The sequence below is a fragment of the Hemibagrus wyckioides genome, linkage group LG01 (genome assembly GCF_019097595.1).
Source record: "Hemibagrus wyckioides isolate EC202008001 linkage group LG01, SWU_Hwy_1.0, whole genome shotgun sequence".
NCBI lineage: Eukaryota > Metazoa > Chordata > Actinopteri > Siluriformes > Bagridae > Hemibagrus > Hemibagrus wyckioides.
The window spans coordinates 10,583,772-10,872,129 of NC_080710.1; the positions used below are offsets into that span (position 1 = coordinate 10,583,772).

At 37.5% G+C, this 288,358-nt stretch overlaps 15 protein-coding genes across 21 annotated transcripts in view; 9 read left to right on the top strand and 6 right to left on the bottom strand.

Annotated features, from left to right (window-relative positions):
* The first annotated feature begins 3,343 nt into the window (after positions 1-3,343).
* grik5 (glutamate receptor, ionotropic, kainate 5) lies at positions 3,344-74,109 on the top strand. The gene is made up of 21 exons (XM_058396142.1): positions 3,344-3,918; positions 5,824-7,099; positions 57,033-57,197; positions 57,798-57,962; positions 58,144-58,241; positions 58,418-58,583; positions 60,572-60,750; positions 61,631-61,684; positions 61,999-62,160; positions 62,385-62,537; positions 63,949-64,053; positions 64,137-64,244; positions 64,382-64,585; positions 64,718-64,831; positions 66,192-66,301; positions 66,870-67,043; positions 67,269-67,434; positions 68,566-68,791; positions 70,314-70,442; positions 70,675-70,796; positions 71,279-74,109. Exons 3-21 carry the CDS (start codon positions 57,080-57,082, stop codon positions 71,882-71,884), a joined length of 3,159 nt encoding a protein of 1,052 aa, XP_058252125.1. The 5' UTR covers positions 3,344-3,918; positions 5,824-7,099; positions 57,033-57,079; the 3' UTR covers positions 71,885-74,109.
* A 628-nt stretch (positions 74,110-74,737) lies between these two features.
* Positions 74,738-93,377, top strand: LOC131351649 (carcinoembryonic antigen-related cell adhesion molecule 5-like). The gene is given in 12 exon segments (XM_058387138.1): positions 74,738-74,750; positions 77,607-77,924; positions 78,902-79,180; positions 79,299-79,565; positions 80,887-81,010; positions 81,274-81,311; positions 85,405-85,515; positions 87,255-87,572; positions 91,653-91,793; positions 91,796-91,927; positions 92,059-92,325; positions 93,319-93,377. Coding segments are annotated over 12 exon segments (2,067 nt in total).
* Positions 93,378-106,033: 12,656 nt separating this feature from the next.
* On the top strand, positions 106,034-116,185 carry LOC131357198 (carcinoembryonic antigen-related cell adhesion molecule 8-like). The gene is made up of 11 exons (XM_058396144.1): positions 106,034-106,104; positions 107,574-107,879; positions 109,203-109,481; positions 109,606-109,872; positions 112,409-112,532; positions 112,797-112,834; positions 113,583-113,605; positions 113,868-113,951; positions 114,270-114,344; positions 114,480-114,543; positions 115,897-116,185. Exons 1-10 carry the CDS (start codon positions 106,056-106,058, stop codon positions 114,501-114,503), a joined length of 1,269 nt encoding a protein of 422 aa, XP_058252127.1. The 5' UTR covers positions 106,034-106,055; the 3' UTR covers positions 114,504-114,543; positions 115,897-116,185.
* Positions 116,186-121,551: 5,366 nt separating this feature from the next.
* LOC131351658 (uncharacterized) lies at positions 121,552-150,715 on the top strand. The gene is made up of 19 exons (XM_058387150.1): positions 121,552-121,807; positions 123,358-123,663; positions 125,005-125,283; positions 125,705-125,828; positions 127,339-127,376; positions 127,576-127,598; positions 127,913-127,996; positions 133,771-133,811; positions 136,351-136,411; positions 136,519-136,681; positions 136,846-137,151; positions 138,211-138,489; positions 138,616-138,882; positions 139,468-139,749; positions 142,440-142,569; positions 144,154-144,191; positions 145,386-145,408; positions 148,276-148,383; positions 149,132-150,715. Exons 1-19 carry the CDS (start codon positions 121,717-121,719, stop codon positions 149,186-149,188), a joined length of 2,700 nt encoding a protein of 899 aa, XP_058243133.1. The 5' UTR covers positions 121,552-121,716; the 3' UTR covers positions 149,189-150,715.
* Positions 150,716-153,283: 2,568 nt separating this feature from the next.
* Positions 153,284-156,597, top strand: LOC131357214 (hemicentin-1-like). The gene is made up of 6 exons (XM_058396145.1): positions 153,284-153,416; positions 153,960-153,983; positions 154,264-154,512; positions 154,647-154,925; positions 155,122-155,388; positions 155,756-156,597. Exons 1-6 carry the CDS (start codon positions 153,374-153,376, stop codon positions 155,857-155,859), a joined length of 966 nt encoding a protein of 321 aa, XP_058252128.1. The 5' UTR covers positions 153,284-153,373; the 3' UTR covers positions 155,860-156,597.
* Positions 156,598-162,276: 5,679 nt separating this feature from the next.
* LOC131357182 (carcinoembryonic antigen-related cell adhesion molecule 5-like) lies at positions 162,277-169,413 on the top strand. Its single transcript, XM_058396143.1, has 7 exons — positions 162,277-162,434; positions 164,745-165,044; positions 166,175-166,450; positions 166,554-166,805; positions 166,975-167,250; positions 167,955-168,185; positions 168,348-169,413. The coding sequence occupies exons 1-7, from the start codon at positions 162,380-162,382 to the stop codon at positions 168,437-168,439; spliced, it is 1,482 nt and encodes a 493-aa protein (XP_058252126.1). The 5' UTR covers positions 162,277-162,379; the 3' UTR covers positions 168,440-169,413.
* Positions 169,414-173,076: 3,663 nt separating this feature from the next.
* pafah1b3 (platelet-activating factor acetylhydrolase, isoform Ib, gamma subunit) lies at positions 173,077-180,983 on the bottom strand. Its single transcript, XM_058396148.1, has 7 exons — positions 180,966-180,983; positions 180,492-180,633; positions 179,376-179,466; positions 179,161-179,250; positions 175,358-175,474; positions 175,015-175,137; positions 173,077-174,480 (listed from the first exon to the last, which is right to left on the bottom strand). Exons 3-7 carry the CDS (start codon positions 179,454-179,456, stop codon positions 174,223-174,225), a joined length of 669 nt encoding a protein of 222 aa, XP_058252131.1. The 5' UTR covers positions 179,457-179,466; positions 180,492-180,633; positions 180,966-180,983; the 3' UTR covers positions 173,077-174,222.
* A 5,422-nt stretch (positions 180,984-186,405) lies between these two features.
* tlr21 (toll-like receptor 21) lies at positions 186,406-193,077 on the bottom strand. 4 transcript variants are annotated; one of them, XM_058395998.1, is made up of 4 exons: positions 192,917-193,077; positions 192,181-192,235; positions 190,582-190,655; positions 186,406-189,785 (listed from the first exon to the last, which is right to left on the bottom strand). In XM_058395998.1, the coding sequence occupies exon 4, from the start codon at positions 189,682-189,684 to the stop codon at positions 186,703-186,705; it is 2,982 nt and encodes a 993-aa protein (XP_058251981.1). In that variant the 5' UTR covers positions 189,685-189,785; positions 190,582-190,655; positions 192,181-192,235; positions 192,917-193,077; the 3' UTR covers positions 186,406-186,702. The 4 variants fall into 4 exon arrangements, with proteins under 4 accessions (XP_058251981.1, XP_058259450.1, XP_058267163.1 ...); XM_058403467.1 differs by having other exon boundaries at positions 192,181-192,238; XM_058411180.1 differs by lacking the exon at positions 192,181-192,235 and having other exon boundaries at positions 192,917-193,004.
* Positions 193,078-193,122: 45 nt separating this feature from the next.
* Positions 193,123-195,499, bottom strand: cnfn (cornifelin). Its single transcript, XM_058376573.1, has 4 exons — positions 195,342-195,499; positions 194,978-195,103; positions 193,965-194,101; positions 193,123-193,458 (listed from the first exon to the last, which is right to left on the bottom strand). Coding segments are annotated over exons 1-4 (354 nt in total). The 5' UTR covers positions 195,343-195,499; the 3' UTR covers positions 193,123-193,368.
* A 3,788-nt stretch (positions 195,500-199,287) lies between these two features.
* cxcr3.2 (chemokine (C-X-C motif) receptor 3, tandem duplicate 2) lies at positions 199,288-203,170 on the top strand. The gene is made up of 2 exons (XM_058389804.1): positions 199,288-199,410; positions 201,200-203,170. Exons 1-2 carry the CDS (start codon positions 199,381-199,383, stop codon positions 202,286-202,288), a joined length of 1,119 nt encoding a protein of 372 aa, XP_058245787.1. The 5' UTR covers positions 199,288-199,380; the 3' UTR covers positions 202,289-203,170.
* Positions 203,171-206,469: 3,299 nt separating this feature from the next.
* On the top strand, positions 206,470-213,784 carry cxcr3.3 (chemokine (C-X-C motif) receptor 3, tandem duplicate 3). The gene is made up of 3 exons (XM_058389814.1): positions 206,470-206,816; positions 208,306-208,638; positions 210,866-213,784. Exons 1-3 carry the CDS (start codon positions 206,805-206,807, stop codon positions 211,616-211,618), a joined length of 1,098 nt encoding a protein of 365 aa, XP_058245797.1. The 5' UTR covers positions 206,470-206,804; the 3' UTR covers positions 211,619-213,784.
* A 768-nt stretch (positions 213,785-214,552) lies between these two features.
* On the bottom strand, positions 214,553-222,736 carry cxcr3.1 (chemokine (C-X-C motif) receptor 3, tandem duplicate 1). The gene is made up of 3 exons (XM_058389828.1): positions 222,651-222,736; positions 221,233-221,595; positions 214,553-216,703 (listed from the first exon to the last, which is right to left on the bottom strand). The coding sequence occupies exons 2-3, from the start codon at positions 221,590-221,592 to the stop codon at positions 215,990-215,992; spliced, it is 1,074 nt and encodes a 357-aa protein (XP_058245811.1). The 5' UTR covers positions 221,593-221,595; positions 222,651-222,736; the 3' UTR covers positions 214,553-215,989.
* LOC131353073 (uncharacterized) lies at positions 221,525-237,339 on the top strand. Of its 2 annotated transcripts, XM_058389792.1 has the most exons (9): positions 221,525-221,630; positions 222,103-222,170; positions 223,565-223,636; positions 227,363-227,450; positions 234,843-234,954; positions 235,056-235,192; positions 235,542-236,331; positions 236,490-236,833; positions 237,004-237,339. In XM_058389792.1, exons 4-8 carry the CDS (start codon positions 227,388-227,390, stop codon positions 236,615-236,617), a joined length of 1,230 nt encoding a protein of 409 aa, XP_058245775.1. In that variant the 5' UTR covers positions 221,525-221,630; positions 222,103-222,170; positions 223,565-223,636; positions 227,363-227,387; the 3' UTR covers positions 236,618-236,833; positions 237,004-237,339. The 2 variants fall into 2 exon arrangements, with proteins under 2 accessions (XP_058245775.1, XP_058245766.1); XM_058389783.1 differs by lacking the exons at positions 221,525-221,630; positions 222,103-222,170 and having other exon boundaries at positions 222,900-223,636.
* Positions 237,340-261,709: 24,370 nt separating this feature from the next.
* cd4-1 (CD4-1 molecule) lies at positions 261,710-283,448 on the bottom strand. 3 transcript variants are annotated; one of them, XM_058396929.1, is made up of 11 exons: positions 283,297-283,448; positions 272,561-272,688; positions 269,744-269,833; positions 268,858-269,007; positions 268,602-268,748; positions 266,990-267,253; positions 265,735-266,109; positions 265,276-265,527; positions 263,648-263,754; positions 263,503-263,549; positions 261,712-262,214 (listed from the first exon to the last, which is right to left on the bottom strand). In XM_058396929.1, the coding sequence occupies exons 3-11, from the start codon at positions 269,796-269,798 to the stop codon at positions 262,184-262,186; spliced, it is 1,428 nt and encodes a 475-aa protein (XP_058252912.1). In that variant the 5' UTR covers positions 269,799-269,833; positions 272,561-272,688; positions 283,297-283,448; the 3' UTR covers positions 261,712-262,183. The 3 variants fall into 3 exon arrangements, with proteins under 3 accessions (XP_058253735.1, XP_058252912.1, XP_058252129.1); XM_058396146.1 differs by having other exon boundaries at positions 261,714-262,214; positions 268,858-269,010; XM_058397752.1 differs by lacking the exon at positions 263,648-263,754 and having other exon boundaries at positions 261,710-262,214; positions 268,858-269,010.
* A 534-nt stretch (positions 283,449-283,982) lies between these two features.
* The window catches only part of cd4-2.2 (CD4-2 molecule, tandem duplicate 2), a 5,527-nt gene continuing 1,151 nt past the window's right edge, over positions 283,983-288,358 (bottom strand). The window contains exons 2-10 of the mRNA XM_058400048.1: positions 287,635-287,684; positions 287,399-287,548; positions 287,110-287,235; positions 286,282-286,515; positions 285,889-286,136; positions 285,610-285,721; positions 285,153-285,310; positions 285,019-285,071; positions 283,983-284,772 (exon numbers count right to left, since the gene is read on the bottom strand). Of these exons, the coding sequence (XP_058256031.1) occupies positions 284,685-284,772; positions 285,019-285,071; positions 285,153-285,310; positions 285,610-285,721; positions 285,889-286,136; positions 286,282-286,515; positions 287,110-287,235; positions 287,399-287,548; positions 287,635-287,671 (1,206 nt within the window). The 5' untranslated portion in view covers positions 287,672-287,684 and the 3' untranslated portion in view covers positions 283,983-284,684. The remainder of the gene's footprint in view (positions 284,773-285,018; positions 285,072-285,152; positions 285,311-285,609; positions 285,722-285,888; positions 286,137-286,281; positions 286,516-287,109; positions 287,236-287,398; positions 287,549-287,634; positions 287,685-288,358) is intronic.

Sequence of the window (288,358 nt, forward strand, 5' to 3'; positions counted from 1 at the left end):
ATGGTATAATCTGCGTCCACATGTGGATGTGTGTAATGGTATAACCTGCGTCCACATGTGGATATGTGTAATGGTATAATCTGCGTCCACATGTGGATGTATGTTGGTATAATCCATCTCAACATGTGGATGTGTGTAATGGTATAATCTATGTCCACATGTGGATATGTGTAATGGTATAATCTGCGTCCACATGTGGATATGTGTAATGGTATAATCTGTGTCCACATGTGGATATGTGTAATGGTATAATCTGCGTCCACATGTGGATATGTGTAATGGTATAATCTGCGTCCACATGTGGATATGTGTAATGGTATAATCTGCGTCCACATGTGGATATGTGTAATGGTATAATCTGCATCCACATGTGGGTGTGTGTAATGGTATAATCTATGTCCACATGTGGATGTGTGTAATGGTATAATCTGCGTCCACATGTGGATATGTGTAATGGTATAATCTATGTCCACATGTGGATGTGTGTAATGGTATAATCTGCATCCACATGTGGATATGTGTAATGGTATAATCTATGTCCACATGTGGATATGTGTAATGGTATAATCTATGTCCACATGTGGATGTGTGTAATGGTATAATCTGCGTCCACATGTGGATATGTGTAATGGTATAATCTGCATCCACATGTGGATGTGTGTAATGGTATAATCTGCATCCACATGTGGATATGTGTAATGGTATAATCTGCGTCCACATGTGGAGGTGTGTAATGGTATAATCTGCGTCCACATGTGGATATGTGTAATGGTATAATCTGCATCCACATGTGGATATGTGTAATGGTATAATCTGCGTCCACATGTGGATGTGTGTAATGGTATAATCTGCGTCCACATGTGGATGTGTGTAATGGTATAACCTGCGTCCACATGTGGATATGTGTAATGGTATAATCTGCGTCCACATGTGGATGTATGTTGGTATAATCCATCTCAACATGTGGATGTGTGTAATGGTATAATCTATGTCCACATGTGGATATGTGTAATGGTATAATCTATGTCCACATGTGGATATGTGTAATGGTATAATCTATGTCCACATGTGGATATGTGTAATGGTATAATCTATGTCCACATGTGGATATGTGTAATGGTATAATCTGCATCCACATGTGGATATGTGTAATGGTATAATCTATGTCCACATGTGGATATGTGTAATGGTATAATCTGCATCCACATGTGGATATGTGTAATAGTATAATCTATGTCCACATGTGGATGTGTGTAATGGTATAATCTGCGTCCACATGTGGATATGTGTAATGGTATAATCTATGTCCACATGTGGATGTGTGTAATGGTATAATCTGCATCCACATGTGGATATGTGTAATGGTATAATCTATGTCCACATGTGGATATGTGTAATGGTATAATCTATGTCCACATGTGGATGTGTGTAATGGTATAATCTGCGTCCACATGTGGATATGTGTAATGGTATAATCTGCATCCACATGTGGATGTGTGTAATGGTATAATCTGCATCCACATGTGGATATGTGTAATGGTATAATCTGCGTCCACATGTGGAGGTGTGTAATGGTATAATCTGCGTCCACATGTGGATATGTGTAATGGTATAATCTGCATCCACATGTGGATATGTGTAATGGTATAATCTGCGTCCACATGTGGATGTGTGTAATGGTATAATCTGCGTCCACATGTGGATGTGTGTAATGGTATAATCTGCGTCCACATGTGGATATGTGTAATGGTATAATCTGCGTCCACATGTGGATGTATGTTGGTATAATCTATGTCCACATGTGGATATGTGTAATGGTATAATCTGCATCCACATGTGGATATGTGTAATGGTATAATCTATGTCCACATGTGGATATGTGTAATGGTATAATCTATGTCCACATGTGGATATGTGTAATGGTATAATCTATGTCCACATGTGGATATGTGTAATGGTATAATCTGCATCCACATGTGGATATGTGTAATGGTATAATCTGCATCCACATGTGGATTTGTGTAATGGTATAATCTATGTCCACATGTGGATATGTGTAATGGTATAATCTGCATCCACATGTGGATATGTGTAATGGTATAATCTGCATCCACATGTGGATGTGTGTAATGGTATAATCTGCATCCACATGTGGATGTGTGTAATGGTATAATCTGCATCCACATGTGGATTTGTGTAATGGTATAATCTGCATCCACATGTGGATGTGTGTAATGGTATAATCTGCATCCACATGTGGATTTGTGTAATGGTATAATCTATGTCCACATGTGGATATGTGTAATGGTATAATCTGCGTCCACATGTGGATTTGTGTAATGGTATAATCTATGTCCACATGTGGATATGTGTAATGGTATAATCTATGTCCACATGTGGATATGTGTAATGGTATAATCTGCATCCACATGTGGTTGTATGTTGGTATAATCCATCTCCACATGCGGATGTATGTTGGTATAATCCGTGTCCACATGTGGATGTATGTTGGTATAATCCGACTCCAAATGTGGATGTGTTGGTATAATCCGTCTCCACATGTGGATGTGTGTTGGTATAATCCGTCTCCACATGTGGATGTATGTAATGGTATAACCAATGTCCATATGTAGATGTGAGCTGGTGTAATGCTATAATCCGTCTCCAGATGTGGATGTGTATAATGGTATAATCTATATCCATATGTGGACATATGTTTGTATAATCCATGTCCACATGTGGATGTGTGTTGATATAATCCGTGTCCACATGGGGATGTGTGTAATGGTATAATCTGTCTCTACATGTGGACGTATGTTTGTATAATCGTTGTCCACACATGGGGATGTGTGTAATGGTATAATCTGTCTCTACATGTGGACGTATGTTTGTATAATCGTTGTCCACACATGGGGATGTGTGTAATGGTATAATCTGTCTCTACATGTGGACGTATGTTTGTATAATCGTTGTCCACACATGTGGATGTGTGTAATGGTATAATCCTTGTCCACATCTGGATGTGTGTAATGGTATAATCCATCTCCACATGTGGACGTATGTTTGCATAATCCGTGTCCACATGTGGATGTGTGTAATGGTATAATCCATGTCCACATGTGGATGTGTGTAATGGTATAATCCATGTCCACATGTGGATGTGTGTAATGGTATAATCCATCTTCACATGTGGACGCATGTTGGTATAATCTGTCTCCACATGTGGCATCATGGTGTAATTGACCACATGTGGAATGCAGCTTGGGATATTTCCATTTGTGTCCCTATATAACTGTATAGAGGTCTATTGTGCTTTGTTTATGTACACAACACTACGCATCTTGAAAAATGCACGTGTGATGTTGTTTTTGGACTGGAGCCTTCATTTGTTTTCTTCCTGCTTCCCTTGTTTCATTCCTTATTTCCTCGATGGAGAGTGGGAGGGATGGAAGTGGCTGTCTATCTTTAATAAATGGGCAAGAAAAAAAGGAGCAGGATTGAAGGAGGAGGGACAGGAGTGATAGCTCTTTGGATTTAGATTGGAGCACAAGCAGAGGAGGTATGGGGGATACAATGAGCTGAGTGAGAGAGAGAGAGCGAGAGAGAGAGAGAGAGAGAGAGAGAGAGAGAGAGAGGGAGGGGTCGGAGTCAGGGAGTGAATGCAGCTTGCGGTGCCTGCTGTGGAATTACAGCAGAGAACATTGTAAGGGACCTGAAAGAAAGCACTTTAAAAGAAAACAGAGGTTTGAATTGGAAGTACAAATGCGGACACGCTGAAGCGTCCATGCCTCCTGAAGAGCGGTGGAAAATCAAGGAGAAAAGATTCGGCAAGATTCAAGGGGCTCTGTCATTTTTCACACCGTAGACTTCAGAGCAGACCGGCAAGTGCCACCCTATTACTGGGACTGTCGCCTCACAGTAAGTGTGGGTTTATGCCATATTGCATCAGGTCCATGTCATTCATGCTCATTATTGTGCCATTCATGAATAACCCAGACAAGGGGATGCTGGATGACTTTTGCTGTCATGCCTCTGATTTAGCAGGGGAAGAGTGTGCCATACCATAGACTGTGTTAGTGTGTGTGTGCGCGTGTGCGTGCATGGTGCCAATGTGTGATTGGTATTCCATGTACGGTGTGCGGTGCTCCAAACCGGCTCTGTTCAGAATGGCTCCACAGAGCAGGGATTGTGTTAACCTGCAGAGAACCGCTCTGCTAGAGCTATGAGTTTTCCCCAGCCTCTTTCTCTCCTCATTTTTGCATTTTCATTAGGTCTTATTGAAACCCTCTGGGCATTTGTTCCCACACATTTCATTTAAACCTAGTCTCTCTCTCTCTCTCTCTCTTTCTCTCTCTCTCTCTCTCTCTCTTCCCCTTTCCTCTTTTTTTGTACCCTTGTTCCTCTTCTCATTCCCTCCATCCTCCCCCTTGCCGTCCCTGCCTCCCTCCATCCCCCACTCTGACTCAGAGAGTGCTGTCCTCTGCTGATGGATTTGAGAGAAACCTGGCCGTCTAACATTCGTTTTTGGCTGTGAGCCTCGTCTCCACTCGTTCTCTTGTTCCCTCATCCCTCCTTCAATTCTTGTTTGCATAAGAAGGATGCAAGAGTCCTTCCTATTGCTTAGATTTAGTCAGTGTGTGTGTAGTGTAGTGTGCTGCTGCTGCATCTGGCTTAGAGATCACTCACGTTTTGCCTATGACATTTGTTGCGCATAGACACACACACACACACACACATACACACACACACACACACAAGTGCGCGCGTGTGTATAACGAGGAGGACATGGCATCATTTGCTACCTCGGAGACCGATTTAACTCCTGCTATGGTGCCTTTTCACACCCTTTTCTCATGCACACTTAGATACCAGATTTCACTTGTGCACCCTCACACGCATAGTGCTAACGAGCTAAGCCCCCTCATGCCGTGTATGGCTTTGTATTGATTAAGCGCAGTACTCCAGAGGGCTGTTAAAGGCTATAGTTCAAGCTGTCCAGCATTTCCAGATGCCCATATCTCTCCATTTTCCTCCCTCTCTATCTCAACCAGATAATCGCTGAAGCCCTACTCACCCTGTTTAACACACTGACAGCCTGTGTAGCTTGTGAGGCTTTATCTTCTGTCTGTGTGTGTTTGGAAAGGAATATAGTGAGGGGGGCACATGGAAAATCCTGATCAATGAAAGAACGAAGAAGGTGGATGCAAAGATGCAGTGAACCCAGGGTGGATTTAACGTGTGATGTGTAAGATAAATAAGGCTGACTGAACGTTGCCCTTTCGCCCATCACTCGTCTCCCGCTAGCAAACTCACTCCTTCACTTTCATCTTTCATTTCATCCTGCTGTACGTTGGTTCCATCTCGACCTTGCTAAAATAGTACCGAGGGCCATTCTTTCTATTACTGATTGCTTTCATCACTTGCCTTGTTCCATTTCTCTTCTGTCCACTTGGTTCATTTGAACTTAGTCCATTACATTTGACATCATAGCACTGACGGGCCTCACAAAAGATCTTCAGAGTAACCTAATAATTTAATTCAATAGGAATGGTAGGTAGACACACAAAGACATGTTTGAGACATGCTCTTTGAAAGCGGCTTTTTAAAAGAACATGAAGATGATGGTGGTAAGATGGCAGTCTGCCCTTGGTGCACATACAACTTAATAATGCACTAAAGTTTGCATTAACATGATGCTGAAGCTATAACGGCTGGGATTCTCCTACAATTATCAGTTCCAGATAACAAACGTGTAATATTTAAGAAATATATTCGTTATATCAAAATGTGACAGTAAATCTGTATTTTTGTGATTTTCCTCAGGCCCGAAAATCACTTTTTGGAACAACCGTACAGAACTTCTCTAAATCTGTGACTCCAATCGAACCTGATTTCAGTCTAGCCAAAGGGATATTAGCTTATGAAAATGTGAGTCGAAAGACAGGAGTCACTGTCTGCTACGTCTTCTACACACCTGAGGAGTCAGACGGTGGAACTGTGGGAGTCAAGGAGGTTCACGTCCTTGGACATCTCCTCCACAAGAACACAAGAAGAGTGAGAAGAGAGGCTCTCCTGGAATTTCTGGGATTGGGCCCTGCTCGTTTTCTCCTGGATACTTGGACCTATTAGTTGTTGATCACAGAACTGTTTTAACTGGGAGCAAAATACATTGTTTCCTTTCTCTCATCTAGCTGTAGCAGAATTGAAGATTCTTCAGCTTTTGAGAAGAAACAGTAGCTTGGCCTAGGGTTAGTTTCATAGAGTTCCTAGAGTTTTCTTTCATCCACACATGGCCTAACAGTGTGTGTTTTGGGGGGGGGGTCAGTGTGATGACCTGTAGTTGAAGGTGTGTGTTTGTGAATGTACAGCTATGGGCAAGGTCAGGAACAAGAGGCTAACAGGAAGAGGCAGCTAATCATTAATGCATACTTCTGAGCCAGGTGGTAGGTAAGTGTGTGCTTGAGTGAAGGTGCAGATGTCAGTAAGAGTGTGTCTGAATGTGGGTATGTGTAAGAAAACGTGTGTTTTATCACGTATAGCATATCTTTACAATTAGACATGATTGCAGGCAGGTTTTTGGGCAGGCAGAGATAACATCTGCAGGAGAGAGAGATATATAAAGTCTGAGACAGAGAGAAAGTCAGAAAGAACAGGCTTTTTTTTTGTTCCAATCTGATTGTAGTCTCAATTCCCTAGGTCTGATCACTCCAGACTAGGCCATAAATAAAAAGGCACTGAGTTGTAAAGGAGAGGGAAAATTAAATCCTCCATCTGGTTCACTCTTCTGTGTACGTTTTTGATGTTAGTAGCACCAGCTAGGATTTCACTAAGCTCTGCAGCTTGGATAAGGTCCTCAACAAAAGACTTCCCTCCATGATATTAGAGCATTACAACCGTAGACTTCTGAGGTGCTGCTTAAGCACCCTCCTTTAAAGTCGAGCTATTTGGAACGGTCCACTTGTAGCAGTAACAAAAGGTTTGGACAATTGTGATTTTCCACTCTCTCTGACCGGAACCAACATTTCCCAAGAGGAGCGAGTTCGCCACCTAACACAGCAACTTCATGGCGCCTTCTTCCTGACGACGCATGCTTCACTCTGTGAGTAAATCACTTCTACACCCTACCTGTGTATGTGTGTGTGTGTGTGTAGAATAGTACTAGTAGTAGTACCTATCTAACGTGTGTGTGTTTTCTTAGCCATGTTGTCTCCGGATGAGTGAGCTAACAACACTTGCTGTATTTGATCCTGTCTGTGTGTGCATGATCCTGTGAGCAAATGATAACTTGTCAGCTAGAGTTAGCTCTGGTGTGTTGGAGCTGATTCCTGAAATTATGGTCTGTTTGTGTTCTCATGTGGACTGATGTATGTGAGCGTTTTGTTCGCTGCCTCACATGGTGCTCCCTTGAATATTCTTCTAGGTAACTATTATATAGAAATGCTAAAAAAAACCCTTCATATTCTATTTGCTACACATTCATTTGAAATATATTCCTGCATCCTGCTGAAACCCTCGTATGCTAATCTCGCCTCGCTAACAATATACCTAGACTTGACTAGATATGTAAACACAACTGACACAAAATGAACATGCTAGGTTTTTAAAATCGGGCTTCTCCACAGCACTCTAAACGTGCACATTAAAGCTATTTGGGACAATTCAGCTTCTTCTATTACCTGACAATTAGTGTGGACATGCCCTTAACCGGTCCAGCGAGCTGTGAAGAACATCGCCTTCATACCCACTCCTTCGCTGGTTACGCAGAGCCTGAGAATCTGTCTCAAATTCCTTCTAATATCTCATGTACTTTAATGTCTTAAGAGTTATAGGATCCCGTATCCGTGTCTTCAATCTACAATCTTCGAGTCAGTCTACAATATTCGACACTAAACTTATTCTAGACTAAATCTAAGTTAAACTAATCCCGCCACTGATCTTGAACTGGAGAATGGAATTATAGGTTGAACTGTAGATTGTAGATTGGTTTGGATAAGGATTTTAGAGATCTGAGAGAGATTTTTTTGTTCTCTCTTAAATGTGACATTTGAGTAAGCTGCGTGCACATTAAACATACCTTCGAGTTACACCGTTGAAGAAAGACGAGGAATAATGCGAATGTGATTTAAGTTCAGACTGCTCCAGTGTGGTGACTGGGTACATACATACATTTATGTGTGTGTGCTGTTGCTGACGTAACCGTTTCTGACGCTCATAAGGCTCTCGACGGCGCCCTGTACGAGGTCTGAGTGTATTTGCGAGTTATTGCTGCATTTACACACCTCTGTGATGTTCGCCTGCTCTGTTGCCATGGCACCGGGCCATTGCTGTTTACTGGTAGGCTGAGAGCAAACACTGGAAGTAGCGGATGTGTCAGAGACCATAAACATTTCACCTAACGTATAGTACATACAGACAAAAATATTTATAAACAGCAACAAAGCAAGAAGCACACACATGTTTATCTCATAAGAATCAAATCAACTGAATCTGTCATGCTTACTAATTCTGATATGACTCTTCCTGTCTATAATTAGACATTTAGACGTGTATTAGAGCAGGGCTTTGATGGTGCAATAACAGTAAGCACTGCATACAGAATCTAGTCCGTATTCAAGACAGATGGAGACAGAAACGAAATATGGCTCCACACCTGAGATAATACCCTGCATCATTCCATTTGTGAAAGACATAATAAGAGGTCTCTGTAATCAGACTGCGATGAAGCTGCTGTCTCAGAGTGGGCACCGTCGTGTAGACGAGTTCGCCAGTGAAGATGAAAAAGCAGCTTTCCTCTAAAGCCACACCAGAGACTTTGGCGACAGCGGAGAGCTCACTGGATCATCTCCGAACACGGCTTACTGAAAGATGCTCACTGAACCAGTGCTGATAGTTCTCTTATTCACAAGCTTAACCTCTTTCATTTATTTTTTATTCCTTCCCAATGTTTTTCTCCCAATTTGGTCACTGGCAGTTCTCACCCACTAGCAAGTTGTCCTCTATCCTCTATGACAGCTATCATCTGGGGGAAGGTGAGGACTGGCACACGCTTCCTCCTAGACATGTGCAGCTCTGCCTCCAAATCTTTCCCACTGTTCTCATGCACTTCATTAGATGAGGAACACACTGCACACTGCATTCGTTAAGTGCTTTAGATGTTCATGCCTCTATTCATATTAAACTTTAAACCTGAAGTGTAAATGTAGACTTCCTTCCTTCCTCTCTCCCTCCCTTCAGTTCAGATTTAAACCCGATGTGCGCATAGTCTACATGGGAAACTACTTCCTTCCTTCCTTCTTTCTTATTATACATGTTAACATTTAAACCAGAAACATGGATGATCTACATTTTCCTTCCTTCCTTCCTTCCTTCCTTCCTTCCTTCCTTTTGTCCTTCCTTCCTTCCTTCCTTATTCATATTTATATTTAAACCCGATGCGCGCATAGTGTACATGGGAAACTACTTCCTTCCTTCCTTCTTTCTTATTATACATGTTAACATTTAAAACAGAAACATGGATGATCTACATCTTCCTTCCTTCCTTTTATCCTTCCTACCTTCCGTCCTTCCTTCCTTATTCATATTTATATTTAAACCCAATGTGCGCATAGTCTACATGGGAAACTACTTCCTTCCTTCCTTCTTTCTTATTATACATGTTAACATTTAAACCAGAAACATGGATGATCTACATTTTCCTTCCTTCCTTCCTTCCTTCCTTCCTTCCTTCCTTCCTTCCTTCCTTTTATCCTTCCTTCCTTCCTTCCTTCCTTCCTTATTCATATTTATATTTAAACTCGAGGTGTGCATAGTATACATGGGAAACTACTTCCTTCCTTCCTTCTTTCTTATTATACATGTTAACATTTAAAACAGAAACATGGATGATCTACATCTTCCTTCCTTCCTTCCTTCCTTCCTTTTATCCTTCCTAATTTCCGTCCTTCCTTCCTTCCTTCCTTATTCATATTTATATTTAAACCCAATGTGCACATAGTATACATGGGAAACTACTTCCTTCCTTCCTTGTTAAGATTTAAACCAGAAGGGTGCATGGTCTACATGTTTGTTTAAACCAGAAACCAGAAACATGGATGATCTACATCTTCCTTCCTTCCTTCCTTCCTTCCTTCCTTCCTTCCTTTTATCCTTCCTAATTTCCGTCCTTCCTTCCTTCCTTCCTTATTCATATTTATATTTAAACCCAATGTGCACATAGTATACATGGGAAACTACTTCCTTCCTTCCTTCTTTCTTATTATACATGTTAACATTTAAACCAGAAACATGGATGATCTACATCTTCCTTCCTTCCTTTTATCCTTCCTACCTTCCGTCCTTCCTTCCTTCCTTCCTTCCTTATTCATATTTATATTTAAACCCAATGTGCACATAGTCTACATGGGAAACTATTTCCTTCCTTCTTTCTTATTATACATGTTAACATTTAAACCAGAAACATGGATGATCTACATCTTCCTTCCTTCCTTCCTTTTATCCTTCCTTCCTTCCTTCCTTCCTTCCTTCCTTCCTTATTCATATTTATATTTAAACCCGATGTGCGCATAGTCTACATGGGAAACTATTTCCTTCCTTCCTTCTTTCTTATTATACATGTTAACATTTAAACCAGAAACATGGATGATCTACATCTTCCTTCCTTCCTTCCTTCCTTCCTTCCTTCCTTCCTTCCTTCCTCCCTTCCTTCTTTCCTTCCTTCCTATCTTCCTTATTCATATTTATATTTAAACTCAAGGTGTGCATAGTCTACATGGGAAACTACTTCCTTCCTTCCTTGTTAAGACTTAAACCAGAAGGGTGCATGGTCTACATGTTTGTTTAAACCAGAAACCAGAAACATGGATGATCTACATCTTCCTTCCTTCCTTCCGTCCTTCCTTCCTTATTCATATTTATATTTAAACCCAATGTGCACATAGTCTACATGGGAAACTACTTCTTTCCTTCCTTCCTTCCTTCCTTCCTTCTTTCTTATTATACATGTTAACATTTAAACCAGAAACATGGATGATCTACATCTTCCTTCCTTCCTTCCTTCCTTCCTTCCTTCCTTCCTTCCTTCCTTCCTTCCTTCCTTCCTTCTTTCCTTATTCATATTTAAACACATATATTTATATTTAAACTCAAGGTGTGCATAGTATACATGGGAAACTACTTCCTTCCTTCCTTGTTAAGACTTAAACCAGAAGGGTGCATGGTCTACATGTTTGTTTAAACCAGAAACCAGAAACATGGATGATCTACATCTTCCTTCCTTCCTTCCTTCCTTTTATCCTTCCTACCTTCCATCCTTCCTTCCTTCCTTCCTTATTCATATTTATATTTAAACCCAATGTGCACATAGTCTACATGGGAAACTACTTCCTTCCTTCCTTCCTTCTTTCTTATTATACATGTTAACATTTAAAACAGAAACATGGATGATCTACATCTTCCTTCCTTCCTTCCTTCCCTCCTTCCTTCCTTCCTTCCTTCCTTTTATCCTTCCTTCCTTCCTTCCTTCCTTATTCATATTTATATTTAAACTCGAGGTGTGCATAGTATACATGGGAAACTACTTCCTTCCTTCCTTCTTTTTTATTATACATGTTAACATTTAAACCAGAAACATGGATGATCTACATCTTCCTTCCTTCCTTCCTTCCTTCCTTCCCTCCCTCCCTCCTTCCCTCCTTCCTTCCTTCCTTCCTTCCTTCCTTTCTTATTCATATTTATATTTAAACTCGAGGTGTGCATAGTATACATGGGAAACTACTTCCTTCCTTCCTTCCTAAGCTAAGACTTAAACCAGAAGGGTGCATGGTCTACATGTTTGTTTGTTTGTTTGTTTGTTTCTCTCTCTCTCTCTACCTTACCTCCTTTTTTATATTGATGTTTAAACCCGATGTTCACAAAGTTGTGGGAAAGTTCTTCCTTCCCACTTTCTTATTATACATGTTAAGATTTAAACCAGAAGTGTGCATGGTCTACATGTTTCTTTCTTTCTTCTTTCTTTCTCTCTCTCTCTCTCTCTCTCTCTCTCTCTCTCACTCTCTTATTTGAACCATAAAACTATGCCCGTGGACAAAAAGGAAAGGAAAGGAAAGGAAAGGAAAGGAAAAATATTGGAAAATACTGAAAAACAAAACAAAACAAGGAATGCAGGAAAAAATGTTTTCAGAAATTATTCTGAAACATAACTTCATTCAACTGCTTAACTAGATGCCTGTGTAACTTTCTGGTAAGCTTTCTAACTTCTGTCTAATGAGACAGAGTAAGCAACTAACCAGTGTTGTTTATCATTGACAACTGTAACCAATTAATAATATTTTATCAGTTTTCATTTAGTTTTTGGGGTTTGTTACATTCCAGAAAGGTCAGAAATGTTTGGAGAACTGGCACTCTGTCAGAATCTACTACAAAGCTGAGACGCGGTGTTGCTTCTAATTAAAATACATTTCATTATAATGCCCAAACAATATTCTGGGAATATTTCATTTTACTAAAGATAAAGAAGAATCTGTTTAGAACAACGAGAACCATACAATGATCATACAAGTTAATATTTTTTAAATGAATGTAATTAATTAAATGATAATGTTTGGAAACTGAGGCAGAGATATGCTGCACTGTACACAGTGTGTGGTCTGCAGGAGCTATATAGACTGGCAGCTCTACAAAAACCTCACAAAGCCTGTGCACCACTTCTCTCCTGTTTTTTTATGCAAGACTGAGAAAAAGAAGAATGTTTCCACCTTGTTCACTACTTGATTACTTTGGGCTAGTTGCAGGTATTATTGTGTAGTTTTGGAAATGTAATTGGAAACCTGGCAACTCTTCCCACAAGCTTTGTTTTTAAGCTCCGCATGAAAAAGTACAAAAAAATGTTTCTTCCTGCTGGATCAGAGTCTCAATGCGCATAGAGAGAGAAAAAAAACACGAGTACTCGTATCTGAATTTGTACTTGTTTAGAACACCTCTGTTTAATCTAAATAATGTAATCATAGTCAAATACATCCCTACAATGCGTAGGAGAAAAGCACTAACTGCGTTCTTTCACGTACGTGCTCTGATTGGCTAGTAGCTTTCTGATTGACAGAGGAGAAGAATAGGCAATCCTGCGCAAGCTTAACTTCCCCTCCAGGTAATTACTGCCTTTCCATCATCATGCCATAATGAAGCTTCTCTGATTAAGTTATGTGTGTTAATGGTGCAGTTTATGCAATATAAACTTTTGTGCAGGGCAATGAAATCACTGGTGCTTTTGAGTACAGAAGATAAGATTTTATAGTGCAGCACTTGTGCCAGTCTCAAAGCCTATCTGTCCTGAGGTCTGTAAAGATGCCTGGACGAGGTACAACTGCACCATGCTGCGTAAAGGATAGAAATAGGATTGCTTTAGATTAGATGTCCTATGGAACATTGTGCAGTGTCAGATTCTCATTTAAGCTCTGCAATAAAATCCAGTTAATGTGTATTTGTAAAGCTCCTCTCTTTCTTTAATGGGGAATGATGATAACCTTATATTGCATAAATGTGCAGGACTATCCATGACATCCATTTGCAGTTCAGCTCAAACAGTAGCTTAAAAGCCCTTCCCATTTTTCTTTTTTATTGTGCCTGAATAATGGAGCAGTGACGGTGTTGCACTGATACACATATAACTGTGGATTGGGGTCAAAGGGAAAAAAAATGCAATATTTGCACCTGAACAGTTGTGATGTGATTGTTTAACTGCGGCCCATCTGAGATACAGCATGTACAGCGTGACTTCCTTTCTAATACTTCTCAAGTTCAATTTTAATACTGCGCTGGCTGCCTTCCTGACTGTATCCCATGCTTAATGGAAAAAGAAGAGAGGCAAATAAGTCATAGGATACTGCTGTCTGATGAGCGAAATTGTGAAAACTTGACTTTGTCGCTGTGTAATTTTTATTCCAAATGTCACAGTGTCATTTCTTGCCATGTAAGAAGAGCAGATCTCAGTGACTCATGATCACATACCCTAATTTTGTGTGTTTTGTGTGTGTGTATAGGAGAGAGACAGAGACAGAGACAGTGAGAGAGAGAGAGAGACAGAGAGTGAAAGAGCACATGAGTAAAAGAGAGAGAGAAAAAAACTCCTCACATCACCCATGTTCCCTTTTTTCACATACTCAGTCCATAAAATGTTTTTTTGCAGTTCTTTGACCATTTGACATGAAATTTCTGTTGCTGTTCGGAGCAATTCATTCTCACAATGAAATTCCCGACCAGGGTTGTTTTATCCAATCTGTTCTCTCGAATGTCAGTCACAGTGAAAAGCCTGACTCTTGGCTACAGTGTGGTGTTAAAATCAGTGTTCAAACAATGAGCTCTGTCAGTGTGATGTGCTTCAGCCTAGTCACACACATACAGGGCTATTGACTTGTTTTGTTAGCGCATCAGTAGCCCTTGTTGAGTCAGGAGCATAATGAGTGACCATCTCTGTGAGCGGTTTGATCCGGTTCAGACAGGGCTGTGAGCGCTGCGAGTGAGCCGTAAGGATTGCAGCTTGCATTATGGTCCATTTCACTCGCTTATTCATAATCAATTAGATATTTAGTCTACCAGAATCACGACTCCGCATGCCTCTTGAATGAAAGAGGACAAGTTTATAGAAGCCCAGTGTTTCTGATACAATAGCCATGCATGCAAAGACAGCAGCTATTATTTCAGACCCAAATGAATTTTCCGACTGTCAGCAGCTGCCTTTTGCTTGCTGAAGAAAAGCATATAAAAAAATATTTGTGATTTTTGTGATGTCCCTGTCAGTGCTTGACAACTTGTTTCAGATGCTTTATTTTGAGGGAGCGTGTTAGTTACTGCCCTTTTCATTTTGCTCCCTTTCACACTTTTATGCTTTTGAAACGGGGCCAATTGTGTGCTGTTGCAAATAAGATCAATCTCCCATTACAGGCGAGTGACCGGCTCTGTCTCAGGCAGCTGCTACCTGTAGCCTCCCATTTCAGTGCTGGTGTGGGAGAGATCCATCTCCATTAGAGCCGCATACGGCAAAATGAATACAGGGCCTCATTCACGGCAGAGCAATGGATTGCACAGGCCTTCTTTTCCTACAGCATCAGTTCCGAGCCAGCTCACAGAGAGCAGTGGATTGCTGTCTGAACTCGAATGCTAAGAAGTACAGCTCACACCTCAGGTGCCCAGGAGGGTTACAAGTTTTTTGAAAAAGTCAATTAAAGTCAGGAAAGTCTGGCCATGCGGTCGATCTTAGGTGGGATCTGAGGAGAAAATGTAGGAGGAGGAGGAGTGTTGAGGAGCTCATGGGAGACAAGCGGCTAAGAGGCCAGATTAAGAAAGTCTGGGTTCTCAGTCGGGTAAAGAATAAGAGGTCTGTTTTGGTTCATCCGGGTCTGCTGGCTGTCTTGGGGCACTCGCCCTCATCGATTAGCCGTCTCACGAAAAGCCTTAGGTGCGCTCCCTGCTGAGAGGAAGGGAAACATCTCCACACACCCTGATGGGAAACCAGGCACATATGCAACAAGGGTGTTATAATGAGAAAGGCAATTACTGATCAGTTTGGCTTCTGTCATTGTGTTTTTGTTATTCCAGTTCTCATTCTCTATTAGCCAGGAATTTTAGTCTTTGGCTGTGACACAAGTAAATAATGACAACATAACAGTCTCAGCGTGAGCTTTTGAATTTGGACGGGGCAATGATCATTTACAAGCTCTGTCCGAGCAGCTCTCAGCGTCCGTGAATTGGACAGTCCTTTGAAGTGAACCACACTTTAGCCTGATGCAAAAAACAAGTGATGTTTGCTTTTAATGCAGAAATCTGAGTAGAAGGTGCTGTCAGAGGTAGTAACCTTTGGAAGTAGTGAGGAAAAAATTTGAATTGCACTTTTGGACTTTTTCAGAAATCGTGAGCAGGATTTACAGAGTAGAATACAAATGTGCCTCACTTATACGGATTTGGTTGTTGAATTGTACAAGATCAGTATATTTTATATGTAACTTTAAGATTAGAAGTGGACGTGCTGGTTTTTGGCCTTTAAAAAAACATGGTGTGGAATATAAAGTTTAGTTTGGGTCCAAACCCACCACTGCACACATTAAAAATAATTACATACACATTAAAAAAAAAGCAAATATTTCTTTTCATTTTAGGAAGTATTTTGGTTTCCAACACCATACAACAACAGAAATTGGCTTATTGAACATATTTTGTGTCAGTGCTCAGTAGTTAAGACATTGGGCTACTGATCAGAAGGTTGTGATCCCAGGACTACCAATCTGCCACTTAAGGCCCTTAACCCTTTAACTGCTCAGTTGTATGAATGAGATAAATGTAAATGTACTTTACTCTGGATAATGTAAGTGCAAATAGGGCTTCTGCAACTTTCCTTTGTCATGTGGAATTTTATTAGTTTCAAAATGCTTCCTTTCTTTTCATTTAAATATGAGAACGTTACACTTTAATTAAATGGCATATTGCTACCTCACAGCTCCAGGGTCTCCAGTTTGGTTCTGAAGAGTCTATTTGGAGTTTCTGTGCTTGAGCTCATGCTGTTGTAGGTTTCCGGTTTTCAGGTTCTCTGGCTCCTCCCATTTCTATCTATCTATCTATCTATCTATCTATCTATCTATCTATCTATCTATCTATCTATCTATCTATCTATCTATCTATCTGTCTGTCTGTCTGTCTGTCTGTCTGTCTGTCTGTCTGTCTATCTATCTATCTATCTATCTATCTATCTGTCTATCTGTCTGTCTGTCTGTCTGTCTGTCAGCACATAAAACCAGTATTACGAAAGCTGCATATAATAAAAGTGGGTGTAAACATTTCTCCCTTACAAAAAATTGTAAAAGGATTAGTAATGTAATTTTCATGCAAATGAAATGCCATTTCTTTCCTGTGCAATTCATTTGCCACAGTGAGTAATGAGGGATCCTTTATTGTACAATCTTGACCCACTTTTTGGAAGTATCCAACATATTGCCTGTTTATTTGCTACACCAACCATACAACCCTGGTCGCATGGCTACTAATCACTTCACACATGAAGGGTAATAAATGTTCTCGCACACCGTTGGTAATTAATGCAGAGGCTCAGTGCATTTTTATCTCACTCTGTCCAACAGTGGCGGCTGGTGGAAGGGTGCATTACTTTTTAACATTCAGTACAGTACATATGTCTTAATGTGGCAGTAGCTAATTTGCCTGAAAGGGTGTCTAGCAAAACTAGCCAGATTATTGTAGAATAATACATAGGTGTCTTGAAATTAGGTTCAGTGTATCGAAAGGTGGTAGTCTGGTACATCCAAGTACATAATTCATCCATCTGAAGCCTCTGCTATCAAAAGCTTAATCAAGATAAGGGGTTTTCTTTAAATGCATAAAAAATCAGATCAATTATCTGTTGCCATATGGAAACAGCATATAGTAGAGGGTCACAATGACATGACAAATGAAATCCTCTATAATTTGCCTCTCTTAACATATGTTTGTCTCCCAATGCAAACAATTACTATGTGACACTTTCCGGCTCCCATTTCCAGTATAATCATCCTGTACATGAGGTATCCTTGTAGCCCATCTAATACTATTTGCCTTCGCTCTGTAATACTGTAATGCTTTTAAAATCCCACCATGTAATATCACCCAGAAGAGCATATAGTTCCTATCATGGTTTCTTCCTCGTGTTGTCTGGGGGAGTGTTTTCTTGCCTTCCTCATCAGGCTCTTTAGGAATCAGTATATAAACCTGGATTTCTCTAATGGTGCTTCGTGACAATGTCTATTGTTAAAAGCACTAAACAAAAAATGGAATTGATTCTACATTGTTCTTACGAAAAAACATCAATGTCCAAAACATTCGGAGCCACTGTTGCTTTTCATTCTTCATCCTGTTGCCTAGTAATAAGTCTTCCACCATGCCTGCTCATAGCATTTCAAAGCGCATTTACAGGTGTGTGAAAAAAATCACACATATTACAGATTATTTCATTTGAAAAAAGGAAACAACCTCTGCAGCAAAGTATTTCAATACAATAGTCTTTTTTTTGTTGTAAATGTTAATGCACAGTTACTTTATATTTCCAATTTGAAAACTGTGGCATGTGCAAAAGTTTGGACGCCATCCAGATGTAAAGTTTCTGAACATTATTAACTCACCAGACTTGTCATTAGGAGTTAATGCTGTCGACTGATGAAGGAAAAATGGCTGCAGTGACCAAAGGTATAAAATAAACCCCCAAAATATGCACCTGACCGTCACACCCATATGCTCTCCTTGAAACTGTTGAAGCACACGATTGTATAGAATGTCTTTGTCTGCTGTAGCGTTACAGTTTCGCTTCGCTGGAGCTAAGCGCAGAAACGTGTTCCAGACAATCTTCTTGTGTACAAAGCGAGCTCCATGAAGACATGGTGTGCCAAAGCTGGTGTAAAAGAACTCAAGTGGTCTGTACCTTTTGAATTACAGCCAGCTTTACTGTCACGGCTGCTGCTATACATTCAGCATTCGAAAAATTCAACAACGCTGGTAGATAATGTAATAAAATGTATCTGACATCTGAGGAGCATAAAAACTAAACTGTAGGATGCTAGCAGCAAGGCATGACAGAATCAGCATGTAGCAAATAGAATAGCATAAACCGGACACATATATGAATAGTCTGTATGCAAAAATTTAACAGATATATAAGCTGCAGTTGTCCTGAAGGTATGCAGGATTTTTTTTCCTTTTAACAAAGTATGAACTGAATCAAATAATACAGTTTAAAAAGTGCCGTGTAAAATGCCAGTCCTCCTGCTGCCATGGGTACTGCCATGTGTGGCTGCTCCCACATGGTTAGCTGGAACATGTTGGTTTTATTACAGCATACACCGGACACACAGAGCTTGTGTTAATGTCACCTCCCAACAGACTCAGAAGCCTTCGCCACACAAGATGCCTTTTCAGTCTCTTCATAACCAAATGTCAAGAGTCGAAGCACATTTTATAGCTGTAATGGAGTCTACATTCTCTTTACGAGGTCAGGACAGAGTGTCTTTTAACAATAAAGACCTTTATGAAAAGGCCATGGGCTCATGCTGATGTTGCAGTTGTCTGACCAGCAGTGTTTTCACAGCACTGTTAATCCGTAGCCTTTTACCTACTTATTCCTAGAGCTTATGGCTGAAAATGAAACCTATCACTCCACGGCGTTAACCTGAGCTTGCATGGTGCATTTGTTATGTTTGTAAACATTTTGTGAGCGTTGTGTCCTTTCGACGCTCTGGCAGTTAAGCGGCCTTGGCTTCTGTCAGAAGCGTTCAAGTCCTTCTTAATGTCAGGCCTTGACAACTCTCCCCTCAGGTTAACGAGTGTGTGCTGCCATACGCTGCCATGCTGGAGTGTGATTGCTTCGTGTGTTGTGGTGGCGTCAGGTCATTAGTCACCGATTGACATTTCCCATCATGCTCAGCCGAGACAGCTGCCATGCCACGTTAATGGCGTGGCCACAGAGTTTGCTGCTCACAGTTAATTGTCGGCAAATGTTCGAGGTGGTGGTGTCTCACCTCACGAGTCCGCTCTTTAATTAGTCCTCCCCGTCAGCGGTTCCCTGCGCTGAATTATTTATCTATTTGAGGCATTAACAAGCAGGGTGGATGCATCTTACTGACTCTGAGAAGGCTGCAGCAGAATCATGAGGCCCGGCATTACTTTTCCAGCCTTCAGCGCAGCTTTTCTTCAAACCCTCTTTCAACCTCACACAGCTCCTCCTCTTTTTATCCTTGCTTGTCAGAAACAGATGACAAATACCTCTGTACCACCAAGCACCGGAGTCAGTGACTCATTATATTAAGGTTGGTGGAAGCAGTGTGGTGTTATTATGGAGTTTTTGCTGTGTTCTTTTGAGGATTTTTTTCAGGATTATGTGTGGTTGCATTTGAACTGATTCTAGGAATGGCATGGGTTGTGTCTTGGAAATGATTGCAGAGAGAAAGCAACGTGCACCGCATACACCTTTCTTGAGGAAAAAAAAACCAGGCAGAGCAGTGATTTGACACTTGACATTTCCCAGCTACCTTGAGACGGTCAATATTCCATCAGGCAGTTGTCTCAAAACTGGTTGCCTGGGTGCTGTATGATTTCAAGAAGAATCTGTATTGCTGTCTGTATTGAAGAAATATTGAATATTTGAAGAAAGTTGGATCAGAAAAATGGCACAAAAAATGGCTGAAAAAAACAAACAGAAAAGGTTTGACAACATAAAAATGATTGTTCCGTGTCACTATTCAATAAATCAGTTTTTGTTAAACACTACAGCCTGCAGAAGAAGTGTTTAATCTTTCTGATTTTGTTTTCATCTTGTTTTCTTTGTAACTCATTAGAAGACATAATTACATACAGGATTTTTCTCAGTCGTGTTACAATTTGTTCATTGATCTGCAGTAAGCACTTTATCCTGGTCAGGGCTGGATGATGGTGATGGTCAGGTGATGGTGATCAGGGTGAAGATCTAGAGCTTATTCCAGGAACGAGCCCCTGGAAGAGTCCCAGGAAGAACCCTGAATGAGATGCCAGTCTATTTCTAGGCAAAACACACACACAGACACACACTCACACAGTCACACATTCACATCTAGAGGCAATTTAACCGTAGCCAAGCTGTCTACCAGCATGTTTTTGTGAGTTGGGGGAAAACATGAGAAGCCAGAAGATCTAGAGGAGACTAGAGTCCAGGGATAATATTCATGGCAATATTTTCTCAGCTATGAGAAATAAGCTAGAAATATGTCAGATCTTGGTTGTTCATTCGTCATCTGTTGTGACTTAATAAAAGTGGACTTTGTATAGAGTAAAAAAAATCCTATATCGTGCCAGTATCTCACATCGACTTCGACGGACCAGAACAGGTCAATCGAAATGATAATGAAGCTTCTATTTCCAGATGCTAATTTCTCCTTCTGTCTTTAGGTCTTTGATCAGTTAACATAAGTGGAACTGGGCTTATTATTTGCTTGGCCAATCATTTGCAATCGATTACTTCTCCCTAGGTCAAAGAATGGATGCTGATGTTGAGGGAGAAGTGGCCCAATTTGATCATGACAGCCTTAATGTCCAAGAGAAGTGTTTTGTGGTCATGGAGTAGGCCACAATTGGACACTACTGTTTTCTCTTCTTTAGCCTGTAATTTTAAAGTCATTAAGTGTTTAATTGTAGTCCAGCTGAAACTGAAAATCCGTAAACAATACAATTGAGTGATACTTCAGGAACAGAACAAACCGAATATATATTTTTTTGTGCTTTTTTCCAGGAAATCTTTTGCCACAAGTGTGTAAACTGTCTATCACCTCAAACACAGCTGGAATCCAGATCGATGTGCGACGTTATACTCAAGCTGTTTAAGCACCAGCTGTTTAAAATGGCCTGCTAAAATGAACATGCACCTTAACCTTGTTGAAATTCAAGCCTGCGCTCTGGAGCGCTGTTATGCTGCTTCTGAAATGGAGTCACTCAGTGTACGGCTGAAATAAAGCCATTTATTTTGTTCCTCTATCATACCGTATATCTCTCATCTAAATCCAGATGACAAACGGCCCTCTTTCCCCTTGTTCCCATTTACATCTGAGATTTCTTGCTTCCTTCCCACTTCAAGTAATCTATCTTCTCTCTCTCTCTCTCTCTCTCTCTCTCTCTCTCTCTCTCTCCTTACCACTATCAGCCATCATCACACACCACAGCTGCTGTTTAGATTTCCATTTCTTTCTCCTTTTCACCTTGTTTGTACAGCACAGCCACATTCTTTCCTCACACGTTTGCCTGGCTCTCACCGTCCTGAAGGTGTGGATAGTATATGTAAATTCTAAATCAAGGCACTAATGCATATTCAATTTTATTTCCATATGTTTCTTCATCTTCCATCCAGGCCTATGTCCCTGTTTTTTTCCCCTGCTTCCTGTGATGTTTGCATATTCTTGTGAGGAGGTTTATTGGCCTCTACATTGCCACAGCTCTCAGAATAATGCATACATACTGGGACAAAACCCTCCACAGGAGATTATGGATGATTTCTTGCCTCCTGTTTTTTTTTTTTTGTTCTGCCTTTCCGCTTGCTCCAACCGTGCCCTTTGTTTTGCCCCCTGACACTTCCAGACATAACTCTCATGCTTCGCCTTGTGAATTTATCTCCCTCCCAGGATGAATTGTGTGCTGTGTGATTCTAAATGATAGAAAGAGCAAAACAGAGAATGAGAGTCAGTAGATGGAGCTGAGAGTGCACCGGGACTCACTCCATCTGGCTGTCTTCCTCTCATGATGTGTCCGTCCTTCGCCCCTGTTGAGCCGGAGAGGTGGTGTGATGAAGTGAATAGGCGCTGAAGAGAAGCAAGGGCTACAGAAAAATGGATGAAAGAGTGGGAGAGGTGGATGGTGGAGAGCCATTGGCTAATGGTGTGATGCTGACTGTGGGGGGGCTGGGAGGTTGAGAGAGATAGATGAAGAGAAGGACCGGGAATGTGTGAATTTGTGTCTCTGTGTGTGTGTGTGTTTGGGGGTGATGTGGGCACACACATGTGCATGTGTAAGTAAGCTTTAATGTTGTAGAGTTTTTTTGTCCTTTTGTTTCTCTCTCTCACATCTACCTCTGCGTATGGGTGTGTGTGTGTGTGATAAGCTCGTTCTCTTCTTCTCTAATGGTGAGCTGCATTGAACCCCTGAAGCTCTAGTGACATGGGAATTTACATTCTTTAATAAAGAGGAGAGGTGAAAAAACCATGATTAAAGTTAGAAGTGCCTGCAGAGAGAGCCGTCTGAAATCGCTCATCTAAAATCTCTTTCCTCCATCTCTCAAGCTGTGACTGATCTTTTCTTTCTCTATTAAATGAATCCACGGCTGCCTTTGTCCCTCTCTGTCTCGCTTGCTTTGTCTGTGCTGCAGTGGCAATGAGTTGCCGTGGTTATGGGAGGTTGTTACTGGTGGTAATAGGAGTGTGAGGTCACATTGTGAAGCGGGTGCCAGACAGGATCTCAGTCATCATTATTATTTTGTGCTGAGCGCACGTGCTGTTGTTGCTAATCAAAGACTGATAATGATTAAATATTTAGGTTGCAGGATAATTAATGGTGGCTGAAAACAGCCATACTACAGGCTACACAGTTTCTACACACACACACACACACACGGCTAGATCTAACATACACAACTGAACGCTTGCACAAACACAAATATGCACAAGCTCACTCATTGAAACAAATCTTTCTCCCCCCCCCTCTCTCTCTCTGTGAACCAATTTTCCTATGAGATTTTAAACACTCTATTTGTCTCACACATGCAGTTACATGGACACACACACGCATGGACATAGATTCATGTCCCCAGCTACCCAAACACATCTGTTTTGCCTCATTTAATCATAAATCTAATGACCCCATTTTCTCTCTTTCAAATATGTAAGAGAGATGTTTAAACATGAACCCTTTATGTAATAAATGAAGTGTCTCAATATTTTGAGAGCTGGAGCACTGCTACTGTACCTGGGTTTTGAAAGAGAGGTTGTGGAATGAACCTTTTCCTACAATTGAGTAGGGAAGTAATTCATCATTCGGCATATCGACACGTTTGAGGTGAATTTATTTATTTATTTATTCACATAGTACTCTTCTGAGGAGAAATTCTAGCATCGCATCCAAGTTTGCTTCTTCCATAAACTACAACAGGTTACACAGTCAAAGTGAAACCTATCCACAGTCCCAGTGTACGGCAAGGTTGCAACTGTTGTGGTGTTTACACCAAATTGATCTAGTTATAGAAAAAAGTTTGCTGATGGAAAAAGTAAGTTTTGTTGGTGGAGTTCATTCTTAGTAGCTTAATAAGTAGCTTAAAAAATAGTCTGCAGCTGTCATGAACTTGTTCTATTGTACAGCAAATAATTCTGAGATAAATGTAATTGATTTCCGTAAACAAAGGGAAAGCATAAGTGCTGATAGTGTACAATATCCACAACACAAATAAGCACGTATTACATCATTAGGACAGAGAGAATGTGGGATTAAGGACTGGATAATGTTCGTACCAGCTGACGATTAAAGAAATCGTGTATTTCAGATCAGGAACTCAGATACGCATGTACACCACGCTGAACTTGTTTCTGAGAAAAAGAAAAAACCACACATCTCTCCGTCTTTGAGCTGTTCATAGTCGCTGCATTGTCTTGTCTTGTTGGTTTAATCCTGATTAGTTTGCTAAGCTCATTACAAGGTGTTTGTTTCCCCATTCACCAAATCTGATGTATACAGTGTCTATCCTAAGCTGCATTTATAGAGTAATTATCAACAGTGATATAACTTGTTTATTAGAGGCTGGCAAGATACTCATGAGTGGTTGGTTCCAGCCATCGGTCCTGAGGCTATTCACTTTCTGACTTATTTGACTGGACTATAGACAAGATGTTAGAGTTATGCAATGAATGTACAGTACAAACATTACACTTGACAGTTTAACTAGCCTGTGTAACACTAAACAAAACGTTATTTAGAGAAAAGGTCAAATATGTATAAGACCTAACTTCTTTTTTAGATACTAACTTTTTGTAATTAACGTTTTTCATATAGGTGTGAAAGAAAGATATAAAAGCAAGCAGATTCTTTACCGCTCTTTGTAAGCACAAAGGTCTCCATGCTATTAATTACTGTGCATGAAAGCTTCTTGTACACTTGCTTGCTTTTGATGCATCTCTTTGCCTGGGCTCCAGAACTGTTTGTGCTGGTTTTAACGAAATCATAGAATTTCCCTAAAATGTCAGCCCCATGTACTTTCACCGCCAATGTAAAGCATTTACATTGACATTTACTTCTTTGACAGGCGCATTAATCCAAAGTGACCTGCAGTTAGAGCTAAAGCCCCACAATGATCGACTACCGCTCACTATGAGCCTCATACCAGGCTGTTTTCGGTCATTTATTTCAATTTGCTGCAAGTTATCAGCTCTGTCTCTTTTTAATTGCACATAAAATTAAGGCATAAAACTAGAAAATTGGCTCAGCAAATGCGTCCAAAACATACAAACTATCAGTTTAGTCACTGAATGCATATTAATTATTAAAACATTGTTAGCTATTAAATATGTACACTAACATGTGTGTGCCATTACCACTTTACAACTCCACCCAAGGGTGCTGTTTTATCCTAAGCTGGTTTTCCTGAATTAACTATATTCTCTCCATGTCCACATAGTTTCCGCAGGGTTCTCCGGTTTTGTCACACCTCCCAGTATCATGCTGGATGGTAAATTAGTGACTCTAAATTGTCCCTAGGTGTGAATGTGTGTGCATGGTGCCCTGTGATGCACTGGTGTGCCATTCTGGGTCAGTGTTTTCCTGGGATAGGCTCCTGATCCTGCGCATACTAAAGCTGAATGAATGAATATCCAAAGGGAGCATTTTCAGTTTAACTCTTTTCACCAGTTGTCTGGTTTTTTTTTGTGTCCATGTTGAGCAGTGGGTTTCTTTGTCATGTCACACTCCACAGTGGTGCTTAATGGCTCTTCTGAAAGCAGACACTCATTAAATATTTGTAGTTTTTCATAAGTATTTGTTTTTGTCCTATCCTTCTAGGGGCGATATATTCATAGAAATGTTCCAAAAATCTAGTTTTTTTTTTTCACCCAAATGTCCCTATTTTCTAAGTAAATGGTGATATCAAATCCAGTTCTGCTCTCCGAGATGCCCCAAGTGCTTGTTCATTATCATCTAAAATTTGAAGGCATTTCATTCAACCACAAGAATTCTGTGTAAGGTTATCAAAATAACAAAGATAAAACATCTCACACTAAAAGCTCACAGTGTCCTGACTAATTTAATATCAGACTTGCGGCGATGAAATAATTCGTTTGTTTATACTGATTGAAAATGTCAGATAAGCCGTTTTCCATTTCTCCAGCGGAATAGAACACCAGTGTATTATTAAGTTGTTTTTTGCTGGTACCGCTGCTTTACAGTATGAGCTTCACATGTTGTAAGAGTTCTCGTTCTGCTGCACAAAACCTCACACATATGTGCACAGGAATTAATCATAGCATTGTTGTGAAAGATCTGGATTGACAGAAGACGTTGTTAACGAGTGTCATGAGAAGAATTACCTGGGATTGGATTTGTTCGTTTTTTTCTCAGTGGAAACCCACACTGTTTTTTGTAAGAAATAACCTCTGACCTACTATCTGTCTATCATTTTGATAACAGCTGAAAATGAAACCCTACATTTTTACTTTGTAGGGTTTTTTAGATTTTAAAAAGCTGAAACTCTGTCTGCCATTTGTGGCATTTATTTCGCAACATGTTGTGCTTGTATATTCTCACTGGATTAATAGTCCAAGAAATGGGGTGCATTCTTCATACATGGATTACTGAATCAGCTGGAGTGGATAGTTGTCAGTTTGAACTGATCCTGGATTCGAGGCTGTTGTTGGACTTGTTAACAAGACAATAATCCGTAATCTCAGACCGTCTTGAGAGCGTTCTCATTTAACGAAAAGAAGATTAGACCGCTCATTTAAAAGAATTATATACATATCAAACCATGCTTTTTATTACATATATAATATATCTAAATATTTAGTTTGTTTACTAAATGGTTTGTTGAGTCCTGAGATTGATTCAATTAGTGTTCTCTTCTAAATGAATATTTGAAAAAGCAGTTTATAGCCTGTGTGTAGTGAGTCTCAGCTATGGATCTGTGTCTATGGATTTATTTTTAGCATGGAGACGTGAGATATATTGCCCTTGCCATCCACAGAATAATTATAGGACTATTGCACATATTTTAAATGTTTTTGTTGTGGCTCTATTCGAAACAGAGATTGAACTATACCTACATAAATCAATTTGAGACGAGCAAAAATAACCCAAAAACATAGGCAGAAATATATTAAATTGCAAACTCAAAATAGCAAAGAGAGCATGAATAAATAGCTAAAACTTGCACAAGCATTATGATTTCCTGACTCTGGTTTGGTTTCCTGTAACAACATTAAACTAAACTGTGAATGTCGTACTACATTCTCTTCAAGAGAAATCGGAACATTTGCATTATTCAAACATTGTCTTGCTGATCATGATTATGAGTCTCTATATACAGAAAACAGAACCAGTCTCTTACCTCAAACAACTCAATTCTGCTATACTAATCGAGTTCTTTGGTGTACTTAAAGAACTGTATTAGCCTGTTCAGGATGATCGCAGTTTGTCAATCTGTATATCATTTTACATTCGATTTGTTAAGGGCCTTAAGAAAAATGGGGTTTGGAAGGAAGCAGATTTATTTAAACCATTGAATTCTGCACTTCTTGCTTTGATATGGTGTGTTTTTTGGCAAATGTCTTCCTCTTGGCAAAACACAAATACACACACCCCCTTGTGTACCACCCATACAAACTCTCATACATTTAAATACACTGTTCTGACTCACAAATATGTCCACTAACATCTGACTCAGCCATGATTTCATAAGTGTACTCTTGGAAAAAAGGTTTCCTTAAAGAATTACAGAATCGGTAAATGTTCTTTTGCTTTCCGATTGGGTTCAAGTGAATGGAAAACACTGTGCTGTAGGGCTCCTCAGATAACCTTTAAGGGTTCCATTTAAGAGACAAACCCTAAAACCTTTTTCATGGATTTAAACTGAACCTTTCATTCATGGGCATGTTGGGCACTGCTGCACTCACCCCTGTCATTCAGATTGTCTGGTTTAATTCAATTCTAGCCCCAGAGTTCCCATTATGTTTGGCCTACTAATATGCCTCATCATGTCGTAATTGCTGTATTTATGATGTTCTAACTTGTAAAAAAACCCCCCAAAACATCAACCTCTAATTAAGCATTCAGACTGAAAATTGGAGAAACTCCAATGAATGCAAATGTCAACTAATTTAGAAAAACTGCCATTTGTTCATTGGTTTATTTGAATGAAAATGTGAATGAAACAATTAGTCTATTAATCAAAACAAAAACAAGTTGATTGGCTCCTCTGTACACAGAGCAATTATCCGAACCGGTTTCAATTCACACACACTTTTTCATCTCCCCAAGATTATAGTTTCCACCTCTTCCAAATAAATCAGCAGCAAGACGCAAAATTGCTGATTTGTTAAAAAAAGCTGTGAATAATCAGATGAAACGACCAGCATCTTGACTTTGCCAGCAAATGCAAAGCGAGCCAGTGCTCCCAAACTCTGAAAGTGGTGGTTTGGTGTTTAATCTATGTGCTGAATAATTTTTGTCAGTTCAGGGAAATTCACACATATTCAGAAAATGTACAGTACTCTGGCTGAAACTGAAATACAAAAAAAACAGAGTGATGGTTTCTTAAATAAGGCCTAATGATATATGTAGACCATGAAATTTTAATAAAATGATCTTTACATATATATATATATATATATATATATATATATATATATATATATATATATATATATATAAAAAATAAGAGACCAGTGCTGCAAAATAATCAGTTTCTTATGTTTTTTTCTTCCAGGTTCATGTATTGGTGAGATGAACAGTTTTGTTTCATTTTTCGTGAACTGCTGACAATATTTCTCTTAAATTCATAATATAACTATTGTTATTTAGAGTGTATATTTAAAGGAAATGACAACACATCAAAATAACCCAAGATCATGCAGTATTTGCAGAGCTTTAATAACTCAAATAAAACAAAATGCAAATAATTTGTAAACAAGTTGTGTTAATGCTTTGGCTAAATAACATAAAGAAATCAGTATTTGGAGGAATAACCCCGATCTGCATGCGTTTTAGCTCCATGCTCTCCACCAGTTTTTCACATTGCTGTTGGGGAACTTTATACCACTCTTTTTGCAAAAAAGCAAACAGCTCAGCTTTGCTTGATGGTTTGTGACCATCCATCTTCCTCTTGATGACATTCCAGAGGTTTTCAATAGGGTTCAAATATTGGGCAGTAGTCTCTTATTTTTTTTCCAGAGCTGTATATATATATATATATATATATATATAGTGACAGACTCTCCACTTTCTGAGATTTTACATCGGAAACTGAATGCTATCAATCAAACTGTTGGAGAAATAGCTGACGTGACAGAATCCTTAACTTGATCCATTTTATGATGTTTAGTTTATTTCACACATTTAATCATTTTTTCACCTTCTAACTAACAAGAAGCTAGCTGTGATGTGTCAGGATAACCCAGTATAATGCTTTTAAAATTATTGCACCCACACTTTTGGCTTTGACTGCAAATGTTTATTTGACTTTAATTTCGTTTAGTGAAATTACAGCACCAGGGATTGTAGGAACTTTAGTTTATGCCATCTTACTTCATTAAAAGCAGCTTTACTACAGAGTAGCTGCCTGATTTTGTAGTGTTAGGACCCCTGGTAACATGCATGTTTGTGGTAGCGTGGGTGTGTGTTTTTATTCCAAGTGCTGTTGCGCTAATGGATAGACTACCACCTCCTGAAAAAAAAAAAATAAATCTAACTAATTTAGAATGTAGCAATGCTGCTTTGCTGAAACAGAGGCATTTGTTAAGTACAGTGGTCGGTGGAAGCTAGTTTAAATAGGAGGAGAGAAGAGTCAGGCCAAATGAGATCAGAGAGAGAGACGAACAGAGAGAGGAGTAATGGAAGGTGCCACGAACAAACAGCTGAACCTTCATGTATGCACCGCCACAGTGATCCTGTCTTATACACATTGCTTTGAGCTTGCTCTGAGACATGTCAGCTATTTAAATGCTGTTTAGAGATATACCTTTCCTCTTCCTGTTACATCCCTCCACACAAACGTTCTTGCTCATTTCCACACCTCAGGCAGGATCACACCCACAGCAGCTTTGTTGTGACCCCATCAGCTCTCTCATCTCTTTTTCTCTTCCCTTTATATATTCTGCTTACCCTTTTCACCATTTACAGCATTTCATAAACTGATAAAAATCCACAGTAGACGTTTAAATGATTAGGGTAAACATATAGTGTTATACTCTCAGTGTCTCTTGGTAGCCTACATGTCACACAACATCCTTATTGGTTATTAATACGACTCTGGGGCTATGTTGGGTATTACATGGGTTTGCATATATGCTGGTTTGAGTGTTTCAGTAACTGCTGATTTCCTGGGAGTTTCATACACAGCAGTCTCTAGAATGGTGTAATAACGAGTATCCAGTGAGTGGCAGATGGAAACATCTTGTTCATGAAGGAGGTTACAGGAGAATGGCCAGACTGGTTCAAGCTGACAGAGAGACTAGAGGAACTCTAGATAATCACTCTACAATTGTGTTTAGCAGAAAAGCATCTCAGAATTCATAACACGTTGAACCTTGAGGCAGATGAGCTACAATAGCAGAAAACCATGTCTGGTTTCACTTCTGTCAGACAAGAACAGAAAACTAAGGTTGTAGTGGACACAGGACATGTGTTAGATAAAAATCCAGTGCAATTTATCTAACATGGATCATGAGGTTTGACACAAACTTGTGGAGTCCATGTCAGCTCAAGTGCATGCTGTCTTGGAAGCAAAAATGGGAGATACCAAATACTAAGAAAATCTGAAATACATTTCAAAGATTTCACTTTTCACTCAAGTTATTGCTTATCATTTGTCATAAAAAATAGAAAAGAATACAAAGAAGTGCTTTCACGAATGCTTTCAGTATTTTGGTATGTACTGTCCTGTGTGGATGAGGTTTTCTTTGGAACATCTGAGTGTATCTATTGCTGTGGATTAACAACGGGTTAATTCAGTGCACGAAAGTGTTGATTTTGTTTCCATACCAGTTATTTAATATTCAGTATATGTAACATGTGATAGTCGTCAGTACAGTTAGTCTTTTTTTCTTGAATACAAGCACAGTGTAGTAAGGATAAGCGTACACTAGGTAACCTGAATATTTTCACAAAGCCTAATAAATATAAATTTTACTCACCTGCTATGATTAGAATCTAATTTCAGAAATATTAGCCAATGGTCATGCTTTTATTCTTCTCTTGTTCTACACTAGTTTAATTGTCCTATTAGTATGCTACTTAAAACTACAGCCAGCATGGTGAGGGAAAGATGAAGCATGTTTCATTTTAAGTTGACTTTATAATCGTATCTACTGGGTGGCAAAGCAGTTAGCACAGCAGGTAGCACTGACACCACGAAGCGTCCACCAGTTTGATCAAGAGCTCTGGTCTGGAGTTTTGCTGGTTTCCTAGGTTCTGTGGTTTCCCCCTGCTTGTAGCTATTTTGACTACTCTCTACTGAATTTACTATGTTTGTATGTGTTCACATGGTGGGTTGCAATGGATTAATGTCCCATCAGGGGGTGTACTCCTGCATCACATCCTGTTTCCCTGGAATTGGCTCTGGATTTAAGAATGAACCAGTGAATGAATGAATGACCTTCTTGTGTATTAAAGCTCTTGGAAGCTTGGCACTGCTGTGCATTTATGCATACTTAATATTCTAAATCATGACTTGGAGAAATATGACCTACTGCAGACCTACTGAATATTTCAAGAGTTAATGATATGAAAGTGAGGTTTCACTGGTTTTACTGTTACACCACAATCAGATCCGCATAATGAATTTTTCTCATGTTGTCCTTAAAAAATTGTGATTTTTTTTTCTTCTTCTTCCTAATTTCATATTCTCGTTTCCCCTGTCTTGTTAAATCTTATTCTTTTGATCTGCTCCTTTTGTATTTTCTTGTACCGGGGTTCCTCAATTTAATTTGAACAAATCCTTAAGGGTAAATCAATTCAAATAAGTGTGATTAATTAGACTTGGTTACAGCAAATTGAGTTCAAACCCGTCCCAACCGTTGGGCAAGGAATACTCAAATGATTGGCAGCACACAAAATGTGCTTTGAATAGATTGGAATGTTTTCTATGATCTAAATGGGATTTTAATGAGTTTCCTAAAATAGCTGGGAGGAAAATATAGCAAAAAAAAATCAAAAAAAGAAAATCACAGGTTATAGTTCTCACAGTGCTATAGCACAACCTGGCAGGAGAAAATGCATTGAAAATTCACTCCACACTGCAGAGTGCTTCTGAGTCACTCATCCACTGTAAGTGCTGTAAGAAACCAGTGACACGTGAGACACTTGTGCACTTCACTTAACTGCCCCATCATCTCAGCAGTGCCCAGAGCTACACAGGAGCCATGATACTGCTACTGTGGAAGAAATCAGAAAAAAACTCTAAATAAAAATGAATAAAAAGATTCAAATCTAATAAAAACAGATATGTTTGTCAGTTTCCAAGCTCCAAACACTGTAAACACACCACATGGCCGAGGGTCAACTGTCGCTCAGGCTGTCTGTGCTCCTGCACCCACTGCTGAAAGCCCTGAGGCCAAGAATGATTTTGAGAATTTTCACAATTCTCATAGCAAAATGCATTTGCAGAAGTTGCCCCTCATTGCTCAGTTCATCTCTAAAGAGTTTCAGAATAAAACAAAATATGATGCTATATGTGCAAACCATGTGTAATGAATACTTCTTTGGGAAATTAAATAATTAGATGGTCCAAAAAAGCATGATTTTGGATGATGTTTTAAAGATTTGGTAGAGTACCTACAGTACACTACACTTACACTATAAGCCAAAAGTATGTGGACACCTGATCATTATTTCCATAAGTGGGTCTTATGGAAGATCCAGAATGTCTTTGTATGCTGGAAATGTAACATTTCCCAACACTGGAATTAAGCATCCCAAACCTGTTTCAGCATGACAATGCCCCTGTGCACATAGCCAGGTCCGTAAAGACAAGGTTTGCTAACGATGCACTGGAAGACCTGCACAAACTCCTGACCTCAACCTTACTGAGCACCTCTAGGATGATTTACTGCACCCCAACATCAATACTGGACTACACTTAAGCTCTTCTGCCTGAAAGGGCACAAATCCCCTCAGCCACATTCCAAAATATCGTGTAAAGTCTTCCCAGAAGAGTGCAGGCTGCTATAGTCTTAAAGGGGGGACAAACTCTGGAATTGGATGTTCAACAAGCAAATACGACTGTGATGATTCGGTGTCCACATACTTTTGGCAATACAGTGTACATGATAATGATAATTATTTTTGGGAAGCTAAAATAAAATCTTAAGATATCCTAAAAAATCAAGATATTTTTAAGAAGTTTGAACGGTTTAACTTCATTCAGACATTTTCAGTAAGAACTTTTTTTCTCGGACAGTGTCACATCACACACATTCACACACAATCAGCCCACATATGCAACTCCACACAGACAGGAACCTGAGGTCAGGATTGAACTCCGAAGCACAACATTACCAGCCATCTCCAGTAAATATTACATCATTAATGACTACATCAGTTGATGAGGTAATTACAGAATAGTGAAAGACTGATGATAGCTATCAAAACTACAACACAGGGTTGTGATAAATAGACCACAGAACAAACCAGCTGGCTGTAACTTTTATATAATTACATAAATCATTTATTAAAGGAATCTTAGTGTTTTTCTTAAGGCGACTATTTAACTGAAACATACTTAGCTGATATAGCTCAGTATGTTTTTCACTGCTTCTGGTTATGATGGATGTGTTGTAGTGTATTCTGGAGGTAAAAAAAATGACAGGGGTAAACAACAATCTTCATCAATTTCTTCCTGAATGCTCAGTAGCGCAATAAAAGCTCTTAATGCTGGAATTATTGCTTGAAGGTAATGGTCAATACACATATGCAGTTTTCTGTTTTTACTTCAGTAGATTTTTTTTTCAATGTGAAGTATGATATTTTGATAGGTAAGACGTAGTTCACTGAGCAATTTAAACAACCAAGTTTAAAATAAAAAGCACTCTTGGGAGCTAAACAAGTCTAATGTTGTTGGTGAGCTGAGCTGAGTGCACTAGCTCATATCATCTAGTGTCATAACATGACTGCCAAATAACTCTTTGTAATGACTGTAAAAATGTCACACCTCGACAATCCATCTAAGACTCTGCACCAAAGAGAAAGCATGCAATCTAAAATGCTTAGTGCTAACAGCTTCATTTCTTCATCTTCTTCTCAAAAGGCTTGATAATAAGCTAAACAGAACAAAACAAAAACAAACAGAAAAAAACAAAAACAAACATCTTTTCATCATGCTAAAAATCTCTTCCTCTCTGACACTTTTGCCAAACAGTAAGGATTACCAGCATTTTTGTTACAATCATGACTTTGAACCAGGAATAGAGATCGCATCCTAGGTAGTTCTTTTGAGTTTACTTTGTCGGCTAAACTGGTGCATTTATTTATCACAAATTCTTCTTAGCTGTATCCATTCATGCTGCTGCTCTTGCAACATAGGGCAGTAAACTCGCTTGGAGGTGAATGCTAATTGCCTTCTCCCATATGAGCTAACAGACCCCTGAAAATAGCTAGTGTCCACAATTGGCTAGTCTCAGAATGATCGACAGGGAAGACAGAAATGCCATCATTTCCACTGAGAAAGCAGGGACAATTATTGCCGCTTGGATTGCTGACCATGAACATAAGAAAGCTTTGCAATGGCCTGTTTTTTATTTGATTACATGTAATGCAACAGTCATGTAAGTGACTTGTTTGTGGATACTTGGTGTATCCACAATCTTGCAGGGTTCAAACATGTCTATTTTACAGCCATTTTATAGCACTAGAACAACATAATGTGTTATTGCTTTTTGGTTCATATCACTGCTGTTGAGAGGAAATAGCCACCACATGTATTAAATGTATTCTACACCACCTTTATTTCAAATGCTACAACCATGGCCATGAATATTTGCGTCAAGCATGAATGGAATTTGTAGTCCTTAATACACCAACTACCTATGACTTTTTCTCCTTTTTCAATGTGTGTGATGCTTCATAATTCAGTATTTAATATGAACAGAGGAATGTCTTTTATCCTAACTGGATATTAGCACTGGAGCTTCATTTTAAAGCCACTTACACAGCGAGTTCACCAGCAGATTATGAGACTGAGGCTGTAATATTGTGGTGTAAGTTTGACAGCCGAATGAACTAAAACAGGGTTCATTAGAAAGAGCTTAGAGGTTTCCAGGAGTTCCCTATGCCAAATGCTACAGATAGTAGTTATGAATATTTGCCACGGTCATGAATTTTTGCTTCTCCCACTGCTTATAGCTGCTGCTCAACTCTCTAAAGCTACTTTCACACATACAGTCATTTTATCGCGGCAAGTCGGCAGTTGCTGTACTATGAAGTCGGCAGTAGTCTACAACTGGTTGCCATAGTGATAACTTTTATCATTGGCCTGCTAGCATTCCACCTGACAACAAATCAGTTTTCTTGCTGCTAAAATGAAACATTCTGGAGAGAGAGAGCGTTTGTGTGTAAAATTCACCAGTGTATATGTGCGTCTTGTCAGGAGATGAAAGAGGAGCAGCGTGTGCTCTTTCTTCTTGTCAGGGCGCTGTCGCTCATGTTGCTAGCTCTGACTGAAAATGGTCTCTGGTTGCTTTGTCTTTATGTTTGTGTGAACGCAGCATTACCTATACTTGAAGTACAATATTGACCATGGCATGATTATTTATAATTATTTATTCATTACTGCAATGTATAATGTGGAGCATATATATTTATTTGTTAAATAAATAGATTTCTGTCTGTAGGGAAAACTGGTGAGGGAAACTTATTCCTGAACAGTTCAAATCTTTAATCATTACTTTAGTACCTTTTAGTTTATTATCATATCTTATACAAGCTATCATACACAGTACCTGGCAGTAGTATTCACTCCCATTGAACTTTCATGACGTTTATACTGTCATGTTACATGCTTATAGTGTTAGCATTATTGTGAATCCCTTGATTGGGATTTGTACCATTTTTGTACAATGTTTTTTTTGGATGCATAAATATCACCCCTCCCCAGGTCAACACCATCTCTTTGCACATCTAGATCCTGGTATATTTTACTCATTCCTCTTTGCAGAATTGCTCATGATCTGTCAGAATTGGTGGAAACCATTGGTGATCAGCAATTTTCTATTCAGATTCTCAATCTGGGTTCTTAATGCCATTCTAACACTTGCAGGATCTGGGTTTTGAACCACTCCAGATTGTAGCTTTGGCAGTATGATTAGAGATATTATTTGCTGGATAATCTTAAATCTGGTGCAGTCGGTAGCAGGTTTTCTTTTCGGATTAGTCTTTATTCAGTCCCTCCCCATCCCCACGTCATTGTGCTACCACCACCAATACATTGTGCTTGCAGGTTGATGATCACTGTTAAGTTTCTGTTAAACGAAATGTACCATTTTTTTTTTAAATCCAGAAAGCCTTTTTCATATATTTAATATTTTCATGATATTTATATTTGATGATGTCTCCAAATGGGAGTTTATAGATTTTTTTTTTTCAACAGTTCTTTTTACTGCTCTTTGAGCAAACCCATGTTATAATTGATCTGAATAGTTTTCCCACTTTGAATTGTGGATCTCTTCAGGACTTTTAGACTCACCCTTGACCTCTTGGTTGCCCCCTGGACTGTTGGTGGACAGTCTTCTTTAGGCTTAGAATATGCTGAACCTAATTTTTTTAATTGATCTGTGAGATGTTACATTTGGGATATTTTTTCATAACCGATCTCTGATACTTTTATCACAACTTTATTCTAGAATGTTCTGAAATGTCGGTCTTCATAATGCTCTTTGTTTAGGTACTATATTTTCTTTAGCAATCTCTGAGGCCCTTAAGGAGCAGGTATAATTATAATGAGATCATGTGGCTCTTTAACTGCATGCAGGTGGACTCCATTTACCTATTTATTTGATTTCTGATAACAACGAACAAATTTTTCACAGCAAATACTTATGCAATCACTTTTTCTTTTTTTTTGCAAGACTCATCCTATGTAATTTTAATGATGTCCATTTCAATTCCAGATTGAAACACTACCAAACGTGGAGAAATCCTGAATCCAAGACATATGGGATATTAAATGTTTTGTTCTTTTATATAGATAGTAAAGTGTATGCATAACATACACTCCCCTCCACACACACACACATTTTGTTTCATATCTAATACATTAATACAGTCTCCATGCCATTGCATTTCCAGCATAAATACCACCAAATATTTACCTTGTGTTATAGCTGGCAGAAATGTTGTGTCATTTGGCATGTACAGTGTTGAGAGATGCTTTACTGTGTGGTAGGATTCATGTTTTTTTACTATGTACTCAGGCAGGGCTTGTGTCTCTTTCCTGCTCTCTTATTCATCCATTACTAAAAAGTAGGACAGTGTTTCCATATCTTACACGTTTGGAGCACTTTTGCACCTCAGTGTTTGCTGACAGAATTTGACGAACCTTTGGTTATACTCCAGCAGATCTTGCAATTATCCACACGTATACTTTATGTAGTTAATAGATCTTTTAGGATTAGCAGAAATCCTGACTGCTCCATGTAGCTTAGGCCCTCCTTCCCTTGGTGAATTGAATCTTTCACTATGATGGTGAAATTAATTTATGTCTACAAATGCTTGTAGTTGCAAAACTGAAACTTGCTCATTAGTCACTTGTCATGACGATGTAGTTTTTGCTTCAGGATGACAAATTGTCTTTATTCTGAGCAGGATGTGATTGCCTTTTCTCTGGTTCAAGAAATTCTTGAACTTATTGATCATGCTTTTGTTAGCTAACTGAAAATTGGCTAAATTATGAACTGCTGTACATAACATTATTTCATCTTAGATACAATAGGTTAACTTATGTATTTTTATGGAAATGTATGTCATATTAGTACAAAAGATAAGTGCACAAGGTGATTGATTACACCGCATTAATGTTGTTTGCAGCAGGTGTTAACATCTCATTTTTCCATGTAATGCTTTATTCTGATTTTTTTTTCTTCATGCCACATAAACTTACTGGGAAATTTGTTGTTGCCTGAATCTATTATATCTGTTGTTTCTGCCTTGAAAACTTGTCTGGCCTTAGTATCCTCAGTCCAAACCCTAAGGATGAAGTTCCTGCAAAAAAATTACAGTGTTTATTTTCTCTCACCGGAGAAAAACAACAGAGAAACATCACTTGTTCTCTGCGACCCTGCCACGCTTTTCCTGCAGTTCACTACTGCTCCACTTTCTCTTGCTTCCAGGTCTGTGAATCAAAAAGTACAGATACACACACACTCACTTTTTTATGTGTATCTATATTCTGGAGCACACACAGACACCCACACACACTAGCACACTATCAAAAATCCTTAAGATCTGTACACCTGTAGGCCTTGCATGCTACTGTGAGGCACAATCAAAGTTCTCTGCTCATTTTTTGATGCAACAGAGGCCATGAGATTTTTTTTTGAATTTACACTCTGGATAATTCTGGCTTGTTTCTACACGTGGCTGGTGGTTTGTGCATCAGCCAAATCTCTGTGAAACACACATCCCTGTGTGATTACTTGGAATGCGGTGCTGCAACCTCCATGATCTCGTGTTCTCTCATTTCTAAAAACAGACTATGTGCATGAATCTGAGAGTTTGTGTGTTTGTGATGAAATGAGAGTGCATGCTGCTGATTTAGATCAGAGCTTGACCCCCTCTCAGATGAACATTTAGTCTACATCATCCAGCATACTGGCGTATGCCACCCGCGCATGTACGCACACCCGTGTGTATATAAGAGAGTTTGTGCATGAACACTTTTATGTATCTGGTAGGCTGGTTACCATGGCTTTGAGAGTTAAGCAATCAAATGCATACTATGATCTCTCTTGTCTTTTATTCCATAACCCTGCAGCTATATATAGAATCCTCCATATACTCCCACTCTGCCTCCTCCCACTAGCTTTCTCTCTTTAAATCTTCCTCCACACACAAATTCTCCACCACTTTGCTCTCACACCTTCATGTGTGTCATTCTGTCAATCATCTGATTTATAATAGCTGTTACTTAGTTACTTGCGTAGCAACTGGCAGAATTACCACAGATTCTGTGTTGATCTATCGATCTATCTATCTATCTATCTATCTATCTATCTATCTATCTATCTATCTATCTATCTATCTATCTATCTATCTATCTATCTATCTATCTGTCTGTCTGTCTGTCTGTCTGTCTGTCTGTCTGTCTATTAACCTAGTTATCAACCTACTCCTCCTACAAATCTACCTACTTATCTACCTAAAGATCCACCTACATATCTACCTACTTATCAACCTAACTACCTACTTACCTATCTATTAACCTACTTCTCCTACCTACCTACCTAACCTAATAATTAACTATCCACCTATCTACCTATATATCAACCTACTTACCTACCTATCTACCTTCTTACCTTCATACCTATCTACCTACCTACCTACATACTACCTACTTATCCACCTACCTACCTACCTTCCTCCTTGCACAATTTAATTGTGTTTTTTGGAGTTGTTATGAAGTCTGTTGTATGAGGCTTTATTTATTTATGCCAAATTTCATGCTGAACTGAGCGAATTGAGCGTTCTACTCTTAGATGTCACACGGTGAGAAAATGGCAAGGCCTAATTAATGAGATACAGAGAACTTCATTTAGAAGACATTTGTTATCTTACATTGGATTAAGGCTGAAAATGTTACTCATCAGCATCGGTTATCTTTCTTTGAGTTAGGGCTCAACAAATTAAAACCTATGCAGCATACATAATAATGTCGTAAGTCCACTGAACACACACGCACACACACACACACACACACATTATGCATGCATTCACTGAGCTATGAAACAAGGCAACGGTAATCTTCTATTAAATGTTTGCGCTTCCATAATCTCATCATATTGCATCTCTGCTTATTCCACTTAGCATATGGCCTATTACCATAATCACACCTCACTGGTACTCTGATAAACATTTTAACCATGAGAATCTGGAAGGTTGCAGCGATATCCTGCCATAATAAGGCTGCGCAAAATGGCGGTTTCAGGTTTAACTATGCTGATTTTATTGCCCTCAGTGAGACAACTATAATATCTCCCACTGGATTTCTGCTCTGTAATAAAGTCCCTTCATGCTTGCTTTCCAAATACATTTCAGCCTACAATCATCCTGATCAGAATCAGAAGATTTTTGTTTGCGAGTATGTCTGAAACAGAGATCCTGTGGATTCATGTGGAAGTCGATGGATTTCCTTAAGACATTTTGTATGAAGGTGATGGACTTAATGGTGAAAACATAACCCAGAACAAACCGATGTAAATCTGGCAAGCTTTTCTGCTCATGGGAACCATTCTGGCGTCCACCTCAAAGTGTAAACCATTTGTTCATATAGGCTTGGCTTCAGTGGCAATATCAAGAGCTTGGTTGTGGTTGTGATATTTGCTATATGTATTTGGGCATGTAGCTGTTGGCACCAGTGATCATTTTAGTGAATTTAAAGGAATCTTACAGCATATTAGCAATATATTATTATAAGATCACTTATTTTCTATAGCTCAAAAATACCAGGCAAAAACAGCTAAGATCTATTGAAGGGTAATACTCTTTCAACATTTTTTTTCTAACCAATAACTCAACCCCTAGCACTGCCATGACATTTACTTAAATGGAATATCATCCTAATGTTAAAAAAAAAGATACTATCGATCCATTACTCTAATATCCATTACTCTAATCATATACATATGATGTATTAAACACTATAAACTGAAAAATATAATAATTTGTGGAATTCTAATAATGTGATTTAATTAAAAATAAAAAAAATGTCCAGGGTTTCACAGAAGTGCGGATGATTCGGAAAATTCATCAGACTCTTTTTTACTGTTATATTTCTATGTTCGATTTTGCTCTGGAATCTTATTCCACGGTTGTTTTTGTGAATTTCAGGGTGAAATATTGTGATTACTACAAATCGTCAGGCCCTGGCACTGAAATGATTGCCGTAGTAGATATCACACGACGAAAAGCACTTAAATCCAAGGTCAGAACTGTAAATAACCGAGACACCCCTAAGAAACATAAATACAACATAAATAAAACATCCACTCCATGATTTTCCTCATTAACAGGAAAAGGTACTTGTGCCTATTTGCACTTTATATGTTCATACTGAGTAAAAAAAAAAAAAAGAGTGATGTGTTATAAAAGACATAATATTATTCAGGTGTGTGTTTAGGAAACATGAGAATAAAATATAAAAAGCGGAGACAACAAAAGCAGGTACAGTTACAGAAAGAGAATAGCCACTTGGAACATTGTTTTATATTAAATATAATCATGGTAATATCAAAGCCTGCTGATGTTTTCTTTTTCTGTATCGCCTTCATGTTTCTTCACATCTCACTAAATATCTGTTGCCACAGCAGCAAACACTGACTGAGCGAGAGACTGATTGAAAGAGCAAATGCCATGTGACACGTTTACTGGGGGAGCTCTGTGTCAGATCTGTGTGTGTTTGCAAGAAGAGAGAACGACTGAAGACGAGACAATTAATGTCACTGCCAGTCACTGAATCAAAAGAATCTGTGCATATTCACCTTAGCATTAATGTTAGGCTGAAGTACTCTTTGGCAAATCTGTATGTATGTACATGTATCCGAGTTTGCGTGTGCATTCATCCATTCAACAGAGCCTGGACTTCAGTCCATCAGAGGAACACACACGCACACACACACACACACACAAACACTCTGGCTCTGGGCCTTTTTTTTCTCCAGTAATTTTATGAAGAAGCAGTTTTCCTTATGGGGGCTTGCCAAATGTCCCAGCAAGGTCAAAACTCTCTGATATCCCTTCCTTAAGGGGACAAATGGTCCCACTAAGATATAAAAAGATGGCCAACCCCACCCCCACGCACACACACAGTGTAGTGGAGCTAATCCACCTACCAGTATTTTTTTTATTTTTTGGAAAAGCTGTAAGAAACCCACACAGACACAGAGAGAGCATGTGGAACTTCTCACAGACTTAATAGTAACCGTAGCTCAGTACCCAGTTAGTAAGTAATGATACTGTTTCTAGATATATTTATACCTAATACAATAATGTTAAGAAACAGTTACACTGGATAGCACTGCTGCCACACAGCTCCAGGGTTTGATCCTGAGCTCAAGCTACTGTCTGTGTAAAGAGGTTTTCTCCCACCTCCCATAAACAGGTTATTAGCTGAAGATGAATGAATTAAAAAAACATTTTATCTCTCAAAGGATGCAATGAAAAAGTGTTTGCTCTATTGTCTGGAGATCATGAATTCAAACCTCGCTGATGCTACAGCTATCTGTTGCCAGGAGCCAAGAGAGCAAAAACAGGCCGCGGTCTCTGGGTGGGAGGCTATCACGCTCGCTCTGCCCTGTCACTCACAGTGACACTAGCCAATCACAGTCATCTGAGAGGTCATGCATGCAGAATAGGGAAGATGCTTTCGTCTGCGTTGGTTTGAATTCATACATAAAAGAATACACTGGATGCAGTGCCGGTCCCAAGCTCGGATAAAATGGGAGGGTTGCATCAGGAAGGGCATTCGGCATAAAACCTGTGCCAAGTTGTTGTGTGGAGCATTTGGTTCGCTGTGGCGACCCCTCACGCACAAGGGAACAGCCGAATGATCAACAACGACAACATGCATAAAAGAATACATACTTTAATAGATTTATATAATATTACAACAATAATTACAATACCACTAAAACTAATAATAATAATCTGTGCACATTGTTCTGCTTATCACAAATGTAGCTACTAAACTAGTATCAAGTGTTTGCTTCATTGTTGATGTATATCTGTATTTATTAACACAAATTTACATAATGTATTTCCTTAAAAGATATTACAGTACATAATCTCATTGTTAAATGACCAACTTTGTTAAATAGCTTAGATAGTCTCTTTTCACAAAATCTCTATTCACAGTGTAGACAAAATAAAAAACATCCACAGAACAGATTTCCATTTCATTTCTGCCTCCAAAATTCCCCAAGGGGCAAAATGAATGACATCAAATTGAAGAAAAAAAAAAAAAAAAAATCCAGGGTAGCTCTACTGTACAGTTTCCTAAACCACATCAGCAAGCCTGGATGCAGTTTGAGGCAGATATTTACAGAAAAGGTTTTTTGGTGAAGCCGACATATTTGTCAGCTCAGCTGATCTAATGGAGTTGAATAATTCCCTGAGTGCAAGAACATATATAGTATTTTATTTGATTCAGTATTGGATATAGAGAAGGTGTCTGGGGAACATGTATTGGAGGAAAATGTATTGAAGTAATACTTAAAATTGACAAAAGCATTTCTAGTGGAATACAGTAGAAATATTCCCAAATTGATGTACTTCTTGTCATGGAACAGACTATGGAGGTAGGGTGAGTTTAATACAAAAACAAGGAGCAAACAATTTAACGGTTCCACAGGGAAAGTGAGTACATTATGGCAGGGGCGCACAAAAACAAGTGATCCAAAAAGAACAGAGCATGCAAAAGTAATGGAACAGGCAAAAGAACACACAGTAGAGTCCAAACTGTAATTCCAAGGCAAAAACAGGCAATGTTCAATTCAGAGCAAATCAGCTATACCCAAGAACAAACGAGGGACAAAAACAGGTAAACAGTCCAAGATCAAAAACAGGCAAACACAGCAGAAATCCAAAGGCTTAGTAACGACACGAATCAGAAGTAACAAAGGGAGAGCCTAACACATAAACGGGGAACAGGTGAGTGTAAATGAAAAGTCTGGTGATTGCAAATGAGGGAGCGCCGGTGGCTGTTGGGAGTTGTATGCCGGGGTGACGTGATATTCTGTGACACTTCTTTACACGCTGCCAGTACCTACACTATGTGACTTTTTTCAACAATTGATCACACAATAGAGATTTTATAGTTTATACATATACAGTATATTATAATCTCTGGAACGTATTTAAATTTGTTACTTTATTAATAATTTATTACATATTAAAACAACATCAGTAGAATAATTAATGGATTATTTTGATTGATTCTTTAGTATTTATTATTATTATTATTATTATTATTATTATTATTTTATTAACAGCAGTATACAAACTGGAATAACAACATAACACGTATCAATTCAATGCACCCCCCTCTCCCCCTGCGGTCTCTAAAATGGTGTAGCTAATGGATAGGAGAGAGATTCTTCAGTATTAATGTTATTACAGCATATATAAAGTCAGCTTTGCGTCTGTCTATCTGTCCATTATTCCAGGAAACATCACATGCCTGGCTGAATTAGGACTCACTATGTCAGGGAGTTCTGAAAAACGAATGGTTTAACTGAGACAAACAACAGCGTTTATGTCTGTTTTTCCCCGATGTTAACCGTGATAGCGATCAGTAAAGCTAAGGTGATCTTTTGTCAATCCACTCAGGGTTGTGCAGCAAAGGGAAGTAGATTCTCAGGGTGACTTTTCTTGCAGGACTGACATATTTGGCTCTGAATCATCTGATTTATTGAAAGGTGAAACAGTCCTTTCCCAGGGAGCAAATGACAAACAAGGGCGATGTGCATTATGGCCCTAGTGTTCAGCTCCACAGACAGTTTGACTTTCCTTGAATTAATCCTCATTAATCCCTGATATCTACATTATACACCAGTTAGCTAAGGAAGTCAAATTCCTTGTTGATGTTTCCTAGTACAGCAAAACTCTGTAGTACAGGTAGTGATCAATTCTAAAGCTAAAACACAGTGTAAATTTAGTTTTTTTTTCACAAGACCATTTAACAGTACAGCTGGGGAAACGTTGATATTCCTGACAGTTTTGTCTCATTTCTGCCTTTACATTGTTACACAAAGCTAGGGCTAGCTAGCTTATTAAAAATGATTCATCAACCATTTAAAAACATATTACATCCTCAGAGTTCATATTTCCCAGTTGCCTAGCAACAGTGTTCCAATGACCAGAATTATTTGTCTTCACCATGTTAAAACTGTTAACTCAAGTACTATTTCACTATTTCTACACATTTTCATTTAGTCAATAAACTCAGTTCTGGTAATGAAGTGACATCTTTCCTGTTTATCGTCTCCTGATGAGATCCACAACAGGATCATTGTCATATACAGTATGTTCTGTATTACATGTTCCGTTCAGCACAACTATTCACTTTATTACTCACTCTGTTGAAGCCATGAGATTGGATGGACCAGCAGAAAGTGTAGCAATGTCCCCATGAGTTTCCATGCTGGTTCTTTGGTTTCCTCTCACCCCTACATCATTCTTGTATGTCTTTTGAATGTGAATGTGTGATGAACTGGAGTCCAATACATGTATATATTACTACAATTTTATGTATGACTAAATTTGAATTCATGGTTATTTTGTTTTAAACAGTTATAGCATCGTTATGTGTTTGGCAGACTAACTATAAAGGCACTAAGGAGTCGTAAAGATTTGACAGATTAATAAAAATGCTATAGCGTTGATATATACCTGACAGACTAATGATGACATTGAGTAAAACACTATAACCATGGTGGGTGATGATTCTCTGCCAGAGTCTTAATTGCATTGTGTATGTGTGCAAAGAGCAGACAGCTTATTGTCTCATGCAGCAAAATCAGTATCATCTGAACTTAACCGCAGGATAGCAATGAACTGCAATTCACCCACCCACTGCAAGTGAGACAGAGGAAGGAAAAGAGAGAGCTACGACATCAGCTGAGAGAACATGTCAGGGCATGCATCATCAATATCACTGGGTCTCGCTGTAAAAACACACAAATAACTGAGATCTATGCTCTGTGTGTCGATAGTGTCACTGAACAAGCACAAAGCCTCATGGAAACTACACTTAAAGCACTGTCTGAATGACAAGGCATGCTATAGCTCAAGAGTGACCCAAAGAAGAAGAGATACTTAAAGAATTGTGTTTAGATATAAGAGGCAATGATAGAAGCAGATTGAAAGATCTGAAAGACAGAACTCAAGATGGGTCTATAAGAAAGAGGAAAGGAGAATCAGGAAGAAAAGGTAGAATAATTACTTATTGTAAAAGCCTAAGGACATGAGGATTGAGGGATGGTCTGTCTGAGGGGAATAGTGATTGGACTGACAAAAGGACAAAGGGAGCGAGCGAGAGAGAGAGAGAGAGAGAGTGAGAGAGAATCAACTGACTGAACTGTAGCATTTCTGCCTGTGTGCTGAAGGTGTGTGTGTTTGTGTGTGTGTGTGTGTGCGTGTGCGTGCAGGCGCATGTGTTATACTGTGCGTGTGTGCCCAGAGTTGCAACTATATAGGTGTGTGTTTGCTGCTGACACTAGGCTTTATTTGACAGCAAAGGGGTTTTGAAGTTTTATTGAGCCCTTGCTGCATCTGCCTACGAAAGCCGAGAGGGTCGCAGCACAGATGACGTGGATGTCTCATCTGGAATCGCTCCGGATCAGCTTCAGGCAAAAAAAAGAGAAAATAAAAACACCTTATTTTTGTTTCTCTCCTACACAGACAAGCCTTGTGACACAGAAATAAGTCTAAGTCCAACCATCTGAAGCTACACACAGTGTGGCGTTGAGCAACATCTTTCATTTAAGATCAATATTCAACATTCATGTAACGAAATCCAATTGAGTATTTCGCATTGCTATTATTGTAACTGTCAGATTCACTTCTTACTTACAAAGATGAAGATACAAATGAATTGCCAGCTATCTACTCCTCCCTTCCCCTGAGGCTCCCCTCCTCTCTTTCTCTCGCTCTCTCACTCACTATTTCCCTTTCTTTCTCTCTCTTGATAATTACGATGGCACAATTATACGGTTTTCTTGCAGTCATAAAAAGGCTCTGCAGACTGCCAAGAGTGCAGCAAATATTCTGTCTGTTTCTCTCTCCCCCTTGACTGCTTTGAGAAAACAGTGGGCATCGGAAGAGATATATATCTGCATTTGTTGGTCAGTGATTTAGAATGATTGCACTATACAATAGTACACATGCATTTCTTCGCATGGCATGCATGTGAAAAAATAAGTTAAATCTTGATTGTTTTTTTGAAATTCAGTGTTTAAGTGTTACCACAAAGTAGTGAGCATACAATTATCAAGAATGTCATTGTGTGCTGTAGCATTGAGATTTACCTTCACTGGAACTACCCCTGTGCAAAAAGCAAGCTTTGTAAAGACATGTTTTTCTGATTCCTCTCTATAAGAACACAAGTGGCTTGCACAGTGCCTTGACCTGAACCCAACTAGACACTTTTGCATTGAAATGAAAGTCCGACTGTGTGCCCGGCCTTCTTGCCGGGTATCAGAGCCTTTCCTCAGTGCTATAATGCTTATGTGGCAGAATGGGCACACGTCCCCACAGCCACATTACAAAATCTATTGGAAAGCCTATCCAAATATGTGTAGGCTGTTATAGGAGAAACGGTGGGATCAAGTCCATATTAATGCGCATGGGCTTAGAGTGGGATGTGTGGTGTGATGGTCAGGTGGGCATATAGTGTATGTATGAATTAATGTATGTATGTATGAGCTGAAGGATGTTTTTGTGCTGCTATTTCTGTTTATGAAAATATGTAATTTGGATAACACCAGACAGATTCACTTAAAGGTACTACTACTTTCAAATAAGAAGCCCTCTTCTTGTCCATTTTGCATGCTTGCCGTAATGAATATGCAGTTTGCGGCAGCAATTCTTAAAATAACAGATAGATTCAAATAGATTAATTTATCCCCCTCAGTGTGATTAATTTAGCCCCCTCGGTGTTTGAGGATAATTTGGGATACTGCAATTGTGTGTGTAAATGAACCCAGTTGAAGGGTAGGTATTGCATTTGCATAAGCCAGTTTCCACTATATGATAATGAAATGAAATAATAGTTATGTAAATAACTCTGGTTCTATGACCCCAGGATAACTGCCAGGGCAGTCTGAAGCACCTAGATACCTCCTTGTGTGTGCATGCATGCATTACAATAAAGTCATGTAATGATATACTTACTGAGCACTTTATTAGGAACATCTGTACACCAACTATTTTAGCCAATTATCTAATCAGCTAATCATTTGGCAGCACTACAATGCATAACGTCTTGTAGATATGGGTAATGCTCACATCAACCATCAGAGTCAGGAAGAATGTGATCACAGTGATTTTGACCGTTTTGATTGTTGGTGCCAGACAGGCTAGTTTGAGTATTTCAGAAATTGCTGATTACTGATGCTGGTTTGAGCTGACAGTAGCTCTGATAATCACTCTGTTCAATGGCGGTGAGCAGAAAAGCATCTCACAATTCACAACACTTAGAACCTTGGGGCAGAGTGAACAGCAGAAGACCACATCAGATTCCATTTCTTTCAGCCAAGAACAGAAAGCTGAGCCTGCAGTGGACACAGACGCACCAAAACCAGATGGTTGAAGACTGGAAAAATGTAGCCTGGTCTGATGAATCTGGATTTCTGCTGAGGCACACAGATGATATGGATAGAATTTGGCACCAAAAGCATGAATCCATGGACCCAACCAACCTTGTGTCAACAGTCCAGGCTGGTGGAGGTGGTGTAATGGTGTGGGGAATGTTTTCTTGGCACACTTTGGGCTGTTAATATCATCAGTTATATGCCACAGTCTATTTGAGTATCCACGATTTTACTATTTTCTAATGGCCACTTCCAGCATGATAATTCACACAGCAAAAGACATCTCAAAGTGGTCACATGTACATGACAGGATGTTCAGTGTTTTTCAGTTACCTTCCCAGTCACCGGATCAGAATCCCATAGATCATCTTTGGGATGTGTTAGAACGAGAGATTAACGTCATGAAAGTGGGCCTTAAAATCTGCAGTAATTGCAAGATGCAGTCATGTTAACATGGACCATAATCTTGTGGAATCCATGCCATGCCAAAGTAAGGGTGTTTTGAAAGCATAGGGACATCCTACACAGTATTAGTATATGTTCCCAATAAAATGCTCAGTTTATATGGCACAATATTTACAATAAGTGCAGCAGTCATACAGCCTGTAGCCTTCCTGCCCAGTCAGCACGGTTCCAAATGGCAAGGAGCCTTGATGATTATCTTGGGTTCAAATATCCACAGTTACTGTACACACATTGAATATATATGGGGTATTCTGTTCCACCCCTTCTACCTGCCAGGGGCAGGGTGAAACAGCTGGATAGGATATGATAGAAGCAGGTGTTTGGGATTTTAATAGTTTGCTCATGTACCGTGGAGTGAAACACTACTTCATAGGTTAATAGTAATATTCTACAAACAATTGTAACCAAATTTTATGGGAGCTGATGTAATGCAGATAAAATAGAAGTAATAGAGATTAAACATTCTGGTTCTAGTTGGGTTCTGCTCTATTGTGGACTAACCAGTGCTTGTTTATACACCTGCTGATTCATCCAGACAGAAATACATTACAGTATTTCAACCTAGAGGTAATAAAAGCTTGAACTACTTTTTCTGCATCATATAATGACATTATATTTCTCAGCCTGGCAGTGATTCTGGATATGGCAGTGCTACTAAAATTTTCTACATGTGCCTTTGATGAGAGACTGGGGTCAGTAATCAAACTAAGGTCATTCAGTACTTGAGAGTTATTGCATAATGAGAAAACTTATTTCTAGCTGTCTCTGACCTTGTAGAAGTAATACAGTCTTGTCAGGATAAAGTAAGATGACGTTATTCAGCATCCTGTGTCCAATGTTGTTTAAAAACCTCTAGTAGGCTGATATATGTCTGCTGGTTTGGCTGAAACATGTTGGCATGTATCCTTAGCATTGCAGTGGATGTTAATCACATGTTAATTAAAAGCACTGGCCCTAGAACAGAGCCTTGTGGAACACTAAACCTTGCTGAAGTCACCATTAATATTTACAAACTGTAAGCTTTAAAATTTTATTAGCCTGTATAGTAGAATATTGTGATCTGTCATATAACAAGCAGCTCTGAGATGAAGTAGTATAAACAGAGATGAAATTATCTCATGTATGTGATTCTTATGCAAGAGTTCAGTTATAGAGCTACTTTTGGGTGCTTTTCTAGAACCTTGTAGATTTTGTCATGAGATAAAAAAAAAAAAATCGCTAATTCACACTGTTGACATCTGTGAATCAGTGTCTGTCATATTTCTACTTTTGTTACTGTCCTAAATATGAGTCTAAGATTATTTTTTAATATCTTCTGGGGAGATAAGCTGAGCCTTTCTATATTTGTGTAGGATTTCCATGCTCCCATGCAATCTGGAACACCATCAGTTTAGTATGCTGCTATTTACTTTCTAAATTTGAAAAGGTTCAATTTAATAAATACACATTTGATCATTATACACAGGTGCAGGCTATTTGTCTGTAATCATTTTTAAATTTGGGAACATTATCAATATCTAGTGTATAGCAAAATAATGTGTTTATGCATTCAGGCACTTTTTTCCACAGGTTCTGTGGGGATAAAGGGGAAATAAATACACCTGAAGACTTGGAAAATTTCAGTAAAGCTGAGAACAACAGCTGATGTGATTGTGTGGCTTATGTGGTTGCAAAATGTATTTCCTATGAAATTAGATATTTCAAACTGGGTTAGAAAGACTGTTTTGTATATCTGTGCTAAATGTCAGTATAAAATCAACAGTATGCCCTCCGTTGTGAGTGGCCTTATTATATCTAAATGATGCCTACTGAGTCTCTCTCTGGATTTTTATTTAGAGCTTCCTACTCATTTGGTGTAATTTAAATTTGGTAGACAAAGTACATTCAGTCCCTGATTTCAGATATTTTCATTTACAATAAGCCCTTTATCTAAGGGATATTATACTAATATTTACTAGTATTAGCTTCAAATAAAAAAAGTGCATTTGGCATGGACTATTTTTGATACACAGTGTACGACATTAAACTTTTCAGAGATTTTCGGTATTTTTATTTAGCTTGGGGAACAGACAGAGTCTCAGTAGAGTGAAATCTGGAATCTAAAATCTGATGCCTCAAGGCAGCTAGCAGATGGTCGATGAAGTCTGTTTCTCTGCTGCCTGGCCCAAGCCCTGGATTATCAGCCATTAACTAGGCCTGTCAAAAGACTATGAGCTATAGTACAAGAAATGTGCAAGAAGGAACATAGTACAAGGAGGTGCAAAACAGCACCTTCTCTAGTAGGATGGATATCATTTCACTTTAAAAGGCCAGACTTGCCCTGAAAAGATGCCTGTTTGTCAGTAACCCATTTTGTTTTTCAAAGCACCACCTGAACATCCAGCAATTCAGGAAATAGGACTGCAGCAGTTTTAAAAGATATAATTAAAGTTTCAGGAGCGGAAGAAAAATAGAAAAGTCAAAACAGCAAGAATCTCCTGGCAAACTGATTTTAAATACAGAATACAGAAATACAGGGATTTTGTCAGTGGAACTAATGGCATATGGTGCATTCTGAGCACAGCAATAAATGCTCTTTAGGGTCACTGGCTTTGAAGGCTGTAAGGTTTCTAAATTCATTTACAATGTTCGGTGAAATAACCTTCAATCACAAGGTCACCTCAGACTTATCTGGCCACTAATATCTGCAAACTAAGCTTATGGTCAGAGCATTTAACCTTTGCTGATATCGTTGCCATGTTTCCAGAGATTTCAATTCTCTATATTGCTCAGGCTTATGGACCTTGAAGGAACTCCAAGTGTAGATGGGGAGTAGACATTGGTCTTCAAAGTTGCAGTTATCACCTGGTGATTCAGCCTGATGGGGGTTATCTACTTATGAGGAAGCCACCAGGGTGGCCTGACAATTAGAGAAGGCAGCAGTAGGAACCAAGGTCTTGTCAACCCTCTTGATCCACAAGCAGCACTTCCTAGCCCAGTTACTAAATTCTGTATGATATTGGGAGAATCAGCAGGCATGGAGGAAAGGTATTCTGTTAGGAATGCCCTGGGTCTCCAGCAAGCCAATACTTGCCAAGACCTCTTGCACTTCTTGCACTGTCCGTGGCATTTGGGTTCCAAGCACAAGACAATAACCCACTTATGAAATGCCTGTAGCTCCAGATTGACCTAGGACTATCACTGCGTCGGTTGCTATCATCAGTCCTAACATCCCCAGTAGACACTAATACTGCACAGATCTGCCACAGTTTGTGCTGTAGGGAGGCTAGCATTGTCACTGACTTTAGTCAATTTGGCAATTAACTGTGTGGTCTGCGTTTACCATGTGACCAAGCACCATAATATAGGTGAAAATTGTGCATATGTCCCAGATGACCTGCTCCTTGATAGGGGATAAGCCAAGATGTTTAAGTACAGCAGTATGCTGTTGCCACTGGCCATCAGAGGAGACAACACTGCTTCCATATATCTTGAAAACAGCTCTGGTGTTTGGTAGAAGCTGAAGTGTGGGACTTTGAAATGGAATATCAAATCACATAAACTAATCCTGTGCCTGTATGACTTGAACTGTCTGACTGTGTGGTTGAAATACTTTTTGCGCTTAACACATAAAAGAGAAGGGTCTTCAGGAACAAGTTTATCCCTCACAAATAAACAACTGAAAAAAAAATCCATTGTATTACTTTTAAAAAAGTTTTTGAGTTTATGTTTTTAAGTCTGGAGTCTAGCTATTTTTTAGGACCACTGTGCAAAAGGGAACAAATTTCTTGGGACAGAGTACCAATTTTTTGGGGTCCGATGTTGATAAGACCTCAAGTCATAAAAAGGCAGGGACTGTGGCAGAACTGCAGTTTCTTTCCCTGCAATATTGTCAGAATTGCTGTCTAGGGCCCACCTCAGTGAATCATTGATTTCAGCCATGTCTGCTGCCAAATCATAATTCATCTAGAAAGTTCACTGGACGTGGGAGTGTTTGAGTAGAAAGCTGCAGGGTTTGGACCAGTTGTCAGAGTCAAACATGGCATCTTTGATACGGTTAGTGCTGAGACAGTGAGCATAAAGCTAGTGCCCCTCTTTGACTTCCAGGAAATTCAAACACTGACTACATAAGCGTAAGTCTTACTGCAAGTCTTAAGTTATTTGTGTCATAAGTCAAGGCAACCCACTTGACATTTGGGAAATCCAAACAAAAGGAAGAGATAAAAATGTCTGGATATAATACTGTCCCAACACTCAAGCTTTGGAATTCAGCTAATTTAGCAGACTCAGCCATGAACAGCACATGGTATGTTGAAGGAGAACTCACCCAAGGTAGCAGCGGGTTAGCCACAAGGCTTGATATTTGGCTAAATAGCAGAGAATGTGGAATATCTGTTTTTCGAGGATTTCACACCAGGTTTAAGCTGCCAGATTCACTTCTGGGAATCTCCTTGAGATTTGAACTTGCCAAGGCTATATTGAGCAAGTAGCACACACAGAAGCCTAGTGTAAATGTTGTTTCCTCCTCCTACATTGCACCTCGCAATTGACATTTGCACACTGGACATCATTTACACAGTTCTTTTTTGTAAATCTCCCTTTACGTTCCCACTAACTGCACAAGCAAATTGTCAGATTGCACATGCCAGCTGGTCATATGAACAAAAACATTTGTTCAGCATCTCAGAGTAAATCCTTATTGTTTGACTATCAATATTATAATGCTATTTCTTTTGTTGTATAATGAGTTCTAGTGTGGTTGGGGACCAGACGTTTGGGTCAGATAAACAATAGTATATACAGAAACACTTAGGTGTTGAATTATAGAGTAAAATACCAAAGGAGTTCTTACTAAATCTGTGGACTAGGAAGCATAACGTTTTATATGTACAGATTTTCTTTTGAGAATTGTTGTAATGGCCCTAGTGATTATCACCTTATATAATGAAATTCAGGTTGAGTTACACTGCTGCAAGTACATTTTGTGATTTGTGGATTAGAGCAGCTTTCTGTACTGTGAGTCTTGTATCTACATCTTTTTCCATGTAACTTGTTGTGAATTCTTTTTTTTTTCTTCAAAATTACTAAAGAATTCATTTCTGGTATTTGTTTTGATAAGCCTGTTCAAAATCTCTGATATCAACAGTCCATGATTTGCAGTAATTCCATCAATCTTTAGAGTTAAACAAAAAGCAAAGCAAAGTTCTACGGATGGAAATGCCTTGTTGATAGGGGTCAGAGGAAAATGATTGGTTTGAGCTCCTAGAAAGGATCTAGTAACTGATATAATCACTCTTTAGGACTGTGATGCGCAGAAAAGCATCTCAGCATGCACAAAACATCAAAGGTTGAGATGGATGAGCTACAACAGCAAAAGACCATGTTCAGGTTCCACTCCTGTCAGCTGTCAGCCAAGAACAAATCTCTGACACTATCACAGGCACAGACTCAATGGACAGTTGAAGATTAGACAAAAAAATCATCTGTTTTTTTTTTCCAGTCCTCAGCTGTCCAGTTTCAGTGAGTGTGTCCATGATAGCATCAGATTGACTATTTCCAGGCTGCTTGTGTGCCTAAAAGAGTGGAAACCATGTTGAGAGTTTCAGCATGGCAAAATTCACTTACAATTCCTTCACTTACATTGAGAACTGTCTCCTTTTTTCCATGTATGTCTTGTGACACTCCTACTGCTATCTAATACTTGTAGAACTTTACTGTATGTCTCTGGTCTCATGACTAGAGATGACATAACAGTAAATATCCGTGATACTTTAGGGATAGCATGCTGTGCATAATCCTAAACAAAAATAACCAGATAAGTCACTTGAGGCTTGGTGTTGGCCTATTCTATGATAAACAAATAATCAATTTATTTTTCGTACATGTTAGAATCAGGGGTGAGTCTGGTTTGCATCACACATAATCATAGTCATATCTATAGTACCTGTATAAAGCTGAATAAAATAATGAAATGAAAAATGAAAATGGTCAGGGTGATGTTCGAGAAAATAAAACGTCTGTCTACATAATGAATGCTTAGTGCTCAAAAAATATTGTTGTTATAAAAACTCTAGTAATTTAGGGCTAATTCCATTGAGAGCTTAGCCCGACTAATAAACTATCTTGTTATTTACTTCACCAAGCATCTTTATGACCCTGTCAAGTGGCTTTACACTGTGTGTTTGTCTCTCATCTTTTTGCATTCCCAGGATGCTGGTTGTCTAATTCTCTCCATTGTTCACCATGCCACAGTTGTTTTCATGCGTAGAAAGACCTCTCCCTTGGTCCATGCAAATAACAAAAACAAAGCACTAATTAGCGCACCTGCTAACCCTTGTTTGAAAAGGGTTCTCCATAATAATTTCAGTGCTGTTTGCAATGCATATGGGCAAGATTGGTTTACTGAAGGCTGCCAGTGGACGTTTGTATTGACTATCAATTTCTGAGACCACACTAGGATATAAATGGTTTCAGAAGTTTCAGGGTTTAGAAATATACTGAATATTTAATATTAGCAATTCTGTTTTATTCCTAGATCTCTGTTTAAATATAAGCACATTTTTATTATTGAACATGTTAATTGCTTTGTCATATTTCAAATTTTCATATGCCATATTTCCCTTATGTCCATATTTTTTCTGCTGTTGAAGCACATGTTCAGATGACACTTTAATGGATTTGATCTAAAATGGATCGTAAAGTTTTACATAAAAATTACATCCATGTTAGATTAAGTGCACACTGTCATTAAAGCAAAAAAGGGGACAAACTAAATACTAAGAAATTCCAAAATTTATGTAAAAAGTTCAAAGCTTTAACAACTAATATATTCCAGTTATTAATATGTTTTGCATACATTAGGTATCTGGATGCTAGTTAAAGACTTTATACTTTGAGGCATAATAATAAGGCCATAGGGTTGGAGTTCATGGTATTTGTGGTATTTTCATCACTATTCAGAATATAGTGTAATGTACTACAATAAATGGAATACAACAACTGGAATACAGCAGTGGCTGATCTGTTTAGGAACCCCTAGGCCCACTCGTCACCACACGATTCCACTGCATCAACAAAGATGATTTCTTCACTGTAAATCCTGGTTTCTGTGAGCACTGTGCATGGAGCTCTCTCTACACAGTAAAAAATGGCGTCGTGTACATGCCACTTAAAACCCGTGAAAAGTGTCACGCAAGGAGAACAGAAACCTCTTAAAGGGGTCACTCATATTTTATATAATTATACATACACTAGAAACAGTGTGTACTGTTACTACCTGGCCAAATATAATAAATAGAAAATAATTTACAGTGAATGTCAGCATGCATTACATAAACATATGCTGCATTAGGCTACTAAATACAAGTGCTAATTATCAGTCCATTTAAATATTAGACAGATTAAAGAAGTGGGATGTGGGAAGATTCCTTGTTAAAGAGTGTAAGGGCCTGGGCAAAGATGCTGTTCAGGTGTCATTTATAACCTGGCAAAGAGCAGAGTCGTTGTAATCAGTGGTATGGTTTGCAATGAAAACATTATTAGGAGACAGTTGTCACACTTGATATCCAATCAAATCTCAGCTCCTCTTATTCCCTTTAACTGAGTGTGCATATCTCAGCACAGCACTGCAGTGGCATCTTTCCTTAATTCCTTAAATAGCCAATAATTCAATCTGTTGTTCGCGTGGATTTTATTGAGTTTTGTTTGTTATTATTTTGTACTCAAAACCAGTTTGAAATAACTTTTAAAGGTCAATTTAAGGTTTCATGTAAAATCAGGGCAATATCATTTGCTATCACCTAAGCAAGAACAGGAAAAAAAATGGACCAATCACATCCGCAATACGTTGGCATTCTACCACTTACACTTGCAAGCTACACTTACATTTGTATGTAAGTATGGCCCAGCTACTGCTTTCTGAACACAAATTAAATGCAAATTGTATGTAAATTTGCTTTAATTTGTGCTTTTGCCTTTAAGGGAAATTCAGACAGATTTTTGTTGGGACACTTGTGCGATTGTGAGCAGATGTGAGAATGAAGGCAATCTGTATAGAAGTATTCTAAGCTGTAGGCAGTATAACTATCTGTGTGTGTGTGTGTGTGTGTAATATCTTTACAATGCCCTAGGCAGCAGATGGTGTCTATGTATGCTTATATGTGTCTTTAAGCTTCTCCTTCTAATACTTGTCCTCTATGGGGTGCTATAGTCAGCCCATCTGTATGAGGAATAAAGAGTTTGTGCATGTACGTTTTTCTTCTTATAATGTTCTTACCTGTTTTGCAGGGGGTGCTCTAGGCAGCAGACGGCGTCTCCATGAGGAGCAGTAGAAGATGCCGGAACTGCCAGCAGTGCTGCTGTCGATTCACGTCCACTTCCTGCTAGTTACTGTGCTTAACATGCCGCCTTGTTCTCTAAGCCAGACCCCTGTCCTATCATCTGTGCGGATTGGTGAGTTGCACCGCCTTCATGCTTACAGTGAATTCAATCCTTTGATCCTTTAAATCAGTCTAGCAGATTATATTATGAGTGTGGATTAAATTGGGATTCAGGAGGCGGGAGACGCTGATGTCTTTTATGGGTGCCAGCTGTGTGAGAAAGTAATGAAGAATAATTGTAATCTCATTTGAAGAATACAATTTGACAACTTCTTTCTGAGCCATCAGTATGGTGTATGTTAGTTAGGTACTCATGTACCCAGCTTTGACATGTGGAGAGATTGTAAAACACATTGCAGTAAAGTGATGCTTCAGCTGGAAATTTAAGTTTGTGTCATAACAGGATGGACGACATTGTTGTCCTTCAGTTCATCTGAATCACCAGGCAGGGGTCTTTTAAATAGCCACTTTGTTCGGCCAAATCCACACTTTGCCTTTGGCCTTTGCTTGGCCGCTCTTACTGCCACCACATTAAGCACAGGATTTTCTGCCATGACCTTTTGGAGTTGGCCCTTGAGAGGCAAAGTCACTGGCACAGAGTAAATTGTGCTTCTCTCTCTCTCTCTCTCTCTCTCTCTCTCTATCTGTTTTGCTTTAACCTCTCATTGCTCAGCGGCAATTTTGGATGATCGCTCTGCCTGTGGCCGTGGAGAGCGGTTGGCTTTAGCTTTAGCCCGGGAGAACATCAACAGCGTGCTGGAGGGACCAGCTCGTGCTCGTGTGGATGTAGAAGTCTTTGAGCTCCAGAAAGACTCTCAGTATGAGACCACAGATACTAGTAAGTCCCATCCACACCCAAACATACTGAGAAAAATGGGGTTAAGAGTGAAATATATGGCTATAAGTGTTTTGGGCAGCTCTGTCTATCGGTATGAATTGGCCTTATTTAAAAAGAGGAGTGAACTGACTGGGAAAAAGGCCTGAGGAAAAAGAGACCTAAAGATTTGGTTTTCTTTTAGTGTGCCAGATTCTGCCTAAGGGTGTGGTTGCTGTGATTGGCCCCGCCTCCAGTCCTGCCTCGGGTTCTACTGTCAGTCACATCTGTGGGGAGAAAGAGGTGAGTCAGTGCATATATTTGGTATTTGATTGTTAATGCTTTCAGAACAGGATGTACAGTAATAACAGCATGATGGATAGTGGTGAATCTTTCAGTATTTCGCACTAGTACTGAACAAAATCTCTCACGCTTCCTCTCTCTCCTCTTTTCTTTCCCTGTCTCTTTTTTCTCCTCAGATCCCTCATGTGAAGATCGGTCCTGAGGAGACTCCACGGCTGCCTTACCTGCGCTTCGCGTCCGTCACATTGTATCCTAGCAACGAGGATCTGAGCTTGGCCGTGGGCGCCATCCTACGCTCTTTCAGCTACCCATCAGTCAGTCTGGTCTGTGCCAAGGCCGAGTGTGAGTCTTTGATCTTTGCTCTCTCCACCAGTGTGTATGACCTGCCCAGGAGCTTCACACATGTCAAAGTTCCTCTCCAAATGAGTCACCGTAGGGACTCTATGGCCACTCAGCTTTTCGACTGAAAAATATTTTTATGTAAAGCAAGTACAGACTCTAGTTAGGATTCTGGTTTGAATAATTAATGTGCTGCAATAAGATGTTTGTTAATTAATTCTAACTATCTGACCATCTATATATATATATATAAAATATATATATATTCATACATGCACACAGACATATACGTATACATGTAAATCTGTTAATCAGTGTGAATGTACAACCTGTGAATAAATGGGGGGACCTCTGTGAGATGTTCCCTCCTCTCTTCATCCATCCGTCCACCACATATGAATTCAGATGAGTGCTGGTCAGCCACAGCAGAGGAATGTCCATGCACAACAGAATATCATGTGTGAAGCTTGAAAACCTTTTACAATGATTAAATACTGTCCTGTATTGTGTACCAGCCTGAAAATCTGTACATTAATGCATTGTATATACAGTTAAGCAAGTGTGAGCTTTTGTTAGATCGTCAATTCACACGGCTTGGCTCTGACCTAGTTGGCTGCACTGTGGTTGCCATGGCAGCAGAGTAGGTGCAACTTGCCACTCATCAAGCTCATCATTTAAAATGGTGGCAGGAGATGGGGAGGCAGGCCAGCGGACCTTTCTGTACACTTCCGCTTCGTGGTGTGTGTATATGTTGGTTTAGTGTGTGTGTGTGTGTGTGTGTGTGAGATGCACATGTTAATTAATGAGAATATGTTCATTTATTTCTCATTATAACCCAGTCATTATTCTGCCCTCTGATTGGACACGCTGGCGATCACCTCTGATTCTGCACACTCTATGTGATCTCTGTGTCTGTCTGCATGTGTTAGTGTAAATGGGCACATGAGAGGGGAGCCATTATACATCTGATTTAACAGCGTCGAGTCTGACCACAAGATGGCCACCTCTTGGACACATACACCTGTTACGCTGTGTAGGTTATTCGGTAAAAACTGCAGACAGACTTGTTTAGGACTTCAGAGATGGAGGATGACGATGGTTTTGCATTCCGGTGAATGACCTTTGGGAGAAAGCTAGCATTTGTTAGAACAGCAAGTGAAGTAGAAGGATAAAGCAGAAGAAGGCATCAAGTAATTCAGAAAAAAAAAAAAAATTTCCTTGCTGCACTTGCAAGCACTTAACAAACCCATAATTCATACACCGAGGACATTCTTATTGTCCTTTATTATTTTTTAGGTGCAGTTTGAAAGGTGTGCTATTCTTAGACACGTCTTTGGCACATCTTTGGCTTATTATTCAGTTTTCAGTTTAAAGCATATTATTCAGTAACTATTATGCATAATTCAGCAAAAGGTATGAAGAAGAGAAAGAAATGATGATCCCAACCAAATAGTGGGGTTTGATCTCAGCGTGCTTGCCTGTTGACTGTTAGGATGTAGTTGCTTTCTGCTGTTCATCACCTTCAGTTTTCATTGTGAAGTGAGTGGAATGTTAGAGAGAGGAAAAGAGAGAGAGAAGTTGAAAGATGGCATGAATAGTACTAATATGTGAAAAACAGAGTCAGTGAATTCCGCTGAGAATATATCTGGGAAGGGTTGCTGCAGGAATCAGTGAGTGGGTGAGTGAGAGAGAGGAAGATACAGGAACGGGGGGTGGAGAAGTGCTGGGGGAGTTAGAGAGAGAGAGAGAGAGAGAGAGAGGGAGGGAAAGAGAGAGAGAGAGAGAGAGAGAGAGAGAGAGAGAGAATGAGAGCATGTAAGTGAGTGCATTGATTTCTCTCCTCCCTCAAACTAATTAAAGTTTGGCACCGGGTTCACTGGCTCTCTCTCCGTACACACACTCCCCTGAGAAGACAGCCGCTTATTTACATTTAATACACACACACGCACGCACATCCTCATGTGATATCTTTAACCCCACCTGCTGTACAGGTCTGCTGAGATTGGAGGAGCTGGTGCGACGTTTTCTCATCTCCAGGGAAACGCTGTCTGTCAGAATGTTGGATGATGACCTCGATCCCACATCCTTACTCAAAGAGATCCGTGATGATAAAATAGCTACGATCATCATCGATGCTAATGCTTCTGTGTCATACCTGATACTGAAAAAGGTACACACACACACACACATGCACACACACACTGCACACACATCATGTTTGTCTTACTAGCCTTGTGAGGACATCATCATTGAAGTAAAGAATTAATGCTGTTTCAGTACAGAAGCCTAATCTTACCCTTTAACTCAAACTACCTTATATGTCTTTAAATATGAGCTGAAGTTATTATAAAAAAAAGCCAGATTTCCTCATCAGAGCCAGACTAGTTCTATTTTTCAATAAATTTAATTATAAGCTGGTACGAAGCAGCTGATTTGATGTCATTTGAATGACATTTCCCTCTCCTTCTTATTCTTAACTTTTAAAAATAGTAAAAATAAATGATCTAATAAATATCTAATAAATACTGTATATAAATATAATATAATATAATATTTATATATTTATAAATATATAGTGTGAACCTACAGTATATTGTATATAGCCACATCCTTTATTGTGAAGATTTTTTTTGTCATAAAGCCCAACTCAACCCAACACATACACACACACACACACACACATACACACACTTAACCTACTTGACAAAATGATATGGGTTTGAGTTGCACTGCATGCATTGGGGTTCTCCCCTGGTGGCTGTAGTAGTGAAAACTAATGCATTTAAATGGAGCTTTGTGACGGCTTCCTTTTGTTCATATCATTCATTCTCTCTCCCTCTCTCACTCCCTGTCTCTCCTTCTCTCCTTTTTGATTTACTGCTACTGTAATTCCGTTCTGTTCACTTTAAATGTATCTGTATTGTGGAAGATTTTAAGTACACTGAATATGCACTACTCAACCTGCTGATGAAACGATTCTCTCCGTTTTCACTTTCCTCTTTCTGTGTATATAATTCTAAACCCTAATCTCCGTCTCCTTTCTTTGCTAGGCGTCTGAGTTGGGGATGACATCAGCATTTTACAAGTACATTCTCACCACCATGGTAAGAAAGATTTTTATTTTTTTTTTTTGCCTGCAATTTATCAACCTAATTTTGTTTTTGCAATGGGTTTCGTACCTAAACCCCTTGACTATGTTCTTATTTATTTATTTGATTTGTTAGAAAGCTCTTATCTAATACTATGCTAGGTTACAGAAATATTAGAAGACATATAAAAGAAAAAAGAAATAAAAAGAACTGTTAAGTAAAACATTTCTTCATAATTAAAAAAGGTCTAGGTCAGGTTAGGCATAAATGAATGGACATGTTTGCAATTCTGGTGGTGTGTGTGTGTGTGTGTGTGTGTGCGTGTATAGGACTTTCCTTTGCTGTGGTTGGATGATGTGGTTGATGAACAGTCCAACATTGTGGGATTCTCTATGTTCAACACCACTCATCCATTTTACCTGGAGTTTATCCGGAGCCTCAACCTGTCCTGGAGAGAAGGCTGTGACCTTAACCCATATCCGGGACCAGCAGTGAGACACACACACACACACACACACACACACATTAAACAAAACTATAGTTACATCTACATCTAACACTAATTATAACTTCAGTAACTAAAAGGAAAGGTTTTGCCTGTTTTAGATTTTTAATGTCAAATAAAAAAAGTATATCTAGAGATAACAAGATATCCCCCCCAAGATATACACACATGCATACACATTTCACTGCTCTCTCTATGTGCTTTCTCTAGCTGTCTTCAGCTTTGCTGTTTGATGCTGTGCACGTGGTGGCGAGCGCCGTGCAGGAGCTGAACAGAAGTCAAGAAATCGGAGTAAAACCCTTAAGCTGCTCCTCCCCACAGATCTGGCAACATGGGACCAGCCTCATGAACTACCTGCGCATGGTCAGTGTGTGTGCAGATTTCCATTAGGCATGCTTCCAGCTCTTGATTTTTAAGGGACTATTTCCACTTGAAAACTCAAGAGCTTTTAGTTCCTAGAGTTTTAGTTCCCAGTTATAGTTTAGTTTGTGCTGAAGAGGAGTTCATTTCAAAAACCTAATCAAATAGTGAGTGTGTATTTTATACACAAAACATGGTTATATTTGGTGGCCTGTAAGTGCAAAACACATTAACAAAGAGTGATTCAGAAAATGTCACAGCAATTTCAGAAGTACATGAACATGCATCCAAAATGGAGCCCGTAGATTCATAGATTCACCATCACTGTCACAGCTACCATAGACAAGTCCCCAATTCCCCAGACCACTAGAAAGCATCCTTACTTGAATTTGTATTGTTTCATTAGTGTCTCCCTATTTATGTTTCTGTATTTCACTGTTTCTTTTTTCATCATCTGCTGATGCCAGGTTCTGTCAGCTATAGTTGTATTCCTCGAGCGTATATTTTGCTCCTTTAGTTTATATTCCACAGTTTATTCAGTTCCTGTTGCACTGTAAAAATAAATCTCTTACTTCGCCTCTATTACGTGACAATCACATGCCGGTTGCTAATTGGACATGGGCATGGGCATGTATGACTATTAAAAGCAATGGGAATTGCACTGTTATTAAGTTCATTTTAATGTGAAGTGACTTATGTTAGGAGTCATTCTTTTGTTCTGAATTACTGACTTCCTTTAGGCAGGTTTTCAGCATTTGCATACTCATAATACTGCCATGCCATATGGGCAACATATTAACAATATGAATGCCTTAGATAAAAATAAGCACAAATAATGTTGATGTTCAATATGGACCTAAACTTTCTGTACTGTTGTGCGTTCATATTTGTTGTCATGTTTGTTTTGAACTTACGGGCCACCGTAGTTGTAGAATTTTTAAACTACTTTTGTGCAGATGTAATTTGTGTGTAACGAAGCAAAAAAAAACAATGAAGAACAATGGTAATTTGATCCATGTTCATATTGTTTTTGCTGTATGGTCAAACGAAGTAGCCACTTCATACTGTAGCTTGCATAACTCCAGTCATTTTAAATAACGGTCACTGTGGTACAGTGGAAACACAAACTAGTAACTGTTCCTCAAAATTAAATGTGTCTACAGTTTATAAATAGCTGTTTGTTTTTCTTCTTTCTCTAGGCCTGTGTTGGTTAAATCATTTCTCTGGAGGCCCAGATGGTCTACATTTTTGTTTTCTCACAGCTCCCAACATGCCTACAACCAGAAATCAATAACACACAATGCTTGCTACAGGTGGTATTTGGAGCTGGAAAGCAAAAAATGCAGGCCATCTTACAGTTACCAGTGCGCTCGGGTTTTTATCTTCCAGTCCTATACTTTCTCTGTGCTTTCAGGTGGAGTATGATGGTTTAACAGGCCGTGTTGAGTTTAACAGCAAAGGCCAGAGAACCAACTACACCCTGCATATCCTGGAGAAACATAAATTAGGCCACAAACAGGTAACATTCACTTCAGATTCAGATTTCTTCTCCATATACAGTCAATGGTTAGTAATGAGTCTTCCTCTCTGTCTGTATGTTAGATTGGTATTTGGTATTCCAATAACACCCTGGTCATGAACTCAACCAGTCTGGACATCAATGTCTCTGAAACTTTGGCTAACAAGACCCTCATCATCACCACCATACTGGTGAGGTCTTATAGCACCACAAGCATTATTTGCACTACACGATGGCCATTTTAGGAAGTATTGTGCTGTAACAAGGGTCTTGCATCTAACTCACTATCTGTGTATGTCTGTGTGTGTGTGTGTGTTTGTAAACACAGGAGAATCCGTATGTTATGAGGAAAGCAAATTATCAGGAACTGGAGGGGAACGATCAGTATGAAGGCTTTTGTGTGGACATGCTGAAGGAACTGTCAGACATTCTGAAGTTCACCTATCGAATCAAGTTGGTAGATGACGGTCTGTACGGTGCTCCAGAACCCAACGGTTCCTGGACTGGCATGGTGGGAGAGCTTATCAACAGAGTAAGTCCACGTACACACACTATTTTGTACACTCTGTATTTTCTGTATTTATCTTACGTAATTTTTTAATGCCTCTTTTCACACCACTGACCTTTCCTCTTTTCACTTCCTTTTTCTCTTTATCTGGAGCAGAAGGCAGATTTAGCTGTAGCTGCTTTCACCATCACCTCTGAGAGAGAGAAAGTCATCGATTTCTCCAAACCTTTTATGACCCTGGGCATCAGTATTCTTTACCGGGTTCATATAGTAAGTTATATAAAGATTTATGTGCCCACAATCACACACAGTCTCTGAGCCTCTTGATTTAACTTGCCTGTTTCTGTAGCAGCTTGGCCTATGATAAATATTCCCTCTACTGGTGGGAAAAAGCAAAGCCATAAATAGACATATTCCTCTGACGCAGGCATGTTGATGTAGTATTTGGAAAAAATAGTGCTATATAAAAGAAGCGTGTTCTGATTTTCAGCATAAACTTAATGTAGCATTACTTTAAAAGTAAACTTTTTATGGCTTTATAAGGAAAGTGCTTCAATTAATTAATATAGTAATTGTTCTATTAGAAAAATAATTGTAAAAAATTGTATGTATGTGCCGTTATCCTGATCTGGGTCACAGTGGATCTGTGTGCAAGTTGTCTGCTATAATGTGGGTGACATTTTTGCTGACACAAAGCTATATTATGATACCTCCATTAGAGTGTTATGACAGCTTTGTGACTCAGTGTGTTATTGTTAAAGTCACGTAATGTAATTTTGTTTTAATATACCGGTTGCCAATGTGTTTTATTAGTCATCAGTGTCTTAGAAGTTTTTTCCACTTGAGAGGTTTCATAATTGATCAGCATGTAAAACATCAAAAGCAAGCACACTCTAATTAAGCATAATAGACAGCATACAAATATATTGATTGTCACTGTCAAAACCTTCACTGTATATACAGCATACATGGCATGGCATCAGGGATGTTCAGAGCAGCTTTTGATGCTCACTTTTGTTCCGTTTTCCAATGACCCTCATTCAACAAGCTCACATGTTACAATCATTATCACCATTTACCAGGCAAAAAGCTTTGGGCAGCTAGAGTTTTTAATGATTTACTGCACTTTAATAACTGTTGCTGCCACAGAATGATACAGGATAGTAATTAAATAAGGGATCCTAAATCTTTGTGGAACTTATTAACTGGATGCGTTCAGATTCCTAATGGGACTCTAAATGAGTGTGTTATTAAAGGCAGGCACACTTGGAGGGTTGTTAAGGTTATGGATAAAAGATAAATAAGCTGCAAAACACTAAAATGTGAGGCAGGTCATCAACTTACAAGATGCTGGTTTGAATAACTATAACTGTTTACATAAGTTATGATATAGGTTTATATATATATATATATATATATATATATATATATATATATATATATATATATATATATATATATATATATATATCAGTTTTTTCATAAAAAGCATATGTAGGTATCATTTAAGCTTATGACTGCTTTACTTGTGAGCAATGCCCAGATGTATGTATCTGTATGGATATTATTTTTCTTTATTTTTTATTTGTACTATTTTTCAAAAAGTATCTTTCCCATTTCTGCTTTTTAGGGTCGAAAGCCAGGCTATTTCTCATTCCTAGATCCTTTCTCTCCAGCTGTTTGGCTTTTCATGCTGTTGGCCTACCTGGCCGTCAGCTGTGTGCTTTTCCTCGCTGCTAGGTACACAGACACACACACACACACACACACACACACACACAGACATGCCCACACTGGCTCACACTCAACTACACGCACCTACCCCAACTCATAATCAGAGATAGCTGTTTGTATTTTGTAACTCAGTGCTCTGTTTGTGTGGCATGTCTCAGAGCTGAGAATCGTATCTCTAATTCCTAATATCATATATTAGAACTATAGATATGCTGCAGAATTTAACATACAACCATAAAACACTCCTTATCAGTTCACAGTCAGTCGATCCAAAGTCACAGCTTCAGACACCCTGCCTACAGACCATCTTACAGTTATTGCATGTTTAAGTGGCCACAACTAACTGAATATATCCATCACACAAAATTAACGGTCTGTGGCTAGTCATTTGCACTGTCAGTCAAATGCTGTCATCCTGTAAAAAGGGGAAGCCAGACTGAGTGATTAAAAAAACAGCTAGACTCCAGTTCTATTTTAAGCATTGTCTTTACTGATGGATGGCTTGGGAGCAGGAAAAAGGACGGTATATTCACGTCTAGATCACACTCGGTGTGTTTCTCTGTGTGCATCCTAGGTTAAGCCCCTATGAGTGGTATAACCCTCACCCGTGCTTGCGGGAGCGCCGGGACCTGCTGGAGAACCAGTACACACTAGGGAACAGTCTGTGGTTTCCAGTAGGAGGATTCATGCAGCAGGGCTCAGAAATCATGCCTAAAGCTCTGTCTACACGCTGTGTTAGCGGAGTCTGGTTAGTGTGTGTGTGTGTGTGTGTGCAAGTGTAGATGCTTGGTCATTTAATTCATTTCTTTTCAATCAGAGTTTCAGTGTATGTCAGGTTAAATTGTTAGAAATGCTAATTATAATAATATACTTAGGTATATACTTAGGTAATAGGTATATTAAAGGAAATGATTTTTGCTTACTAATGGGATATATATTCCCTTTTTTCTCTTTCTGTCCCTTTATCTCTCAGGTGGGCATTTACTCTGATTATCATCTCCTCGTATACAGCCAATCTGGCTGCATTTCTGACAGTGCAAAGGATGGAGGTCCCTATCGAGTCACCTGATGACCTGGCAGACCAAACCAACATTCAGTATGGCACTATACATGGTGGGAGTACAATGACCTTCTTCATGGTACGAACCATATGATTCTTAAACACACTCACTCTTTGTAATACAAACAACCATGTGCACATGCTCTCCTCACTGTCTGTATAGTAGGCGTGTGTCAGACCATGTTTCTGTTTGAGTTGGCATATACTGGTGTTTGAAGGAGTGTTGTATTTTGTTTGACTGTCTGCGTCACTCTTGGCTCGGTGTGTGTTGTAACAGGTCTTGTTTGCTCCTGTAAGGCCTTGACATTCTGTTTGTGTTTGTGTTGTTGTCACTGATTGTATATAGTGATACAGAATTTCTGTATTAACTATATTTGTACTCAGATGACTGCTATGGTTTGGCCTAACTATAAACTCAGCTGGGATTTGATGCTTGGCATTTAGATAAAGAAACTTTTTATTTCTTTTCAAACAGCTCAGTTCAATCTTATTTCATACAGTGGAAGTCTGTTCAGTAACTACTTCAGCCAACATACAGACATAAACAAGCTGGAAACGAACTGATTCCAATAGCTTTTTGAAAATCTACATTCTTACCACTGGGCCTTAATTATCAAACTGCATATGAATGAATTTACCCAGAATTAATTCACAGGAGTATGAAAATCAGTATTTATGAAAATTGAGCTTGTTCACAAGCATGTTTATAGCAGACTAACTAATGCAAGCCTCAATTAATAGGCTTCAAATCATATAGATGGCATTACAAATGTATAATAAAATTCTATAATTAAACAGACGAACTTACTGAACCTTCAGTAAGCCAGTTCATATTAATAAATCAAAAGACTGCAATCCAAATCAATAACTGACTATTAAATCCAATACCATTACAAGTGATTGAATTTTATCAATGTATGAAGAAAATCAGAAGAAAACAACAGTTTTGCAAATCTGGTGACAGGCCTATGCATACATTTTCTCAAAACTAAAAGATGAATAAATCAGGCCCAGTGTGTGAAAAACTTCACTCCTCATTTCTCCTTTACTCTTCACAAGGACGAAAAAAAAAAGAAAAAGGTGTTCAAAAAGTTCTCATGTATCATGTATCAACCAGCTACGGAATTGTTTCAAAAAGTGCAGAGTTGCTAGAACTGTGACAAGGACAAATGTCTGTCTCAGTTACTTTTCATCTCTGTCTTCATTTCAGAACTCACGTTACCAGACATACCAGCGCATGTGGAACTACATGTACTCCAAGCAGCCCAGTGTGTTTGTGAAGAGCACGGAGGAAGGCATCGCCCGTGTCCTGAACTCCAAATATGCCTTTCTTCTGGAGAGCACCATGAATGAGTACCACCGCAGTCTCAACTGCAATCTCACACAGATCGGAGGCCTACTGGACACCAAGGGCTACGGCATTGGCATGCCTCTGGGTGAGAGAGAATAAAACACTGTAGGGAAATATTCAGTTTGTGCAAGATACATTAATAAGGTTGTTTGTTATCTTTTTGTGCAGAAAGTGCTGATGGTAAGACAGATACTGTAGCAATGAGTTATTGAGTTAATAATAGTTTCAGAATAATTTGGAAACATTTTCATCCCAGTGCTTATTTCATTTGTTATTCATAATACCATTAATTGCATCTATTATGAGTACTAAGCCTTGAACATTTATAATGCGATCACATATATTTAACAATAAACATTTATGTAACCAAAAGTATTGGAACGAAATTCTTTAGTTTGCACACTGAAGACATTTCAGAAGATGAACATGACACTATAGAATTTCAGCGTTCATGTCCTTATATTCATTTATTGATGTGTTAAACAACATAGAACATGACAACCATCGGCATCAGACTAACCAACTTTAGGTGAGCTAAAGTATTGGAACACATAGTCTTAAAGTTACGACCTACGAGTAAGTAAACCTACGACTCTGTGCCATCACCAACATGTTGCTTTTTCCTTTATTGATAATTTTCTACACTTGTACTGCAGCTTCTTGTGGGAAATACTACTTAGTAGGTTAAGGTCTAGTGATTGACTTGGCCAGTCTAAAATTTTTCCCCTGATGAAGTCCTTTGTTGTACTGACAGTGTCATTATTTTGCAGCATGACGAAGTTCCTCCCAATTATATTGGATGCATTTCTCTGTAAATTGCCATATGTTTCTGTAGACTGCAGATTGGAGATAGAGATTTTTTTTTTTCCTTCACACTACTCACATTGTTTATATAATCAACTACTGTTGTTTTCCTTGGCTGACCAGTTCCATGTCTTAGTCCTCTAATGGTTTCCTTCTTTTTCAGGACATTCCAAATTGTTGCATTGGGTATGTCCAGTGCTTGTACAATGTCTTAATGGATTTTTCCTCTTTTCTCAGCTTCAAAATGGCATACTTTTCTCCTATAGCCTGCTCTCAGCTTTTGGACAGGATTGTATCTATCAAACATTACATATTTCCTATAATCAGTAGCTTAATGTAGTTTCATTATTTGGCTTGAAGAAATACATTTTCTTTATTAAAGCACTTCCTTGAATTATACTAAAATAGGCTTGGCTATCACAGTGGTCAGTGTTTTTTTTTTTTAAGCCATGTGTTGTGTGCATAGCAACATCTTTTTTCTGAGTCAGAGGAACTGAGTGGAATCTCAGAGTAATCATCTCAGAGTTACAGAACAAAAACACACACACACACACTCACTCACACACACACACACACACACAGACTCCCAAAATATATTTGCACGGCCACGGGCAGATGAATTTCACCTTGCGCAGGTGACAATATTGCTGTTCTGTGCAACCATGAGAAAGCCAATCCACTATTCACATATTCATAAATAGAGCGAGACAAAGATGGAGACATGCCAAGGAAGCCAGGAATGTGTTTTATATGTCATATTTCCATCACTCTCACTCAATCACACACTCTCCTTTTTTTCTCAGGCTCTCCCTTTAGGGATGAGATCAGTCTGGCTGTTCTGCAGCTGCAGGAGAATAACAGGCTGGAGATTTTAAAGCGCAGGTGGTGGGAGGGAGGGCAGTGCCCCAAAGAGGAGGACCACAGAGCTAAAGGTATGATCATTCTCACATTCAATCTGTGTATCAAGACATATCTTTGCTTAATGCCATTAATTTTCTCTTTAATTCATTCAGATCTCGGCTCTACACATATCAGGAATGAATTATGTGCATGTTGATTTAAATAAATGCTATTCATCTGTTTTTTGGGGTCTGGTCAGCTCTTCTGTTGTCTGTGAGAGAGGAGGGGTATGTTTAATAAAGTGCGTGCCTTTCTGTTTTGCAGGTCTGGGAATGGAGAATATTGGTGGGATCTTTGTGGTATTGATTTGTGGATTAATCATTGCTGTGTTTGTGGCAGTGATGGAGTTTGTGTGGTCCACACGGCGCTCTGCTGAAACAGATGAGGTATGATTTCTTTCCTCCCACACAACAGGAGACTACCACCAGTCACCGCTGCTTTTATGGTATTGTGTGTAAGGTACTTGCCAGTGTGTGGCACAATGGACATGTTAGACAGTGTACAGTACTGAAAACCTTTAAAGATTCTCCTAGACAAAACTTAGGAATCTTTCGGCATCCTACAAGCTGACTGTAAAGTGATACAGTAAATCGATCGAAACAACTTCTGGGACAAATTATCCCTGTGTTGAATAAAATCATATATTTTTAGACTATGTATCAAGTAAAATATAAAAAAGGGAAGTACGTGATTATACTGTATATGTTCAGTAAAAGCATGTCCACTTGAGCTCTAAAGACATGTGTTTTCTCCAGAAAGATGTATTTGACTGAAGCCTACACTAGATGTTTTTGTATTGTAAGGTTAGTATGTTGATAGACCTTGTTAACCTCTGTGCATTGCTTTCCTACTGTTCTCTCTTTCACAGGTGTCTGTGTGTCAGGAGATGTTGAGCGAGTTTCGAAATGCTGTGTCATGTAAGAAGAGCTCTCGCTTGCGCCGCCGTCGACCTCTATCAAGCTCTTTAGCCCTGCGTCACCCTGCCCGCCTCAGCCTGGGGACCTCACGGCCCCTGCGCCTGGTCAGAGAGATGCGCCTCAGCAATGGCAAGCTCTACAGTGGAGCAGGGCCCTTAACAGGTGGCTCTGGAGGTACAGGAGGACCCTCTGAACTTGGTCCTGGACCTCAGCGTCTCTTAGAGGAGCCCCTGGGGGCCAAGAGCACACCGGCAGGGCCTCTGGGCCCCCCTGCAGTGACTGTGCCTCTGCCACGAGGCTGCACTCATGTACGGATTTGCCAGGAGTGCCGGCGTATACAGAGCTTACGCACAACCTCGTGCTCGCGCATCCCTCCGTCCTCGGCACCGCTGCCTCGCCTAGCTCCGCCCCCGCCACGCTCCTCCTCCAACACAGACAGCGAGGGGGGTGGTGGGCCTAGCCCACGCCGAAGAGGCCACTCCCCTCCTCCGAGAGCCTGTGCACTCCCGCCCCCTCAGAGCACTGCAAATACAGACCTACTGGGAAGCCAGGACTGAGAGAAAGAGCGGGAGAGAGACAGAGACAGAGGGAGGAGATCAGGAACGGACAGATTGGGGACATACTGTTCTGTAAGGACAGTTCAACATGTGGATCAGGATGACAAAATGTAGAAGAGGGACTTGAATGTTTTCATTGGAGTCTGGTCCTCTCACTTCCTCCTCTGTGTTTTGTCATGTTTGGAATTGCTATTTTAGATGTATGGAAATCACTATAGACGTATCACATAAAGAGAAACAAAATGATGGTCTCTTTTCCTACTGCAGTGACACTGGAAGTTGAGAATGAATGAGTAATGCAGAGATACTTCACCTCCCCTGAACTGCAGCTTCCTGGCACAAAGACTCCCTCGAGCTGAACTTTCTGGCTTCTCCTAAATGAGAGCACACACCATCAAAAGAGGATGTTTAATCTATGTTAAATGTACTACAATCTGAAAAAAAAGAAGGGACACTCCAAATAGACTGATCCATTCTCACAGTTGTTTTCTTTACTAGGTTTATTATTATCAATGTTGTTATTTTTATTTACTGTCTACCTTGTTTAATTCCCCAGGCTAACTTTTGGCCAGGTTAAAAATGAAAAGGTAAAGAACTACAGGTATTTTATAAATTATGGACCTTTATTAAGACAGATTAATTGTATGTTAAGGCCTGAATACACTCAGGAGACCTGATGAGCTATTCCTTTGTTATTTTATTCAATAGCATACTGCAGATTATGCACAAGGGTCAACACTTCAGTTTGAGAAGGATGCACGAGGTAAGCACTGATACTGTTCAGTGTAGTAGAGTCAGTAGATTTGTTGTACGGTTCCGGTAGAGGAGCTTGACAATTCATTTATTTGTTTTTTTTTGTCTGTTTTATACTTGAAGTTATAGTTAACATGGTTTCACCCCAAAAACACTACTGTACCTACACCTCAACTGGAGTAAATTGTGGTTGTTGTTTTTTTTGGAGTGTTTGTGGGGAATCATGACTGCAACTTAAGCTGATTTTGCCAAATGTGTATTACACATTAATGCAAAGTTATGAGTACTGGTCCATTTGTTTCTTAATTTGGTAACCTCTGCCTCTTCCTTTTGACCTTATGTGATCTTTTTACAACTTCATCGTTTTGCTCTCTTTTTTCCCCTGCTCTTCATTCCACTCTTAATTTACATGACTAGTTATAAGCTGACCCTGTTAACCTCTTACGAGAAGCAAGTTAACTGTTGACGAGAGCAGAAATATTGCTTAACCAAGACTTTTTCATGGCAGAAGTCCTAAGTAGAATCTAAACCTTATTTTAAACAAAATATTATTACAAACAATAATGGGATTAATTAGTGCATTATAGGACTTGATATTAGGATAAAGTGTATTACTTTACTCACACAATCCTACTAGAACGAGTGCAAAATCAGACAGTATGTAAGCTTAGTGTATTCAGGCCTTGAAAAATGACCAGCTACCATATAGGTGACTTTGAAAATATACACTTACTGAATGTAGCCCACAGTTCGTCAGTCTCTCACTACTTGTCTCAATGAAAAGGTGCAAGGTTTACTGACATGGAATGTGGCTTGTTAGTGAATATTATGATTCACTATTGTAGTGATATAATTGTATACCAGCATAGTAACCTATATGGTAGCTCTACCTGCTGAAGTGGCCTATGCATGTAGGTATAAGCAAACAAACAAGTGATTGTGAAGGACCACTGTGGTATAAGCAGGAAACATGATGGACATACTAGTCAAAGCTGGTCAATACCTCTTACTGCCAGATGGTGGCATTTCCAACAACAAAAACGTAGTTGCCTCAGCTATTATAATTTAATCTCTACAGACATGCATATATTTTTTCCCCTGTCCTCATAACATATTAAATTTGTAAGAGTTTATGGCAGGATAAGGATAGTACAGAAACCATACATTCCTAAAGAGATCCAAGGGGAATTGAACCATACTATGTTTTAAATTTCTCTGCTCTATGTTCTTTTTCAAATTTCTACTACTGTGCAATGGTTTATCAAACGATGGTCATGAATATTAATATGATTATATTGTTGTTATTATAAGTACTTCTGCTGAAGTGGAGGAGTCATTTGGGTTGTATATGAGGGGGTCAAAGTTTAAGTGTAGGGATGAGGGTCTGCTACTGAGTGACCACCTGATGTTAAAGCTATAGACAAACAGATTTATTTGGAATAAAGAATACATCAATCAGTCTTTAATGATACTGGGTTTTGTGTGTGTGCTTGAAAGGGTTTCTGAGGATTTGGGTCTGAATTTACATAAGTATATCTCCAGGTGAATATGTCCTTCTATTTAAAAAACAAGATTTGTTTTTTTCCCAAATTATTTGTGACTGTTCATGAGTCATAATCTTTATTGGTTCCAGTGGGTAGGAATATTTTAAATTCTAAATAATTTCAGAACAACAACAGTACAACAACCGTAGAGATGAATAAAGTATCTATCTATCTATCTATCTATCTATCTATCTATCTATCTATCTATCTATCTATCTATCTATCTATCTATCTATCTATCTATCTATCTATCTATCTATCTATCTATCTATCTATCTTGCAGTGGTACCTAACAAAGAGTTGGGATATATTAGGCAGTAACTGAACAATTAGTTCTCAAAGTTGATGTGTTGGAAGCAGGAAAAATAGGAAAGTGGTAATCTGAGGGACTAGTGCACATGTGTCCATGCTGTCCCTTCATCTACAATAGGTACATAAGCATCAGAACTGGGCCATGGAGAAATAGGAGAGAACAGTTTGGTCTGATGTTTCCTTTGCATCATATAGACAGCTAGTTGCATGTGCATCACATACCAGAGAAAGAGATGGCACCAGGATGCACCAGGATGGTAAGAAGGCAAGCCAGTGGAAGCATGGGTCCTGGCATTTATGTAGATGTACTTTGAAATGCACCACTTACATAAACATTGTTTCACCCCTTCATGGTTACAGTATTCCCTAATGACAGTGGCCTCTTTACAGTAGTATAATGCATCCTGCCTCACTACAAAAATAGTTCAGGAATGGTTTGAAAGGTTTGAGGAACTTTGAGAACATAAGAGTTCAAAGTGTTGACTTGGCTTCCAAATTCCTCAGATCTGATACAGCATCTGTGGGATGTGCTGGACAAACATGTCCAATCCATGAAGAGCCCACCTCACAACTTATTGGACTCTACTTGTAGCTAGATACCAAAGCACACCTTCAGAGGTCTTGTGGAGTCCATGGCTTGATGGGTCAGAGCTGTTTGGCAGCACAAGGAGAACCTACCCAATATTAAGCAGGTGGTTTTAATGTTATGGCTGATTGGTCTAAGTGGTGTGTACTCAGTGCTGCTTAACTATAGCATCCATCCATCCATCCATCCATTGTCTATACCTTTATTCCTAATTAGAATCTCAGAGACCTGCTGGAGCCTATCCCAGCACACATTGGGCGAAAGGCAGGGGTACACCCTGGACAGGTTTAACTATAGCATTTAGACTAAATTAGCTGAAGAGGCTCACTGTTTTAGAATCAGAATTCAGAATCCAAACATACCCATATTTATAAGTTATGGCTGATCAGTTTATATGAGGTATTATATATTTCAATCAAAGGGTTAATCAAGGGGTTTCTGATGCCTGTTCTCATCAATGGACCTAACAATTCCAACTGAGAACAGGATGTTGTTGCTAGGAGACAGAGGCTGTCCATTCTTCATTCACACTCTACTGACAGTATTTCCACTTTCCTTACAGGTTATCTTTAGCAAGCTTTTGTTTACAAAGTCAACGCTTAACATGTGGACTTAACAAACGCTTTTTACTTAAATTTAGATATTATACTAATCTGAATACTACTAATTGTAATACTAATGATCAAAGGAAAGGTAATAAATTTCAATACAGTGTTTTTTCCTTTCAATTACTTGAAAGGAAAGTAAGTGGTGGTCATGGTTTAAAGCTGTTAGACCGGGGGTCAACATGGAAGAAATTTTTCTTCAGAATGGTCCTTGGGTTTTCTTTTTTTGATCAATAAATTAGGTCTGGTTAGTAAACCCAGGGCTTGTTGTTTAGTTCTTTTGTGAATTTAGTACCTTATAATTCTTCTGGGATTTTAAACGTTATTAGACATTCTCTATGTAGTGTAAGAAATGAATGATGTCCTACAGCCACAGATATGCTGAAGACATTCAAAACAAGGGCCTCTACTATTTTTTGACAGCAATAACCCTTAAAACATTTAGTCATAATCTTCTTTCATGCTACAGTAGTTAATGTCCTCTAATTTCGATGACAGTGTTTTCCTCATTATAAAGGTTTTTGTTGAAGTGTCTTGGTTATTTTATAAAACATGTTAGTGAAACAGTAGTATAGCCCACAGCTAATATTCCTTTAAATTTTGAGCAACTAAGATTAACAATATTTCATAAAAAAGTGTTAATAAATTGTTCTTTATTTTTGATCTCCACTGTACATCTATCCAGTAAACAAATGCTATTAAGCAAAATAAATAAATAAAAATATGAAACATAAATAAATAAATAAATAAATAAATAAATAAAATATTTCAACATTCAAAACAGTTCTTGGTAGCAGATTTCTGCATGTTGAAATGTTTCATTTTCTTCCTTTTTCTTTGCTTAATAGCTTTGCTTTACATTCAAAATAAAGTACATATACAAAATACAATGTGAATTATTAATATTTTGATTTCAAGGCAAATTCTAAATTATTGATTTAAGGAAAAAGAGGTTTGCCCTGTTATGCATCATATACAGTAGAATAAACAAAATAAAGTCATTATTAACAGGGCAGCTTTTAATATGCAGTGGTATGACCAGGTAGAATTTTATACAATTTTAAACGGCTTTAGAATCTGCCACAGTTCTTCTGGAGACTTTGACTTTTTGCAATTTTGTTATTGCAGGCTAACCCTGACCGGCTTCATTATTATTCTTTTTTCCCCCTCAAGTGTTAATAGAATGCATTGTAATAGAGATGTAATAGAATACATTACTTACTTTATTTACCTATAAACATTTTTTTTGTAACATTTAATTTCTGTTGAAAAAAAAAAAAGACCCAATAATACAGAAGTCAGAAGGCAACATCTGTATTGTAAAAAAAAATTCGGGAGCCAAAAGCTTTTGCACAGTACTGTAATACTGTACCTTTAGTGTATTGTATTTGGTGTTTATTCACCAGTATGATGACACTGACAGTGAATCTTCTGACTACATTTATTAGCCCAATAACGTGACATTATGACTGTGTAAACTTGTCTTTGGCCAGTAGAGAGCATTGTTTGATCAGCGATTGCAGAGCATAAACAAAGACTTCTGGGTAAGTACACAAATGAGTGCAAAAATATCTAATACACTGGAACATATAATTCCATTTCACAGAAAAATGTATTTACCTAAAACTAAAAAATTACATCCTATAAAATTTACAGCAAGATTCTGTTTGAAAAGAATCAAAGTATGAAGCCTCCAGACTTGTGTCCTCCAGACAGGCATTGTGTAACATGCTAACATTTCTGCCCAACTGCCCACATAGAAAACAACTAACATGTTGTACACATGACATATTAAAAAGCGCTTTCATTTTACACTCCCATCAGCCTCTATTGTGCATACATTATATGGCTAAATATATTTTAGTTTTTATTTATTTATTTTATTTATTTTATGTGCCTCTCATATTTATTCTTTTACACAGGACTAGGCTTTGCCCAAGAGGTGGTGTTACCTGAGAGTATAAATAAAGCAGTTGGGGAGAATGTAGTGATTACCCCAATCCGTCTTCCTGATCCCCCTTACTACATAATCAGATGGAGGGTTAATACGACACTCATTCTTGGTGGAACACTAAGTGCAATTGATATACAACCATCGTACAAAGACAGAGTCGGCCTGAACACCACGACTTTAGCTCTGGAGCTCAGGAGCCTGACTGAGAGTGATACTGGACAATATTTTCTGACTGTAGATACTCTTTCACAATCTTTCACTGGTCAAACCTCACTGCAGGTGCTTGGTGAGTAGACTCCTTTCTTTTTTAACACAATTGCAGAAAGATTTCTTTAATGTTCAACAGTCTTCTTTTTGTAAATACATGGATATTTATAGCTTTACAGCTAATATTTTCCAATAATCATAATACATCACAGCTAAATCCAAAAACACATCTACCACATTGTAGAACATTATCATATTTTTCTTGCATTGTAAATCCAGCTAAACATTATTTCAGTCAGTTGTTTCCTTTGATGTATTTGAATTAGAAACAGAATATTGTCAAATCTAACTCTAATTTTTTAGTGATGTATTGAATATACAGGAACTGTAGAGCTCAGAGTAGTGTTTGGTAACAGATTTCTGTGATAATTAGCCTATGAATTATAAGCTCCTCTACTACTGGGCTTGAACAGCTGTGCCATTGTCTATTCCACATGTGCCATTTGGACTTCTGCTGCCATGTTTCAGCAAAATCTCCTCTTTTCAAAGCTCCATGACTGGTGGCTGAAGATTGGTGACTGGCGGCCAAATCCAAATTGTAGACCGAAGATTTATTGGACTAAAATAAATTGGCAGGGCACACTGTTCAAATTTTTTTCTCTGCAGTTTTTTTTTTTGCAATTTTGTTAGTGTAGCTAAAACAATGAAACAGTAATTATTGGTACAGTGATTATGCTACGAAATTGAGAAACTGTGGTGTTTAGAGCCATTTTTGTAATTTCTTGGTTTTGAGAGTGTTCTTTAACTTGAAAGGTGTCAGTGAAATAATACTTCACCTATTATTACTATTAATATTACTGTAGCTATTATTCAGCTTCAGGTTTTTTTTAACATAAACTCATAGTCAAAAAGACCTTTGTTTTTATTATTTAAAATAAGGAGATCTAAAAGCTTTGATACAGTGCTTACTGTTATATTCTGATTATAGATCATTAGTGTTGAGACCTCATGTGTTAAGTTGTGTGTCTGAGTCCTGTACTATGTTTTAACCCCCAGTTCCAGTCTCCAGTGTTACCATTGTACCAAGCCAAACAGAGCTGGTTGAGTTTAACAGCACTGTGAGTTTCGTCTGCTCTGCGTCTGGCTCCTTTCTTTCATTTATTTGGCTGAATGGCAGCTCTGAGATAACAGCAGGGGTGCGAGTTCAGCTAACAGACAACAACAGCAGTCTGACCATTACCAGTGTGATCAGAGGTGACACAGGCCCGTACGTGTGTGAAGCATCCAACAGCATCAGCAGAAAAAAGAGTCTCCCATTGAGCCTCATCATTTACTGTGAGTTATTTCATATCATGCGACTTGTTGACAGTCACGAGTTTTTTCCTGCAGTCATGCATTATACAAGAACCAAGAAGACTCTAAAGTCAACTAAATATGAACTGTTCCATTACAGATGGTCCTGAAAATGTTGCTGCTGCAGCAGATCCAGTGAAACCCTTCTACAGCTCTGGGTCTAATATCATATTGACCTGCTCAGCTGTGTCCAGTCCTGCTGCTGAGTTTCAGTGGGCTGTGAATGGAACAGAGCTTGGTGAAATGGGCCGAGAGCTCAAACTGGGCAACATTCAGATCAGTCAGAGTGGCAATTACACCTGCATAGCCCATAACAAACAGAGTCTGAGATACTCTGTGTCTCAACCCATCAGCGTCACTGTACTAGGTGGGTTATAGTTTACTTATTAAATTCATGTACAACAAAAAAGTGCAAGCTACAGATTTACAGGTCTGTTAGGATTCTTGGGAGGTCATTCACTGACAATATTTTAGTAATGTAGGCAAATATAAAATTTAAAAAATAGGAAAAAATTAAAGCTGTGACTAAAAATGAAAAATGATATAAAACAAAAATATAATACACAATTGCTAACATGAAAAATAGACATAATGACATAAAAGTACAATATGTTATATTAATGAAAATATAATAATATACATTAAAAATAGAATAATTTATCTTGTTTTTGATGTTTTATTTAGATTGAATAAAAGGCTGTTTTTTCACACTTTTAATTCCATAGGTGGAATATAAAGAAGGCAAAATGAATATGAATTATTATTTTTATTATTATTATTGTTTATATTCTTGCCACTAGATTTTGCAGAAGTGAATTTATAATTCTTAATTCAGAAATCCTGTCTTTTCAAGTCTATTTGTTGTCTTATCTTTGAGTAAACATAGAATTTATTTTTGTGATATATCAGTGTGATTTTTGGTACAACACTGTATTAAACAGATCTTAATCCAAAAGTACACACTGTTGAGTTTAGAGAAGAGGTTTATAATGGAGAGTGTTAATGAAAAGAGCAGCTTATTTTCTTTCATGTCAAAAAGTGGATATGGTTAATAATAAGTTAGTAGTAGTGTGATGTGTGCAACAGACACATTTTTCATTTATATTGATCTTGTCAAGTCCAAAGTTTAACCATGATTAAAGGAGTCATAATTGAAACGGAGACCATTAATCTCTAGTATTACTAAATGCCTGTGCCAGTCATGCTGTTTCTTGCTGTATTATCTTCCTATTCCTGTAGATAATAACAATGACAACACCTTATTTTGGATTAATAACAGTGTTTGTACTGTGTATATTTTTGCTTCTTGATAACCATATGACAGTATTAAAAATAATAAAGTACAATATATTTTGGTCATCTTTTTCATGTCATATTGTTAAGCTACTAAAAATCAGAGGTATGTAATTACAGAGAAAGTAAGGAAATTAATTAGGAAGCTTTTGTGGTAGAGAGAGTGTGAGCTATGCATATATACATATTCTGTATATGCATATAGGAGTTTATACTTATTCAGGACCTGAATAAAAAATCACAGATATCTATTTGAATAAGAACAGTTCTATGTCTCTCTTAAGAAATTCTCACTGAGATTTATAAAAGGTTATTTTTAAAAAACCTTGACTTGGTTAACTGTGACAGCTTCTTAAAAGATCATCTGCTGATTTCTATTTTTTATTTTTTAACAGATAAAGGGAATGCAGGTGGAGACTCACTGTCTGCAGGAGCTATAGCTGGGATTGTTATTGGGGTTTTATTAGGGGTCGCTGGAATTGCTGGTTTGATTTTCTACTTTGTGAAAGTAAAAGAAATGTAAGTAAATTAGACCCTCAATTTCTAATCTACTTGGTATTTCATATATGGATATTTAATAGAAGCAAGTTTTTTCTTTAACATGAGTTATAAACATGTATTTTCTGTAAAAGGCTCATAGAACAAGAAGTCAAAATTATATTATTTTTTTCAGAATTATAACAAGTGCTGTTTATATAAGAGTGAAGTCAATTTGAAATTAAATCAATGTGTCTTAAACCTGCATGACTCTATAATCTGGTCTACATTTTACTGTCATTCAGGCCAAGAACAAACTCCAGAGGAAATAACCAGAGTGGAGGTATGTGTGAAGATCTCCAGTCATTGATAAATATTTGCTTGATAAATAAATTCATATTTATTGTTCACTTACTGCTACACTGCAAGATATTTAATATAGATGCGCTTCATGTTTAATTGTTGTGCTGCTCAAAATCATGATGTTACATGACTCAAGTGTGTAGTAATAGTCAGCTGATTACTTTTTAATGATATTGTTTATCAGTAAAGTACAGTTCACTAAATGTATGTCATAAATATATTTATCTAACCATATTACAGCATATTTTTTTTCTTTTTAGGATTCCTACTATGAAAATATGGTTGGTTTCCAAAATCAGAACCCGGGGGTGAATGTGGGTGGATCTGACCCTCAGATGCATCATATACCTCACCCTGTTAAGGTAAACAGTCTATTTATTTGATTATTACACTATTACATTATTTCATGTAGATTCTCTTTACGTTTAAAGCTGCTGAGAAGACTGTACTTCCTCCTACAGCATGTAGAAGCCATAGATTAGTCTGTGTTGTGCTGCTCAAAATCGTAAAGTTATATGGACTCAAATTTGGATCAATAATCAGCTGGTAACTTTTAATGATCATCAGGAAAGTCTAGTTCATTAAATGTATGTCATAAATATATTTATTTACCCAATTTTACAGTGTTCTTTTTTTACTTTTAGGCTTCATACTATGAAAATACGGTCGGTTTCCAGAATAAGAACCCTGTGATGAATCAGACACCTCACTCTGTTAATGTATACTCTATTTATTTTTTGTACACCATTATTAATTTAATTCTAGACCAATTATGATGAAATTAGCTACTGCTGTTCTGAAATTTTGTGATATAAAGTACAGCCTGTTGAATTTATTTCTTACTAAACATCTAGGAAGGAATATATGAAAACCCCTGACATACAGTTAGGACTCACTCAGGTCTTTGTAAATAATGAGGTAAGCAGCTTTAAGTCAATTATATTTAGGACAAGAAATAGTTTCATCAAAGTAGTAGATTGGAGAAATACACATATACCACTGAAATAACTCGAGAATAACTCATGCAGTGAATGATATTTAAACAATATCGCACTGTTATAGTGAATATCAGCACGGCTGTGATTGGCTGTAGGCACGAGTTTACAGGGTGAGGTAATCTCAGATGTGCTGATATTCACTACAACAACAAGACTTTGAGTGTGATATTGATTTAATAAAAATTAAACAAGAAATTGATTTGGAGTGACTGAGATTCCAGACACAGTATTAACAAATGTTTTGTGATTTTTTTTTCTCTGTTAATTAAAATAATTTCTAAAGATGTCACACCTGGATAGAGCTTGTTATCATGCAATACAGAGAGAGACTGACAGTCTGGAGTAAGAGTAGTATCACTGTAGTAAATGTAACAGATAAATTGGATTGAGACAAAGAGTGAAATGTTCTGTTCTGTAAATAGTGGCACTCCTGGAATACCAGAACTGTTCAATATACTGAGTTTAACCACGTGGGAACACTGTAGAGAAACATGTTATTTTTTTAAACATATCTTTTCCTTAAGGAGTCTATATTTATTTTAAATAATGAAAAAGGTCATTTTAATGAATCTTTAATCAAAATACTTCCTCTTGTAATGAAAACACTTCATGCATTTCAATCCAGTTGAAACAGTCATTGCTCAGAAGAACTCATTTGGGTATAATGTAGTTCTGTTTGTAGTGTGAATGAAGCTTGCTGATCTTTAGCTGATGCGTTCTGTAAGCTGCTTTCATGCTCTTAAGAACTACTTAAAACATAGCAACCACAAATCTGAGTTAAACTGATCTATTCTCAATCTGTGCTCTTTGGGTTCTTCTTTGTTTCCTTCACTGTCCTCAGGAGACAGTATACTCATCTGTCCTCTTCTTAGCAAGTTTGCAAACATTCCAGATATTTATGTGTTTGACAGACATTTGAATTTTTATGCCCCTGATTGCTCTTAATATTTAATTATTAATGTATTGTTATAGGCATAAAACTCTATGTGTCAAAACCCATCAGTATGTTTATTGTTTAGTGGTCTTTGGACTCCTCTGCTTCCTTATCAGTGATGTTTATGGTCTGTTAAAAAAAATCCCTTTCCTCCTGCACCAGCATTTAGCTCTCTAGTCTAGACTTTGTGACATTTTAATGTTTTACATTTATTTTGAGTCTTGTAATTCTAATTCAGTGTCTTATTAACACTTATTTGGATTTGTTTATTTAATCCTAGTTCAGGAAGAAAGACATGATTGTGTGATCAACACACAGCACTTTATCTGTTATAGGGAGTAAAGAGGACAGACGTCATCAGCTCTGAGAAGAGTTAGTAAACGTGTATATTTGGCTTCTGATTGACAGATGTGAAGAAGAGAAAAAACATTATTTGGATTTCTTAAATATTTCTGTATGAATGGAAGCTGTCAAAGTCTGTACATATAACAGATCTGATAGATGAGAATGTATAAAAGATGATTAGATGATCTTTGTCATTGTGATTTAATGATTTTTGGGGAAAAAAATCATTGTATTATTTCTGTATTCATTCTTATTTATTGTACTTAAAATAATGTATATATAAGAAGATCAGATATACCTCCACAATGCAGAAGCTTGTACAGTGGTTTTGTTTTTACGACGATATGTAATTTAATAGTCTCTATTTAGAAAAATCTGTTTAACTGCATTTGTACATTCTTAAGTATTTTGCTAGTAAAAAATGTGTTTGGAACATTTATTTATTTGGTGCTAATAATTCCTTATATATATATATATATATATATAATTTTTCTGTCTGTTTATTTATTAGTCTAGTCTGGTTCAATACAAAATTATTAAAAGGCAATATAATTAGTTTAAAGGCAAGCAGATTAGAATCCATTAGAAATTAGACATGAGGAAAACTGGACCATTTGCATAAAGCAGTTCACATGGTCAATATCACATATTTGATTATTTAATGAAGGACTGGAAATGTTAAATATTCAAGATATTGAATATTAACTTTCTTTGCTTTACATATTTCAAAAGTCTAAAACCGGTTTATTACCAATTTTAAATGAAAAAACAAACAAACAGATTTTTATTTGTTTGCTCAGACTGCAAATCACTGTGTGTGGCACATTTCTAATACAGACAGCATTACATTTTTTACCGATTTGTGCAACAGTTGCTCTTCTATGAGATCAGAACAAAAAATCTCCTATGCATATCAGTGTCCCTTGGAGCCCATGACCCTTTAGCTGGTTCACTGGTTCTTCTTCCTTGGTCCACTTTTGGTAACCACTGGATACTAAGAAAACCTCACAAGACCTGCTGTTTGGGAATGCTCTGACCCAGAGGTTTAACCATCAAGTCGCTCGGATCCTTACCCTTGACCAAAACATCAGCTTTGAGAACTGACTGTTCACCTACTGCCTAATATATCCCACCCCTCACTGATATTTTTCTATCACACAGAACTCCTGACACCTTTCTCCACCCATTCCAACCTGCCTGCACTCGCTTCTTTACCTCTTTCCCACACTCTCCATTAATCTGGACTGTTGACCCCAAGTACTTAAACTCCTGTACCTCCTTAACCTCTTCACCCTGTAATCTTACTGTTCCACTTCCCTCCCTTTCATTCACACACAATAAAATAATAATAGAGAAAATAATACTAATAATACTAATACCACTACAACTACTACTAATAATAATACAGTGATTATTATTGTTATTGTTATTATTATTATTATTATTATTATTATTATTATTGTTGTTGTTGTTGTTTTATTGTATACAATGTTAAATACAATTAGAATAAACAAATTTTTATATGGTGTTTATTAGTCAGTGGCTATAAAGCTCATCACCTGACTATAAGGTAATGAAGGCGGAACCTGAGTGTGAAGATCTGGGGAAATCCGATGGAGGATTACTCTGATAGTTTTCCTGTAGAAAGATCACTCCTGCATGTGTGTTTTAATGACACTGTTTACAAACCGGCTGTCTCGTCTGCTCTCTCATTTCTCCAGACGTTAGCTTAATTAAAATTCGAGTTTAATCACCACTATTTGGTTCATTTCGGGTCGCATCTTGTGATTAATCAGCACAGCTCTCTCTTTTTGAGACGATTATTGAGTATCAGTGGTGGAGCTCCGGATCTCTCCTGATGGATTTACACGCTGTGTGCTGCACTCTGCTCCTGCTGACATGTTCAGGTGAGTCTGTTATAGTAATCTCTCTCTCTCTCTGTATGTATGTGTTTATATTCATACAGTATAGGCTTAAACATGATGTACTTTTGGCATATTTATTTATATCATAATTCTTGAAGTAGCACTATAAACAAAAATGAACAAAACCAATCTTTAAATTATATACACATTACACTTACTAATCAGCATAAATATTCAATCAAGTCAAATTTGTAGCCTTATTGGGGAACACATTGTATGAATACGAATGTGTATATAATTTGAAGATTGGTTTGTTAAGTTTTGTTTATAGTGCTACTTCAAGAAATAAATGATAATAAAAATGCCAAAAGTACATCATGTTTTAAACACGCAATTGAGGATGAAATTAGAAGCCTAAACCAATGGAAATGTGTCCCAATTTACAAAATCCATGCTTCCATAACATACAGTATTTGTATAACATCTTCAGGATTTTAGACATGAATCATATATTTTTTTCTAGAGAAGAAAGATGTAAAAGAATTTAATGAAGAATTAGAGAGGTATGGGGTTAGTGACTCCCAAAGAAAACAACACATTGAGTGTCATGACATGAAAGTTTTTGAACAATAAAATCTATTAATGAAATTGCAATAACTTCAGTTTCAACTTTTACTGAAATTTAATTCATGCTTTGCTTCTTCTGTGGCTTTTTCAGCCTCTGGATCTTCCTGATTTCTCCTGATTATCTACTTCTGCTTGGTGCTTTCTGCTAGTGTGACCTACTTTCTGCTGCTTATTATTATTTATGACTAAATAATATGTGCTCATCTCAGAACCTTTAGGAGGCTTTTACACTAGCAGTTTAATCTGAAACAGAGCAGCATTTGCATGAAAAATTGGAAATGTGAAAGCTGTCATGTGGATCAGGAAGCACAGTATGGTACTGAACCCCAGACTGCCTCTAGGAGGTGATGTGAGTTCAGTTGCACAGAAACTGTGCTGCGATTCCCATGAATGTGAATGCAGCTCGTACTCGGGTCTGCACTTGTTCAGAAAGTAAAGTAACCTGCGTGTATGTTTTAGCTGATGACATCATCATTAGTGTCCACAATAGATAGATAGATAGATAGATAGATAGATAGATAGATAGATAGATAGATAGATAGATAGATAGATAGATAGATAGATAGATAGATAGATAGATAGATAGATAGATAGATAGATAGATAGATAGATACTTTATTCATCCCAAAGGGAAATTCACATAAAAGCACCAAAATAATTTAAAAAACAAACAAAAAATATGACTTGAATTGTGTTGTGTTGAGTTTGTGATGACATAAGATGAACACAAATGCACCAGGGTTTTGATAGAATCAAGTGATTCTTGTACCAGAACAACACTGAAGGGACGCCAAGAACAATTACACTTTAGCAAATGTATCTAGTGTGAAAACCACCTTTTTCTTAGTAAAGCTGCTTTGTGACTGTTATTAGAAAATACTATACAAATACAATGAAAATAAATTATAACGTTGCTGGCTGGCCCTGAATAGATGGAATTTCTCTTCATTAGTTATGGATTTAACTATTCATTTGTGTCATTTATTTAATTTGTGAAGTCAGTATGATCTTTTGTATATCTTTTGTTTGATCACGTATTTGTGTGTGGGGTTTACACCAAATGTTTTAGATATTTGAACCATTCTAAAAGCCATTTCTGGTTGCTTTTTATACAGCACACTCTGGTGGACTAACATATTTGTTTCTTCACACAGGACTAGGCTTTGCCCAAGAGGTGATATTACCTGAGAGTATAAATAAAGCAGCTGGGGAGAATGTAGTGATTACTCCAATCCGTCTTCCTGATCCCCCTTACTACATAATCAGATGGAGGGTTAATACAATGACCATTCTTGCTGGACCATTGAATGCAATTGATATACACCCATCGTACAAAGATAGAGTCAGCCTGGACACCACGACTTTAGCTCTGGAGCTCAGGAGCCTGACTGAGAGTGATACTGGACAATATTCACTGACTGTAAACACTCTTTTAGATACTTTCACTGGTCAAACCTCACTGCAGGTGCTTGGTGAGTAAACAAAACTATTTTTTATTTTAACAACTGAAGGAAGAGCTTTGTTTTACAGTGTTTTTTCAGCTCTTATTTCTTATTAATATCCTTTTTTTAATCTCTGCTACTGCTCACTGCAACAGTGGAAAAGTCATTAGTACAATTAAACATTCACATAACGGCGCTTGACCATGCCTCTGACTCCATAGGAGGTTTCTCCTAAACGTTCATTAAAATGCAACAATGAAATATTTATTACAGCATCTGTGTTACTCATTGTACATCACTATTGTTTGCATTCAGTGTTTTCGTGAATAGAAATATCTCTTAATATTAGTGTTATGTTATTAAATATCAGTTTTGTGATTTTTGTTCATTAAGCAAAGATGCTCTGGCAGACGTTTCAGCCTGTGTGAAAATCTACACCAGGTTATGTATGTAACCCGGTTCCCTGAGAAGGGAACGAGACGCTGCAGCATGACTGACACTAAGGGAGCACTTTGTCGAGGAAGTGTGTCTAAAGCTCCATGTGCACACATGCCAATTTATTGGCTCGGGCAAGACATGTGATGGAGAAATACGTGCCATCATGTCCATTTAAGGGCATCTACATCACATCCATTCAGCTTCCATTTGTCATGAGAGGACGCTCGGGGTGTGGCCAGCGACGCAGCGCCTCGTTCCCTTCTCAGGGAACCGGGTTACATACATAACCTGGTGTAGTTCCCTTTTCGAGGGAACTCTATGCTGCATCATGATTGCCACTATGGGAACGTCAATACTCACGCTGCCACACCCCGGTTGATGTCTGTCCCATGAGGCCATGAGAGAGCAAGAGCGGACCAGGAACAGAACACCAAAGTCAAAGAAGCTTTATTGTCACTTCAACCATACATAGCTGATGCAGTACACAGTGAAGTGAAACAACGTACCTCCTGGACCAGAGGTGCTACACAGAACAAAAACAAAGTACAGGTGACGCGCACGAACATAGAACTAAACTATTCCTACAATCAGCCCTGAAGGACCTTAGACCCAGGAGTGGGGTCCAAGTCCAGGTTATAAAACCTGATAAAGGTGTGCGGAGAGGACCAGCCTCCTGCAGCACAAATCCCCTGGAGGGGAACACCCCTAGCCAGGGCACTGGATGAGGCGACACCCCTAGTGGAGCGAGCCCTGACTTCTAGAGGTGAAGCAAGGTGTGGGTTGAAAGCCCACACCTCTGAGCCAGAACTGGAACGGCCTCATGTGAATCAGACCCAAAAGAATAATGTTGGCTGCTGCCGCCGTGAGGCCGAGCACTCTCTGTGCCTCAGTGACAGAGAGGCTTTGGTCTAGCCGAATAGCATTCACTGCTAACAGTATGGAAGCCACCCGAGCAGGAGATAGACATCCCTGCACCGCAGTGGAATCCAAAATTACCCCCAAGAAGGTGGTTCTCTGAGAAGGAGAAAGTAAACACTTCTCTGGGTTCAAACTGAGGCCTAGAGCCTCATATAGGCAAGCATAGCATCCCAATGACTGGCTGCCATGGTCTACGACTGGGCCAGGGTGTAACTTACCCACAGCACTGATTGTGGTGGCAAATCGACGGAGGAATTTCCCGCATCACCCACATCGAGCTCTTCAGAGCACAATACAGAAAAAGACATATCCATTTCTGGTTCGGGAGAAATTGCAGCGCGAGCTCGCGGAGCAGAAATGTGGACATTGGAGTCAGGAGAGAGGACAAGGTAAAAGAAAGGACCCGTCTCTTGTTCTGCTTCCACTAACTCCATCTGCGAACCACGAGGTGCAGAAGTGTGGCCAGTAAACAAAGGCAAATGAGATCAGAGTTTGCAAGGAGGAAATCTCCCGCAATGCATGCAGCCGGATCACTTGAGAGCCGACCGGGCATGCTCCTCACCCTAACAAACCACGCAAAGAGCTTGTGTGTCATCCTCCATAATAAAAGGTGGACACACCTCTTAAAATTCTTAGACGCCATACCTGCGGACAGATAATCGACACACATACAGCAGAGAGCTTCCTGAAGACAACGAAAGCTGAAGGAATTTGATGTAGATGCCCTTATATAGACATGCTGGCGTGTATTCCTCCATCAATTCTATCCAAGCCAATGAATTGGCGTGTGTGCACACAGAGCTTCAGACACACTTTCTTAACAAAGTGTTCCCATAGCGTCAGTCATGATGTAGCGGCGAGTTCCTTCGAACTCCACTCCAAACCTCTCTCCACTGTGCCCTCCCACACCTCCACCCCCTGGCTGCCCACTTCCTGTGTCAAATCTCACGCTACTTTAGATACGTTCTAATATTTATAAAGTCAATTCCTGGGTTCACTTTTTTACCACTATTTAGATATAACCTCTTCTTAAAGACGGCACTCGGGACAGAGGAAGCGTTACAGACGTACGAGGTGACGAGGCCTCATACGAAAGGGCGCCCGTAGAAGTCAAGTGAAGAGGAAGTAAACAAGTGAAAAACGGTGGGCAGTGTTGGGTTAGGTGAGGAGAAAGAGGGGGCCGAAGGGTTTGAGAGTGGGACGGCCACACTGACGAACAAGATGAAAGGATAAACAGATGAGCAGATACAGGCAAAAGAGGGGGAGCAGTTTTATCACTGGAAATTGCTGGGGCTGCTGGAAAGAGTCACTCACGAGCCGCGGTGATACACGGTCCTCACACACACACACACACACATACACACACACACTTACTCTCACTCACGCACATGACTTACTCTTTCTTACACTGTATCTCTAATATGTATCACTTAGCATATCTAACATGACACCACACACTTAAAACCTCAGTGTAAACAGCAAGAATGAGGATGTGCGTTCCATTTGTAGCTTTGATTTTCCACTCTGTGCCGTGACACACCTCTTGTCACGAGAGTTTGAAGTTCAGAGAATATCACCCGTGGGCAAAATTGTTGCTCATACAGCCACTTAGCCCTCAGCCCACAAAACACTCTTCAGCATAGAGCCTGTTTGAAATAAATATCCTTGTTTATTTAGGTAATTTATTTAATACAGTACTAGCCCACAGGAGAGTAAGCCGTGTCAGGAGAATCCTGTCTAAGAGCTTCATTACAGCTTCATTAAGAAATATCACCACGTGAGGTTGATATGTTTGATTATTATTTAGTTATTTGAGGTGCCATTTGAGGTGTAGATGCAACTTTCCAATCCCATCCAGTAAACACCACTGAATACACTCCTTCTATTTCAATTCGTGAACTGTTGCATGAATCTTTGAAGTTTACTACAGTAGAACTGCACCAGTAGCCACTCAGGCCTGTAAGCGTAACAGTGTAGTTTTTAATGGGATGAAATATTAACGCCCAGTAAACAACAGACTTTTAACCCAGCATTCCCAGCCCGCTGTCTGTTGAAGCTACTTATGAGAAGAGACTAAAAATTAAACTCATGCCCAAGATTTTAATTTCAAATTCAGGTAGAAAAAAAGGCCTTTTTATTGGTCTTGGAACAGTAAATATTTGGGGTGTTTAGTATTATCATTATTATTTTTTGTTTTTGATTCCAAATCCCTGTTAATGAGCTAGATAGATATGTATATAGAAAGTGTTTTTCTTATTTTAATAACCACCAGCTGTACAGTACAGCTTTAAATTGTATTAAATCATCTTCATAAGAATCTTATTAATTATTAATCATGTTCATAATATTTTAATATTGACTGAATATTGACTCAAATATACTGTGTCAAATTCAAAATTTAGTTTTAAAACTAGACAAATAATTAAATAATTATACGAAATTGAGAAACTGTGGTGTTTAGAGCCATTTTTGTAATTTCTTGGTTTTGAGAGTGTTCTTTATCTTGAAAGGTGTCAGTGAAATAATACTTCACCTATTATTACTATTAATATTACTGTAGCTATTATTCAGCTTCAGGTTTTTTTAAAAAATAAAATCATAGTCAAAAAGACCTTTGTTTTTATTATTTAAAATAAGGAGATCTAAAAGCTTTGATACAGTGCTTACTGTTATATTCTGATTATAGATCATTAGTGTTGAGACCTCATGTGTTAAGTTGTGTGTCTGAGTCCTGTACTATGTTTTAAACCCCAGTTCCAGTCTCCAGTGTTACCATTGTACCAAGCCAAACAGAGCTAGTTGAGTTTAACAGCACTGTGAGTTTCGTCTGCTCTGCGTCTGGCTCCTTTCTTTCATTTATTTGGCTGAATGGCAGCTCTGAGATAACAGCAGGGGAGTTCAGCTAACAGACAACAACAGCAGTCTGACCATTACCAGTGTGATCAGAGGTGACACAGGCCCATACGAGTGCGAAGCATCGAACAGCATCAGCAGAAAAAAGAGTCTCTCATTGAGCCTCATCATTTACTGTGAGTTATTTCATATCATGCGACTTGTTGACAGTCACGAGGTTTATCCAGCAGTCATGGATGATATACCTGTTCTCCACAAGACCACGAAGGCTCTAAAGCTGACTAAATATGGACTGTTCCAATTGCAGATGGTCCTGAAAATATTGCTGCTGCAACAGATCCAGTGGGACCCTTCTACAGCTCTGGGTCTAATCTCATATTGACCTGCTCAGCTGTGTCCAGTCCTCCTGCTGAGTTTCAGTGGGCTGTGAATGGAACAGAGCTTGGTGAAATGGGCCGAGAGCTCAAACTGAGCAACATTCAGATCAGTCAGAGTGGCAATTACACCTGCATAGCCCATAACAAACAGAGTCTGAGATACTCTGTGTCTCAACCCATCAGCATCACTGTACTAGGTGGGTTATAGTTTATTTACTGAATTAATGGGTAACGCTTTATAATAACTGCACACTATTAAGCATTAGTTAAGCATGAGTACATACTATATTAATCATTTACATAGCACTGCTTCTATATTAATAAGCATTAGCAACCAGTTTATAAATGTCATATGCTTTACATAATGTGTTTACATACTTTATTAATGATCAATTTAAAATTTTAAAACAAGTATTAAATTACATATAAACCTGTTATTTAGGGGGTGTCAGTGGTTTATAAGATAATTTCAAATGTAAATGATTAATAAACAATTTAAATGTACATTTATACATTAGATGTACTGTTAATGAGTTTTAATAAATGCTTTATAAACACATATTCTAAATATAAATGATTATTAATTCAGGTAGTTAAAAACCATTAACTAGTTGTTAGTTAGCTATTTTTGTGAGCTCATTTAAAGCGAGGACTATCTATGCTTTATAAAGTAGTTGCAAAGGAGATTTAAAGGCTCGGTTATTTTCTCAACAGAAAAAGGAAACAAACAGCAAAGAGTGATACAGTACATAGAAATATTTATTTCAAAATGCAAAAATGGAACTCTACAACTTTTAGATTTAAAAAATAAACCTCTCATAAAATTCTTAAATAAAAATCTCATAAAATGTAACAAAAAGGAACAAAATAAGCAACAAAATGAGACTCACAATTAGCAGAGATAGAAAAACAAATATACAATATATGACATTTACATTTGACACTATTAAGAAAAAGTAAACTAAGTTTATCTTTCCCATAGAAAGACAACAATTCCTGCCATCTCAGTGCTCTTACAGTGGTTATAGTGACTGAATGACTACTTTCTTGAAATGTCATGAATCTGTCTGCCAAATGCACCACCTTGGTGTTTCTCTTCCAGCCATTCATTCCACTCAATAACTGCAAGGTGGTCAGAAAGCAGACTCTTGGTCTGATTTTCCCTAAGCCAAATGATCTGCTCCTTGTAGGCTCTCCAGGCCCTTTCAATATGTTGGGGATGGTTGACAGTGTGATGGTTGTACCCTAGTGCAGGGAGTATGCGATACGCACGCCACTCATCACAGATAATTGATGACCCGGGTATCACATGATGGACAATCAAGAGGACAAGATGCCTTCTCTCTAGAAGATGTAGAATAGGTTTTCCAGATCTTCGCTGTGGATGATGCGTCACACCTAGCATCCCAAAGACCCACTTCTTTCTTTTCCACCCACCAGCCATTCTTCCTCTACCATACTGATTGAAAACCAACACAACAAACAAAGCCATAAACAGATAGATCATAATAACAGTAACATGGGTACAGTTGAGTGCAAAAGTTTGCATCCCATTATTTCAACAAGTTTAAAATGAATAAAGCCAAAGATTTTGTTTTTCATCAACTTCATATTTAATGCACAGCTAGTACCTATGTTGCTTCATCAGAAATTAATTAAAGTTGATTTTTAATTAATTTGTCAATGCAAACATTTGCACTTTTGTAGTTTTCATTATTTTATCATAACTTTTAATTTTTTATACAATCCATGTTACTTCTGGTACATTTTTACTGGCTTAATGTGCAATAAATTATGTTAGGATTAGGGTGAAGTTTACATCCCCTCACCTAGAATTGGCAAAGAGTACCAGAATTAACATGTTCATTAACATGTTCATTAACAAATCCTACACTATATTGCCAAAAGTATTCGCTCACCTGCCTTGACTCGCATATGAACTTAAGTGACATCCCATTCCTAATCCATAGGGTTCAATATGACGTCGGTCCACCCTTTGCAGCTATAACAGCTTCAACTCTTCTGGGAAGGCTGTCCACAAGGTTTAGGAGTGTCTTTATGGGAATTTTTGACCATTCTTCCAGAAGCGCATTTGTGAGGTCACACACTGATGTTGGACGAGAAAGCCTGGCTCTCAGTCTCCGCTCTAATTCATCCCAAAGGTGTTCTATCGGGTTGAGGTCAGGACTCTGTGCAGGCCAGTCAAGTTCATCCACACCAGACTCTTTCATCCATGTCTTTATGGACCTTGCTTTGTGCACTGGTGCACAGTCATGTTGGAAGAGGAAGGGGCCAGCTCCAAACTGTTCCCACAAAGTTGGGAGCATGGAATTGTCCAAAATGTCTTGGTATGCTGAAGCATTCAGAGTTCCTTTCACTGGAACTAAGGGGCCAAGCCCAGCTCCTGAAAAACAACCCCACACCATAATCCCCCCTCCACCAAACTTTACACTTGGCACAATGCAGTCAGACAAGTACCGTTCTCCTGGCAACCGCCAAACCCAGACTCGTCCATCAGATTGCCAGATGGAGAAGCGCGATTCGTCACTCCAGAGAACGCGTCTCCACTGCTCTAGAGTCCAGTGGCGGCGTGCTTTACACCACTGCATCCGACGCTTTGCATTGCACTTGGTGATGTATGGCTTGGATGCAGCTGCTCGGCCATGGAAACCCATTCCATGAAGCTCTCTGCGCACTGTTCTTGAGCTAATCTGAAGGCCACATGAAGTTTGGAGGTCTGTAGTGATTGACTCTGCAGAAAGTTGGCGACGTCTTCACACTATGCGCCTCAGCATCCTGAGAGCGACCCATTCTTTCACAAATGTTTGTAAAAACAGTCTGCATGCCTAGGTGCTTGATTTTATACACCTGTGGCCATGGAAGTGATTGGAACACCTGATTCTGATTATTTGGATGGGTGAGCGAATAATTTTGGCAATATAGTGTATTAAAAAAAAAAACAAAGAATACTGATTTCTAAAAGAGGCTTCATGCAATGATATGATTATGCTGTAATGTCCACCAACATTATCATTTATAGGCAGTATTGCAAATTAGTGTACATTCATTCTTTTCTTTATTTACATGTCCTGATGGCATATTGTGCATTAAATATTTTTTTTTTTGCAGTTTTATTTTCTGAAGACACTTAATCAACTTCAGGGTATTCTTCATAGAGCTGCACTGATTAATAAGCATTTCTTCTTCTTCTTCATCTTTTTTAAAATTTTAATAAAATAATTGCTTTAGGTAGTTAATTTATGGTGACCTCCAGCTAGTTTGTGATCTCATAGATGGGAGATTTCACATTCCCGCTATCCTACGTAATCAATGTGGGACACTTTCAAACTTCATCAATGTAAGGAGGAAACGATACAACAGTGTGTATAGGACATGGAGACCTCTGACCAAAATCGAAAGGGCGTGCAGACCAGGGCCAAAAGGAATGCCTGCGTGGAGATGGACACATTAGATGAAACGTCCATCAGTGGCACTAGTGGTGAGTATGTTATTGGTTTACAGGTGCATGTTATGGATGATGGCCAGCAAGATAGCTGCTTGCTAGAAGTCCTGATACTGGGGACGCACAGGGGGGCACACTGCACTGTATGCATCCTCAGGCAGGCAGAAGCCTAGCTGTCAAAAGGAGACTTTTGTAATGTAATTTCCAACTCTCTTTGTTTAATATACAGGGGCGGGACGCCGGGGGTGGGATGACAATTTGTTAGACATCAGTAAAATTAACAGAACGTTCTAAATCCATTGAATAATTTCTACAGTTACTTTCAACCAGGTGTGTAGATGGCCCCCATGGCACAACTGGCAGAAAATCCCATGAGTTGGAGATGTGTAAGCTCAAAGTGGAGTGGCAAAAGGAGAAGATTGATGAGCAGACCAAGGAGAGAGACTATCTAAAAGAACAACTGGCATCAGGTAAGTCTCCCTAAAGACAAAATGTTTTGAAATTATAGTACAGTGAACTTATGTTAGTTTAGCTTTGTGTTCCTATGTGCCATGTGCCACTAGCTGTGGGTCTTATGTATGTATTTGTATCTATTTAACAGCTCTTAAAAGAGGGGACACAGGTTCTATCCAGGCAACTCCCTTGTCTTCAGAGAGGATAGAATGCTAATTTTATGCATTACATAATAGCTTTATAAGCTTCCAATTACTTCACGATAGAGGTTACAGCAAACTATATAAACTACCATCATGAGAAATATTTTTTGGCCAATAAATCAGCACAACTATGATAGGAACCTTATTCATGGGCTTAATTTAAGATTTAATATTGGACTGTTCTGATATTGTCAGGGGGTAACTGAGGTGGTCTGCTCTCTTTCTAAACTGATGTTCGTGGAATGTATCATCGTATAGATTGAAACAATGTCAGTCAAATGTGGGTGTGAGAATAATAAAAGCAAATTCTAACACTAATTCTATTTTCTCTGAATTACAGCTCAAAACCCACAGCAGGTGGTGATCCGATACAAAAAAAATCTTTGCCACTTCAGTAGAAAAGGGATGCCCTGCGATGGACTGGTGACCTGTCCAGGGTGTACCCCTGCCTTTCGCCCTATGTGCGCTGGGATAGGCTCCAGCAGACCCCTGTGACCCTAATTAGGAATAAGTGGGTATAGACAATGGATGGATAGAAAAGGGATCATGTCAGCTGCTTTCAAGCATGTTGGGGTGGACTGGAACACAGTGGTAGTTGGTGCTCCAATCGCAGAGCTGTTCTTCACTGTACCTTCAAGTATCAGGAACTGCTTAAAAACCACAACAGTCAAATTAAAATTAGTGCATTTGCCACATAATGTGCTGCTGCAATTCAGGAGAATCCAGCTATAGAGGATAAAATCACAGCCCCTTAATGCTTCTGGAAAGCTTCCCCTAAAAAAAAAAAAGAATAGTTTTCACATTGTATCTGAAGTTGTACAATGAACCGAAACTTATCTACAATATGCAGTGATGTTCTTTAACGTTTAAAAGTTAGTACTGAGGTAATGTAATTTTTACACTGTAATATTTTTTATATATATTTTTTATTCATTGTCTGTACCACTTATCCGATCTATCCTCGGGTCACGGGGAGCCATCGTCAATTTCAGTCAATCGTCAATTTCAGTTATATTGTCTGGAGGTTTACAAGTTTTACAGTTTTGCACTTTTTGTGACTCACTGCACTGAATTCTCACTTTCAAACCTTTTTACTTTGTTAAGATATTTTGCTAATATTATTTTTATTTTGTTGCTTATTTTGTTCCTTTTTGTTACATTTTATGAGATTTTTATTTAAGAATTTTATGAGAGGTTTATTTTTTAAATGTAAAGTTGTACAGTTCCATTTTTGCATTTTGAAATAAATATTTCTATGTACTGTATCACTCTTCGCTGTGTTTGTTTCCTTTTTCTGTTGAGAAAATAACTGAGCCTTTAAATCTCCTTTGCAACTACTTTATAAGGCATAGATAGTCCTTGCTTTAGATGAGCTCACAAAAATAGCTAACTAACAACTAGTTAATGGTTTTTAACTACCTGAATTAATCGTGATTTATATTCAGAATACGTGTTTATAAAGCATTTATTAACACTCATTAACAGTACATCTAATGTATAAATGTACATTTAAATTGTTTATTAATCATTTACATTTGAAATGATCTTATAAACCACTGACACCCCCTAAATAACAGGTTTATATGTAATTTAATACTTATTTTAAAAATATAAATTGATCATTAATAAAGTATGTAAATGCTATTATCAAGCACATTATACTATATTTTTGATCATGAATAAAGCATTTATAATGACATTTATAAACTGGTTGCTAATGTGTACTAATATAGAAGCAATGCTTGGTAAATTATTAACAAAGTATGTACTCATGCTTAACTAAGGCTGTGCCACAAAACAGTAAATACTGAATTAAATTCAAGCATCTCTTCCAGAAATGTGGAGATTTTTCATCGTTGCTGAAATTTTGGTAGCACAACTGTTTAACCTACTGCAGCAGACAGCCACAGAAAAATGCTGAATTAGATAAAATTGTAAATTAACTGGTAAACATGAACATTGAAAGATTAATGCCTTGATTAATTAATTAATTAATGTTTAATACAAAAGAAGCGAAGATGGATTGATGCAAAATTTTGATCTCACAAAGAAGTAAAACTGTTGCATTTAACTAGCAATTTAATAATATGTGTTTATGTAGTATTATGTAAGGACTAAACAGTGTTGTGACATGCTGTTAGGAAAATAATTCATCATGGGGTGGTGTCATGTCTCAGAGAAAACCAGAGTCTCCTGTAAAGACTGTTTCAAAGCACTGACAATAAACAATCCTTCCTTAATTGTTAATTAATTATCTTCTTTCAAAATGCTTCATCATATCAATAACACAAAATCTTTTTAGGCTTAGATAAGGTGATGGGTCTGCTATACAAGTCTCTCTGAATTACTACAGAAACAATAATAAAGTAGTAGAATAAACTTGATTTCAAGAAGAGTAATCAAGACTTCCTGAAAATTCTGATTTGAGAATTTATTATTATATAAATATAATCTAGTTGGGAGGTGTGAAAATAAGTCAGAAGAAGTCTTTGAATTTTTAGTGATTGTCTTTCATATTAAAAGTCTGCTTTTAGGAGTACTTCTTATATGTGAAAGTTATAAAGTGTTAATACTTGTAGGACTTTGATTGCCAGTTTTTAATCTGCAAGATCAAGTGATACAATCTGCAGATTAATGATTTAAGCTGCAAGTGGTGCAAGTTAAAATTATTTAAAATAAAGATAGCTAAAAGAGTTAGTACAGTGATTACTGTATTATGTTGCTCATAGATCATTAATGTTGAGGTCTTATGTGTACTGTCAGAGTTAATAGTGTTTCTACAGTGATTACTGTTATATTTTGATTATAGATTAGTGTTGACTGTCATGTATCTGAGTCCTGTATTACATTTTGATCTCCAGTGCCAGTCTCCAATGTTACCATAATACCAAGTCTAAAAGAAGTTGAACTCAACAGCACTGTGAGTTTCTTCTGCTCTGTGTCTGGCTCCTCTTTTTCATTTATTTGGCTGAATGGCAGCTCTGAGATAACAGAGGTAATAGAAATCTGACCATTACCAGTGTGATCAGAGGTGACAAAGGGCCATACGAATGTGAAGCCTCCAACAGCATCAGCAGAAAAAAGAACTCCCATTGACTCTACCATTAACATTATTGGTGAGTTATTTCATATCATTTAAACAATTCAGCATTGCTGTGATGTGAATAGAATTGATGTGGAAATAAGTTAGAAAAGTACATTATACTGAAGAACTTCAAATTCTAAAACACTAAAGAAAGTGGCAATTACACCTGCATAGCCCATAACAAAACAGAACCTGAGATACTCTGTGTCTCAACCCATCATCATCACTATACTTGATGGGTTATAGTTTATTGATGATGGCCAGGCCATTCATTTTTGTCCACTCTAGTGGACATTAAGTTTTTGCTCATACCTCTCATACTATGCATTTCACACTATTAGTTCATGTTGTTCCTTAAAAAAGACTTTTGTCCCTTTAAAATGATGTCACGTGAGGGGGTGTGGCCTTGCCAACTTCCTGATTTTGTCTTTTCAAAATGGCCACCATTGGAACAAGCACATTTTATGGAAGAAAGAAAGGTAAGCACAATATTCATTATTAAAATGCTTTTGTAACATTAATTTTGCTTGTTTATAATAAGTAAATATTTCAGCAATATTTGAGTGAATTTTCCAAGCTCAGCTTATTTATTTTTCTAGGGAAAACAGCTAATTTATAAATGTCCACTGTAGTGGACATCAGGACTTTGTACTTATGTTTGTTTCACTTTTTTTGTAGTAGACAGCTCTATGACAGAGGCTGAGAAGATTCTGTATAAAATTATTGATGGAGATTCAGATATAGATTTGTCAGACGATGAGAGTTCAGGGAGAGAGCATGAGGAGGATGAGACAGGTGGGAGTGATAGCTCGATAGATAGGAGGAGGAGAAGACCATGATGGAGAGCCAAATGATGCCAAAGTGTGCCGTCGTCCTCTCTGGGTCAAAACCAGCATGTAGGGTTTTTTAAACAATGCAAAAAAAATATATTAAAAAATTCCTACTGAGAAGTGTTTCAGGAAATAGCTCCCAATATTTTATTTTTGAACTAAATTAAACAATTAATAATTAATTTAACACATACATGCTAAGATGATTGTATGAAATTAGGTTCACATCTGTTCTCAGGTGAGCTCTTCAGCATTTTACAACTTTAGCTGTGTGCTTTGTCTTTCTCTTAAGGTTCATGCCTGTGTTGGATGAGTATGTGATTACAAGGGATGAATCTGTACTAAGCCGTAGAGACTGGAGCCCACTCCAGTACTTCCAGCAGTACATTGATGAGAAACTTATACAAGATCTGTCCATGTTCACGGATCAGCGCATGGTACAGGATACGGCTGCAGGCTGAAAACAACTCCGGAAGAGATCAAGACTTTCTTTGGAATTTCAGTGTACATGGCATGCCTTAGATATCCAAGAGTTAAAATGTATTGGGCTGCTAAAACCAGAGTCCCCATAGTAGCGGACACGAGATCGCTTCACCGAAGGTTGTAAATGATCTGAATGTCAGACAATGAAAGGAAGGAGGATCTGCTTTGGAGAGTGAGACCTTTCACTGGCCGGTGTCCAGTTGGTCAGTATGTTCCCCGCAAACCAACACTCTTCTAGAAAGAGGCCTGCCTGCTACAGGACCATTTCAGAAGAATCAAATTCCAAAAGAATGCCCCCTCACTGCTGACAAGGTGCTGAAAAAAAAGACAGAGGGACATCAGAAATGGTTGTGCAGAGACCTGACAAAAAAAGGAAAACGAGCAAGTCCAAGTTCCCAGACCTGCAGTGGTGGTGGAATATAACAATAACATGGGGGGTGTAGACCTCAACCTTGCTCTCTCATTGGCTGGAGGTCGTAGCTACAGTTGACACCACGTGATGTCGACCTCACACGACGATGCCAACCGTCCCAGATATTTAACATGCCAGATATCTGGATTTTGTCTGCAAGGTGTCAGCGATGCCTCTTTGATGCGTCGTTGAGTAGTTCACACATAAAGATTGCCGAGCGCTGATCACCTGCTGATTTTCCCACGATCACAGACCGATCTGTCGGCGAGCTTGTTAATTTGCAAATCGGGCTTAAATTGGGCTTAAATTCCTGTAGTGTGAACGAGGCTTTAAGTGCAACATATGTTCCTCTGTGTCTCCAAAAAGTCAGAATGCTTCATTAGATTCCATCTTGGGTCAAATATCTAATGGAGAAATCATAAGCTTTGAATGAATACTCTCATGAAAATGAAATTAAAAAAACAAAAGAGAAATAAACGTAAAAATGAATGAAATAAAAAGAAAAGAAGTTGAAAAAAAAAATGAATAAAATGGAATAATACTAAATGAAAAATGGTTGTTGTAAAAATCGTTCGCTTTTCAGAACAAATGAAATCCTGTTGTCCACTACAATGGACATGTTATAAAATTGAAAGAAAATAAAGTTTAATAAAAAAATTCTTTTCAATGTATTTTTTTACCACCCCAACACTTAATTTATATTAAAAAAATAAAAATTAAATTAAAATAAAAACTTTTTTTCTCAGGTCTCAGGAGGTTATTAAACTCGTGTGCAACAAAAAAGTGCAAACTACAAATGTAAAGATCTGTTAGGATTCTTGGGAGGTCAGTGACTTTTTTTTAGTAATGTAGGCAAATATAAAATAAAAAAAATAGGAAAAAATTAAAGCAGGAACTGAAAATGAAAATAATATAAAACAAAAATATAATACACATTTGCTAAAATGAAATGAAATAGACATGGAATATAATTGTTATATTAATGATAATATAATAATATAGATTAATAATACAATAGCTTATATTGTTTTTGATGTTTTATTTAGATTAAATAAAAGGCTGCTTTTTCACACTTTTTATTCTATAGGTGGAGAATGAAGAAGGCTTAATGAATAGGAAGAGCCATTATTATTATTATTATTATTATTATTATTATTATTATTATTATTATTATTGTTTATATTCTTGCCACTGGATTTTGTTTATAATGGAGAGTGTTAATGAAAAGAGCAGCTTTTTTTCTTTCATGTCAATAGTGGATGTGGTTAATAAGTTAGTAGTAGTGTGATAGCAACAGACACATTTTTGTTTTATATTGATAAATAAATCTTGTCATGTGACAAGTCCAAAGTTTAACCATGATTAAAGCAGTCATAATTGAAACGGAGACCATTAATCTCTAGTATTAGTAAATGCCTGTGCCAGTCATGCTGTTTATTGCTGCAGTATCTTCCTATTCCTGTAGATAATAACAATGATAACACCTTTTTTATTGGATTAACATCAAAGTGTTTGTACTGTATATATTGTACAGTATATATTTTGGCTTCTTGATAACCATATGACCGTATAAGCAACAATACAATAAGTACAATATATTTTGGTCATTATTCATGTCAGCTACTAGAGGAAAATGAGTTTGCAAAAAAAAAACAGAGTTATGTAATTAGAAAGTCAGTAAGGAAATGAATTAGGAAACTTTTGTGGTAGAGGGAGTGTGAGCTATACACATATTCTGTATATGCATATAGGAGTTTATACTTATTCAGGACCTGAATAAAAAATCAGAGATATCTATTTGAATAAGAACAGTTCTGTCTCTCTTAAGAAATTCTGCCTCAATGAGATTTATAAAAGGTTATTTAAAAAAAACCTTGACTTAGTTAACTGTGACAGCTTCTTAAAAGATCATCTGCTGTTTATTTTTTAACAGATAAAGGGAATGCAGGTGGAGACTCACTGTCTGCAGGAGCTATAGCTGGGATTGTTATTGGGGTTTTATTAGTGGTCACTGGAATTGCTGGTTTGATTTTCTACTTTGTGAAAGTAAAGGAAATGTAAGTAAATTAAACCCTTAATTTCTAATCTACTTGGTATTTCACATATGGCAAGTTTTTTCTTTAACATGAGTTATAAACATGTATTTTATGTAAAAGGCTCATAGAACAAGAAGTCTGTTCAGATTATAACTGTTAACACTTACAGTGCTGTTTATATAAGAGTAAAGTCAGTTTGAAATAAAATCAATGTGTGTGTTCCTAAAATGTTCTCATTTAATATATAAGATTTTTTTCTTGTTACTATTTGCGGTCTTGTAAAGAAAATAACACTTAAATCTTCATGACTTTATAATCTGGTCTACTTTCTATTGTCATTCAGGCAAAAAACAAGCTCCAGAGGAAATAACCAGAGTGGAGGTATTGTGTGAAGATCTCCAGTCATTGATAAATATTTGCTTGGTCTTAGAGACCAGACATGTAGCCGATGGCAATAGTGATGAACTGTAGTATTGCACACAAGGATTGTAAATTGGTGATAATTTTAAGTGATAATGGTAAAGTTGTATTGTACATGATAGATAAAGGTGAAATTCATCTACCTATATTACAGCATGATTTTTTTCTTTTTAGGATTTATGCTATGAAAATATGGTCGGTTTCCAAAATCAGAACCCTGGGGTGAATGTGGGTGGATCTGACCCTCACCCTGTTAAGGTAAACAGTCTATTTCATTTAGATACTCATTACATGTAAAGATCCTGGGAAGACTGTACTTTCTCCCACAGCATGTAGAAGCCATAGATTAGTCTGTGTTGTGCTGCTCAAAATCATAAAATTATATTTGTTATATATTTTGTCATATGTTTATATGTTATATGACTCAAATGTGTACTAATAATCAGCTGATAACTTTGAATGATCATCATACATGTATTTATTTACCCCTTTTTACAGTGTTCTTCTTTTATTGTTAGGATTCATATTATGAAATTACACTTCACCCTGTTAATGTAAACTCTATTTATTTTTTGAACACCATCATTAATTTAATCCTAGCCCCATTGTAATGAAATTAGTTATTGCTATTCTGAAATTTTGTGATATAAAGTATGTTGAATTTATTTCTTACTAAACATTTAGGAAGGAATATATGAAAACCCCTGACATGCAGTTAGGACTCACTCAGGTCTTTGTAAACAATGAGGTAAGTTTCTTTCACTGTCCTCAGGAGACAGTATACTCATCTGTCCTCTTCTTAGCAAGTTTGCAAACATTCCAGATATTTATGTGTTTGACAGACATTTGAATTTTTATGCCCCTGATTGCTCTTAATATTTAATTATTAATGTATTGTTATAGGCATAAAACTCTATGTGTCAAAACCCATCAGTATGTTTATTGTTTAGTGGTCTTTGGACTCCTCTGCTTCCTTATCAGTGATGTTTATGGTCTGTTAAAAAAAATCCCTTTCCTCCTGCACCAGCATTTAGCTCTCTAGTCTAGACTTTGTGACATTTTAATGTTTTACATTTATTTTGAGTCTTGTAATTCTAATTCAGTGTCTTATTAACACTTATTTGGATTTGTTTATTTAATCCTAGTTCAGTAAGAAAGACATGATTGTGTGATCAACACACAGCACTTTATCTGTTATAGGGAGTAAAGAGGACAGACGTCATCAGCTCTGAGAAGAGGAAGTAAATGTGTATATTTGGCTTCTGATTGACAGATGTGAAGAAGAGAAAAAAAACATTATGATTTGGATTTCTGAATATTTCTCTATGAATTTCTGTATAATTATAGCATAAATAGAAGCTGTCAAAGTCTGTACATGTGATAGATATGATAGATGAGAATGCATAAAAGATTTCTATAGTGATTTTTGGAAAAAAAAAAAGTCATTGTATTATTTCCTGTATTCATTATATATATAATGGGAACATTTATTTATTTGGTGCTAATATTATATTAAAAGCATGTTCTATTAATGTAATTTTTTGGTCTAGTTTTAATCTGGTTTAATGCTAAATGATAACAAGGCAATATAATTAAAGGCAATCAGATGTTTTTTGTATTTATTTATTTACATTTTTATTTGTTAAATGTACCATTTAAACCCACCAAAATTTATTTTTAGATAAAGTGGGTTTAAAAGGTTTGAGGTTACTAGTGAAAATGCTTCTCTTTTAACAACAATATTTATTACAAATTATAACATTGACAACAACTTGAGTAAAAAGTAGAATTCATATATATATATATGTAGTGAACTCTCTTTTCAGTTACCTCATCTGCCAATGCCTGAATTCAGTGATATTATGAGATATTGAGATAAATTCTCCAAGGACTTCAAATTTAGGTCACACATTCTTCATCAGCACCAAAACTGAATAGGCAATAGTACCTTCCTCTGGCAGAGTTATGAGCCTGATTGGACTGACGGTGCATTGTATTAGATATTCACTATAGAACAAAGTGAAACTCTTCCTAATAATAATAATAATAATAATAATAATAATAATAATAATAATAATAATAATAATAATAATAAAATGATGATGTGGTGATTATTATTATTATTATTATTATTATTATTATTATTATTTATGTTGTTGTTTTATTGTATGCAATGTTGATACAATTAGAATAAACAAATTTTTATATGGTGTTTATTAGTCAGTGGCTATAAAGCTCATCACCTGACTATAAGGTAATGAAGGCAGAACCTGAGTGTGAAGATCTGGGGAAATCCGGTGGAGGATTACTCTGATAGTTTTCCTGTAGACAGTTCACTCCTGCATGTGTGTTTTAATGACACTGTTTACAGACCGGCTGTCTCGTCTGCTCTCTCATTCCTCCAGACGTTAGCTTAATTAATATTCGAGTTTAATCACCACTATTCGGTTCATTTTGGGTCGCATATTGTGATTAATCAGCACAGCTCTCTCTTTTTGAGACGATTATTGAGTATCAGTGGTGGAGCTCCGTATCTCTCCTGATGGATTTACACGCTGTGTGCTGCAATCTGCTCCTGCTGACATGTTCAGGTGAGTCTGTTATAGTAATCTCTCTCTCTCTCTCTCTCTCTCTCTCTCTGTTAGTTAAAGTAGAAGCCTAAACCAATGGAAATATACAAACATGTCATTAAAACTGACTTTTAGTCAGTCTTGACAAAAACCATGCTTCCTCAACATATAATATTTGTATAACATCTTCAGGGTTTATAATAGTAGGGTTTTCCAGCCAAGAAAGCACACAAAAGCCATGCTTCCTCAAAATACAATATTTGTATAACAACTTCAGGATTTTAGACATAAATATTTTTTTCTAGGTAAGAAAAATGTAAAAGAATTTAATAAAGTTAGAAATAATTCAAATAAGAGAGCTGTGGGGTTAGTAAGTGATCTTTTAGAGACTACCAAAGAAAACTACATGTTGAGTGTCATGACATAAAAGTTTTTGAACAATAAAATCTATTAATGAAATTGTAATAATCATCAAGGGATCTGTTCCTACAGAGGCATTTGTTGTATTTTAATGTAATTAATGTAATTTATCTGCTTATAATAAACTAATTTCACCCTAAAGCTTGATGGTCAAAAACAAAATATAGACTTAATAACTTTACTGTCGAAATAACTTCAGTTCAAAATATGCTATACCTTCATGAAGTTTGGAGATGAAGGTATACATGCTTCTGTAAGCTTTAGTTTCAATTTTTATTTAACTGAAAATTAACTTTTATTAATGCTTTGATTCTGCTGTGGCTTTTTCAGCATCTGGATCTTCCCAATTTCTCCTGATTTTCTACTTCTGCTTTCCGCAGTTTTAACTCACTATCTTATTATTATTTATGACTAATTAATATCTGCTAATCTCAGACCTTTAGGAGGCTTTCAGACTGGCAGTTAAATCTGAATCAGAGCAAGGTTTGCATGAACAGTTGGAAATGTGAACTCTGTCATTTTGATCAGGAAGCACAGTATGGTACTGAACCCAAGACTGCCTGTAGAAGGTGATGTGAGTTCAGTTGCACAGAAACTGTGCCGCGATTCTAATGAATGTGAATGCAGCTCGTACTCGGGTCTGCACTTGTTCAGGAAGTAAAGTAACCTGCGTGTGTGTTTTAGCTGATGATCAGTAGTGTCCACTATACAAATGTAAAACAATTACACTCAGATTTTGACCTTAGCAAACATGACCAGTGTGAAAACCACCTTTTTCTTAGTAAAGCTGCTTTGTGACAAAGACTGTTATTAAAAGCACTATACAAATACAATGAAAATAAATTGTAACAGGTTTAAATAGTTACATTTCTCTTCATTAGTTATGGATTTAGTTATTTATTTGTGTATTTTATTCCAATTGTATAATCAGTATGGTCTTTTATGTATCTTTTGTTTGATCACATATTTGTTTGTGGGGTTTACACCAAATGTTTTAGATATTTTAGGCCACTTCTGGTTACTTTTCATACAGCAAACTGGTGGATTAACATATTTGTTTCTTCACACAGGACTGGGCTTTGGCCAACAGTTGATATTACCTGAGAGGATAAATAAAGCAGTTGGGGAGAATGTAGTGATTACTCCAATCCGTCTTCCTGACCTCCCTCACTACTTAATCAGATGGGAGTTTAATACAACAAGCATTGTTGTTGGAACTGATGTACTGCCACCGTACACAGACAGAGTCAGTATAGACACCACGACTTTAGCTCTGGAGATCAGGAATCTGACTGAGAATGATACTGGACCGTATATTCTGACGATAAACACTGCTACAACTGTTGTCACCGGTCAAACCTCACTACAGGTGCTTGGTGAGTAAACAAAACTTTTCTTTAAACACAACTGAAGGAAGAGGTGTGTTTTACAGTGTTTCTGTAACGATGCACCGGAATCGGTCGTTAGGATTCATTTGCAGGTTTTATTAGGGTCATCTAAAACGGAAGGCAAACTCAGAAACTAGGACAGGCGTGAACAAGGAGAAACAAACAAAGATCATAACACATCATCATAATACAACACAAGATAAACAGGCAAATCGGATCGGTACATTACTGGAACGATACTTCGCGACATATCGTGGTGTAAATGCCGCTTAAATGGCTGAAAAAGGCGGAAGCGTTCCTTTGCTGGTGGCGCTATAACTCGGGTGAGGCCTCCATCTAGTGGACTAGTGCCGATGGTGATGTTACAGTTTTTTTTCAGTACTTATATCGTAAATACAAGGAAAATATTTTACCTCACATGTGATTGCTTTAGTACCGTTATAATCTCTGTCTGCTGCTGCTCACTGCAACAGTGGAAAATCCATTAGTACAATTAAACATCTCCGTTCACACAATGGCGCTTGAACATGCCTCTGATTCCACAGGAGGTTTCCCCTAAACCTTCATTAAAATGCAACTATGAACTGTTTATTAACAGTCTGTGTTACTCATTGTACATCACTATTGTTTGAATTAAATATCTGAGTGAATAGAAATATCTCCTAATATATTATGTTATTGAATATCAATGTTGTTAAATTGTTGCATGAATTATTGAAGTTTGCTACAGAAGAACAGCATCAGTAGCCGCTCAGGCCTGTAAGAGTAACAGTGCAGTTTTTAATGGGATGAAATGTTAATGTTCACTGAACAACAGGATTTTAACCCATCATTCCCACCCCGCTGTCTGAAAATTAAACAGTATATGTACAGTTTATATGAAGATACATATCATCAGATGTATCTTATTAATTGTTAATCATGCTCATAATATATGAATATTGTCTGACTCAAAAACTCTGTGTCAAATTTATAATTTAGTTGTTAGTTTATATAACTAAACAAATAATTAAACAATTATACAAAATATTTTTTTTTGTAATTTCTTGGTTTTGAGAGTATTGCTTAATGTCAAAGATGTCAATAAAATAATATTTTTGCTAAGACTACTATTAATATTATTCTAGCTATTATTCAGCAATTTTTTAAAAATAAAATCATAGTCAAAAAAGACCTTTGTCATTATTATTTAAAATAAGGAGATCTAAAAGCTTTTATACAGTGCTTACTGTTATATTTGGGTTATAGATCATTAGTGGTGAGCCCTTATGTGTTGTGTGTCTGAGTCCTGTACTATGTTTTAACCCCCAGTTCCAGTCTCCAGTGTTACCATTGTACCAAGCCAAACAGAGCTGGTTGAGTTTAACAGCACTGTGAGTTTCGTCTGCTCTGCGTCTGGCTCCTTTCTTTCATTTATTTGGCTGAATGGCAGCTCTGAGATAACAGCAGGGGAGCGAGTTCAGCTAACAGACAACAACAGCAGTCTGACCATTACCAGTGTGATCAGAGGTGACACAGGCCCATACGAGTGTGAAGCATCCAACAGCATCAGCAGAAAAAAGAGTCTCCCATTGAGCCTCATCATTTACTGTGAGTTATTTCATATCATGCGACTTGTTAACAGTCATGAGATTTATCCAGCAGTCATGGATGATATACCTGTTCTCCACAAGACCACGAAGGCTCTAACTAAATATGAACTGTTCCATTTCAGATGGTCCTGAATATGTTAATGCTTCAGCAGATCCAGTGGGACCCTTCTACAGCTCTGGGTCTAATCTCATATTGACCTGCTCAGCTGTGTCCAGTCCTGCTGCTGAGTTTCAGTGGGCTGTGAATGGAACAGAGCTTGGTGAAATGGGCCGAGAGCTCAATCTGAGCAACATTCAGATCAGTCAGAGTGGCAATTACACCTGCATAGCCCATAACAAACAGAGTCTGAGATACTCTGTGTCTCAACCCATCAGCATCACTGTACTAGGTGGGTTATAGTTTACTTATTGATTTCATGTGCAACAAAACATATATATGGAATTATTGGATTAAATGGAGTGTGTGAAGTTTGCATGTCCTCCCTGAAGAATATATATATATATATATATATATATATAACTGAAAATATTATAAAACAAAAAATATAATAAACAATTGTGAACATGAAAAATAGACATAATGGAATAAAAGTACAATTGTTTTATTAAAGATCTATATTAGATCTTTGTATTATTATTATATTTATAATAATAATATAATGATATACATTTATAATACAATTATATTATACAACATATTGTGTTCCAGATGGAATTATTGGATTAAATGGAGTGTGTGAAGTTTGCATGTTCTCCCTGTGCTTGGTGGGTGTGCTCCGGTTTCCTCCCACAGTGTGTAGTTTACTCCGAGGGGAATCACTTTGCCGATTGGAACTCGGCTCTTGTAATTAACCTGCAACGGAGAAACGGAAGAGCGCAGGGACTGCGGGCTGTGAAGACAATGGACCAGGGGCGTGGCTAGGGCTAAGCATTATCAATAGGGCTCGAGCCCCGAATGATTTTAATCTAGCCCCGAATGTTTTATCCCGAATTTTGTCACCGGAGTCTAGAGGAATTAAGTAAATGTTGATCGTTTAAGTTGAGCACTGTTGCCGTTTACTGTACACGATTTTGACTGACATCTCTCTCTGCACACACACACACACGCCAAAATACCGAGAGTGAGAGTGTGTGCTAATAATAGTCTAACTTTTAGTTTTTAATGTTAACACAGTTGATAAAAGTCCGCTAACAAATGTATGTTGTGTCAAAAAGGTGGCCCACTCTCTTTGATTCTGAAAACCCCAGACATACAGGACCTTTTTAATATTATTCCATACCCAAGACGTACAAAAGCCTTAAATTAAATAAGCCTAAATATAGATCTAAATAAAATATAAACTGTTAAAGCGCTAAGACATTACAGTCTGAACATCGTGACTTTCTATTATTCAACTAATGCAGTATTTAAGTTTAATTTAATACAGACATGTCTTAGGTGAACAATGGGCCAGTCTCATTCGGCTGTTCTGTCAACTGAAAAAAGTATTCTCAGCACTATAAATACTTGTATGGTAATTGACCGTTTTGCTCAGGTCAAGTCTCTGAGATACTCTCTGATGATTCCACCCTCAAAGAAATACGATAGAAAAGTCACCAAGAGCATGAAGTAGACAAGATACAAGCACAGATGAGAGAATGAGAGATGAGAGAACAATAAGAGAAGAGAAGAGAGGCTGTAAAAAAAGAAACAAAGAATAATTCATACAGTAATGGCAGCATGAATGAGGAATGAAATAAGAAGTGCAGGTATACTATAGATTTTTGTAAAATGATAATAATAATACAAGAAATCTACACGGCACTGCTTCACACACAAGCTGGAAAAGAGATAATATTGCATGATATACCTGTGTGAGAGAAAATGTAATGAATTTAATGAACTCCTTTTTAGTAGCAAGACTGAAACGATGGGAGGAGTCTGAAAAAAGATTGAATGAAATTTTATAAAGCTGTATACTGTTTGTGTTCATTTGTGTATATTATTAAACAATATTACATAAATATGCCCTTGCGAAACGTGTTAATCTTGATTAGCCCCTCTCTCATTTAGCCCCTGATGTTTTCAAATCCTAGAAACGCCCCTGCAATGGACCAAGGGGTAAGTTAAATTAGTTTTATTAATTAACAGGGCAGTATGAGTTATTTTACTGTATTGTTAATTTTTTTTTGTCTTTTTGTGTCTTAGGTACAATGGTAGTCAATAAGCGAAGTTGCGTTCTTTTTTAGACTAATATTAGATTAAAATAACTCATACTGCCCTGTTAATTAATAAAACTAATTTAACTGGCCCCCTGGTCCATTGTCTTCACAGCTCGCAGTCCCTGCGCTCTCAGAGCCGTTTCTCCGCTGCAGGTTAATTACAAGAGCCGCGTTCCAATCGGCAAAGTGATTCTCCGCGAAGTGAACTACATAGGGAGCAGGATGTACACTTTAAAGTGCACTGCGACACGGGCCCGAGAAATCGGCAATCCATTGCTCTTCCTGTAATAGCCCGGATGTTAAGACCTGAATTTTTAGGCTCGCATTTTGTCGACCTGAATATTAATGCCTGAACTTTCTCAACCCGAATTTTAATACTTAAAACCTGAATTTGTGAGGTTGAAAAATAATGAAGATTGTATTTTTTGTAAATGCTGTAAGGATTTTTTTTCATTCAGATCAAATTGCAAAGCAGAAAAATTCAAACATTTGTGACAAGTTTTTATTCAGTTCATGTGATTCAGTATGCTATTTTGCTTTCAGGAATTTTGGCACTATTATACTTTCATAGATATCTATTTGAATAAGAACAGTTCTGTCTCTCTTAAGAAATTGTGCCTCACTGAGATTTTTTTAAAGGTTGTAAAAAAACCTTGACTTAGTTAACTGTGACAACTTCTTAAAAGATCATCTGCTGATTTCTATTTTTTTATTTTTTAACAGATAAAGGGAATGCAGGTGGAGACTCACTGTCTGCAGGAGCTATAGCTGGGATTGTTATTGGGGTTTTATTAGGGGTCGCTGGAATTGCTGGTTTGATTTTCTACTTTGTGAAAGTAAAAGAAATGTAAGTAAATTAGACCCTCAATTTCTAATCTACTTGGTATTTAATATATGGATATTTAACAGCAGCTTTTTATTTTATTTATTATATTTACTTATTATTTATTTATAACTAACATGAGTTATAAACATGTATTTTCTGTAAAAGGCTCATAAATATATAAGATGTCTATTTAGGAATTTTGTCTTGTTACTGCTTACTTGTGAAGGAAATAACACTTAAATCTGCATGCCTCTATAATCTGCTCTACTTTTTACTGTCATTCAGGCCAAAAACAAACTCCAGAGGAAATAACCAGAGTGGAGGTATGTGTGAAGATCTCCAGTCATTGATAAATATTTGCTTGGTCTTAGAGACCAGACATGTACACTACCAGTCAAAAGTTTGGACACATCTTCTAATTCCATGGTCTTTCCTGATGTTTATTTCTTTCTACATTGTAAAACAATGCTGAAGGCGGCCGAAATACACAATAATGTCCTTTGAACAGTTGATATTGAGATATGTCTGCTACTGATGCTCTATAAAGCCTTCATAAGGGCTCTAATCTGAGGTGCTGTTAATTGGTGATTTCTGAGGCTGGTAACTCGAAATGAACTTCTCTGCAGCAGAGGTAAGTTTTGGTCTTGGTTTCCTGGGATGGTCTTCATGTGAGCCAGTTTCATCATGGTGCTTGATGGGTTTTGCAAATGCACTTGACAATACTGTTCTTGCAAGAACTATTCCAGAACACCTGACCCTTGTGTCTTAAAATAACAACTGACTGTTTTTTGTTGTCATTACATATGGATTATTTAAGTCCATGTGTGTTATTTCATAGTTTTGAAATCTCTAGTATTGTTCTAGAATGTAGAAAATAAATCCCTAAACAAAAAACATTGAATTAAAAGGTGTGTCCAAACTTTTGACTGGTAGTGTAGCTGATGGCATTGTTATGATATTGATTATGTAATTCCTGAGATATTTTCTGTTTGTTTAGGCTATACAGTATTCACATACACCATCATTTACTACAAACTAATGATTTATTTATATATATTCTTTCTTATACAGCAACACATAATGCAGGTGGACATGTAAGTCAGTTTCTCTGTTTAAGAAAAAAAAAAGTGATGATATTGTGAAAATGTGGAAATATGAAGAAGCAGCTCATTTGCCTAATTATCCCTAGAAAATTCATATTTATTGTTCACTTACTGCTACACTGCAAGATATTTCATTTAGATGCTCTTCATGTTTAATGCTGCTGTGTTGTGCTGCTCAAGTCCAGTTCACTAAATGCATGTCAGAATTGTATTTATCGAATCATTTTACAGCATGATTTGTTTTACTTTTTAGGATTCATTCTATGAAAATATGGTCAGTTTCCAAAATCAGAACCCGGGGGTGAATGTGGGTGGATCTGACCCTCACCCTGTTAAGGTAAACAGTCTATTTATTTGATTAGTACAGCGGTATTGCTATTACATTACTGCTACATTGCAAGAACTTTCACTTAGGTACTCATTAAATGTAAAGCTTCTGGGAAGACTGTACTTCCTCCCACAGCATGTAGAAGCCATAGATTAGTCTGTGTTGTGCATATGTATTTGTTCATATGTTATATGTTATATAATTCAAATTTGTACTAATAATCAGCTGAATCATTTTTAATGAACTACAGTAAAGTCCAGTTCCCTAAATGTATGTCATAAATGTATTTATTTACCCATGTTTACAGTGTTCTTCTTTTACTTTTAGGCTTCATACTATGAAAATACGGTCGGTTTCCAGAATAAGAACCCTGTGATGAATCAGACACCTCACTCTGTTAATGTATACTCTATTTATTTTTTGTACACCATTATTAATTTAATTCTAGACCAATTATGATGAAATTATCTACTGCTGTTCTGAAATTTTGTGATATAAAATACAGCCTGTTGAATTTATTTCTTATTCACCATCTAGGAAGGAATATATGAAAACCCCTGACATACAGTTAGGACTCACTCAGGTCTTTGTAAATAATGAGGTAAGCAGCTTTAAGTCAATTACATTTAGAACAAGAAATAGTTTCATCAAAGTAGTAGATTGGAGAAATACACATATACCACTGAAATAACTCGAGAATAACTCATGCAGTGAATGATATTTAAACAATATCGCACTGTTATAGTGAATATCAGCACGGCTGTGATTGGCTGTAGGCACGAGTTTACAGGGTGAGGTAATCTCAGATGTGCTGATATTCACTACAACAACAAGACTTTGAGTGTGATATTGATTTAATAAAAATTAAACAAGAAATTGATTTGGAGTGACTGAGATTCCAGACACAGTATTAACAAATGTTTCGTGATTTTTTTTTCTCTGTTAATTAAAATAATTTCTAAAGATGTCACACCTGGATAGAGCTTGTTATCATGCAATACAGAGAGAGACTGACAGTCTGGAGTAAGAGTAGTATCACTGTAGTAAATGTAACAGATAAATTGGATTGAGACAAAGAGTGAAATGTTCTGTTCTGTAAATAGTGGCACTCCTGGAAAACCAGAACTGTTCAATATACTGAGTTTAACCACGTGGGAACACTGTAGAGAAACATGTTATTTTTTTTAAACATATCTTTTCCTTAAGGAGTCTATATTTATTTTAAATAATGAAAAAGGTCATTTTAATGAATCTTTAATCAAAATACTTCCTCTTGTAATGAAAACACTTCATGCACTTCAATCCAGTTGAAACAGTCATTGCTCAGAAGAACTCATTTGGGTATAATGTAGTTCTGTTTGTAGTGTGAATGAAGCTTGCTGATCTTTAGCTGATGCGTTCTGTAAGCTGCTTTCATGCAGCTCTTAAGAACTACTTAAAACATAGCAACCACAAATCTGAGTTAAACTGATCTATTCTCAATCTGTGCTCTTTGGGTTCTTCTTTGTTTCCTTCACTGTCCTCAGGAGACAGTATACTCATCTGTCCTCTTCTTAGCAAGTTTGCAAACATTCCAGATATTTATGTGTTTGACAGACATTTGAATTTTTATGCCCCTGATTGCTCTTAATATTTAATTATTAATGTATTGTTATAGGCATAAAACTCTATGTGTCAAAACCCATCAGTATGTTTATTGTTTAGTGCTCTTTGGACTCCTCTGCTTCCTTATCAGTGATGTTTATGGTCTGTTAAAAAAAATCCCTTTCCTCCTGCACCAGCATTTAGCTCTCTAGTCTAGACTTTGTGACATTTTAATGTTTTACATTTATTTTGAGTCTTGTAATTCTAATTCAGTGTCTTATTAACACTTATTTGGATTTGTTTATTTAATCCTAGTTCAGGAAGAAAGACATGATTGTGTGATCAACACACTGCACTTTATCTGTTATAGGGAGTAAAGAGGACAGACGTCATCAGCTCTGAGAAGAGTTAGTAAATGTGTATATTTGGCTTCTGATTGACAGATGTGAAGAAGAGAAAAAACATTATTTGGATTTCTTAAATATTTCTGTATGAATGGAAGCTGTCAAAGTCTGTACATATAACAGATCTGATAGATGAGAATGTATAAAAGATGATTAGATGATCTTTGTCATTGTGATTTAATGATTTTTGGGGAAAAAAATCATTGTATTATTTCTGTATTCATTCTTATTTATTGTACTTAAAATAATGTATATATAAGAAGATCAGATATACCTCCACAATGCAGAAGCTTGTACAGTGGTTTTGTATTTAAGACGATATGTAATTTAATAATCTCTATTTAGAAAAATCTGTTTAACTGCATTTATACATACAAGTATTTTGCTATTTAAAAAATGTGTTGGGAACATTTATTTATTTGGTTCAAATAATTCATTATATGTGTGTTCCATTTACATAAATAATTTAATTAAATAATTGTGTGAAACAATCTGCTGAGGTAGAATGTGATGTGTGAGGAAGTCCAGTGAAAAAGTCCAGAAAGTCCAGGTCTGTGTATTGTGTATCTGTTTGAGGGCTCAAATGGCCTGCGGGAAGAAGCTCCTCCTCATTCTCTCTGTGTTTGCCTTCAAGGAGCGGAAACCTTTCCCTGACCGCAACAGAGAGAAGAGTCCATTGTTGGGATGGCTGAGTCCCTTCATTATCTTCCTCGCCTTTTTCCAGCACCGCTTGCTGTATATAGTCTCCAGATCTTGAAGCTCGGTGTGGATGGTGCGCTCAGCTGATTGCACCACCCTCTGGAGAGCTTGCCTGTCCTGCTTGGTGCTGTTTCCAAACCAGACTGTGATGCTTCCCATCAGGATGCTCTCAATGGTCCAGGTGTAGAATGTCTTTAGCACCATTGAGGGCAGATTAAAGTCCTTTAGATGTCTGACATGGTAAAGACGCTGCCGGGCCTTCTTCACAAGGGTATTTACGTGACAAGACCATGACAGGTCCTGGGTGATGTGAACACATAGGTACCGTAACCCAGATAGCAAAATAGGTCTGGCCCAGATCTGGCTCACACAATGCACTTACACTCGGACCACAAAGAATGACCCCTTTGGTGTCTGGTGTCTGGTTTGCCAGAGGTGGGCCAGCACAGGGCCACACCACATAAACCAAACCATAACTGGGCCACATCTGGCATGCCATCATATAAACAGTGCCATCACTGCCAGACCTGAGGCCTCATGTATCAACGTTGCATACGCACAAAAACCTTGCGTACGCCAGCTTTCACGCTCACGGTCAGATTTACTAACAGAGAAATTAACATGAAAATGTGCGTTCCTCCACGCCAACTTCGTGTCTGGCGTACATACATTTTTCGTGTTTTTTGTCCGTTAGCGCCTCTTAGAGGCAATAAAGTGAAGTTGCAAACATTAGACTACGAATTATTCTACAATTCTATCGCACCAAAACCTGTGAGAAACATAATAGAGAAAAATAGGCTAATTGACATCATATCATATGTTTCTATCAATTATGCAATTAAGTAAGAACATATAAAAGCATGTGCAAATTTAAAGAACCCTTAGTCTATGACAATGGCAGCATTGGCCTTATTAGAGGACATTACTAATGGCCGAATCCGAAGAGAACGAGTTTTTAGGGACCACAGTGATTTCCTGGACCACGATGATGACTTGCTTATCAGCCGATTCAGATTTCCAAGGGCTATCCTCTTGGAGCTCTGTGCTGAGTTGGGTCCGAATTTGGAGAGACAGACAGCAAGGAGCCATGCATTACCCATTACCTTACAGGTGCTGACACCACTTAGTTTCCTGGCAACTGGTTCTTTCCAAAGGCAGTCGTCTTTGAGCCGCGCAATGTCAGCTGTATGGGACGGGATCATCTGCATGTCTACCAGGTATATAAGGTTCCCATACGATGCAGTTGACCAGCCAAACATTAAAGCGCAATTTGCAGCGATAGCCGGTTTTCCTAATGTAACCGGAGCGATCGACTGCACACACATTGTTATAAAGGCGCCATCTGAAGAAGAATATGCATACGTGAATCGGAAACATTTCCATTCAATAAATGTGCAAATAATATGTGATGCACAAATGCGCCTAACAAATATTGTGGCAAGGTGGCCTGGGTCAACGCATGATTCATACATCTTTACAAACAGCATAGTTGGGATGAGGCTCCAGGCTGGCAGGGTCCGCGATGGGTGGCTTCTTGGTGAGTGATGCGTTGATGGTTCTATTTAAGTGTTGTATTTATTTTTTTGTGCATTTAATTATTCAACTGCCTATCAGGAGACCGCGGTTATCCATTAAAGACATGGCTGTTAACCCCCCTCACCAACCCACAAACTGACCAAAAGTGCAGATACAATGATGCCCATTCTCGCACTCGGTCAGTTGTAGAGCGGGTGATTGGGCAGCTGAAATGCCGGTGGCGCTGCCTTGATAGGACCGGGAGGATGCTGCTATACCGCCCTAACAAGGTGTGCCGCGTCGTGCTGGCCTGTGGTGTGCTGCACGATGTCGCGCACAGACACGGCATACCACTTGGTGGGGCTGTGGCACCGCCAGATGACCCCGACCCAGAACCAGTGTATGTGCAGCCCAACCAACAAGCCATTCAGGCCCGTCAACGTGTGGTTGCGGTAATATAATTGGTAAGCAGAGACAAAGTTCATTTTTTGACCAATTCCTTTAATGAGTGGCTTAGGTCTGTGAGTGCATCAGTGATATTTTTCAGGTGACTATTAATTTCCCCGATGGCCGTAATGATTTGCTGTTGTGACTCCAGAATAGCATGGGTCAAGACGCGGCCAGACCGACGGGCCTCAGCACTGGGGGGCGCAGCAGAAACGCCGGAGACACCGGACACAATAGGCACTAGCTGCTCAGGAGGCGCGGACTCTGCTTGCGTAGCAGTGGACGTTCCTGCTATTGCACCATCTAAGTACAAATAAACACAGGCACATGCTAAATGATTTCAGTCTGTTTCTTATTAATGGGTTCACGCATTTCCATAAATACAAAAGATACTTAGCTTATAATCTCTGGTCCACTATTGGTCAGCTACATTGCATGCATTTGAAAATTAAATGCAGACTGGTAAGCTATGTTTACCAAAGTTAAGCAAATAAATGAGAAATTAGTTACCTTCGGGGCATTGATGTAGTGAATCCGAGTCTCCCACAGCAGCGGATACTATTCCAGAGAGTAAAATGTCGCCCACAATAGAGGCAACTCTTTGCTCAAAAGGTGTAAGTTCATCGACCCCTGTACCACTGCCTGTTCTGTCCACACTTTGTCTGTGCGCAGCAGTTCTCCGCTTAACTTCCACCTTTATGTCAGACCAATATTAATTGGGATGTACAAAGAGAATATGCATGGGATTCTCCATGGGATTCTCTAGGTAGGCCATCTTGTCGTTGTTGAAGGTCAGGCCCACCAAAAACTTAATGATGTTTGTGGAGCTGGAAGTGGCCACACAGTCGTAGGTGTAGAGTGAGTACAGCAGGGGGCACAGAACACAACCCTGGGGGGCTCCAGTGCTGAGGGTGAGTGAGGGTGATTACATGGTTCCCCACCTGTACTGCCTGTGGTCTGTCTGTCAGTAAGTTGGAGATCCATCGACACAGGGATAGGCTGAGGCTCCAACTCAGTGGTGAGTATGGAGGGAATTAAGGTGTTAAATTTTGAACTGTAGTCAACAAACTGCATCTTAACATAATTCCCCTTTCTGCTGTCCAGGTGGCTCAGGGCTGTGTGATGTAGGTGTGTGATGGCGTCCTCAGTAGAATGGTTGGGCCGGTGCATGAACTGTAGTGGGTCCAGGGTGTCAGGTAGCGAAGAAGTGATGAAGTGATTAGTCTTTTGAAGCACTTCGTCACTACTGAGGACAGGGCTACTAGACGGTAGTTGTTGAGGCAGGCGGGCTGGGGTTTTTTGGGGACAGGACCAATGGTGGACTGTTTGAAGCACGTCGGGATTATAGACTGTACTTAATGCTTAATGCTGTACTTAACCAATACAGAATATAAACTTTTTATATGTAATAATGTGGTTATATCTTACATTTATTTCCTGTAATTCTAAATCTGTTTGAACTCATTTACTGCAGTGATAATATGGATATGTTAAACCAATTTCAGGAACAAAGACATGATTTTCTGTTGAACACACTGCACTTCTGTTATAGGGATTACAGTTCTCTAGAGGACAGTTGTCAACTGACTGAGAAGAGGAAGGGGAAGTGAGTATTTGGTTAAACATTGACTAAAGTATGCTGATTAAGTCAAATATAAGATTTCAGGGAAAACAGATTTGGATTTTAGAACAATTCTGTATTATGCATTTAATGCATTAGAATTTAACATCGATTTTGTAAGCTGTTCTATACTCTATATAGTGTTAATCAAAGCCTTTAATGAGGAAGATACATTAGTGTGAATAATATTGTTTGAAAAGCCACTGATCTGCTTTCACCTTCTTTCTGACAGATACATATACATCTCAGGCATCTAAATTTAGCATCTAATGCTTTCATTTAACCTGTCAGGCTGTGCTGCTATGTATAGTGCTAATGAACAGAAAATGTATACATGGCTATCAGAAAGATGAAGAGCAATCATCTATCCTCTACTGGGGATAGTTAATGCTAGAAGGAGGACATCCTTAACACAGTGGACATGCCTTCCCTTTGTGACAGAAACTTTTTCCAGTTTCTTACCAAAAATAGCATTGACATGTAATTTCCTGCTGACTGTATCTCAAAAAGGAGTGAAATACACTGATCAGGCATAACATTATGAGCACTGAGAGGTGAAGTGAATAACACTGATTATCTCCTCATCATGGCACCTGTTAGTGGGTGGGCTATATTAAGCAGCAAGTGAACATTTTGTTCTCAAAGTTGATGTGTTAGAAGCTGAAAAAGGCTCATTGATGTACGTGGGGAGTGAAGGCTGGCCCGTGTGATCTGATCCAACAGATGAGCTACTGTTGCTCGAATTGCTGAAGAAGTTAATGCTGGTTCTGATAGAAAGGTGTGGGAATACACAGTGCATGACGGGTCAGAGCTGTTTTGGCAGCAAAAGGGGGACCAACACAATGTTATGTAGGTGGTAATAATGTTATGCCTGGTGGGTGTAAGTGAAATAAGAGCAATGAATTTCAGTGTGGCACATTTTCCACGTCACAAGTGAAAAGCAATAGCATTTGTGTATTTTCTTTTTGCTCTTTTCTGACACATAATCTTCTTCATATAATATTAGAGTAATGGTGTAATATTGTGACTGTGTAAAACTTTATTTGACCAGTAGAAAGCACTGTCTGGTCTGTTTCAGATATTAACTGTGGTGAACATCTTACTAATGTTTATATTGGTATGACATCTGAAGAGAATCAACATAAACAAATTTGTGTTGAAAGGCCAGTGTTGTGTTGAAAGGCCGGTGTTGTGTTGAAAGGCCAGTGTTGTGTTGAAAGGCCGGTGTTGTGTTGAAAGGCCAGTGTTGTGTTGAAAGGCCAGTGTTGTGTTGAAAGGCCGGTGTTGTGTTGAAAGGCCAGTGTTGTGTTGAAAGTCGTCACAGGGCTAGTTAAAAATTTACAAACACGGAAACTCTATATAACTCTGATGGTATTTTAACCACTGAAGTCTGTTCCACTTGCTGTCTTTTCTCACATTTCTGGGCATTCACGTTGTAACTAATCGCCACTATTCGGGTCATTTCGGGTCACAGAGTTATTAATCAGCACAGATCTCTGTAGAGATGATTATTGAGTATCAGTGGTGGAGCTCTGGATCTCTCCTGATGGATTTACACGCTGTGTGCTGCACTCTGCTCCTGCTGACATGTTCAGGTAAGTTTGTTATAGTAATCTCTCTCTCTCTCTCTCTCTATTAGTTAAAGTAGAAGCCTAAACCAATAGAAATATACAAACGTCATTAAAACTGACTTTTAGTCAGTCTTGACAAAAACCATGCTTCCCCAACATATAATATTTGTATAACATCTTCAGGGTTTTAGAAATAGTAGGGTTTTCCAGCCAAGAAAGCGCACTTTGTGTGTGTGTGAATTAGAAGCCTAAACCAATGGAAATGTGTCAGAATTTACAAAAGCCATGCTTCCTCAACATACAATATTTGTATAACAACTTCAGGATTTTAGACATAAATCATACATTTTTTTCTAGGTAAGAAAAATGTAAAAGAATTTAATAAAGTTAGAAATAATTCAAATTAGAGAGCTGTGGGGTTAGTAAGTGATTTGTTATAGACTACCAAAGAAAACTACATGAGTTTTTACATTGTGTCATGACATAAAAGTTTTTGAACAATAAAATCTATTAATGAAATTGTAATAATCATCAAGGGATCTGTTCCTAAAGAGGCATTTGTTGTATTTTAATGTAATTAATGTAATTTATCTGCTTATAATAAACTAATTTCACCCTAAAGCCTAATGGTCAAAAACAAAATATAGACTTAATAACTTTACTGTCGAAATAACTTCAGTTCAAAATATGCTATACCTTCATGAAGTTTGGAGATGAAGGTATACATGCTTCTGTAAGCTTTAGTTTCAATTTTTATTTAACTGTAAATTAACTTTTATTAATGCTTTGCTTCTGCTGTGGCTTTTTCAGCATCTGGATCTTCCCAATTTTTCCTGAATTTCTACTTCTGCTTTCCACAGTTTTAACTCACTATCTTATTATTATTTATGACTAATTAATATCTGCTAATCTCAGACCTTTAGGAGGCTTTCAGACTGGCAGTTAAATCTGAATCAGAGCAAGGTTTGCATGAACAGTTGGAAATGTGAACTCTGTCATTTTGATCAGGAAGCACAGTATGGTACTGAACCCAAGACTGCCTGTAGAAGGTGGTGTGAGTTCAGTTGCACAGAAACTGTGCCGCGATTCTAATGAATGTGAATGCAGCTTGTACTCGGGTCTGCACTTGTTCAGGAAGTAAAGTAACCTGCGTGTGTGTTTTAGCTGATGATCAGTAGTGTCCACTATACAAATGTAAAACAATTACACTCAGATTTTGACCTTAGCAGACATGACCAGTGTGAAAACCACCTTTTTCTTAGTAAAGCTGCTTTGTGACAAAGACTGTTATTAAAAGCACTATACAAATACAATGAAAATAAATTGTAACAAATAGTTACAGTTACAGTTACAATAGTTTAAATAGTTACATTTCTCTTCATTAGTTATGGATTTAGTTATTTATTTGTGTATTTTATTCCAATTGTATAATTAGTATGGTCTTTTATGTATCTTTTGTTTGATCACATATTTGTTTGTGGGGTTTACACCAAATGTTTTAGATATTTTAGGCCACTTCTGGTTACTTTTCATACAGCAAACTGGTGGATTAACATATTTGTTTCTTCACACAGGACTGGGCTTTGGCCAACAGTTGATATTACCTGAGAGGATAAATAAAGCAGTTGGGGAGAATGTAGTGATTACTCCAATCCGTCTTCCTGACCTCCCTCACTACTTAATCAGATGGGAGTTTAATACAACAAGCATTGTTGTTGGAACTGATGTACTGCCACCGTACACAGACAGAGTCAGTATAGACACCACGACTTTAGCTCTGGAGATCAGGAATCTGACTGAGAATGATACTGGACCGTATATTCTGACGATAAACACTGCTACAACTGTTGTCACCGGTCAAACCTCACTACAGGTGCTTGGTGAGTAAACAAAACTTTTCTTTAAACACAACTGAAGGAAGAGGTGTGTTTTACAGTGTTTCTGTAACGATGCACCGGAATCGGTCGTTAGGATTCATTTGCAGGTTTTATTAGGGTCATCTAAAACGGAAGGCAAACTCAGAAACTAGGACAGGCGTGAACAAGGAGAAACAAACAAAGATCATAACACAGTAATACAACACAAGATAAACAGGCAAATCGGATCGGTACATTACTGGAACGATACTTCGCGACATATCGTGGTGTAAATGCCGCTTATATGGCTGAAAAAGGCGGAAGCGTTCCTTTGCTGGTGGCGCTATAACTCGGGTGAGGCCTCCATCTAGTGGACTAGTGCTGATGGTGATGTTACAGTTTTTTTCAGTACTTATATCGTAAATACAAGGAAAATATTTTACCTCACATGTGATTGCTTTAGTACCGTTATAATCTCTGCTGCTGCTCACTGCAACAGTGGAAAATCCATTAGTACAATTAAACATCTCCGTTCACACAATGGCGCTTGAACATGCCTCTGATTCCACAGGAGGTTTCCCCTAAACCTTCATTAAAATGCAACTATGAACTGTTTATTAACAGTCTGTGTTACTCATTGTACATCACTATTGTTTGAATTAAATATCTGAGTGAATAGAAATATCTCCTAATATATTATGTTATTGAATATCAATGTTGTTAAATTGTTGCATGAATTATTGAAGTTTGCTACAGAAGAACAGCATCAGTAGCCGCTCAGGCCTGTAAGAGTAACAGTGCAGTTTTTAATGGGATGAAATGTTAATGTTCACTGAACAACAGGATTTTAACCCATCATTCCCACCCCGCTGTCTGACAATTAAACAGTATATGTACAGTTTATATGAAGATACATATCATCAGATGTATCTTATTAATTATTAATCATGCTCATAATATATGAATATTGTCTGACTCAAAAACTCTGTGTCAAATTTAGAATTTAGTTGTTGGTTTATATAACTAAACAAATAATTAAACAATTATACAAAATATTTTTTTGGTTGGTATTGGTATTTGGTTTGGTATTTTTTTTCTTGGTTTTGAGAGTATTGCTTAATGTCAAAGATGTCAATAAAATACTATTTTTGCTATTAATAGCTAAGACTACTATTAATATTATTCTAGCTATTATTCAGCAATTTCATCATAAAATCATAGTCAAAAAAGATCTTTGTCATTATTATTTAAAATAAGGAGATCTAAAAGCTTTTATACAGTGCTTCCTGTTATATTTTGGTTATAGATCATTAGTGGTGAGCCCTTATGTGTTGTGTGTCTGAGTCCTGTACTATGAACCCCCAGTTCCAGTCTCCAGTGTTACCATTGTACCAAGCCAAACAGAGCTGGTTGAGTTTAACAGCACTGTGAGTTTCGTCTGCTCTGCGTCTGGCTCCTTTGTTTCATTTATTTGGCTGAATGGCAGCTCTGAGATAACAGCAGGGGAGCGAGTTCTGCTAACAGACAACAACAGCAGTCTGACCATTACCAGTGTGATCAGAGGTGACACAGGCCCATACGAGTGTGAAGCATCCAACAGCATCAGCAGAAAAAAGAGTCTCCCATTGAGCCTCATCATTTACTGTGAGTTATTTCATATCATGCGACTTGTTAACAGTCACGAGTTTTATCCAACAGTCCTGCATGATATACCTGTTCTCCACAAGACCACATAGGCTCTAAAGCCGACTAAATATGGACTGTTCCAATTATAAGTATAAGTAAATGTTGATCGTTTTAGTTGAGCACTGTTGCCGTTTACTGTACATGATTTTGACTGACATCTCTCTCTGCACACACGCACACACACGCCAAAATACCGAGAGTGAGAGTGTGTGCTGGAATATGCTCTAGAACCGTTCTCACGATATTGTGATGTCCTACACCTATCGGTCTGCACACCGCCGCGTTCACACCACGTGACTAAAATACCTTACAGCCCTTGAGAGCGACAGAAAAAAATAAAAAATATGCTGCTGATTTCTATTTTTTTATTTTTTAACAGATAAAGGGAATGCAGGTGGAGACTCACTGTCTGCAGGAGCTATAGCTGGGATTGTTATTGGGGTTTTATTAGGGGTCGCTGGAATTGCTGGTTTGATTTTCTACTTTGTGAAAGTAAAAGAAATGTAAGTAAATTAGACCCTCAGTTTCTAATCTACTTGGTATTTAATATATGGATATTTAATAGCAGCTTTTTATTTTATTTATTATATTTATTATTTATTTATAACTAACATGAGTTATAAACATGTATTTTCTGTAAAAGGCTCATAAATATACACTATATTGCCAAAATTATTCGCTCACCCATCCAAATAATCAGAATCAGGTGTTCCAATCACTTCCATGGTCACAGGTGTATAAAATCAAGCACCTAGGCATGCAGACTGTTTTTACAAACATTTGTGAAAGAATGGGTCGCTCTCAGGAGCTCAGTGAATTCCAGCGTGGAACTGTGATAGGATGCCACCTGTGCAACAAATCCAGTCGTGAAATTTCCTCACTCCTAAATATTCCACAGTCAACTGTCAGCTGTATTATAAGAATGTGGAAGTGTTTGGGAACGACAGCAACTCAGCCACAAAGTGGTAGGCCACGTAAACTGACGGAGCGGGGTCAGCGGATGCTGAGGCGCATAGTGCGAAGAGGTCGCCAACTTTCTGCAGAGTCAATCACTACAGACCTCCAAACTTCATGTGGCCTTCAGATTAGCTCAAGAACAGTGCGCAGAGAGCTTCATGGAATGGGTTTCCATGGCCGAGCAGCTGCATCCAAGCCATACATCACCAAGTGCAATGCAAAGCGTCGGATGCAGTGGTGTAAAGCACGCCGCCACTGGACTCTAGAGCAGTGGAGACACGTTCTCTGGAGTGACGAATCGCGCTTCTCCATCTGGCAGTCTGATGGACGAGTCTGGGTTTGGCGGTTGCCAGGAGAACGGTACTTGTCTGACTGCATTGTGCCAAGTGTAAAGTTTGGTGGAGGGGGGATTATGGTGTGGGGTTGTTTTTCAGGAGCTGGGCTTGGCCCCTTAGTTCCAGTGAAAGGAACTCTGCTTCAGCATACCAAGACATTTTGGACAATTCCATGCTCCCAACTTTATGGGAACAGTTTGGAGCTGGCCCCTTCCTCTTCCAACATGACTGTGGACCAGTGCACAAAGCAAGGTCCATAAAGACATGGATGACAGAGTCTGGTGTGGATGAACTTGACTGGCCTGCACAGAGTCCTGACCTCAACCCGATAGAACACCTTTGGGATGAATTAGAGCGGAGACTGAGAGCCAGGCCTTCTCGTCCAACATCAGTGTGTGACCTCACAAATGCGCTTCTGGAAGAATGGTCAAAAATTCCCATAAAGACACTCCTAAACCTTGTGGACAGCCTTCCCAGAAGAGTTGAAGCTGTTATAGCTGCAAAGGGTGGACCGACGTCATATTGAACCCTATGGATTAGAAATGGGATGTCACTTAAGTTCATATGCGAGTCAAGGCAGGTGAGCGAATACTTTTGGCAGTATAGTGTATAAGATGTCTATTTAGGAATTTTGTCTGGTTACTGTTTACTGTCTTGTGAAGGAAATAACACTTAAATCTGCATGGCTCTATAATCTGCTCTACTTTTTACTGTCATTCAGGCCAAAAACAAACTCCAGAGGAAATAACCAGAGTGGAGGTATGTGTGAAGATCTCCAGTCATTGATAAATATTTGCTTGGTCTTAGAGACCAGACATGTAGCTGATGGCATTGTTATGATATTGATTGTCATTCCTGAGATATTTTCTGTTTGTTTAGGCTATACAGTATTCACATACACCATCATTTACTACAAACTAATGATTCATTTATATATATATATTCCTTTCTTATACAGCAACACATAATGCAGGTGGACATGTAAGTCAGTTCTCTGTTTAAGAAAAAAAGTGATAATGTGAAAATGTAGAAATATGAAGAAGCAGCTCATTTGCCTAATTATCCCTAAAAAATTCATATTTATTGTTCACTTACTGCTACACTGCAAGATATTTAAGATAAGCTTTAAAGTGTTGTGCTGCTCAAAATCATGAAGTTACATGGACTCAAATGTGTAGTAATAGTCAGCTGATCACTTTTAATGATATTGTTCATCAGTAAAGTCCAGTTCACTAAATGTATGTCAGAAATGTATTTATCTAACCATTTACCAGTGTCATTTTTTTTCTTTTTAGGATTCCTACTATGAACATATGGTAGGTTTCCAAAATCAGAACCCCGAGGTGAATGTGGGTAGATCTGACACTCACCCTATTAAGGTAAATAGCCTATGTATTTGATTAGTACAGCATTATTGCTATTACACTATTACATTATTGCTACATTGCAAGATATTTCATTTAGATGCTTATATTTAAAGCTGCTGGGAAGACTGTACTTCCTCCCACAGCATGTAGAAGCCATAGATTAGTCTGTTGTGCTGCTCAAAAATCAAAGTTATGTGGACTCAAATGTATGCTAATCAGCTGCTGATAACTTAATAAACATCAGTAAAGTCCAGTTCACTAAATGCATGTCAAATTTTACAGCATTCTTCTGTTTTTAGGATTCATATTATAAAAGTATGGCCGGTTTCCGGAATAAGAACCCTGTGATGCAGACAACTCACCCAATTAATGCAAACTTTTTTTTTTTTTTTTTTACACCATTATTAATTTAATCCTAGCCCCATTGTGATGCAGTTAGCTACTGCTATACTGACTGTAAGGACGCGCTCGAGGCAGGCGTAGTAGAATCCATATGCAGATCTTTATTCACAAAACGGCAGGCAATAATCGGAATCGATATGGCTAAGCGAAAGGGTCAAAAACCGGAAAATCAAGAACTAGCGAACAAACCAAAACCGCAAAACCGAGACTCGTAGAAAACAGTAACAGGCAAAGATCATACACGTAGCAGGCAATCAGGAACAATAAACAAGTCTTGGTATGTAATCCACTAGAGAGAACAATACTTCGCAGTGAACAATAGGCAGCGTGTTGCTTAAATACCCGAGTAAGACAGGAAGTGAGTTTGCAAATGTCAATATTCGGGTGATGGCTTCCTCTGGTGCTCTGGTTCTGCAAGCATCGTTACAGATGCGTGCGCACCTGGTAGGCAAGGGAGCCATCAATGTCCAGTGGTGGGGGAGGTTCAGTGATAGCGGGGCCGGTGGTTTGAGGCTCGTGGAAGGGCTTGAGTAAAGACACATGGAAGGTAGGCGAGATACGATACGATGCTGGAAGCTCAAGGTGGAAAGAAACTGGATTAACTTGGCGTAGAATTTTAAACAGGCCAACAAACTTGGGGCTTAACTTATGACAAGGAAGTTTTAGTTTTATATTCCTAGTAGAAAGCCACACCTTCTGACCCACTTGGTAACCTGGGTGGGGACGCCGACGCCGGTTAGCTTGGAGCTCTTGTCGTCGGATCGCTCTCTGGAGACGAACATGGGCTCTTTCCCAGATCTCCTGACTACGTCTTGCCCAGTGTTCAACTGTAGGCACATCCGAGGGTTCCCCGGACCAAGGAAAGAGCGGAGGTTGATAGCCCAAAACACATTGGAAGGGAGTTAAGCCGGTCGAGGAGTGGCGCAACGAGTTTTGGGCATACTCAGCCCAGGGGAGAAACTCACTCCAACGGTGTTGCTCACGGCTGCAGTATGTTCTTAGGAACCTCCCAATGTCTTGATTAAGCCGCTCCGCTTGGCCATTGGACTGGGGGTGATACCCAGAGCTGAGGCTGACATTGATCCAGAGTTGTTTGCAAAACTCCGACCACACACGAGATGTGAACTGTGGGCTGCGATCAGAAACAATGTCCTCGGGTAAACCATAGTGACGGAAGATGTTTTGGAAAATGGCTGTGGCTGTTTCCATGGCAGTAGGCAGACCTTTCATGGGGATTAACTTGCAGGACTTGGAAAAGCGGTCGATTACAACCATGACTGTGGTGAAACCTTGAGAGACAGGGAGGTCTGTGAGAAAGTCTACTGAGATGCGAGACCAGGGTCGGCGTGGAACTGGCAGTGGTTGAAGTAGACCTTCTGGTAGCCGACGGCTCGTTCGGGACTGTGCGCAGACCGAGCAGGACCAGATAAACTCCTCGACATCGTGGTTGAGCGATGGCCACCAGAATCTTTGTCGTACCAGCTGAATGGTTCTACGGGTGCCGGGGTGTCCTGAACTCAGGCTCTCATGGGTCCATCGTAACACTTGTTGGCGGAAACCTGTGGGTACATAAACTTTGGTTGGTGGACATGTTGGGGGGGGGGCCTCTGTCGATTGAGCCCGTTCAATTTCACTCATCAGGTCCCACTGCACAGGAGCTACTTGGACAGATGGTGGAAGGATAGGCTCTGGGCTGGATGGTGGCTCCAGGGTTTCATGGATTCGCGACAGGGCATCTGCTTTCCCCATTCTTAGACCCGGGGCGGTAGGAGACTGAAAACTTGAATCGTGTAAAGAATAGCGCCCACCTAGCTTGCCGTGGGTTGAGACGCTTGGCTTCCCGAAGATAGGCCAGATTTCTGTGATCGGTAAGGACCAGGAACGGGTGGCGGGCCCCTTCGAGCCAGTGCCTCCATTCTTCCAGGGCAGCCTTTATCGAAAATAGTTCCCGGTTCCCTACGTCAGTTCATTTCGGCCGGTGTGAGCTTTCGGGAGAAAAAGGCACAAGGATGCAGTTTTCCAGACTCTGGTTGACGTTGAGAAAGCACAGCCCCTATCCCACAGCTCGAAGCGTCCACCTCCACTACGAACGGCAGCTCAGGGTTAGGATGATGGAGTATCGGAGCGGAAGAAAAACTTTTCTTAAGTTTCTGAAAAGCAGCTCTGGCATGATCAGTCCACTTTAAATTTCTTGGGCTTGTCTTTCAGCAGTGAAGTCATTGGGCTAGCAATGGTACTGTAGTTCCTGATGAATCTCCTGTAAAAGTTCGCAAATCCAAGGAAGCGTTGCAAACCCTTGATGGAGGTAGGTTCGGGCCAGGATGTAATGGCGGACACTTTCGATTGATCCATTTCTACTCCCTCATGTGAGATTACATATCCTAGAAAATGTTACTGTGGAACGGTGAAACTCACATTTCTCCAGTTTCACATAGAGATTGTGGTTGGTGAGGCGTTGGAGGACAGCACGAACATGAGAAACGTGTTGATCTAGGCTGGCGGAATATATGAGGAGGTCATCTATGTAAGCAATGACGAATTTGTTTAGCATATCCCTGAACACTTCATTGATAAGTGACTGGAAGACGGCGGGGGCGTTCGTGAGTCCATATGGCATGACCAGATACTCGTAATGTCCATGTGTTGTGTGAAACGCTGTCTTCCATTCGTCACCCTCCTTTATCCAGATGAGATTGTAGGCGCTGCGCAGGTCAAGCTTGGTGAAGATTTTGGCTCCTTGTAACTGTTCGAGGGCTGCGGGAACCAGGGGAAGAGGGTAAGGATATGGGACTGTGATTGCGTTCAGGCCTCGGAAGTCAATGCAGGGTCGAAGGCCGCCGTCCTTCTTTTCTACGAAGAACCCTGCTGCCGCTGGTGAGGTAGACGGGCGGATGTATCCAGCTGCAAGGGCTTCCTCAATATATTCCTCCATAGCAAGCTTTTCAGGAAGTGACAGGGGGTAAATACGATTCTTAGGTGGCATAGTGTTCGGAAGAAGGTCAATGGCACAGTCCCAGGGTTGATGTGTGGGTAGTCTGGCGGCCTTTTCTTTACTGAAGACCTCTTGGAAATCTTGGTATTCTTTAGGGAGTGTGACTTGGAGCGATGATTTGGGGCTTTCGATAGACGTGGAAAGGCATGGACGGGTTATCGGGTTGCAAAAACAGTTCTCTAGGCAGAAGGTAGACCACCTTTTTAATTCCCCCTCCTTCCATGAAATGTCCGGATCATGAAGTTGAAGCCAGGGAAGGCCTAGGACGACAGGGTTTGATGGTGAGGAAATAACGAAAAATCTCAGTCTTTCTCTGTGAAATAATCTGATCTGAACCTCCATGAGAGGTGTGTGGTGAGTAAGAAGGCCCTCCCCAATGGGCTGATCATTTATGGCAGTGACTTTACGGCGGAGTGCATGGGATAGTTGATAGGCCAAGCTCACGGACCAGGTTGCTGTCTATCAGGTTCACTGCTGATCCAGAGTCAACCAGCGCTGTGACGAAAAAACGAGAGTCGTTGTGAAGGACGAAGGCAGGAAGAGAACCCTTAGAAACCGGCTTCACGACTTCTCTCTGGGATGTGGCAGGCTTCTCTGGGCATTGGAAGACTCTGTGACCTGGTTGTCCACAGTAGAAGCACAGCTGCATCTGCACACGGCGTTCGCGCTCCACCTCAGAAACACGAGACCTCCCCAGTTGCATAGGCTCGGTGACTTCCTCCTTCTGGCTGTGGTATTCCATAGTGCCACGTGGTGAGGAACGAGGTGTGGGGGTGCGAGTACGATGCTGGCGCCGCAGGTTGTCAAGGCGAATAGCAGTGGATATGTACTGGGAGAGAGTAACATCAGTGTCTCTGCACGCCATTTCCGCCTTCAGCTCTCTAGTAAGTCCTTCCCGAAACACCGCTATTAATGCCGCCTCATTCCAGCCTGACTGAGCAGCGAGCGTGCGGAACTTAATAGCAAAATCAGCAGCTGTATCAGTTCCTTGGCGTAATTCCAGTAATAGGACAGAAATGTCTTTACCTCCTGCCGGATACTCAACACTTCCCTGATCAGATTCGCGAAGTAATCAGCTGAGGTCTTGACCTGAGGATCCGAATCCCACACAGCCGAAGCCCAATCCAGCGCTTTGCCCGTCAGCAGAGATAAAAGGAATGCGCATCTGATGCTATCGCTGCAGTATACCTCCGGCTGTTGAGAGAAAAAGTTGTCACACTGGCGCAGGAAACCCCGGCATCGATCCGCGGCACCATCAAACTTTTCTGGCAGCACGAAGCGTGGAATTTCACTGCGCGGAGGCGGAACTGGAGCTGCGGCGGGAGATTGTCGTTGTCGTAGCAGCGCGTTGGTGACTTTTAACGCCTCCACCTGGTCCTGGTAGAACCGGATCATATGTCCTTGGCGAACTAAGGTTGCACGAAGATCCGCTGGATTCTCTGAAGGCGAAGTATTCTGTAAGGACGCGCTCGAGGCAGGCGTAGTAGAATCCATATGCAGATCTTTATTCACAAAACGGCAGGCAAGAATCGGAATCGATATGGCTAAGCGAAAGGGTCAAAAACCGGAAAATCAAGAACTAGCGAACATAAACCAAAACCAAAACCAAAACCAAAACCAAAACCAAAACCAAAACCAAAACCGCGACTCGTAGAAAACAGTAGCAGGCAATCCGGAACAATAAACAAGGCTTAGCACGTAATCCACTAGAGAGACCAATACTTCGCAGTGAACAATAGGCAGCGTGCTGCTTAAATACCCGAGTAAGACAGGAAGTGAGTTTGCAAATGTCAATATTCGGGTGATGGCTCCCTCTGGTGCTCTGGTTCTGCAAGCATCGTTACACTGACATTTTGTGATATCCTGTTGTATTTCTTACTAAACATCTAGGGAGGAATATATGAAAACCCCTGACATGCAGATAGGACTCACTCAGGTCTTTGTAAATAATGAGGTGAGTTTCCTTCACTGTCCTCAGGAGACAGTATACTCATCTGTCCTCAAGTTTTCAAACATTTCAGATAGTTATATGTTTGACAGACATTTGAATTTTTATGTCCCTGACTGCTCTTAATGTTTAATTGTTAACATATTTTTACATGCATAACTGTATGCATTACACCCATCTGTATGTTTACTGTTTAGTGCTCTTTGGACTCCTCTGCTTCCTTGTCAGTGATGTTTATGGCCTTTTTAGAAAAATCCATTTCCTCCTGCACCAGCAATTTGCTTTTCTAGCCTTTGTGACATTTTAATGCTTTACATTTATTTTGAGTCTTGTACATTCTAATTTATTGTCTTATTAACACTTATTTGGATTTGTTTATTTAATCCTAGTTCAGGAAGAAATACATGTTTGTGTGATCAACACACTGCACTTTATCTGTTATAGGGAGTAAAGAGGACAGACGTCATCAGCTCTGAGAAGAGGAAGTAAGTGTATATCTGATTTCTGATTGACAGATGTGAAGAAGAGAAAAAACATGATTTGGATTTCTGAATATTTCTATATGAATGATTATAGTATGAATAGAATCTGTCAAAGTCTGTACATGTGATAGATGGGAATGTATAAAAACATTTATATAGTGATTTTTTTGGGAAAAAAGTCATTGTATTATTTCTGTATTCATTCTTATTAATTGTGCTTAAGATAATGTAATTATAAGATCAGCTGTACCTCCACAATATACAAGACTGTACAGTGGTTTTGTTTATAATAGATATGTAATTTAGTAATCTTCTATTTAGAAATATCTGATTAAGTGCATTTATACATACTTAAGTATTTTATTAGTTTTATTATAAGTATAGCATTAATAGAAGCTGTCAAAGTCTGTACATATGATAGATCTGATAGATGAGAATGTATAAAAAGATTTCTATAGTCATTGTATTATTTCCTGTATTCATTCTATACCATACATACATATCCACTTTTGACATGATATATATAAATATATGTAGAGAGAGAGAGATGTTAGTTAACAAAACATGGTGGAAATATTTATTTATTTGGTGCTAATAATATATTATAAGTATGTTCTATTTACGTAATTCTATTTTGTCTATGTATTAGTCTAGTCTGATTCAATGCTAAATTATAACAAGTCAGTATAATTAAAGGTTAGATGTTTTTTTTGCATTTATTTATTTGCATTTTTATTTGGTAAATGTACCATTCAAACCCACCAAAATTTGTTTTCAGATAAAGTGCTTTCAGAGAAAATGCTTTTATAATAATACAAAATATAATATTGACAACAACTTGAGTAAAAAGTAGAATTCATAAATAAATAAAAATATACATGAATTTCTGAGTGCCATAAACTCTTCACAAACCTCATCAAATTCATTAGAGATTAGACAAAGCAGTTCACATGGTCAGTATCACATATTTGATTGCATTTAATTAGTGCAGACTCTTAATATTCAGTATTTACTTTCTTTGCTTTACATATTTCAAAATTCTAAATCCTTCTGTTCATTTCCAATTGCAAATAATAGTAATAATAATAATAATAATAAAAGCTTTTCAATATGGGCTCAGACTGCAAAGCACTGTGTTTTTGACAAATTTCAAATAGAGACAGCATTCGATTTTTCACCAATTTATCCTACAGTGGCTCTTTGATGAGATCAGAACAGATAATCTCCCATGCAGTGAACCTTGGGAGCCCATGACCCTTTCACTGGTTCACTGATTCTCCTTTCTTGGTCCTTGTTTGGTAGGTACTAACCACTGCATACCAGGAACACCTCACAAGAATGGCCCATTGGTTTTGCCATCAAGTCACTCAGATCCTTACATTTGCCCAAAACATCAACTTTGAGAACTGACAGTTCACCTACAGCCTGATATATCCCACCACTTGTACAGGTACCATTGTAACAACAACCCTGTCAGTGGTTTTAACCTCACAGCTAATCAGTGTTATGCTTATAAATGTTGTATGAATGTAACTAAGTTATTTATCTAATATCTGTTTATTACAGTTCCCAATGAATTATTAAATATAAAGTAAATGGTGGGGTTTGGGGGTGGGTGTTTTGAAGTTCACTTATCTTAGGGGCAAGTTATAAGTAGTGAACTGTCTTTTCAGTTACCTTATCAGCCAGTGCCTGAAGTCAGTCACATAATGAGATATTGAGATGCATTCTTGAAGGACTTCAAATTTATGTCACACGTTCGTCATCAGCACCAAAGCTGAATGTGTATCAAAGACATGAATTCAATAGGCAATAGTACCTTCCTCGGGCAGTGTTATGAGCCTGATTGGACTGACGGTGGCGCTGTAGTGTTGTATTAGATATGCACTATAGCATGGCACAATCTTCTAAAACCTTCATGTACTTTGCATAAGTATTGTACTTTAGTTTGAATTGTGGTCTAATGCATATTGAATATATTCTATATGTCTATATGTATATTTGTATTCAAGTATTTTTAATCATTACTCATTACTCTAAATATGTTCGTGACCAGCTTTCAGCAAGCCTTCGACAGGAGTAACAGTGAACTTTTTTTTTTAATGAAACTTGATTGACATGTCCAAGTCTGCCTCTGCAGATTAACCTCACACATTATTTTATTTGTTTCCGAACTAAAATTCTGATTCCTCTGGACGATTTTACTCCGCCCACTCAAATTTAAATTCATATAATGCAAAACCTAATCAGGATTTTTACTTAAATAAAATTCTTGTCAAACACTCAGCAGATGTTGATCCACAGTAATTATCCAAAATAAATGTAAGCAATCTGACCACCACATGCTTTAGCATTTAGTAGTGAGATAATAATAATAATAATGATAATAATACGACGATGATGATGATTATTATTATTATTATTATTAATGTTGTTGTTTTATTGTATACAATGTTAAATACAATTAGAATAAACGAATTTTTATATGGTGTTTATTAGTCAGTGGCTATAAAGCTCATCACCTGACTATAAGGTAATGAAGGCGGAACCTGAGTGTGAAGATCTGGGGAAATCCGGTGGAGGATTACTCTGATAGTTTTCCTGTAGAAAGATCACTCCTGCATGTGTGTTTTAATGACACTGTTTACAAACCGGCTGCCTCGTCTGCTTACTCACTTCATTTCTCCAGACGTTAGCTTTTTAATTCGAGTTTAATCGCCACTATTCGGTGTATTTGTTGTCGCATATTGTGATTAATCAGCACAGCACAGCTCTTTTTGAGACGATTATTGAGTATCAGTGGTGGAGCTCCGGATCTCTCCTGATGGATTTACACGCTGTGTGCTGCACTCTGCTCCTGCTGACATGTTCAGGTGAGTATTGGAGAGTAAATTTATTTGCCTATCTGAATGTGTTCTTATTAAAGAGGGTTTTTGTTGTTGTTTATGTGTTGTTTATGTTTTAGATATTTTAGGCCACTTCTGGTTACTTTTCATACAGCAAACTGGTGGATTAACATATTTGTTTCTTCACACAGGACTGGGCTTTGGCCAACAGTTGATATTACCTGAGAGGATAAATAAAGCAGTTGGGGAGAATGTAGTGATTACTCCAATCCGTCTTCCTGACCTCCCTCACTACTTAATCAGATGGGAGTTTAATACAACAACCATTGTTGTTGGAACTGATGTACTGCCACCGTACACAGACAGAGTCAGTATAGACACCACGACTTTAGCTCTGGAGATCAGGAATCTGACTGAGAATGATACTGGACCGTATATTCTGACGATAAACACTGCTACAGCTGTTGTCACCGGTCAAACCTCACTACAGGTGCTTGGTGAGTAAACAAAACTGCAGTAAGATTTTTTTCTTTAACCTTGAACAGTCTTTATTTTGTAAATACACAGATATTTTATAGCTTTACAGCTAATATTACAATAATCACAATACATAATACATCATAGCTGAATTCAAATACACATCTACCAAACTGTAGAACATTATCATATTATTGTTGCATTGTAAATCCAGCAAAACTTTATTGAGTTCAGTTGTTTCATTTGATGTATTTGTATTAGAGACGGAATTTAGTCAAATCTAACCTAATCCATTCTCAACCTAATCTAATCTCTCTAGTCAAATTTCTGTTGATGATTAGCCTATGATTTATATGCTGCACTACTACTGGGCTTGAACAGCTGTGTCCACTTCACATGTGCCATTTGGACTCATGCTGCAATGTTGTCGGGGAATTAGGTGGACCCGACCAATACCAAGAAGTCTATATAAATCATATAGTACTTATTACTTTTCTATCGTATATGGTATGGTCTGTCTATAACCATTTATATTTTAATGTTATTATTACATCTTTTCAAATGCGAGTGGAACGTTCCTATCGTACTGCACATGCGCGAGGTGTGAGCGGTTCAAAGACACTAACAGATGACAGTAGAGCAGAGGCGGGTTTAGATAGAGCGCGCAAAAGTGAGAATTTTGTACATATGGAACAAATTTAGAAATAAACACTGAAACGCAGCTACCCCAGTGGAGCTGAAAAAGGAGGAGAAAAGAAGATATAAAAAAGAATGTGGCTAAACTCCCTAAAGTCACTTCTTTATTCTCACAAACTCCCACAGTTAGTGCTGCTCCCGCCGAAGCTGCTCTCTCGTGTTTTGTGATTGTGAATTCAGTTTTATTGGACTAAAATAAACTGGCAAAGCACACTTTACTCAGTTTTAATCATAGCTAATAATGCAGCTTTTTTTTAGTATGGCTGAAACAATGAAACAGTGATTATTGGTATGGTGACTATGCTTATGTATTGATAAATTTGCATTAAAATCTTATTTGTACTGGTGTCCACCTGAGCCCTGTATTGCGTTTTAACCCCCAGTTCCAGTCTCCAGTGTTACCATTGTACCAAGCCAAACAGAGCTGGTTGAGTATAACAGCACTGTGAATTTCGTCTGCTCTGCGTCTGGCTCCTCTCTTTCATTTATTTGGCTGAATGGCAGCTCTGAGATAACAGCAGGGGAGCGAGTTCAGCTAACAGACAACAACAGCAGTCTGACCATTACCAGTGTGATCAGAGGTGACACAGGCCCATACGAGTGCGAAGCATCGAACAGCATCAGCAGAAATAAGAGTCTCCCATTGAGCCTCATCATTTACTGTGAGTTATTTCATGCGACTTGTTGACAGTCACGAGTTTTATCCAGCAGTCCTGCATGATATACCTGGTCTCCACAAGACCACATAGGCTCTAAAGCCGACTAAATATGGACTGTTCCAATTGCAGATGGTCCTGAATATGTTAGTGCTTCAGCAGATCCAGTGGGACCCTTCTACAGCTCTGGGTCTAATCTCATATTGACCTGCTCAGCTGTGTCCAGTCCTCCTGCTGAGTTTCAGTGGGCTGTGAATGGAACAGAGCTTGGTGAAATGGGCCGAGAGCTCAAACTGAGCAACATTCAGATCAGTCAGAGTGGCAATTACACCTGCATAGCCCATAACAAACAGAGCCTGAGATTCTCTGTGTCTCAACCCATCAGCGTCACTGTACTAGGTGGGTTAAAGTTTACTTATTAAATTCATGTGCAGCAAAAAAATAGACATTAAATTAAAATCAAAGCATCTCTCTCAGAAATGTGGAGATTTTTCATTGTTGCTGAAATTTTGGTAGCACAAACATTTAACCTACTGCAGTAGACAGCCAAGGAAAAATGCTGAATTAGATAAAATTGTAAATAAACTGGTAAACATGAAGAACATTGACAGATTAATGCCTTTACAAAGGAAGTGAACATGGATTGATGCAATATGTTGAACTTGCAACGAAGTAAAACTGTTGCATTTAACTAGCATTTTAATGTGTTTATGCAGGATTATGTAAGGAATAAACAGTGCTCAGTGAAAATCAGAGTCTCCTGTGAAGACTGATTAATGATTTAATCTGCAAGTGGTGCAAACGATAATTATTTAAAATAAAAATGCTAATACAGTTAGTACAGTGATTAGAGTATTATCTACCTCATTGATCATTAATGTTGAGGTTTTATGTGTATGTCTACAATGATTACTGTTTTATTTTAATTATAGATTAGTGTTGACTGATATGTATCTGAGTTCTGTATTACATTTTGATCCCCAGTGCAAGTCTCCAGTGTTACCATAATACCAAGTCTAAAAGAAGTTGAACTCAACAGCACTGTGAGTTTCTTCTGCTCTGCGTCTGGCTCCTCTGTTTCATTTATTTGGCTGAATGGCAGCTCTGAGGTAATGGCAGGGGAGCGAGTTCAGCTGACAGACAACAACAGAAATCTGACCATTACCAGTGTGATTAGAGGTGACACAGGGCCATATGAATGTGAAGCATCCAACAGCATCAGCAGAAAAAAGAGTCCCCCATTGATCCTCACCATTAAAATTAATGGTGAGTTACTTCATATCATTTACACACTTCAGGATTGCTGTGGGTTGAACTGAATAAGTTAGAAAAGTACACTATAATGAAGAAATTCAGGTTCTAAAACACTACAGAAAATGTTGACAGATTCATTTACAAAACAGATTCACAATGCTGTATAGTTTATTTAAAATGAAACTGTATTAAACGACACTACTATAACTTCCATCAGACTTTACACACAGTGTTCTGTATTTAGAAACAATAGATATTTGTTATTCATATTCAGTCACATAATGTGACAAACTGAATGTCAATTTGTAAATTAATACTTTAAATACTTTAAATCTGGTTTATTAAGTTAAGTATATTTTTTATTTATTAAGCTTTTGTATAATGCATAATGTCACTACACATTTAATAATCTTAGGCTTTGCAATCAATTTTAATTTCCTCAGAATTCCATGTATTCATAGAAAAAGGTAAAACCATAATTGATTATAATGTCTAAGATTTTGAACTAATGTTAAGAAGCAAACTCTGAGTCTGAGCTGATCTACAACTAAGAATGGAACTGAGATTGGAAAAACTGATAAATTGTATTCATGCACAGCATTTCAGATTACTGATTTTACATCTTTACATAAAATACACTTTTCCAAGTTCCCTACAAAACCAGCAAACAATCAAACAAACCCAGCAAGGCTGCAGCACTTATAGCTTTCTGTTCACTTCATGTGATCAGTTTAACATAAACCACTAATTCTAATAGAATTGAGATTCAGACTGCTTTTTGAAAGGAACTAACTCCACTTATTTCTTTATCACATATACTTTATTTCTTTTATATTTGAATGGAAAATGCTGTATTGTTAAGAACGGGAAAATGAAGACTGGCTTAAATTGCATGTATTTAGACATCTTTTCCATCAAGTCTGACCTGAAAATGAAAGGAAATGCACATTTAGCTAGATTTAAATTGTGCAACTAAAATAATACCAAACATGGCTTTTCTGTGGCTATGGCTTTTGGTCTAAATACTTAAAATATACTGTTTGTATTGTGGAAAAATATAAGTGCAAATTTTACACAATACTGTTTGTAATGATAATAACAGGTTAGTTATTTTTTTAACACATGCTTCAGAATTCTCAGAAACTCTACAGTGAATCCTGTTGTTATTATTTGTGCTTTGTTTTTTCGACATAGTGTGCTCAGTCCATCAACTTTTAGTTTATTCCCAAAAATATTTTGGGAAGCAAGAATAATTGAGAAAATTATCCATCTCGTTCATAGTTATTACCCCCATAACTATCTAACTGTTGATGATGTATGATAGCTGTGCCACCGAATGCTAGCTAAAAAAATTCAGCCCCAACATACATGTAATGTAGCAATCCTTTCACTCTGGGTTATACCCTAACATGATGGTCAACAGCCTCTGGCATTCATGATAATCTGCCTGGATCTACTGTAGATGATTTGGAAGATTTCACCCCCAGCTGCTTTAATACCATTCTGTGTATTTTGCTTACAATCGTAAAGACATCAAAGACAACAAACTGCTTGATATTAGTGGATGGATGAAATTAAACATGACTGCATGTAGTTGTGTTGTACAAGCAGTTCCTCTTCTCTTGATTTTCTGCCTTTAAAGCTACAGCAAAGGCAAACTATCAACATCAATAGATGAAAATCTGATATCAATAATTTCATAATGGAAAAAGTATTAGAAGCCAATTTTCGGTGGTTGTGGTTGAATTGTTTTGTTTGATGGTGATGTGGAGTTTTTTTTAAAATACAGTCTAGTGCATTGTGATTGCTTTAAGATTCAGTTTTAGAGAGGCATACTCCTTTTCACATACACACACACACACACACGTTACTGTTCATCTGATTCACTGATTCACTAAACTGATTCAATTACATGTTAAGTGATATCTGAGGAAATTGTGGAATTTTTCCCTCTATTTATTTTTTTAAATTTATGATCCTCTAAATGTGGATTGTGATTATTCATAATCCACAAATGCATTTAGGACTGTCTAAATTTTGCTAATTCAAATGACATTTTAAACCAGAACAATTTACAAAAAATTCATACACAAAGTTGGTAATATATAAATGATATTTTATTGGTACACTGGAGTGGACAGAGTTCTTATACTAAATGTCAGAGTAGATAACATGTCAAAATCTTACTTTGAAAAAAATGTACTCCAGTTTTTAACTGATGAAATGTAGTTTATATCATGTTTTGTTCATGCAGAAACTAAAAGTAAACTGAACTAAAATTAGTGGATGTGTAGTGTAGATTCCAGATTTATAATGAGTACACTGAAGGTAAAATGTATGTTTTCTTTAAAATTTAATTCAGTAAGAGTGCAGATATTAAATATCATTAATATTCATTTAAAGCTTAAATATCAAAATAATACTTTATAATTACAAGTATAAGTATAGTGACAAGTACAATTATTCAAGTATTTTCAGCTCTCTTGGTACCTGTTCTTGAAGGAGGATGTTTATCCAATAGCTGATTTTGAACATGTCACTGTGTCACACTTTTTTTTATCATGATGTATTAATAATTGATATTTTGCCTTTCAATGAAAGCACATTACCATTTACTGCAATTGTTCTGTTCTGAGCTTGTTGTATTTTTGTGCATTTATTTCCCAAAGTCTGTTCTGTAATGGAGTCTTGTGTTCTCATAGATTCAACAGATGAGGGAGGAGGTGGAGATTCACTGTCTGCAGGAGCTATAGCTGGGATTGTTATTGGAGTTTTATTAGGTGTTGCTGGAATTGCTGTCTTGATTTTCTACCTCACGAAAGGCAAAAAAACGTAAGTACATTAAGCGATATCTTTATAATTTTTTTCTAATCTGCTTTTTCACCACTGAAATGGCTCTGTATCAAATTTGGGCCAAAGATTAATTTTTCATTCTTCAATAATATAAGCTGTCTAAATCAGTTTTGGTGCAGATCTCTAAGTTGATCAGTTGATGTATTGGGTCATGCCAAAAAAAAAAAAAAAAGTGGGGCCTGCTCTGATATATAAATTTGGAGCAGATGCAATGCAAAATTTCAAGATTCAAAATTCAAGAAGCTTTATTGTCATTTCAACCACATATAGCTGATGCAGTACGTAATGAAATGAAACAACGTTTCTCCAGGACCTGGTGCTACATAAACATACAACAACAAAGTTCAACATAAAAACAACACCACAGAGCTAGGGCAGAAGATTGTCTTAGCCACGTAATGTGCACAGTGTGCAGCTAGGTGCAAACAGAGCATAAAACAAGACAGTGCAAAAGACAATAAATACAAGAAAGACAACACAAAAGAACACAGGACACTTAGCGCCGAAAAGAAAGAAAAGAACGTGTAATGGAATGTAAGTGAAATAAGATAAGATAAAGTGAAATGATGTAAAAAAAAAAAAGTATTGTGCAAAAAAATTGTGCAAAAATACACAGCAGCGGTTGAGGTAGTGCAAATAGAAATAAACTTAAATATGACTATAGCAGCTATGACTATAGCAGCGGATGACAGGTTGAGGTAGTGCAATAAGTAATGAGCAATATAAATTGTGTGTGTGCGTGTCCACACAGTCAAGAGAGAGTGTGAGTATGTGTGTGTGAGAGGGACAGAGAGTTGATATACAGTTCAGTCCTGAGTGAGAGTGTGTGTGTGCGTGTGTGTGTGTGAGAGAGTGTAGAACAGTTCAGTCCTGGGTGTTGAGGAGCCTGATGGCTTGAGGAAAGAAACCCGAATGCTCCGGTACCTCTTTCCGGATGGCAGAAGGGTGAAGAGTGTGTGTGAGGGGTGTGTGGGGTCGTCCACAATGCTGTTGGCTTTGCGGATGCAGCGTGCAGTGTAAATGTCCGTGATAGAGGGGAGAGAGACTCCGATGATCTTTTCAGCTGTCCTCACTATCCGCTGAAGGGTCTTGCGATCCGAGACGATGCAGTTCCCAAACCAGGCAGTGATTCAGCTGCTCAGGATGCTCTCGATTTGCTCTCAATTTGGCCCCAATCCAGTGCACTGTACATTTCTTGTCTGGGTATTTCAGCCCTCCAGCATTTACTGGTTTCATTTACAGCTTAATAAAGCAGAGCAAACAATTATATTTAAAAAATATATATATATTTTGTGTGTATGTTGTTGGTGATACATTATTGGTGCCAATACATTTTACCATAACTATCTGTGATTTATTGTGCTAGAGATATTCCCATCAGCTCTTTATAGTGGGACATAATTCTATAATAATTCTCACCAATGTTCTGCCAGTTGTTCAGATGGTGGTTAATTATTTACAAACTAATTACAGTACACAGTTTTAGTTTTGAATTATATATTTTTTTATTATATAAACAATTACACTTAAATCTGATTTATTTATATTGTCTTCAACCTGTAGTTCACGAACAACCTCCAGTGGAAATAAGCAGAATGGAGGTATGTGTAAAGAACTCAAGTTTTCAAACTGTACATGTACATGACCGCTAAATATGCTGATTGTTTTCATGTAATATTGACAGGACATGGAGAATAAAGTAATATTTTTAGATTTATACACTTACTATCCAAATCAATTTTTTCACATCAATCATCAGAATGGGGGAAATGTGATCTCTGTGACTGTAACTGAGGCATGGTTATTTGTACCAGATTGGCTGGTTTGAGTATTTCAAAAAACATAAATGTTGAGTGAGCAAAGTTCTGAAACATCTTGTTGAGAGAGATCAGAGGAGAATAATCAAACTGGTCCTAGCTGACAGGAAGTCTACAGTGACTCAGATGAACACTCCTACAACCATAGTGAGCAAAAAGCATCTCTGAACATACAACACATCAACCTTGAGGTGAATAAACTACAACAGCAATAGACCACATCAGGTTCCACTGCTATCAGCCACGGACAAGACTCTGAGGTCAAGACTCACAGAAACTAGACAGTTAAAGACTGGAAAAAGACCAGGTGATTTTCTTTTATTTTCAACTGTCCAATTTGAGAGAGACTACCAATGATTTTTTCAGATTCTTATTCTTGGGTGTCAGGAGTGGAACCTGATGTGGTCTTCTGCTGTTGTAGGTTTGATGTTTTGTGCATTCTTTTCTGCTCACCATAGTCGTAAAGAGTGATTATATGAATTACTACATCCTTCCTGGCAGCTCTAAACCAATCTGGCCATTTTCCATTGACCTCACTTATCTACAAGGCATTTCCACCCACAGAACTGTTACTGACTCATTATTCTTTTTTGCACCCATTCTGTGTAAACTATAGAGACCTGTGTGTGAAAATCCCAGGAGATCAGCAGTTTCGGAAAAAATCAACCTAGCCCATCTGCCAATTTCCTCCATTCTGATGTTTGATGTGAACATTAACCGAATCTCTTGATGTGTATCTGCATGATTTTGTGCATTGTGCTACTCCCACATGATTGGCTGATTAGATAACAGCATAAAGGTGCAGGTGTACAAGTCTTCCTATTAAGGTGGACAGTGAGTGTATATGGTACATATTTAAAAGTGATATACAATTTGTTGTTATAAACATAACAAATAACTTTATTATTGTCTAAACACATCCTAAAAATTATTCTCATATTCCTTTGTATAATGATAATGATGCTTTTTTCCCCACAGCAGCATCAAATGAAGGACAGCATGTGAGTTACTGTCTTAAATTTTCAGTCTTACGCTCCATAAACCATGCAACATAGCTATAAGACAAGGGTTTATTCAGTGCATGTATCTGACAGTTGCTTTGAATGACTTTTGATAGTATTTATAATACAGAAGTAATTAACGTGACAGAGACTCTTCCAGTTAGTGCAGAAAGATATCTCTTACCGTAAGCCACTGAGGACTTTGACCTCATGCACCACATATATAGAGCTATGTCACTTACCACTCTGGTAGATATGGATACAGCGATCCTTTCCAGTAAATAATATAAGGAAATATGCTATAAGAAATACACTATATTGCCAAAAGTATTCGCTCACCTGCCTTGACTCGCATATGAACTTAAGTGACATCCCATTCCTAATCCATAGGGTTCAATATGACGTCGGTCCACCCTTTGCAGCTATAACAGCTTCAACTCTTCTGGGAAGGCTGTCCACAAGGTTTAGGAGTGTGTTTATGGGAATTTTTGACCATTCTTCCAGAAGCGCATTTGTGAGGTCACACACTGATGTTGGACGAGAAGGCCTGGCTCTCAGTCTCTGCTCTAATTCATCCCAAAGGTGTTCTATCGGGTTGAGGTCAGGACTCTGTGCAGGCCAGTCAAGTTCATCCACACCAGACTCTGTCATCCATGTCTTTATGGACCTTGCTTTGTGCACTGGTGCACAGTCATGTTGGAAGAGGAAGGGGCCAGCTCCAAACTGTTCCCACAAAGTTGGGAGCATGGAATTGTCCAAAATGTCTTGGTATGCTGAAGCATTCAGAGTTCCTTTCACTGGAACTAAGGGGCCAAGCCCAGGTCCTGAAAAACAACCCCACACCATAATCCCCCCTCCACCGAACTTTACACTTGGCACAATGCAGTCAGACAAGTACCGTTCTCCTGGCAACCGCCAAACCCAGACTCGTCCATCAGATTGCCAGATGGAGAAGCGCGATTCGTCACTCCAGAGAACGTGTCTCCACTGCTCTAGAGTCCAGTGGCGGCGTGCTTTACACCACTGCATCCGACGCTTTGCATTGCACTTGGTGATGTATGGCTTGGATGCAGCTGCTCGGCCATGGAAACCCATTCCATGAAGCTCTCTGCGCACTGTTCTTGAGCTAATCTGAAGGCCACATGAAGTTTGGAGGTCTGTAGCGATTGACTCTGCAGAAAGTTGGCGACCTCTTCGCACTATGCGCCTCAGCATCCGCTGACCCCGCTCCGTCAGTTTACGTGGCCTACCACTTCGTGGCTGAGTTGCTGTCATTCCCAAACACTTCCACGTTCTTATAATACAGCTGACAGTTGACTGTGGAATATTTAGGAGCGAGGAAATTTCACGACTGGATTTGTTGCACAGGTGGCATCCTATCACAGTTCCACGCTGGAATTCACTGAGCTCCTGAGAGCGACCCATTCTTTCACAAATGTTTGTAAAAACAGTCTGCATGCCTAGGTGCTTGATTTTATACACCTGTGGCCATGGAAGTGATTGGAACACCTGATTCTGATTATTTGGATGGGTGAGCGAATAATTTTGGCAATATAGTGTATATCTCTACATTCAAACTGCATTTGTTTCAGACTGTTAGAGCTTTCGGTGCCAATGTACTACAATAGCTCCCTGAACCAGACTGTAGCACCTTTAAGTGTGTGCAGTTATCTTTGCTTCAGTGAACCAAAGCAATGAAGAAATAGTGGCTTTTGGGTAATCATGCAGTTTATGACATAAATATTTTACTATGCATAAATCAACATTTATACAGTTATATTTATTTTCTAATGCCACATTATCATAACTATAAAAGAAAAAAAAGAGCAAACAACCTAGTGTGATCTATGATTAGTACATTTTTTAAGATCACTGAAAAGCACAGCCCTGATCAAGCATGCACAAAATACAGTGTTTTTGCATTATTTATTCTGCTTGTGCCCTTTTATTAGAAATAGCAAAATAAATAAATAAATAAATAAATAATCTAACAAAATTTTGACTCATGATATGCTTAAATAGTGATTAAGATTAAATGATTTAGTTAGGACCTAGTTCCTTTCACTGGGTTGTTTATGTTGCTGGCATGGTGTCATGGTTAGTCATTATCAGACTGGAACACATAGCTCTGATTAGCAACAATACTGCAGTTCTGCTGAACTGTAATTAAATTGTAGTTAAGGATTTATTGCATATTGCTATTATAAGTAAATGCAAATGTAAAGTGCTTTTAATATTAGACACTGGGATATAATGATCTGAACAGTTTTGCAAGACACAGGACTATATATTATTGACCTTGGTGATGTATCATAAGTCATTGATGTAAATGAAAATATTCACTGCCTACTGTAAGATTCAAATTGTGTGAGGAAATAAGTACACAAAAAAGAAAGTAAATTTGTGATATTAAAAAGTAAAAATTGTAAATGAAATTAAATATTATTAGGTGGATATTTTCATCTGTAGTATAGATTAGTTTCTTGATATAGGAAAGCATTGAAAATTATTTTGCTTGTTAAGTCTGAGTATAATCACATTAGATACAATATGACAAAAATCCTGTCAGTTGTTTCCATGGGATGTTTATTTAAAGAGAATTTATTTTACTTCAGTTTGCTGTAGTAATTTGTAAATTTGTAAATGACTTTCATTGTTTTGCTAATGTAACAATATGAAAACAGATCTGAAAATTGTGAGCAGTTAACACATACAGATATAGATGTTGGCACTGCATTACACATCGAATGCTGATACATAAATGAGATGAAATGCACAAGTTTAAGTTGAACCAGCCACATAAACAAAATGCTGACTGATAGCTTAATGAATGTATTTGAATCCATTAGTCCCTCTTTGTGTTCTAGGAATTGCACTATGCAGACGTCCGTCATCTTCGGAATAATCAAGGGCAGCCAGGAACATCAGCCACAGGAACAGCTCCAACACCATCTTATGTGGCTCGGAATAATATGGTAAAAAGTTCTATTTTGTTTGGTTAAAGGCCCAAAACACTTTTCATCACAGCTCATCCCCAAATAAAATGGGGACAGTCACTGTTTGAAGTGATACACAATACCAGAATTTCATTTTTTTTCTTTTTTCACAATCTCTCAAGGGTCTGATTTACCAGTGCCTAGCCTCAGAATCAAACAGTGGACTATGTTCACTACATAAGATAAAAATAAAATTGGAGGAAGTTAAAATTACAGCATGTGCAAAATATGGTTGTATATATTTTTATAGAGTTTATCTTTCACTTACACATGAAGAGCTTGATACATAAGTGAATAGATAGATAGATAGATAGATAGATAGATAGATAGATAGATAGATAGATAGATAGATAGATAGATAGATAGAGGACTTGCTGCCAAAAAAAACTAATAGACCTTCTTTGCAAGGGCTTGTAGAAAGGAAATATGTTCTGAATTACTGAATTATTAACAAAATAGTAGGGTAGATAATCTTAAACATTTCTGGATCAACTCAGTCATGTAATAATGAAGGTGAAGGCAAAGAGCTTCCAACTGTTTAATGATTTGCTAAAACCCATCATACAACAATACAGGAGCAATTTTCACTTTCAGCATTGGGAAAACTTAATAGCAGTTTGACCCCAGTTATCACTAAACTGTTAGGAATGACTTTAAAAGGATTGATGATAGTAAAGATGGTGTATGCTGGAAAAGATAATAAATGTCACTTCATCTTCTCTTCCAGACAGCGACATCTAATCCTGCAACACAAATCATTTATTCTGATGTGAGGAATTTGTAGAGTGATGCGACCCCATTAAATGTGGACCACACTGACCAAGCTGCCAATCACCTGCTAAAAAGAGAGAGCACAATTCAGGAATTGTTCAAGAGCCATTTGTGGATTTGATCAATCTGCCACTGATGTGGAAGAGAAAATCATGAGTCCAAAATCTTGGAGTAACTGAATGTTTTTCTTTGCAGATTCTGCTTGATTAGAAATAGGTGTCACTGGCCATTTTAGTGCAATTCTCAGGGTTGAATTTCATTCCTTAGCTTACTTATATTAGATATAAATGTATTATAGATATATTGGATTGAAATCATTTGCATTCTATTAACATTTTCTGAAATTTAATTCTCCAGGCTGTAATAACTGAATTGTAATACATGAATTGAAAGGGCATGTGTGGCTCCAGACAACCTTTGATTAGAAATACTGTATATCTATTCCAAATGACCGGTATTATGGCAAAGGGCATGTCATAAAACATGTTTGCTATTGAGCTGTTTTCGATTCTCAGAGAGACAGAGCCTGACCTTTGGACCTGCATATCTCTGTTACTCAGGGAACCTAAATGAGGAAGTACTAAAAGTTAGAAATTAACTGGATGTTGAAATAAAAGAAGTGCAACATAAAACAATATAAAATCATTCATTCTATTCTCTGTACTGAAAGAACATGCAAATTCTTTTTGTTAATATTTTTTATTTCATCTAGGCCTATGTAATTTTATCCAAATGTTTGTATATAATTGTTTTATTTAAACTTGAACAGTGCTTGGTGGGAATTCACACAAATCAGTTTGTATGAACGGCTACGATTCAGTTCACAGCTGTACTTTGACCTCTTTTTTTGAAATCCACAGAAACTCATTATAATTTTCATTTAACTTATTATTTTTTTTTCTAAACTCATTACATTATGACAGATTTAAATTCAGTCCATGATTTTAGTCAAAATCTGTCTCTGCACTAACCATAAAAGATTAAAAGTTAAAAAGATTCCATTTAAAATTATTTTTCTGACTTAGCGGATGTTAAAATAATTTGTATTTCCAAGGCAGACACTGTTATCCATAGCCATTTACAAGAGAGACAGGAATATGATGTATATATAGCTGAGCAGCTGAGGGTTAAGAAGGTCAAACAGTGACTTGGAAATTAGACACTGCAGATTTACAAAGCCTTAAAGGATTGTGTAAAGGATTGAATAAAATGTAGTGAAGTTTTAATCTTTGTGATACTTCATGATTTTTTTTTTTTCTAAACTCATACTCCCATATCTTATACTGAGTATAAGATACTCCCATATCTTATACTAAGTCTGACAGCTTTACAGTATATATATTTTTTTTATCTATTATGCTGCAACTCTCATTTAAATCATTTGTTAACTGTATCCACTGTTATGGTCAGAGCCTAATCACAAACCTCAACCTCCCATTTCTCCCTGAGAACATGGCTAACAAAAACCAATATTTTAAATGTTCAGAGCTAAGGGTTATGGGAAATGATTTTAACATCTTTACATCGTTACAACATAAAGCAGTTACAAAAAACACCTTGTTTAAACATTTTATTAAACTGTTGCTTAAGTTTTGGATATGCAATTTCTTGTGCAAAAGGAAATGTGTCTACATGCAGAACAACTCAGAACAGAACATTACATCATGACAGATTTAAATTCACTCCACACTCAAAAAATGATACTTTAAGCTTACTCAAATTAATTATGGACAGTGGTTCCACACAACCTTATTAGTTTTTATTAACATTTAAGATTTTTGTTTAGTCTATGCCAATCTCTTGAGTTTTGACAACAAACCTGAATGATGAAAAATTAACGTGAATTATTTGTGCTTAATCAAATAAGTATTATTACGTTCCTGTAACTTAAAATGGTTAAGTTGTTTGAACAAGTTTTCATCTTTTAAAAACACTTCAGATATTTTTCACTAAACCAACATAAGAACATTTCATTCAAACAACTCATTTATATTATGGACAGTGGTTCCATCCAAATAGCTCAAGTTACATTAACACAAGTTTTTTTTTATTTCAAGTTACATCACACACAAAAATGCTTTGCTCTGTAATTATTTGTTAAAGACTTGTCAGACACCAGCTCTTTTTAAAGCACTGTTTATTGCACTTAAATGACAGATTCTAGATTAACTAAATATAATGATTACTGATAAAATTGGATACATTCTGCACCATTAAGGGAGCTTGTAACAAGCTTAAAGGTTTTTTTAAGAACAACTACAGTTAACAGTTGGACAGTTACAGTTAAACAATACTGTAACGTAACAAAACAAATGTTTACTGAAACAGAAAAATAGATGCACTCTGTACCATGTAAGCTGTAAATACAGCTGGCCATGCAGATGACTTTAGACTTGAAGATGGCTCAGGAGATGTGTCCAAATGTGACTTTGAGATGTGTCCAAATGTGGCAAGGGTGAGGTAGTCTCAAGGACATTTGATGTCAGAAATACAGCCTTCAATGGAATTTTTGTCATGAATTTCAGATGTGGACATGAGATTCATGAATTCATTGTCACATTCAGGATCCATGAATTGCAATCTAAAATCTCCTTGTAGGTTACACTGTTTTTTCAATTTCCTTTGAGAGATCACTAACAGAAGTTGGCATGCCATTCTGGAGGATCACCTTCTGATCACCTTCGTCTTGACTGGAGAAGTCATTTTGGTAAAACTGTGGAAAAAACAGGAATACAACTATTTTGTGAAAATACAAGAGTATGGTAATGATAAATTAAAAACATGCAACAGTTTAAAGAAAAAGAAAGGAAATTGTGAAGTTCTTTTTAAACTTTATGCATGCACTTGTCTTTTCAAAGTCACCAACCATAGGACCAAAGGACCAACCATATAGTCAGCCAAAGGATAATCATCAGCTAAATCACCATGTTCTACAAAGAACATCTCTCTTGTTGGTGAAGCAGTAAGCTCAAATGCCCTAAAGTGTTCCCTGTACCAACCACACAATTGTCTCATTATGAAGCACGATGTCTTTTGAACTATACAAATTTGGACAATTTCTCCAAGGGAGGCCACTTGTTTTATGTGCCAGGATCATACCATTTCTGAATTTGAAACCCTTGCTAGAGACACTCTTAGCAATATGGACTTCCAGTATATCTTGGTACTTACTTTTGATCATCAATACCAATCAATATCAATATGAATATCACAACAATATCACCCAAAAAACAGCGCAACATGCGACCTAACACAAAAGCCAAATATAGCGCACCTCGTTCGAACGCATGAATATTCAATTAAGTTTTAAACAAACATATATATACTTGACTACTATATAAAACACTAAAATCACCCCAAAACAGAGCATCAAGTTCAATACCGACCAACGTGATGAAAAGGATAAATGAAACGCAGCTCCTTCAACCGCATGAAATCATCCACACAATACTCGACTGCAATATAAAAGCGCCACAACAGAGCAAAGAGTTTAAAACTAAAGCACAGTGCCACAAAACCCATTTTTGAGTGCATGATTTTAGTCAAAATCTGTCTCTACCCTAACCATAAAAGATTAAAAGATTAAAAGTTAAAAAGATTCCATTTAAAATTATTTTTCTGACTTAGCAGATGTTAAAATAATTTGTATTTCCAAGGCAGACACTGTTATCCATAGTCATTTACAAGAGAGACAGGAATATGATGTATATATAGCTGAGCAACTGAGGGTTAAGAAGGTCAAACAGTGACTTGGAAATTAGACACTGCAGATTTACAAAGCCTTAAAGGATTGTGTAAAGGATTGAATAAAATGCAGTGAAGGTTTAATCTTTGTGATACTTCATGAATTTAGTGAACAGAAGGAGTATATTCTTCCACTGCAGGTTTTTTAGAACGTGCTCCTGCAGTCATCACTATGTATTAATAATACCAAGTATTAATCTGTTATATCCAAATGTATATATTGTGTATTATTGTTGAAGCGTACTTCTGTTAAAAAATAAAAAAATAAATAAAATAAAATAAAAAAAAATAAAAAAAAATAAAAAAAAAAACAAGCTCAGTGTCCTAATATATTACGTCAGAATATATTGCATAATCTGGGAATCTACTAACTTCCTGTGACAGTGTTTACTTATTTTTCTGAAGATATATTTACTTGCTTTTTGAGACTCAGAGAAAGAAAGAAGAGCTAAAGATGCAGCTGGATGTCTGTATAAATTTGTTACTGACAATTACAGGTAAGCTTGCTCTGTCCTGTGCCTTTACATGGTTGCTCCTATATTACAATACATGTTGGTGGTGTTTTTCTTTTTTTTTGTGAATGTATTGAGACAGCCCAGGTCATTTAAATGAATGGTAACTTACTTCTATTTGTCTGTATTAAAGTTTTATTTCATAATTAAAACGAATAGTTTCATAGCATTATTATATACTGTAGTGAAAATATCAAGTACCAGTACATAGTTTTATGCCTCAAAGTGACAGTAATGGTGTAATCTAAAACTGTTTGATCGCTTATTTGTAGAACTTCAATCAGTTTATATATAACCTTTTAAAAGCTGTCAAGTTGGTGTCTTTGCTCACAACTTGACAGCTTTTACCTAAGGACTTTTATAATGTTTTGCCAAGTAAGCAGTAACCATGCCTACATTTTAAACAATACATTTCATTAATGTATACAGTAACTTGTATTGTTGTTGGTGTTCTTGTAAGTATATCCAATTCAATCTTTAAGTCAGAAAAACTAAAATTGTAAAAGAAATCCATGTGTTTTATTTCAGGGCTTGTGCAGGTGGTTACTGCAGGTGAGTTGATCTGTTTGTGTCTTCCATTCCTAAATACTTGTGTGTGTCTACCTTCTTATCCGTCTGTGGTTATCTTTCTGTTCTGTGAAATAAAATAGCAGCACTTTATGTTTTATAGAATAAAACAATAAATAATAAACTATATAAACATTTAAATAAATCCACACATATTATCATATTTACCATATAAAGACATGTTTCAGAAATAATAGGTGGAGCTGAGTCCATAATATTCATTTAATAGGTTCTGAGTCTAAAAATATTTTTTTCATTTTCTTAGGTACCCCACATGGGGTAACGATCTCAGGTCCTACTGAGGTGGTAGCTGGAGTGAGTACCATCTATGAGTGTTCTGCATTCTGCAGTCGTACCTGTTATTATACCTGGAGTGTGAAAGAACAGTCATTTGCTGGAAGCAGACTTACCCTGACTGAAAATGGTGTAGACAATTTCATTTCACTAACATGCACAGTGACAGACGAAGACCATAAGCACTTTGTCAGTGAGATCATATTGGTCACAGTGATAAGTAAGTTCATCCTGCTGTCCAGATCAATCTAATTTCATGAGTTTTGATTCATTTCAGATAAATAACAGTTGACCAACATATTTCATACACAAGTGACATCATTAATATAGTGATTGTCTTTTGAACTTTTACAGATCCCATTTCTGTGAAGCCATCGACTAATCAGTCAGTACTTAACCAGCAGCCTAAAGTGGGGCGGTCATTTCATTTAACATGTAATGGAGCCTCCCTACCAGTCACTATAACCTGGCTTAAAGATGGTGCACCTCTTACATTAGACTCCAAGATGAGCCTATCCCCTGATAATGTGACTCTGTCTTTTAGCCTTCTGAAAGAGTCAGATAGTGGCCAATACCAGTGCAAGGTCCTTAATGGAAGTGCCAGTGTTATAAGCAAGGCCTACTGGATTAATCGTAAGTAAGCCTTATTTATCTTTTATGTCAAATATTTCCTTATTGTTCCCATAAATTCGAGAGAACCCTGTTTGTCCTGTCATCTAAGATATCAGATAAATCACATAATCAGATGAACATACCTAACCTTTAGAGAATTATGGCTGAGAAGGTCAAAAAAATATGACCTAATGTTAATCCTGATCTTCTCCTGCAGTTGGATATGTGATCATAAACCTGACTGGGCCAAACTATGCGGAAGTAGGCATACAAAGCGAGTACACCTGTGAGGCACGGTGCGGCATGGATTGCACAGTGCAGTGGGCTTTGCATGCAGGCTTTCCAAGAGGAAGATTCATTGCTGAAGGACCAAGGATTCTCTGGACCCCTTCTGACATCGGACAAACGCAGGTCTTCACTTGCATCACTCTGAACCCGGGTGCAGGCAATATTGGGCAGGTGTCCAAAACTGTAACTGTTGTAGGTGAGTTTGTGTAACAGAACGCTGGGGCCACCTGGTGGTTAAGAGCAGGTACATTATTCCACACTTTACACTACTGAAAAACCTTTGGCAGAGAAATCAGTAAGAAAATGATCATTAACATTAATATGAAAAATAAATAAACAAGCAAGCAAATACACAAACAAACTGCTATCTAATGGGATGATAAAGAACATCTTAAAGCTGTACAATAAGAAAGTGTTGCATACATATTTAAACCCTTTTATCAAGCATGTTGCTCGATATGTGTTAGGTTCATTAAGATTTAGATGGATTTTTAAAATTTGTATAAAGAATTGGCAAGGTTTTAATTTTGTGATTAGTAAACAGTGTGATTTGCTCTTTGCAGAAGCACAGCCACGTCCCAAGCCCAGTAACGCTGTATTCGCCAAACCGAGTGTAGCTGTGGTGAGCAGTGCAACTCTGCTGATGCTGGTTTCTGCTTGTGTCTGAGGGTCGTCACAGAAAAAGAAGAAGCTCTGCACACAGTTTCAATTCTCAAATTCCTATTACTAGACTTCTTATATTGTTTTTATATATTGTATATTATACTGGTTTCCTCTGGGTAAAGTTAATTGATTTTAGTTAACCAAAGTCTTCACATCACATCTGATTTAGCTAACTTTGTACTGACCTATATTGTATATTTAAACATAAAATACTTATTTTGTGGTTAAGCCTAAATGTCTTTTTAGGTATGTTCATATTACTAAATGACTAAGTAGCCTATACATTCATAGAAACCTACCTTCAGTTAAATTCAGCTGAATAGTGCTTTAACAGTAGATACTGTTATGTTTGAGTTACAACCCTGATGAGCAACCAAGACATCACAATTTTAAGTCCTTGAGTCAACCTTGAGTTGTAAACTGTATACTATAAAGGCAAATGGTATTATGTCAGTTGAAAAGATTTTATAAGGAGTATATTGTGAATAAATTCCTAGGAAGAGAATAGGACCACCTTTAGTTGACGTTATACAGGTAACATTATCATTATCATGACATTTATGTATAAATCTGCTTGCACCCTAACCATAATTTAGACCATTTACTTCATCATATATCTTTGAAATCAGTCAATGCTGATTGAAAAAAAAACCCTATCTATAGGCAGAAAAAGATAATAACAAAAATAACAGAAATTGACACATCTGATGGAACAAACTCAAACTCAATCCACACAGCTAAACATAGGGTAGAAATCCTAGGAATGAATATGACTGTTAGATGTCTGTTATGTTTTAAGCAAAAAAGGTATTTCGGTGTGTCCATAAATGACAAGTGAGCCAAGATGGAATATGTTTTAATACAAAATGAATTACAAGTAAAGCAGAATCACATCCAAGCACAAAGGTGTTGTTTTTTTTTTAAGAGTGACGATACATTTCCTTCCAAAGGACAAAAAACAAGTGAGAAATAATTGTAGAAAGAACAGAGAAGGCTACAATAAAATATACAAACATTACTACAACTACTACTACTACACAAACACGCACAGACACACACGCACAGACACACATGCACAGACACACACACACACACACAGACACTCGCACAAAGAAACAGTAAAATCATGCAAAATGACAAGTAAAAACCACACCCTTTAAACAATGGGGCCATCAAACACGTCAGCAGATAACACAGGAAAAGAGAACACACCCAGATGGAAAAACTCATATACACACCTGACACAGTGAGAGGTTTCAGTAACAGGTTTCGATGTTCAAGTGCACTTGGAAGAACTGGGTCTTTCAATACTGAACCTTCATAATGATCATAAATAATAAAATTGTAAAAAACATTTAAAAAAAAATCTATATAAAGTTGAACTTATGATAGCCTTAACAGTAACAATCTAAATGCAAATAAAAAATATATAATAATATATAATAATAATAAATATAAAAAATCTATATATTTGTATATAGTTAATAAATAAAATAAAGGTAAACAGATCACATTATACAGATGTTTTTTTTCTGTTCTTTTCACCGAACAGGCTGCAACAATGTTTGCTCTGTATTGCCTGATAGGATTGTCTTCCTCTGGGGTGCTCTTTATTCACAGAAGTCCTTTGATTCTCAGTCAGTGATATGCAGTTGTAACCCTGCTCACCAAATGCAGGCTTGTCTCCTGTTAAATGTGTGCTGCTTAGGAACAAATGCACGAATGTGTAATGTTAAATACTGGTTAATAATTGGCAGCTTTACTGCACTGTGGCTCCATTTCAGTTGACGTCAGTTCAGCAACAACTCACCGCAGTACTGTGTTCTTGCAACAGAGTTTCTAATAAAATAAAATATATATGATTTTGTTACATAGGAATGCATTACATATAAAATAGACCATATGTACAAAGGGAACTGTAAACATGGTAGAGTTTCCCCTTAAGAAAACATATTCAACAATTTCCCCATTTCTAGAGCAAACTGTTTAGAGCACAAAGGTTTACTACATCATTTATTACATCAATAAAGGCAAGATGTCTGGTAACAAATTCAAATTCAGATTCAGATTCAGATTCAAATTCAAATTCAAATTCAAATTCAAATTTTATTTGTCACATACAAAATCATACACAGTACAATATGTAGTGAAATGCTTATTACGACTGTCCTACATTTGAAGAAGAGTATAAAGTACAAAGTAAAGTCTGTGGACAAGAAAAGGATAGGGATATAGGTAATGAAAATATAAATGGAAAAATAGGAAGAATAAAAAGTAAAAATCTTAGTAGAAATTAAGACATGATAAATTATGAAAAACACCAATAGTTACATAAAACCGATTGTGTATCGGATATACATATACAAATATATGTGTATATAAAAATGTGTATATAATATAAATATAAACATAAACATAATAGAAACATAATAATAATATAATAATAATATAATACAATATATTATACACAATTACTATATATTATATATTATATATAATACAATAATAAAATAGTATAATAGTATAATAATATAATATCTATAACTGTAATATGATAATAATAATATGATATGTAATATAATGTTATATTATATGTATATATATATAAACCTCTGCAATATATAGTATATACATGTATGTAGATAGAAAAAGTCAAATATAAATACAAACGTAACAACAATAAATAATACAGTATGTAAAGTGTCGGTGCAGTGTGCACACAAAGATGTCCAGTGAGTGTGGTTATTGTGTGTGCAGAGTAGTACAGAGTATACAAGTAGTGCAACAGTGTAAGTATTGTAACAGCAAGGTCAGTGAACTGAAGATTTTGAAGAGTTTGATATGCACTAAACATCTGAGTGTTGTAATTGACATCATGTGCCTGGAAAATGATTGCAATTACTAGGATTAAATTATTTATTTTTCTCATCTTGTAAAATTAAATCAACTGTAAATAAATAATTGATATATTAATGGCGCACTGTGGGATTGGAGCTTGTTTGAATCTCAAAAGTCTAAACTGCATCTCTCGTTAACAAAATAGGCAAGCGTAAGGATTTGAGCGAGTTTGAGAAGAGCCAAATTCTTATGGCTAGACGACTGGATCAAAGGATCTCCAAAACTGCAACTCTTGTGGTGTGTTTTGCAAGGGTCAGTATCTATCAAAAGTGGACCAAGGAAGGTACAGTGGTGACCGACAAGAGGGTCATGGGCGGCCAAGACATGGGAAGCGAAGGCTGGCCCGTGTGATCCGATCCAACAGACGAGCTACTGTTGCTCACATTGCTGAAGAAGTTAATACTGGTTCTGATAGAAAGGTGTCAGAGTACACAGTGCATTACTGACACCTAATGCATCAGGTCCCTACTTTTCACCAATGTCACCTCCACCGCCTTGTCCAGTGATTAACTAATGATAAATGCCACATTTATGTTCACGTTTGCATCGTGTGTTGCCTCAGAAACAGCCAATCACCGAGCTCCAAATTCTGTCTCTATGGATAATAATTAAAACGTAGTATTTTAAAGCGATTTAACTTAAAGTTTTGCACACATTGTGTTACTATAAAGTGCAAGTACACCGATTAGCCATAACATTATGACCACTGACAGGTGGCATGAATAACACTGATTATCTCCTCATCATGGCACCTGTTAGTGGGTGGGATATATTAGGCAGCAAGTGAACATTTTGTCCTCAAAGTTGAAAAATCGGCAAGCGTAAGGATTTGAGCGAGTTTGGCAGTGGTCAGTATCTACCAAAAGTGGTCCAAGGAAGTAACAGTGGTGAACCGGTGACAGGGTCATGGGCAGGCAAAGCGCATTGATGCACGTGGTGAGTGAAGCCTGGTCCGTGTGATCCGATCCAACAGATGAGCTACTGTTGCTCAATTACTGTGTATATTACTGTCAGAATACACAGTGCATGACAGGTCAGGGCTATTCTGGCAGCCAACACAATATTAGGCAGGTGGTCATAATGTTATGCCTGATTGGTGAATATTCTACAAAAATGTTAAAATATTCTTACATTTGATTGTAATACAATCAAACTTATATAGTACATATTGTTATTGGTTGTTTTTGTTGTTGTTATTGTTGTTAATTACCTTTTTTTAATTATCGATCATTCAACTGTGAACTGAATCACCTACTAATCCTGGAATAAAGGCATATCAACCATTATCAGTATGGACAGAATAAAAACTCATGATGTGCAGGCATTCCCAAAACATAGGTATATAGTCCCCAATAAAGCCTGTATTACATTTTTTAGGCTCTGCATAGTAAACTCTGTGAGCAAACTTAAAGTGTATCACCTGATGGGCCAGACTTTTTGATTAAATAAAAATATTATGCCAAATAGTCTCCAAATCACATTCTACACCAATTACTCCAAGGTCTCTGGACCAGACTGAAAGAAAACCTATGGCAGGAGCTCTAAGCCCAGTGAACACATTAAACAGATGAGACCAAACCCAGAGTTTATGTAAATTTCTGTAAATGTTGAAGCATGGGATGATTCTGTAACTGAGTATGTGCAGAGCGTAACCTATGGTATAAAAAATAGGTTTTCCCAGGAAGAGAGAAAGAGTAACAAAGATCCTGAAAAGAGCATAGTATTTCAGAATTAAAAAGATCAGTCAGAGTATGGACATTTTTTCTGACCAGAAAGAGGAAACAAATGGTTTAGAGCCTTTTAAGTAATGGTTGTGCCATATAGGAGAGAATTTATGATATTTACTGTTTGATTGTTTAATTAGATATAAAATCTGGGCTTACAGTAAGGAAAGCAGTGACTAAATTTAAGTCAAGTCAATATTATTTGTTCGTATAGTGCTTTTAACATCGGAGAGGCTTATACCTATACCTAAGTTTATAGCTAATGAAGAAAATCTAGAGGCAACATTGCTAAGGACAAACTCTCTGATATGACAGGATTAGGAATCCCTGAGAAGAACCAGACTCAAAAGGAAAGCCATCCTCCTCTAAGTGACATTAATTTATAAATAATTATAATTATAAATAATTCCCTTATAAATGATCACAATTACTGCTATTATAAATAATTCCCTTCTATAACTATGTGCTGTATTGTGCAATTGTGCTACCGGAAAAGAGGCGAGAAGCAGATGTTATTATGAAATCTGTGTAGCCAAAGGGTAGTAATATAGAAACTGGCAAGCCTTCCCATAGATTTCAATAAACACCTACACTATTAAAAAAGATGCCAGAAATCTTCGTCATTGCTTTCAATGACTAAGGAGAAATCTGTCTCTGTTCATATCTTGATAACCAACATACACATTGAACTTGGTGTATAACATGTCAAATAAAGCACTCTGCAAATTTACAGAAGATTAAATTGCACAGCACCACAATATAGACTTTGGAGAAACTACTCTGCCCTTCTTCTGTTTGTAGTATCCGTCACCTGACAATCACCCACATGAACAGCCTGACGATCACCATCAGATCACTGTGGATGGCTGTCAATGTTCTTCCTTGAATGGCATCAGGACTGCAATTTCTAAGAACAAGTTGCACTCAAGGCTCCATTTTGAACAGTTAATAATTTCACTTGCAGACTTTGTTGCTCATATTCATAGGTTAGATCATAGATTTCTTATTACAGAAATACAATTTTTGACACTAGTGTACAGTTATAGAAGGCAAATGATTTATAATCACACTATCTGGTGTCAGCTAGTGAAACTGTAATGAATTGAAATTGAATACTCTCAAATCAATAGTTACATTTTTGGAAAATCATTCTGTCAGTGTGTTTTCAAATACACATAAGCAAATAGTTTCAACATTGCATTAAATATATACAAGTATATTATTTGTGAAACATTTACACACAGTAAGAAGAAATGTAAGATACGGTACATTGCCCTGGAATATTTTGTCATCCTCATAAATAAACAAACAAACACACAAATAAATAGTTTTTTTTATTCATTATATTTTAAATAATTCTGAAAAAAAAAACATTATAATAAAAAGAATAACACATACTAAATTATGGTGTTAGATTAAACAAATAGTGATTTTGTAAACAAAACAAGAAAGCTGGAGATTGAGGTTTGCTCTCAAAAAGTCATGCTGGTAAGTGTATGTGGTGCCCTTTGATGGAAAAGTCTAAGTATATTTGTGTCTTGCCTCAGTAGTTCAAAGCCCCTACTTAGACCTAGCCTCAGTGGCTATTATGGTTAGATATTAAATAGAGCAAAAGCTGTCCAGAAGATACAGGTTAAAACCCAGGCTCCTTTTATGCAAAAACACACTTACCATATCATTTCAGTTCTGTTTTTTTCCTATGAATTTCCTAGGTCTTGGCATTAATTTTATCATGTGTGTGTGTGTGTGTGTAAGGTATTGCACAATTCCTTTGAAACTATGCAAATATTTACTGATGTCATATCTGAATACGGTGGTAGCCGTCATTTTTACACCATAAAAACCCACTGACTTACATCTTTCAAATGAACCGTAAAGAAGCAGCTCAGGAACCTTCTCAAAATGGAGTCTAAATTTTTCTGTTGCTTCACCTTGATCATCACAAGCTACATAACAGGTATTTCTAGCATTAATATTCTAATATGTTTCAGTTCTTTTTCTAGCCATTATGTATTATTTTCAAAATGTTTGTTGATTATATATTGGGGTTATGGGGTAATGCATCTTCAAACCCATTTTTTTCTAGGCAAAATTTAAAAAATGAACTTATCAAATTTACTTGATATCTCTTATACTTAATCCTTTGATAAATAAGACTAAAGATGTTCATGTAAAATGTTAGGGTTTTTTGTATTATAAGTTTTTTTTAAAGTAATTTATCTTTCACTTAGTAGTTTTGACATCATTTTGTGCTGGTACAAATATCATATAGAATAGAAGAACATGGGTTTCTCATGTGCATAAAGTTTTTTTTTTTGTGGTATATAGGTGACATTAAACTACAGTGTAAACTACAGTTTAATAAGGTCACCTATACACCACAAAAAAAGTAAGTGGCCATTCTTGTACAGGCCTTCTTTCCCTATCTTGTTTTATCAATAGCAGTTCTTCATCAAGTCTAAGAATTATTTTTAGCTTATTACAGGCTCTAGGCAATAAATGTCCATCATGTAGGATACTTCTGTGCTGTTTCTTAGTCCTGACAACATAATAACCAGTGAAGATAATTACAAGCCATGAATTAGAACAAAAAAAAAGCATCACTCCATTCATCAAGATCAAAAATTTTCTTTTGCGATGTTTTTCTAGGCTTTTATTGCATCTAATTTCAGATTCAGATTGACTCAACCAAACTAAAACGTTAAACTTTTCCCCCGGATAAAGTCATTTGTCGAGTTGGCAGTGTGATTATAGGATCATTATTGTGCTGCGTGATGAAGTTCCTCTCAATTAATGTGTGTACATTTCTCTGTAAATTGTCAGACTGAATGTTTCTGTAGACTTCTGAATTCATTCTGCTACCATCAGGAGTTACATCATCAATAAAGATTAGTGAGAAAGATTAGTTCCAGATGCTGTAAACCGAAGCCACCACCACCAGGTTTCACAGATGTGCATGTATGTTTGGGATCATGAGCAGATCCTTACTTTCTCCACATCTTTCTGTTACTTTGGTAGAAGGTTAATCTTGGTTCTCCAAATTTTGTGGCTCGTCTCTGTGTTTCTTTAAGATTTCCAACCTTGCCTTCTGATTCTTACTCTTGATGAATGGTTTACATCTTGTTGTATGGCCTCTATATTTCTGCTCTCAAAGTCTTCTTCAAATAGTGGATTCTGTTACCTTCATGCCTACCTGGTGGAAGTTGCTTCTGATTTCACTTACTGTTGTTTTTTTCATCACAGCTCTTCCAGTGTTTCTGTTATCAGGTGTTTTGTTTTCCTTTACCAACCTGCTTGCTGTCCGTTGCTCAGTACACCAGTGGTTCCAAGTTGTTGTATTTGCATTACCCATTATTTGCGTAATGCCTCTGATTGCTTTTCCTTTTTTTCTCAGCTTCAAAATGCTTTTCTCCTATAGACAGCTCTTCATGATGGCTTACCCTTTTTAACAACAACTGTAGACTTTACAGTTGAAACCAAAGGCTGAAACCTAAAGTAAAGATTCAGAGCTATTAATTGTTTCATTGTTTAAAGTCCATTTGTCACATGGGGAGGTCTGATAAAAACGAATCTGCTTTGTGCTTTGTTCAGTCTATTTAAAAAATTATTTTGTTTTATCATTTTTTATGGTGTGTTAACTACCAGTTACCAAGTGCAATCATTATCATTTAATATTCACTTAAAGCTAGAGTTTACAGGATTTTTTGTTAATTTAAAATATATGCTAACATTTTTAAGTCAAAAAGAAAAACACTCTCCAATATAATGTTCCTGAGCTGCTATGATTGACAAATAGTAGCCCAGTAACCCAGTAATTCAGTAATCCAGGAAGGGTTGACTCAGAATTTTCAACCAGATTTATTAGGAAATTTCTATGCATATGTCTTATGCCAGCTCTACTAGTAAAATATCATAATCATTCCCCATGTTCAGGCATGAAAGGATTCCAACTAGACTGTGATGGGCAGAAGCCGCAGCTTATCAGGAAAAAGAAAGAGAAAATGTAATGGTAGTCAGGTTTCCATTCATGTTTTCACTGTTGTAAAGTGAAAATGCATTTTTTTAAAAATTTTAAAAAAAATTTTAAAGTCTGTTATTATGCTATGAGAGGAAAAAAGCCTAGTTACTATCCTACATTAAAAATCTTCTATAGCAAGTAGCTTGTGGTAGTATTTTTCTACCAGGTGTGAAAACATCATTGCAAACCAGGGAAAGCAACATTGCTATTGTTCTAACAAATAATATACCTAAATATGTCCTCTTTCAGGTGTTACCTCTCTGACTTTGACTTCATCTGCGAATCCTCAGGCTGTTGGAGGAAATGTCACTCTTACTCTAAATCCTCTGATGAACATCACTATTGGCACTTGGTCCTTTAATGGGAACTTCATGTTGATCTGGTTCCCAAATCAACTTAGTGTGAATGAGAATTACAAAGGGCGAATATCTTTTAACTTGTCCACAAATCAGATCACTCTGTATTCAGTACAAGTGAGTGATTCCGGACTGTATAAACTGCAAGGCATGGAGCCAAATTTAAATGTGGAACTTACACAGTCTGTCCAGGGTGAGTTTCCAAACACGAAGTTGAACTATGCTAGGACTCATTGGCGATATTTTGTTAATAAATAAATACACATATATTACAAGCAACGCACACAACAAAAGATTATGTTGTAAGATCATGTCAAAAAAAAACCTTTCAACCCGTTTCAACATGACATTGTTGCTCAACTAAAGTTTATGACAATGTAATGATTTCCATAGGCTAATAAATCAAATTTATCTCAGTGATTAATCATTAGGTTAGTTGTAAAAAAAAAAAAGTAACATGATTGTATTGGACACTTGATGGAACAAACCTGTCGAATGTGGGAATAGCTAATTGCAGGGTTAGGGTAAGGTTCTGTTGCAATAGCTGTTTTTATAGGAAATCCAATATTACCCTTAGTCACTTCAACTTGGTGAGTTCTGTGTCCCCGTTTCTGTCTTAATTATCACTAACAGACATATCAGAGACCTAAACATGAATAAATGTATAGCAGGGAGGATGGAAAAATCTTTTTCATATATTTTCAATTTTAGATATTTTAACATGCAATTGATGAACAAATTAAATTTCGATTCAATGTTATTTATATTGTGCTTTTAACAGTAAGCATTGTCATAATGCAATTTATAGCAATATATACTTTCACAATATATACTATAAATTTAAATTTTAAAAGGATCCCTAATGAGCAAACCAGAGGTCATAATGGCAAGGGAAACTCTCTGTGATGGCATGAAGAAGAAATCTTGAGAAGAACCATACTCAAAAAGAAACCCATGCTGGGTGACACTGGATAGTATGATTATAAATAAATTCCCTTCCATAATCTTGTACTATATGGTCGAAAAGTGCAATTGCATAACCACGAAATTCATTCTAGTTATAATATGAACTCTATCTTATTGAAGTTATCCACTGATGAAGTGCAAAACTGCTCATGGCAAATAGCTGTCCAAAGCCATCTTGTAATTAATGTACAAATTTATGACCATAGGAGAAAAAAAAAAGATTATCCATACTGAAATATTCTCTAAATGTTTTAAAACCATATGCTTTTAGTCATCTTTTATTGTTCAGTGTTCTCTGTCAATGTTCAGCATAGGATGTATGCTAAACTAAAAATGTCTTTTTTTTCTTACCATCAGTGCCAATCACAAATGTGTCTCTGACAGTAAGTAAGACAAATCTGGTGGAGTTTAATGGCAGTGTCGTGTTCACCTGCACAGGCAGTGGCACACTGTTAGCGATCACATGGTATAATGATAGCTCTGTGGTCACCGCAGCCAATAATCAAGTATATATTAATGGAAGTAGTCTCATTATTAGCAATGTAACAAGATACGACAGTGGGCCTTTCCGCTGTTCTGTGGCGAATGGCATCAGTAATGGAACAAGCAGGTCAATTTCCCTTGATGTCAGCTGTGAGTATAGCGTTATACATATCTTCATATACATAATATATTAAATATGTATTCAAGAAAAATTGTGCTCATATGTGACTTTTATTTCTTCTTAACTATCTAGATGGTCCCTTGTCCACTAGGATTTCTGGCCCAGCCATAGCAGAAGTAGGTTCTAATGTGACACTAAATTGCTCTGCTTCCTCTCAACCTGCCAGTCAATACAGCTGGTTTTTCCAAGGTTCTAAAGTGGCAGAGGGCTCTGTGTATCAGGGTTACTCTCTTTCACTAAACAGCAGTGGAGAATACACTTGCCTAGCCCACAATAATATCACAGGAGGAAACAGCAGTGCTACATGGAACTTAACTGTCATTGGTAGGTCTTGACCTCTAGGTTCCTGACCTTTGCTATTCTACCTATAAGTTGTCACATCAACAGAAAACAGATACTCTTCTGTTACATATTTGTGTGCACTTAGATATTTTAAATTATTTCTATGCTCTTTCTAATTATAGTGTTATCAACTGTGTTGTTTTGTCTTCAGTGGGTATTTCCTCAGTGGTGGTGACTCCCAGTACTCTCAGCCCTCTGGCCTCTAAGGATATGCAGCTCTTCTGTAATGTGACTGGCTCCTTTAACACCATCCAGTGGCTAAAAGACAACCAGCCTTTAAATACTGCAGCCACAAAATCCATGTACATAAATGGCACCACTGTAGATTTCCAGCCTCTGCAGATCACTGACGATGGATCATATACGTGTGTTGCCACAAATGCTTTTCGACCACATGTTAGCCTGCCGTTTATTCTAATAGTTAATTGTAAGTGACTTGTGCTTTTATCACGGTGAATCTTATGTTGTCATATTATCATGTTAAAGTATGAAGAAAGACATTTCTGGGCACTCACACGATTTCATCCTTATTAATATGCATGCGGTGTATGTCGCAATCTGGCAAAACAAGTCAAATGATGAATTCTGAATTCCGGCCAGCAATATACTTTGAAATTCATACTTTAAGAAAAGATAACTATGCTGTATTTTAGCAACACTAGATGGAATGTGTTCCTTTAGGTAACTTTATAGCATTGCTTTGGCGGCCTGCAAAGATTACATCAGGTACAGAGGCAGTTTAACAAACCCAGTGGTAAATGCAGTTTGAACTGATCTAAAAATCTTCCTAGCTGAGTGTAATTTGCTTTATGATTTTATTATTTCTAATGATTTAATTATATGTTATAGTAGAATGGATATGAACCTAATCGACTGTTTGTAATCAGATAGAGGATACCCAAGTTTAAATGCCACAAGTGCCTTTTATTTCAGGTATTTAAAATCAGATGTGGATAAAGCTGGCACTTGTATTAAATACCTTATAAAATCATGAGTCATTTCCCCTTGTAAAGACATATACAATATACATAGAATACTAGAAAAATGTTCAGATTTTCAATTACATAAAGCCATGGCAAGGTTTATTGAACAACAAATTTTGCCTGACTGCAAGTTTTTTGTGTTAAACAGATGGGCCAGTGGATGTGACTATAACAGCTGACATCAAGGCTGCCACTATCTTAATGTGCAATGCAAAGTCTCAGCCACCAAGTGTTTACCACTGGCTGTTCAACAACACTGTCATTAAAGAGGATGCTATTTTAATTTTACCTCTAATGCCTCCTCTGGGTTATAATTACACCTGTGTGGCCATAAACCCTCTGACCAACGACACACTGTCTACTTCCTATGTTATTTCAGGTGAGCAGAGCATTTCCACAATCAAATAGCTGATCTTTAGGGTTAGGAGAAAGTCTATATGAGTTTATTAATAAATATTATATTATATTTTACTGTTATAATATATTGGTATCAAATCTGAAATTGTGATGATGACTGATGACTTATGTTGTTATTTTCCAGAACGTAATGCAGCAGCCCCTCTTCAGACTAGCATGTTGCTGACTGCCTTGTGTGCTCTAGTTCTTTTATTAATGTTGATGAAGCCCTTCTGAGCTGCTAACTGAAGCCTGCTAACTGACATGCGAATCTACTGTATTGTGCATTCCCCTCTGCACCTTACTTACTAAGTCTAGCACATTACTTTTTATTATCCACACTACCATTCTGAGGCCTAGAATAAAGCCAGATATTTAAATATGTTTTAGTGAAGCAGGATAATAATAAGCATGTTGAACTTTGAATTCCTGAACAAGTCACACATTATCTTTCATCATGCAGTGAGCTCTTGGGTATGATGGTTGTTTCATTAGAGCCATAAATAATGACAGGCAACTGGATGACTAAGCGCTGTTTTCCTAGAAAATTCTCATTGACTCCACATACAAAAATGTAGAGATCTGGGTGCCAAAAGGACAAGTCTCTGCCTATTCACATCTCAGTTTATTGCAATGCAAATCAACCATCAACCATGTCCTGCTATTACCTCTGTCAGTAATGCACATTAATTTTGTCAGGACAGGAATGATGTCAGAATGATCATTGATTACACAAATTCTCATTTTTTTCTAATTATCATTATTTGCTGCCATGTTTACAAATTATACTAGCTCTACTTGTTAGACTATTTTCTTACATTTTATAGATAATTAATTCACTAGATTCACTAAATCACTATCATGTTCTTCTTCAAATCTTTAAAATTCCTCATTATATACCCCTCATACTAATATTGATACTTTATTTACTGCTACTTTTTAACAAACATGTATCATGCAAACTTTTATTTAAAATACTTTTCGTTTTGGTTAATTGAAGATAATCCACAGAGACTGAATGATACTGATTTATAAGTTTTAATGAGATTTGACTGGATTACACTGTAATAAAGCACAGCTAATGCATAATTTTATAACAAAAATATCATCAGAAGGCACTTTGTGAAACTTGTATCTATATTCTACAAGCAATCTGTATACCGGTACATTTTTATGCTATAATATATGAAATAAATGATTTATGGTATTAACAGCACCTTTCCAAATGCTATATCTTGGATTAGATTAAAGAATTTAATAAAAAGCAATGCTCTTCAGAGTAGAAAATGGTAAATACTGATGCCAGCTAGAAGGTGTGCTGGAAAAATGATTATATCGGGGTACTAATGTGTTTGGTCTTTTTCTTGTTTTTCAAAAGGTAATTCTTGCAATCTTTGTACTTGTTAATGCCTCCCTTAATGCACTGGGCCTTTTCTTCCTGATTGAGTCCATCTAAGAAAGGATAAAGAGCATCGGTATTAATAACAGACACCAACAACAAAGAGTAAAAGGGAAAGTTTGAAAAATGGAAATACACAAGTGCCATCACAAAGCCCCATTGTTTAAAGGGTGTGGTTTTTACTTGTCATTTTGCATGAACTTACTGTTTCTTTGTGCGAGTGTGTGTGTGCGTGTGTGTGTGTGTGTGTGTGAGAGAGAGAGAGTGAGAGAGAGAGAGAGAGAGAGAGAGAGAGAGACTTACTGGCCATTTTGCATGGACACCCTTTCTGAGTTTTACTTTTACCTAAAGACACAAGGAAATGAACTCAGTTTGTGCTGAATTACTGCATTAGGAAAATATATGTTATAAGTATATGTTAATTTTTGCCAAACATTTTGCCACTTTGTTTGAGTACTTCCTAATTATTTGAAGCAGCACTTAAATGTATAAATGTTGTTCTTGCTGTAGTAAAAACATACTGAAAAAGAATTTCAACTAGTGCTATCTCAGTTTATATTGACACAGGGAAATATAATAATTCACTGTAATTATTTAATTCATATGGAATGAGCATGTTTTAAGGGGTGCTCTTCAAAAAGGAAAAGCCAAACAAGACAATTGGGGCACTAGTCCACTATTTTGTATTATAAAGAAGACTTTATTATAATTAGAAGAGTACAACTCCTCAGAGTTAGTTTTTGCGTGCACTATATCACACACTCCTGGTCCCTTTTGACATTTTTTTCCGCATTGAAACTGTAACAGTACTCACCTGGGCAGAGACAATTTCCAGTTCGTGGCTTGGTGGTTTTGTTTGGACTTTTAGCATCAGCAGGTCTCACTGCATTTCCTGAACTGGCTGCCACTACATTACGCACAAGAAATATGTCCAGTAAACCCTTTATTACTTGCTACTACTTTTGGGAAAACATTTTAAATATAAATCCTTTTTTTAGTATTTTATTGAGTCAGAAAAAGGCATTACCTAGCAAAAAGGTTTGTCGACTACACTTGCTCGCTGCCCACTTTATTATGAATACCTGTACACCTGCACATTTATGCTTTTGTACAGTCAGTCAATTATTTGGCAGCAGCTTAGTGCATAAAATTGTGCAAATTCAAGTCAAGAGCTACAGTTAATGTTCAAATCAAGCAACTCTGTGATCTTTGTGACTTAAACTATGGGCTGGTTTGAGTATTTCAGATACTCAAACAGTATGCACAACAGTATCTAGAGTTTACAGAGAGTGGTGTGGGGCTGTTGATTGCATAAAGAACAGATGTACGTGTTCCTATTAAAGTGAGTGAAGAGTGCATATGTGTATTATAAAGGGTATATTTAAAATAAAAGTTTCAACTTTTGGTTATTATCAGAAATTTTAGCTCAACACAGCCACAGACCACTAATGAAATGACAAAATACAACTAACTTACAGCTTGAGTCTTTTTCTTGGGAGTCAATAACCTCTGTGAGGACAAAAAAGCAAAGAGCGCAATGTGAGCAGATGAGCAAACATCTTTCATGAAAATTTCATTATAAAGTCCCATAAGTTTGTTATTCTCAGCGAGGTATTTTATAATATGTAATTAATATCATATAGTTATAATGTATAAGAAACAAGTACAGTACCCTGGCAAAGAGCATTGAAGTCCACCATGACAGTAACAGCCAACAGAAACACCAAAAATTTCATCTTTTCTCCAAAACGATCACTTTCAACTTCTATTTTATGTGTAATTTTTTGCTGAAGATTGCAAACTACTGTGTGTAAGTGAAGCAGTTCAGTATTTATAAGCAGAGGCTCTTGGTGTCTGCTTTCATGCACCATGCCTGAGCATGCTAGAAGAAAAGCCAAATCAAAGCTGACATGTGGACAATAAGTCCATATTATATTTACATGAGAATGCCAAGTTCTTTCCCCTTCTACATCTTTTTATTTTTTATTTTTATGCTGGCTTGACATGAAACTGGTCATGTTTATGTCTTAGTCCTTTATCATTCCAAAAACTTCACTCATATAAAAGATTAGAAACTCTACACCATTGCAGACATATTTCTCTCTGAAAAGGCTTCACTTTATGTGCATTATTATCTTTATTCAACAATCTGAACATGATACCTCTGGGATCACATCTTGATTCACCTCACAAAAATTAAAAAGACAGCATTCAACATCACCAGCCATGAACATTCTTTAACAGTTGATGTACAAGAAAAAACAACCTTTGTGCAGTTCTACATGCCCAGAATTTAGCAAAAGTTAAAGCTCCGTTTATTGGTCATTAACTATTTGGTTTGACATGTTGAGATGTAAAGATATACTAGAATTTCAGGGACATCAGTGCAGGCACATTAGTCTTCTTACATTTAGGAATTTGATTTCTTGGATATGCTCCTATAAAGATGTCTTGTCTTATCATGCCTTTGCCACTGGCAATGATTGAGACTACAGATGTATCAGCAAAAAATCTTAAAAGTCCATTTATAACTGTAATCCACTGTTTCACTGAAAAATTCATCCTAACAATTTACTCTCTCCACTGTTTTTAGACTTTCTAACCTTTGGGTATCACTTGTACAACCAAATATGACTTGTGACATCAATACCACAAGATGTTGGACACAGAAATTGAGATTCATCAGACTAGATTACAGTTTTTTGTGTTGAGTTTTGGTGAGAGTATATCTACTGCAGCCTCAGGTGGAGAAGTGGAACCCGATGTGGTTTTCTGCTGTTCTAGCTCAACTTGTCTCAAGTTTTTATGTGTTGTGTATTCTGAGATGCTTTTACTGCTGACCACAGTGGTATAGAGTGATTATCTGAGTCACTGTAGCTTTTCTGTCAGCTGAAACCAGTCTGATCGTTCTCTCTTGACCTCTCTCATCAACGAGATGTTTCGGTCCACAGAACTGCTGCTCATTTTATGTGTTTTTCTTTATTGCACCATTCTGAGTAAACTCTATAGACTGGTGTAAATGAAAATCCCAGCAGATCAGCAGTTATAGAAACACAGAAACCAGCCCATAAAGTACCAACAATCATGCCACAGACAAAATCACTGAGATGACACTCCAAATTCTGTTTGATGTGAACATTACGCAAACGTGTTGCCCTGCGTGATATTATGCATTGCACTACTGCCACATGATTAGATAATTGCAAAAATATACTGGTGTATGTTCTTGGAAAAATATGTATTGAGAATATCTTAACACATTCTAAAATAAAGGTTTGCTGGTAGACTATTGTAACTCCAAACAACTCTCATTGACAATGGAATTCTGTAATGTGTTTATATGTAGCTCTGTGAATTTTCCAAGTAGATATTACTGATTATTGCTATATTGTTATGCCTGTTACTTTCACTGAAAAAGGAATAGTCTAGCACCTCCTACACTGTGTATATCCATTAAATCAAGACACCCAGTTGGTTGAGTCCATGGTTTTAATCCAGCATTTTAAGACAGAAGACATTTGCATTTTGCAGTGTTAAATCACAGATTTGGCCCGAATTATTGATGGAAGCTCTTGAGATTTTGTTCTTCACAGGCCAACAGGTTTGTGACCAAAGGATTCTTTATCAATGTCACAGGACAGGATGAAAAGACATAAAAAGCAGGACGACACTAAAGTGGAATTACTTATAAAGGCGTTATGTACAGGTCACAGCATAGTGTTTAACATTTTCATTGCTCTTATGCATTTGATCTTATCAGCAGAATGTGACTTTTCTATAGTTGTAACAGATCTGCTGGAGCAAGAAAAACATTAAACAGAGGTAATGCAGTTGTTCTCATAGACAAGAATTGGAGAACTGAACTGTCAGGTGCCATGGGGTTATGTAAGCATGTCAAATTTATGTTTTACTATAGTAAACTTTGCAGAAAAGAAAAGACAATATTTACAGGTTCCAACATAGACATACAGCCAGGAGACAGATACTAACTAAAGCTTTCTATGCATTTATGACAAACCAACAAACATTGTACAAAACAAAGAAATCATAAGTGCTTTTAGGAAAAAAAAAAAAGTTCAATGTATGTGAACTTAAAACTCTGCCTTGCCAACGCTTCACCATGGTCGTGTATTTTCTAACCACTGTTACGTGAGTGGAAGTTCACTGTGAAGTTCTAAACTGAAAGGCTGCATTTATTCATTGAGCTTTGACTTAAATATTTCTCATTAAAAACACAACCCACTGCTTCTTGTTAACTGTGCAGTGACCACGAACTTTCCATAGGCTTAAGCTAACATCTTTTGCTAGAAAAAAAAATTATTTTGCTTGGGGTCAGCAAAAATAACTAAGTGGCAGTTTTTTGTCATGGTAGTTGAAGCATCACTCTAGTGAGCACAATGATCAGATAATTCGCATAATGTATTTACCGAAATCAATAAATGAAATGTCATTGAGGGGTCTGCTTAGAACAGTGTATGTATAGGTGTTAGTGTACTATATCTTATGACTTGTTGGTCCGTAACAGTATTAATGTAAGTGCATGATTTTTAACTGTTGATAATTTCTGTGTGTAGGATACATGTCTACAATAGTGTATGAAGACTTATTTGCTTTTGGGCACTCAGGGTGCGTGCGTTTCTAGCAGGGTTTTAATTTGTGTGTATATTGGCTGGCACACTTTCTGATAGGCCTGTGCTGTTAGGTGGAGATAATCGTATAGGTCCTGATGGGAGATGGAGCCATCTGATTGCACAAATCCAGGATCCACGTCCAAAAAGGAGGCATATGAGAGAGATTCCAGCTCAGCCTGCACCAGAGTGTTCACTCGTGCGTTACGCTTGCGTAGTGGGTTCAGACTCTTCCCTCTCGGCAAAACACCCTAATGACAGACAAAAAGAAAAGGCATATCCATCCAGTTTTCAAATAACAAAATACCAACTTACTAATGACCTTTGTACCATGCAGAGCAGTGGTTAATGTTGGCAGGGTTCTATCCTGAGCTCATGTTTCTGTGTGTGGAGTTTCTTCTCCATACTTCCATCTCCAGTTTCCCTCCAACTACCAAAAACATTGCTACATTGCCCCAGGTGTGAATTTGTGTGTGGTGAATGTGTGTGTGCGCGTTTGTGTAATATGAATCAGTTCTATTTACTGAAAACAGTGAAGATTATAAATGACACAACCGACTGCACCAGTCAACAACAAAATGTGCTAGAACATGCTTTAGCATGTAAATTAAATGTATGCCAAATAAAATCAATAGAAACAGGAAAAAAACCCTCAATTTAAAGTATTGTAAAAACAACAGCTTAAATATATTTTGTTCTTCTGAAAAAGCATTGATGAATGGACCTTTTTCTATTATATATAACAAAAAAACAATGTGATGTAGATATTAAGAGAATGAACTGACCAGTACAAGAACGTGAGTTTGAGGAAGGTGCTTGTTGATCACGTTAACAATGGCCATGATGCCGCCACAGATCTGCTCGGGGGTGTGGCCATGATTATTAGTGCCCACCCACAACACTACCACCTACATGTAATGGGGGAAAAAAACATATTTAATTGATATCTATGAAAACATATGTATCTAGCACATTAAGGCACGGTGAATATAAATCTGATATATAGTACATTAATGTTTAACAAGAACAGGTTTTATATAATAAATATAATATAAATATTCAATTAGATTATGACTCAGCCAAAATATCTGGCTACACTAAGCAACCTCAGCAAAGTGGAAGCTGTACCTTGGGGCAGATATGGTCCAGTTCTCCATTACTGAGTCTCCATAGGACATGCTGTGTCGCATCACCACCAATCCCAAAATTCAGAGAATGGAGTGGGGAAAACAGCTTTCTCCAAACCTGTCAACAGCACACACATTCATTAATAAATGCATTTTAAAATGGAAGTTATAAAAAAAGCTACACTAACCGACTATGTACATGTTATTTTTCTGAATATTTGGTCCAGAAAAGTAGCCTTGCAAACACTACAAGGGTTTTAACCTTATTGCTGGTGTATGGTCTTTAGTTAAATTGAATTAAAACATGCACAGCAGTCAGCACCCTAAAATGGCTAAAATGACAACTATACTTTCCCTTTTCCTGTCCTGTCTGTATTTTCCATTTGGAAGTCCCCCATTTTGAGCCAAACTGAGTCATTAAAAACAGACTGACCCAGCAGATGGGTGCTCTTTGACCTATTCATCTCCACATTTCTGATAAGCTGCTTTGAGTAGCCAACTAGACTACTGTGATGGTTTCTCTGTTCATCTTCCTGTATTAATTAATCACTATTATTATAAAATCCATAACCTCAAACACTATTGTTTCTTCACACCACAGTAACCAGTCCATTAAACAATGAAATACAAGTGGGAGGTTAATCATCATAAGGAAACCTGTCCATATTTCCAACAGTCATCTGAATGTGCAGATGCAACATCAAAAAAAAGATATATTTTTATGTTCAAAGTGGCCAGGTAGAAGCAGTGAATTACAAAACCATTAGTGAATTAAACCCATAGTACACTTATAGTGAGGGAAAAAATGATTTGATCCCCTGCTGATTTTGTATGTTTGCCCACTGACAAAGAAATGATCAGTCTGTAATTTTAATGGTAGGTTTATCTGAACAATGAGAGACAGAATAACAACAAAAAAAATCCAGAAAAACACATTTCAAAAAAAAGTTATACATTGATTTGCATTTTATTGAGTGAAATAAGTATTTGACCCCTTTGCAAAACATGACTTAGTACTTGGTGGCAAACCCTTGTTGGCAATCACAGACGTCAGACATTCCTTGTAGTTGGCCACCAGGTTTGCACACATCTCACATCTCAAGGAATTTGGGCCCACACCTCTTTGCAGATCCTCTCCAAGTCATTAAGGTTTTGTGGCTGACCCTTCAGCTCCCTCCACAGATTTTCTATGGGATTAAGGTCTGGAGACTTTCTAGGCCACTACAGGACCTTAATGTGCTTCTTTTTGAACCACTCCTTTGTTGCCTTGGCCGTGTGTTTTGGGTCATTGTCAGGCTGGAATATCCATCTACGACCCATTTTCAATGCCCTGGCTGAGGGAAGGAGGTTCTCACTCAAGATTTAACGGTACATGGCCCCGTCCATCGTCCCTTTGATGCGGTGCGGTTGTCCTGTCACCTGGGGATGGTGTACTTGGGGTCATAGGCAGCATTCCTCCTCCAAAGACGGCGAGTTGAGTTGATGCCAAAGAGCTGGATTTTGGTCTCATTTGACCACAACACTTTCACCCAGTTCTCCTCTGAATCATTCAGATGTTCACTGGCAAACTTCAGATGAGCCTGTACATGTGCTTTCTTTAGCAGGGGGACCTTGCGGGCGCTACTGGATTTCAGTCTTTCACGGCGTAGTGTGTTACCAATTGTTTTCTTGGTGACTATGGTCCCAGCTGCCTTGAGATCACTGACAAAATCCTCCAGTGTAATTCTGGGTTGATTCCTCGCCGTTCTCATGATCATTGAAACTCCATGAGGTGAGATCTTGCATGGAGCCCCAGACCGAGGAAGATTGACAGTCATTTTGTGTTTCTTCCATTTGGGAATAATCGCACCAACTGTTGTCACCTTCTCACCAAGCTGCTTGGCGATGGTCTGGTAGCTCATTCCAGCCTTGTGTAGGTCTACAATCTTGTCCCTGACATCCATGGACAGCTCTTTGGTCTTGATCATGATGGAGAGTTTGGAATCTAATTGATTGCTTCCTTCTGTGGACAGGTGTCTTTCATACAGTTAACAAGCTGAGATTAAGAGCACTCCCCGAGAGTGCTCCTACTGTTATCTCAGCTCCTTACCTGTATAAAAGACACCTGGGAGCCAGAAATCTTTCTGATTGATAGGGGATCAAATACTTATTTCACTCATTAAAATGCAAATCAATGTAGAACTTTTCTGAAATGTGTTTTTCTGGATTTTTTTTTGTTGTTATTCTGTCTCTCACTGTTCAGATAAACCTACCATTAAAATTACAGACTGATCATTTCTTTGTCAGTGGGCAAACGTACAAAATCAGCAGGGGATCAAATAATTTTTTCCCTCACTGTATGTAGTTCTCAGCTTTATCATAGCTGACCTCAGGTTAGAAACTACATAACTAAAAATTTACATTATTTCTAAACTTAGATTAAAAATATACATAATGCTGTTAAGCACAAATGACACCAATCTAACATTTAAAATATAATAATAATAAAAAAAAAATTCATAGTCTAATGACAAGAAAAGTACATGCAGAGATTTCTCAAAGGGTTAACTAAGCAAAATACATGACTGTAATTAATAATAGTGTAAAATTTTTAATGTGTTTGATTCATAGCACTCCTCCAGTTTACATGTACATTGTTTTTGTGTATGTTCTAATTGTATTTGAACCAAATTCTGCCGAGTACAACAGCTTTGTTTTCTTTATTTCATTTCTGCATTATTGTCCCTGGACTGCTGCTGATTCAGTTCAGTGGATCATTTTACATGCATGTTTAAGCTTGTTGAACATTGTATTGAATGTCCATTTTTTTCTTCTACACCCTATTGCACACAATCTTTGATTGGTCTGGCTTGAGCCCCATATTTGAGTTGCTTACTGAATTGATGCTTTGTTGGTAATCAACAACTCCGCCTAACTTCAACCCTTAATTTGAAACTGGAGACACGGACATCTTAATTCACCTTTCATTATGCTTAGATTAATGCAATTCTATTTCCATTGGCATGATCGGTCAAACCCTAAATAAGCTGTCAGAGTCATCACAATAATCCCTTTGCACAAACTATGCCCACACTTCAACAAACACTCTGGATTCCAGCCACTGCTTAAGTAAAATAGCTCTGTAAAATAGCTTGGTATGGTCACAGCTGCAATTACCTACACAGGTTCCCCATCCAGCTCTTTAAGTCAGGCTTTTCGGTGAAAACAGCACTATATATAGTATAAAGGTATATGTAATTATCGAATTAAAGACATATTATGTCTATTATATCTGCAAAATAAATAATGCAGATGATGTCAAATGGTTTTGCAACTTATTACGGCATGAAAACACTCAGCATACACTGAAAATTTACTCAGTGACCATAGGATTAATTTTGGCAAAATATTTTTGGTGATAAATATAAATATATATATACACACACAGCATACATGTACTGTTTACTAGCCCAAAAGTGAAAACATCAAGGTGTTAAAAATCCCCTGCTGTACCAGGGCACCAAATAAATGCAACCCAGCACAAATATATTCTAATATATTCTGGTACTAGTTGGTAATGGCAATGGTACTATTCATGGCATGATAACCCCATAACCCAGTAACATATTTTTCAGTCTACACATCATGAAAAAGAACCATTATAGTATAACCCACAACAATATAATTTCATATTAGTTTTCTTATTATAGTATGCCATTATATCAGCATCACACCACTATGTACAAGTCAGTCATGAATAAGCATATGTGCGTGTTTACGTGATTACAATTGTCTGTATAACGGAATCAAAAACATAAATCATACCTCAAACTCATGCATTAGTTGGACAAGAGAATCTCCGACGAAGAGCACGTCTGGTTCCTTCCCTTTACTGTCAGATACAAAACGATTGTGCTGTACAGAGAAACAGAAGTCCATCATTTTTAAATGCAAAGTATTATTAATACAAAACAGAAAGTGTACAATTCACTGAATATGTATTCTTTTATGTATGTGGAATGGATTTTGAGCAGACTTACCAGTGACATCCATCGTCCATCACCGTGTATGTCCTCACAGGGGGTGGGGGTAGCTGCAGGATTGCTGTCTCCGCTGCTCATTACTGTTATTCTAGAAGCCGATACATTACAAAGGCATGCATTACAAAGGAGTGTTATGTTTCCTGTTATAGGTAGCTGCAGAACAGTTCTTCATCCATAATGCCCATTGTACATATATTGACACTGAATCTGATCAATTAAAACAGTTACGTAAACTACTTTTAAAAAAATGAAAAGGAAAAAACAAAACCTCAAAATCCAATAAGTACAAAAAAACTGATTTAGAAATAAAAATATAGATTGTAAGCGCCCTTAAAACTACTACCAAAGCAGGCATCTTTGCCAGTTGTAATATTTGACATTATTTGGTTTAGGCAACTGCTTGATCATTGTTAAAAGTAAAACTGACCTAGCAGATGTGTAAAAAATGGGTGTTATCTCTAAACCGGGCTGTTTAGTTAAAGGAAATCTCGTCATAATTGGGTATTTGTTTTCATATCATCATTAAAACCTCTAGAGTATAATGTTTATGATATACCAATTTAATTTCTCCTTATCGAGACACCGCCACAGCCTTAAAGCATTACCGTGGTCAGTATGAGATTAAATCAGTTTTCTAACATATGGAAGAAGACATGCAGCTTGTAATGACTAGTTGGAATTAGTCCTAATTCCGTGTTTTAAGCACTCTATTAATAGCAGTAGCCCTTGTCTTGTACCGTCCTGAGCGTAGAACCTAATGCTAAACGTGTTGTGCCTGTTTGCAGGGACATGTTGCCACTTTGCTGTAGCTGATGGGCTACTAATTCAAGTTAATTAGGAAGTTCTGAATTACAAATAATAACAAGCTAATGAAGAAGACTGTAATTCAGATTAAATCCTGCAATTTGGGCGTTAATACAAGTAAAACGTCTGGAGATTTCCAGATGTTTATGTAAAGATATAGGCCTTTCATTCAGGAAATGTTTTTTTCCTTTCAGTGCACAAATCATCTCTTTTGAGCGTCTTGAGCAATGATACGATTATAACACATTAAGTCGCTATTTGGGATGAGGAAATATAGCAACTAAATAAATAAACAGCAATTGTTCTTACCTATCGCTTGCTTCCGCAAACTAGCGACGCGCCAAATGCAGGAAATGACGTAGCACCAAGTTTATCAAGACGCGACCAGCAGAACTCTGAGTGTCCAGTGTCCACACAGAAACAGATGTCAGGGTCGTATATGTAGCATGAACTACGCGATTAAACAAGAAATTAAACGGTGGATTCATATTCTAATATTGGCAGTGCAGAAAATAACCAAATGACTTTGCATCGTTAAAATCAGGACCTGATCCCCGATCAGCGGAAATCTCCCTCACGGGCGTTTCTGCGTCACTTTATATTGTGACTACACTTTTTACTGTTATGACACATCACGCATATTTGTAACCCATATATGTGCAATGAATGATACATGCTCATAAACTAAATTTGACAGATAGATAGATAGATAGATAGATAGATAGATAGATAGATAGATAGATAGATAGATAGATAGATAGATAGATAGATAGATAAACTCACTCATCCATGTCTTTATGGACCTTGCTTTGTGCGCTGGTGTGCAGACATGCAGGAACAGGAAGGGGTCATCCCCAAACTGTTCCACAAAGTTAGGAGCATGAAATTGACCAAAATGTCTTGGTATGCTGAAACATTAAGAGTTCCTTGCACTGGAACTAAGGGGCCAAGCCCAACCCCTGAAAAACAACACCTGATTTCAGGGATTTGGAGGGGTGTCCCAAAATTTTTGGCAAAATGGATAGATAGATAGATAGATAGATAGATAGATAGATAGATAGATAGATAGATAGATAATTAGGGACAGTCTTAAGTGGAGAAAGCATTTTCAGATAAAAAAAATATTTCAGATAAAACGCACTGTTGTACTAATATATAATATTATTAAGCATTTTCATAATTAAACAGTAAGTCTATTTTTAGAATTTTAGAAAATATTTTGCCTCAGTTCGCTGTTGAAACTTTTCCACATGAAAACGCTTCTGCTGTGGCAAAATGTGGCCAAAAGATGGCGGTATGCGCTAAAAAAGAAAATGCAGGTAGTTCCTGCCAGATTTCTGATAAATTTGCATTAAAAGCTTTCAGCTTTCTCATGGGTTGTTTAAATCTGACGCCAAATTATCGCAATATATATATTTTTCTAATTCATTTAAAAGAGTGATTGTTGTTTGTTGGTCTGTTTCTGGCGCTCTGGCAATAATTAAAACCACTGCTGAGGGCTTAGTTTTGTTGTGTTTGTTTTAGGGCTCTGTCTGAATTTATGTTTGAACTAAGGTCAAGTTTAATAATATAACGAATGTACCGATATGAAATACTAACAGATGAGAAATAACTAGTATTTATTGATTAACTGCTCCTCGGGTTATTTGAGATTCCAGACAGTATAATGTGAAAGGAGAATTGCGATTTGGGTGTTTTAATGTGTTTAATTTTCAGATGGTCTGCTGAAGAATACGATTTATTTACAAATGTATGAAGTAAGTAAGAGAAATATCTCGACCATTTTTAACAGCGTGTTGCCAGGTAACAGAGTGTTCGTGTTAACGGTGTAACTCGAGTTAACGAGACTGGTCAACAACATTAAACAAAGTGTTTGGCACGACTGGTTAGAGAAGAAGGTTTAGCGGAGGTAGGACCACACACACTGACGTCAAAATGGATAATAATAATAATAATAATAAAGTCATTTATCAGCGGGATGTTACACCCCCTAAAGCTATCCAGACTGCATGCTAGCTATCTTAACAGCGACTACCGGCCGAATATAAACGCTGGACATTTGTAGGAGAAGTTGGTCACTGGCTATTAATCTTGGCTAATGCTGTAAAAAAAAAACACCTTAGTTTTAAAGTTATAAACGCACCAGGGTAACAAAAATAGGGGGGAAATGAGTAAATATTTTAAATCTGGTCCAGTACAAGTAAAAGAAGCAGTACTAGTGGGACAGGTGGTGTGTGTGTGTTTATATATATATATATATATATATATATATATATATATATATATATATATATATATATATATATATATATATATATATATGTATGTATATATATATATATATATAGGATGAAACATGCACGCTGCGTACATATAAATTAACGTTAATGAGATGTTTTCCGTAAAGCTTCTTTCCATTAAGGATTTGAGACAATGTCCAGTTGAAATGAACTGGATTAATGTTGTACCGATGGTGCATATGCAAAAGTGTACTATGGGCAAAAATGTGTTTGTTTATGGGGTGCATTATTATACCACTAGTCATCTAGTATCTAACTAATTGTTTTTTCTATATCGATTAAATGATCTCTTAGTCCAGCTAATTTCCTTTTATTTGTGTGCATTTAACTAGCATACTTGCTATGAGGCATCACAGCAGAAGAGCATTGTCTGACAAACAAAATGTCTTAAACATGTACAACAGCAATAGGAAGGCCAAGTTGAAACCCTGCAACACAGGTATTTCTGCTCCTTGCCACAGTTCAGTTTGTAGTAACAATAAAACTGAAGAGCATTACAGTGTGCCTCAAAAGACGAAACGTCTCAAAACCATTAAACAACGAAACCAAATTCGAAGGCAGAACAGCAACAGGTTTAACCCGCACCATCAACACTGTGAAAGAGGAAGCAAGAACAAAAGACCATGTAGTGAATGTCAGGATAGCCATTGCAGTTGCTTCCTGAACATTTCTGTAAAAGAAAAGCCAGTTGCTAAGCCATTTCCTTCACAGAAGCCAAGCATTATCACTGAAGGTCGTCTTACATCTATCAGAGGCCTTTTCAGCCATGAGGTGAGGTCTGTAGACATCGAAAGACTAGTACAGGAAAAGAAACATCACAAGCACACAGAAAAGCAGGAAGGACATACTACTGCAAGTAATTCCCCTACTCCTCCCTGTGTAATTCCCCATTCAGCATCCCCTGCTGTGATTGCTGAAACAAGTGAGGAAGGCATTTCTGCATGTGCAAATAAAGACCAGAAATCAAAGAAATTAAAGAAAACAGATCATTTGCAGACTAATTTAGAAGAGACAGACGCTGTGATTTTGCACAGCGGAGATGAAAATCACAGTTCTACACAGATTCCAAAAACTACAGATAATACTGCTAGATCTGCAAGCCCATCAGATCAGAAAGGGGTGCAAGAAGCTGCCAGTTTGTCTTCGTCAGAAAGTGAATCTGTACGTAAGTCCTTTCCAACATCCTTTAAAGTCACCCCGAATGACTATAAAGCCATTCTGAAAAAGAAAAACACACACATCCAAAAGCAAACTGCTGCCATGGATCTGCAACCTGATTTTGTAAATTCTGAAAGACTTGGCATCCCTGCAGGGTTAGAAGTCTTAAATTTTCACGCGCCACAGTTTGATCCTAGTCCTACAATCTTCCCGTTTTCTTCACCCACAATGGATGGAAAAATAAATGCACTGAGAGATAAAAGTCAACACAGTAAACCTGGTTTTTCATCCAAAGATGACACAGTGAGTAGGCTCACAGCCCGGCTGTGTCACGATCTAGGTTCTTTTCCACTACAGCGCCACTGCCCTCTGCTGACAGACTGCAGGAAAGTGCTTCTGCACCACCTACAGGAACGACATGGCTCTCAGCTTCACCACAACCTGCACAGGCTTCACTCACACCTCAGTGTAGAGGGGCCACATTCCCCACACACTGCAGAGCAAGTATGGCCTAGAAAAGTGCAAAAATATTTAGACAATAAACAAAAGCATTTCGGCTATATGAGGAAACATGAAGATGATCAACAGAGTGAGATAATGGAATTTCAGACAGGTATGTCACCTTATCAGTAAGTGGCCATATTACATATAGTAATTTATATTTGGGTGAAAAAAAAGGATTTACATATTTTCTGAACAGTGTTTGTTATTGTCTGTGCTAGATAATGGCTCACAAAATGAGGGCTTTTGTGAGAATGTGGATAGAAGAGCAGCCATTAAGAGGCAGAGGAAGCAAACTTGGGGGATACTCTCACCTCAGGATTTTGTCACAAAACTCCAACGGCCATGCCCAGATACGGTATGCCTTTGATGGTACAGAGTTGCACAACACATACAGATGCAAAAAACATGCTCTGTTACTACCAACACATGAAAATGTACTGACTGAAACGTATGGAAACGAACACAATATTGCATTACTTAGCCATGTCCTTTCACTTAAGGCACGTATGTGCTGATCTATTCATGAAATATGCATGTAAACCTGTACCTATATTTGTAAGGCTACATTATATTCTTACATTTCTTTAAAACTAACTTTTGGGGTAATGGAAAAATCCATTTTTGGCCAAACTATTCATTCAGTAGTGCACAAAGCCCACTATAAAAATTATTGTGATTATTATGAGTAGGATGGCCAAAATATAATCAAAAATGAAACTTTTAGGGTTAAGAAATTTGATTCTGATTCTGATAGCATTATAAGAATAATGAGGGGCAAACTGTTAGACACACACACTCGCACACACTTCAATGCAGCTGCATTCATGGTTTCATGATGAAGTGTTTCATGTCCATGATGATGTCATGGGTTTCCACTGAATTCCAAAGATATTATATTAAACTTTTCTATACAATATACTACGTCTGTCCTTTTGTGTAATTTGTACTATGATTGAACAATCTGTGCATAGTATGTTAAAAAAATGTATGATACAGCAAACAATGCACCTCATTACACCTGTGACTGTACATATACACATTTCGAGTACAGCTAAAGGGTCTAAAGTAAAATTGATATAAAATGTAACACAGTTTTGCTATGGGGAAGTGGTGGTTCATTAGATTTGTTTTCTCTGTCTGTAGTTAAGCCAATGGAATATAACAGCACAGTCTCAAGAGTCTCTTACAGCAAAGCCGTACTCCAAATCCAAGACATTGTCCCTGCACCAGGCCTTCACTAGATCTCAGATTCCAACACTGTGGTCTTGCACAGATCGGATTGTGGACCCCTTTTTCCTGGAGCCACAAAAGCAAGTAAAATTAAGCAGTGGTGAAAACAGGAGGAGACACAGCACTGCACTACCACTGCTGGAACAGTGGAGAAATGACCCTGATTTAAATTTTCTGTTCCAGGACGAGAATTCAAAGAGAACCCATACGTCATTAGGTTCTCTAACAGAGCTGAGGAATCATTCTCCTGACCCCGACACTGAGAGTGTCAGTGAGAGGCTGTTCTTTAGTGCTTCCTCTACTGTTTCAGCGTTCTTTCCTCCTGAAGGGTTTTGTTATGAACCTTACTATCGGTTTCCACATCCATCCAACTCCTTTTACAGGTCCGAAAAATCTACTACGAGTCTTTACGCTCAGCCAGATGTTGAAAAGCAGGGACTTGAACCATCCTTGCACTCGACTAATCCTTATTTCTAGCATTGGCCGTAAGCTAATGGTTACATAAAGCTATATATTTTATATGTAGCATTTATTGTGATGCAGTGACTTTGAGTGTCATCACTAGATTAGACTAAAAAAAGTTAAATAGATGGAAAGAAATGTTTAATAGTGAAAATAATCACTTTAGTTTTTATGTGATTATATATGTACTTCAACTTTGTAATTTGAGCTTTGGGCCAGACCAGAGTTCCCTTCTATAAAATTTCCTAACTGTTACTTAGTAGAAGCGTGTGTAATTTCCCCTTACTAAAGTGTATTGCAAAATGAATTTGCTCAGATGCATATCTATAAACCTGACATATGATTCTTGGTCATTTCAGTTTGATTGACATGTCACAATTATGTATTATTGTGATTTGGACAGCATAATTGAATGGATTAATACACCCAGTAACACTTTTGATGTAAAAAATGTGTTTTCTCTGGTACTCATGGCAGTATATCAGCCTTCTGTTTGAGTTTGTTTTTGACAGACCAAAGTACATGTGCAGTAGCAATGCATATGTGCTTCATATAGTCAAGAATGCAGATTTATAATAAAGTGTTATTTTATTTTCATTTTTATTTCTCACAAAATCTTTTTTGGTGTTGTTGCTTACAGCTGATATTTTGTGTCAGATTTATGTTATTTAACAGGATTTATGCCATTTTCATTCTGTTCATTGTTCATACTTCTCTTGCCAGTGCACACTGAAGTAAATAATCATTTAAGAAAAATGTTATTAATAAAGAAATTGGTACCAAATGTTTGCAGTCTAATACAGGCTTATTTACTTTCATGATTTCTTTGGAAGAAAAGAGACTAGAGATGAAGCATAAGTCTGATGTTAGGGCATAAGGGGATATGGCTCATCATCCATTTGTTCCTGGTTCTTACAATATTCTCTTTCCTCTGCTTTTGCATCATCTTTCTGCTGCCCAATGTGTACATTCTCCTCCATCTGTTCTTCATCTTGGCGTCTACAGTTGCTGCTTCTTAAAGCTCTTTTAAGCTGCTTCCAGAACAGCCCCTGTGCCTTGACGGGATCTGTGCATTCGAGTCCTGGCCACTGCAGATAAGTCTTTTTCAGCATAACTTTTCTCATACGGTGATAGGCAGAGAGCTGTCGCTCATGGATGGACTCCAAAAAGACCAGTAAGAGCACATCCTGCATCTCGTCAAAAAGACGGTAGCTGGCCAACTGGATCTCTAGGGAGCACCACTCACTATGGAGGAAGTTCTGGCTGACCACACACACTGTTTTGCGGCTGTTGTAAACCGCTGACACAATGTTGTCGACTATATTGCGGCCCGGCTCAAAGTCCCGGTGGTGGAGGCAAAGTCGGAACCCACTCCCTTCAAGGTTTGGGAGAAGCTCCTCCATCACCCATTTCTCATCTGCCGAGTTGTAGGAGATGAAAGCATCATACGTGCATTTCTCTTCCTTTTCTCGAATTCGACGCCACTGCTCACCAAACCAAGAGCGGAAGACGTAATAGCCATATTTAAATTTCCAGTAGAGCTTGACATAAAGTAGTGGCAGTAATGTTAGTAGCAGTGTTACAACATAAGTAGAGGCAAACCAGTACACTCCAAAATCTGAGCATACATGGGTGTCAAAGTTGTAAAAGCTTGAATTTTTGTCACCTGGACAGGTATGGTTGTAAAGATATATAACCTGGACCCTTTGGTTGTTTTTTGTCCAATTCTTTAGCTCGCTATTGGGACAGTTGCAACTGAGAGGAGTATTTCTAACATCTAGATACTGTAGATTAGTCAGATTTTCCAGCAAGTCCACATCCAAAGTCTGCATGGCATTGCGGTTAAGATGCACTACTTTCAGTCCTGTGAGATTGCCAAATACCTCTTTTGAGAATGACTCAATGCCCATGTTCTCAACTGTTAATTTCTCCAGCTTGTGAAGATTTTTGAAAATTCCTGGTTTGAGTTGGGTTATGCCAACACATGAGTCATCTAATGTTAAAAATTTTAAGTTTATTAGGTCATCAAATGTGTCAGTGCTAAAAGATGAGATATGGTTGTTACTGAGGTAAAGACTTTTCAGGGATGTGAGACCACGAAAAAATGCATGTGGTAATAAGTTGATGCCATATGGCATCTGTCCATCTAACTTTAAGTCAGTCAGCTTTGTTAAATTCACAAATGGGGAGTTTACATGTTGTTTAGCATAATGGATGAAATTGCCTTGTAAATCTAGCACGTTCAGTGTGCGATGCAGGCTTCCAATCAGCTGAACATCAATTTTTGCTAGACGATTGCGGTCTAAGTAAAGATTATTCAAGCTGTCTAGCCCTACAAATGCTAGGGGCATTAAATGTGCTATCTTGTTTCCTCCTAAATCTAAAATCCTTAGCTGACTGAGGGAGTAGAATGTGTTGTTGAATATGACAGAAATTTGGTTATTACGTAAATTAAGTGTCTGAAGACTGTGAAGGTCCTCAAAGCTCTCATTATAGAGATCAGTCAGAAGATTGTTGTCCAGACGGAGCGTAAGAAGGTCTTTAAGTCCACTGAGTGCTTTGCGATCCAAGTAGGCAATTATGTTTATATTCAGTTGAAGAGTTGTCAGATTTGGCGTATGGCTGAAAGCAAAAGAATTCACTTTAAGAATGCGATTGTAGCGGTAGCTCAGTTCCTTCAAGTGGAGGAATTTTGTGCCATTTTTGCAACTTTCAAGCTCTGAAAAGTGGTTATGTTCAATTTTGAGTTTCACAAGATATTTTTGTCTTACAAGGAATTTCAAACAGCCTATGCTTTTCAGCTGATTGAATGAAAGGTCCAAACTATTAGTTATAGTAGGACAGTCAGAAAATGTCTTACTATTAAGAACTTTCAGATCATTGCTCTGAAGGAGCATTTTTTGCATATGTTTGTTTGGATAGTATGACAGTTGTTTGCACAGTGAAACTATCATTTGGGGCTCTTTTAATCCCAAACCTGAGAAGTCTACATGCCAAGGAATCACATTAGTATGATTAAGGAGTGTTATAATAGAAATGTTGGTTGAATGCAAATGTAAGTATGTCAGACTGCTCAGGTTCAGACCAAAGAAAGCTTGGGCTGATAGACCTTCATTGTAAGAGAGATCCAGCAGTTTGACTCTGCTTAGAAAGTCATTTCTGCATTCCAGTGTGGTTAGGTTGTTATGACCAAGAAAAAGATGGGAAAGTGACTGCGGCAGGTTGGCTGAGTGTAGCAAAGTGATAAGTCTGTTGAAGGAAATGTCCAGGTATTTCAGCCTTTTCAGCTTTGATATGGAGTGCACCAATGCTGAGAAGTTCTTTAACTGGTTTGTACTTAGATCCAGAGTCTCTAATTCTGATAAGCTAGAAAATAGGTCAGAAGATATATTTGTCAGTCTGTTGCCATTCAGGAACAAAGTTCTGAGGGTCTGAAGGTCTTGGAAAATGGACGAATCCAGATAAACTATGTCGTTGATGGACAAGTTAAGCATGCGAAGATCATGTAGGTTAGAAAAGGCATCTTTCTTGATGTCCTTAATGTGATTGTTGCTTAGTTGCAGAAATCTGAGGTTCGGCAGGCCAGAGAAGCTATTTTGAGGAATTTCGTCAACTTTGCAGTAGAAGATTGAAACGTTTGTAGCAGAATTTGGTAAGTCACCCACAATAGCACTCAATGTCTGAGCTTGGCGTTCAGTGCATTTGAAGGTTGTATGGTTTGAGCCAGGAAATTCTATACAATTCTTGAAACTGTAGCTCATGCTGAACTGACACATCGAAATGACAATTGTCACTGAGATCAGAGCTTGGATCCTGTATTGTGCCATAGCTTGTAGACCTGTGTTCATCCAGAATGCTTTTCAAAGATTTTCAAGTCTTTTTTGGTATGGTATGTTTAATAATATAGAAGGCCTGGACTCTCTGGGCTTTTATGGTCAACCACAATTGTCTGGAAAGAAAGAAGAAAAGAACAACTGTTAATTCAACAACAACAGCAATCAGTTTTTGCTTTCAGACATCTTGACTACTTTCTAATGGTCATACTTGATAAAAAAAAAAGGAAAGAAAAAGAAAAAGAAAGAAAGCAAAAGTACTTAAACACATAGGAACCCACATAAACATATAAACCACACAGATTACATAAATACATAGGGGGTTTAGTAAGGGTTGTAAATAAAGTAACTTTTTTGCAGTTTTTACCTGGCCTGCCATTTGCAATTCCTGAAGTTATAGTGAACTCTGACTGCCAAAATCACATCTGATATAAGATAAATGTTTAATGTGTAATTAACTGTATTGTACAAATGTTGAAAATGTAAATTACTTCAAAAGTGCTTCAAGAGCTTAAATACGTTTTCCAGGCCATCTATTACTATGACTATTGCTGCTGCATTTTCGGATATAATTTATTTTTTAAAGTGTATTAATATGTTGCTTTTCCAGTTTTATTTGCCTTCGGTTGATACAAGTTCCTGTTCTTGGTTGACAGAAGTGAAAGCTGATGAGGAAATATGATGCTTTTTTAGCCCCCCATCTGGGCAGGTTACCAGAAACCATGCCAAAGTGAAATAATGAAGTTTTTTGTCCATTCTAATGCTTGATGTGGCCCAAAAACACCTAAGCCATGCTTACATAGAAAACAATAAAACAAAACCAACTGGCATTTATTTAAAAAAAAAAAAAAGATACCACAAGCACACTTTACATACAAAACATAGAACATAAAAAAGCATTTGTACACTTACAATTATTTTGGTCTTCACAGTTAATCCATGCTTAATATGATGCCCTGCACCATGTGGTTACATGCTTGGGAGACCTGTATGAAATTAAAGATTACTACATACAGACTACATACATCCACTATAAATTATTGTGAGACCAGTTGGCTAATAGTAATTGCAAAATGGGTCTAACAGCATCTGTTTGCAAAAGGAAGGCCACTCTATTCACCAGATAAGCAAATTCCCCATAGTAGTGTAATAAAGGCCAAAGGTTAATGAACACTGACAAAGTACTGGCAGAACCAGAAAGATACCAGTACCAGTATCTGGGTTTTTCTTTTTTCTACAGTGGTGCTTATGTTCATTGATGACATTAAGAACACATAATTATTCATGCTCCTTAGAGAGCTCTTTAGATCTGTGGGATGATGATGATGATGATGATGATGATGATGATGGAGGAGAAGAAATAAGCAGAATGTCAGCAGATAGTTTGGAGGAACTGCTCCCTGGACCTGTTTGATCCAGCCGGATATCCTACTTCCGGTTAGAGTTCTCATCACTTTGAAACCATTCACCACTGCTGAGGATGGCATGTTGGATACCACTTAGAAACCACAAGGATTTTTTTTTTTAACTGCAATTGATATGATCAGTTTTGCAATAACTTCCTAGGACTACAAGTGATAAGATTTAGAACGGCAAATATTGTTAACTGTTTTTATTCATTACTTTTTGACCATATAGTACCAATATAGAAGCAAGTTATTTATAATTGCACCATCTGGTGCCACACAGATGAGGTTTCCTTTAGAATTTGGTTCCTCTTAATTTTCTTCCTCATATTGTCTCAGGCTTTTCTCACCACTGTCACCTCTGACTTGCTCATTAGGAATAAATTTATAAATTAATTTATAAAAATTTATAAATAAATTAATTATATCATGTTTTTATATATTTTCGCAAAGTTGCTTTGTGGCAATGTCCATTGTTAAAATTGATTATACAAATAAATTTAATTGAATTGACTTAAATTAAGTTTTGTAAATTAAAACCTACCTGTTCATGCCCAAACTTGAGTTTTTAACTAAAAACTAAAGCATTGTAACAGTTTTCTTTAGTAAAGCCAATACTGAGCATACATTTTGTCTGATTTTCAACAGTACATCTATGATTTTTATATCTTTAAATGATAACTATGTTTTGGGAAAGACAAAAGAAAAAAAGAAAGACTTGACATTGTTTTGTGCTTAAAACTCAAAGAGAAAATTCAGAAGGTAAACTTGTGAAGCAAACGCAAGAAATCCTCAAATGTTATTTGCAGGTATTGCCAAGTGAGGATGCTTAAGCACACATTATTAAAAAAAAATATAATGAATAATCAATAATCAGAGCTATTCACATTGAATTTACATTTACTGAGTACTTAATAACAGTCATTTGTACACTTACACATTCGTGCAATTATCCAATCATGTCCGCAGTGCAGTGCATAAAATGTAGATATGGGTTATGGTGAGAAGAAAAGCTTGAGGCGGATGTGCTACAACATCATAAGACCATGTTTCACTTCTGTCAACCAAAAACAGAAATCTGAAACAGCAGTGGGCAAGGACTCACCATAAGTGGACAGTTGAAGACTGAAAACAAAGCCGGGTCTAATGAATCAGGATTTCTGCTGAGGCACACAGATGATTGGGTGAGAATTTGGCACCAACAGCATGAATCTATTGAACCAACCTGCCTTGTGTCAACAGTCCACAACAGTATGGGGAATGTTTTCTTGGCACAATTTGGGTTGTTAATACCAATCAAGTATTACTTGAATGACACAGACTATTTGAGTATTGTTGCTGATCGTTTGCATCATTTCATTTCCACAATTTAACATCATCTAATAGCGACTTCCAGCATGATAATGCCCCATGTTACAAAGCAAAAGTCCCCTCAAGCTGGTTTCATAAACATGACAATGAGTTCAGTGTTCTTTACCTTACTAGTCACCAGATCTAAGATGTGGTAGAACAGGAGATTCACAGCATGAAAACAAAAAATCTGCAGGAATTGCATGATGTAGTCATGTCAGAATAGAGCGGAATCTCAAAGGAATGTTTCCAACATCTTGTGGAATTCATGACATGAAGAAATTAGACTCTTTTAATAGCAATAGAAATCACTACCCAGTATTAGTATCGTACTAGTTTCCATGCAAAATGTAATAAAATTTGTGCTCCTAATAAAGTAAGTGTATTTTAAATATAGTGTATATTCACATTTGGTAGTTTGGCTACTTGGTTTTTACTTTTAGATACTTTTTTATACCTCTAAACTTGCATGCTATATTTGTACACCTTACCTTCATCAGTTGTTGCTGCATAAATCTTTGAGAAGTGAATAAGACTGTCTCTGTATTAGCGTTTTAGCGTCCATCACTCTCTCTTTTCTTCAGGAAAAGACCAGAATTAATTTCAGCAGAAACAAAAAAGAGGAAGCAAAATGAACGCATACATTTGGAAACTTTGCACTGTGATTAAATCACACTCAAAGCACTGACAAAAGCACTCCAAAACAAATATTTTATTGAACTGGGTAGTCAAAATGTATAATAATAATAATAATAATAATAATAATAATAATAATAACAATAATAATATGATTATTATTGCAATATTAATAATATTGTACAAGGCAGTCTACAGTAAAGTACTCCTATGACTAGTTATTATTTATCTATAAATTAACATGTGGAAGAGGAAGTTTTGTCATCAGGAAGCCACCAGGCATCATGTCCCTGACTTTTTGGATTCCTCAGCCCCTCATCTTTTGTTCCCGAGCCATCTGGCAGAGACCACATAATGGGCAGCAGGCCATAACCAACCAGTCATCACAGATGGACCCCTGCGTAAACATGTACAACCAATCATATACTGCATACACTTGTATACTGCCTGTACTGTTGTATTACTCTGTATTAGATACCATACAAACTTGATGCATGAGTATTTATGTCATGTTAGGTACATTTTAGGACATTTAATATGCATAGGAATAGTGTATTCAATATGTGTGTACAAATATGCAATATGCACTTTCAAATATTCTGTAAACTCAACTATTTTAATGTGAAATCAGTTTTTAGCATTTGTTAAAAACGAAAAACGAAAAAAATCATAACCTTTTGGAAACATTATTGGTGGTTTGTTTGTTTATTTGTTTATTTACTTATTTATTTCAATTACTTGCACATAATGAAATATAAAATGATCATTAACAATACACTTGGAAAAAGGACAAATTAAAAATTGCACAATTGTTTGGTTTTCTGTCCCATAACATTTTTTTTAGTTTGTTTGTTTTTATTTGTTTTTTAAGTGAGCACATCTGTTTATTACAGATAAACTTACATTGATCCGGTATTTGTCACGAATGCTGGTTCGTAACGCAATCATGGCTCCAGGCAGAAAGGGTAGACAGCAGGTATCACCATGGTCCTGTGCCACCTTACAGCCAAGGATGCAGGGGATAAATGCACCACAGAGGCCTGTGGAGAGAGAGACACACATTTCATCCATTTATGTAGAGAAGGACTAGGGTTCAACTTGAAATGCTGGTCTCCTTACATTTCAGATTATATACATTATTACAGTAATAATGGGCAATGAACTGTAAATATTGATCACTTCCTATGAAAAACAATTCTCAGCAGGAAAGAAGCATACTGAACAAACATTATGTTCCACTGTGTACTTTCTGAGCTTCATTTATTAAATCTGAATTTGCTTGAGGCTCCTTGTTTAAAAGTAAACTCCAAAATAAAAAAAAGCAAAAAATTATTGGCTACATCTGTTCTAACTTAAAAGAAGGTAGAATTAAAACCTAATGTTATTAGAAGATTTTAAAAACCAATCACACATTTATCAGGACAGTCTCCACAGTTCCATAAAACAGGATCTGAGTTCAGAGTAACACATCAGCCACAATTATACTAACCTCATTGTTGGCCAACATTACCACTATTACTTACTACTACCACAAATATTAATAATTATTAATAATTCATCTTCAATCAGCTGTTTATCCAAGACAAGGGTGTGATGTATCTAAAATCTCTCACAGGAACAGAGTGAATGGGATCCCAGTAAAATGCAGGGCATCATGTGCGCACACACACACACACACACACACAGGAACAATTTAGAATAGTAGCCCACCAATCATATTTTTAGCGAGAAAACCCACACAGGCATAGCATCCTAAGCTGAAAATCAAACCAGGGACCTACACCTACGGCAGCTACAACTGCACCACCATGCTTCCCACAAATAATGCTAATAACTATTAGAAATAAATATGACTGCACATAAAAAAGCCTCCCTCTTCCTCATTCACACATATACACAGACATAAACCCACTTACAGATGCCACAGTCATCACAGCAGTCACAGAGGTTGGAGCTCCAGTCAGAGGAACCAGTGGAGACAGAGTAACTGGTGACTGTCACCTGAGGCTGTGTGCTGACCACTTCAGTTTGATATGTCATCACTGCCAGAAACACATATAAAATGCTAATGTCTAAAACGCTATGGTACCCACCAAGCTTCAACAGTTAGACATGATTATTTTATTTAAGAGATATACAAAATGCATTAACCCAGGGTCTTAACCCAGGGTCTTAGTATCTGATAAATGTTCTATGATATCTAATATCAGTTAAGAAACTCCCCTGATAGAGTTTACCATCAAAATATCTCAAATATTTTTGTTAATTTAGAAAACTTACTCTTGATCCGTGTCAGGTTGTAGATCTCGGCGAACGCGGGAGCTCACAGCCAGCAGTTCAAATGGGAGGAGAAAAAAGATCCTTACCGTTTATACTAATAATGATGTCACAGCCTGGTTCCAGTGCTAAGGCAACCTGTGGCCCTGATAAGAGGTACTGGGTGGGTGTACTCACCTGCCATGTTATAAAACAAAACACTGTTTGATTTTGGGGCGAGTTAGGTTTCTGTTTATTCTTCCTGAATATAGTATACATGTGTAGAACCTTTCTGGTGCTTATGTGTGCATATGGAGGTGGTCTTAACACAACAGGGTGGAGAAACTCACAATTCTTGATGTTTTGATTAATGCAGTTTCTGTAACCTATGACACACTTTTACAAACAATATTATTTGCTGTAATGTCTACTCCTATATGAAACTAAACTAAATGTACATATAATAAGGCAAATGTTTCATAGCGTGTATGTACACTTATACACGTTCCAACCTGTTCAAAAGATCACACATGATTTCTGTGGAATGTTTCAAAGTATGTAATGCCTCATAATTGACTAATTTTCCTAACAATGTTTTTTCCACCCTATTAAATACGTCCTCGCAGGGCACGTCTATGTTCTTCTTACATCAGTTGTTTACTTTCAGGATAGAGTAGTATCAAGCATCATAATGGCTAAACAAATTACCTATATACCTCAATATCCAACAGACACAACATGAAAGGAATGACCTATATAGCGCCAACACGAATACACAATACAACTTTGTTTAAATTATAAAATTAAAGTCACATTTGATCTTTGTATGTCTGAGGTACTAAAAAGAGCACATGGACGAATGGAGAGTATGATTTGTACAAAAGAGTAATAAGAAAGGCTTATCAGTGAACTGAATTTGTGGATGTGTTTGACTTTACTATTTACTTACCAAGGCATGTCACTGAGTGTTCACTCAGGATATCAGGCAGTAATGTTTTTTTCCTACTCTGAATGCAGTAATGGCCCTGTAAAGTAAAGTTCTGTAGCATATCTCAACACCCCATTTGATAACAATGAAATGCTTTTATTCTTTACGACTTAAGAGCTGTTTAAACAGTGCACTGACAGGAAGGGCTGTTTCATTGTTTAACTGTGACCATCCCAAAAACTGTAATGCTGTGTCCAGAGACAAAAAACAACAGTTTAGTATAATGTTTCTGAGGAAATCATGCTGAGGAATCTGTTCTGCTCTCACATCCCATTTGCCCCACATGCTTATTTCCTAATTAGAAAACACTTTCAGTTGTGTTACAAAAGAGTTATATTTTTATATGGTAGGTCTGAGCAAGACTACTGCTAAATCCCAAACTTTCACAAGTCTTATTATATATATCCCAGACTTGTGAAAGTTTGGGACTTGTGTATATATATATATATATACTGTTTATTGAACTTCATTTTGCTCCTTCCTAAAGTTAGTTATTAACCTGATAACAAAAACAGTTAGACATTTATAGAGCAAAAACAGTAACAATAAAAAAAAACACTAGTGAATTTCATGTGATGTCCCATAATATGGTCATACATCAATAACATTTTTCAGAAGTAGCTTGTCCATAACTAATAAAGCAACCAGACTACAAGTTTAAACACTGATGCAAGCAGTCACTAGAAAACACAAGCACAACAATCAAGCACTTCTACAACATGCTACTGAAGATTCAAGATCAAGATTCAAGAAGCTTTATTGTCATTTCAACCACATATAGCTGACGCAGTACATAGTGAAATGAAACAATGTTTCTCCAGGACCTGGTGCTACATAAACATACAACAACAATGAGTTCAACACAAAAAAACAACACCACAGAGCTAGGACAGAAGTTTGTCTTAGCCACGTAAAGTGCACAGTGTGCAGCTAGGTGCAAACAGAGCATAGACAAGACAGTGCAAAAGACAATAAATACAAGAAAGACAACACAAAAAACACAGGACACTTAGCGCCGAAAAAGAAAGAAAAGAACATGTGTAATGGAATGTAAGTGAAATAAAATAAGATAAAAAGAAATGATGTAAAAAAATATTGTGGAAAAATACAACAGCAGCGGTAGAGGTAGTGCAAGTAGAAATAAACATAAATACAACTATAGCAGCAGATGACAGGTTGAGGTAGTGCAAATAAAAATAAACGTAAATATAACTATAGCAGCAGATGACAGGTTGAGGTAGTGCAATAAGTAATGAACAATATAAATTATGTGTGTGCATGTGTGTGCGTCCACACAGTCAAGAGAGAGAGTGTGTGTGTATATGTGTGTGAGAGAGACAGAGAGTTGTATACAGTTCAGTCCTGAGTGTGTGTGTATGTGTGTGTGTGTGTGTGTGTGAGAGAGAGAGAGCATGTAGAACAGTTCAGTCCTGGGTGTTGAGCCTGATGGCTTGAGGAAAGAAACTGTTACACAGTCTGGTTGTGAGGGCCCGAATGCTCCGGTACCTCTTTCCAGATGGCAGAAGGGTAAAGAGTGTGTGTGAGGGGTGTGTGGGGTCAGCCACAATGCTGTTAGCTTTGCAGATGCAGTGTGCGGTGTAAATGTCCGTGATAGAGGGGAGAGAGACTCCGATGATCTTTTCAGCTGTCCTCACTATCCGCTGAAGGGTCTTGCGATCCGAGACGGTGCATTTCCCAAACCAGGCGGTGATGCAGCTGCTCAGGATGCTCTCGATGGTCCCTCTGTAGAACACAGTCAGGATGGGGGAAGGGAGATGGGCTTTCCTCAGCCTCCTCAGGAAGTAGAGGCGCTGCTGGGCTTTCTTGGTGATGGAGCTGGTGTTGAGTGACCAGGTGAAGTTCTCCACCAGATGGACACCAAGGAATTTGGTGCTCTTGACGATCTCCACCGAGGATCTGTCGATGAACAGCGGGGAATGGTCACTCTGTGCTCTCCTGAAGTCAACAACCATTTCTTTAGTCTTGTCGACATTCAGGGAGAGGTTGTTGGCTCTGCAGCAGGCTGTTAGATGTTGCACCTGAAAGAGTATGTGCTAATAAAAGTCTTACACACTTTTGACCTCTGAGTAATTCTGCATTTAAAGTACATCCGTTTTATATTAGTAAAGCAACAGTGCCACTCTGTGCTAAAGGAAGTCAGTACAGAAATGAAATCTTGAGATTAAGAATTTACATGGGCAGAGATTTGAAAACAGATTTTAAATCATTTTGAGCATTTAAAAATATACAACCATACAGTGATTGGGAAATATTTGCATACCAAGTATGAACTGATCAGACATTTGTCATTTGCAAAGCAAATACAAATTAGAAAAAGTCAGTGCTATTACCTAACCATCTGAACACCAAATGGCAAAGCAGAGCTTGTGGTCAGACAGTAGTAAACGTGCAGCCTCGGGTTGAGCAATTCACTAAGCCATACTTTCGTCTGTGTCTTCAGCTTTTTCACTTCTCTTTCACACCAGTCCTCAGATGGCTCTCGCAATTCTGATGCCAATAGTCCTTGAAACGTGCTCCAACAGCTTCTTTTTTTTGTACGGTTTCAAATTGCAAGCAATTGTTTTCTCTTTCATCTGACTTTATGACTTTACTACAGTGATACATCAACCATTCTTTTTTAATTTTAATTAGGCATTTATAAAGAAAAAATCTATCTATCTATCTATCTATCTATCTATCTATCTATCTATCTATCTATCTATCTATCTATCTATCTATCTATCTATCTATCTATCTATCTATCTACATATCTACATATCTATACATCTATATATCTATACATTTTATTTTTTCCTATATGAATGTTTGCCACCAATTTGTTGTTGTTGTTTTGCTGCAACATTTTTTGGTGTTTTCTGTACCATTTTCCCATCAACATATGTCAAAAAACCCACTTCCCTTCCTCTTGTAATGTTTATTCATTTCGTAAGGATTCTGCTGTAGTTTTCAGTTCCTTTTTGCCTTTTCACCACTCTTTTGTGTAATATGTGCTGAACAGACAGAACGACAGCAGAGACAGTGAGACCACTTTTGACTTTTGTTGATTGTCTAGACATGGTGACATTTACAACTCTTGCAGACGATGTAAGTTCATTTGAGAAATTGTCAATTGTCATTATTCAACAAAAATATACTTTCATTTTCATTAGGTTAAAAAGGTTGTTATTGGTTTGTTTATTTGCCTGTGCATTTGTATTTGGATAGTCTATGAATTTCAATCCTTTGAAATCTAAAACATATGATCTTATGCTATATTATGTTCTCTGACTTCAAACAGTTTATTTTATTTTATTTTATTTTATTTTATTTTATTTTATTTTATTTTATTTTATTTTATTTTATTTTATTTATGTAACTTTACTGGGGAAACTACAGGGAGCACAGGCATATTTTATTCATATGCTGACAAAATACAACATGTGTCTATGTGACAAGACACTTTAATTTTTTCATTTAAGAAAAAAAAAACAAGATACTAAGAAAAAGAAGATAACTACAGACAATTATATATTTCTGTAAAGCTGCTTTGTGACAATGTACATGGTTAAAAGTTAAAGTTAAAAGATAGTTAAAATGAACTGGATAACTACTTTGTCAAACTGAGGGAAAACTGTAAGGGTATCCTGCAACAAAGAGATTTTAGTTTCAAGTTTCAAATTAAGATATCTAGCTACCTTGCACGATACACTACTAACTGACTCAGCTAATCCAACTCTATATAAAATGTAGTTAAGATATTAGAACTAGTTGTAGTTAGATACACCCTAACACTGATGACAAAATACATTTTGAGTTCATCTGATCACATTTTTCTTAAAGAACTTATGCAAAGATTATTGTTTGTGTGCTACAAGCACTGTTTTTTATCCTCAAGTTACCATTAAACAACAAAAACAATCCTTATAGTTAAATATTTCATTTTATTATGCATTTACTTTTAGGTAGGACATTCCTAAATACGATGTCTTTCAAAAATAGATATAAAAATGCTACACTTTGCATGTAATTATATAATTACAAATCTATTGCAAGACTCACAAAAAATCGTCTTAGTGGCTTCCTCAGTTCTATGTGATGATGGAAAATTCCCACTATTTATAACATCATGAGATGGCATTATTTCAGATCCAGGGGTGTGAACTAGGGTAAACGTGCCACAAAATACACAAGAAAACAGAGGCCAGTCACACAAGCCACTACTTGTGTATAATATCATTACTTATTATCAAATATTATCATTACTTTTTGAAACAGAGACTAGTTTATTATATTCATTCTTTGATACCTTTTACATTTTCAAATATGTTTTTTATTTCAAAATTATCTTGTAAGGTCAAAATTTCTGTGTGCTTGTGATAGTGTTAGGGAATCTTAATTTTTTTTTTTTTTTTTAAACTCAAGAGAACATTGTGGAGAAAAACCCTTGACATAAACTAAACTTTATTCTAGACACAATACTACTACTACTACTACTACTACTACTACTACTAATAATAATAATAATAATAATAATAATAATAATAATTATTATTATTATTATTATTATTACTATTATTATCATTGTCTTGTTTTTTTCTGTTCCAGTGTTTTTCTCTCTGTCTGTAATAATCTCACCATAATTTAAATTGTTGTTTATTTACTGAAACTACTGTCTTAACTAGTTTGAGTTGCCCTTCATTAGACAATTTAATAAATGTCACAAAATATTAAAGATTTTTGTGTACCTGATAATCAAGGTAAACCAAAAGTCCACCATATTGTTATTATAGGGCATATTAATAGATGAGCTAGACATGTGAACAGTATATGGTATTACATTTTCAACTATGATGTAGCTAAAAATAACCCTAATCTTGATGTGTTTTTGTTTCAGAGTTACTCGTCAGATTATGACTACAGTTATGAACCAGATACAGCACCCTGCGAAGTAAATGAAACATTCCGTTTCTTTGATAAATTTGCCCCTGCAGCCTACATTGTGATCTTCATCCTGGCTCTACTGGGTAACATGCTAGTGCTGTTTGTAATCCGCCGTTATCGTCAGTCCCGCCACAGTCCATGCTCCTTCTCGCTGACTGACACGTTCCTGCTCCACCTGGCGATCTCTGACCTTCTGCTAGCCTTGACACTGCCCCTCTTTGCCTTCCAGTGGATCTATGGGTGGGTGTTCTCAGTAGGCATATGTAAGGTGGCAGGTGCACTCTTTTCACTGAATATTTACTGCGGCGTTCTCTTCCTTGCGTGCATCAGCTTTGATCGCTACTTGGCCATTGTCCATGTCGTCCAAACCAGCTGGAGGCAAAACACGTGCCTGGCTCAATTAGCCTGTGCAATGATCTGGTGCTGCTGCATCGCTCTTGCTGTTATTGACATCCATTTCCGAAATGTTACAGTGCTACCTGGCTTTACTCTTAAAGTGTGCCATGTAGTATTCGACAAAGAAAGTTCTGCACAATGGCACCTTGGCATGCAGCTCCTCAGCATGTTGCTAGGCTTTGGCCTCCCGCTACTAATAATGCTCTACTGCTACATACGCATTTTCCACACATTGTGCCACAAAAGCACACGCAGGCAGAAGCGACGCTCTCTCAAGCTCATCATCTCCCTAGTGGTTGTGTTTGTGCTTTGCTGGGCACCATACAACATCTTGAAATTGGTTGACAGCCTGTTAATACTGGATATATTGAGCCCCAGCTGCACGCTGAACTACGTGCTTGATATCAGCATCCTGGTGACAGAAAGCATGGGACTGGCTCACAGTGCCCTCAACCCACTCCTATATGGCTTTGTTGGAGTCAAGTTCCGCCATGAGCTTTTCCGTATGTTCAAGTCAGCTCTGAGTTATGCTTGGTGCTTCAGGATGACCAGTCAGGTGCAGAGTCATGGACTGAGTCGCAGGACAACAGGTTCCTTCAGCTCTGTAGAGAGTGAGAACACCTCCTACTTCTCAGTTGTGGCATAAGTAAAGTGATTGCTGAGGATTTCTTTTTGTTTCGCTTGTTTTCATTTCATTTGAAAGTGAAAAAAAATGAACCTATTATTTGTAAAAACTTATTTTCATAATCCCAATATTATACTTTAAATTTGTTATATAAACAAGTTTTGCATTTTCTACATTTTTAAACTGTATAATTAACTTTTCATCTTTCTTCCTTTTTTAAATCCCTTTCATTAGAAAATAGATATGTTTCATGTTTTACTGATAGTTAAATATGTATAAATACAACTGCTAAAGAAACTGCTGTCTTAAGTAGGAAGTGAAACTCATTAGAATTTTCTCTCTTCTTTTTCTCCTAAGCATGTTTCCAATCAATTTATAAAGAAGCTTATTCATCAGTTCTGTTCATAGTTCCCCCCCCCTTTTTTTTTTAAAAAAAAAGAGGTGCTTATACATTTCACTGGCGCATGCAAGTCTCACTAAAAACTGCAGAATATTACCATTATGTTTTGGATGATAGATTCTCAAATTTTAACTCTATTAATGCACCAGCTGATATGGGTTTGAATTATGGGTGGTGATGGCAATAAAAAAGGACTGATTTCCTGTCATGATATAGATGATCATTTACTACACATACTATATTCTATAATACATTTATCATATACTATACTCTACTGTTTATGATTCTGTGTTTTTCCTTCTTTTCATTTTGCCCGCCTGCTTTGATGTATATCCTGTTGTCAGCCATTTTCTACACAGGACGTCAAAACAAGTATACATTTTACAAGTATACATGTTTAAGTATACATTTTCTATTATATGTTTATTTCACAAGAACAAGTCTGATGTATTATGATTGCGGGTAAAGCACAGGAATAAGCTTTAGAGCTATGCTTTTTTTTTTAATAATAAAAACATTCTTAGCTCATATTTAATGAATCACGATTCGATTCTGATTGTTTATTATTTACTGTAAAGTCAGAAATAAACTGCTGTACAAGAGAGACTTCTTGGTAGATCAACGGAAAGCATGAGCTGAAAAAGTTTTTCTCCAATGTCTTCTGTCTGCAAAGCTTTAACTGTGGCAAATGGAGGAGTCTTTGATGAATGTAAAGTTTGATTATTGGAACAGTTATATTAAATAAAACAATAATAATTTCATGACATAATGCCTAATGTACAATGCACACTATATATATATAGTAGAGAGTGTACAAAAAATAAAGTGTCTTAATAAGGTGTTGGAAATTTTATTCTCATTTGTAGAAACATGCTATTGCGTGCTACATCTGAAGAAACATTTCCTATGGTTTGAGCTGTTTTCCTCACAGTGCGGACTATTACAGCTTTACTTTACAGTCCAAAACTTTATCTATAATCTGACCTTTCACCTTGTACATTCCTAAACCACGGGTTAATGCAATTATTTGCATATTTTCGGTGTCAACAACCGTGACTAGATCAACAGCGCGCGACCACTTTAAATGACGCCTTATCTATCTCGCGCATTCACGTCAGTGAGAAACAAGGACATGTCTGTCATTCTGTACCCGAGCAGGTTTTGTCAACTTTTACAGCTTTGTAATATTTTTGGCCTTTTTTTTAAGTTAGTCGCATAGTCGACCAGACTGATTCGTTGATATCCAACTTCCACATCATTTCACAAGTTTGATACCACAGTGTGGGTTACCATCACTAAAGCTGCAGAAAAGGACTTCCTATAACCGATAACCAGCAAACAATTTTTGCTTCCCAGAACGTTCTGGGAACATTAGTTTTTGGTTCCCTGAACATTCCTAGAACATACATACATTTTTTTAATGTTTGTTTTTGGTTAGCCAGGAACCAAAAACAAAATAAGTTGAAATAAGTTGTTTTCAGTTTTTTTTTTGTTTTGTTTTCAGGTTTGCTGAACGTTCGCCTAACATTCCCCTAACATTCTCCGAATTAATTAATTAGCCAAGGGTTAAATGCTGTGTTTAGAACGATGATAGCCTGGGGTTAGGCCGAGTGTGTGAAGCCCTAAAGATTGATAATCTTTCTAATGGACTGGATATCTCTACTCATATCATCCTGGGGCAATTTATGTATAAAGGATTACATAAGGTGTCGTAAAAGTCTCCATATGTAGAGGAAAGACTTATTAGCAACATTTTCCATAGCTTAAATTAAATATATTTTTCAGATAGCCTTTGATAGAGAACCCCTTTGAGAAAAGAAGAACAAATTGAAATAATTCTCATGGCTGGATGAAGGAACTGCCACAATTTTGCAATACAAAAGCAAGACAGACTAAAGCTAGAGATACAGAAGCAAGATGGTCCATCAGGTAAGTTAACATTTTTATAATGGATACTATTTTTTCATTGTAATATTATTGTTTATTGTATTATTCTTTAAGTATGTATTATAATCCTTCAGTGTTTCACACACTAATGTGGCCACTAGATGGTGTTACTCTAGCTTCATAAGCAATAATCAGTCTAAGTGTATACTAAGAAATACAGACTATACAATAGGGCAATTTAAAAGGTATATTGTTTTTGAAGACTAAATATCATCCATTAACAGTTTAGCTGACTATCATGGAGTTCATGTCTTCAATTATTTTATAGTGGTGTTTATTCACAGGAGCATAACGGTCATGCGTATTTTAGAGTGCTTGCAACCTACAACTGGAGTTGTGCTTATAAAAAATAAAAGTACTTTATTGTGTATGTTGTACTATTAGTGAAGTTTATGGCATTTTTCATTCTGTTTGTATATTACATAGAGTACATATACGTACAGTGGGGTCCAAAAGTCTGCAGCTACATTGTAAATTGGCAATAAAGAGGTTATAAATATCTACCTTAACATGATGATGTGAGGTAGAAATTAAAACACTGAGTGCTATATATAATTCCACTTATACCATAGCACTTCACCAGCAAGGACTTTGAATCCACTGGCAAGCCAAGTGAATAACATGATTTGTTTATCTCTTTTACAGTGGCATCTGTCAAGGTGAGGGATGAGTCCAGTGAACTGGCAGACAGCGGTCCAATCCAACAAAAATGTTACTATGGCACACAGTGATGAAATCTGTGAATCTGGCTATGATAGAAAGGTGTCAAAACACAGTGCATTGCAGCTTGCTGACATTGGGGTTGCCTGTTTGTTGTAGTTTTAATGTTATAGCTGCTCTGGCTCATTCGTAACAGCCATCACAATTTGGCTGTTATTAAAGTCGCTCAGATCCTTACACTTGGAGATTTTTTTTTCTTTTTTCCTGCTTTCAACTCATTAACATTTTCGGACACAGACCTTTTAATCTCTTTCCCCAAAAAGATTCGTTCAGTGACTCTTTCTGTAAGTTACAGCATTAAACCAGTAGATGGCGCCAGAGAGTGTCTTTTAATAATTTTTTTTAGTAAGTTATTATTATTTAATATATTCAATATACACACTTAAAAACGCCATGATTCCAAGAGACTTTTCGGATTTTTTATTTTGTTTTTCTGATATGTTATTTTGTTTTCCACTTCTCGGCCACCCTACAAAATGCTACATACTTTTAAAAACACACTCTGTTACACACTTTGTTAACGCACGTCATCAGTGAATCAGCAGATCCCAGTTCGTTTAGGAATTGCAAGTACTAGTTCACTTAGAGTCTGTACGTTTACTAATCTCGTTGACCAGGTCCAACTAATGACTTGCTCCCTCACAACCCGCGCTCCACTGCAGCTTTAAAAGAAACAAAAATGCAGGAACAAGCTGCAAAGCAGAGTCACGTGTTTTACATGGGCGAGGACATGAGTAAACGAAAAATAAGAGTAATTTCATGGGCCAACATCGAGATCTCACTTGCTCTCCAACATATACCACTCCTTTGTGTGTGTGTGTGTGTGTTTTAATAAATTACTTATACTGTCCAAACAAGAGAGCTGTCTCTGAAGAACTAGACATTTACAGTTCTAACTAAGATAAACTAAGATAAACATATCTATGTTGCAAAGAAACGTTGAAAACAGGGCGAAAGCTAGAACCGGAGGGTATACCCTACTTCAAATCATGTATTTAATTGCAAACTATTTAGCAAGCAGATTATTATAAGCTGAACATTCAAACCATACTGAAATATTACAAACATGACATTCACATTTTATGTAAGAAAAAAGAAGGAAGGGTATACATTAATAATCATATAAGAAAGGAGGAGTTTAAGTCTTTCAGCATATCCAGGTGCTTTCTGACTTGAAAATCCTTAAAGATTTTTAAAATAAATCCTTAAGTTAACTTTGAAGAAGGAGATCCTGGGCATCCTTTCTGACCATTTACATCCTTACAAAGCAAAGCGACAAGAGCAAACGTCATGATTTCGCACATGTGCACTGGAGGGAACACAGAGCAAGCGAATTACCTAAGGAACTCCGAGTGAAACGAAAATGAACGCGTTGCATAATGACCGCGTTTCCTTGGACGTGTATTTCAAGTGAAAGAAAATCCGAGTGAACGAAGTATACGCAGAAGTGTGAGGAAACGATACTAAAGCATGGATAAAAAGGTGAGTTGCCTTCACTTCCTCCCTTAAAACTGCAGCTGTTCACGTTTCTTTCTCACACACTCTTGATTTTCTCCATTAGTTCAAGACTACAAGGTGACACTTTCATTGCACAACGAAACGTGTTTAGAACCATTTAAAAGTATAATAAAAGTATAAAACGTACACGGGAATTTGTGCAGAGTTGAAAGATGAGTGGGAAAAGTGATACTGTAGCACAGAACTTTGGTAGTAATAAGACTTCAGTGCCACATACCGTGTACAATAACAGCACATGAATGCAAGTAATAAGGTAAGCAGGTGATGGTGGGGTTGTTGATGAATCTCGAGTAGTAAGCAAAACATTTTGTGAATAATGTAAACATGTTGGTTATTTGGTTGGGCTCTACTAAAAGTGTGTTTTCCCACAGCAAAATTGAACCTTGAACGACGTGTATACGAATATTTACAACGAAGCTTCAGCTTTGATCAGCAGTTGCTCGTTTCGATTCCGGATGACTTTCATAGTCTTACTTTCATTTTGGTTGAAACGTCTTGTTTACACATGATAGTTCGCGATAAGACTGACTACCTGCTGGTGAAGTCACCAGTCGCAGTATTATGAAGTCGTCAGTGGGCGTTCCGACTGCTGGTTGCCATAGTAATAACATGTCTCATGGCGCAGCTAGTATTCTTCCTGACATAAAATCTGTTTTCTTGCCGCTAATATATATATATATATATATATATATATATATATATATATATATATATATATATATATATATATATATATATATATATATTATAGGAGATGTAAAAGAAGCAGTGTGTGCTGTTTGCCACAGATCATGTATGCTCTAGTACATTTACATTTATGGCATTTGGCAGACGACCTTATCCAGAATGACACATTTTATACAACTGAGCAGTTGAGAGTTAAGGGCCTTTTTCAGGGGTCCAGCTGTGGCAGCTTGAACTCACAACATTTTGATCAGTAGTCCAACACCTTAACCACTAAGCTACCACACCCTCTAGCATTTTCACTTCCATTAGTGGTAGCTGCAGTGTTGCTCCAAGTCACTCCATACTTGTCGTAGACAAAAAAATTTTAAGAACATTACATTTTTATTTAGTATTTTAAAAAGCACAACAAACGATCCTGTTTGTCAGTTTATTAATTTTTTATTTGAGAATGTAAGCCAAATGAAGTTACATGCAGAATAGTATAATACATGGCTTCTGTGTACATATAAAAAAAACCCACATGAGCACACTTTGGGTGTATGCCTGTGTGTATCTCTCTTTTTTTTAAATGTGGTCAGCTGCTACATGCTCATGATCAGGAAGCTCTCTTTCACACTGTTGAGTCAGATTGGGAAACCCAATCATGTGATATGTAACTGGTGTTAAATACTCTCACACCAATCCACTCCCATCACATCACACATACTTTCATTTAGTGCACTTGTCTGATTAAATATTTTTGTCCTTTTTGTTGTTAAATATGCAGCTTGACCTACACGGGTTATTTGAATTCAACGACACCTTTGACTACTCTGACTATAAATACGAAGATGACTGTGACACGGGGAGTTCCTTTCTGGCCATATTCCTCCCCATTATGTACTCTGTGGCAATGGTGCTGGGGCTGACTGGAAACATCTTGGTGCTGGTTGTGCTATGGCAGAAGAGGCGCAACTGGAGCATGACTGCTGCCTTCGTACTTCACCTGAGCATAGCTGATATACTGCTGCTCCTCACCTTGCCAGTATGGGCAGTGGATGCTGGGAAAGGGTTGAGCTTTGGCTCTGTACCCTGCAAGCTGACTGGAGTGCTGTTTAAGGTAGGGAAGCAATCCAGTTTGTAGTAGCTGAAATTGGAGTGTCATTGAGGTTCAGAGGGATGCACACTTGTATTTTTTTGATTAATGCTGGTTATTTGATATACCATGATATTTAGTGGGATTGAAATTGATATTGTGTGTGCTTTAAAATATTATCACATAAATATCTTGAATTGAAGAATGCTACAGTATTTACTTTGACCTTTGACCTGTGATATTTGTTTTGGCAATTACTTGAAGTCATTTTGGTAGTGATACTATATATATATATATATATATATATATATATATATATATATATATATATATATATATATATATATATATATATATATATATATAAAGCATGTATGTGAGTCGTGTTGGCGATTCCATGTCGCCATTGTTGTTGAACGTTACACATTCACACACACTTTCAGATTTACAATACCACTATAAAATGATCTTGCGTGGCTCGAAAGTTAAACGTGCCTCTGCCATTTTCTTTGGTCACAACACCATTGTTAACCGTGGTGCGACTACTCACATATTTAGAGGAAACATAATACTACACTTTGCTGTCATAATTCAATTTGAATTTTTAAAGAAAGGGCATAGATAACAACGGTTGAAATGTGTATACATTTTTTTGGGCCTCTCTGTATATGTTACACTACCAGTCAAAAGTTTGGACACACCTTTTAATTCAGTGTTTTTTGTTTAGGGATTTATTTTCTACATTCTAGAACAATACTGGAGATTTCAAAACTATGAAATAACACACATGGACTTCAGTAATCCATATGTAATAACAACAAAATACAACAGTCAGTTGTTATTTTAAGACACGAAGGTCAGGTGTTCTGGAACAGTTCTTGCAAGAACAGTATTGTCAAGTGCATTTGCAAAACCCATCAAGCACCATGATGAAACTGGCTCACATGAAGACCATCCCAGTAAAGCAAGACCAAAACTTACCTCTGCTGCAGAGGAGAAGTTCATTTAGAGTTACCAGCCTCAGAAATCACCAATTAACAGCACCTCAGATTAGAGCCCTTATGAAGGCTTTACAGAGCATCGGTAGCAGACATATCTCAATATCAACTGTTCAAACGAGATTATTGTGTATTTCGGCCGCCTTCAGCATAGTTTACAATGGAGAAAGAAATAAACATCAGGGAATTAGAAGATGTGTCCAAACCTTTTACTGGTAATGTACATGTATGGGCAATATCACTGATTTCATAGCAATTGTTATAGGAAGACACTGATAACAATAGTTATCATTCTCAAATCAAATTTTGCAAACATACACATCAAGAATTAAGCTGACATATGACATAAATAATTCAATATTGTTTGAATTAGGTCCTGTTTAGTTACAGAAAGTAAGCACATGAGCATATCACTTACAATACATGTTCTCTCTCACTTTCCTTCCCCCCCACATTCTTGTATGTTTCTGCATAATTGTGTGTGTGTGTGTGTGTGTGTGTGAAAATGACCAGCACTCAGAGTGAGATATTAGAAGGAGCACATAAATTTTATGACCTATGCCATTTAGTATTTTACATTCTGTATGATTAACTCACAGTACTGCTACACTTTTATTAGGAGTGATCTTTTGAAAGGAAACATCTTGACTGGAATATCAGTATCAGTATCTACACCTCAGAATCAACTATCCCTGAAAATGACAACAAGCCAAAATATGTACATGAATTAGAATTCATTTCAACCCATGGGTGATTAAATATCAAGAAATAAATTTGTAGTCATAGTAAAAAAAATAATTTCATCATTGACAAACAGTCAATGATGTCATCGTTGAAAATAATCCTAAATGTGACACAAATTTAGTTTCTGCTTGTTTCTGAGTAATATATGAGTAATAATAAATAATGAACTATTACTGGATGAGTTATAGTTGAATCATAACCATGTCTAAACACTTAGTATTCCTGTGGTTATTACTGCAGTTTTGTCTTTGCTCCACCAGGTTTGTACAACTGAATGAACTAGCATGACCTGCTTCTTTAATAACTAATATGTCTGGCAACAAAAGGGAGAAACTGTTTTTTTCTTTTGCTATACTACTTAGTCAAACTACTTAAAATGGTCATCTACTTTGAATGTAAGATTTAAGCTGGTAGCATCACTGTGTCTAGGTGCATGGTCCAAAAGAAAGATCTGGTTTGCTGTTAATGTAAATCTTTAATCTGGTCTTATTTAACTTTTTTCTTCATAGATCAACTTCCACTGCAGTATCTTCCTGCTGGTCTGCATCAGCCTGAATCTGTACATTTCTGTAGTTCACACAACGAAAATTTGCTCATGCACAAGACCCTACATGGTGCAGCTCATCTGCCTGGTTGGTTGGATCTTCAGTCTTCTTCTCTCCATTCCTGACTGGATGTACCTGAAGGCAGCAAGGGTCTCTGAACAAGAGGACAATTACAAGTGTGTGTATATGTACTCATGTACAGAGGCACGCATGGCTTCTCACTTCTCATTTCTTGTGTTAGGCTTTCTGCTTCCTTTTATAGTGCTGCTCTACTGTTTCGTTCATGTCCTACTTAAGTGCAGATCTAAAATGGGTGTGCCGAAGCGGAGAGCCGTGCAAGTCACTTTTGCCCTGGTGTTGGTCTTTTTCATCAGTTGGACACCCTTCAACGTTGCTCTGCTAATGGACATGTTCGATTTTTCATCAAGAAAACCTGCAGAATTTTGTGGAAATCACAGGTGGACTGCAGTGAAAATCACAGCTATTCTAGGTTTCCTTCACTCCTGCTTGAACCCTCTGATTTATTTTGGCTTTTCAGAAAAATTCCGACACTGGATTTTAAGCGTCATGAAGTGTAACAGTTGTGCAGTGGACAGTGGTGACTATTTCCTATGGGATTCTAGAGAATTTCACAGTCCTACATCTGTCCCACAGGAGGAGAATGGAGCACTACAACCAATGAATAATATACAGCAGCTGAATGATGAAATGCTTTGACACATCTTTATCCTAATATTTTTTTAAAAATTAATACTTTAGGGCAATTTAAATAATAATACTTTAATATTTAGGGTGGGTGCGTGGACCATGGTGGATAAGTCTTCAGTAACCGGATGTATGAACCTAGTGACTCATTTAGCAAAGCTTGCCAAGAATAAGTTCTATGTTTGTGTACAAGAACCTGAAGTACATGCTCTGGTATGTAGAACATGCACATATACACAGCTGATGTCAAGGGACATAAATAAATTTCATACATTTTAAATTACTCTGCTCTCACAGAGCCACAGACTCTCACATAAACACTCCCAAGTGACCATATTGGTTTCAGGATGACATCTTATAAAGCAGCCTGCTTGTGGCATGTTGCAGTATGAAGTAAAGATACTTTTACAGTAAGACAGCTTAGTAACAGTGTAAGCTTTTCATACTGCACTTAACCTCAGTTTATTGTCATTCTAAACCCTGCTTTTAACCGCATGTAGAGGAACATTTCCCACTTGAAATTGGTGTCGGGGCCCACTTTTATAAAAGGCATATGAAACCCTGCTCTGATGCAGGGTTAGCAGCGTTTTGCAGTCTTAATGCCACAATGCAGTGCCCAACATGCACAATGCAGAATGATGTAGCATTTGATGCATTAATTTATGGCTAGATGCTAAAAAATGTTGCATGCTTTGTACAGTGACCATATGAAATGTTTGATGGTGATTGAAAACATGTTATAGATTTTTAAAAGGGATTTACATAGCCACTTTTTTTCTCACTAATGTGAAAGTGCAAGATAAGCTGTAGTTAAGGGGTCACATACTGTATTCATCCATTAATGATTGCTGACACCGCAAATCAGAAGGTTAATATAGGGTTTAGGAATGTACAGTGTGAAATGTCAGATTATGAATAGCCAGGATTAATTGTTAATCCCGGTTAAAGTATGAGCAGTGTGAAATGTGAGAGATTTAATTTACCTGGGGTTTACAATGACCCAGAGTTAACTATTCCAAGTGTCAAAGCCAAAATAGTTTATTTGGCACTTTTCTGACTAGTTTGTCAAAAGAATATTTGATGGCCAAGTTTGCATTATTTTACCTCAGTTACATTTAGAAATCATGCCATGACAGGTACATCCCTCCAAATATAATGTATTGTAGCATGTGCAATATGAATGTAGATAAGACCGGTCTTGATTTAGCTTGGAAATGTCAGATATGTCTGGATTTTTGTTGGGAAAAAAACAAGTGTAGAAAGTGCTGAAACTGTACTGGACAAATGTTCCTGCACTTTCCTCCCTCTACTTCTAAAAGGTGTGTGTGTGTGTGTGTGTGCGCATCTTAAAGCAAGGCATTATCCTAATCATGTTTTACATAGATTTTATACCATTTGACTCCGTCATTTATGCTGATTGAGAGTACATGGGACTGACCATAATCAGTTTACCTGCTGTTTCACCTTGCTGACACTAAGGTTTCCTGCACATGCACAGTCTGGAGTGTGCATAAATTTCTGCATATCCTTAAGTGATAAATCACATTCAGTATATAGAAACGTGTGCATGGAGTTTGCACAAAACTATGCATATAGACAGTTGATAAATTAGTCCCCTAGTGTGGATATGTGTGACAAATGAAAAACTTTTGTGCATGTTAATGTTTAGAATAAAATGCTACAGCAACTCTCAGGATGTGCTACAACACAGTTACAGCATTTCCTTTATATGAAACATGAAAGCTGTTTTTTTTTTTTTTTTTCCTGGGTGTAGCTTGTAGTTTCCCCTTTCTAGAGTTTTGTTCAGATTTGTGTGTGTGTGTGAGAGAGAAAATGTATTTTAAAAACATTAACAAGCTTAGATAAATATAGTTTGAAATTCATTTAAAATCTAAATCATTTTAAGGAGCATTGCTGTCATTACATATTGCAGGGTTTTTTTGGGGGTTTTTTTTTATAGACTAGTCAATTTAAGCCTTAGTAGCAAATTCCTGTTATGAAAGGAATAAACATTTTTTCTTCCTTTTTTGGAGTTGTGAAGATTGGGTCATATGTAATCCGTTTTTCATATTTTATTTTAATATATGTATTTTAGTAAATATGTAGTAATATTGCTATCAGTGCCAAAGAACTGTCATGAATTCATGTTCTTACATTTACTTACAAGAACAGCAGAATCATGATGATTTCACTCACTGACGTCATTAAGTGATTTCCTTTTATTGAAAGCTTGTGATGTGCTTTCGTTTGTGGTTTTTCCAGGATTGTGTAAGGCATATCAGTTGTTCTGGAAAAAGTGCTTTCTTGGGATTTACCATGTAAGAGATGTTTCGCTAAATGTGAAAACTATTTTTAAGGGCGTGCCTTTAAAACACACAAATAGTTTTTCTCCTTCCTGTGGGCTACATGTACACATGAAAATGTTTAAAAGAGGAAATGAAAGCAATGCATTTAGAAGAAATAAATGTTAAGACATCATATTTAATCATTGTCCTGATTTCTAATGTTATAAACAAATAAACAAAAAGTGTACTTTACTGTATACTACTGAAGTAATCATTGCAGGAATGATGGATTTCTTCAAATTAAAAGAAAAGAAGAAAGGTAAAGGTTACTTCTGAGGAAATGCTGGCTTGGCACAGCTACTCTTGTTAACGACATTTCTTGGTAACGAGGAACCTCATTTTTTTCACATTTCCTTTTCTCTCCGAGTGAACTTTTGCACTGAGTCAGCTTGAACATGCAAAGATAACTGCTGATTGAATGTTACACAATGATTTTAAGAGTTCTGAGTAATGGTGTGTGAGTGAGTGAGTAATGGTAATGGTTTATTATAGCTGCATGCCCACGCTTGTGTTAACTTGCAATTAGGTAAAACTTGCAAATACAATTAGGTTATATGTATTTGTTGTCTCCGAAAACACAACCCAGAATGACTGCCATGTGTCTGTTTATACGAACAATACAGTCTTTATTTAACGTTGATAATGACACCAAAAATAACTATAAAATACAGTTCACATTTTTAAAAATACCAGACATATCAGAGTTTCAGACCTACTCTATTTACTTGTAAGAAATATGCCTTTTCTACTCTTATAAAAACAGCCAGTATGACCAGTGTACTCTTGACTAGTCTGTGCTGCAATATTTGCCCTTATTCATATCTTTAGATCTAATATCTATAATATATGTTATACTGCCACCTACAACTATGTTAGCAGTGATGCAGCAAGAACAGAGAAGTAAAATTCACTAGCATTATTCGTGAGGTCTGTTTTGTCAATAAATGTGGTAGAAGTGAGATGTGTGATAAAAGAAATACCCACATATACATAAGCAAAGAACCATTTAGAATATTTACATGAAGTTCTGATACATTTAGCATCTAATTCTTGTCAAATCAGTTGCTCATGAGCTTATGCAAAAATAATAATAATAATAATAATAATAATAATAATAATAATAATAATGCATTATAAAATAATGTATTTCATGAGCTAGCAGAATTGAATTGACTGAAAGTTTCTGAAAACATTAAAGACGATCCATTCCTTCTTAGAGCAATGTCAGATCAAGATACAACCCTTTTTTCTTCTACAGTGTCACCATTCAGTCTTGGTGTTTCTTCAAGGACTACAGACTGTTAAATTTCCTGTTGTAATGAAATTAGTTTGTCCACATTCTCAACAGATTTTATACGGACACAGGAAATAAATGACGAAATAAAGAAGAGAAAGTATGGTACACTAGACTAATCTACAGACATTTTGTTGTCTAAGGAGCCTTTAAATTTGTGCAGTTAAACACAAACCATCCAAAATAATCTAGATTAAACAGAGCCTGAGTGAACTGGCTATTTAAATTGATTAAGCATGTACTTTCCTGAGATTTCTATAATTTATCCATGCTTAAAAATAAAAGACTAGTCACTATCATATGATCTGAAATTCATAAAAACTATATACTTTATCAGTTCTAAAGATCCAAACCATTATTTGTTTGTACTTGAATTATTATTCTTGAATATGTTATTATTACATAACATGTTTGAGAATTTCTGATAAAAGGGTTGAGTTATTCAAATTCTTGTGTGCTTCATTCACCATGTACACTTCAAACGCACTGTTAATTGTTTCTTAAAACTCAGTTAGTATGGGTGTTTGTACGCTTTTGTTAGTTTTTAGTTAACCCTTTTGACAGAGAACAATGTAACTTTGCTTGAGGAAAATAACTTGGCAGGAATGTTTTAGGTTTGAATGATAAAAATTTCCCTGGGTAGCAGATTTTTCGATCCTATTTTCAAAGCTAATCTTTCTTCTCAATATGTTGCATTCAAACGTCAAGATCCAAATTTGCTTCAGGAGAGTGTGTATTCCCGGATCAGAAAGCTGAGGTTTGTGATGTGTCTGCAGACCATACAGAGCTCTTGCGAGACACTGTGTCCACACGGGTTTGCAGCCTGTATCTGAGCGGTTTTATCATGTCCAGCAGATGGCGCCGAAACTTCACTCCAACAAATGCATAGAGCACCGGGTTCACACAGCAGTGCAAGTAGCCCAGTGTGGAGGTAGTAGTTAGGGCAATGTCCAACACTGTGGTGGTAGCGCAGGTTGTGCTATTGCTGATGCTTTGGTTGTTGTAGAGAGTGTCTACCAGCAGGGTGATGTTATAGGGTGTCCAGGTGATGAAAAAAGCCAACACTAAGGCAAGGACGACTCGCACAGCCCTTTGCTTCTGCGCGCCCTGTGATCCGCACTGCAGCCTCAGCAGAACCCGAGAATAACAGTAGAGCAGAACAACAGCAGGAAACAAAAAGCCCAAAACATGGTAGATCACACGTGATGCCAGACGGAGTGTGGTAGTTGGGTAATGGTGATCACACTCAATTTTATCGCCTCGTCTAGGGTCGTTTTCAGCCTTCAGGTACATTAAGTCAGGTATGGAGAGAAGAAAACAGAAGAACCAAACAGCCAGGCAGCTGAGTTGCACACGCAATGGTCTTGTGCGTGAGTACATCTGCACTGCATGGACTACGGAAAAATATCGATCGAGACTGATGCAGGCTAGGAGGAAGATGCCACTGTAGAAGTTGATCTAGAAAAAGAAATGAGCCTCATTTGATTTATGCCCATTTAAAAACAAAAACAGTATGACAAAATGCAAATATATTTAAAGCATTTTACAGACACCCTTAACCAGAGCAACGTAAATGAAGTTCATTTATATGCCTGGGCAGTGGAGGGCTAAGGGCCTTGCTCAGTGGTGGTAGCTTAGCTGTGGTGGGACTTGAACACACAGCCTTCTGATCAGTACTGCAACATCCTAACCACTGAGGTACCACTTCCCATGTAACCACACACCCCACATTACCCCCCAAATTCTTTATTTATGCTGATTCTGCATGTTTATGATGTTCTGGATACCTGCACAATTTCTCTCTGGAACTAGGAGTTTTCTTGTGTGCTCATTTCCTAACCGAATACTAATAGCTACAGTATCTCACAAAAGTGAGTACACCCCTCACATTTTTGTAAATATTTTATTATATCTTTTCATGTTACAACACTGAAGAAATGACCCTCTGCTACAATGTAAAGTAGTGAGTGTACAGCCTGTAGAACAGTGTAAATTTGCTGTCCCCTCAAAATAACTCAACACACAGCCATTAATGTCTAAACCGTTGGCAACAAAAGTGAGTACACCCCTAAGTGGAAATGTCCAAATTGGGCCCAATTAGCCATTTACCCTCCCCGGTGTCATGTGACTCGTTAGTGTTACAAGGTCTCAGGTGTGAATGGGGAGCAGGTGTGTTAAATTTGGTGTTATCGCTCTCATACCCTCTCATACTGGTCACTGGAAGTTCAACATGGCACCTCATGGCAAAGAACTCTCTGAGGATCTGAAAAAATAAATGTTGCTCTACATAAAGATGGCCTAGGCTATAAGAAGATTGCCAAGACACTGAAACTGAGCTGCAGCACAGTGGGCAAGACCATACAGCGGTCTTACAGGACAGGTTCCACTCAGAACAGGCCTCGCCATGGTCGACCAAAGAAATTGAGTTCACGTGCTCAGCATCATATCCGGAGGTTGTCTTTGGGAAATAGACGTATGAGTGCTGCCAGCATTGCTGGAGAGGTTGAAGGGGTGGGGGTCAGCCTGTCAGTGCTCAGACCATATGCCACACACTGCATCAAACTGGTCTGCATGGCTGTTGTCCCAGAAGGAAGCCTCTACTAAAGATGATGCACAAGAAAGCCCACATACAGTTTGCTGAAGACAAGCGGACTAAGGACATGGATTACTGGAACCATGCCTTGTGGTCCAATGAGACCAAGATAAACTTATTTGGTTCAGATGGTGTCAAGCGTGTGTGGCGACAACCAGGTGAGGAGTACAAAGACAAGTGTGTCTTGCTGAGTCAAGCATGGTGGTGGGAGTGTCATGGTCTGGGCCTGCATGAGTGCTGATGGCACTGGGGAGCTACAGTTCATTGAGGGAACCATGAATGCTAACATGTACTGTGACATACTGAAGCAGAGCATGATCCCCTCCCTCCGGAGACTGGGCCGCAGGGCAGTATTCCAACATGATAACGACCCCAAACACACCTCCAAGATGACCACTGCCTTGGTGATGGACTGGCCAAGCATGTCTCCAGGCCTAAACCCTATTGAGCATCTGTGGGGTATCCTAAAACGGAAGGTGGGGGAGCGCAAGGTCTCTAACAACCGCCAGCTCTGTGATGTCATCATGGAGGAGTGGAAGAGGACTCCAGTGGCAACCTCTGAAGCTCTGGTGAACTCCATGCCCAAGAGCGTTAAGGCAATGCTGGAAAATAATGGTGGCCACACAAAATATTGACACTTTGGACCCAATTTGGACATTTCCACTTAGGGGTGTACTCACTTTTGTTGCCAATGGTTTAGACATTAATGGCTGCGTGTTGAGTTATTTTGAGGGGACAGCAAATTTACACTGTTATACAGGCTGTACACTCACTACTTTACATTGTAGCAGAGGGTCAATTCTTCAGTGTTGTCACATGAAAAGATATAATAAAATATTTACAAAAATGTGAGGGGTGTACTCACTTTTGTGAGATACTGTAGGTTGTCCAGAAAAGCAAGTTTTGCCTAAGTTGTGTAACTTGTTATGGTAAAATCTGCCCTGGACAGTGAGAATGTGTTGATGTGTACCTCAGGTGATGTAACTTTAATAGTGATTTATTCAGCATTTGCCACTGAAAATCAGAAACCTTGGTTCTTGATTGCTATGGCATGTAGCAGTGTGGTGCTGCGATCACAAACCAGTTATTATAACACATTTGTTAAATATCACCACTTCCCTTACATCCTAGAGTACTGATAGTAGAGATAAGTGGAATTTTTGAAAGGTCAAGTAACAGTTAAAGGGCAGCAAATGGGTTGCCTTGGCAAATTTAAGCCCCTCTTGAAACAAACTGAATCTCTGTCTAATTTGTGGTTACTCAGCCCTAGAATATTCCATGGTGCACTAGTTTCATAAATGAGCTCTTATATGGGTTCAGTAGTTAAGGGAATTTCCAATCTGCTACACACATACTGACTGCAGTGGCAGACATGGAAACCATGCAACTTGACGAATAAACCAATAGAAAGTACAGATATGAATTTCATTTGAGGCAGCTTTTTGTATTTTCTTTTTTTTTTTTTGCTGTCATCACTTTGGCTGCTTTCACTGTCACAGTGTTTATGATGCCAGAATTACAGGTAAACTCAGTGAAGCTGTGTTATTAAGTGGGTGTTAATAATAATGGGTGAAATTAAGTAAATCCTTCTTCAATTCTATGTTTTTATTTATCAGGGCCTAAATAACAATTATATGGTCCTCACATGCCTTTAAAAAGAATCAAATAACCTCAGGTGACAAAAAACACTACAGATTTTTTTCCCCCAAAAAACTAAACCAACATTCAGAAACCAAGTGGGGAAACAATAGCCTTCGTACTTTCACAATTATTACGAGAATAATAAGTAGCCAGGTGTTACTAACGAAATGTACATGAAGAATTCATTATCAAGAAGTGTGACTACCTCCATAAAAGCAAAACTTTCCACAGTTTGATGTTCTGGAGAACTCATGCCAAGAAGAAAGGACAGCAGTCATTACCTCAGAGAAGCAAATGTCAGTCTGGGAAGGGTTATAAGGCTATCTCCAAACCATTTAAAATTCACTATTCTACAGGAAGAAGAAGCATTTACAAAAGGAGAGTCTTTAAGACAGTTAACAATCTTCCTAAGAGTAACAATCCCAGCAAAATAAGTTCAAGGTCAGAGAATTTAATGCTCAGAGATATAAAGAAAGAGCTACAATATGTGACCTACAGGCCCCTGTAAGTGTATTAAAATATTATGATCCTGATATCTCAATCAGAAAAAGACAAGGCTTTCATGAAAGGGTAGCTAGGAAAAAGTCTCATCAATAAGAATATGGCAGAAGGACTTTGAAATTGTACTTTTTTTAAAAAAAAAATTGTATTAGAACAAACCACAACTGTTCTGGAACAATATGCTTTGGACCTGATGAGACCAAGGTGGAGATGCTTGGTCATGTCCAGAACCAAACACGGTGTATCACCAAAAACACCCCATACAAATGTGATGCATGAAAGGTGTGATGCTGTGAAAAGGTGACGATTTGAGCTTGTTTTGCAGCCACAGGACCTGGGAAGTGTGCAGTGATTGAGACAACAATACCAACATTAATACCAGAATGTTCTTGGAGCCATCTGTCCAGCAGCTTAAACTTTGCTGAAATTAAGGCATGCATAAAATGATAATGATCCCAAGCACACCAGCAAGTTGACATCTGAATGACTAAAGAAGAAAAACATCAAGCTGTTGGAATGAGTCAAAGTCTAGACCTTAACCCTGTGGCAGGACCTTAAGAAAGCCCTTTAAATGCCCTTGAATGTCAATGAACTGAAGCAAAGATTTAAAGAGAAGTGGGCCAAAAGTGTTTTCTTGTTATCACCTGAGGTCATTTGTTTGGTATGGACCACAGAATTGTTATATAGGCCATAAATAATAAAACATACATTTTGATTTTATTTTAATAATAGGCTATATTTTTCTTTTCCCCATCTCTGTATACCTGAGATTGCACCCAGGCCAGCCCTTTTGTGGAATTGACTACCAATTGAGAGAGACAGTCACCAGCTGTTTATGTGCTTTGGGGAGCAACTAAAATGGACCTTACTGTCAGATTAGCCTGCTGGTTAAAGTAGTGATTGTGCAGATATCCTTGAATGCAGACCAAAAAGATGTGGTCATTAAATAATTTGATGTAATCATGTAAGCATGCCCCTTGATTAGCTGCTCCTCCTTATCAGATTCTGCAGACAAATGTGTTTTGTGGTGGGTTTTCATAATCTGTAGAGTACAATGTTAATAGACGGTACAGTATTTCTAGTAAGTCAAATTTTCAGTAGAGATACATATATACATATGTTTGTGTGTGTGGTTAAAAGGATAACAGCTATTAGTGCAATTAGGTGCATTAGGAGAGTAACAGCAATAAACAGGAAACTGAATCCAGTACACAGAACCATAATGACCCACAGACTTTAGCTGCTCCTCTACCTTAAACAGCGCACCGGCGAGCTTGCAGAAACCGGTGCCAAACTTCCATCCATTGACTGCATTCACTGACCAAAGTGGCATAGTGAGGAGTAACAGCATGTCAGCCACGCTCAGGTGTAGGACAAAGACGTCTGTCACACTCCATGTTCGTCTCTTCTGGCATAGCACAACCAGCACCAGGCCATTACCCATCATTCCCAGCACAAATGCCACAGAGTACAGAATGGGAGTAAAGATGGTTTCAAAATGCATACTTGTGTGCTGATTACAGACTTCTCCACAACAATTTGCTTCACTATAATTATAATAATCATAAGAGAAATTCATATCTAATAGGTCTGAACCTTGTATGACCGTCATGTTCTGCAAGATAAAAAGAAAATCATGATAAAAACATGGTAAGAAATACTGAAAAATATATCACAGGTACAATATTTGCATTGCCACATGGATTTTACCCACTGTATATGCTTTTGTTCAATTTAGTTTATAGTATAAATGATATTTTCTTGTAATATTTCAATTATGTTGGAAAGAAGTTGTATGGAAAGATATACACATCCGTACTTTATTATATGTCCTCATTACTTTTTTCTCCTTTATCCCTCAATTCTATTTAGTATTCTATGTTTACAGCAGATGTTTAATATTTGCTGCTTGTAAATCGTTCACCCCAAAAGCTACATATATTTCAATGAATATAATAGCATATATTTCAATACAGTGGTATGTGATGTATGTCATGTGATATGCACATATTTCTAAAGTTTCTAAATAATACCTCATCTTCACAGAACCAGGTTAATTTATAGTAAATGAAAAGTGAAATAGTTGAGGGTGTTATATGACTAAAAGTGGTATTTCCCCTAGGTTGGATTATGTGCTAGTCTTTTCGCATCATCATCAGGTTGACAAAGGTTAAAAATTTCTACATAAGGGTAAGTAATGATGTATATGTTTATTTTTTTTCTATTTTTTCTACTCTTTCCAAATGCATTATAATTAATAACAAAAGTGGTATAATTAATAACGCTAATATTGATATAGCAATCAAGATGTTTTTTAGCAGAATTCTGTCACATACTAAATGCGACTTACGGGTTTGTGTATAGACAAATACAGGAAGACAAAAAAAGAGCTAAATTAGGCGAATGCAAAATTATTTTAATTAACTTTTTTTAACTTTTAATTATCTTACCCTGGTAAATATTTTCAGTCTATCAAATTCAATTTAAAAATCATTATAACGGTTTATTTAAACACTTACATTATACAATACTTATATCTGTTAAAAGCCATTGGCACAATTATTTGTTGTTAATTTTGAGCAAAAGCAGCACCGATCTAAAGAAAGCATTTAAAACATAATACAAAACTTAAAGCACAATGACAATCAAAGTCAATCAATTTTAACTTACTTATCAGGGTGTATCTGCTTATAAATGCACACACACAAAGTGAGTCTCTGTAGTCTCTGTAGTATACCACAGAAATGAGCTCAGAGAGAGACAGAGAGAGCAATAGGAAGATAGTGAGGGCGGGGAGTGAGAGAGAGAGAGAGAGAGAGAGAGAGAGAGAGAGAGAGGATTTGGGTTACCACAGATTTATTATATATGATAAGATCTTTTAGTCATTCACAATAATTTTTTCAGTATTTCAATTTCAGTGATTTAGGGAATTTTTTATATGCCTAATTAGGAGAGTGACAGCTTTAATGACACTCGAATAAAAGTTCTACCAATACACATTGCCATAAATGAAGGATAGGAAAAACTAGTCAATTTTACTGACCATATTTTTCAATTTAAGTTAACTTATTTTTAATCCTGACCTATCAACTTTCAAACCAAACTATTATTTTAGAAAACAAAACAAAGAGACTTTGTTTTCTAAGCACAATACATAGATATGTAGTATTTCTTTTTTGGCTGGTTGAACAATTTGAAAATAATAGTCATCCTCAGAGTGAAAAATTTCCCTGCGTTAACATTCGCTATAGTTTAAAGGTTTAGTGGTGACTCAGTTTATCCACTGCCTTTTCCACTTTACCTTCTTATCTTTTGTTTTTTTGTGATTAGCCTTGGTTCTTTTGTTCTTTTATATGTTCTTTCCCATCTACTGGCCCTGTTTGCATCTTATCTTGTATTTAAACCACACTCTTATAGACACTCGATAGCTAACTTTGCATTGTTGCTTGTTTCAGTTGCTCTTCACAAATATAGTTGTTGCACAATAAAGGATATGAAATTATTTACAATTCCTCAAACTCAGAAGTATATTCTACCTTAAGCAGTACATCGTTACAGAACACGTCTGTTCACACTGTTTACAGCATTAACCACGGCAAAACCTCACAAATCACAGGACGGGAGCAGATTGTGCTGAGCATCTTCACTAGCTGTAGGTGAGTGTTTCCAGCCATGTTTAATCATACTTAACTCCATGCATCATGAAATTTTAGTTGTCTAATATGCCGTTAAGATAAGCCGTATTTTCACTTATTGACACCTAGCCACCAAATAGTTTAATGTGTTAAAGGTTTTTTCCCCTATATTTGGTATGTAGCTAGCTAATTACATTAAGAGGTGGAAAACTACTGAGCAGTTATACTTAAGTAAAAGTATAGATAATGTTTTAAAATCTTACTCAATTAAAGTTAGATTATTCAGACAAAAGTTAACGCCATGTTTTACTGACAAGTAAAATGAATTATGTACAGATCTGTAACATGGAAAACTCTTTACTGTTACTGTTAACAATTTAAAAGAGATTTTTTTAAAACATCTATGCAATTTTCTATAAAGACCTCATTTGTCTGCAAATTACCCAAACTTTCCTTAACATGTTTTTTTTTTTTTTAAATGAGATGAGAGTTCATGTTAGGGGGACAAATGCAGAACCTCATTTTATGACTCATTCTTAGAGTTTGGTGACAACCCGGCCCCGTCAACTTCTCTGTTGTCATAACATACATCACTGTGTAAATGTAAAGGTTCCTAAGCATTAAAAACTGTTTAACTATTTATTATTATTTTATTATTATTATTATTATTATTATTATTATTATTATTATTATTATTATACACATATTTTTTTTTCAAATGCTTTAAAACATCATTAAAATTTTCTTTAAAAGTGCTGGAAAAATGTCTCCTTCCTCAAGCCAGAGTCATACTGGTTTGGGATTTTGTCAAGATGTAAAAGAATTATTCTTTTTAATGTCACAGGCAGTACTTGTGTATGAGGTCAATCAGATATAAAAAAAAAAAATTAAAATTAAAAAAAATTATAATAATTGGCCCTGAATTTCATGTTAATGCTATTTTAAAAACTCTGTTGTTATTGGAGTTATACCTTTGAATTGTCCTATAAAATATAGATTTTTTTTTACTTAAAAATAGAGTATTAGAGTCATTTAAAAATTCTGGCATGATTAATGATGTGTACTTTGAGATGCAGATGCCATCTTGAAAATTTTTCAATAGAAATAGAGATAGTGTAATGAGCTGTGCTTATGCCACCAGTGACAATTAATACCTCCACTGACTTACCACATTATGGATCAAAGATTAGATTAGATTAGATTAGATTAGATTAGATTAGATTACTTTAAATTTGAACTTTTTTGTCATTGTGCAAAATATGTGTACAAAGCCTATGAAATGCAGTTAGCATAAGTGGCATATTTACAATAAATTATGAATAAATGTATACAGCTATGTATATACGGGGAAGTGGATGTCTTATGTACAGTAGGTGCAGTAGGTATTATAAATAGAGCTATATGTGGTCTATATATGTATGTACAAACAAACAATGTACAGTGGTAAAGATACACTATATTGCCAAAAGTATTCACTCACCCATCCAAATAATCAGAATCAGGTGTTCCAATCACTTCCATGGCCACGAACCTTTTTACAAACATTTGTGAAAGAATGGGTCGCTCTCAGGAGCTCAGTGAATTCCAGCGTGGAACTGTGATAGGATGCCACCTGTGCAACAAATCCAGTCGTGAAATTTCCTCGCTCCTAAATATTCCACAGTCAACTGTCAGCTGTATTATAAGAACATGGAAGTGTTTGGGAACAACAGCAACTCAGCCACGAAGTGGTAGGCCACATAAACTGACGGAGCTGGGTCAACGGATGCTGAGGCGCATAGTGCGAAGAGGTCGCCAACTTTCTGCAGAGTCAATCGCTACAGACCTCCAAACTTCATGTGGCCTTCAGATTAGCTCAAGAACACTGCACAGAGGGCTTCATGGAATGGGTTTCCATGGCCGAGCAGCTGCATCCAAGCCATACATCACCAAGTGCAATGCAAAGCACTGGATGCAGTGGTGTAAAGCACGCCGCCACTGGACTCTAGAGCAGTGGAGACGTGTTCTCTGGAGTGACGAATCGCGCTTCTCCATCTGGCAATCTGATGGACGAGTCTGGGTTTGGCGGTTGCCAGGAGAACGGTACTTGTCTGACTGCATTGTGCCAAGTGTAAAGTTTGGTGGAGGGGGGGTTATGGTGTGGGGTTGTTTTTCAGGAGCTGGGCTTGGCCCCTTAGTTCCAGTGAAAGGAACTCTGAATGCTTCAGCATACCAAGACATTTTGGACAATTCCATGCTCCCAACTTTGTGGGAACAGTTTGGAGCTGGCCCCTTCCTCTTCCAACATGACTGTGCACCAGTGCACAAAGCAAGGTCCATAAAGACATGGATGACAGGGTCTGGTGTGGAGGAACTTGACTGGCCTGCACAGAGTCCTGACCTCAACCCGATAGAACACCTTTGGGATGAATTAGAGCGGAGACTGAGAGCCAGGCCTTCTCGTCCAACATCAGTGTGTGACCTCACAAATGCGCTTCTGGAAGAATGGTCAAAAATTCCCATAAACACACTCCTAAACCTTGTGGACAGCCTTCCCAGAAGAGTTGAAGCTGTTATAGCTGCAAAGGGTGGACCGACGGCATATTGAACCCTATGGATTAGGAATGGGATGTCACTTAAGTTCATATGCGAGTCAAGGCAGGTGAGCGAATACTTTTGGCAATATAGTGTATGTTAAAAATATAACATACTGAAAAGGATATACATATGTAGATAAATGCATGTTTATAGTAATATATATAATTTATGGCTGAAATATGCAGTAGACAGTATTATAAGTTATGTGTATGTGTATATTCAGATACACATGAATAGCTATAGCCTTAATTACATTGTGTAGCATGAGAAGGTCAATGCAGTTGACAAATTTTTAATATTTTTTTCCCACCTGATTGTATACTTTAAACTAAAATGAAAATTAAGTATTCTGTTTATATATTGTGTACAGTCATTGGCTAGAAGAGAGGAAAAGAGGCCAATTTTTAAGAAAATTGAGTAAGAGTATGTCCCTGTTCTGCAGTCCTTTTTTGTAGGGTAGAAGTTTCATCTCCTTCTCTTGTCTAATGGTCTTGTCTAATGATTATCAATTCTGAGCATAGCCGATATGGTATGGAACAATTCCAGGGAGATAGTGGCACAAAATAGTGGTCTTCCAGTATCACCATTCCACAAAATAGAAGCAGCTTCACTTTGGGACCTGTACATGCCAGCCAGTATTAGAAGTAGTTTGTAGGCATGTAGGTCAGTTACATCCATGGTCTTCCATTCTTGACCATACTGTTTAAAAGTGCCAATTTTTTTCAATGGCTGAAGGGAGGAAGAGCTGAAATGTTGACAGAATGTAAGGTGCATGGGAAGTAGCCAGTCTTGTGGGTCCTTGAGTCATTCGAATGACACTTTCCGCTGCCCTGCAACTGTAGGTGGAAGTGAGGACCAACTGATGACATTGTTTTTTGACATAAATGTCTCCCTTGCTGCCTACTCCTCTTCCTCAGAGTCATTATCAGAGGGGCTGTAATCAGAGTTTTCTTCCAAGTTGTCTTCCTGCTCCTCCAAATCGCTATCCGCTTCCTCATCTTGGAAGATCAAATCAAGTGCTTCAAATGCTTAGTATGTCTTTTTGCCATAATCTCAGTCACTGAAATGTCAGCTCAGGTACTTTTATGAGCTTATGACCCCCCAACCCCTTTTTTTATATCTCTTGATTGAATAAACTGATACTTCTTTTTTTATTTTGCTATATTGCAGGTACTTGTTTTTGCTAGATACATCTATGGTGTTCTTATGGTCCTGTGGCTGCAAGTCATCGCTGCTCCACCACCATGTTTCACAGCTGGTATGTGGTGTTTGTGGCGATATGCTGTATTTTGTTTTCACTTAACATGGGAATGTGCTTGATGACCAATTCTAGGTCTTGATCTCATCAAGCTCATCAAGTAATTTCCCACAGAAATTGTTTCTTTGTGTACATTGCGATTCATATATTTATAATATTGTGGGTAGATTGCATTTTTGTTTATGTTTGAGTGACATCATTTCCACCTGTGGAATTGTCTAATTGCTTCCCGCCCTCGCCCAGAACAGCGTTGGACATGAGCGAGGCAGGTATTTTGCAAAGGGAAGTGCTAAAATGTAGCAGATTAAGTTAAGATTTTTGGTCAATATCAGTGAGTCAAATAGTATGCTTAATAGTTGCTAGTTGTGTGTATATTAGAAGTTTAGTGAGCTGTATGAGTGCCATTTAAAAACGACTGGTTTCTTTCATATAGATTAGCAAAATGCATTTTATCCATTTTTGCAGGTGGACTGTGCTCTTGAAAACATCATGCAGTTTACTTTGTTGAAGTATATTTTCCTGTTATGTCTAAAATGCTGTGTGTATATTCAAATTAGGTGGTCAGATACAAGTGCAGTGTTTCACTCCTTTGGCTCTGTGGTAGGTTTCTCGCCTACCATGCAGAAGGCCCAGGTTTGATTCCCAGCCACTGGATGCAGTGCCAGGTGTAAAAAAAATGGGAGGGTTGCATCAGGAAGATATTCGGCGTACAAACTTGTGCCAAGTTGTTGTGTGGACCAGTTGGTCCACTGTGGTGACCCTTCACACACGTAGGGAGCAGCTGAAAGATCAACAACATGTCAACTTAAAATAAAATACAACTGCTCAATCTCTTAAACTCCTTCTTTTATTGTTCATAACCTTCAGGTGTATTATTCAGTATCTACTATGAATTACTCGCTAACCATGTAACTGTAACCATAAGGACATTTAAACTTTATGACTGAATACTTTAATTAACTACTACTTAACATTTTTATATCTATGAAATGATCATATGTAATTTATTTAGTATAAACTACAATAATACTGTGTTGATAATAAGTGTCACCTTTGACATTTCATGTTCACTAGTCCTTTACCCTGATCTTTGTGACGCGATGCTCACACAGCGGGATGTTTTGTTCACACCTTTATACCACGTCCTGTTCATCGTTCAGGCAAGCATGCAAAAATTGTGTGTGTTTGTACCTGGGTTCGCATGAAAATATCACTACACATGCATGTGTGGTTGCAAATGTGTTTTATCTCTTCCTGGGGACCGAATTTAACATTTGGCTGGTCCCCATTAAGGAGATTGCTGCCAAAATATTAATTTCAAGTTCCTAGTACCTTAAACAATTTTAAAGTGTAGAGTATACAAGAAAACACTAAGACCACTTAGTACCACTTTGTATACCACAACAAGAAAGTGTGTGTATAATAAAGACATAGATAAAAGTTAACGAAACTATTAACATTATCAAGCTCCTTAATTTGAAATGTCCCAAAAAGAAAAAAATATTTTTTTAAGCTTTCTGTCAATGCACTTGCATGGTTAACTGTCATGGTTTACTTACATGGCTTTTCAATGCCAAAACCACACACATGCAGGTGATGTCATAATAATACATATTACAGTATACTAGCACTTCAAATACTGAGTTTTCTCTTAAGAAAAGTTACATGTCTTCAATAAACAGATGGAAGATGAGCACGTGTGCTGCAGTGTACGAGCAGTTCACAGATAAGATTTTACAGAGCCCACAATCAAGAATAGCTACACTGCCTTCCTTCCAGCTGCAGGCTCATGGGATTTAAAGCAGTGCTTCTCTCTGCTGTGTGTTAAGGACCCGAAAACAGGAGCACTTTTGAATCACTGTTTCATTTGTATCATTTATTAGTATAGTAGTTTTCCAATACAACTAAATCAACATGACAAAAATTGAAACACTATGATGTTTTATCTCAGCTTGATGTAAGTGTTAGTTACAAAACATATCTGATTGTCATGACACTATTACAGAAGTAGTGAAAGTACTGGTGCAAAAGAAGGAAATGATAACCACTCACTTCCTTGATGCTTTAGATAAAAATATTATCTAACCAGAAACTGATACTCTGATATTCTTTTTTTTTGCTGTTCTGTTGCTGTGTATGTCAGAATTACTTTGCATGGCTCTAGTCAGGGGGGTGTCTATTAAAAAGGACAAGGATTGTACTATACCATGTTTGTACCATTACATACTAAAGGTACAAACATGTCCCCTTGATGGTACCACTCCAGCAACAACGGAAATATAGTTTGTTCAGGCATTATTTCTAAGAGTGCATAAGTGCTAAATCTAGTCTTTATGATGCAGTGTAAGCCTGTTGTGGTTCACACCTGTATGAGTAGTGATATGTAATATTTTGCTCTGAAGCTTTGGAAACAGCTTTACCTGTAAATGAAACGCATGTAAATGAAAGCCTTCTGAACCGCTGTGGTTTTCTTGTGCATTGGCAGGAAAGTCACTGCAGACAGGCAAAGGTTTCATGCACCCTTTAAAACTTCACCTGGCCCCTCTCTGAGAGGAATTGTGGATGTGTTACTTTAACACTTCTCTTAAGCAAGCCATTAAGGAACAAGCTACATGTTAAAAGCTCAGAAACAGAATGTGATAGACATATTTAAGGGCGCTCGTACAGGAAGTCCAGAAAACTTTTGACTTGCTTAGAAAGCAACCAACCATTTATTACTATAGACCATTTTCCTATTGGTTTCAAAAGCTACAAAACCCCATTTACATAAAGTTTGACTTTGCACCGCAACACCCAAGAAGTCAGATGTTGCACACAATATAATCATCAGTGTTAAACAGAAGTGTTACCAGTGTGAAGATCATGTTTAAAGAAATACTTCTTCACAATTATCTTTGTTTTTATGCTTTTACAAAATTCTATAACTGGTCTCTAATTCACAGTGCGTAATTACATCTACAGCTCTGTGCTAGTTAGGAGCAGCTAACTTTGTATGCTTAAAAATGAAATACAACAAAACGGAGGTTTCAAATGACTAATTTTCTTTCCGTGGTAAGACATTTATGTACTCTGGTCACAAACCATTTAAGGATTTATATGTGACATTTATGCTTTGGATTCAAATGTAGTACAAATTTTCCAAGCCCTTAGATGCATGATAGACATGCAGATAGACATGTAAAGAATGACTATGGGAATTTACTTATATTATATTAAATAGAACTATATAGATAACACATTATATTGTAATGTAGTTCATTATCCCTTTAAGGCAGTGTTTTGCCTAGAAATAAGGTTTTGTTTAAAAAAAAATAATAAAACATTCACACACAACACTGGTATCACTGAGTTGTATATGATTGTACCAGATCACTTAGAGTGTGTACCATAGGAATAAAGTTGACAAAGAAATAAAATGTCAAATTTGTTAAACTGTTGATATTAAGATATGAATAGTAATACAAAATCAAACTATCACTTAAAACATATTTGTTTCTGAATGTTCTAGAAATAGTCTCCTATAAGATAGGTAGGCCATCTTAGGCCAGTAGATGGAGTAGGCTCTTGTGGTTTCCTAGTTTCATTGTGTTTTTCAGTTCTCTATGCATTCAGACAGTTTTTTCAGAGTGTCCCTACTACTAGCGTTGTCCACGTCTCTCTCTGCCGGCCCGGCTGCCTGCTTGCCTGCCTTCTCTTCACTACACCTGGTCCTATTTCATCTACCCTGTGAAGCACAGAGTCTAATGCCACTAATTCAATTTTTGGGCCCCAGCCTCACTTTCAAAACATGCTTGCACTCTGTCTTTCTCTATCTTCCTCATAGCTCTTAGAAGTTCTTCCATCCTTCACACCATAGATCTGCGGTTGAGGCCTGGCCTTGACTGACACACTTACCCACACCCCTTCCCCAAACTTCTCTACTCTTACTATTCTTCAGTAAACCCTGTTCAACCCACTGCCCTTTAAGTATGTGTTCAGAAGAATCAGTCTTTTAAGGCTGGTTGAATTTCCTGTATTAGACATTACAGTAACTATAACGTTCTTTATTAAATCAAACCTTGATGTGGTTATTTTATAATGTCACAGATGACTATTTTTTTTATATTCTTAAGAAGGTTTAAATGCATCATTATACAAATAAAAAAAATAAAACCACTGTCATATTTAGGTATAGTTTTAAAATATACACCAATATTTAGGTATAGTTTTAAAATAATGCCAAATCCTAATAATTTTCTCTTGTGACAAATCTGTATGGAGGAATTGTTGTTGAATTCAGCTGTTAACATTTTTAGAACCTCCTTTTTCAGCTTTTCAAAGCGCTTCACACTGACCAAAACTTTCTGCATTCTGCTGCACTCTGCCTAGCATGCTGCCACTTCCCCCATGAGGCCACATGTGAATGTGTGCCAGTGGGTAAAAAGCAAAAATGTGACCACAGCCTACTAAAAAAATCTTTTTAATGTGCTTTGCTTACTAAGGTGCTGTATAAAAAATAGAAAAAAAACATTCACATACACCAGCTCACTTAACTAGCTTGTGTTGAGTGTATACCATATGGATAAACTTGACAAAGAAATAAAATGTAACAATTGTCAATATTAAGATATAAATAGTAATACAAAATCAAACTGATATTACTTTAATTTTTTTTTTTACATAATTAATTTGGAATGTGCTAGAAATAATCTCCTGTAAGAGAGATAGGCCATATTAGTCCACTATTGGCTTGTGGTTTCTAGTTTCGTTGTGTTTTTCACTTCCTCATGCTGTCAAACACTTTTTTTCTAGAGTGTCCACAGCCTACTAACAAAATCTCTTTTAATATCAAAATATTGGATCTGTGTTGCAGAAGACTCAACTAGCATCAAATGGTCTCTGGTAACCTAATATATATATTGCACATCAAGCTGTAAATTACAAATATAAAATACAGCCTGTATAACAGTGTAAATTTGCTGTCTCCTCAAAATAACTCAGCACACAGCCATTAATATCTAATATCTAGTTTAGTTATCTAAACCAGAGCTTCACAGGTTGCCACTGGACTTCCACTCCTCCATGATGACATCACAGAGCTGGTGGATGTTAGAGACCTTGCACTATCTTCTATCTTCTTATAGCCTAGGCCATCTTTATGTAGAGCAACAATTCTTTTTTTCAGATCCTCAGAGAGTTCTTTGCCATGAGGTGCCATGTTGAACTTCCAGTGACCAGTATGAGAGAGTGTCTGAGCGATAACACCAAATTTAACACACCTGCTCCCCATTCACACCTGAGACCTTGTAACTCTAACGAGTCACATGACACCAGGGAGGGTAAATGGCTAATTGGGCCCAATTTGGACATTTTCACTTAGGGGTGTACTCACTTTTGTTGCCAACGGTTTAGACATTAATGGCTGTGTGTTGAGTTATTTTGAGGGGACATCAAATTTACACTGTTATACAGGCTGTACACTCACTACTTTACATTGTAGCAGAGTGTCATTTCTTCAGTGTTGTCACATGAAAAGATATAATAAAATATTTACAAAAATGTGAGGGGTGTACTCACTTTTGTGAGATACTGTATTTTTGTTGTTATGAGAATGCTACTTCTTGTACTAAACAATGCTAACATCTAGTGGACAAAAGCTGCACATCAGAATATGGATCCGAATGAACAACTGGAAATTGTGGTTTGGTTTGGCTACACAGCCTCATTGAGAAGTTCATGCAAACTTCTTTGATTAAATACAAAAATACTATTCCTACTGCCATGCAAAGGCTTTGACCTGAAAAGCTTTGACTTCTAAACAGAAAATACTTCCAGGTCTATTCAGTAAGCCAGAGATCAGTTCACTCAGCTGAACAAACCCAAACCAAACTGAATCAATCGATCAAATCTGCATGCACAGTATACCTCCTAAATGCCAATACACTATGTACTGATATACTTTGTATTCCAAATATTATTATTATTATTATTATTATTATTATTATTATTATTATTATTATTATTGTTATTATTATTATTACAATTATTATTCCACAGTAGCTTTACTAAGGTCTGACTCATATATACTCTTGATCTCCTGGGATTTTCATGCACAACAGTCTTTAAAGTTTGGTGCAATAAAGAAAAAACATCCAGTGAGCAGCAGTTCTGCCAAAAGCAACATCTTTAGGATGAGAGAGATTATCAGAGAATAACCAGACTGGTTCAAGTTGACAGAAAGACTTCAGTATCTTAGGTATCCAATTGTGCTGAGCAGAAAAGCAGCTCAGAATGCACAACACATTGAACCTTGAGGTGTATGAGCTTCAACGGCAGAAGGTTAGGTTTCATTTGTATCAGCTAAGAACAGAGGCTGCAGTGGACACAGGCTCAACTAAACTAGACCATTTATAACTGGGAAAACATAGCCTGCTCTGATGAATGTGGATTTCTGCTGTGGCACACAGATGCTAGGGTCAGAATTTGGCACCAACTGCATGAATCCATGGACCCAACCTTGTGTCAACAGTCCAGACTGGTGGAGGTGGTGTAATGGTATGGGGAATGTTTTCTTATCATACTTTGGGCTTTTAATACCAATCAATTATCAATTATATGCCACAGTCTATTTGAGTATTGTTGCTGATCATGTTTACCCCTTCATGGCCACAATATACTATCATCTAATGGCTACTTCCAGCATAATGATGCACCATGTCAGGAAGCAAAAGTCACCTCAAACTGGTTTCATGAGCATGAGAATAAGTTCAGTGATATTCAGCCACCTTCCTAGTCACCGGCTCTGAATACAGCAGAACATGAAAGTGCACCTAAAAAATCTGCTGGAATTGCATGATTATTATTGTTTATTATTATTATTATTATTATTATTATTATTATTATTATTATTATTATTATTGTTATTATTATTATTATTATTATTTAATAGCAATAGCTGCGCCAATTTGCATAAGCTTTAAAGTTTAAACAGATAATGACTAGTAATGCCGCCATCTGCTGGTCATTAACATTAGTATTGCAACCTTTAAGCATCGCCTGGATTTTACATTCTCTTTAGAAATCATAGATAATTTTTTGGCCACGGTGAGAAATGAGTTTAAAATGAGTTTAGTGCTCAATAAGGTGGTAGTTTGCAGGGTTTGTGTCATTGCAGGGTTTGTGTCACCACTAAAAAAAACTGTCATACAAGTGAACCAACAAAGGTTTTGTCTAGAAGCAATGGGTCATATTCAGAGTTCAGTGAATTTGGTTTAATACAGTCATTTTACACGTTGGTATTCAGACATCACATTTAGTTACAGGCTTTTTCTTTACAGGAGGGAGCATCAAAGTAACAAAAATATTGTTATTTTATTAATTCTGAGGCTAAACTTACTCCAATTTTCATTTAAGGCACACAGACTGCGTGCCACAGAAAAACAGAACATCCGTCTACCTTCCATTAACAAGACCACATCGACCCCTCCCCTAATAATCATAGAAGAGTTTGAACAAGCAGGTGCTGGTAAGTTATGAAACATTACATTTTATCAGACCAAATGACTTGTATACCTATCAGTCCTAGTGCACACAAAGCTAATTGCATGTGCTGGATGTAACTGAAAGGGCTTGCAGCAAAGAACTCTGGGAAACCAAGATTTCTCCCGAGGAGGCAAAGAATGGATCAGATCAGTCCATTGAGAGACATGATACACAGGGAAATGACAGATGATCAGACAAGAAAAAAATTCAGTAAACCTCAGGTATTTATTTTGCACTTCTTTAAGTAATTGTGTTTGTGATCAAATTTGATATGTTTCCAAATTACGAGTTTTCATCATAAATGTAAAAATATGTACAAAGAATCTGTATTTGTACTTAAAAATGTTCAATAATCATAATGTACATGACATTGGTACTTCAAGTCTTAGCAACTGTGTGAAACAAATCATTTATATTTCTAGTCAGTAGTTTAATTTTGACAGTAAAAATTACACAGAAGGGATTAATAGGATGTAATGTATTTATAATAGATTTATAATGAATTCATAATGGATGCAATTTATGATTTATTTGCATTATCCTAAGCTTTTTTTTGCTTTGTGCTTTTAGAAAAAGTTGTCTGACAAAATGGAACCTGTGGCAAGCACATACAGGAAGAACTATACAGCATCACATGAGGTGGTGGAAACATTTAGTGTTCCAGGGGATAGATATTCAGTATTCAACTCTGTTCGAGACTTGAGCGATACAGAGGAAAGGAGTAAGTCACCTGAGGCTACAACTGAGGAAGAACATCAAATAAGAGCTGACATTACTGATACTGTCCTGCAATATGTCAACTCTACATCATTCAAGAATCAGCTCAGTCTGCACATTATGAGTGAGATTGATGCTAAAATAGCAAAAGCAGTGTCCCAGGTTCAAAATAAACAGCATGCGGTGAGATTTGCTACAGCAAGAGATGAGGAACTGTATTACTATCAGGAGCAACAATCGAGCAACAATCTGTCCACTCCTGGGTTCAGTGAGGGTGTAGCATCTTTGATTGGCTATGCGCTGATGGAAGTGAGAGAAAAAATGAAAAGTACTTTAACAAGCCACAAACGTCAGACAGAATCACCACCAGCATGCAACACTGTAAAAGAAACAGTGGACAGAGTCTTTGAAAGCATGCTTGATTCCTTGATACCCGTGAATGATGATAACTCTCATCTGAACCAGGATAGCACTGATGGGGATTCTAGTATGATCGATACTCTTGCTAGTTGTGTGTATGATGCAGCGTCTGAGAGTATCCTGCACAGCAGTGACTCAGATGACATATGCCAGATTTTATTCTATGACTTAGAAAGTGATGATAAAGTGTCTAGCATTACAGATCAGGACATGGAGACATTAGGTAAGTGAATCCTTTCATGTTGCATGGTTGTATATCCATAGTTAAATAAGATTTTGTTAAATAAATGATTTAATATTACTTATAGAAACCATTGTGCTGTTGATGCCAATTGAATTAGTCAAATGTAATCAAAGCTACAATTTTTGTCCACATTGCAGACACTGTGAAAATCCCTATGAAGACTCTGATGTTCTGCATGAGTCTCAAGAAAAATCCACCACTGGCCTGTTGTCCAAAGGATTTGACCAGCCTTATGGACCTGAACATAAGGCAGAGGAGCTTGTAGAGGGCATCTTGTCTGCTCCTGAAATGATGAGCCAACTTTATGACCCTCTGACCTCAAGCGTCGAATCTGACTCTGATTTGGATACAAGTGTTCTTGACGTCTCTGCTGCTTCTGACAAAACCACTCCCAGTGACATTACCTCTCGAAGGGTTCAGATGGCTGGACGGCAGGAATGTGCTTGGCCTGTCCCTACACCACCTTCTAGAGATAAGCTGAGTAGGGGAATCTTCTTATGCTCCATAGCTAAGATCTAACCTTTTAAAGATTAATTCAGGACTCAGAGATGCTTTGTGTTATTATACACTGAGTGTTAAATTATTCTGAAGAATTAAATCATAGCAAATTATGAACGTTTCACGCTGTTCTTTCTTGTGTCCAAATTGTAGAAGCCCCAAGAGGATACAGCAGAAGGACACGTGTTGTAAAAGCCAATTCTTGGACAATGTAGAAAACGGCATTCTTGACCAGTCTCACCAAAAGGACTGGACTGGCATAGAACGCAGCAAGGAAAGGATCATGATCGCCATGATGACACGGCAATCTGTGGGGAAAGGTTTGAGCAGACCTTAAAAAAATAAGGTGACGGCTTTCTTTCCTCAACAAACAGCGGATAAACCACCATCAGCCAGTCAGCTCCAAGAAACATCAACCATGAATTCTGAAGATATTATTTTCCTGCCACCATTTTCCTCACAGCCATTTCATTGCTGATTGTAAACAAAACTAAAATCTAAAAATGAACTGCATTAATAAAAAAAATGTTGTCTCTTTCTTTACCAAGAAATAAAGAAATAATTAAATTATTTTAAAAATATATGAATTTGAGAGTATAATAAGTGTGAGTAAAGGACATGTTGTCAGTCTCAATCTTGCACTGTAAAAACATGCCCTTTAAAGTTATAGTACCTTCTTACCATTTTAATCAAATACATTTTATCATGACACACTGGAAGCATGACATCTATCATGACATTATTTGACATAAATCAGATATTTAGGCTGAAAAATAAACACAAGAACAGGAGTTTGAGAAATGTTTAGATGGTATGTATCAAGTACAATATTTATTAGATAAAATGACAACACAGTAACAGTCTCAGAGGAGAAACAAGATTGATTGATTGATTGATTGATTGATTGATTGAATAATGAAGTGCTTGGAAACACAGCAGTATACACTGTATACTGTATAGCAGAGAAATGACAAAAAGAGTGTGCTGTGAAAATGAGACATAAAGAATGGAGTTCTTTAAACAAGAGTTTGATGTGAGCCAGGGATGCTGTCTAAATCTGTTCAACATTTATTTCATTGAATGTTCTACTATTCTTTCTACTTTTCTATGCTGGAGAACTCCACAGCTCCAGATGTCACCCTCCATGACACTGAGGTCAACTTCCTGCTTTATGCAGGTGACTGAGTCCTGCTGTCTCCCACACCACAGGGTCTACAGAAGAATCATCCTTTCCATCCTAAGTGAGTACTGCTACAAATCCAGCACCATGGCCTTTCATAACAGACAGAACATCACTTCACATTGGGTAACACACAAAAGAAAACATCATACACTTTCCACAGTGTAACCCTCAGCAGCAGAGGGAGCTTAAAGCTGGTCATACAGACGCTCACAGATAAAACAAAGAGCGTTTTATCCAATAATACCCAAATACTATGAAACACCAATCCCCAAATCTGGCTAAAACTCTCATCTCATTTATAAATCACAACTGTTAATCAATGACAAAACTGGAATGACAATCCTGCTGCAAAATGCTAATTCTGTAAAACTGAAACATTCTGAAATACTGAATAAAAAATCATGAAAAATCACTGCCACCCAATAAAGCCTGTAGAGCAGTTATTGGGATTTCATCACTCCATTTAAAAATAAAAAGAAAGCAGCAAAATTATGGGTCCATCTGAATAACTTGACCATATCTCCATAAGGTACAGAGCACTGCTTATTAAACACCTGTTCAAGAAACTGAGCATATAGCAACGTAACACTCAATATTGGAAAAATTGAATGAAATCCCAAACAAATTTAAACACATACACAACATTAAATAGCCTAAAAATCCAATTCGCTGAATATCTGAACAACAAAAACCTGAGAGAAAGACAAATTCTGACTTCTAACCCTAACTCTATCCCTAACACTTTGACCTAAAGGAAGTAGAACCAGAACCACATTTTACAATGACATGTCAGCAATATAACCATGTTAGTAGATATGAATTTAACCATAAATATTCAACTATCATGAATCCCAAACATCTCCTCTGTGAGCAGAAACTGAGCTGTGCATACAGACATGCCAATAAAGTCAAATGTGTGTGTGTCTATTCAGTTTTGTTCTGTGTGGGTCTTTTTTTCCCTAAGATCTGGATTCAGGGTCTCATCAGCCCCATCCATAATCAATCAATCAATCAATCAATCAATCAATCAACATTTATTTGTATAGCACCTTACAACAACCTAAATTGAACCAAAGTGCTTTACAGGGTTAAAAAGGTGAAACAATATCTATGTAAAATGAAATTGAAATAAAATAACAATAAGATATACAAAACACAGAAAATGATTATAAGCCAAAAGCCATTTTAAATAAGTGAGTCTTGAGTTTGGCTTTAAACAGAGGCAGGTCAGTAATAGTATGCAACTCATAAGGAATTGCGTTCAAGAGTTTAGGACCGGCCACTGCAAAGGAGCGATCACCCCACTGTTTGTACCTCGACCGAGGGACCTCTAGTATGTTATGGTCAGCAGAACGTAAAGCTCTACTTTGTTGGTAAAAGCTTACTATCTCACACAAGTAAGAAGGTGCCAGGCCATTGATTGCACTAAAAACAAACAGCAGAAGTTCAAACTGTATCCGGAACTGTACCGGAAGCCAGTGGAGGGAATACAGGATTGGTGTGATATGATCATATTTACGAGTATTAGTCAGCATACGAGCCGCAGCATTCTGTACGAGTTGCGGGCGAAGCAGACGAGCTTGACTGACTCCAACATAAAGAGCATTGCAATAGTCTAGCCGGGAACTAATAAAAACGTGAATGGCTTTCTCTAGATCACTCCAACTCAGAAAGGGCTTGATCTTCGCGAGGAGGCAACGATGGAAAAATCCTTCCTTGACAACAGAGTAGATTTTTTCACTCAGCATGAAGTGAGACAGGTCTGTTCAACTCTTTTCAACATATACATCCACCATTTGTCTAAAATGATAGAACAGCCTCCTCTCCTTTACATCATGATGTCTCTACATCATGCAAAAATAGAGTTTCTCTTCTGTGTAGATGACTTAGATCTCCTGGTCTCTGCAGTAGGGTCTGGAACTCCTAGAGAGTTACTGTCACTCTGGCCCCTGACAACAAACTATTTTGTTAAAGAATATTGTAATTAATTTGGCTCAAAAGTTTCTAATAGTTCATCAAACTTATTGCATTATATGGCAGTAAAGTGTGGGGTTCACCTTTACAGTTTGACATTATAAACTGGGAAATTTCTAACACGTTAAAATGTGTAGTTTATTAGTAGTGTAAGGAACACAATAGGGCATGAGTCTGTCCTCTCCATAGCAATCTATGATGAGGATAAAGAAAGATGTCAAAGAAAGATATGTGATGTATAGGAGCATCTAATATTAAGACTTTTCAATCTAATTCAGACATAATTATCAAGTTACTCTGCAGTTAGACATGCACACAACTGCAAACACTTTCTAAAAAATGTAATTGTAAATGAAATTAGTCATGTGATATACTATTACGGGCTGATACCAATTTTTAGCTCTGTACAATTTTCCCCTTTTACTCCATCCATGCCCATCAAGAAAAACAAGTCAGTGTTACTGTCCCCTAACTAAGGTCAGCTCAGTCATGTTCCTGAAAAGAGGTGATTAAAACCAGCTGAAGAATTCATGTGACACACAGGGAGCTGATCATTTCTACACACAAATACATACATATTACGAGCGCATTTATAATTCTCCTATAATGCAATAGATATGATCCAAATGAAACCCCTATTATGTACTTTTAAATAAAGCATGTACACATATCTCAAAATCTTCAGAATGTAGACAATTTAATTCAATTTTATTTATATAGCGCTTTTAACAAAGAACATTGTCTCAAAGCAGCTTTACAGAACATAAGAAACAAAAAACATGCAAACAGTCTTAGATGTTTAGACAGAATTATCCCTAGTGAGCAAGCCTGAGGCGACTGTGGCAAGGAAAAACTCCCTTTGATGGTATGAGGAAGAAACCTTGAGAGAAACCAGACTCAAAAGGGAACTCATCCTTATTTGGGTGACACCGGACCTGAACAATGTCCTTTCTGCATTTATATATAGTCAGTTCTGTGATGTAAAATGTTAGTGTGTGTATTAATTAAGAGGTGGTTGTCATCCTCAAAATCCACACAGGGTTGCTTTGAAGACCCAAGTCCACACGAAGCAGAACCCAGCTGGAGCTGGTCCATCTCTGGATGCCTCGGGATCCTTGCAGGGTTGGCCTCTGTCTAATGAAGCGAACAAAATCTTTATTTGCCTCGGGATGGGTGGAAGAAGTGAAACAAGTGGAACAGAGCTGTAGCTGCTGTTCATAATATTAGCGGCACTAGATGATAATGTGCATTTAATCAGATATACTGGAGTACAAGGTTATGGGATGTATTAAGTGTATGCCTGGCTAAAGAGATATGTCTTTAATCTACATTTAAACTGGGAGACTGTGTCTGAGCCCCGAACACTGTCAAGAAGGCTGTTCCAAAGTTTAGGAGCTAAATATGAAAACGCTCTACCCCCTTTTGTGGACTTTAATATTCTGTGAACTAAGTAACTAAGAAGGCCAGAGTTTTGAGATCTTAAGGAGCGTGGTGGATTGTAACGTGTTAGAAGACTGGTTAGATACGTGGGAGCAAGCTGAATTGTGAGAGCTTCTGTGTACTGGTTTTTGGACCAATAAGTAATATCTCTGTCTTATCAGTATTTAGTAATAGAAAATTATCGGTCATCCAATCTTTTAGATCTTTAATACACTCAGTTAATCTAGACAATTTAGATGTTTCCTCTGGCTTTGATGAGATATATAACTGGATATCATCAGCATAACAATAAAAACTAATGTACTGTCTTCTAATGATGTTACCCAAAGGAAGCATGTATATTGAAAACAGCAGAGGTCCTAAAACTGACCTTTGTGGGACCCCGTATTTTACTGGCATTACAATGGACAGGTTTAAATCTACAAAATGGTATTGATCAGACAGGTAGGATCTAAACCATTTTAATGCCTGTCCCTGAATACCTATGTGATTTTGTAAGTGATCTACGAGAATGTTATGATCTATAGTGTCAAATGCAGCACTAAGATCAAGTTAGACTAATTACAACTACTATATGGTAACACCACTGGCACTGTATTAACATGTAGCTATGCAGGGGCGTAATTTCCACTGGGGACAGCGGGGACATTTCCCCCCACTTTTCAAAATCTTGTTTGTGTCCCCCACACTATTTAAATTCGTTTGTTATGCTTTTTTAATCGCACACCGTCACGTGAACTCTCTAAAACTAGCTGACTGAAAGGTGTAATGAACAGGTATCTGCACAGTCAGCGATAAAATGCCAGAATCAGCAACAGATGTCATCATAGATCAAAAGAAAGAAAGGACATGTGAGTTGGTTGATTCAGTAAATTAGCTCAGGTCAGGATAATCATATTTTCTGCCTACACCTGTTGATGTTAGCCTAACGTTGACTGAGCTAACGTTAACATACACTGTTGTTGTTAGGTGACTTCAGACTGTTAGCTAAATATTTAATGTAGATTAGAAGATTCTGTGTACCAGGAAAACACGCATTTTCTGTTAGCAATGTATGACAAGCGCACTCTGGATGCTAGTTTAATGTTAGGCTCAAATGAAAATAACATTTTCATATCAGAGGACAGATGAGGGGGATAGTTAGGATACATGGAGAGATGGGATTGAATGAATAGATGGAGGACAATGAAAATTGTTCTTTATATTAAAGTTCATTTTGTATGTTTGTGTGACAATATTGCATCATGTGTACCAATTTTCCTATCTTTTTGGATTACAGAAGTAAGGATTGCAAATCCTACCCTACTATAATACAGTGTTAGATGCATAAAAATGATCTACTTTAAGTATTTGTGCTGCACAGAAAATTAGCACCAGAAATGTAAATATAAAATGTAAAATATAAAATGTAAGATTTTAATTTGTTGATTAACTAAGGGTGATTGTTTATGCATCAAAGACAATTATTAAAGTAATGATCAACATTTACATATAATTGCATATTAATATTGCTGCTGTCTATCTCCAATTGATATTACAAAATGGTGAATTAACACACACAGTTGATACACCTGCGGTTTGGTGGATGTGTCTTAGACAAACGTCCTGTACAACAAGTGATTTATTTTACTTTTTTAGGTACAGCGGTTAGTTTAAAATAAAAGTTTGTTTAACAGTGGCAATTGAGACTCATAGTATTTACATTTTATTCACACACAAAACATCAATGGTGAACATTTTTTACTTTATAAAATGATTCTCTCACATTTTGGCGATCAGCCCTATTTAAACAATAAAGAAATTAAGACATCTTTTTTATATACATAGTTTAGTAGCCTACTATTCTTTTTGGCAGAATTTATCATTATCATGATTCATCATAATCAACTTAATTATTTCCTGCATTTTATATCACCATAGTCTCTAAATGAATGGAAATGCAGGAAATGGGATTCAAATCGAAAACATTTTCCCCCATTTTGTTCCCCATTTTGTTCCCCATCCCCCCCCCCCAACTTATGTTAGCAAGGGAAGCAAGTTTGCAAGTTTGCAAGGGAAACTGGCCATTTTTGCCAGTTTCCCTTACTGGCAAAAATGGCTGTGATTTTGTATCACTTTGCCACGTCTGTGGCCAGGGCTTTTCTTCTTTTTTATATGCTCCGTCTCTGCTCCTCCTTTTCGTTTACGCTCCATTTTTTGCACGATTGTCAAAGATGTAAACTATGTTCTTCTTGAAGCGGTTCTGCACAAACCAATCTGTGTATGACATCAAAGTATTGCGAGAGCGATTCTAGAGCATATTCGAGTGCACACTCTTAAGTCACTCTCGCGGTACTTTGACGTTATATAATAGCTCAGCCTGCACGGCACCGCATCAAGGTGATTGACTGCACAGCAGCAGGCCAGAATGAACCTCAGGCCACTGGGAAATGTCCTGGTGCTCCCGATGGCCAGTCCACCCCTGGACACAATTATAAAACAGGTTAGTCTCCATAGCCAAATAGGCGTGCGGTCCCAGTTCAGGTTGTTGAACCTTTGCCGGCTTGTTGGGGTCGATTTCCCAGGTTTCAGATTTACCAATTAATGTCGGAACTCAGAGTCCCCCTCTGAGTGGACACACTACAGGGTGGTTCTGAAGTCTTCTCCAATTACCTATGACTGCTAAATACTTACAAAACTTTACCAAATTTATAAAAATAAAATAAAGAAACTTATTCAGGCTTAGATGTGAAGAAGCAACTGGCTTTATTGTAGCAAGACAATAACACCAAAATGGCACTCAAATACACAGCGTCAGGCCTGATGCAGTCAAGTTCACCCCCCGTACAAAAATTTCCTCTGTTTCAGTGGTGGGCCGTGCATTTCACACCTAGGCCTTCACTAGTGTCCTTCCTGATTTAATCCACCTCTATACCATCATTATGACACCATGGCAATAGATACTAATCAATCGTTAAATAGCAAATTAAAAAATAAATTAGGCTACAGTATTTCACACCTCACAAGGAATAATCAATTTTATTACAGTCTGCCTTGAAAATGCATTTGTAAGGATGTCTGTGACCAAATCGATTTCTTCTCTTCTGTCAGCCATTGTGAGTTAAAATATAAATATTTTATTTAGTTTGTGTGGTTCGCTGCCTCTGACTACTCCAATTATCCAATCAAAGGATGGGAAATTGCTGACGTAGTCGTATGCCTGCTAGATGGCCCCAGTGATGCCAACTCGAAATCTGATTGGTTAATTTAACAATTTCATTGCCACTTATTTTAAGCTACGGGTGCCTGCACTATTGATTCTGAAGGCCTTAAGGCAGATTTCTTTCACCCTGGCAACACATGATGTCAGCCACTGGCTGAAATATGATTGGATAAATACTCTTATCATAAATATACACTACTGGAAGCAGCGCATCCAAGAGAAAATCTATGAAATGTAGAGAATAGACTATTGGGAATAATTTAACACACATTCGTGGTCATTCAGATCACTGCTGTTTAGGCCAGCAGAGAAGGCCTTGCTGGCCCTGACGGCTCACCACTGCTCTATTTATACTGGCATTCTTACCCCTCCTGTCGCTTATTTGTCTCATGATTGTTTTGACTCGTTGCTATTTTAGCATCAATCTCACTCATAATGTGCAGACTGAGCTGATTCTTGAATGATGTAGAGTTGACATATTGCAGGACAGTATCAGTAATGTCAGCTCTTATTTGATGTTCTTCCTTAGTTGTAGCCTCAGGTGACTTACTCCTTTCCTCTGTATCGCTCAAGTCTCGAACAGAGTTGAATACTGAATATCTATCCCCTGGAACAGTAAATGTTTCCACCACCTCATGTGATGCTGTATAGTTCTTCCTGTACGTGCCTGTCACAGGTTCCATTTTGTCAGACAACCTTTTCTAAAAGTACAAAGCTAATTTCTTTTATTCTTTTATTTGTTGTTTTGGGCCACCGTAAAAGTTATTTGGTGTTTTGTTTGGACATTCAGTACACAGAACTTTCCCAGTTTATGAAGTCAAAGCATGTTTAGTTTTCTCTTTCAGTTAGTTCAATGACCAAATAAAAGTTGCATTCAATTGATTTTTAGGCTGAAGTAAGCATGTTTTTGTGTGTTTTTGTGTCTATGTGATCTCAGTCCCTGAGACGTGGATCTTTTGTGAAACATTTGTCTTTTGTCTAACTATAAATGCCTAATATCACTGTTAAGCAGTGTACAGTATTACATCCTGCTATTTTTTCCCTATAGAAGGAGATGGAGAGACCAGAGACCACCGAGACCAGATCTACAGGAAACACCACTGACTAACCCTGACCTGGAATTATTTGTGGATGGATCAGCTTCCCCGCTCCACAAATGAGACCCAATAAGGTATTTGTGATTGTCTCAGCACATGGAGTTCTGGAATCTGGATGACTCTCATATAAGTCCTTTAGCTCAGGCAGCAGAAATAGTCAACCTAACAGAGTCCTGCAAAATGACAGAAGGAAAGGCAGCAACAATCTATATAGACAGTACGTGTGCTTTCGGGGTAACACATGATTTTGGAACACTGTGGAAACCCAGAGGATTTCTCACATCAACAGATAAGCTTATCACACATCAACTAATTTCCAAATTTCTAGAAGCTATACTGTTACAAAATCAATTTGCAATATGTAAATGTGAAGCTCATACTAATGCCTCAGACCCCATTTCCAAACGTAACGCACAAGCAAATGCAGCAGCGAAAGCAGCAGCAACACAACTACAACTACCTGTACACAGTGGTTTGTATGAATGAAGACAATCATCCCATTACTCCCACAAAAGTTGGGGGTAACAGGTACTCCAGTCAAGGGCTACAGTTGAAGAAATCAGACCTGGATGAAAGGGCAGGGTGTAATGTCAGAGGGGATGTGGTATGGCCCAAATAACAAACCATTTCTATTTTCTTATTTTGCTAAGCTGACACAAGGGAAAGACCATGTGTCAAAAGGAGGGGATATACAGGTAGATAGCACAGAATTGGTTCTCAGAAGGATTCACAAATTACTACCAAATATTTTAGCAACAATGTTTTGTATGCGCAACACATAATGTGTGACATGGAAAAGTAACTTAACAACCACCATGACCACAAAAAACATTTTAACATCTACAAATGTATTTTATGGAATTGACAAGCATTGCGGTAAAGCAAAACTGTCTGGTAATAGTTGACAAGTGGGTGGAGGCCTTTCCCACTTCTGAACAAGATGCAGGGGCAGTGGTGAGTGCCTTGCCCATATATATTATACCAAGATAGAGAATTCCTAAATTAATTAACAGTGACAATGGTACATCATTTGTGAAACAAAACATATAGGAGAAATGTTGCATTATTGTGCACAGTTGTTTTGTTATGTTTCTGTTATGTTTCAGAGTAACAAGCAGGTGAAGGAAGCATTTCCAGTTGCAGCCCAGGTGAAGTTGCATGACCTAAAACGTGAAGTCTGTATAGGGGTAAAGGGTAAAGAACTTCAGGATGAAAAACTGGAAAGCCAAGAGGTGGTTGTGGCCATTCCAGGTGCTCACCATGCAGATAGTAAAGGCTAGAGAAAGAGCCACGTGGATACAGGCTAGCCACTGTAGAAGGGTAGCAGGCCTAGGAGAGGAAGAAGAAGATCAGACCAGTAAAGGCAGTGAGTAAGGTGACACAAGCAGGGTATCACTGAGCTTCAGTGCGAAAGGGCATGCCTGCACTCTAAGCACCAACACACTTCAAGTAGGATGAACAGTTTCCCAGTTAGTGACACTGCCCTGATTGGTTATGTACTGCTAAAAAGAGACAGATAAATATTGCCCATATTTAAAAAAATTTAAACTGAGTAAAGATTGAGTTCGGGGAAAATAAGGTAGCTACTGTGACATTGGTTGATAATACTGTGCATGTATCTTTAAGACTGCTATTCTTGTTAAACTTAGCTTCACCAGCAGAGGCACCCTAAGTGGTACACTAGGCTGAGAATTAGGCATGGACGCTAGTAGAGTGGAGGCGTTCAGCACGTGATGAGTGAGTTCAGGTGTACACGCGAAAGAGAGTGCTCCTAATTTAAGTGTTTTCACATATTTTTACAGTAATAAATGTGTTGCCCCAAGAACGAGCCCTGCCTCATTCTTAAAAGTGTAACATATTTTGGCGAGCCAGCCAGGAGGAGGCAACAGAGTGACCAGCACCATTAACCTCCCTCCTTCCAGTGAGTCGACCTTCAGCAAGATGGACACCAGTCAGATCCTGCGTAATGAGGTGAGTGCAGCTCTGTGGCAGCTTGGGGAAGAATCTCTCATGGATGTCTGCAGGTACATGAAATGTGATGGCCTGGACAGTGGAGAGTTCCGCAGCAGGACACGGAGGGCGCTCATCAAGATGGCAGAGTGTGCCATGAGCTTGAGGGAAAGGATGAGGATGATGAAGTTAAACAGTACTGTGCTGATCTATTAACGTTCATCAAAAGACAAAGTAAAATGTGTAATCAAAAAGAACAAGAAAAACAGGCAGAGGAGCCATCTCCGAAGGAAAGCAGAGAAAAATGTTTTTCACCACACCCCTCCAACTCTAAGGACTGCATGTACTCCACCAAAGAGCCGACTAGAGCCAACTCGCACATCGCCTGAGGTAACACTGCAAAGGTACTTTAAAATTTGTGGGCAAATTGGAGAGAGTGGTCAGAGGGATAAGTTATCATATCTCAGTTTAGTTCACCAGATTGAGATGGGGATAGAGAGAGGACACACACAAACCGAAGTGGTGGAAGCAGTAATCAGGGCCGTTAGTCCGGGGCTGCCTTTACGGGACATGTCAGAGCTCAAGCGTGGGCTGACCCCGAGGGCACTTCTTACCATCCTGAAAGGCCATTATCGGGTAGATAGCTCCACAGAACTTTATCACCAGCTTCTTAACATCTCTCAAGAGCCTAAAGAAACTGCTTTGAACTTTGTATTCCGTGCAATTGAGCTTAAGGAAAAGCTGTTACGGAAAGCACCAAATGAGGACACTGACGAACAGTACAGCAGGGCCGTCATTCAGCGCAAGTTTCTCCGCTCAATAGAAACTGGACTGTTGAGTGACGCGGTGAAGTTCCAAATCTTACCTTCCCTTAGTGACGTGAGTATAACAGATGAGGAACTTATACAGAAGGTGGATGAGGGGCAAAGGTTGAATGTGAGGGGCAAGAAAAATGGAAAAGATCCACTGTTGGGAAAACTCACAAAGTGCAGGGGCTTCAAACAGACTTTCAGTTAAAACCCACATCAACAGCAGCGATCAAAACAGTAAAAGGGAATGAATCTAAGCTTGACACACTGAATGCACATCAAATGTTGGAAGAACTTTGCAAAGAAATAAAGTAAATGTTTCTGGCTCCAATGGAAGTAAAACCCCGTCCTCCTAAACAAAAGCAGACTGCGAAAGGCTGCAAGAGGTGCAAGGGTGAGGGAACAGGTGAGAATTGTTTGCACTGTTTCAAATGTGGGTAGGAAGGCCACTTCACTCGGGGGTGCAGAGCCATGTCAGGAAACAGGTAGGGACTACTGGGGTGGGGCCAGCAGTAGTCCATGAACAAGTGCCCTGAAATAAGCAGCCACCACCTAGCCCAGTTGTGCAACCAATAACAGCCCTTGAGGAGGTTAGAAACCTGGAATTATGATGCCAGGTCAACAATCTTCTCTTAAATGTCAGCAAGACTAAGGAGCTGATAGTGGACTTCAGCACCAAGCAGGAGAGGAATTACCAGCCCCTGACCATTAACGGGTCCCCAGTGTAGAGAGTGGACAGTTTCCGGTACCTAAGTGTTTACATCACGCAGGACCTGACATGGTCCTGTCACGCCAACAGGGTGTTGTCACATCAACACCCTGGTGAAGAAGGCCCGGCAGCGTCTTTATCATCTTAGATGCCTGAAGGACTTTAAACTGCCCTCAGAGGTGCTAAAGACATTCTACACCTGCACCATTGGGATCGCAATCCAGTATAGTGAATGACCCCTGGTGACTGAACCACCTTCCCACACCATGCTCAGACCCGTAACAGAGTTGTTAGAGGATGAGACACTGACAGTTTTTGCTGCTAATGACACTCCCATCCCGTATATTGGCTGGATTGAAGTCAGCTTCAGATTAGGCAGTGACCCCGTCACAACAAATAATTTACAAGTTCCAATACTCATGTCCAGCAACCCAGCAGTTGCCAGTGACCCCATCATTGGCTACAATGTCATTGAGGCCCTCATTAACAGAAGTGAGGGAAGTACTAAAGGTGGGAGGAAGCAGTTGGCACACAAAGTGAGTAAAGCTTTCGCAAAAACAGTGGAAACTGCTCATCGTGTAGTAAAGTTAATGCAGAATGGTGACTCCGATTTAGAGACTAGTGTAGTTCATACAGGCAGAAAAAAAGTGCCCTTGCCAGCTAACCAAATCACCACTGTTTATATGCACATGTGAGTTCACAAGCTCAAGGCCAACACATGTTCTTTTCACATGACATCCTCAATTCTCCACCAGAAGGCATGATTTACAATGATGCACTGGTGCAGATTCCCCAAAGGAGAGTGCCATATGTACCCATATCTGTGACCAACACCACTGATCGCACCATCTGCCTGGACTGTCATAGAGTGATTGGATACCTGGAACCTATCAAAGCTGTATACACAGCACCAGTGCAAATGAAAGAGAATGAGATGACAGCTAAAATGAAGGACAGCACAGAGATAAGGTACAGCAATGCAAGTAGCACACCACAGCCAAAGGATAAGCAAAGTAGAAGACCTAACTCATGGGATCCACCTGTGGATCTCTGCCATATCCCAGAGGAAAAGTAGGAGGTGGTGAGGAGAGTGTTGCGGGAGGAATGTGAGGCCTTTGCCTATGACAGTGATGATGTGGGTTGTATACCATCTCTCAAGATGCATATCACCCTCCAAGATACCACCCCAGTCCAAAAGACCTACATATCTGTCCCAAAGCCTTTGGTGTCCACCAAAGGGTGGATCACACCCTCCCAATCCCCCTATTCATTACCTGTGGTGTGTGTCCGCAAGAAGGATGGTGGTCTTTGTCTATGTGTTGACTTCAGAGAACTCAACCGCAAATCAGTTCCTGACTGCCATCCGATACCAAGAATTCAAGATATGTTGGATGTACCGGGAGGAAGTTTGTGGTTCTCAGTCTTAGACCAGGGTAAAGCGTACCACCAGGGTTATCTGGATGAGGAGAGTTGCCCTCAAACAGCATTCATCACTCCCTGGGGGCTCTATAAATGGGTGCGCATACCGTTTGGCCTCAGTTCGGCACCTGCAGAGTTTCAGAGGAGTATGGAGCACTGTTTGACTGGCCTGAGAGACACAATCTGCCTCCCATACCTGGACGACAACCTGGTACACAGTCATAGCTTTGAGGAACACTTGGAGCATATCCGTCTTGTTCTCCAGCGTTATAAGGAACATGGAGTAAAGTTAACCCCAAAGAAATGTGAACTGTTTAAATCAAGTGTGAGATTTCTTGGCAAGTTAGTGATGGGAGAGGGTTACACAATGGACCCCACAGAGATAGCTCCGGTGCGTTTGTTCATTAAAGGAGAAGACACCCGCCACTGTGGGTGATGTGCGACAGATTCTCGGGTTCCACTCCTACTACAGATCCATTATCTCTAACTTCTCCCGTGTGGCCCACCCACTGTACAATCTCCTCACTGTCCCAAACCAGAATCCAGACCCAACTGTGAAAAGACCATGTAAAGCAGGAGAGAAAAATAAGGGCCACTTACCATCACAGATGCCTATACAGTGGACCAGCTTCCACCAGGAAGTATCTCAGCTGGTAGATGCACTCATGAAGCCCTCTGTCCTTGGATATCCTGACTTTGCCCAGCCATTTGTATTACATTGTGATGCATCCCAAGTTGGTCTGGGTGTGGTGTTATACCAGAGACAGCAGGAGAAGGTGAGAATAATTGCCTATGGCTCCTGCACCATAGAGTCCATCAGAAAAGAGATATCATCTTCACTCTGGTAAGCTAGAGTTTTTAGCATTGAAGTGGGCCATCTGTGAACATTTCCGACATTACCTGTACCATGCCCCATTGTTTGTGGTATATACAGATAACAACCCACTGACATATGTACTCTACATCGCAAAGCTCAATGCAACAGGACATAGATGGGTGGCAGAGCTGGCCGATTTTAACTTCACAATCTGGTACTGCCCAGGGAAAAACAACTCTGATGCAGATGGCTTGTCACAAATGCCACTGGATATTGGGAACTTTATGCATAGTTGTACGGCTGAGGCAAGTCAAGATGTAATCAGTGCATCAATGGAGAGGGTCACAGTGGAAAGAAGAAACCCTTGCCGCAGCACTGGAGTGATCCAGGACAGTGCTTTGGGCCTGGTGAAAGACAGTGAGACCCGTCAACCCCTAACCCCAGATCAAATCCACAAAGCTCAGGAAGAGGATGAGATCCTGTCAAGAGTCCTCTGGTACAAATCACAGAACAGGAGGCCAAATAGAACTGAAGTGAGCACAGAGAACTCTGCAGTGGCCATACTTCTGAAACAATGGTTGAAACTTCATGTGGGCCAAGATGTGTTCTGTGCCGTCGAACTTCTCGTTGAGAACAACTACTGCTCCCCAAAACTTCTCATGTGCTGGTCTTTAAAGAGTTGCACCAGGACATGGGTCACTTGGGGGTTGAAAGGACACTTGACCTGATTCGAGAAAGGTTCTACTGGCTACACATGAGTAAAGATGTAGAACATTTTCAACAAGAGTAGAACAAGAGTATGCGAATGTCTTAAGAAGAAGAAGCTGACTAGACAGACCCGTGCGCCTCTGATACCAATCCAGACCACTTATCCGTTTCAGCTAGTCTCCATACTCTTTCTACATCTGGATAAATGTAAGCACGGATATGAGTATATATTAGTGGTCATCGACCATTTTACAAGGTTTGCGCAGGCCTATGCGACAAGGAACAAAGTAACCAAAACTGTAGCTGACAAGGTTTTCAATGAATTTGCTCTTACTTCTTTGGCTTCCCGAGCAGATTACAACATGTTATGGGTAAAGAGTCTGAGAACAAATTGATGGCCAGCTTAGAGAAACTTTCTAGAATCCAGGGTTTGCACACAACACCATACCACCCCCAGGGTAATGGTCAGGCAGAGAGGTTTAACTGCACCCTGTTGTCCATGCTGCTCACCCTGGAGGACAAGGAGAAGGAAGATTGGAAGGAGTCCTATGCATACAACTGCACAAAGGAGGCAACAGGTTATGCGCCTTATTACCTTATCTTTGGACGTTCTCCTCGCTCACCCCCAGAGGTGGGCCTGGAAAGATCCAGTTGTACTGGGAGGACCAAGTGTATAAGGTGAAGGAGAGGAAAGCTGATGGCAGCCCGGTTTATGAGATCAGCCTAGAAAACGGTAAAGGGAGGGACAGAGTGATTCACAGAAATCTTCTGCTGCCCTGTGACTTCTTACCCCATGACTGGCCACCAGGAGAGACACTCCGGCCACAGAAAAAAACCCTGAGCTCAGCAAAGGAAAGAACCAGACCCAGTCGTTTGCAACGACAGTAGCTAGAACAGAGTGACACCTCTGGTGACAAATACAGTGGCACCTACCATTGGCTTCTCAGACCTAGCAGACAAAGATGGCAGAAAGAAACTTTGTTGAATCCTTTGGCAGAGCCTTTCCAGCCCCAACAGCAGCATACTCAGCAAAGCGGAGAGGGTGTGCCACTACCAAGCGAAGAGGATGTGCCACTACAAAACGAAGAGGATGTGCCACTACAAAACGAAGAGGATGTGCCACTACAAAACAAAGAGGATGTGCCACTACCAAGTGAAGAGGATGTGCCACTACCAAGCAAAGAGGATGTGCCACTACAAAGCAAAGAGGATGTGCCACTACCATCTCAGAGACTTGATTTGAACCTGGACAGGCCTGATTATGAGGAATCGAAGGTAGGTCCTCTGGTCTCGAAACAAGGAGAGCGACAGGTGGTAAGGCAGCGATCTCAGAGATTGAGACATCAGCCTGTTTTACTGAGTTATGATACACTGGGTGAAACGTCATTGGTACGAAGGGATCGTAAGGTAACAGAGACTCAGGTAATACAGACTAAAGGTTACTGGAGGCCTTGGATGGCTGAGGTGTTCCAGAGAAATGCTTTTCTTTGTTCACAGAAATGTCAGGAGACATTTACTTTTGTGGAGGAGAGTGTAGCCCTGATTGGTTATGTACTGCTAAAAAGAGACAGATAAATATTGCCCCCATTTAAAAAATAACTGAGTAAAGATTGAGTTCGGGGAAAATAAGGTAGCTACTGTGACATTGGTTGATAATACTGTGCATGTATCTTTAAGACTGCTATTCTTGTTAAATGTAGCTTCACCAGTGGAGGCACCCTAAGTGGTACACTAGGCTAAGAATTAGGCATGGACGCTAGTAGAGTGGAGGTGTTCACCACGTGATGAGTGAGTTCAGGTGTACATGCGAAAGAGAGTGCTCCTAATTTAAGTGTTTTCACATATTTTTACAGAAATAAATGTGTTGCCCCAAGGATGAGCTCCGCCTCATTCTTAAAAGTGTAACAACACCACCCAGTGACCTAAAAACATTGAAACACCACTCAGTGACCTAAAAGCAGCTGGACCCATTCCAGCACCACCCAAAAGTAGTGTGGGGAGTCCTGGAACTGCTGGCCTTCATTATCACTGTGGCATGTCTGCTGACTGAGAAAGAAACAGGAGAGTCAGCAAAAGTGAAGAAACATGAACAAGAATGAGGAGCTTGCATATCCAAGTGAGATGATCAGCACATTTTCATTCAGAACATTTTCTGGCAGAATGGACAGCACATCAGAAAATCAACAACCAGCCATGCTATGTATGTGTTATGCTAGGAGATCAGTGTTGCACGCATGTTCTAGCCAAGGATGACAATTATGGTTCCAGCATCCAGGTGCTAGAAGAGGGGAAGTTGCACACAACCTGAGATTGGACGACCATGAGGATAATACCTGGGGATGGTTATTTAGTATTAGCAACCACCATTAGTGCTTATTCTTATCAGTAATCAAAAATCAATAATTTCATATGCCAACTGTCCTAAAATTGATATCAATTATTATTTGTGATGAGAAATTAGTTCCTAGAAGGTCAGCCCAAAATATTTGCACCTTCCGACCAGCTACAGCCAAGATGGTAATATATTCTGAAAAAGGAGATTACAACCTTTCTTGTGATGTGATGTAAAAACTATTTTTAGAAACAAACTCTTTGCAACTCGCGTTTACATCTAAATCCATGCATCCCGATTTTTTGAGCTTGCATGGTGGCCTCGATTAGGGAGATAGTCGTGAGACAAAACATTGATTACAGTGAAAATAAGTGAAGCCAGAATTTCTTCTTGTCTCTGGCATGATCCCAGAATGTATGAATTCTGGAAGGCAGTGGATTTTCAATGACCATGTGAACTATCAGGAACTTTATTCGTCTTACAGAGACATGTTTTTTAAATCTAAAACATTTAGGATATGAAAACCTTAAAAAGTGTCTTTAAACTGTAATGCCAAAACATGACAACTTGAGTGTTTTTTAATAATGCCAATTCATATCATTTACTTGATGTATACTCACTGTAACTTTGAAACTTTTGTCAAATGCCAAATATATAACTACATTGCAACATGATTTTACTGAAAATGTGCATTAATTACCAAATTTATTTACAAATTTAAAATATTTTACAAGACACTTTTATGAATTGTTTATATGATGTGATGTTTTACATGTTGAAAATGGTCAAGATTAGTTGGTCATTTGTGAAAATAAAACATGTACTCGCTTTCTACTTAAAAGTCACTTGAATAGAGCGGTTTTATGTTAAAAGCTATAGAAATTTAAAGGCAATTTTTACCGACTCAGGCCTGTGGACTCTGCATTTCGCAAAGGCATTTATATAGAGAAAAATTCTAAAAAAAAAATAAATTGTATTTTTTTATTTCAAATGCTTATAACTTTTGATCTAGAAGTGATAAGTATAAGAAATATACTATAAGAAATATACTATATTTAGTACAAGAATTATACTAAGCTGAAAATTTGATGGTGGTTGCTATTAGTATGTTGGGGAACTGGTCACCATATTTCCGTTTCTATGATTATCCCCATAATCCGCGTGTAATCCTGCTCTTGTGTTTGATGGGTCAATGTGTTTTACAGTGTCTAAGAGCAATGATAATCGCTTAAAAATTGAAAGTTTAAATTAGGATCACGCCTCTTTATCTCCATGGAGACAGAATTTGGATCTCAGTCATTGGCTGTTTATTTTTGTTTTGTTTTTTTAGGAAATACTCTTGAACATAAACGTGTAGGTATCTGGTGGCTCAGTGGGAGGTTTCTGTTCTTATTTTGCCTACCATGTGGAAGGGTTTGATTCCCAGCCAGTGCCCAAACCCCAGCCACTGGATTCAGTGCCCAAGCCCAGATAAAAATGGGAGGGTTGTGTCAGGAAGGGCGTCTGGCGTAAAACCCGTGCCAAGTTGTTGTGTGGACCAGTTGGTCCGCTGTGGCAACCCCTCACACATGTAGGGAGCAGCCGAAAGATTAGGACACTTGGACATAAATGTGGCATTAACATTACTTCACCCGCCCACTTCCCTAGTTGACTGCTGCAGATTCTGACCAAACATTTCTACTTTTACTTTTTTATTTTTGTTGTTTTTATTCACCTGGGAGGCTGTTTGTGAGCTGTTGAAACATCAGTTCATAGGAGAATTTTTACCTGTTAGCTACCTATTAGCTTGTTTTCTCACGCTCATGAACAGGGCCCACCTAACGGGCACAGTCGGCGGACACCACACAGCACTGTGTTACTGTAATTTTACAGGACATGTTTTTACAGTGTAAGATTGAGATGTTCTTTCTTCACACATCATACTCTCAAATTCATTTTTTAAATAAATTAAATTATTTCTCCCTATTAATTCAGCATATTTTTATATTTCACTTTAGTTTAGTATTAAATTTCCCGAATGTTGGCATGAAAATTGGCAGCATGGAAAATGCTTTGAGGATCCTCAGAATTCATGGTTGATGGTTCTTGGAGCTGACTGGCTGATAGTGGTTTATCCGCTGTTTGTTGAGGAAAGAGAACAGTCATTTTAATTTTTTAAGGCCTGCTCAAACCTTTCCTCACAGGTTTGCTGCATCATTGTGGCTATCACGATCCCTCCCTTGCTCGCTGTCATCTATGCCTGTCTTCATTTTCTTTCCATGAGAATGGCTGTGCTTGACTTCACTCTCCTTTTGGTGAGACTGGTCAAGAATGCCCTTTTCTACATTGTTTGACCAAAAACTGGCTTTTACAACACATGTCGTCCTTCTGGCACCTCCTCTTGGGGCTTCTACAATTTGGACACTTAGAAAGAAAGGTGTAAAAAGATTATAAATGGATGGTTCATAATTTGGTATGATATAATTCTTCAGAATAATTTAACACCTAGGGTATAACAACACAAAATCACTCTAAGTGATGAATTACTCTTTAAAAGGTTTGAAAATGTCAAATCTTAGCTATGTAGCATAAGAAGGTTCCCTTACTCTGCTTCTCATCAGAAGGTGGTGAAGGGGCAGGCCAAGCACTTTCCTGGTGTCCAGTCATCTGAACCCTTCTAGAGCTAATGTCAGAAGGACTGCTTTCCTTATAAGGAGCAGAGACCTCAAAAACACTTGAAGCCAAATCAAAGTCAGATTCGACTCTTGAGGTCAGAGGGTCATCATGGTGGAGCATGATTTGAGGAGCAACCAAGATGCCGTCATCCTCTGCCTCATGTTCAGGTCCAAATGACTGGTCATATCCTCTGGACATAATTATGGAGTTAATGTTGTGTGTCAGAAACTGCATAACCTCCTCATGATTAAATGGTAGCACTTTGAAGTTTTCTAAATAGTTCGTGATGTATGTGGATATCACAGGTTTTTCCTAAAAGCACAAAGCAAAGAAATGCAATAATTCACATAATCAAAGATTGTATACATTATGAATTCATTATAAATCTATTATTAATACGTTACATCCTCTTATGCCCTTCAGTTTAGTTGCACTGCATCTAAATTAAATTATTGACTAGAAATATAAATGATCTGTTTCACACAGTGGGTAAGACCTGAAGTACTAGTGTCATGTACGTTATGATTAATGAACATATTCTACAAATACAGTTTCTGTGTACATATTTTTACATTTATGATGAAAACTTGTAGTCTGGAAACATGTCCTACTCAGAGTTTAATCAAATTTAATTACATACACATTTAATTAAAGAAGTACAGAATAAATACCTGAGGTTTACTGAATTTGATTCTTATCTGATCATTTACCTTTTCCCCGTGCATCAGGGCTCTGAATGGGGAAACATATATTATTAAATTCTGCTCCACTTTTTGTTATATATATCCTGCGTTGCTATCACTTAATGTCCTTAACCCTGTTTCATTTTGCACATAGTCAACGTTATGTGTCTTGTTTGTCTGCCCTGTCTCGTCATCCTCTGTACTTTATGTTGCATGTTTAGCTTTAAAAATTCTTTGCACTTTAAAAATAGTAGTTTAAAACTTAGATTTAATTTATAGTTATAGTTTAGTTCCATGTCTGTTTACGTCACCCTGTGTTTTGGTTTGTTCTGTGTAGCAGCTTTGGTCCCGGAGGAACGTTGTTTCATTTCACTGTGTACTGCATCAGCTATATATCAGGCATAACATTATGACCACCTGCCTAAGAATGTGTTGGTCCCCCTTTTGATGCCAAAACAGTCCTGACCCGTCATACACCTTTCTGTCAGAACCAGCATTAACTTCTTCAGCAATTTGAGCAACAGTAGCTCTTCTGTTGGATCGGATCACACAGGCCAGCCTTCGCTTCCCATGTGCATCAGTGAGCCTTGGCTGCATGACCCTGTCACCAGTTCACCACTGTTCCTTCCTTGGACCACTTTTGATAGATACTGACCAGTGCAGACCGGGAACACCCCACAAGAGCTGCAGTTTTGGAGATGCTCTGACCCAGTCATCTAGCTATCACAATTTGGGCCTTGTCAAACTCGCTCAAATCCTTACACTTGCCCATTTTCCCTGCTTCTAACACATCAACTTTGAGGCAAAGCCAACAGCATTGTGGACGACCCCACACACCCCTCACACACACTCTTCACCCTCCTGCCATCTGGAAAGAGGTACCGGAGCATTCGGGCCCTCACAACCAGACTGTTGAACAGTTTCTTTCCTCAAGCCATCAGGCTCATCAACACCCAGGCCTGAATTGCACAAAAAAACTCTCTCTCTCTCACACACACACACACACACACACTCCCAGAACTGTACAAGACTAAAGAGAACTGAACTGTACAAAACTCTCTGTCTCTCTCACACACATACACACACACACTCTCTTTCACCTGTGTGGACACACGGACACACACATAACTTATATTGTTCACTATATAGCGATATATAAGTGTCTTGTTTTTGTGTTGTCTTTTTCTACCTACTGGCACTAGGTCTTATCTTTGGTCTTACCTACTTTGCACTGTCTTATCTTTGCACTGTTTGCACTTAGTTGCACACTTTGCACTTTATGTGGCTAGGACAAAAACCTTGGTCCTAGCTCTGTCTTTTTCGTATTTTGATCTTTATGTTGTATGTTTATGTAGCACCAGGTCCTACAGAAATGTTGTTTCATTTCATTATGTACTGTGTCAGTATTCGCTCACCTGCCTTGACTCGCATATGAACTTAAGTGACATCCCATTCCTAATCCATAGGGTTCAATATGACGTCGGTCCACCCTTTGCAGCTATATCAGCTTCAACTCTTCTGGGAAGGCTGTCCACAAGGTTTAGGAGTGTGTTTATGGGAATTTTTGACCATTCTTCCAGAAGCGCATTTGTGAGGTCACACACTGATGTTGGACGAGAAGGCCTGGCTCTCAGTCTCCGCTCTAATTCATCCCAAAGGTGTTCTATCGGGTTGAGGTCAGGACTCTGTGCAGGCCAGTCAAGTTCATCCACACCAGACTCTTTCATCCATGTCTTTATGGACCTTGCTTTGTGCACTGGTGCACAGTCATGTTGGAAGAGGAAGGGGCCAGCTCCAAACTGTTCCCACAAAGTTGGGAGCATGGAATTGTCCAAAATGTCTTGGTATGCTGAAGCATTCAGAGTTCCTTTCACTGGAACTAAGGGGCCAAGCCCAGCTCCTGAAAAACAACCCCACACCATAACCCCCCCTCCACCAAACTTTACACTTGGCACAATGCAGGCAGACAAGTACCGTTCTCCTGGCAACCGCCAAACCCAGACTCGTCCATCAGACTGCCAGATGGAGAAGCGCGATTCGTCACTCCAGAGAACGCGTCTCCACTGCTCTAGAGTCCAGTGGCGGCGTGCTTTACACCACTGCATCCGACGCTTTGCATTGCACTTAGTGATGTATGACTTGGATGCAGCTGCTCTGCCATGGAAACCCATTCCATGAAGCTCTCTGCGCACTGTTCTTGAGCTAATCTGAAGGCCACATGAAGTTTGGAGGTCTGTAGCGATTGACTCTGCAGAAAGTTGGCGACCTCTTCGCACTATGCGCCTCAGCATCCGCTGACCCCGCTCCGTCAGTTTACGTGGCCTACCACTTCGTGGCTGAGTTGCTGTCGTTCCCAAACACTTCCATGTTCTTATAATACAGCTGACAGTTGACTGTGGAATATTTAGGAGCGAGGAAATTTCACGACTGGATTTGTTGCACAGGTGGCATCCTATCACAGTTCCACGCTGGAATTCACTGAGCTCCTGAGAGCGACCCATTCTTTCACAAATGTTTGTAAAAACAGTCTGCATGCCTAGGTGCTTGATTTTATACACCTGTGGCCATGGAAGTGATTGGAACACCTGATTCTGATTATTTGGATGGGTGAGCGAATACTTTTGGCAATATAGTGTATATGTGGCTGAAACAATAAAGCTTCTTGAATCTTGAATTTTGAATCGTGAATAAGGTCATGAATCACATCATGTGATTGATGAAATATAATAAAATACATTTAATAACCAGGTTTTAAATGTGGCGAAAGCTCTGGCCCTGTTTGACTGCCAGATGTAACCATGTACGCCTTGGGTTCTATTGGGCCTATTGTTGCTTATGCTTCTGTCATATCCATCATTGGAGATGCACCATCATGCCACCAGGGGGAGCTCTCCTCTCAATTCAAAACACTAGCTTGTTTTTTTTTTTTCCATATTTCCTGTATAATAATATTAACCACATTCAGGCTGAAATTATTGGATCCTTTTTTGGATTGTTTACCCTTTATGACCATTTTTAACCTCTTTTGCTTAATTGTGGATATTTTTTATTATAATCCTAATGCACATCGATCATCACTATCCTGTTTCTTACACAACTTCCCCAAAGATTTTTCCCCCCATAAAAGCATATGTTGAACTGTTGTACCATAATATACCACAGCAATTGCTCAACAACATTTTATTTTAAAAAATTACATACATTTGTTTATTTGTTTAACATTTAACAACAATGTTAGAATGCCTTTTTTTTTCTTGAAATTAATGAGTAAATTCAGGTTGTCATGTTTCACAGACAATGCAGAGCACACCATCTAAAAAGACTTTCCTTTGTGGGAAATTTACCACTTTAGCACTGACGGTTATAAAGTTCTGACATTGGTTCCTTCCACAAATGCCAAATGAAATGTTTCTTCAGAGAAAAAAAAATCAGCATATGAACAGCACCTGTGTAAGCTCATATTCAGACATTATAATGCCCCAGCCATGCTTTTACCTCTGCTCCATTGATTTAGAGGGTCGCACACTTTTCTACTGCTAGAGCTCAGATCAGTAATGCTTCACCGCTGACACACATCCCACCTCACCTGGTCCACTGATCAGAAACTAATCAAAAGCTCAGAACTGGTTATCCTCTGATAGCAAAGTTTACTGCTGTGCTGCCCAGTTTGCAAATATCATCAAAATATTTACATATGGCTGCGTTCAGTTGCCTTTTCACTTGTAGAAATTAACATATGTACCTAAAATAAACTAAAATAATCTGCTCTCTGTGTAACTAAGCAAAGGAATTGACCATTTCTAAGGTTTTGATTCATCACATTTATTGAAAACCATCACTTCTTTTGTACATATTTATTCAATGATGATACAAAAAAAAACAGAAAATGCATGCTTTTTATGATATTGAAAAAATATTTATTTACACAAAATATTAATAATACAAACAACATTTTAGCGAAATAATTAGTTTAGCAAAACACAGAATATTGTGCATGTATAAGTTCATTATGCCAGGTGAATTCTGGTCTGAAATCTAAAATAATCTAATAATCATGTAATTATCATATAATATTCAATAAAAATGTTTCTCATTCTAGATTTTAGTACTACTTCAGTACTACATAACACCAAGTTGTTATCTTTGTACAGGTGTAAAGGAAGAGCATTTACATAACATTTCTCTACTTGTTTTTAATACAGTCTTTTCAAATAGATGATATTTAGATGCTGATATTTGAATTGTTTCTGTCGACTTGATCTTCTTTTTAAACTCCACCTCTCAAGCTTTGTTTATGATGTGGAAATCCAGTGTTTTCCATCCAGCTGGTTACTGTGTTCAGGAAAAGGCTTCATTCAGGTCTTGTAAAAACCTTTTGGCTGAGGACTGAAACACATTATTGTCGTCAGTATTAAGATAAGATAAACCTTTATTCGTCCCACAGTGGGGAAATTTCCAAAGTATTGCATGTATTACCATGATAATACAGCTATTTATTTAGGATTTAAAGTTGCTAATGAATTTAATTTACTTTAGAAATAATACATCATTCTGATAGTTGTAAAGAATCTTCAGGAAAAACACTTTGGATGAGTGTAAATCTTGAGCAAGTTCATGCATGAGCAGTTTAGCTTGAGGAAAAAAATTGCTTGGGCATGTAGCAAAATAAAAACTTTCAACAAAGTCAAATTGAAGAATGAAGTTTTAGTAACTGCACTTCATTACTATACTTAACTATTTTAGTAAATTACAGGCAATTACCACTTTTATTTTCACTTAATTAGGCTTTTTTATTTTTGTTTAACCTGCTCATTACAAACCTCTATCATGCAGCCAGTAACTGTACGCTATCCATCAATCAAATGGGCTCAGTTTACTATCTAATCATTATGTTGATGAATGCAGATTCAATCCTACCATATACATTTTACACTATATAAAATGTATTATAATATAAAATATTATATTATATAAATTTCACGTTTTATATTATAGAATAAATTCAAGGTTCATGGCAATTTGTCTGCTGTAACCCTCAGATATTACAATGTAGTCAGCTTTATAGCCATCTGTGTGTGCTGGATATGGATAAAACATTTCAGTATAGTTCAATGTAGTTTTAAATGCTGATTATTTAAATGATATTTTTGTTCTGAATAATGTTCAAAATAGAAGATACTAAATACTTAGCTTTAAGACACAAACTTACTAAAAGTGAATGATCTGTTTCAGACAAAACAGCGTAAAACTGTTTAACTCCACTCGGGGGGTGGGGGGTGGGGGTGACTCATAAACTCGCAGCTTTTGCACATATCTGGTTTTTGCACATCACCTAACTATGTCTGTACCTTTATCTATCTATCTATCTATCTATCTATCTATCTATCTATCTATCTATCTATCTATCTATCTATCTATCTATCTATCTATCTATCTATCTAAAAACAACAGTTTTGGTAAGTACTTACTTGAGAACATTTAAAATAAGAAACTTTAATTACTCTTTTAAATATTTTTTTTGGATAGAAACTTTCACTTTTAATGGATTATGATATATTGTCTTGCCATGCCATTTTTGAAAAGAGTCAGCCAGGCCGAGTATGTGAACGCATAGTATTTGTGGGCTGGTGTCAACTTTTGGCAATGCTTTTCATAGTCAAGTGATAAAACTTACTTCTTACAGCAGCAGAATTTCCTCTTTCGCCGTGTGTACTTCATCACCTGTGCAGAAAAGAGGATGTGAGAATTTCGGATAAGAAAGAACAAAAACAGCACAAAATTATGACATTATGACATGTTGATATTGTAGTAATGTTTACCTTTCTGCGCCTACAAATGATGATCACGGCTATTACAGCAAGCAAGATCAAGACCAGTAAACCAACAAAAATACCTACAACAAGCCAAGTGTTCACTGGAGCTTTCTCTGTAAACCAGGACATACAGGGCAGCATTAATTACTAATGTTACACTATACAACAACATGATAGCCTCAAGACAAGTTATGTAAACTTATTTCTTCTCTTTAGCTCCAATTGAAATTAAAAAATAAATAAATAAACGTAATGTAAGCAATTTTCTTGCCTACTTGTGATTTGAAACAGAGGCTATGTTCATTTGAGTTTACTAATGTTTTTTAGACTGAAGTAGAAATTTTGTTTTCTTTTTTTCTTTTTTTGAAATTCTTTTTTTTGTGTGATTGCAATTGTGATTGCCTGGGTTTTCATCTTTCTTCATAAAAACTTTACAGTAAGTCATAAAGTCAGTCAAATGGCAAAAACATATTAGGTTACCATACAAAATGACCAGACAACATTCTCACAGCTTTTTAGACAGCTTTCTATTCAACGTAAGTTTACATTTTGTATGCATTCTTGTGTTATAAACATTTCTTAAGCTATGGAAATGAACCGTGGTTAATATCCTGCTGTGCTTCTGATCAGTGTGAAGTTTTCTCTGTGTATAAAGCTTACTGCACACTTTTTAATTTGCACACACACACACAAACACACACACACACACATGTATATGTGTTTGAAGTGGTGGGCCGTGCATTTCACACCTAGGCCTTCACTGGTGTCCTTCCTTAATTAATCCACCTCTATACCATCATTATGACACCATGGCAATAGATACTACTCAACCGTTATATAGCAAAGTAAAAAAGAAATTAGGCTACAGTATTTCACACCTCACAAGGAATAATCAATTTTATTACAGTCCGCCTTGAAAATGCATTTGTAAGGATGTCTGCGACCAAATCGATTTCTTCTCCTCTGTCAGCCATTGTGAGTTAAAATATATATTTTATTTAGTTTGTGTGGTTCACTGCCTCTGACTACTCCAATTATCCAATCAAAGGATGGGAAATTGCTGACGTAATTGTATGCCTGCTAGATGGCCCCAGTGACGCCAACTCGAAATCTGATTGGTTAATTTAACAATTTCATTGCCACTTATTTTAAGCTATGGGCGCCTGCACTATTGATTCTAAAGGCCTTAAGGCAGATTTCCTTCCCCCTGGCAACACATGATATATTATAATAAATATACACTACTGGAAGCAGCGCATCCAAGAGAAAAGCTGAAATGTAGAGAATAAACTATTGGGAAAAATGTAAAACACATTCATGGAAAATATATTAAATATATTAAAATGCAAGTCAGTGATTCAGATCACTGCTGTTTAGGCCAGCAGAAAAGGCCTTGCTGGCCCTGATGGCCCACCACTGTGTGTTTGTAAGAAAATATCAGCTTAATAATTTCTTAATGGTAATATGTTAACAATGCTGCCACTGAGGAAGACATGATGGAATGATGGATGCAATATGTAAGTTTTTACTGGCATTTTTCACTTTGTTCATAGAAATATTTTAGACCTGGATACAAAAAAATAATCCAGATATCAGTCATTCTTATTTCCTTACCAATTCCCTTATTTCCTTACCAATTTTCAGTCTGATTGTAGCTGTTGCAAGTACTGTTGCATTCTTTTTGAGTTCACATGCCCATTGCCCGCTGTCCTTCAGTCTTACACCTGGGATCGACAGCTCTGTGGGATGAGGGCTAAGATTTGGCAGAGATGAACCAGTTGGGGCTTTCCAAGTCACTTCCAGGTCAGGGGGCATGGGATGACCCAGAGTGCAGGTCAAGTTCAGCTTACTGCCCTCATATATAGGTTTACCTGCTGATGAAATAACTACAGGGGAAAGGGAAATTTAGGGATAATTGCAGTCTAAATCTACTCTACCTGAAAGATTATATAAAGTTGTTCAGTAATGTAATTTTAAAACAAACATTACACAAAAACAGATATATTTGCAGACATTTTTTACATCATCTGTACATAAGTCTGCATTTCCTAAGAAGTAATTTTAGAGCTAGTTCTTCATCACGTCGCTCTCACCTTGTAGCACCTCCACCAGCACGCTTTGACTAAGACTCTTTTTTTTTAAGTCCAGACTGCAGGTGAACTGCCCTCTGTGCATTATAGACACCTTGGAAATCTTCACACTGAGATCTTGATTTTTCACCTCACTCTCCATGAGATAGCTGGATGTGCCATTGGGAATCTTCCAGACAGGAGAGGGATTAGGATGTAATTTGAGGAGAGGAGAAATAGATTTAGAACTATCGGCTGAAATGAAGCTCCAGCTACCTCCCTTCACACCTGTGGCATTCACCAAGGACCAGGAAATTTTTGAGGAAAAGGAACAAGGGAGAGCAAAATTAGAGGAGGAGTCAGCTGCATAGATGGGATCCGGTGAAGAGGGGGCGAGATCTAGGGAAAGAATTATGAAGGTAAATTTTTCATTTATGAGATCACTCAAATAACATTTTTATTGCTCGGCTTCTAGTAATGCATGTCCTGTATATGTTGTGTAGGTTCATCTGCGTTCTGCACATTTTGCTGTCCTTTGTTTTCATGGAGTCACTTTTTTCCTTAAACCCATTCCTGTTTTTTGTGTTCATGTTGATAGCCTTGCCATCTCAGAGCTCAGGTAACTTTTTGTTTTGATTTTTAAAAAAATCTGTGTCCATAGTTAACCAGTGATTGCTAAAGATGAATAAGTGAATGATGTGTATTTTTAAATAGGGCACGTAATGAATTTTCTGTTTTACTCTTAAATCACTTAGTCATTTTATGTGTTTGTAATAAATTAAGTCTTTTCTATAAAAGCTCTCCATGTTCTCTCTGCTTGTTCACAGACCCATGCTACAGACAATGGAAGAGAGTTTTTAGAAAAGCCTAAATAAAAAGACACTGCAAATGATATAATTTATATCATATTATTTTTATACTATATTGTTTCTAGATACATACCTCCAAGCATTAATACACATGCCTCCTTGTCTATATAAGTAAAGCTATTATTATAGAGTCAAAATTTAGAAACTGAGATGTCTAGAACAAAAAAATAGTACACCATATAAGCTCGCAGACTACACAGATGGAAATAATCTGTCCTCAGCTGCAGCTGTTCACAACTGAGTTGCTGCCTGTGTATTTAAGCCTACAGTTTCAGAATGAGATGTTCAGCACCCACATATGTTTGGGTGTCCACATACTTTTGCCTTTGTTGTGTATGTAGTGTTGTATCTTGAATTAAAGTACATAAGAAGTTTGAAACTGCTTGAAAAATGTTGTATTTTGTTCTTACCCACAATTACGACATTGGTCATGGCATTTAATAAACTATTCACACCATACTGCACTTCACAGATCCAATTTCCATGGTGAATGCTGGAGATTTTGGGCACTTTGAGAGTGTATTTGTTCTCAGTTGATTGTCCTTGGTAAGTTTTATCATCAGGCCCTAGCCAGCGTACAGTAGGGCGAACAAGATTAAATCCTTCACGGTTGATTTCACAGGACAGGGACAGATCGTCACCGGACAGCAGTACTGCCAGTGTGGACATGGTTACTGCAAGTGAGAGAAAGGGAAGAAAGTATTTTCAGCAACACTATAGTCACATTGTCACAAACCCTGCAACAGTAAACATGTGCCCTAGCACATGTTTCAAAATGCATCTCAAGGCATAAATTACTTTTATAAAGTTTATAGCATTTAGTAGATGCCCTTAACCAGACCAAATTATAGAAGTGCTTAAAAGCATGTGCTTGAAACACATCCTCATGAAAGTTCACTAGGACACTGAGGGGCAGCAAGAACTTTTCGTGCAACATTTTGTTTTATATTAATGGGACTAAAGAATTAAAGAAAACGAAAAAAAAAACATAAATTAATCCAATTAAAAGTAGTCATTCTGTATTGGCAAAAGAAATTCTGCAATATAAGCACAGTTGTAAACTATGTAAAACGCCTCAGCTGATGGAAGATTTAGTGCAGGTCAGGCTAATGTGGGAAAAGATGTTTAAAGGATTATAGGTTTAAAGGGAAGGATTTTTTTTTTTTGATAAACGATGCTTTATTAATCAGGTTTTTTCCATGTGATTTACTTTTAACAATAGGCAACACTTTAAACACTGAATATCAGTTCCCTGTGTGACATGCTTGGTGTCCATGATCACCTGGGTATTACTGTCATTACTATTACTATCTTTCTTTCCACCTCAACAATTTCTTTTCATTTTCTTATCTTCTCAATTACTTCACACCAAATTCACCTTTCAGTCTCTAGTCTTTGATTATTTCAGGTGCTGTTACACTGATGAATAAATTTATTGGCATATAGAGTAATCAACTTTTGCCTTTCAGCCTTTCTTTTGCCAATTAGGTTTTCGTTTAGATTTTTATGTTTCCATGCACTCTGTGCTCTTGACATTTTATGGAGTTTTGTGGGCATCGCTAAATTTAAATGAGCTGTGTCCGGAACACACTTTTCAGTTTACAGTTGATTGACATGCACAAGTGAATATGAATGAAAATAAGAAAATTCTGTAAATCTTTCAGAACATTTTTGTTTGATTTGCATTCATGCAAATATTTACACATTTTACTAAAAGCTTTATGTATGAGGCCCAGTGTCATCAAAGAATCTTTCAGATTGTTGTCTGAGAAAGGTTAACACAGTTTTGAATGGTTAGATTATTAAATACATTTTGGATCATTTTAATAGTATTAATTGTTTTAATAGGAATTGGCGAAGATGTAATCTTGTGGAATGTGGAATGTCATGCCATGAGTTCACATCCTTTAACACTTCAGCAAGTCCCCCCAGTGTTTAAATAACAGTCATCAATATACGTGATATCTGGGTTATTCTCTAAGATATAACAAATGTTAGTAATGTGTCTCTTTCTCCTCTTACCTTGATAAAGTTTGTATGTGTCTGAGATAGAGTTCACGAGTTCATGCTGGTCACATTTGAAGATTCCAAAGTCAATCGCAGTAACATTTGATATGTGAAGAGAGAAGTCTGTTGTAAGAGAGATTCGTCCCTGCCAATTTAGTGGCACTGTCATATAAGACCAAAACAAAAAAAAAAGAATGAACCTTCAGTTTTGTAGCATAAATGTAACATAAGCATGAGATGGAAAATTGCATATGTTTTTGATTCAGCCAACCGTCTTTTTGAGAGGATGCTGTAGGATTTCTACTAATCAAAATTGTATCATTGAACTCCCAGTTGACATGAATATTCTCAGTTTTCCCCCATGGCTTTCTGGGAATAGTAACAGGTTTTCCTGCTTGTGCTAAAACCACTACCTGTGCTGCTTCTGAGAGAGAGAGAGAGAGAGAGAGAGAGAGAGAGAGAGAGAGAGAAAGAGGGGAGGGGGGTGACAGAGAGAAAGAGATTTTATAGCCTTCATTTAATTTCATAAGTGAAATAAAACAATTTTTATTTATTATTCATTAATTAATTAATTAATTAATTAATTAATTAATTAGCAGAAAAACAAGTATGGCTATAGTATAGTATGCTTTGTGACATATGTCTAAAACCAGTAGGCATGCATATATAAATTTGTTATTTTTGTTTCTGTTCATTGATTTACTACAGTGATATTTACAATCTACAGAAACACACAGTGGACATAGAGTCTATCACAGATGGGATGCCAGTGCCTCACACACACACATGCAGACACACACACACACACATCTGCACTTTGGGGAAATTTAGCATATCCAATCTACATTTTTTTAAGGTGAAAAAGTGAACAACCCATACAGACACAGAGAGAACAAGCACACAGATTCCACACAGACTCAGGATCAAACCAGGGATCCTGAAACTGTGAGGTATCAACCTTGCACACTGTACCACCAAGTTTGTTTTGTGTGTGTGTGTGTGTGTGTGTGGACAGTGGAAGAATGTGATATCCCTTTACAGATGTGTCCCTTTACTACACATAGCCTTCAATACTATAAATATCAGAGGTCATCAATACTATAATAATTGTGTGCTGTTTGTTAATAATGCAGTGATTCTGACCAAGTGATTCTTACTTGCATATGAGTGAGCTTGCACCAGCAGAAGTAATAACACCAATAAGAAGCTCATTCTTTCTCTCAAATCAATAAATTTCAAAGGAAAAACTGGGGAGAGAAAATGTAAAATGTAAATCAATATGTTTCACACACTCAAATTCTCAACATTTTACAGCGTTCACATTTTGAATATGGTTGCTCAGAGAGAAATGTTTTACAGTAACGTGAGGAAGGAAGGGGCTTTGGTGGTGGGCTCTGATTTTTCAAAAGATTGAGGAAAGAAAGCTTGAAAAAGAAAAGAAGAGAAGGAAGGAGAAAAAGTGCGCTTTGCGGTGGGCTATGGGTTACAGACATAAAGAGCGAGGGGCATCAGGCAGGGACATGAAAGAGAAGCAGCTCTGAAGAAAGAGTGCGAGAACACGAGTGGTGGAGAGGTGGGGCTGTGGGGGGCTGAGATTGTGTTAGGAGTAGATTCTTATCCCTCTCTTCTTAACCTCCTCACCTCCTCCACCCTCCTACACACCCCTTCTTCCTCCTCTGTTCCACGAAAGACGGATCTCTCCACGCTCAGGAGGAGAAAAAAAAATGCCACACGGCGCTGTTAGTGGTAGGCTCAGCTAGGAGTGTGGTGTACAGCATATGGAGCTTTGTTGTGTGTGAGATTTCTGCAAATCTCTTCTTTCTGTTTCTCTGTGTAGGTACCATCACTGTACATAATGTCTGAAATTGCACCATTTGCAGTGGGGCTGTAAATGGCTTGAATACATTTTTACATTCTGTCAATTGTGATGAATTCATAAAAGTAGCTGAAGCTAAAATCTGCAATAAATAACTAAATAAACAAAAATCTGTTTTCTGTTATAATTAACATACAATTTCTTCAATAATTGTTGGTATGTTTAAAAAAAAATGAGACATTTACATAGAATTTATTTCACATTTAAAAGAGTGTGAAACCTCAAATCTTTTCAAATGTTTTCCGCACTTAAGATTATCGTTAGCATTTATGTGCCCTACCTTTCCTGACACCATCCTTCATACAATTTAGTGAAAACAACTTATTTTAATTTCCTACTCTGAAAACAATATCAAAACACTGTTCATTTTAAAGACGTCTGTGTACCTAACTGCGGACGATTTGTGCTAATTTATGATATTATTAGCAAGGAAAGTGTTAAAATGCAGTTTTACATGATTCTATCCCATAACTATATCCTCTATTCCCGAGATTGTCCATGTAATACAATTGGCGAGAGTTTAACTCATGTTGAGCTGGTTGTGGTGCAAAAATGTAACAGATTATAAGCAGCAGAATATATAGGTCACAGTTTACAGTAAGTAATAAATAACATGAAAAAAGGTGGATTATTTATAAAGCATACATTTCCGATCATTAAAGCCTTTATCAGAAATTACGTAAATTTGTGGAGATGTTTTTTTTCTAACAAGTGATCATTATCTTTAAATTATTTCAATCTTAATACAGACACATCAGGAGGGTTTTTTCACAAGAAAAGATCGTTTTTTTTCCTATAATGCATCAAATACTCGCTTCTCTGGAGGCCTGTTGAAGCATGTGTAATAAAAGTACGTCACTGGAGCGTTCATCACAGTAGCCTTGGTACAGGCCTACAGTGCGTACAACCAAATTAATAAAAAGACAACAACACATTGTTTATCCATACAATATGAAAGAATTCTGAATACATAGTATAAAAAATATTCTAAATATTCTTAAATAAAAGCCAGCAAATAAGGAGACAGGCAGACAAAAAAGTGTCTGTGCTTTGAGAAAGGCAGCGAACAGAAAAGGTGGAGAAAAAGGAAGTGCAGTTAAATGAACATAGATGTAGAGATATAAGAAAGCAGAAGGCTGCACCTGACACGTAACCCAGAAAGACAGATGATCAGGGCTGTGGTCAGAGCCGAGGTTCAACAGAAACACTGCGATGCAGCAGATTCAAGCATATTGAGGGCATACGTTTAAAATTGAGTTTACAACCAAACATTTTAAAGTGTATACATATGAAATGCCATCGGATTTCGACATGATATTGATCAGATAACTGTGACAAAAATATGACAATAAATGTCTTATTCATCATATATTTATTAATCATCTGTCTGCAAAAAAAAGATTAAATAACTAAACTAAATAAACATCTAAATTGTAAATGTGCATCCCTTCTATGTTAATCCTGTTAATTATGTGATTTAGGTCTACATATGACAGTAATGTCACTCTTTCAGTACCAAAATACAGATGCCACCTATGCAACATCATCCTAAGGAGTGCATTCACTTTGTGATCAAACACAGAAAAAAGTGTACTAAAAAGTATCTTGTACGTTCCTTGACACTGGGAAGGTTTGTGTATCTTTTGTACATTTAATGGAATTGTCGAAATAGCGTAATATTCAATAATCAATTAATGTAACTGGATCGTAATTACATTGCAAAAGGAAAGCATTCTATATAAAAGACACATACTGAAGTTACAAAAGGCGTACGCTTGATGGTACCACTCTAGCGACAAGGAAGTACACTTCAGTACCCATTTTAATGTATTAGGAATGCGTATGCATATTTTGTGAATAATCATACCCAGTCATTCAAAATGTAATGATGATGTAAAATATGAACAACAACCATTTTGTTTTTCTGTTTTTTTATTTTAATGACTCTTATTTATTCAGCAATATTAATTTGTCTCCTCCGGGCCATCAGCAGTGACAAACAAAAGAAATAAATTTATAAACTGTTTCCTGGATGTACATAATGTGTTACTAGGATTAAGGATTCAGTGGTAAAGTAAAGCTATGGAGAAAACTATACCTGGGTTTGTGTATTCAGCGCTCGATCATCCGACGTTTGCTGTTCCCTTTCGCAGTTGCAGCTCTGCTCCTGTGCAAGCTATGACGGTCCTATATGGTGTGTTGACCCCTCCCTTACATCTGATTGGCCTAACAGGAAAAACATGATGTCCACATTTAGAATAACGTCTAATCTTTAAGTTCGGATTAGCTAAAGAGTGCTGACATTGATCATCATGAATATCCCTGATTACTGATCACAATCTTGGTCACAAATTTCATACAGTTTTGCCATAAATTATTTTCAGCACCTGATCAACCTCACATTAATAATTGGATTATATCGGAGCGAAGCAGTACGCTCTGATGTATGTTAAAAGTAACACATCCGGGTTTGTGTAATGGGTTTGCTCAATGAACTAGATTCTTGATCCTAAAGAAATAACATTGCGATTTAATGAAACAACAATTACGCCAGTATCTTTGGTTTATCTGTACAGAAATGTTTATTCAATTTATTTGATCTATAGCTCAGCTGATCATTTCATTCTCAACAAATTGTCTCTGTCCACGCAGCACAGTTATAGTTTATTAGCTATTCAGCAATAATAACTAAACTGCTACTAAACTGTGTCTTTCTTTTATGAACTGTTTTACTGATTTGCTAAAGCAATATATTGTTGTTGTAAGAGTTTGTTCTTAGTTTACTGTCATTTTCTGGTCTCTTCCCATTTTCACTTCTGTTTTCTGCTCTGCAGACTAAGGTCTAAGAAAATCCTATGCAAGTCGTACTCTTCTTCCATTTTTGCATACATTTCCTTTCTATTCCAGTGAAGCCGTGATATATGGGAAGTGGCTTATTATATTTTTTTGTTCTGCTTTTCATTCCACATAATGAAAGCATAAAATAATTGCCTTACATGCATTTGTTAACTTTTTAGCTACATCATCTTTACTGGTTTAGTGCTTTCCTTGTAAAAGTGTAAAACCTTCCATCATTACTCATTGAATATCCTTTACAGAAACATTGGAAGTAGCTTAAGATGTTCTGTATAACTACTCTTTGCCACGTTTGTACTGGTTACTCTTTGCGCTACGCATTTCAGTTCAGTTCAGAACACCTCAACGCTGTTCATGAAACAATGAATTGAGTTTTACTAAAATTAATGAAAGGAGGTGTGATGTCTTCCATTTTTTTTATTTTGTACTGTGCGGTTGTAGCTCATCTGCAGAATATGAAAATTATTTTTAAAAAGTATTTACTGTTTTGCAGTAAAGGGTGTTATTGTGGGAAAAAAAGCTTTCGGGCTGACGTTTTGATTTCTAGAGAATTACATTTTCTTGTGAAACATGCTTGTCTTGTTATTCACATTCTCCTTAACTTCTCTTTTTTCTTTCCATTTTTTATTTGCCCGCTTCTGTTTTTTTTATTATACATAATAATGCAACATAATCTGTACATCAGTTCATAGATTATTGAAAGTGACGTTTAGTTTTATCATCCTGAAACTTTATGAGTTATTAGTGAACACCGGAGTTATTTGTTTAAAAAAAATCCTTATTATAATCTAATGCTGTTTTACTAAGTAAACTTCAATTTAAGTTGCAAGTTAAAACACGGTTAAACAAAATATGTTAAATCTATGCAATATATTATAGTTGTCTCAATCTAGCTTTTATTTGCTTTAGTTTATAAGTTATAGAGAGAAGACGAAATGAGTATTTTTTTTTACTTTTCTTGCTATACGTTTGGAGTAATTAATAATTTATTGATGAAAAAAACTCACAAATCTCAAGAAAATGCAAAAGCAACATTTCTCATTTCTTCATTAATATTCCCTTGGGACATGAGAAGTCTTCGGTGTGCCGTTAAGCTTTCTGCTTGCAAATCCAAATCAACTCGCATGAGCAAACATTTACAATAAAAGTTAAGATTTTGGTAGTTTTTAAAAACACAGCTAAAACTGTTCATGCTCAAGTCTCAGTCCTGATGTCCAGTCCAGTGGAAAATCTCACCTGAAAACTGAAAACGTGTTCCTTTTATTAACAGATGGAGCAGAATAAAAGACTGTCCTGTTCTCAAACCCAGGACACTTATTCACGATCTACTCATACTTAACATCCTTTCAACACACTTTGTACTGGAAATCTTCATTCTTCTACAACTGTATAGCGTATTGAGTTATAATCTCATCATCCAGTGTAACCTAGAAGAGATTAGGTTTGATTTTGTGTCTGGCTCACTTCAAGATTTCATCCTCATGTCGTCTCAGGCTCGAGCTTGCGTTAAATAATTAATCTGGTTCATAACGATGTATATTGTTGCAAAGGCTTCACAAATAAATTTGAATTGAATTTTAATTAGGAATGAGGTAGGAAATGTGGCGGCTGTGAGGGACAAACTGCATTTCCACATTTGAATCTGTTTAATGTTGTTTAAGTGACAAATGCAGTTTCTATTTTGTCAAAGAAATGAAAAGAATTCCTACAAAAAAAAAAGTTATTGTTCAGGTTAAGTTGTAGCAGTCATTCTCATCCTTCATATACTACAAGATGAGATGATGGGTGCGAAAGAAAGGCAGCCTCATATGGTGTATGTGCTTCTGTAGGACATGGGTGGTTTGCTTAGGGGAACCACATGAAGGTCAAAACAAACATGGCTTCTGCCTCACATCTGTCTTTGAGGTTTCTCCCCTCTTTCATTTGCCTCTTCCTGCTTCTCTTAGTTAATCTTCAAAAAAAAAAGCCTCACTCACGTACCTCACATCTACTCCAGCTTTTATGCTTCCCTTTTAAATGATCATTTGTGTAGAATTTAGATTAAATATAAATATAAATATAAATATAAATATAAATATAAATATAAATATAAATATAAATATAAATATAAATATAAATATAAATATAAATATAAATATAAATATAAATATTCTTTGGGGAAACCTAAAGAATGATTCATAACTATGAAATTTTCATACAGGGTGTTTTGAGAGGAAAGACCCAGTTGTGAGGGATCCCTCATTACTCACAGTGTTGGAGGCAGTATAGACCGAAAACACAACCGTTACTGAAAGAGAGAAAGGCTGAGAGGAAAATAGGAGGAGGAGATTTTCAATTAGTCATCCTCCACAGCTACAAATACTAACTAAAATGTACAACTTCACATGTTTTTCTAAAACGCTAAACGTTTTTGGCAAATGGACACAATTCTCATTGTTTTAGCCCTTTGTTGAGAACAAACTAAAATTAACTCGGTGGGAGAAAAAATTCACCCACTCCTTACCACCTATCTCCACACAGTAATCTCTCTCTCTCTCTCTCTTTCGATAATGACTGTTTATGAATTCAGGCTGAAGTCTGTCAGTAAGGGGATCCCTCAGACACGCATATTAATCATCATGAACTTTCAGAGATTTCCACTTTGCTCATCAAGTCAACGCATGAAAGAATTAACCCACATAAATGGCTATAAATACTTTGACAGACAAAAATGTAGCAAGACACATGAAGATACAGATTTTATGAATAGTTGAAGCCAAAAAAATGTAGCAGAGCGATTTCTTGTGAAGTGATGCTCATAAGTTTATCTGTGCTCCTCTTGATTATTTTTAGTTTAAATCTCTTCCAGTCAGTGATGCAAGTCCCGTGGGCTTTAAATGTACACACAGTGAAATGTCAATGGAAAGAAGCCGGCTGAGCTAAATGACATTTGGTTTCCTTATTGTGAAATGTAATTGAATTGCTTCCATTACAAATCTCTCTCCCTCTCTCTCTCTCTCTCTCTCTCAACCACTCTTCCTCAGTATCCACTTCTCCTATGCAACATTCTATATTCTAGACATATCTCTACAGAACAGTTATTGATGCACCATGACATGTTAACTGATTTTCTTTTCATGAAGATGTTTAAGGATTGTGCTGGTGGATTATCAGACCTTACAAACGTCATGTCACGCTGTTTGCTGCTTTGTGTCAGATCAGTGACTTAAAGCTTTCAAAAGATCCCGCAGCTCCATTGCTTTTGTTAATAAGGTTACAGATAACACCACAGCATTAAGAGTTGAATCTGAAGGTCAGATAGTGGGGATTCATTTTCTCTACTGTTTTTAAGCGAAACAAATCACAGGTTTATATTAACGCACTCATTATAATACGTTTTTGTTTCCATAGTAACAATGAACACAGGTGACGCTCCATGTTAACAGACTTTACATGAAAAGATATTGATAGTTTTTTGTAAGGAAATGTTTATTTAACATTTCTGGAAGAAGTCTCCAGTATCCGTGCTTTAAAACAGACAGAGGAATAGCTGTAATATTCATGTTTTCAGATACGGGAAAGTTTTCAGTGTTTCGTGTTTTCACAACAACGTGAAAAAACTTTATACGTCCGTTAAACTTCATACAAAAGAGAAAAAGACTGTTGAGGAAATGACTGAAATATAAGTCTTGTAACATGGTGTTACTGATTAGTTACAGATTTCTCACAACATTAAACATTCCTATATATGAAAATGCCTTCTGTACATAATGAACTGCTGGTAAAGGGCTATGGTATGCTGCAAGCGGAATAAAGCACTTCATGACTTGCTTTTATTGCAAAATAACTTTTACAACCTCTCTTTGGGCCAAATTACACCATCACTGATTTTTCTTTTAGTAATTGAACAGCACGGCATGTTTTGTTTCTTCTGTATAGGAAGAATATCTAACACTTATATAGCTTATATAATAGTTCTGATAATGAAATAGTTACAAAATTAAAATGTGCTTAATCTGTTCAAGGAGTCAGTGAGACAGTGGTTCTAAATTGATTTGCTTGAGACCCTGTGCGCTGTATTTTCGTGTCAATTAACTCATAGAATTAACTCATAGTTCATGGTATCATCAGGACAGAAACTGACAAACACTGCTTTGGGATTTCGCAAAAAAAAAAGAAAAAAAAAGTTATGCATAACAAGGTTTATCATGGTTTTAGGTACTCTGTTTCTTCTCCTTTTTTCACCTTTTGTTCTATGGCAAAAATGATGCCTACAAGCCCCTGATCAGAACACAGCAACATCCAAGTATCTATTTATAATACACAATGTAAGTAACATAAAATGGCTCTAAAATTATTGTTTTTGTTTCAGAGACTTTTCTGCCCCACATTAAAGTGCTATCATGATACAAACGTGATCTTACCATATTGTTACACTATAAGCCTGAAATGTGTCTTCTTACCACGGTTATGCAATATACATTTGCTCTGTCAAAGTGTCTAGCAACACTTAAATAACGTACAGGGTGAAAAGGTCCTATAGTTTTCTGATATTTTCATATTCAAACAATTTGTGGCTTAAAGTGTGAACTGTGCCGATTAAATTAAGCAGAGACTTTAATAAACATTCGTTCTTCTCATTTAAGCTGAAATTAATGTTAATAAAGACACTACTCAGAGACTATAGATTATAGATAGACATTTTTTGTCAGTTTGAAAAGGTCTTGAAAAGATTTTCTTAGAAGAAAATAATAACAAACTAATACAAAAATTTCCAGCCAATGCTAAAACTAAGTTTAAACACGTATAGCAGACTTTGAATTAAATTTTTCGTAAACAGTTAAACATACATTTTCTGGTATGATATATTTCCTGAGACTCCAAACGTATAAGCAGCTGCTGTTTAGCACGGAGTGGAACTGCCAACCAGCCATCAAGAGTAAATCTGTTAATACTATTGGCTCTGGATGTAATTGAAAATTGTAAAGTAACAGTAAACCATTTTGTTTGCTCTTTCAGTTTGGTCACAGTTTTCTCATTATTATTGTCTGCTTTTCTTTTACAGCAGCACAGTACTGCTAAAGAAAAAGCTTGAGATGAAGCAAACCTTTACACAGGGAGCATGTCAAGTTTCTGTTTACCTAATAATTAAGGTAGATAACTGAGGTATAGTGAATGATAATCATGGTGTTATAAACAGCAGGAAATTATTCTAGAGGTTGAACAGTGTATGTATTGCAGCGATTAAGGTTCTGTGCTCGTGTGCTTGAGTAAAAATCCCAGTACTACAACTGTAAAACGCCTCCTTTGAAGAAATATCTTAAGTGAAACTCCACCAAAGTGCAGCCAGAACTAAATGTAGCAAATAAACAGAACATCTACATTTCCCAATAGTAGAAGGCTTAGTCGTTTTTCCTAATGATCATTAAGTCGTGAAATCATCCACAAAATCATTTAAAATAACAAAACAAAACTGAAAGACAGAGTTGGACCAGAAGACTTCCTTTAGTTTAGATAAAGTTACAGTTGACAACCTACCAACAAACGAGATTGAGTTTATTACAGAGGAGAAATACAGAAAACACTTTGAAAAAGAATTATTCCTTGTCTAATGATGTCCAAAAAAGCATCTAACAAAGCTTATTGATAAATAGCCTTATTAGGTTGATTACAGCTCTAGAAAAATACGACAATGAGAACCTACAAATAAAGAATACACAGGAAATAATACATTAAACATGACAATTTAAGTCCTAGGTATATACTCAGAGTTACTGTGTTCGAGTATAATGTGTGTCGGACCTGCTTAACTCGCTGTTAAAGGAAGCAAAGTCAGCTGCTGTAACCGTCTTCAGCAGCACCTGAAACAAACATCTCAGAAAACCATAAAGACTCTAAAGTTTCTGCTGAGATTAATGGGCCAAGAAGGATTTGTAGTGGTGTAAGAGACTAATTACATATTTATGGCTTGGTGAAGTCAATCCTAATAAAAGTGATATGAATAAAAGTTTATTACAACTGTTTCTGTTTTGCTTTAATAAAACTTCCTTCTTCCTCTCCAGCTTTGTGTTACATACAGGTGTGAAATAAAGTACAGCTTCCTTTGCCCTATTCTTTTAAACAAGACGTGACACTTCTACTTTGGTATTATACGTTTTTTGAGTGGTTAATGGCATTTTCCCTTCTTTTAACTGTAAAACCCTACAACAAAGTGACAGAAGTAGGAAAGAGAATATGGGGGTGTAGGGACACACCAGAACAAAATGGGTGGTATGTGTGGGCTAGGGTTGGAGTGAAAAGGAGAGAAATGTGTGTATGACACATATTATGAAAGAGGGAATCCTAGTCTCAGTATGAAGAGTAATCTTAGTTATAAATGATTATATTGCGTACCAAAAAGTGTATCAATTTGAAACTCACTTCTAAATATCTGATTCCTGCTAGGCTTTTTCTGGATAATTTCATTAGTGCACACAAAGTTACTACAACAAGCGAGTAAAGGGTTTTAACTTATTACAACACTAAACCCTATCATCTTTGTCATCAGTACACAACTTCTAGTCTATAAATTAGTACACAATGACTACTCATAGTACAACATACACAACAAATTACTCTTATTTTTTTAAGCACAACTCTACTTGTAGTTTGTAGGCTCTCTAAAATACTCATGATCTTTACGCTCTTGTGACGAAACAACACCATAAAAATAAACTGCGTATGTTGCTACATTATAGACATGTTCTCCATGCAGTCAGATACTCAAACTGTTAAGGGTAGATATTAAGCCATAAACAGCAGACCTTTTAATCTGACAGCTTGGCATGCTGTATATATCTCTTTGTACACACAAAGGTGTGCTTAGTTTATTATGTTTATTATTATACCCGTTTATTATGTATGACAATATATATATATATATATATATATATATATATATATATATATATATATATATATATATATATATATATATATATATTTATTTATTTATTTATTTATTTATTTTATTTTTTTTTTTTTTTTTAATATATCTTTTATTATTATTGGGTTTATATAGTACAAAATATTAAGATTACTAAATAGTATACTTTTTTTAAAAAAAAAAAAAAACAATAAACTCTTGCTATAGAAATACGGTTCATACAAGATGCATTTTTGCCTCATTCCCAGTGTTGCCTAGAAAGGCTCCGGATCAGCACAGTCCTGACCAGGATAAAACTTTTACAGTAGATGAATGGATGGATGGATGGATGAAGTGTCTGCTGCTCATAAACACTTTAGCTTTAGTCCTTCTTAACTAATCCTATCCAGCTTTATCCTGTCTTGACTTAGAGTTTACCATGTGCCACGTGTGTCCATATCACTTTAGTCCATCTTGATCTGTCCTATCTAGCTTTTAGTCCATCTTGATCTACCCTGTGTAGCTTTTAGTCCATCTTGATCTACCCTGTGTAGCTTTTAGTCCATCTTGATCTGTCCCATCTAGTTTTTAGTCCATCTTGATCTATCCCATGTAGCTTTCTATGTAGTCTATCTTGCTATAGTCCGTCTTAGTTTAAACCATCCTGCTTTAGTTCATCTAGCTTTCAGTCTGTCTTGCTTTAAACCATCTTGTTTTAGTCTGTCTAGTTTATTGTCCGTCTTGCTTCAGTCCATCTTACTTTAAACCATTTTTTTGTCTGTCTTTGCATTTGAACGTCTTGCATTAACCCATCTTACTTTAGATTGTCTAACTTCAGTCCATTGCTTTAGTTGCTCTTGGTTTTGCATGACTTGCTTTAGTTTGTCATTTATTATTGCATCAAGTCTTTTTTTTGTCCATCTGACTTTATTCCAGCTTGCTTAAGACTATGTTCTTTCTGTCCGTCGTGCTTTTTGCTCCTCTAGCAAATCATGCATTAAATTATTCTTAAGAATAAAAATGTCTCTAAACTAGATTTATAGTCCACAATAGGCTCATTACAATCTACATGAGTACATCACTTTTGGTTTATCCATTGAATCCAGATAAAAACTGACTAAATGGTCAAGGTAAGATGGCAGCATATACACTATGTAGGCCTCATATACGCAATGCACGCTTTAAAATTACTGCATTATAATGCTGTCAATAGACTGCATTTGTATTTGACAAGAAATCAGATGTAAATTATTATTATACAATTATCATTGAAATAGAATATTGATAAAAATGAGATAATAATCATTCATTTATTTATTTATTGTTTGAATTGTTTGATTGAAAATGAGTGGTCAGTAGTTTGAACCTGGATTTCCAGTAAATTGTTATCCCACATACTTTAAACCCTGCAAGAGATACCATAAAGATATCCGTAAATTCAACCACAATTCATCAAGATTTAATCGTTCGACACTCGTTGAAACTGAGCACCAGTTGGGCCAATGTAGTCTTGGCCAGATGTTTTGTGCTTTATTGTGCATTTAGCTCAGTTATTGACGTTCAAGAGCTAAGCTTCTAATTTTCATCATGCATTTATTATGCAAAGTATAGGATGTGTGTTTAATATACTAGATTGGATTATATAGTTCCGTCTTGACCACCACATGTGACGCGATCCCCCTTTATAGTCAATTTTTACTTTAATTTGTTTATCACTTTTATCAATATTGATTTTGTCAGACAACAACAATACAGAAATCCTGAAGTAGATTCAGACAAACAGACCAGAGGAGACAGTAACAAGGAAAAGCTTCCTGAGGCGACGCAAATATGGACGAGAAACCCGTAAGAACTTAGAGTTAAACATAATGATATTATTAGGCATTTTATTTAGAATTACAGACACCAGCTACCAACCACTTTATGCTCATGATAGTGTAAATGTACTTTGCAAAAGGCATCGTAAAAACAAATAACGCTTTGCTTTCGGCATGTGTAATGATGGATCGAACGACTAAGCAGTATCCACACAAGTCAAATACAAATGTAAGGAATGATGGTTTGAGTGATAAACATGAATTTTAATCATTTACAAAAATGAAACTATTCCATACTGAATATTATGTACTATAATGAGCAAATAAACTTAATTTAGACAAACTGTATGACTTAACAACTTACTGTAGTGTAGTAACAAAGCGGTAACAATAATAACGCACTGATTAATCATTAATATTATAAACTCTTTGCTAGATCTTTCTATCCCTATCTACGTCCTTATCGCTGACTATAGCACCAATAAAGACGTTTACAAATAAGCAATTTGCTTACTGTTCAAATAATTTAAGAATTGTGACATTTGCTGTTATTTAGATTTTAGCATTATAAATAAGAATTGTTTGTGATACCATGAGTCTGATTAAAGTCTAATCATAAGAATAAATGAGCTCATTAATATTTGTCTCTGAATGATAACTGCCACCGAAATACATTAAGCAATTTATTAGCATGTGGCTTGTGGCTTGTGCTATTAAGATACAGCTAAGAAAAAAAGTAAAAAAAAAAAAAAAAAAGTAAAAAAGAACAAGACACCGACCGTTTATCCATTACAGTTAAACTTAAGTATACATACATGACATTATAATTGTCTCAAATCGCTCCACAGATACAAACTACTCCTGAAAACTACGAATGTTTACGTTCTGTTGAGGCCTAAGGGCTTTTAGACAGAATACAGCATTTATGTTCAATACTATATTATATATATAGATATATACTGTCAATTTTTATTATTATTATTATTATTATTACTATTATTAGTTACAGATACAGTTCAAATCATCATGAAAACACAGTGTAATGCACCATAAGTACACAGTCATTATTGTGTTGATTGACAACACAATAACACACAAAAAAAACATAAACGGTAAGGATTAATGACTAACTGAGCGAGAACGCTAACACTAACTCAGTTACTGTGCGATTAGCAGTGACCTTAACATACTGACTGAAATCCAGGCTGAGTGCAGGCACATACTTTACACTGATATATAAAGAAGTAAAAGTTCAACAGAATAAAAATGAGTACTTACAATGTTAACGTAAAAAGTGCAAATCCTTCTGCTGAGCCTCACAGGGCTACACTGACATTAATGTTCTGTAACACACCAGTGCACACACACGCACACACACACACACGGGACAGGAAACAGTGCTGTCATCTGTCATACTGCTGTAGAGGTCTATGCTTAGTTTAGGGTGCTTACATTCTTAACAGTGTGTTTCTCTCTCTCATCCCTCTTATGTCACCCCTCATTAACAGTCTTCTCTTGTAATGTAGCTGGATTTTAGATGTATCCTTTTGGATCATCACATTTGGAGAGGTTTTGTTCTTCCATCCGCTGCTGTGTCTGATTTGAACATTTTATTTGCATATGACAGGAGCAATTCCTCTGAGAAATTTAGGCCCTTTTACTTTTTTATTTCTCTTGTTAAGGCATAAAGCTGTGTTTTATGTGAATTTGCGAAAGATACACACCATACTTACAGTGCACTTGCACAATTCCAAATAAAATAATATCTATATCATTGTGCAAAAATCTCTGATTCTCCTATTACAATAAAATTAGATTCTAAACATCGTCTCTTTGCTGATACATTTGCATATAGAAACCCATAACTCAGTTAAATGCATTTCTTTATTATATCAGTGTTTATATGATTAAAGCAGATGCCTGAATAGGATTTAAAGGGCTTAACAAACATATATCTATTTATAAAAGCATGAAGTCATGCACAAAGGCACTTTTCAGACTAATAAATGGATAGCAGTCTTATAGAATATTGATGCAGGTAGGTGAGTGTGTAAGATAGCATTGATAAGTTCCTGAGGATTCTGTCTGCAAACCTGGGACTGAGTAACAGGGTTCTGGCTTTCTAACCCACAAAACATGTGTTGTAGTGTAATCGACCGTGTGTGTGTGTGTGTGTATGGCCACCTGTGCAGGTCTAACACTATCTGAACCAGTGCAAGCGGGAAGTGCTGCTACTTCATGCTGGTGCAAATGTAACGAAACACATGCATATTTACACACACGTTACAGGTTTATGTAGCGTGATATATATGTTTATGCTTTATTTCAACGTTTCATTAGGGTTAAAGAAAGAAACTCTTGAACATACAATGAATCAAATTAAGCAAACATAAAAGTCCTCTAATTATGCAATTCTAATATTTCATTAAAATATTTCCAGGAAAGTATTATTTACAACACAAGAAAAGAAATACAAGAAAAGGATCTGCTTATGTTTGATTATTTAAATATTCCCATATTCTTGAAATCAAAGAATAGTTAAAAAAAAAAGAAAAAAGGAAGATGTAATAATGAAAATAAACAAGCTATGATCAGCATTTTTCCTGGTAGATTTGACGCTCCTGTACAGTTATCTCCTCTATTATTGTCCATCGCTCCATGACACTTTATTCATTTAAAGAGCTGTACTGATGCCTGGGGAGAGGTGGGGGCCGTTCTCTTTTCCCTGGGCTTTTACCAGGCTGCCTCCTAGTCCTTTAGAGAAGAAAAATTATACAGGTGTGGAAAGGTAATGAAATGACATTATACATAATTCATATGGAGCCAGTAACCAAATCACGGGAATATAACAGTCACATTTATATTTATATCACTTTCAGAATAACAAACCTGGGGCTGAAAGACAGTCATCAATATGTGGATCGTATTTCTGCATTTTAGAGTGTGTTTGGTCTAAAATCTATTTGTTTTTTTTTAGACATAAGAAAGATAAACAGCTACCTCTCACACGTGCAAAAATTCCTGGGTCGTCGCATAGACTTCTTAATCTCTCTCTGAGGAAGAAAAAAGCAGTATTAGCCACTTTATGTTACTAGCATTCTCTGTTCAATCACTCGCTCCATTTTGTTCCTCACCTTCATCCGTTTGTTTCTGCGATGAACCAGTACAATGCCGACAACAAGGGCAATCAGTAACATGAGACACACTCCCACGACAATCCAGATCCACAACTGCAAACCCAGTACTGGTTTCTTCATCTTTGTTAGCACACTAGACTCTTTAGAATCTATACCTAAGATCACACCGACACACACACACACACACACACACACACAAGAAACATATAAAAGAACATGGCAATTTCTCTTTATTCTGCTACAGTGTTAAATGAAGTGTTTAGAAACAGTTTAAACTCGTGTGAGCATTCAAAACAGTAATAATAAATTCTGACAGAATTTTTCTAACTAAAGTTGGAATTAAGCTAAGAGCACCAGCCCCACCTTCAAAGTGTAAAGTTGTTCTTTAGTGTTTTATATATTTAAGTGTGATTTTGCAGCAAGATATTCAGGAAGCATGAGATGTTGTGCTTACCAGGAGCAGAACCATCGTTTTTTGTAACCCTCAACATCAATTTTGCATTTAGAGATTTTCCATTTTCAAACACCAGACTGCACACATACACACCAGCATCAGCAGGATTCACCTGACAAATATTGAAAAAACTTTTACAAATTTACACTACAGCATATTGATGGTTGAAGAATTGAATACATTTTCATCTGTATAAGAAGAAGCTCATAAGAATTCATATATATTGGGGAAAAAATAGAACATTGAAAAGAAATACAATAAGCATTCTTGGTTTTTTACCTTATTCAGTGTCACATTAAATACTGTCTGCAGCTCATTGACACTAAAATCAACTTTTGTGTTGACATTAGTTTTATTCCACTGAACACTGCCCCCTTTCCTCATAAATGTGACTAAAGGGGCATCAGAGGAGTTGACATGTGTCCATGAGCCCCCCATTACAGTCAGTCTTTTAGTTGATAAAAGACAAGGCAGCACTGCATTGCCCCTTTCAGTAATGGAAACTTCCTCTTCGGTGATCAGAGGACCTGATAAAAGTGAACAGGCCGTTGTAGCAATCTACATTAAAATTACTAGACATTATATTGCACGTGTTCAGCAGTCACCATAATGCATTAAGATTTTCATTCATAACATCGAAGGAGCAATAGGAATACATTTATGGAAGTATACCAACAACATTGATGGTCACTTCTAGCTTTATCACATCCTTCCCTGATTCATTTTTGATGTTGCATGTCCAGGTTCCTTCCTCATCTGAGGTCACAGCTTTCACAATCACCTCATTTTGGTCATACTTTCTAGATTTCGGTGATATCCATTGAAATTTTTTTTCAAATTTTCCAGTGATATCACAGTTCAGCTTTGTGTCACTGGAGTACAGCACTGTGGAAGGGTTCACATGGGCTGAGAGAACAGGAGAAAAGACAGGAAAGAAGCAAGAAACAGGAAGTACAAATTGTCACACAGAGCCTTAAGTTGTATTTCTTTTGAAAAAGAAAATAGAGTAATTGTTTTAAATTATTATTATTTTACTGTCTTTTTACTTGACTATTATGGAAACAGAATGCTATTTGCAAGATGTAACTTTATGTACACTAGACTAAGCACCAGTCATGCCCTATGATCATCAGACCTACTGAGATTGAATGGTGTTTTCTAGGCAAAAAGGCTAAGATGCTGAAAAACTAAAACAGATTTCTATCAGTTTAAGACAATTAATAGTAATTTTTGACATGAAAACATGACATTATAATTCTAAATACTCGAGTACATTTAAAAGCAGCTGTTCTTTGTTTTGTTTTTACATTTACTTGCGCATATTTTTTTGGCTTGTATACTTTGACCTGATTACAGTTTTGCCACATTATCCATAACTACAAATTCTCAGAAGCTGTTCTAAGACTGTGAGTCTAAGATCTAATGATGATTTAGTAAAGACTGTGATTACATCCAAATACACTTATCAAAATACAGCACAGACATTGCAGTCCCTCTCACCTGATGCCACATACAGCATGTGCTTGAATGAGCTGCATGTGTATTCTCCAGAGTCAGTGCTCCTCAAATCGGAAATTTTCAACGACTTTCCTTCTATCCGTGCCCTGTTAGTAGTGTCTAAATTACCTAAAAAAATGAAACCATTCACACCATCACACAACCACAGACAACAAGAAAACATGTGTTGTGTCAGTACACGTCTTTAGAAATCTAATTCTAATGCTTACTGTGAGACAGTTTGATGATGACAGCAGGTATAACATAAAAAGTTGAATAAAGCTTTTGATACCTTTGCGCTGTCTTCCTGATTTGTATTGCTGTAGCACCAGGGTGTTGTTAAGTTTCCACTCTGCCTCACTCTTATCACAGTCCAGTTTTACGCTGTCTCCAGTTTTTTGATAAAACACACCACGACTTGCTGTGGTAACACAAAAAGCTGCTACAAAGACAAACTCCAAGTTAGTTCTAGTTCTAGTGTTGCTTCTTTATGCTGACATATATGTACTGACTAATATTGTCTCTTACCAAAGGTAATCCAAAGGATGTTTTTTGACATAAACATTCCTGCACAGATGCTGAAAAGAAAAAAAAAATCTACTAAACAAGGTAGCTTAATTAATTAATTAATGATAATGATGAGGATGAGGATGACGTGCTACTTGACTCTAACAAGATTTTGTTGTACATTAACATTGATAAATGACTTTTGCTAGATTTTCTTTTTATTTAATATACATATTTTTTTAGATCTTATCTGAAGATGAAAAAAACATGGCTGCAGAAGCTATTTCCGTTCATGCCACTTTGTCTCTTCTTTGTACTATTCAGACCGTGTGGTTTGGGTTTTTCCAGTGAGCATCAAAGATCAAAATAAATACGAAAAATCTAAAGACAAAATTCAACAAATTATGATGTCAAAATATAATTTGAGCCATCAGACCTGCTAAAATAAAGTGTTTCATACATATAGTGTTACACAAACCTGTACAAAGTAAAGACGGTCATTTAAAATGTGTTATTCATACAGGCTATAATAATTTACTACGTGGAATTGTAATTGCAGATTCTACGACTATGACTATAATTATTATAACTATAATGATATTCACAAATCGAAAAAAAAGAGAATTATAACTGATCTGCTGCTGATTACATTTGTATCAGACGTCTACAATCTAAATACTTTAATAAAGATTTATCAGTCGTTCTCACTATAGACAAAAATGAAACAAAGCCATGGAGCAATAAG

What these genes read in the sequence shown, in the direction of transcription:
- grik5 (XM_058396142.1), top strand. Translation starts at nt 57,080, where the DNA reads ATGCCGGAACTGCCAGCAGTGCTGCTGTCGATTCACGTCCACTTCCTG. An exon ending in CCTATCATCTGTGCGGATTG is followed by an intron (nt 57,198 to 57,797) that starts GTGAGTTGCACC and finishes CTCATTGCTCAG; the next exon opens with CGGCAATTTTGGATGATCGC. An exon ending in CGCTGTGTTAGCGGAGTCTG is followed by an intron (nt 67,044 to 67,268) that starts GTTAGTGTGTGT and finishes TTTATCTCTCAG; the next exon opens with GTGGGCATTTACTCTGATTA.
- LOC131357198 (XM_058396144.1), top strand. Translation starts at nt 106,056, where the DNA reads ATGGATTTACACGCTGTGTGCTGCAATCTGCTCCTGCTGACATGTTCA. An exon ending in AACCTCACTACAGGTGCTTG is followed by an intron (nt 107,880 to 109,202) that starts GTGAGTAAACAA and finishes TTTAACCCCCAG; the next exon opens with TTCCAGTCTCCAGTGTTACC. An exon ending in CATCAGCATCACTGTACTAG is followed by an intron (nt 109,873 to 112,408) that starts GTGGGTTATAGT and finishes ATTTTTTAACAG; the next exon opens with ATAAAGGGAATGCAGGTGGA.
- LOC131351658 (XM_058387150.1), top strand. Translation starts at nt 121,717, where the DNA reads ATGATTATTGAGTATCAGTGGTGGAGCTCTGGATCTCTCCTGATGGAT. An exon ending in ATTGAGCCTCATCATTTACT is followed by an intron (nt 138,490 to 138,615) that starts GTGAGTTATTTC and finishes TTCCAATTGCAG; the next exon opens with ATGGTCCTGAATATGTTAGT. An exon ending in CATCAGCGTCACTGTACTAG is followed by an intron (nt 138,883 to 139,467) that starts GTGGGTTAAAGT and finishes TTTGATCCCCAG; the next exon opens with TGCAAGTCTCCAGTGTTACC.
- LOC131357214 (XM_058396145.1), top strand. Translation starts at nt 153,374, where the DNA reads ATGCAGCTGGATGTCTGTATAAATTTGTTACTGACAATTACAG. An exon ending in TTTGTTACTGACAATTACAG is followed by an intron (nt 153,417 to 153,959) that starts GTAAGCTTGCTC and finishes GTTTTATTTCAG; the next exon opens with GGCTTGTGCAGGTGGTTACT. An exon ending in CATATTGGTCACAGTGATAA is followed by an intron (nt 154,513 to 154,646) that starts GTAAGTTCATCC and finishes GAACTTTTACAG; the next exon opens with ATCCCATTTCTGTGAAGCCA.
- LOC131357182 (XM_058396143.1), top strand. Translation starts at nt 162,380, where the DNA reads ATGGAGTCTAAATTTTTCTGTTGCTTCACCTTGATCATCACAAGCTAC. An exon ending in CATCACAAGCTACATAACAG is followed by an intron (nt 162,435 to 164,744) that starts GTATTTCTAGCA and finishes GTCCTCTTTCAG; the next exon opens with GTGTTACCTCTCTGACTTTG. An exon ending in TACTTCCTATGTTATTTCAG is followed by an intron (nt 168,186 to 168,347) that starts GTGAGCAGAGCA and finishes GTTATTTTCCAG; the next exon opens with AACGTAATGCAGCAGCCCCT.
- pafah1b3 (XM_058396148.1), bottom strand. Translation starts at nt 179,456, where the DNA reads ATGAGCAGCGGAGACAGCAATCCTGCAGCTACCCCCACCCCCTGTGAG. An exon ending in AACTAATGCATGAGTTTGAG is followed by an intron (nt 175,475 to 179,160) that starts GTATGATTTATG and finishes TGCTGTTGACAG; the next exon opens with GTTTGGAGAAAGCTGTTTTC. An exon ending in AAACTCACGTTCTTGTACTG is followed by an intron (nt 174,481 to 175,014) that starts GTCAGTTCATTC and finishes GTCTGTCATTAG; the next exon opens with GGTGTTTTGCCGAGAGGGAA.
- tlr21 (XM_058395998.1), bottom strand. Translation starts at nt 189,684, where the DNA reads ATGAACACAGGTCTACAAGCTATGGCACAATACAGGATCCAAGCTCTG.
- cnfn (XM_058376573.1), bottom strand. An exon ending in CTGTGATGACTGTGGCATCT is followed by an intron (nt 194,102 to 194,977) that starts GTAAGTGGGTTT and finishes CTCTCTCCACAG; the next exon opens with GCCTCTGTGGTGCATTTATC. An exon ending in GTGACAAATACCGGATCAAT is followed by an intron (nt 193,459 to 193,964) that starts GTAAGTTTATCT and finishes ATGTTTACGCAG; the next exon opens with GGGTCCATCTGTGATGACTG.
- cxcr3.2 (XM_058389804.1), top strand. Translation starts at nt 199,381, where the DNA reads ATGGTGACATTTACAACTCTTGCAGACGAT. An exon ending in TTACAACTCTTGCAGACGAT is followed by an intron (nt 199,411 to 201,199) that starts GTAAGTTCATTT and finishes TTTTTGTTTCAG; the next exon opens with AGTTACTCGTCAGATTATGA.
- cxcr3.3 (XM_058389814.1), top strand. An exon ending in TGACTGGAGTGCTGTTTAAG is followed by an intron (nt 208,639 to 210,865) that starts GTAGGGAAGCAA and finishes TTTTCTTCATAG; the next exon opens with ATCAACTTCCACTGCAGTAT.
- cxcr3.1 (XM_058389828.1), bottom strand. Translation starts at nt 221,592, where the DNA reads ATGACGGTCATACAAGGTTCAGACCTATTAGATATGAATTTCTCTTAT. An exon ending in TCGCCGGTGCGCTGTTTAAG is followed by an intron (nt 216,704 to 221,232) that starts GTAGAGGAGCAG and finishes TTCTTTTTCTAG; the next exon opens with ATCAACTTCTACAGTGGCAT.
- LOC131353073 (XM_058389792.1), top strand. Translation starts at nt 227,388, where the DNA reads ATGGTGTTCTTATGGTCCTGTGGCTGCAAGTCATCGCTGCTCCACCAC. An exon ending in ACCACCATGTTTCACAGCTG is followed by an intron (nt 227,451 to 234,842) that starts GTATGTGGTGTT and finishes TTTTCATTTAAG; the next exon opens with GCACACAGACTGCGTGCCAC. An exon ending in TCAGGACATGGAGACATTAG is followed by an intron (nt 236,332 to 236,489) that starts GTAAGTGAATCC and finishes TCCACATTGCAG; the next exon opens with ACACTGTGAAAATCCCTATG.
- cd4-1 (XM_058396146.1), bottom strand. Translation starts at nt 269,798, where the DNA reads ATGAGCTTCTTATTGGTGTTATTACTTCTGCTGGTGCAAGCTCACTCA. An exon ending in CACATACAAACTTTATCAAG is followed by an intron (nt 267,254 to 268,601) that starts GTAAGAGGAGAA and finishes TCTCACTTGCAG; the next exon opens with TAACCATGTCCACACTGGCA. An exon ending in AAATTCTGCTGCTGTAAGAA is followed by an intron (nt 262,215 to 263,502) that starts GTAAGTTTTATC and finishes AATGTGTTTCAG; the next exon opens with TCCTCAGCCAAAAGGTTTTT.